The sequence below is a fragment of the Panthera tigris genome, chromosome A2 (assembly GCF_018350195.1).
Source record: "Panthera tigris isolate Pti1 chromosome A2, P.tigris_Pti1_mat1.1, whole genome shotgun sequence".
Classification (NCBI taxonomy): domain Eukaryota; kingdom Metazoa; phylum Chordata; class Mammalia; order Carnivora; family Felidae; genus Panthera; species Panthera tigris.
This window is the reverse complement of record NC_056661.1, coordinates 12,986,205-13,214,683: the sequence shown is the minus strand read 5'-3', so window position 1 is coordinate 13,214,683 and position 228,479 is coordinate 12,986,205. Positions and strand designations below refer to the sequence as shown.

Sequence of the window (228,479 nt, the reverse complement as noted above, 5' to 3'; positions counted from 1 at the left end):
TGGCTCAGTCGGTTAAGCGGCCGACTTCAGCTCAGGTCACGATCTCGCGGTCCGTGAGTTCGAGCCCCGCATCGGGCTCTGGGCTGATGGCTCAGAGCCTGGAGCCTGCTTCCGATTCTGTGTCTCCCTCTCTCTCTGCCCCTCCCCCGTTCATGCTCTGTCTCTCTCTGTCTCAAAAATAAATAAAACGTTAAAAAAATTAAAAAAAAAATCATGTTGCACCAAACCTTCTGACAGTTGCCTGTGCCCAGGGAAGGCTGGGCCGTCTCTCTTGGCACTGAGGCCTCCATCTCTGGAGGTATACAAAACAAATCAAGACAGAAGTGAAAAGGCCTGGGAAGCAGGATTGGCCTTCTGCTGCCCTTCATTATCTGGGGTCGTTCAGCCCAACTTCCTCCCTGGTCAGTGTGTAACAGTCACTGGCCACGTGCTGTCTAATGTTCTAGTACTCCACTTCCTCTCTCTCTTTTGGCCCTAGCATACTTCCTCTACCCTAGTCCCTCCTTCTTAGCTGCCTCCCCTGTGTCCTGGCTGCCTGTGATTTCTTGTATTGTTGCTTTGAGCAATAATAGGAATGGGAGTGTCTCTGTCAGGCTCCGTCTCCCCTACTAGGCTGGGAGCTCGTTGGAGGCCAGGCCAGGCAGAGGCCTCTCTGGACCCCCAGCCTTTTGTAGGACAAGGCTGAACATCCTGGAAATGCATAATAAAGCCTTGTGGAATGGGGATGAAAAGCCCATCTCTCCACCATTCATTTATTCCTTCACATGTATTGATTAAGTTAGGACTTGAACCCAGGACCTTCTGACTGAAGTCTATGCTCTTCCTTCTGCCCAAGGCTGTGAGTTATGGTTGTTGCTAATTAATTCTAGTTTGTCTTAAAGGGCCCTGAAGTGTGAGAATGTGTCTTCACCAGGGTGTCTGATTTGGGAGGAAAGTTCCTCTCCAAGGACTCTGGGGGCTCGTGTTCTGAGTGTTCCGGAGTCCTGAGGATTTCCTGTCTCATGATGATGTCATCCAGACTGGGGACCCTCGTATGGGGAATGTGGGAAGCAACTCCCCAGAGATGAAGCATCTGGGGATCATTTCTGAAATCCCAGGCACAAGACTAAGGTCACTGCCCTCCTGCCTTTGTCCCCACCCAGCTCCAGGCCTGTTTCTAGGTCATCAGTAATAGCATTTGTGGGGAAAATGGAACCCTTAGCCCTCAGGACTGATGGACATCCTTGTCTTCTCACCCTGGCAATTCTTTTCTCTTTTTAACATTTTTTTTCTTGAGGCTTAACATACACATGGTCAAGTTCACAAATGTTAAACGTGGAGGTTGACAAGGGCAATGACACTCCAGTCAGGATCTAGGACATTCCCAGCTCCTGGCAGTTCTTGGGGCTCTCCAGCTGATTCTCCCCTCCCCTGCCCCGACCTCTGTCATGATAGGTGAGTTTTACCTGGTTTCGAACTTCACATTAAATGGGATCACAGAGGGTATCTGTTCTTGGATCTGGCTTCCCTTTGTTCCCCACGTTACGGCGAGAAGCTGGCGTTGCTCCTTTTCAGGGCTCTGTAGTATTCTTGGGTACCATTTTTTAACATTGTGGCAAAACACAAAAAACATATAACCTATCATTTTAAGGATTTTAAAGTCTGTCATTCGATGACAGTACATTTAGTTCCCAGTGTTGTATAACCTTCACTTAATACGAGCTCCATAAAACTTTCATTGCCTCACTAATTGTTCATTTCACCTGTTGGTGGACATTTGGGTTGTTTCCAGTTTGGGGCTATCACGGATAAACCTGTGTTGAGCCTTTTTTGTACCTGTCTTATGGTGACTATACCTCATTCTCTCCCAGTAAATGCCTAGGGGAAGGATGGCTTGGAGATGGGGTAAGAGACGGACAGACTGCTTGCCCAAGTGGTCCGTGAGGGAGGCCAGACCACTTCCATCCTCAGCAACCCTTAGGTTTCAGGCATTTTCTTGAGAGAAGGAGAGAGAGATCGAGGGCACAGCGGCAGAGGGAAAGGGAGAGAGAGAATCTTAAGCAGGCCCCATGCCTAGCACAGAGCCTGACGCGGGGCCCAATCTCACAATCATGAGATCATGACCTGAGCTGAAATCAAGAGTCAGACGCTTAACCGACTGAGCCACCCAGGCGCCCCAGGTTTCAGCCTTTGTAATATTTGCCTTTCTTCCCTCCTTCCTCTACCCCTCTCACCAACCCTGTACTTCAGCATCCATTAAGTGTACCTTTCGAGGACATTAGTTCTGGGCACTGGGGAGGGGAACAAAACTGCTGGTCCTGGGTGCACAGGGCTGGGACTGGAGGAAGCCTAAGGTCCCCGAGGCTGTATGCTTTATGTATTGTTAATTTCATCCTTGCAGCAACGTGGGGCAAAGTAAGGGTGCCCCACGGGCAAATGAGTAAACACGTTTGCCCCATGGGGCAAATGAGTAAACACATTAAAAAAAATTTTTTTTGACGTTCATTTGTTTTTGAGACAGAGCATGAATGGGGGAGGGTCAGAGAGAGGTAGACACAGAATCTGAAGCAGGGTCCAGGCTCCGAGCTGTCAGCACATAGCCCGACACGGGGCTCAAACTCAAGGACCGTGAGATCATGACCTGAGCCGAAGTCAGATGCTTAACCGACTGAGCCACCCAGGCGCCCCTCTGAGTAAACACATTTAATAAATGGGGAAGTGAGATTCAGAGGGGTCAAGGGACAGATTCAGTGTTCAGCACCCTGGCCAGCATGCGAACCCAGGACAACTGACTCCAAGCCCTGAAACAGTTATTCATTCATTCACTCATTCATGTGTTCATTGATCTGCTAAGTAAATACTTCCTGATAACTTTCCCGTGCCCCTAAGAGGTCTCAGTCCTGGTCCCCAAGGAGACCTCAGTTTGCAGGAGAAAGAGCTGTCCACAGATGTCCCCTAGCCCTGTGGAGTCAGGGTTGGGCTGGAGGGTGGGGCCAGGAGCTGGAAGAATTGGGAGTAGGGGCAGTGAGGGCTTTGTCTAGGGAGACAGGGAAGGTGTCCTCAAAAAAGGGACATTGGAACTAGGCTTTTGAAGAGTGCATAGGAGCTCACCGGGCAGAAGGTGTATTCGTTAATTCAGCAAACGTCTCCAGCCAAAACCTCTGTGCCAATCTTACCCCAGCCTGGTCCCAAGGAGTCCCCGGGCTGGGGGAGTCAGAACCAGACACAGACTCCCTAAAGGTCATGGATGAGCTGCAAGGAGAGGTAGAACATAAAGATGCCCTGGAGGGAAGGAACACGGGTGTTCTTCAGGGGCCCAACAGGGGTCTCCTAGGAGGAGGGTGTGGCTCCAATTTGCTTCTCCAGAGCAGAAGCAGCAGGTGCTGAATGTTTTTGCCTTGGAATGTATTGCTTGGGTTAAATGAGGCCAAGATGACATGGTTCTGCCTCAAAGAGATGCTTGGACCTCCTCCAAGCCACCTCCCACCAGTGGAGCTTATGTCTCTCTAGGGGAGATATATGGGAGGAAAAACATATAACCCTTCCCTATGGGCCTGGTGGTGTGATGGTGATGGAGGAGGACTTGTTGATGGAGGTCTATGCATTTGAGACATTTGAGATCTGTGACCGGAACAGGGAGGTCCTTACCTGATCTGAAGAGATCTAGGAGGACTTCCTGGGGGAAGCAGCACTTGAGTCAGGACCTGAGGGAGGAGGAGGAGTTGAGCACACGTGCGGGACAGCACAAGGAGCACCTGGAGGAGGAAGAGCACTTCCTGTGGGGGAGAACAGCATGTGCAAAGGCCCTGTGGCCAGAAGAGACTGGGCATGTGGGAAGACTCCGAGACCACAGAGAGGCTGTATGGTGTGACAGGGAGATTCAGGAAGGTGTGGCCAGGGAGGCTGGTGGGGATTGGGCCTCACAGGGCCCCCTGGTCATAGGAAGGTGTGTGGATTTTACTCTGAGGGCCATAGGAGCCAAGGAGAGTGTGGGAGAAGAAGGGACATGGAACGTGAACTGTAAAAACAACTGCGAGCTGGTTCCAAGCATTTTATGGTTCCAAGCATTTTACAGATTAACACATGTCACACTACCCATCCCACTGCACAGATGAGGAAACTGAGGACAAGACAGAGTAAGTGACATGCCCAATATCACACAGACAGCATGTGACAGACCCAGGATTTGAATCCAGATGCCCTCCCTTTTGGGAGCTGGGCTCTTAAACACTCAGCTGGGAGTAGGCTGGTGGAGGCGGGGGCCCGCTTGCCATCAGTTCATTCCGCAAAGTCGCCAGGGTGCCGCGCGGGAAGGAAGGGTGTTGTGCGTGGAGGGGGCTGCATTTTGTTTGTTTATAATCAGGTCCTCTGCGAGGACTCTCAGCCCTTCCCGCTCCCTCCCCAATTAACTCAAAGGCGCCGCCAGAAATGGCGATTTCCTGGGGCACCTGGGTGGCTCAGTTGGTTGAGCATCTGACTCAGGGCATGATCTCGCTGTTCGTGAGTTCGAGCGCCGGATCGGGCTCTGTGCTGACAGCTCGAGCCTGGAGCCTGTTTTGGATTCTGTGTCTCCCTGTCTCTCTGCCCCTGCCCCGCTTGTGCTCTGTCTCTGTCTCTCAAAAATAAATAAACGTTAAAAACACACACACACACATTTAAAAAGAAATGGCGATTTCCTTCCCTCTCTTCCCACCTGCCCTGGACCTGCCCAAACTCCACCCCCAAGGCGGATTGGACGAGACAGCGCCATGGCCACCCAATGATGGCTTAGGACACAAGTTCCCGCCCCTTCCTCTCCCTCAGGTCACGCCCAACCCCGCCTGAGGGCCGGCCCTAGATTGGGAGCGAGTGGGAGGGAGGTGCCTGATTGGACCGGTTTAGGTCCCTGGGGGTTGCAGAGGACCAAGAAATGATGCTACGAGCCAGTACTGAGCACGCGTCATCTCCAGAAATGACGTACGTCCCTTCCCTCCTCCCACACACATGGTGTGCCAGACTGTCCCGGGCCAGCAGCGGTCCTGCCCTCAGGAGCGCCTAGCTCCGTGTTCTCAGAAGGGCCAAGGGCTCCCTAATTTTGAATACCAGATTAATTCAGTAATTATTACGCTTGACATATGTTTCTTGAGCACCTCGGCACCTACCAGGCATTGGGGAGACGACGTTTTCCGAGATCCCATCCTGGCTTTTAAGGAGCTTGCTGACCCGATTGGGAGAGAGACAAGAAAACTGGTATGAGGAGAACACAGGGACTTCTCCAGCCAGTCTTGGGGGTCAGGGAAGATTTTCAGGATGAGGAGGCTTTTCAACTGAGAGCAGAAAAGAAAGCAGTTTACCCAGGAGAAGAGAGGGGAAGGGGGGTTCGTGGCGGTGAAACAGCGCTTGCAAAAGCCAGCAGGCGAGGTGTGTCAGAGGAATTAAAGACACCCAGGGAGGCCAAGTCTGGAGGACGATGTAAGAGATGGGGAGGCCAAGGCGGAGGCTGGGGGCGGGAGGGGGCGGAATCACTGAAGCCAGAAGAGCCTTGTGGGCGGAGCTTGCGGGCGGAGCTTGCGGGCGGAGCTTGTGGGCGGAGCGAGCTTTCTCCCTGGTGGTCACTGTTCTACGAAGAGCTGCTTTAGCAATTACCCCCGGCTTGGTCCAATCAGCGCGGTCACAGGGGTTGTAGTTAGAGGTGGAGCTGCTCATTTCAGGCGTCCAGATCCAGAACAGGAGGTGACCTGCCTGGGTGGCTTGCAGTCTCGGAAGCTGGTTAGAGGGGACAGAGATGGGGCCCCACCTGGTTTCCCACCCCGTCTCATCTGGCCCACCAGGCAGCGCCAGCCATGTCCTTACATCCAGACCCGAACCAAGTAAAAAAAAAAGTCACAGTTGTACCCGCATCTCCCATCCCGCTAATGACCGAATGAGAAACATAAGGTTGAGGACAGCACGAGGGTCACGGTGCATATCCCAAGCCTGGTGGGGTTCAAATTCCAACTATGTCCCTCTCCAGCTGTGTGACTGTCCCGTGCCTCAGTTTCCCCATTCCTTGAAACCGTATCATAACAACTTCCGCCCAGTAGGGTCTCTGTGGAGATTAAATGATTTACAACATGGATCAGGATCCAGTCCCGCACGTGCTAAGCTCTCACTTGGTTAGCTATTCGTGCAATTTATCATTTTGCTTCGGAAATCGACCGGCCACGGGGAGCTGCCTACTCAAGAGAGGCAGTGACCCAGCTGGGGTCTTCCCAGGGAGACCATATCCAACCCCAGACCTGTTTTCTGATGCATCGACCTTAACCCCAGTGAAGCTGACATCCTGTTCCTGAACGTAATTAAACATCGATTTGTTTGGACCTGGCAGTTTTTTTGCATTCTGAACCAGTGTGTGGGTAGCTGAGTCTCACCATTTTCACAGGACGCTGGAATACTGGGGAGCTCCAGAAGCGAGGGGTGGACAGGGCCCTGCCTGACAGTACCTTGATGGCAGTTCTAGAAGCATGAGAGCTTGCAGCTCTGGGTTCAAGTCCAGCTGTGCCTCCTCCTGCCTGCACAGCTTGGGCAAATACCTTGGCGTCTCCGATCTGCGCTTTTCCCACTTGGTGAAAGTGACAATCACCAAGGCCCCTTGTCGAATGTTCCTAGGCACCCGTCTCCCCCTCCCCAAGTCTGGGTGCAAGGGCACCGATCTCCAGCCAATCTGTAGTGAGGAAGCAAGATTTGAAGGGGTGGCATGAATGAGGGTGCAGCCCCGGGCTGGGGCACAGCGAGGGACTTGGTTGGGGACAGCGGCAGCAGCAGCGGGCTGGAGGCTGCAGAGGGCAGAGGCTTTAGGTTCCTACTAATCCCTCCCCTGAGCTGGACCCAGGGCCACCAGTGGACGAGCCTCACGTCCTCTTGGGGTTCTCACGTTAGACACAGAACCCGCTTGGTGCCCCGAGCCCCTCCTCGGTGCTTTCAGACGAGGAAAACCTCATCTGCAAAATGGAAATGAATGTACCCACCTGGGGGATGGCGTCTAAGGTACACAGGAAGAGCTCAGTAATTGTTGAGAGGGAATCTTTGTTGTTGTTTTAACTATCATTTTAGGGGATTTGGGAGTCTAGGGGTTAAGGGCCCCAAGGGGCTGCCTGGATTTGAATCCCAACTCTGCCACTCACCGGCTGTGGGACCTTGGGCACGTGACTTGCATTTTCGTTCTGCTTCCCGGTCGGTAAACTCGGCTGAGGGGATTAAACGAGTGGACAGTGCCTGGCTCTCCTGGACGGGGTTCCTGCCTGCGACGGGGCGGGGCCTTGGGATCGTTCTTTGGCCCAGTACTGCCACTTGCTGGTCACTCGGGAGACTTCAGGCTGAGCCCCGCCTCTGAGCCCGGAGCCACACCCCCTCTCCCCCTGGACCTATCGCCTCTCTTCGCACTTTTTGCCACCTCATCCTCTTGACCAATCCAATCGTCCCCTTTTTATTGTCCGCCCTCCGCCAGCCAATCCAGTGCTTCGCTTCCTTGAGTTAGTCCCTTGTCAGAGCCGTGCAGGTCGCGGCTGGGAACTCGCAAAGGGCCGCGCTGCCCTCTTCTCATTAGTTCTTTAGGTCACAGTCACCTTTCCAATCCCCGTTTTATACGTGATAAACCAAGACTGCCCGCACCGGTTTCTCTTTGTGACCCCCGGCCTGAAGGCCCAGAGTAGGTCCAGCAAGTGGCACAGCCTCCGAACATTTGACTCACCACGCCCTCTGCCAGGAACGCTCGTCCTCTAATTCTCAGTCCTTTGTGAGATGTCCTCACTCTCCAGTTTCTGCTCTTCCAGGAAGCTGTTGGCAGCATCCCAAGAATCCCTTCTCCCTTCCTTTGTCCCTCCTCTGACCTTGGAGATTGGGTCCTGTTGCCCCGCACCCCCTCGCAGTCACCATATAGGACCCCGGATTGGGCACTATGCGTGCGTGGATGCCGTGTTCATTGACTGAATGATTACATGAGCATCTGTGTTAGGGAAATGACCTATTCTGACAGTCGGTGCAGCTTCAACTCCCATCCCTCCAACCTCTCAGGAACTCGATCTTCCTGTCTATAAAATGAGCATATTATTGCTCCCACGTTAGGCTGCAAAGGATTAAGGGAAATAGCATCTGTCAGGCCTTTCGGGACATTGCCAAGCACGCAGTAGGCTTTCTGGAACCGCCTGAATACTCTTTCCCTCTCCACTCAGGAGAACCTTGAATGGACGATCACCTACTTGTACCCACTTCATCTCCTTCAGTACTCCTCCACTCCCACCCTACCCCAGTACCCAAGGCCATTGACAATAGAAATGTTGGGGGGAGATGAGACTGTATGGCAGTCCCAGAGGCTCTGAGTTCCATGTTCCCTGCACTTATCAGTGCTTGCCGCCCTGGTCACAGGGACTACAGCTGGGGATGGACAAACATATGGAAGGTGGACCCTGGGTTTGAAGTCTTAGTTCTGGTCCTGGGAGCCAGGGGGCCCTTTACCCTCTCTCTACCCTCTGGGCCCAAATGGCCACACCCCATCTCATGTTGATGTCTATCCCATTTGTATCGCCAGCCCCGAGTTTCAGACTCAAATAGTCACCTGCACTGGGTATTCCCATTGGGTGCCTTGCAGGCATTGCCAACTCAGCAAGCCCAACACATAGGTCTCAGTTTCTGACCCCGAAGTTTCTTCCACTTCTTCATCAGTATGGCAGATGTCTCCACCATCTCCCAGTCTCCCAGACCCCAAATCTGGACCCATTCTTGTCACTTCTCTTCCCTTACCTCCACATGTCCGGTTCATTGGCTGGTACTTTAGACTGAGACTCCAGAATGAACCTGAACCATCCCTTCATTCCCATAGGCCCTGTCACCTGCCACCTGGGTGCTGCTCTGGCCTCCTGTCACCTACACTCTTGCCACGACCATCCCTGCTCCCCTGGTAGTCTCAGAGGGATTCTTTTTTTTTAAGTTTTTATTTATTTATCTTGAGAAAGAGAGCAAGAGAGGGAGGGAGAGAGAGAATCCCAAGCAGGCTCCGCACTGTCAGCACAGAGCCTGACGTGGGGCTTGATCCCATGAAATGTGAGATCATGACCTGAGCCGAAATCAAGAGTCAGATGTTCAACTGACTCAGCCACCCAGGTGCCTCAGGGATTCTTAAATCATAAATCAGATCATGTCCTTTCTCTGCTCAAAGCCATCTCATGGCTCTCATTACCCTTCAAGTAAAACTCACACTCCTCCCCGTAGCCAGGAAACTCCACGTGGTCTTTACCCCTGCCCATCTCCCTTCTCTCTCACTCTGTTCCAGCCACACCAGCTTCCTTGATATTCCTACAATGCACCAGACATGGCCCTACCTCAGGGCCTTTGCACCTGCTCTGCTGTCTTGAATGTCCCTTCCCCATCTCTTCCCATGCCTGGGTCCTTCTCTTCCTTTGGGTCTCAGCTCATGTGTTACTCCTCCAGATGGCACTTTTCCCATCCTGCACCATTCCTGTCTATCATGGGACCTTCCCTGTTTTCCTCATAATTTGCCTTGATGCCTGCTGTGAAGGCTTATTCGTTGCCAACTTTCATGCTAGGAACCATGTCACTCGGTGGAACCTGATGACAAGAGTAGTCCCCAGCATCCAGGAGGTGCCAACAAACACTTGCTTCACAAATTGATTGACATCCCTTTCATATCTTTCCCCTCTGTGGAGCTTTGTACAGTACGAGAGACATCAGATATACCCAGTAAAGACTGGGAATTTATTTGAAGACCAAGCATGGTTGCCCCTGGATTGGGGCTACAGGAGAAGCTCTTGGCGTACGGTGTGAGCAAGTTTGGGCCCCTGGGGATTGCCAGGAGCTCGTTGCCTGGGAGGTGTGTGTGTGTGTGTGTGTGTGTGTGTGTGTGCGTGCACACGCACGCGTGTTTGGTGATAGGTGGGTCTTTTCCTGTGTGTGTGCATGAGGGGGAGGAGTTGTACTTCTCACCAGTCTGTGTACTATCTCCCATTATTTGTCTTTGAATCACTTTTCTCTGTGGACTTCATAGCATGGTAAAGAGAGTTAAACACCGGAAGCCAAGAGAAGAGGCATAGAGGGACAGAGAGTGAGTATGAGTTTGCCAAAGACTTGAATGTAGATGCGTGTAGTAAGAGGAGCCAGGGAAAGAGGGAGCTGCAGAGAAGAGAGAACAAGAGAAACATGGAGGCAGCATGGCATAATTTTTTTTTCTTTTAAGAGAGAGAACACGAGCCGGGAAGAGGGGCAGAAGGAGAGAGAGAGGGAATCTCAAACAGGCTCCATGCTCAGTGTGGAGTCCGATGCGGGGCTTGATCCCATGACCCTGGGCTCATGACCCGAACTGAAATCAAGAGTCGGACGCTCAACGGACCGAGCTACCCAGGTGCCCCAGCATGGTATGATTAAATGGAGGGACGAGATAGCTCAAATAGCTTTGGACTTAGCAGAGCTGTTGGCGGCAGCAAAACGGAACGGTGGGGCTTAAAATTAATTGGATCTGAATGATGAGTTTATCAGAGGCTTTGGCAGATAGAAGGAGGTGGTGTGTGGATAAAAGAGACAGACAACAGGAGAGACCAATGCATATCAACCATATAGAGAGAAAGGTACTGCACATGAACGGATTAAAGGCAAAAAGTTAAGATACACCCAGTAAAGATTGGGAAATCTAATTGCTAAAATTCACCACCTGTGTGTGGTAAAAGCAAAAAAAAAAAAAAAAAAAAAAAAAAGTCTTAGCACACTGGAAATAGAAGTCGATCTCTTTAACTTGGTTTTCTATTAAAAACTTCCAGCAGATATCACATTTGGTGGTGAACATGGAAATGTTCTCTTTAAGATGGGCAGACAAGGCAAGGATGTCAGTTACCATGGTGTCTTGAGATTGCACCGGTCTGCACCATAAGGCAGGAAAAATAAATGAGAGATAAAGAACTGGTAAGGAGGAAATAACAGTGTCTTGCATTTTCTTTACTGCAAAGAAAAAGACTAAGGCTGAAGAATCTTAAATTAAACCCATAGACACAGAAAGCAGATTGGTGGTTTCAAGGGGCTGGGAGAGGGGGGTGAGGAGTGACTGCCAACGGGGATGGGGTTTCTTTTTAGGGTAACAGAAATACGTTATTACTAGATAGAGGTGGTGGTTGCACAACCTTGTGAATGTAAAAAAAGGCCCCTGAATTGTACACTTTAAAATGGTTAAAATGGTACGTTTTGTTATGTGTATTTTACAGCAGTAAAAAAGGAATTTAAAATTAAGATCTCCCTAGATACTCCTGCTCCAGAAGGTGGAGTATAATTCCCTCCCCTTCAGGGTGGGCTGAGCTTAGTGATTTGCTTACAAAGAACAGAACAGGGAAGGAGAAAAATTGTAAGATGAGCGTGGCAGACAGCATCTAACCCTGATGGTCAAAGTTAACAGTCCCTGTGATGTCATGTGGGCATCAGGGACCTCTGGTGACAACGAAGGACCCCCGTCTCTGTGATCTTCCCCTCAAGCCCATAACCCCAGTCTCATAATGAGAAAGCATCAGAAAAACACAAATCAAGTGACTTTCTGCAAAATGCCTGGCAATTACTCTTTAAATGTGTCGAGGTCATGACTAATAAGAAAGACTGAGAAATCACAGCTAGGTGGAGACCAAGGAGATAAGATCATTACATGCGGTGTAGGATCCGGATTGGATCATTGCCTAGGAAGAGAACATTAGTTGGAAAAACTGGGGAAATATAAAGTTTGCGATTTAGTTAATAATAAGCACCAATGTAAATGTTTTACTTTTGACACGTATAACCCTGTAACCACATGTTAGACGTTAACATTAGCACAAACTAGGTAAAGAGTATATACAAACAGTCCGTATCTTTTTACAGCCCAGTGCCTCTGTAACTTTTCTGTATGTCTAAAATTTTTCCAAAATGAAAAGTTTATTTAAAACATTAAGAGCCTCTGTTCAGAAAATGATACCATAAATAGAACGGCAACCAGCCACAAAACTGGAGATCTTTAAACAAGTTTTACAACACGCATTAAACCAACAAAGGGGTTGTGTCTAATACGGATAAAGAACTACACGAGTAGGAAATGACAGTCACGTTTTAAAAAACGGATGAAAGACTGGAGCAAGAATTGCACCCTAAGAAGAAACCAATACTCACAGGAAGAGGTCCCCCTCATGAGCAATCAGAAAGCAGATCAAAACCAAAATGAGGCGCCGCTTCTCCCCCTCCATTTTGGCGTGATCCAAAAACTGAGAGTATTCCAAGTGTTGACAAGGGTGTGGGGCAACTGAATGCTTATACGGTGCTGGTGTGATAGAAATAGTTGGAGCTACGTCAGAAAACACAAGTTGATGTTATCTCGTGAAGCAGAGCACGTGGGTGTCCTATGATCCAGCAGTCTTACTCATCCACCAGCCTACATTTCTGAGAATGATTATAAAAGTTTTTTTTAAAAAAATAAACTCAAAGTGGGGACAATCTTAAGATCTATCAGATGGAAAATAGATAACCAGAGGTATAGTAAATCAAGAGAATACTGTAGAATAGGGAAAGCTGCACATATTACAGTCACGCTTGCAGAAACGTGGATGAAAACCAGCGGCATTGTGTTGAACCCATATGGAACTGCCCAGCTAGATAAGTGGGGAGGGCGGGGAGCAGAGATGTGCTGGGGTCAGGGCTGAGCCAGGGGAAGAGTTGGGAGCTGGGGGAGTCCAGAAGGTAAGTAAAGGGCCAGTGTGGCGGAGTCAGTGAAGGCTTCCTGGAAGAGGGGATGTTCAATCTGGGCGTTGATCGATGAATAGGAGTTTGCCAGTTACACGAGGGAGTGAAGGACAGGATCCAGTCGGAGTGTATGCAAAGATCCACAGCCTGGATGACTTAAATAGTGAAACAGAGACTCAGAGGGAGATCTAGACAGGGAGAGGCAGAGAGACTGAACAGAAAAAAAATGCTCAGAGGGAGACACATGACCGAGAGATGGGGAGAGAAAAAGAGGAACAGAGAGACACAGGGAGAGAAAGAAATAGAGAAGCCGGCAATGAGACAGACGTAGACAGAAACAGAGGAACAGAGATACTCAGGGAAAGCAGAGACAGCAAAGGACTCAAGAGACAGAGAGCCCACAAAGCGACTCCAGCAGAGACGAAAACACGCAGAACCTGTAGGGAACCTGAATGGGGCTGCCCTGTGTCCCTCTGGTCTGGAAGCCCTGGGGACGGGGAGCCCCCACCCGGCTCCGGCCCTTTAAAGCTCCCCCAAGCCTGCAGCGCCCCCGCCCCATCAGGCGTCCCTGGGCTCCGCCCGCCAGCTCCACATCAGCACCACGTCAGGAGCTGTCCGCACCCCCGGTGCTGAACCAAGATGGCCGGCGGCGGAGGCCGGGCCCCGGCGTGAGCTGAGCGCGGGCTGCAGCCCCGGCCATGCCCCAGCCCAGTGGCCGCTAAGCTCCACCTGACAGAGCCGGCCCGCCGGCGACCCCGGAGACATGTCTCTACTTTGCGTTGGAGGTAGGAGGCGAGGCTGCGAGGCTGGGGACCGGTGTGGACCCGGACCGGGCTCGGGGTCCGTGTGGATGCGGCTGGACTCCTGAGGGGGTGACCCGAGTACACGAGACTGGACTTTTGAGAGGGTGGCCCTTGTAGACGCGTCAGGGAGCCGAAGAGGGTGATCCAGGTAGAGGTAGCTGCGTTCTCAGAGGGTCCTAGTGGCCGCTGCTGGGGGTCGTACGGACATGGCTGAATGCGGAGGCCCGCGTGGACGCCAGCCGGGATCCGGGGCTCTATCTGGAGACAGTCTAGATGGGGAGTCTATGTAGACCAGGTTACTAAGTGTGGAAGGGGCTGGGCTGGGTAGTTCGAATGAATCCTGTAGGGTACTTGGAGGGAGTCTTGCGCCGGTGGGCTGGGCTGTGGGTTCTCAGGGACGTGGGCTGGGCTCGGAATTCGAAAAGGAGTGCAGAGAGGAGGGGTCTCCAAGCCCTGAGCATGTAAGATTTGGGTAAGGGGGCTTGCCCGGGCGACCTCTAGGAATCCCTCAGCTTTGGGTGTGAAGAGGCCGGGGTCGGGGCTAGGGAGACCCTTCCGTAGGTCCTGAGAGGCTTGTGACTGGTGTCTGGGGACACATTTCCCCGCTAACTCTTTGGACTCTCCAGTGGGGGCTGGGGGAATCGCCTGAGGGTCTCCTCACTCCCTGCCCCCTCCAGCACTCCAGAACGCCTAACCGGCTTCCCCCATTGGAAGCTGACCCCTTGAGGGTGCAGTGCCGGCCTGCACCCCTCCCGACATCCTCACCTCACCCACTTTGCGCCGAATGGAGGGAGGGAGAAGTGGGGTGGAGCTATTTTGGGGCTCGAACGCCATCTGCACGGAGGCCCACGCCCAGGCCCACGCTCTGCGTTGGGGTGGGGAGGGAAGGAAAGAGACACAGGAGGGGCATGATCGCTGTCCCCCACTTCTGAGGTTGGGGTAGGGGTGAAGAGAGCCCACCAGGACTCAGGCATCCCGGGCATTCCTGCTGAGAACTCAAGCTCTGGGAGACCTTGGATGGTGGGGTTGGTGGTGAACAGGGGCTCAAGGCTTATAGAGGTCTCAACCTTGGGTTTCAAGGACTGGGGTCCATCTCCCTCACTCACACCTACTCCCTCCAAGAAGGCTGAGGTCTCGGAAGGAGTGTGTTGGTGAGGCCTGAGATGTTAGGCTTTGGGAGATCTTAGACAGCGGGGAGTGTGTGGGGGGTGTGTGTGCGTGTGTGTGTGTGTGTGTGAGAGAGAGAGAGAGAGAGAGAGAGAGAGCGAGAGAGCGCGAGCACTGAACCCCGGTCTCCACCTGGACCCCAGTGAACAGGCCCAGAGCCGGGAACCGCCCCCCGTCGCCCCTCCCCCTTCTTCCCCTCCCCCTCCGTCGCTCCATTCACAAACCCTGCCCCGCCCGCCCGCTCCCTGCCGCGGCGGCTTCCAGAGTGCTGTCGCGCGGGGCTGGGCAGGCGTGGACGCGGGTGTTCTTAAAGGGACAAGGACCTCCTTTCCCAGGTCGTTCCCTACCGTGGCTGATGGTGGCCCAAGGGCCCATAAGACTGAAAGCCAACTACCCCCTGGCCTATGGAGTTAGGGGAGTGGGGAAGTGGAGGAGACCCCCTGACTCTGACTAAAGGAAAGGCGGAGGTGAACGTCCAAACCCCTATTGGCCTCTCCCCTTCCTCTAAGTTGCCCAGCAGTGGGGCCGGGGGGGGGGGCTGGCACTGGAGGAGGGGGCCAATTGGTGTGTTATTCCTGCTCCCTGCCTCACATCCTCCAAGTTGGGTTCCTCTGGAAGGTTTGCCTAGTTGTGTGTGTGTGTGTGGGGGGGGGGGAATCTCACCCTTGACTCTGACGCAAACTGGAGGCTGGGCTGTGGGGGTGGTGTGAAGAGGGGTGAGGCTTCCAGAAACGGAGGCCTGGGGGAAGAGTTGTGTTGGATGATTCTGTGGAACTTACAGGAAGGGAATCACCAGTAGAGTGGAGGGGTGTTGCTGGGAGGGGCAAGGCTCAGGGTGGGGTGGGGAGTAAAACCCTGAGATGTACGGGGAATGGAATAATGCAGAGGGGGAGACCAAGAGAAGTGGAGAGGGGTGAAATGCTGGGAGGGGTGGGAGTGATGCCCGCTGGGGCTGAGGGGGTCAATGAAAAGGGAGAGGGGGCAAGGCAGCAGTGGAGCTGGGCTGGGAGGGTTTTCCACGGGTTTGAACGCATCCTTGGAGTTGAGGAAATAGCTGTACCCCCAACCGGGAGCCCACTCATGTTTGCCCATATCTATACACACACGCACTGGAACGTTCATACACAGACTCACCCGGTGTGGACAGAAATGCCCAGGACCCACCAAGATTGCACGAAGACCACCTATGAATGCACACTCACTCGTGGACGCGTGTGCACATTCATGTGTGTGTGTGTGTAAACACACATATGTATATGGGACACAGCCACTCTGCCATGTACACATGGTCCCCAAAATATAGGCATGTGTGTCCACGTGCATGTATGCACACACGGATGTATCCAAACATGTGTGATGCGGGTTCACAACATCCATGTCACATAGAGGTCAACCCATGCCCTGACACACAGGCCTGTACCTACGTATACCTGTTAGGGCTCCAATCCCAAGAAACACACACATGTACACATACCAAAGCCACATGCATGATGACGCTTGTCTGGACATTCAAAGCAGCCCCTTTGAACAGACGAATGATGATTCACAAAATACACTTATGTGTGGACACACAAGTAAGCAAATGCACGTTCCATATAACAGTGTAACACACACACACACACACACCACAACATAGGTGTCTAATTAACACATCACCTGCAAGCCCGCAGATACCTAAACTCACACATACCGGCATTTCGCCATCCTGACACATATGTGCACATCATCACCTGCATTCAGGTGGTACACATAAGCACGTGTCCCTCCACGCATACACGTACACCCATGTACGTACGCCTGCCTTCCCTGGTAACTTGAGCAAATGCACATGCAAACACACACAAATGTAAACTCTTGCGTACTTATCTGACGCCAACATACAGGAGACCATCTTGTTCAGGTCTTGCCTTTGGCCCCCCCTCATTTCTTTATCTATCTATATGGAGTCCCGCTGCCGCCCCAACCCCATCCACTTGGTAGGGCTTGGCAGAGTCCTGAGTCTGCAAAGGAACCTTGCTCCTTCACGAATTCATTCATATATTTATTCAGCAAGCATTTGTTGAACACCTACTATATGGTAGGCACCGTTCCTGGAGACCCAGCACTATTCCTGGCCTCAGGCTGGTGCGGTCAGAGTGGGAGGGAAAGGGAAGGGCTGAGGGAGGCAGGGAAGGTAGGATCCAGAGCTCTCTCCCTTTAGGAAGCATGCTTTTACCTCCCCCCCACCCCCGACCCTCAACATTCGCCTGGGTCTCAGAAGATGAGGGGGAGCTAAGCAGAAGGGACATGGTGCTCTAGGTGGAAGGAATAGCACGTGCAAAATCATGGTGGTGGGGATTCAGTTCTAGACCTTCTTATGTGCCTTACAGCATTTGGCCAGGCCACTCAGTGGTTTTAAAGTCTCCAGAAATAGTTGGTGAATGAATATTGCATACAATTAGCAAATGCGTACATGAGTGAGTTTGCCTCAAAACTAATAATATCAACAATAAGCCCCGTTTATCCGGCATTCTGTAAGTACGGTGTTGAGGACTTTTATGCCCATTGCCCTCTTTAATCCTTACAGATATCCATTTTACAGATAAGGAAAACTGAGGCTCAGGGAGGTTCGACAACTTGCTTAGTGCCACAGAGTTAGAGATGTAGCTGTCTGACTCCACAGCCTACTGGGAATTCAGGGTGAAGGTTGAACCTCTTCTTGGAAGAAGACTAACCCTCCCTTTCATGGGGTGAGAGTCTGTCCTGGGATCACCATCTTCCTTCACTCACTCGATAAAGAGACATGTCATTATCTCCCCCATTCATTGTGGCCTCTCCCCCTGCTTCTCTCCCAGGAAGCCCTCACAAACCCCTCTTCCCCTGGCTGCCCTATTTCTGATGACCACCTAGCCAGGGGAGGTTGTCTCTGGGTCTTTGCTCTCACTATAATCATAGGATGCCCTCCAGGGTTGGCTCTGATTCATCTTCAGGGCTGCAGTCTTAGCCCCTCTCCTAACCCGTGCCCCACTTTCCTCCCACATACAATGGGCTTACTCTGTGAGTGCCAACTGGGACATCCCTAGTCCAACAGGCCTAGGTTTGAACCCTTAAATCCACCGCTTCCTGGAAAGTCCTGTATCCTCTTCATTCCTCAGCGTGCCCATCTGTAGAATGGGCACACTAATCGCACCCACTGCCTAGGTTTGCTAGAACTCTCCAGTGAGATGAGGCACACAGAGCCCTTGGCATGCTGCCTGGCCTGTGGAAAAGTTCCGTAAGTGTGAGCCAATGACAGGAAAAATCAATGATGGTGTTTTTATTAATGGGGACTAAAAGCCTTCGGGAAGGAGGTCCGTGGGTGTAGGACGTTTCCTGAGAGCTCACTGCGTTCTCAGGCCTGAGGAGGGCTCAGTAGTACACAGGGGGTAAAAAGGCGTGCCAAGTTCATTGGAGGTAAAACCAGGGAAAGGGGTTCAGCACCCTGGACAGAGCAGGGACAGAGCGTGCCACACCGCGGACGGCGCCCGCCTGCGACGAGGGGGCAGATCTCACCACAGGGCTGCTGGAGGAGGAAATTATGTCATTATTTCATTGAACACTATTTAATGAGCACCTACTATATGTCAGGCCTAGTTCTAAGTGGCAGTGGGTAAAAAACACAGAAATCTCTGTCGAGGTTCTTGGTGTGTTTTTTTTACACTGAAATCTCCACTTGGGCTCTGGCTTATTTCCGTTAATGGAAGGTAGGAGTCCTCTCTCCCAGATGAAAGCCAGTGGGGCCAGTGTCCTTATCACAAAACTCATATAGGCCGTTGGCATCACGTATAAAACCGCCAAATATCTCAAGATGAGTTTCTGAATTCTTTATGCTTCCCTTCCCTCCTACTCCATCTTGTAGTGTTTGCCAACACCCAGTGAGCATGTTCTGAAGGGAGCTTCCTGATGCTTCCCTTGATGGTTGGGGTCCAACGCTTCCGCCGCCCCCACCCCAGGCCTGGCAAGTCAAGGAGGAGGTGCCCCTCAATTCCCGGGTTGTCCAGACCGGGGGCACACTTAGAATCCAACCAAATAATACAAATAGTAATGATGCTGGTGAGAGTAATAATAAAAACAGTAGCAAAGGCAGTATAATAATGCCGATTCTAATAATGACTAAAAAGAAAGGGGCGCAGGAGGAGGAGGGAGAAAGAGGGGAGGAGGAAGGGGAGAAGGCCCTACTTCGCTCCATTTCCTAGATGCAGAGCCTGGCGGCGCCTATGGAAGTCCTGAAGCCTGAGCCCCTGTGCCTACCTTCCCGGGTTCTGCCCTGGCCAGCATCTGCCTGTGTAACCACATTAATCAGTCAGGGCTGATGGGGTCCCCAAGGGCCGCGCAGGCTGCTGACCGTCGTGACACGGTGTCTCCCCAGCCTCCTGTCAGAGGGGCCAGCAGTGTGCACCTCCCCCAGCCGTCACTCCCAGCTGTCGCGTCGCCCACGCCCTCTGTGCTCACTTTATAAATAGCCTTGTGCGTGTGACCAGGAGCTCGCGGGGAGGGGTGGCGCTTCCGCCCCGCTGACCCCGATACTGCAGCGAGGGGGGTTGGGAGGGAGTGGCCGGGCAGAGACGTGATGACTACGGTGGTGAAGGCGACAGTGACTGGGACCGGTGGTGAAGGCGACAGTGACTGGGACCGTTTACTGAGGGGGAAAGACAGAAGGACCTAGACTTGGTTCCTGCCCTGAGACCCCTCCCTCCCTTTGAGGCCTCTCCTCCTCTGAGCCCCTCCCCTGATGACATCGCTTCTCTGCCTTCCTGAGTCCCCCTTCCCCACCAAGACCTTCCTCCAGCTCTCGAGCTTCCTTTCCTAGTCCTCTCCCCTGCACCCCTTACCCTATACCCCATGCCCCCCTGAGTCCTTCTCCCCACTCTGAGCCCCTTCCTTGATTCCCACCCCCCACCATGTTTCTTTCTGAGCCCCACCCCCGAATCTCCCCCTCCTGCCTCTGAGTTCTCAGTAAGGAATATACAGTGATGTCCTCATCCCGGACTCACTCAAGGGTCCTGGAGGCCAGAGCCTGGCCACAGCTTTCGGGGCTAGAGCCTTCTAGCAATCTGTCCACTGCTGGTGGGCCCCAACTGAGCTCATCACCCTCCGGCCCACTGAGGGTTAAGGGGGAAGAATGTGGGTAGTCTGAGGGAGAGGGGACAAGAGAGACAGAGACAGTCAGATGGGGGAGAAGGGGAGGAAGAGAAACAGAACCAGGAGAATGGAGACAGGGAGAGTCACCCCATCCCCGCCCAGGAAGAGAGGATGAAGGACAAACTTTGGATGACTGGCCTCTTCTCTGAGCTCTATCCCCGGTGAGGGGACCCAGAGCGGGATCTGCGGGCCAGGCCAGGCTAGACACCAATCAGCCCCTCAGATCCCCCTCCAACCCATCTCTCCCCACTCTGCCTCTCCTTCTCGCTGGCCCTCCCTAGTGGACATTTGTGTGTCTCCCTCTTTCTGCGTCTCTGTCTCTGACTCTCATGACTTGTTATCTACCCCCCTTCCTCCTCTCTCCTTTTCTTCCTTCCGCCAGGCTGATCCCTCCGTGCGTGCCCCTTCCTCAGCCTCTGTCTGTGTCCCTCTCCGTCCTTCCTCCCTGCCTGGCCCCTGCCTCTGCACCATCACTGCTCCGCCCTTCCCAATCAACAGGAGTGCAAGCAGGGGGTCCCCTAGGAAGGACACCTGCGGCTCCTGCTCTGGGTCCCTTTTTACAGACCAGGGGCAGAGCTCAGAGAGCTCAGAGAGGGCACCCTCCTAAGGGTCCCTGAGCTTCACTCAGCCCCAGGGGTGAGGAGCTGGGTGATTGAGCTCCCTGTGGGCTGAGTGGGGCTGAGGGTACAAGAAGGGGGCAGTGGGGCAGGAGCTGAGCATGTACTCAAGAGAGGGGCCTTTGCCCATGCCGTTACGTGTCTTGAATGGGAAGGTGAGGAAGACAGGACACGGTGACTGATTTGGGGTGTGGGACAAAGAGAGACAGAGACGCAGAGATAAAATACAGCAGGAGACAGAGAGACAGAGAGAAAGCCAGATCTAGAAAACCAGAAAGAGAGAGATGGAGTAAGCCCAGAGAAGGGGGTTCACCTGCCCGGGTTCACACAGCACCATAGGCTGAACCTGACTCCACCTGACTCCGTGCTGAACCAGTGCTCGCCTCTCCCAAGGTCCAGCCGAGGGCTCCTTCCGCACTTCAACCTGCCAAACCCAAACCCAGGGGTGTTGAGTACGAGGCACAGCCCATCTGCATTTGAAGTTTGGTGGGGGGTGGGCAGTAGTATAGGAAGGTGATCATTCTCCCTCCTGCTCTGCGACTCTGGGGGGTTCGCTGTGCTTCTGGACGTCAATCCCCCGCCCCCGCAGCCCCCACCCCTCCACCCGCCTGCACCGTCTGTCTGTGACAGGAACAAACAGTATTTACTGACAAGTGTTTAAAACCACTCCACACTTCCCCCCCCCCCTTGATGGGAATTCTCCCTTCATTGGTATCTTTTGGATGCTTTTGCAAGACAGAAATTCAAGCGATGTGGACAGAGATACGACCCCAAGATGGGAGGTCATGGCATTTGCCCACAAAAGGGCTGAACTTGGCTCTCAGAATAAAAGAAAGAATAGCAAGCCGCGCAACTTTGTTTCTAGGAATTTATCCTTCGACTCGCTTGCGCACACTCTTCAGTCCGTCCTGAGAGACAGCAAATTTCTACAGAGGGTGTCGAATGCTGCCATTGGCGTAGGAAGTAAAATAACGCACACGTGCACACGGCTGCTGGATCACAGACTGTGTGCCTGTAGCCCTGGAAGGAGCCGGTAGTGTGGACTGCACAAGGCGGGGACTGTGGGGCCTGGGGTGGGAAGAGCCTTGTTCTCGTCGCGTACCAATCTCTGGGGCGCCTTGGATTTTGCAAAATGTGCGTGTATTGCCCGTGGGAACCACAACGTACATCGAAAAGCAACAAGGGAAAAGGATGGGGGAAAACAGGAGGAAGGGCTCAGTGGGGAAGCAGGGTTTGGGTGGAGATACAGAGTGGGTGGCGGGGAAGGATGTCGGGGGCAGCTGCAGGGTGTGAGAGATGTTGAATGTAAGTTCCGTATCCCGCGAGAAGAGCCAGGGAAGAGTGGAACTGCTTTGACTCCCTTGGGACTGTGGGGTTACGTGAAACACGGAGAGACTGGACCACCTGGGACCCGACACATATTTGGGTTTCACGTTTCGTCGGCGGGTTGGGCTGGACAAGCCGCAACAACCTCCCGGCGGGGGTTCGGATGTCTCTCTGTGCACTAAGGAGCCAGGTCTCTGGGCGGTTCTGTGCGACATCGCCCAGTCCCGTTTGAACATGAGACCTCAACCCCGGGGGGGCATTTGGTAGGACAGACTGAGCTGGATAATTGGGGGAGAAGCCTCACTGGCCTGACAGGGGGATGGGGGTCACTGGAGATCGCCTTTCTCCTCTCTCCCCACCTCTCTTCCTCCCTAACTGGTCTCTCACTGCTGCAATCCTGGAGGGCTTCCTGTGGGAGGCCTCTCCTGTGCCCTGTCCAGCTCCTTCTTTTGAATCCCTTTCAATTGTGGGGAAAGGCACAGCCAGAGGTGGGGGAGATCTGGGGGGGAGTTTGATGGGGAGGGAAAGGGGGCAGAAACTGCTCCCAGGGTCCAAATTTCCTTCAACCCTGAGGTCTGCCTGTGCTCATCTGTCTGATGGCTTCTCTCTCCCTCTCATCCCTGCCTCCCTCCTCTCCTTCCTGTTTCACCTCTTCTTGTCTCTGTCTCTGATTTCCTCTCTCTCTCTCTCTCTCTCTCTCTCTCTCGTTTTTGTTTTCTGTTTGATCTCTCCATCGGTCCCTTTTGCTCTCTGTCTCTGCCTTTCTTTGTCTCTGTTTCTGCGTCCCTGTCCTCTCTGCCTGTCTTGTTCTATTTCCATCTCGGTGTCTTTGTCTCTCTCTTCTCCCCACCTCTCTCCCCATCTCCTTTCCCTATCTCTGTCTCTCTCCACAGTCAAAAAAGCCAAGTTTGATGGTGCCCAAGGTAAGTGGCCTCTATTCCTGCCCTGTCCTGTGTCGTCTGTCTGTCTGTCTGTGTCTTGGAGACATAGGGGAGGGGGTCGGAGCCAGCGACAGGGGACTTGGGCTGCCTGTCTGCTGAGCATCACAGAGTCTCAGACCTGGCTTGTGATCCCAGAGTCTCCCCAGCCATCCCCTGGAGAATCCAGTGGAGGTGGGGCTCACCCTGAGCCAACAGCCCTTCCCAGGATCCTAAGAGACAGGCTGGGACTCCTAGATCAGGCTACAGGTGGGAAAAGTGAGGCTCGGAGAGGCGAAGGGAATTTCTTATTGTCATTTAAACAAAATATTTTTTAATGTTTACTTATTTCTGAGACTGAGAGAGACAGAGCATGAGTGGGGGAGGGGCAGAGAGAGAGGGAGACACAGAATCCGAAGCAAGTTCCAGGCTCTGAGCTGTCAGCACAGAGCCCGACGTGGGGCTCGAACCCACAAATTGTGAGATCATGACCTGAGCCGAAGTCGGTCGCTCAACTGACTGAGCCACCCAGGCGCCCCTTACTGTCATTTTTGTTCCCCTCTCCAGGGCCTCAGTCCTCCCATCTGAAAAACCAAAGCTATTGAACGTAGTCATTTCTAAGCAGCTAGATTAGGCACCCCCAAATCCCACAAGGCCCTTCCCTTATGCTCTGAGGGACTGGGGCAGGGGAGGGGCTCTGGGGGTCAGCCTGGGCTGTAGGCACAGAAACAGCTCCGTCTATTGGACCTGGTGATTGGACCGTGGCCCCAAGCACACGGAGACCCCGGGGGATTATAAGAGGGTCGTCTGGAGCTTGGGAAGGGGCATGGGGACTCCCTGGGCCCCTGTGCTGACCCCTGCTCTCACCACTGCAGAGAAATTCAACACGTATGTGACCCTGAAGGTGCAAAATGTCAAGAGCACGACCATCGCGGTGCGGGGCAGCCAGCCCAGCTGGGAACAGGATTTCATGTTGTGAGTCTGCAGTGACTGAGTTAGCAGGGCCTGTCGCCTCGCTTGCTGGTCCCACAGAGCGAGCCGGACACCCGGGTGTTGTCTGGGACTCCGCTCCCTCCTCCCGCGGCCCCGCGGCCAGCCATCGGCTTAGCCTCTTGATCTCCGTGGCCACCAGCCAAGTCCCCGCTGCCCGCCAGCCTCCGCCCCTGGCCTCCTGCTGCTGCCCGCCTCCTGCCTCCCGGCAATCTGTTCTCCTCCAGGCAGCCAGGGGGATATTTTTAAAACTGCAAATCACATCCTGTCACTCTCTAAACTTGCCCGTGGCTCATGGTTTGTGAACCTCAGAACAAAACCCACACTCTTCTCCCTAGCACCCCCTTTCCCGGCCCGGCCCCTGTGATCTCCTGCCAGTATCTGCCTCCATCTCTTCTGGCTCAGCTTGTTCCTGCCCCAGGGCCTTTGCACTTGCTTTTCTCTCCTCTCCCCCACCGCTCCCACCGGACCTGGCAGGCTCCATCTTGTCCTTTGGGTCTCACCGGTGTCACCTCCTCAGGGAAGCCCTCCCCGACCACAGCCCCAAGCTTCAGTTGGAGGGCAGTTTCAGGTCTAGCCACCAAGTGTTATTTTAGTCATTTGTGTGATTTCTTTTCCTTTTTAAAATTTTTTTTAATGTTTATTTATTCTTGAGAGAGAGAGAGAGAGAGAGACAGAGACAGAGCCTGAGTGGGGGAAGGGCAGAGAGAGAGGAAGACACTGAATCCGAAACAGGCTCCAGGCTCTGAGCTGTCAGCACAGAACGCGACACGGGGCTCGAACCCACAAACCATGAGATCATGACCTGAGCTAAAGTGGGACGCTCAACCGGCTGAGCCACCCAGGCGCCCCGTATGACACCCCATCTTCTCTGATGATGACCAACAAAATACCAGGCCCCCTTCTAAGGCTTTGATTAAATCACCCCCCCCCCCCCCGCCACACACACACACACACACACACACACACCCTGGGAGGGAGGGCGCTATTTCAATCCTCATTTTACAGATGAGGCAGAGGCTGGAGAGGCAAAGCGACCTGTTCAGTGTCACACAGCTCATACCTGGCAGAGCTGGGATTTGGACCCAGGCAGCCCTCAACCCCCCGAGCAGAGCCTGACTGGGGACGAGCAGTGGTGGAGGCCATGAGAGAACCCAGAGTTGGGACCCTGGAGCAGAGGAATTTGAGGAAAGAATGAGAGTTGCAGGTTCCAGGGAAGATGTGGAAGAGGAGAGACAGTGTGGTCCCCGACCCCCTGGAAACCAGTCACTGAACGGCCAGGTCACAGATACACTCAAGGAGAACAGTCCTCGAGACAAATCTCTGGTAGATTGGTAAATTCAGTGAAGGGGGACATTCCCCAAGGTTTTCCTCCCAATCTGCTATTTCCAGGGTGGGTCCTGCGAGAAAAGTGCTTAGAGGTGGTATCATTCATATTCTCAGGGTTGTCCCCATATGATTGGATGGAGGTGACATTGGGAAGGAGGGAGGCATCCTGAATGCCCTTATCCTGGGGTAATAGGGAGCCACAGAGAGTGTTTGAGCCTCTTCCTCCCTTAGCCAGTACTCTCTGGGCCTGAGGGCTCCAGGAAGGGCCAAGGGAGTTGGGGGTTCAGGAGAGGTGATACCTTCCCGGGTTAAAATTCTGGTTCTGCTGTGATACCCTGAGCATGTGACTTAGCCCCTTGGCCTCAGTTTCCCCTCTGTAACACAAGGATTACTGTGTTACCTTCCTGGTAGGCCTCGTCCAGGCCTGGGGTTGAACTCCAGTTGGCTGTGTGTCCTAAGATAAGGCAGGTGAACGGACTTTTCCGAGACTTCACCCCTCACTCCTACCCCTTCATGCCCCTCCCCTCTCTCCACAGTGAGATTAACCGCCTGGATTTGGGGTTGACGGTAGAGGTGTGGAACAAGGGTCTCATCTGGGACACAATGGTGGGCACCGTGTGGATTCCCCTGCGGACCATCCGCCAGTCCAACGAAGTGAGTGGTGGGTCAAGGGTTGGGGAAGAGCGCCTTGGAGGGGCCCAGAGGCCAGTGGCCTGAACACGACGGACGCGCATCTCCATCCGCCAACAACGTTTGTGACGGTGACTCCAAAGTCACTAGGGTCTAAACTTCCATCTTGTTGCTCTGCCTTTCTCCCTGTGCAGCCAGGGACGGCTGCTGGAGGATCTCCGTTACGTCTGCTTTGCTATCAAGGGGAGAAAAGGTGGCCAGGGAGGGGGCTCACCCTCTTGGTTAAGGGCCTCAGCTGGAAGAGGCTCACCGCTCTTCGCTCATAGCCTATTGGCTAGAACTTAGTCCAGCGGACCCTTAGCTGCAAGGGAGTCTGGGAAATGTAGTCCTAAGCTACATAGGCCGTGGCCTTGCTGAAGATGTATTCCGATGGAAGAGAGAGAAGGGACACATTGTGGGTAATGGGCACTTTGTGCGGGGGGAAGGCTGCGCCAGCCCCGGAGGCGGTAGACCGTAAGCTTGGCCTCCTCCCTGGCCTCCTGGCCTTAAGCCTCACCCCTTCCCCTCAGCCCCTTCATGCTGAACCCAGGGGGATCTTACCACCCTGGGACCTTTTCTTGCTATCTCTGCCCATCTCCTTTGGGAGGCCTTCTTCTTCTTTTTTTTTTTTTTTTCTTTTTAACGCTTATTCATTTTTAAAAGACAGCGCACGAGCAGGGGAGGGGCAGAGAGAGAGGGAGACACAGAATCGGAAGCAGGTCCCGGGCTCTGAGCTGTCAGCACAGAGCCCGACACGGGGCTTGAACCCACAAACCGTGAGATCATGACCGGAGCTGAAGTCGGACGCTTAACCGACTGAGCCGCCCAGGCGCCCCAGGCACTGGGAGGCCTTCTTGATGGCACTTGCCTACGTTGCCAGCCTCAGCGACCCCACACCCCAACCTCCACCCTTTATGGGCCCCAAAGATGGCCTCTGAACCTTTGCACATGCTGTTCCCTGGGCTTCAACTATCCTCTCCAACACCCTCTAAGCCCAGCTCCGATGTCCTCTCCTCCAGGAAGTCTTCCCTAACTTCCCTCGGGATGCCCCTGCCCCCTCCCTTCCTCTGGCTTTGCCCTTGACTCTCTGGGCTGGAGGTGCCTGTGTCTGGCTCTGTCTCCCGTGACGGCGGGTCTGGTTTGTTCGCTTGGGGTGGGGGTTCTCCCCTGGCTGGGCTTCAGGGCTTTTATTCGAAGCGGGGGCCACATACGCCTCACCAGAGATGAGGAATAGCGACGCGAGCTTCAGACCCCCGCTACCTGGCCCCACGGGGCCTTCTCTCTGCGTCCTTGACCTACCGCGTGGCCCTGGACTGGGACCTTCTCTCTGAGTCTCAGTTGCCTCATCTGTAAAGTGGGGCACGACCCTTGCTCTCGGGGTAAGAGTGAGGTGAGGCGAAGGGGATCTTCTGTGAGAGTAGGGGGCCCACTGGCCGGCGTGCGGCGGATCCCTGCTCCACCCTGTGTCACTTTGGGCCCTGTCACCCCATCCCAACCCCCAGGAGGGCCCTGGAGAGTGGCTAACACTGGACTCTCAGGTCATCATGGCGGACAGCGAGATCTGCGGCACCAAGGACCCCACCTTCCACCGCATCCTCCTTGACACCCGCTTCGAGCTGCCTTTAGGTGAGTGTGGGGGGGGCACAGGACCCTCCTCAGGCCCAGGAGAGCGGCCAGGCCTGGGTGGCTTCAGGCCGCCCTTCGTTCTGAAGATGAGGTTTCCTCTCTCCAGAAGAGAGAGTTTCGCAGGTGCAGCGAGGCAGCGGGCCATGTGTCTGCCGTGCGCAGAGCACGTCCCAGGTCCTCTAGGTCACCAGCAGGCAGCCAGTTGCTTCTTGACCCATGGGGCTTGAATCTGAGCTGTGCTGGGCTGGTCCTTGGTGAGCTGGGGATACGAGGAGAGACAGAGTCAGAGAGACGTGTGGAGATAAACAGAGACAGAGACACAGAGAAGCCCCTCTTGCTTTCTTGGACCCAGCTCAGTCATCTGCGTACCATCTTTCCGAGGACCCGTGGCTCCCCGACCCTTGTGACGCCACGAGCTTCTCCTCGGCCACCCACCGTTCATTCCCAAGGCGGCCTGGGGGGGGGGGGGGAGGGATGCCACCCACCGTTCATTCCCAAGGCGGCCTGGGGGGGGGGGAGGGATGCCACCCACCGTTCATTCCCAAGGCGGCCTGGGGGGGGGGCGGGGGGAGGGATGGGAGCTCGCCCTGTTTTCCCTTCCTCTTCCTCCACCCCCTTGAGACCAGCCCCTGGGCCTGCAGGGTGCACTGGGTGAAGGCTGAGGGGCAGGGCGGGCTTCCAGACTCAGAGCCGGGGCTCCGCTTGCAGACATCCCTGAGGAGGAAGCGCGCTACTGGGCCAAAAAGCTGGAGCAGCTGAACGCCATGCGGGACCAGGATGAGGTGAGCGTTGGAGGGGGCGGGGGGGGGGGGGACGACGACTCTGTTCTTCTTGCGTCTGTCTCTCTGTCTCCCCACGTGCTCGTCCCTCTCCACGGGTCTCCCCATGTCTGCGTCCCTAACTGGACGACATCGGCGACTCATTGGGTCCCGTCTCAAAGCAGGGATGGCGTCGAGGGGCATAGAGTCCCCCGACGACCAACTGATTTCAATCGGCTCAAGTCCTGCCCTTGCCAGACGCCCGCCCTCGAGGAGACACGGGGGCCCTGCGGCAGTCCGTACCTCCGCTTTCCGCCCCACACCCCTCAACTCCTTGGGTCACCCGTTCGGACTTTCTTCAAAGTCCTCCTTCCCCCACTAGCTCTGGCCTCTGTACCCCTGTTGTTTCTTTAGTTTTTAATTAAAAAGATTTTTTTGAAAGTTTATGTATTTTGAGAGAGAGAGAGAGTAGGGGAGGGGCAGAGAGACAGAGAGTAGGGGAGGGGCAGAGAGACAGTAGGGGAGGGGCAGAGAGAGAGTAGGGGAGGGGCAGAGAGAGAGAGAGTAGGGGAGGGGCAGAGAGAGAGAGAGTAGGGGAGGGGCAGAGAGAGAGTAGGGGAGGGGCAGAGAGAGAGAGTAGGGAGGGGCAGAGAGAGAGAGTAGGGAAGGGGCAGAGAGAGAGAGTAGGGGAGGGGCAGAGAGAGAGAGAGAGTAGTGGAGGGGCAGAGAGAGAGTAGGGGAGGGGCAGAGAGAGAGTAGGGGAGGGGCAGAGAGAGAGAGAGGAGGGGAGGGGCAGAGAGAGAGTAGGGGAGGGGCAGAGAGAGAGAGTAGGGAGGGGCAGAGAGAGAGAGTAGGGGAGGGGCAGAGAGAGAGAGAGAGTAGTGGAGGGGCAGAGAGAGAGTAGGGGAGGGGCAGAGAGAGAGTAGGGGAGGGGCAGAGAGAGAGAGAGTAGGGGAGGGGCAGAGAGAGAGAGAGTAGGGGAGGGGCAGAGAGAGAGAGTAGGGGAGGGGCAGAGAGAGAGAGTAGGGGAGGGGCAGAGAGAGAGTGGGGCAGGGGCAGAGAGAGAGTAGGGGAGGGGCAGAGAGAGAGAGTAGGGAAGGGGCAGAGAGAGAGAGAGTAGGGGAGGGGCAGAGAGAGAGGGAGAGAGTAGGGGAGGGATAGAGAGAGAGAGGGAGAGAGACGGAGACTCCCAAGCAGGTTCTGCACTGTCAGCGCAGAGGCCGACGCGGGGCTCGATCTCACAAACCGCGAGATCGTGACCTGAGCCGAAGCCGGACGCGTGTCCGTCAGAGCCACCCAGGCGCCCCTGCCCCCCTGTTCTTCCGTGACATTCCCCGTCTTCTTCGTGGCTCTGCGTCATCACCGCGCAAAGAGCCACTGAGGTCCAGAAGAACAGCCTTCCGAAGGCGAAGGCAAGGAAGAAACCGCGCGCAAGACCAGAGCTCTGTCCCGCGGGAGGTGGAACCCAAAACGGGCGACACTCACAAGTTAACCGTTTTTGTCCAGCCTCCTGTCTCGTCTTCTTTATTCCGCTCCCTGCCTCGGTTGCCCCCACGTCTATTTGTTCGTTTCTCTCATCCGTGTTTCTTTTTGCTGTCGCGTCTCTGTTTCTCTGTGTGTGTGTGTGTGTGTGTGTGTGTCTTTCTCTGTGGACATCTGTATCCTCCTCCTGCAGATGGAGGGGATTTGGGAAGCCGCGGGCGGGGGCCAGAATGGAACAGAGCAGAGGGCCATCTTGGTCCCCTGGCTTCTGTCCCTTCCTGAGAGGCACCCTCTCTCCTTCCCTCCCTCTCAGTATTCGTTCCAAGATGAACAAGACAAGCCTCTCCCCGTCCCCAGCAACCAGTGTTGTAAGTATCTCTCGAGTCCTCCCTGGGCATCAGCTGAACCCTCGTCCCTCCCCCACCCGGGGCTGTCCCGTGTCACGGGCCACTCCCCTCCAGAGGACAGGTCCTAAGAACGCACGATGCCTGCTCACGGTGCAGTGGAAAGAAAAGACCTGGGACCTGAATGCGAGTCCTGCCTTGCTGTGTGGTCGCAGGCCTGCCGGTGTCCCCCTCGGATCCCCTCTCTGTGAAAGAGGGCATGACAGTGCCTTCAACCCTGAGGCCTGTTGGAAGCACGCAGAGGAGTCCTAGAGACTTGAAAAACCCTTGGCAGACCCTTTCGTGTCACTCGCCGGTCCACTGCACCGCATCTGTTGATGGCAATGACAGTCCCCTGCCTCTGACCGCTGCCCCTCCGTCGAGGCTGAAGTCTGCAGGGGGGTTTATCCTCCTTGGCCTTACGGAGACTCAGAGGCACCCAGGCCAGTCGCGCCTGGGCCAAGGAGATGTCTCTCTCCTAAAAGTGCCCTCCGAGTCCTCTGGAGTGGGGAGAAAGGGACAAATCATACAGTCTCAGGGCAGAACCCCACCCGTGGCACTTTGCCCCCCCCACCTTTCAACCTCTTTCTCCTTCTCCATCCTGCTCCCCCTTCCCTCTTTCGCCACCCCCCCCAGTCTCCCCTGTATGCGTTGTCGACCCCCCACATGCCCAGGATGGTGACCACGAAGTGGAGGGGCTGGGGGGGGACTGCACTTGGGGGACCTCATTTCTTGGGGCTGCTATCGAGAAACCCTTTGACTTCCCTACCTGGGGAGGGGTCATCACCGCCCTGAGGAAATTACAACCCCCCTCCCTGGTGGCGAACGGGGTCACTGAAGGGTTGGGGTGGGGACAGCATCAGGCAGGAGCAGATAGGTGACTCCTGGACAGGTGGACTGAAGCAAGGGGTGGGTTCAGTCTGGGAACGGAGACTTACCTTACCCCTCAGCCTCTACCTCCAAGTTCTCTTGGGAACAGTTTGTCGCCTCCGTTTCATGGAGGAGGCAGCCCGGTGTCACGATTCTGGCCCGAGGCATTTTTCCCAAGATGCTGGCGGGCGCTGGGGTTGAGGGGATGGGGGGAAATGCGGTTCTCTCCCCGGTCCTGATGCTCAGAAGCTGTGTGACTTTAGGCTGCTCACTCTACCTCTCTGAGCCCTATGCTTTCACCTGTCAAACGAACAGAATTATTAAACCCCACCCAATGGCGGGTGGGGGGGGTTGGGGGTGGTATTTCCAAGTGTAGGATTTCCAGTCCAGGGTTTCTTTCCTTGTTTGCCGGAAGGGGGAGGGCAGGAGTGGGAGTGCTGACTCCAGCGCTCAGGGTGGTAAAACCCTGGGCCCGAATGTCCCCTTTATCACTTCCTGGCTGAGCCTGTGGCCTCTTTGAGGGATGCGGTTACCCCACCTCGATGACCGAAGGCAGCACAAATGTCAGGGGGGTTAGAGTGATATTCTGAGGAGACGCTCGGGGCAGGAGGGGATCGAAGTCCTGGGGTGGGAGGAGGAGAAGGGGAAAATGGGGAGGATGGGGGAGTCCCCCTCCCCGTGCCCCCCCCCCCCCGCCTGCTCCCTTTTATTATCTCTGCCCCTTCTCTTTGTAGGCAACTGGAATTATTTTGGCTGGGGTGAACAGCACAGTAAGTACTCAGCTTGATGTTCTGGGAGGCCATGGGGAGGTGGGGGCCTTGGCAACCCTGAGGCCCCCCTGCGCGACCGCCAGGGCATCAGGGAGCCGGTGGCTGGGGGGCCTGAGGACTGATAAGACCCCGCCTGTGCCCTCCTGTCCCTGACCATTAACGTCTGTCTCGAGGGTCCTGCTCTGCTCGCTCGGGAGCGGGCACCATAACCGGGGTGGAGGGATTCAGCCGGGAGGAGTGGGCATTTCGACCAGAGACCTGTCTGTCTCCAGCTGGGCACTGTGACCCCTTCCCCCCTGTTCCCCGTGTATAACGTCATCTCCTCTCCTGTGACTCCTTCCTCTCCTTTGTCTCCCCACCTTCCTCCTCCGCCCCAGTGTCACTCAGAGGGGGGTAGGTATGGGGGGAGAGGGTCTTTGAAAGAGCAGCTGGGCAGGGAACCCCAGGCACGGATCACTCCAGAGACCTCAGCTCCCAAAGGCCCCTGCCATCTTCCTCCAATTTAACCCCGGGGGAAGGAGACCAGCCCTCCCCTCCCCCAACAACTGGGTGCCCATTTATCTCCCCAAGGAATAGCTCCCTTTCCTCCATGTCTTGCCCCTTCCAGAAAAATCCAGGCTTATGGCCTGAACGTGAATCTCCCTCCTTCCCTTTACCCCACCAACTAGGAACGCCTCCACCAGTGCCCATAACCTGACGGCCAGACCCCGCTCCCCCCTTCCCTCCGGGACCAGGGGAAATGTTTACCGCTACTTTGATCCGGAATAATTTGTCAAAAACCCATTTAGCCAGAAAAGCCATTCGGCAAGCAAGAGGGCCCGGCACCAACCAGTTTGCCACAGACAAACGGCACGGTCGACAAACAGAGATATTTTTGGTTAAAACCAACGTGGCGAAAGCTGATCGCTGGGTCGAGAGGCGCAAAGACAATCGGGCCAGTTGGTCGAAACACAAGTGGCTGAAAATGCCTCTCTGGGCAAGCAGGCAATTCGGTCAAAAACCATGTGGGAGGAAGCGAAGTCAGGGTGGTAGCAAAACAAAACAAAACAAAACAAAACCAAAAAACCCAAACCAACAGAAAGCAATTTGCCCCCCAAAACTGGACCATGTGTCCAGAAAAACAAACAAACAAACAAACAAACAAACAAAAACCGTTTGCCGACTACACCCGCAGCGTCAGGCAGTTTGGCCGGAAGCGTCTTGGCCTGGTCCAGGACAGTTGGGCAGAAGGGATGCCGGTTTGGTTAGAGGCTCTACACCCAGAAAACTGGGTAGCGAACAAACTGGTCAAAGGAACAATTCGGTAACGTTGGCAACTCGTCCAGAATTCCACGGGGACACTCTGTCCGGATTTCAGATCCCCGGCTTCAGGCCCCCGTGGCCTCACAGTTATACCCTGATGCGTGTAGACCTGAGCCGTGGAAATTCACATCTGCCTCTGCCTAAAATGCGAGCACTGATGGCACCCAGCACATCAGATGGTGGCCGCTTACGACAGGGGCAGGATAAAAAGCTTGTAGGTCACAGTGACCCGAGTCAGATGAGAAACCAGGAGGCCAGAGTGACCTTGATGAGGCTGGCTTTGCTCGCGGAGAATGAATTCAAGGTTTCTCAGAAGGCAAACTAACTTAGGGAATGAATCCAAAGAGGTTTTTACATGAAGGATGAACTTGATTTTTTTTTAACGTTTGTTTATTATTGAGAGACAGAGAGAGACAGAGCACGAGCAGAGGAGGGGCCGAGAGATGGGGAGACACAGCATCCGAAGCAGCTCCAGGCTCCGAGCTGTCAGCACAGAGCCGGAGGCGGGGCTCGAACCCACGCACCGTGAGATCATGACCTGAGCCACCCAGGCGCGCCCCCCCCCCACCGCCACCGTTCACCCCATTTAAAAAAAATGGACCTATTTGTCAAATACATAGAAACAGACACGATTAGCTAGGGAGGGGGGGGAAATTAGGAGATTAAAATAATAAGGCGAGAAAAATACACAAACATCCGGAACACGAGCAAAGAAACCTAAAGGCATTAAAAAGGGACAAATCACCCCCCTTGGCATTTAATACCACCGGTCAATTCATGCCCTGGGCCACCTAATCTGGGCTTTCATTTCTTTTCTTTTGCAGCCCATTTGTTTTCAAGGGCTGCCTTTTAAATAAATTGAGTCTCTACTGTCCTAACCACAATCTCTCATCCTTCGACGCTGTTCTTTTTTTTTTTATCAAGGAAAACAAACCAAACTAAAATGCCCTTTAATGCTTATAAAACACTTGAAGTTCAGCACTCTGCCCTGATCCATTCAGCCGTAGATTCTGGGTGTGCGATGGTCTTGCCTAAGAATCTAAGAATCTGACCTAAGAATCTAATCCTTTTCGAGGGCTATAGTATCGTCAGCCCCCATGTTTGTTCCCACACGTGTGAGCTCAGATCTAGGAACCCCATCCTCGGACATCGAGAAATCTCTGAGGGTTAAAGGAAATTGATACTCCAACCTTGTCCCCCTGATCTCCCTCTGAACGTCCCCCTGAGTATTTGTGTGACTTCTCTTATGGGAAGGGAAGCTCACTGCCTGATGGAAAAACTCATCGTGCTTTCAGAAAGCCTGCTCTTTAGCCAAGTCCGTGCTCACGTTTGAGCCGAAGGACACCCTCCAATTTGCCCCTGTCCCCCTCACATTATAGGACCTACGTTGGACCCCAGACTAGGAGTCCAGTCTGACTGGCAAAGCAGGGTTTTCACCTCCCTTATCCTGCAGCCTCTACTTCTGTTAACGTGACCCGAGATCCTGCATTCATTCTGGCAAAGATCCCTCTTCTTGGGTTAGCAGACAGCGAAGACTCCCTAAGTCTGGGAGACTGTGTTGGCCTCCATTGGACGCCCTCTCTCTCCCTCCCCTCCTCACCCTCTCCCCTCCCCTCCTCTCTCTTCCAGATGATGACCCTGACAGCGCGGTGGACGATCGCGACAGCGACTATCGCAGCGAGACAAGCAACAGCATCCCGCCACCCTATTACACCACATCCCAGCCCAATGCCTCAGTCCACCAGTATTCTGTCCGTCCACCACCCCTGGGCTCCCGGGAATCTTACAGCGACTCGATGCACAGTTATGAGGAGTTCTCCGAGCCGCGGGCCCTCAGGTAGCCACGGTGCTCGAGGAGGGGATCCGTGTGTGTGCCTGTGCGTGTATCTGGCTCTGGGTCCCAGAGTGGGGACAGGAGTAGAGGACCCGGGGGAGCTGGGGGTGGAGGTCAGCGGGTCCAGGAAAGCAGCATTCTTGTAGGGTAGTAGAGCCCTTTCTTTACGCTAAACCTTGTAAGAAGATCTCACGAGCTTGGTCAAAGGGGGTGTGCTTTGGCTGACAAAGGGGAGCTGAGTCAGGAGGCCCCCCCCCGAGCGGTCCCCCTGAGATGCGGGGGTGCCTGGGCGCTCCCTTTAAGGGCGCTGGTGATTTTGGAAAGAGTCTCCCAGCAAGCAGCCGGCTGGTGGTCCTGGCGTGGTCCTGCCCTGACGGCCCGACTCTGTTTCTGGCTGGCAGGCTCGGGCACCGTCCCTCGGGAGCTGCCCCTGCGCGCTCCGGCCTCTACCGCTACCCCCTCGAAAGTCGGCTGGCTCCAGACCTGTCCGACAGGCGGGCCACGCCACTGCCCGGTGCGGGGCGCTGGTCTCCAAGCCTGTGAGGCTGAGAGTCGTGCCTGCCGTCCTTCCGCGCCGACCCGATCACCCAGCCCTGGTTGCCAAACAAAACTGCGACGCACGGGATATTAAACGGATTGCACGTCTGTAAAGCGCCTAGAGGGGCGTCTGAACGTGCCCCGTGGTGACTTGTGTCGACAGCACAAACAATACCGTTTGGAGCTAACTGGGTGCCCCGTGGGTGCCCCGTGATTTTTGGTTGTGGGTCTTTTTCCGAACTATCTGCTTTCCCCAGAATACGGTTCTCCCATTCAAGCCTCACTCCCTTTCATTTGCATACCCAAGCTGGCTCAGGCTGAAGCGATTGCGGGAACAAAGTTTCAACGGGTCGGAAACAGCCCAGAGGAGAGTCAGAGACCAAATGTTAGTGAAAAAGAAAGGTCTGCCCTTGGAGAAAGAGAGCGGGGGAGTGGCCATAGCATCCTACCCAGAGAAAATGCCAGAAAGGGTTGGCTGGGAGAAGTCTGTCTACCGTGAGCATTCCTGGGACAGGATGGGGGGGGGGGGGAGTCGGGGTAAGAGGAACCCTCTCCTCTTGTGCTTTGGTCAGGCCACACAGGAGTGAGGGGAGACCCTCCAGAAGCAGGGGGGAGGAGAGGATGTAGAGGTAGAAACAGCTTGCATTCCCCTGAGAGGGACTCAAGCCACGCTCCCTGGCCATCCTGGCCGTGCTGCCTGGTGCTGGATGATCCGAGAGGCTGGGGACACCGAGCCGGACCCAGACATTCCATCCCACAAGCCAGGGCTTGGCTGGAAGGAGGGGCAGGGCGGGACACTCTAGCAGTGGGGAAGGGTAGGGAGGACTTCCCGGAGGAAGGTGCCTGGCAGATAGCCCCAGAAGGATAAATGAGAAGTCCAAGGAAGAGAATTTCAGGCAGAGGAAACAGCTCAGCCACAGGCTGGAGATCAGGTCCCAGATCATGATCAGGAAGGCCCTTGGGTGGCCAACTCAGGGGCATGGGAGCCAGGGGAAGCATCTGAGGGGGGTGAGAGCCGTGTAAAGACTCAGTACATCGGAGCCAGGATGGGAGGATGGCCCCAAAGACGAGCCTGGGGCAACTTAGGCGGCGCCTGAGGTCGTAGGTGGACGCATCCAGGCCTATGCTGGGATTCCAGTCCTGGGCTGCCCCCCTCCCCAGGGACCCCAGAATGTGCCGGGATGGACTTCAGGGTTATTCATCAGCAGAGGGAGCTTGAAGTCCTTTTCAGCCAAGTAATGCTTGCTGATCCCTCACCTGTCCCCTGCCATCTACAAGGTGGGCCACTAAAAAGCAATCACCTAAATGCATAAACTAGCAACCAATGGCGAGAGGGAGAGACTCCCGTTTTGGTCCCTACAGCATCCCTGGAGCTGGCTGGGGAGAGGGGTCCCGGTCCTTGAGAGCAGAGGAAGTATTTAAGACAAGGAATGATGTTTGTTGAGTGACTGAGTGAATGATTAGAAGGGGGACGAGTGGTGGCCCATGCGTCATGCTGCCTGCCCTCAAGCAGGGCTAGGTGTTCCTTCCTGGTCATGTCCAGCATGACCCGGGGCGCACCTAAGGACCCGACTTGGCGGGAGGGTGGGGGAAACTCACTCAAAGACAACATCTCAATGGGCACCAAAAGAGACTCTGGAAGGGTGTTCCTGGAAGAGGGCACAGCAAGGGCAATGGCTCAGAGGTGGGCACTGATGCAGGGGCTCTGGAGGAACAGTGAGAAAGCCAGTGTGGCCGGAGCAGGGGGGGAGAGATGGGAGCACAGAGGGAGATGAGGTGGGGAGGCTGGAGGGTTTGGGCCACCCTGGGGTGTAGGGCAGGGCCCAGATTTCATACCAAGGGCTCTAAGGAGCTACGGCAGGTTTTAGAACAGGGACGTAAGTGCCTGCGTTTATGATTTGAAAAAGCCCCTCTGTGGCTTCCATGGGAGGCGAGTGCTGTCGGGGACAGGAGGGGACGTTGGGGCAGCATCTAGATTCGGGGACATCAGGAGCCATGGCCAGGTTCGAGCTGCAGAAGCACTAAATCTCCCAAGACTGGAGGTGAGGCACTGATTGGGGTCCCCAGCACATCGGAGGGGCGCAAGGCGGGTTCTCCAGGCCGAGGTTTCCCAGGTACCCGGGGCAAGGCCAGGCGCCCCGTAGGCGCTCGTCCGCCAGTGCTGAGTGAATGACCGGGTGGTGGCGCCTGCGTGACGGCCGCGGGGGGGGGGGGGGGCGGGCGGTGGCTCGGGGGTGCCTCCCCGGCTGAGCCCTGGCTGGTCCCCACAGCCCCACCGGCAGCAGTCGCTACGCCTCCTCGGGGGAACTGAGCCAGGGCAGCTCGCAGCTGAGTGAGGACTTCGACCCGGACGAGCAGAGCCTGCAGGGCTCCGAGATAGAGGACGAGCGGGACCGGGACTCCTACCACTCGTGCCACAGCTCGGTCAGCTACCACAAGGACTCGCCGCGCTGGGACCAGGATGAGGAGGAGCTGGACGAGGAGCTGGACGAGGAGCTGGAGGACTTCCTGGAGGAGGAGGACGAGGAGGACGAGGAGCTGGAGGAGGAGGAGGAGGTGCCGGATGACATCCGGAGCTACGCCCAGCGGGAGGAGGTGGCCGTGGCTGAGCCCAAAGACTTCAAGCGTGTCAGCCTCCCACCGGCCGCAGCTGAGAAGGAGGATAGGCCTCCGGCCGGGCCTGCTGAGGCCCCCGACGTGGCCAAGGCGGCCCCTGGGCCAGCCGCACTGGAGGAGGTGCCCACAGCGGAGCGGGCCCCTGAGCCGGAGCCCCCCAAGTCTGAGGAGAGGTAATGGGAGGGGGCCAAGGGGCTGTCGCGGGGGCCAAGTGGCGCTGATGTCGCGGGGGCCAAGATGGGGTCAGCGTGGACCCGGGGAATGGAGGGGAGGGTGTCGCAGGGTCATGGCCGGGAAAGCGGAGGGGGCACTGAGGCCCGTCAGAGGGGCTACAGGTGGACCACTGTGTCTCTGCAGGGCCAGAGAGGCCACGCAGGGCTTGACGTGGCTCGGAGGGCGGAGGGTGAAGGGAGGGCCAGTCCTGGAGCCTCACGACGCCCCTTGCCTCAGTTTCAGGCGACGAGAGGATGAGGAAGGCCAGGAGGGTCAGGACTCCGTGTCCAGGGCCAAGGCCAACTGGCTTCGAGCCTTCAACAAAGTGCGGTTGCAGCTGCAGGAGGTGAGTGACAGCTGCAGCCCCGCTGGCCCGCTTCCCCACCGCTCCCATACCCCATCCACCTGCGTCCCTTTCCAGGCCCTGCCCACACCTGCCGTGGCCCGCCCGTGGACAGCGTGGCCACGCCCACTGCCCCCGGACACCGCCCCCCCCCCCCCCCACGGCTTCGCTTCGCCTTCTTACATCCTGGTCTTTCTATGGCTCCGCCCACCCCAACCTGGCCCCACCCACACCTGCCAGCGTCCCGGCCTCACCGTTCCCGGCCCAGCCCCTGTCCAACCTGACCCCTCTCTGGCCCTGTTTGCACCTTGACTTCATCTGTCTCCAGAAGGGCCCTTCCCTGGTCTCCCATGACTGCCTGCCCTCCCCCCCAACCAGCCGGCCCCACCAAGGCCCGGCCCAGCCTCCCTCGTGCCCACCTGGGATTTCTGAGGAGGGAGGAAGGAGAGGTGAGCTGGAACCTGGAGCCAGGTCACGGTTACAGCCATGTCAGAGTCAAGCTCATGGATAGGGATAGAGGTGAGGGAGAGGGAGAGAGGTCAGAGCGAGGGCAGCAGTCAGAGATCAGAGGTCTGGGTTAACACTGGGGTTAGGGAAAGGAATCAGTGTCTGGGATCCCACTGGGTACCAGAGTCAGGGTTGGGGAAAGGTCTCAGGCCTGGTCAGTATCAGAGAAGGAATTAGGCGAAGGCATTAGCGTTAGGGTCAGGCAGCAGGATTGAGGCCCCTCATGTCTCTCTTCAATTGTTCAAGCCACCCTAGGCTGGGGACAGAGCAGTGTCATTATCCAGGGGGACCATTATCCAGGGGGTGAGGCTGGCAGTAGGATATCCTAAACAGACTCTCAAGGTCTTAGACCGTCAAATGTCAGAGCCACAGAAGTTTCCAATCGAATGTCTTATGTTTTAAAATTGAAATTTTTTTTTTTTTGACTAAGTTCTAAAAGCAAAGGGTAGAAAAGAATATGCAGTGTAAGGTCTGTTGAGTAACTTTCACTACGTCAGCAATTTGAATGAAAAATAGAAAACAGCAGCGACTCTTTGGCGGAACTCGTAATATGGCAAAAACCAAATAAACGTGGGCAGGCTCTGTGGGTCTCGTAGAAGGGGCGTAAAACGAATCCGAGGTAATCAGGAAAACTCCCTGGAGGAGGTGACACTTAAGGAGAAGTGATATCCAAAATGCTTCAACGATATTTCAGAAGAGTGCTGGACCCTCCCCACCCTTCTCCCACCATGCCACCCTTTAGTTGCATAGGAGGTAAGGGTGTCGGCTCTGGGTCTACAATGAGATCTGAAGGATCAATGGAGACAATAAATTTCATGTATTTAAAAAAAAAAAAAGGATCGATGGAGGCTGGTCGGGAGCAGTAGGTGGGAGGGCGTATAAGCAAGTGACGCAGGTCAAGCAAAGGCCCTGGGGCACAAGACCAGATGAGCAGGTGAGGCCGGGAGAAGTTTAGAGAATGACAGAATCTTAATGAGTGTTTAAACCAACCCCCGAGAAGCCCAGGACTGTAGTGCACGGGCTCTTGTTGGAGATGATGCTAACACGTCCCCACGTTTGACGGACAAGGAGACCGAGTCCTACTGAGGTGGGTGGTAGAGAGGAGCTCTTCTCTCCCCATTTTACAGATTGGGCAAACTGAGGCCCAGAGAGAGCTTAAGGACACGCAGTGAGGACTAGGACCCGGGCCTCCTGACTCCCGGCCCAAAGAGGAGACGAAAGCGGGTGTGGAACCTACCTTGCTCTGGGGAGAGGCTGCCACACTGACCGTGTCTGTCTGTCTGTCTGTCTGTCTGTCACGCAGGCCCGAGGAGAAGGAGAGATGTCCAAATCCCTATGGTTCAAAGGCGGGTGAGTAACGGAGTCGTGGGGGAAGGAGGAAGGAGGAAGCTTTGAATCCAGAGCTCGAGACTGCTTTACATTGTAGCGTCAGCCCAGGGAGGATAGCCAGCGGTTCCGTGGAGACAGGGGACAGCTTGAGTGACAGATCGGGTGTAGCCCGACAGATGTAGCCACTAGCATAAGCATTCACCCCGGACAGAAGCCAAAGAGAGTCGCACATTGAATCCCCACAACACACCCACGGGAGGACCGCTACCCTATTTTCCAGGTGGGGAAACTGAGTCCAGAGAGGTACGTGCCTTGCCCCAGACACTCGCGTTACCCAAGATCACTTCCTCCTAGAGAAATAAATGTAAGAGAGAGGAGAAGCCTGTGTCCTGCAGCGTCCCTCTGCAATCCCGGGGTGAAGTTGTTGATCTGATTCCGTTTTTAAACATCCCAGATTATGGCTACGGTTGCTGGCTCTTTCTTTAATGGTGACCCTTTCTTTAATGACAGTTATTTGGCCGTCCGTGGAGCCTTTTGTCCTATCTAAGCGCTTACGCGGGCTTTTCTTCCTTCAGCGCCTGAGTGGAGAGGTTAGAAGATGTAAAAGATATTCTTAAACACTTATTTTTAATCTATGTTTGTATTTGTTTTGAGAGCGAGAGAGCGCGCAAGCGGGGAGGGGCGGAGAGAGAGGGGAGAGAGAATCCCAAGCAGGCTCCGCGCTGTCAGCGCAGAGCCCAACGCGGGGCTTGAGCTCCGGAAGCCGTGAGATCATGACCTGAGCTGAAATCAAGAGTCTGGTGCTTAACCAACCGAGCCACTCAGGTGCCCCTAAAAGATACTTTTTCTGCGTTTATTTATTTTTGATAGAGAGAGACAGAGCACAAGTGGGGGAGGGGCAGAGAGAGAAGGAGACACAGAATCGGAACCAGGCTCCAGGCTCCGAGCTGTCGGCACAGAGCCCCGACGCGGGGCTCGAACCCACGCACCGCGAGATCGTGACCTGAGCCGAAGTCGGATGCTTAACCGACGGAGCCCCTCGGGCGCCCCTAAAAGATACTTTTAAAGTACACTAATGTTTTCAAGTAGCAGCGGGAAGGGCGACTGCCTTCCCTTGTGCGTCCTTTGCAAACAGAGGCGCGGAGACAGTCGCTGTGACTCCCAGATGAGCCGGTGTCCTTGGGGGGAGCCCCGGAAGCTGGGACTGACATGGGGATGAACACGTGATCTATGGAGGAAATGCCCTCGAGAGCCGCGGGCGGGGTCAGGCTGGGGAGCCAAGCCCAGGTGTATTTCGGGAGTCACCAGGCCTCTGCCTGATCTTCCAGGCAGCACTGGAACATGGATGGCACCCCGGGGCTTGTCCAGAGTCACTGGCTGCCAGGCATCTCTCTCCCTGGCCAGTGGGAACCTTCTGGAGAAGAGCCACGCCTGAACCCTCTTTGGGATGTGGGCCCCTCTCAGTAAGGTGAATCCATAAAGGCCACGATAGCATCTCCCCCAAAGTAGCTCATTCTGACCCACCAGCTACGCCAAAGCTGCGTAGCCATCAGCTTCGAAATCACTCCTTCCAGGATCGACTTCAAGTATACATAGGTATTTTCAATTTTGAAATACCTATTTCAATTAGGTAGTGTCTCGTGAATATCTTAGTTTATTCAAACGTCCATTCAAACTTCCATTCAAATTGGGCAACAGCATCATCTCCCCATTTCCCAGGTGAGGAAGTTGAGGCCCGGAGTCGTCTTCGTTTCCTGGGGCTGCCGTAACACACTACCGAATGGGCAGCTTAAACCAACAGGAGGATATTCTTTTTACAGTTCTGGAGGCCAGGATTCCAAAGTCAAGTTGTTGGCTGAGCCACGCTCCCTCTGTCACTGTCACCTGTAGGGGAGACTCCTTCCCTGCCTTGCCAGCTGCTGGTAGTTGCTGGCAATCCTCAGTATTCCTTGGCTTGTAAATGTGTCGCTCTGATCTCTGTTGTCACACTGCTGTCTCTCTTTCTATAAAGACACCCGTTACATTGGATTAGGGGCCCACCCAGTCTAGCGTGAGCTCATCTTAACTAACTATATCTGCAATGACCCAGATATGCCAAATAAGGCCACGTTCCGAGGTACTAGGGGCTAGGATTTAAATGTATCTTTTTGGGAGACACCATTCAACCTTTAATAGCCGGGGGAGATCAAGTGTCCTGCCCAGGCCTCCAGTGATGTCTGTTGGAGACAGCAAGACGCCTGGGCCCTTGACATCCCCGTGTGTGTCTTACAGCCCTGGCGGTGGCCTCATCATCATTGACAGCATGCCGGACATCCGCAAGAGGAAGCCCATTCCACTCGTGAGCGACCTGGTGAGCGCCTGTGCCCTCTCCTCCCCCAGCAGAGCAGGCCTGCCATAAGCAGTGCTCAACCTATACAACTGCCCATGGCAGACCTGGGGCTGGGGGCTGGCAAGGTGTTCCCTGGGACTAATGTAATCTGATTTCTACCCTGTCTGCTGCATGGACACTTCAGGCCATGGTGAGTGGTAGTGACCTGGGCCCCCATCTCTTCCTCAGACCCCCTCCCCCCCCATTAGGATCTTCCAACTGGCCCCCAATGCATGGGTTCCGGGGTGAGGGGACCCTGCCCTGTCCTACAGTTTCTGGGTGGGGAAGACAGCAGGTGACTCCCGATCTTGGTTCCTGGAGTGGCTGGTAGTTTTGCTCTGTGGCTGCTGATCGTGGCCAAATGCAGCTCCTGAGTCTGGTTCCTGGTGGTGGGGGGATGGGTGAGTCAGGGGTGTGAGGCTGGTCACCTTCCAGGGTCCCTTCTAACCCAGAGCCTCTGTCACTTTCCAATTCTTCACTGGCCCTCCTCCTGCTGCTATTTGTGGCCGTGGCTGCAATCCGTCGCTGGCGGCCCCAAACCATGGCTGTGGATTCTGCTCGTGGTGACAACCCTACGGGTGTGAATCGACCCCGGTGACTCCCTTGGTGATTTCCCTGCCCCAGTCCCTGGTCCAGTCCAGAAAAGCGGGCATCACCTCCGCCTTGGCCTCCAGCACTTTGAACAACGAGGAGCTGGTGCGTGGGGCGCCTCCCCTTCCACGGGGGTGAGCGGCGGGTGGGCTGGGGGCTCCGGGGAGGAAGAGGAGGAGAGCGTGGCAGGGACGGGCACTCCTCCCTCCCCACGATCTGGTTGCGCTGCGTCCGGCCGACATGATCTGTGCACCGGAACCGTGGATTCCGACGGTGTGGGGGCAGGGGGAGGGACGGGGACTTTACTACACTCAGCGAGGGGGTGAGGGTGGCGCCGGACAGCGCCCCATGCCGCCCCTCTCTCTCCGCTCAGAAAAACCACGTTTACAAGAAGACCCTGCAAGCCTTAATCTACCCCATCTCCTGCACGACGCCGCACAACTTCGAGGTGTGGACGGCCACCACGCCCACCTACTGCTACGAGTGCGAGGGGCTGCTGTGGGGCATCGCGCGGCAGGGCATGCGCTGCACGGAGTGCGGCGTCAAGTGCCACGAGAAGTGCCAGGACCTGCTCAACGCAGATTGCCTGCAGCGTGAGCGCGGGGCCCGAGGGGCGGGGCTCCGGGGAGGGGCGGGGTTCCGGGGGGCGGGGCTCCGCGGAGGGACGGGGCTCCGTGGGGGTGGGGCTCCGCGGGGGCGGGGCTCCGCAGAGGGACGGGGCTCCGCGGGGGCGGGGCTCCGCGGGGGGGGGGGGGGGGCTCCGCGGGGGCGGGGCAAGAACAGGGGAGGGACTCGTTGGCCGCAGGAGTAGGGCTAGAGGAGGGGAAAGGGAGCGTGAGGGGGTCAGAGAGGGGTGGGGAGAGACTCAGGGACTAACTAAACTGTCCGAGGGTGGGCTTACTGACAGTCAGCGGTTCCCCTGGAGAAAAATGGGTTAGAGAGGGGGCTCAGAGAGGGAGGGGGCTCTGAGTGGGGGGGAGGAGCCAGAGAAGGGGCGGGGTCTTGGTGGAGCGCGAGGGTTCAGTGCGGGCCCCCTCGCACAGCAAGGTGGGCACTACGCGGAGAAGGGGTTGGAGGGTTCAGAGAGCATGTCGAAATCTCTAGCAGCTCTAGCTTTGGGGCGCGAGTCACCTGACCCCCACGGCTCTAAGTGCTCTTGGCCGCAGCCCAGGAAGCTGGGGAGTGGGAAGTGGGGTTCTCGCTCCGGTGAGGGGGCGCGCTCTGGACGGTGACTGCTCTCTGCGTCCACAGGGGCTGCAGAGAAGAGCTCCAAGCACGGGGCGGAGGACCGGACGCAGAACATCATCATGGTGCTGAAGGACCGCATGAAGATCCGGGAGCGGAACAAACCTGAGATCTTCGAGCTCATCCAGGAGATCTTCGCCGTGACCAAGACCGCGCATACGCAGCAGATGAAGGCGGTCAAGCAGAGCGTGCTGGACGGCACGTCCAAGTGGTCGGCCAAGATCAGCATCACTGGTGAGGCCGCGGGGGTGGGGGTGGCCACAGGGTCCCTTCTTCTCAGCCCCCTGTGCTCCCTCCTGTGGCTCTTCCTTTGGCTGTGTGTAGTGTGTCCATATCTGTCCCATGTCCCTAGGTGTGTTTGTGCTCCCGCGGTGGGCATGTGTGCCTCCAAATGGGAATGCATGACGCTGTCTGCATGACTCTTGGTTTGTGCCCCACCCCACCCCCAGAATCAGACCCCAAGAAGAAGAGTTGAGGGCACGTTTTTTATCTAGGGGGTGATGCCGTGGGAGTTGAGAAGTGAGCCTGGGACGGAAGGAGCCCTACACAGGGTGTCAACAATCAGGACCACTGGGGGACAGTGCTGACCACTGGGGGCAGAAGGGTCCTGCCCGGGTGGAGGCCTTTGGGTGTTCGTCCATGCCCAACCTCATTCGAATTTCCCTGAAAGCAGACCCCGAGATGAGGATTTCGGGGCAGATGGGTATCCAGAAGGTGGCCCCAGGAAGCCCCAGTGTGGGTGGAGACATGAGTCTGGGAGCAGGAAGAGAAGGAGCCCTGCAGGGGACCCCAATAAACGGGCGGCTCTGAGAGCAACTGTAGGCTCAATCCTGCTGGAAACTTCAGGAGGACAATGTACAGAATGTCCTACCCAGGGGTGACCCAGGGCATCCTTCCCATCCAGCATCAGCCGAGGACTCCGGGGGGGTTAACTCTTCAGGAAGCCCTTCCTGTCTTGTGGGTGTCCCCATGGGCTCCCATGGTCAGAACAAAGCCCTCAGGCCATGTCACAGGGGTCCCCAATAAGCAACAGGGACCCTGTGGCGGTGACTATTCTCGTACGCCTCACTCCTTGAGCCCGTATTTGTATTTGTCCTGTGTGTCTTCCAGTGGTCTGTGCCCAGGGCTTGCAGGCAAAGGACAAGACGGGATCCAGTGACCCCTATGTCACTGTCCAGGTTGGGAAGACCAAGAAACGGACGAAAACCATCTATGGGAACCTGAACCCTGTGTGGGAGGAGAACTTCCACTTGTAAGTGCCTGGCTGAACCCCTGGCCGCCCAGGTGGACTCCCTGCCGGAGCAGCCGAAGGGGGCTCCAAGACCAGCCACCTGACCCCGCCTCTGCCTCCCCCCCCCCCCCGCAGTGAATGTCACAACTCCTCAGACCGAATCAAGGTGCGTGTCTGGGACGAGGATGATGACATCAAATCCCGTGTGAAGCAGCGGTTTAAGAGGGAATCCGATGACTTCCTGGGACAGACGATCATCGAGGTGCGGACACTCAGCGGCGAGATGGACGTGTGGTACAACCTGGGTGAGCATGGGTGGTGTCCTGCAAGGGGACAGGGAGGGTGCCCCAGGGGGCCCAAGTGGGGAACCAGTGTCAGGAGGAGGTAGTCTAGGAGCCCAGTCTGATGGAGAAGGTAGGGTCTGTGTGTCCCATCTGGTGGGGGAATCAGGATCTGTGAGGCCCAGTCTGATGGGGGAGGAAGGGTCTTCTGTGAGGCCCGGTCCGATGGGGGAGGAAGGGTCTTCTGTGAGGCCCAGTCTGATGGGGGAGGAAGGGTCTTCTGTGAGGTCCAGTCTGATGGGGGAGGAAGGGTCTTCTGTGAGGCCCGGTCCGATGGGGGAGGAAGAGTCTTCTGTGAGGCCCAGTCTGATGGGGGAGGAAGGGTCTTCTGTGAGGCCCAGTCCGATGGGGGAGGAAGGATCTTCTGTGAGGCCCAGTCTGATGGAGGCAGGAAGCAAAACCTGAGGATCCTAGTCTGAGGAGAGAGACGCAGACCCAGGAATCCTATCTAAGATGAGTGGATGCTGGGGATCTTGATCTGATAGGGGAGGCAGGGCTGGGGAGCCCAGTCTGGGAGAGAAGGAGGGCCTAGGGCTCCTGGTTAAAGAGAAGATGCAGACTCGGGAATTTAATCTGCGCAAGGAAGCAGGGTGTGGAATCCTAGTTTGAAGGAAGAGACGGGGCCTAGGGAGTTCTAGGCTACTGGGAGAGGCACAAGCCCAGAGAGAGCCGATTTGAGAAGACATACCTGGGTCTTAACTTCAGGGTCATGACTCCTGGCCTACCGTCATGCACACATTAGAATATCCCAGGCCTACACTGGGAAGGTCTGATGCAGAGGTCCCCTTCTGTTCTGCAGACAAGCGGACTGACAAATCCGCCGTATCAGGTGCCATCCGGCTACACATCAGCGTGGAGATCAAAGGCGAAGAAAAGGTGGCCCCCTACCATGTCCAGTACACTTGTCTACACGAGGTGAGGCCCAACGCCCCTCCCTGCCTTCGCAGCTCACTGTGATCTCCTCCCATCCCTGACCACCCCAGCTCCACCTTCCTGTTTCCAGCCACACCATATACTCTCTGGGCCTCAAAGACTATCCCCCATGCCATTCCTACTGCCTGGAAAACTCCTCCCTATCCATCCAACTTCAGGGCCCCCTCCTTTGGGAAGCCCTCCTTGACCTCCAGGCAGACTCTCGCTACCCAGCTCCAGGTGTTTCGCCCGTCCCAGACCTGAACAGGGGGCTCCTGGAGATGACTCAGTTTTTGAGTGAATAAATGATTGGTTGAATGGACACATACATAATGGGTGGATAAAAGGATGGGCGGATGGACAGATGTGTGGTTGAACTATCGAAAGTATAGATGAGTGGATCTGGGGCGGTTGCATAGGCGGCTTGGTGGAAAGATGGATGGTGGATGAATGGATGGATGGGTGGATAAATGGATGGGTAGATAAATAGATGATGGATGGTTGAAGGGGTGGATGGATGCATTGCTGGATAGACAGACTAAGTTGCGGGTAGATGTATGGGATGGACGGATGCGTGGTCGAATTATTAAAAGGGAGGATTCGCACATGGGGGAAGTTTTGGGTAGTTGAATGGGTTGGGTGGGTGGATGAGTGTATGAATGGTCAGGCAGACAGATGTTTAGATAGATGCTTGGACGGAAGGACAAACGGATAAATGTATGAAAGGATAGAGGAGTACATAGGTAGATTTTGGAGTATTTGGATTGATGGATGAGTGAGTAGACAAGTGGATGGATGGGTAGATGAGTGGATGGACAGACAGACGGATGGTTGTGTGGTTGAATTGTCACAAGGACAGATGAGTGGATTGGTGAATTTTTTTGGTAATTGCGAGAGTTGATGGGTGATGGGTGGATGACGGCGTAGATGAATAAATCAGTGAATAAACAAACGGATGGATGATGTAAGCTGCCTCCAGCCTGGGGTCTCCGACCCCTTGTGCCTCATTGCACTCTTCACGATGCCTTCTCCCTCTCGGTGGCAGAACCTGTTCCACTTCGTGACAGACGTGCAGAACAATGGGGTTGTGAAGATCCCAGATGCCAAGGGTGATGACGCCTGGAAGGTTTACTATGATGAGACAGCCCAGGAGATTGTGGATGAATTTGCCATGCGCTACGGCGTCGAGTCCATCTACCAAGCCATGACGTGAGGCTGCAGGCTGGGGCGGACTTGAGGGCAAGGTGCAGGAAACCGGGGTGAGGGGGTTCCCTAGCAGACACTGGCAGATCTGGGGTGGAAGGGTTTTTGAGAGAAGGAGCCAGAGAGGACGTGGGTGTGGTGGGCATCCTGTAATCCCCTGGAGGTTAGGAAAGTGCAGTTTCTGGCAGCTAAAGTGACAGGGTGAGGGTCAGAGTTAGAGGCACAGAGGTAGGGCAACCCAGAGAGGAGACCGAGAGAAACTTGGGAGACACAATCAGGCAGAGGGAATGGTTTGAGAGGTCAGAGGGAGTCCCTCACAGATGCTGTCTTGGAGGCATTCTGGGGGGAACACTGCCTGTCCTGGCTGGATGCCAAGCCCAATTCCTCCCACTCCCTCCCACCAGCCACTTTGCCTGCCTCTCCTCCAAGTACATGTGTCCCGGGGTGCCCGCCGTCATGAGCACCCTTCTCGCCAACATCAATGCCTACTACGCACACACCACCGCCTCCACCAACGTGTCCGCCTCTGACCGCTTCGCTGCCTCCAACTTTGGGGTCAGTCCCGGGGACCGGGGCTGGGGGATGAGGGCGAGCCCAACCCTGTGCGGGTCGGACCCTGTGTGACTCCGTGGTCTCCAATCTGGACCTGACTTGCTCTGTGACTTTGCACCAGTCACTTGTCCTCTCTGAGCCTCAGTTTACCTCTCGTAGAATGGAAATGGATATTGTGAAGGCCCATTTCAATGATGGATGGGGTGCACTTAGTGTATAGTAAGCACTCAGCCTATATGGCAGCCACCTCGACCCCCATGTCCCTGCTTCGACCCCCCATGTCCCTGCTTCTGTCCATCCTCCTCCTCTACCTCCTCAGAAAGAGCGCTTTGTCAAGCTTCTGGACCAGCTGCACAACTCCCTTCGGATCGACCTCTCCATGTATCGGGTGAGAAGTGCACCCATAATGACTTGCTTGCTCCTACACGTGTGTGCCTGGAAGGGAGAGCTCCCGGCAGGTGTGCACATGGGAGGACCCATCTTAACACGTGGAATGTGTTCCTTTGACATGTGTACACATAGATGGGCAGCACCTGCCCAACGTGCTTGGTGCATCCAACCAGCTCCCACCCTAGTTTCTTCAAGGTGTTCTCATGGACCCCCCACCCACTTCCTGGAACTTGGGAGCTCTTGTATTTCCCCTAAAACACTCTACCCCGACCCAGCCTTCTTCATAATCCAACCTCTCTTCTCCCTCCCAACAGAATAACTTCCCAGCCAGCAGCCCAGAGAGACTCCAGGACCTCAAATCCACTGTGGACCTTCTCACCAGCATCACCTTCTTTCGGATGAAGGTAAGAAGGGGACCCGGTGCCATTAGCTCTCCAAGGGGCATTCTCCAGGACTCTTAGCTCCTAACCGAGTAACATTTCTCTTGGAGAAATGTGCCCTTTCTCAGTGACCCTCTGCTTTCATCCTGCTACATTTCCTTAAGCTCATAGCTACTTGTAGCCATTTCCTGCATACCTCCTGTCCCAGCTATGCCCACTCATGCCCGTCTCCCTCCCTCTAGGTGCAAGAACTCCAGAGCCCACCCCGAGCCAGCCAAGTGGTAAAAGATTGCGTGAAAGCCTGCCTCAACTCTACTTATGAGTACATCTTCAACAACTGTCATGAACTCTATAGCCGGGAATACCAGACAGATCCGGTGAGGACCCCAGACAAAGTAGAAAGGAATAGGGGATACCAACCAGGCCCTGACCAAGTTCCAGATCTTCCCCTTCTCAAGCGGTTTAACTGAGCCTCAGTATCTCCCTCTGTAAAATGAGGTCATAAACCCATATCTCAGGATTGAAGAGAAGATTTAATGAACTGCAACCTTTAGATAAAGTGTAGGTAAGTGCTTGGCACCTGATACACAATCGATGCTCAATAAATTCAGTTTTAGCTAAATTTAGTTGAGTTAGGCATACAGTGTGCCTAGGATAGAATCACTGTTCTAAATGTTGAGTTGAATTGAATTTTTTGAGTAAAATTCAGTTTGGGCCGTTTCAAGTCAGTTTATTTGAGATCTTTTCATATGTGTTTATCTACACATATAACGTCCCAGGATTGTCAATAAGGTTTCAAGGAGCTCATGGCTTATTAGAAGGGAAAGGTGGATACATCGGAAATTCACAACCTAGGATGATTAGCCCTGGGGTGGAGGAATTGCAAGAGTCTGTGGGAGCTAAGGTGACCCCTACCTCACCTTGGGCTTCTGATACGAGATAAGATAAGCTGAATTTAGCCAGATTTTATTTCATCCCATTCATTTACAGTCCCTTGAGTTGAAATCAAGTCATTTTGAATTGAATTGGGTTGAGGTGCAGTGGATTAAATTGGGTTGAGTTTGGTTTAACTGTAAACTGTTCAAGCTTCATTTATTTCTTTTCAGGTGACTTAAAATTGCTCTTGGCTAATTAGTGAGCAGAACTGAGGGGGATTAAGCTGAGTTTCCTTGAGCAAAAATCCATTTTTTTTCCATTCAGTTGAACTGAAGTTATTTTCGACTGGGTTGAGTTGACCCGGGTTAGGATACGCTGGATTGTTGCCTTGGGTATAGTTGAGTTCAGATGAGTTGGGTTGAGTTGGGTTTGTTTCAGTTGAATTTAGCTGCGTCCATTTTCATTGACTGACTACAGTTGGATTGAGCTGGCCTGAGGATATTAGGTTGAGTTGAGCAGGTAGAGTTGGATTGGGATGACTTGGTTGAGTTGAATTAGATTAATTTAGGTTGGGTTGAGTTCAAGTCTATTTATTTCCATTATTTTGACTTAGGATGATGTTGCTCTTGGACGAGTTGATTAGGTTCAATCCAATTGAATTCATTTGAGTTTAATTCAATCCAGTTAAGTTTAATTCCACTCCACTCAGTGTAATTGGCCCAAGTTCAGTTTCACTGAATTAACTCTGAGAACCTCCATCTGTTAAGCTAAGTGGGCCTGATTGGCATTCATTTCAGTTCCATTTGGTTTCATGGGCTTCAGGTTTTTTCAACTAAATTCAGTTCTATTCAATTTTATGAGTTGAGTCTAATTAAGCTTTGTTGAGCTGCAGGGACATGAGCTCTGTTTAGACCAGTTTACAAGAGTTCAGTTCCTTTTCATGCAGTTTTCCCACTTGAACCACACACTATTAACAGGGCCCCTTCCTCACTAACCTCCTACCCCTCAATAATGAACTAACTGAGGCACCCACCCCCTGGACCCCTCTGGCCAATCTCTCCATTGCCCCTTCCAGGCTAAGAAAGGAGAAGTTCCCCAGAGGAACAGGGACCCAGCATCAAGAACCTTGACTTCTGGTCCAAGCTGATCACTCTCATAGTGTCCATCATTGAGGAAGACAAGAATTCGTACACTCCCTGCCTCAACCAGTGAGTTGTGCATCCGTGCAGTTAATTATCTGCAGGTGTATGTTTATAGTGTGTGTGTGTGTGTGTGTACACAACTTTGTGTCTTATGTGTAAAGGTGATCATGTCTAATTACACATAAAATGATGTGTATGTGGAGGCAACTGTAGGTGTGGTTGTGCCTGAATGAAATATGGCATAATTTATAAACAGAAACATAAAACTGTGTGTTTGTACACAATCACTGGTATAATCGGATATGTATTTTGTACATGTTGATTTGTGTGAATAAAAATGTGTACATATGTATATGATAGTGTAGGCTCATAAATAACAATAAGCAGTGTTGTTCAAGTATTTAATGTGTGTTAAATACTCTACCAAATGTTTAACATTTAAATTGCATTATATCTTGTGTGTGGATGTAATTCTGTGTATAGTTGTGGCCTATGGGTTTAAATGTGCATTGTATATATGCATACAATTGTGGAATGCACTTCAATATACAATACTGTATATTGTGTAATTGTGTGTGAATATGTACACAGTTTTATATGGATTTATGTATCTGTAGAGTTTTCATCTATGTTAGCTGAATGAACTGTTGTGTCTTATTTATCCCTGAGTGCTAGAGGGGCTCTTAACTCTGGTGTGCCAGTATCTCTTGGTTAGTTAGATATTCAGTTAAGATCAGGGATTTGGGATTGATGGACTGAAAGGTGGATGGATGTATGGGAAGATGGATGGAGATATGTATGACTGAATGGATGGATAGCTGATTGGATGGAGAGATGGATGGCTGTATGGAGAGATGGATGGGTGGATGGATGGATGGATGGAGGGAGGGATGGGAATATACTGAATGGATGAACAGGTTGATGAATGGATAGATTGGTGGAAGGATAAATGGGTAGATAAAGGAATGGATGGATAGCTGGTTGGATGGAGAGATGGATGGCTGTATGGAGAGATGGATGGATGGATGGATGGATGGATGAATGGATGGAGGGATGGGGATATACTGAATGGGTGAATAGGTTGATGAATGGATACATTGGTAGAAGGATGAATGGGTAGATAAAGGAATGGATGGATAGCTGGTTGGATGGAGAGATGGATGGCTATATGGAGAGATGGATGGATGGATGGATGGATGGATGGATGCATGCATAGAGAAATGGGTGAGTGGATAGACAGATGGGTGAGTGAATGGATGGGTAGAAAGATGGATGACTGGGTGAATGAGTGGATGGAGGGATGGAGAGATAGATGGATGGAGACTCAGGGAGAAGCAGGGCTTCGGTTCAGAGTCACTCAGCAAGTCAGTGGCTTTGAAGGGGCTTGAATCCAGATCCCTCTGCCTGTCCTGCACTACCCTCTGGGTCAGAAGGCCAAAGCAGCCTGTGCCATCTTGCTTCCATCTGCCAAGGTTTCATACTTCCATGACCTTCACCAGGTTTCCCCAGGAGCTGAACGTGGGTAAAATCAGTGCTGAAGTGATGTGGAACCTGTTTGCCCAGGACATGAAGTATGCCATGGAGGGTAAGTACCCCCCCCCCACAATTCCCATGTCTGCCAGCCTGGCTACAGTAGGTAGCTGTGCCTCAGTATCCCCTCCAAGGCTGTGAGTGTCCTGGACCCTCAAGCTTGAGGTTGGACACCTGTGATGGCCAGAGCAGGTGCTGCCAAGACAGAAGGTGGAGACTTTCCTGACTGAGCCACGTCCGTTCTCCCCCTACCAGAGCATGACAAGCATCGCCTGTGTAAGAGTGCTGACTACATGAACCTACACTTCAAGGTCAAGTGGCTATATAACGAGTATGTGGCAGAGCTTCCTGCCTTCAAGGACCGCGTGCCTGAGTACCCTGCGTAAGTCCCTTGCCCCAGGCCAGAACCGTAGTGCTGACAGCTAGACGGAGGCCCAGAGATGAGGGCTGACCTACTCAGGGTTCCCTAGGCATCAGGGTCACAGTGGGGTGCAAACCTAGTATTCTCTATTTTCAGCCATTAGACTATGGACTCCTATAGCCCAATTAATATTCATAAGTATCAGGAACTGCATTGAGCAGTCCTATGTGCCTTTTCTCATTTAATCCTTTTGACGATTCTATAAGATGGGAGCGTTATAATTCCCATTTTGTGGATGAGGAAATGGAGAGTTAAATGCCGAAGGACTTGCCCAAGGTGACATCCAATAAGTGACGGAGCCAGGATTTGAACTCTGGATGTCTGACTCACGGGCTGTGTTGGAGAGCAGGATGGTGGTCACCATTTACCGAGGACCTACTATACGTTGTGTCATTCACGCTCACAGCAGCACTGTGGGATAGATACTCCTCTGTTGTACAGGTAATGGGATCCCAGAGAGTAAATGCCCTTACCCATGGGTCGTTTATCTGAACCATGGTTCCTGCAAGTATGGGCCTTTCTCTGACAGTGGTCATGAGGTCCATTTCATGGCTGAAGTAACCGAGGCCTGGTGGGGTAGGGAAGCAGGGAGTAGCCCCCCACCGGAGGCCACAGGGTGAGTTCAAGGGAGAGGAGGACCTGCCCAAGTACCATCTAGAACCAGGCAAAGCAGAGGGCCAGGGGACAAGAGGTGGCAAGACCTCACTCCTGCTCTCTGTTCCAGGTGGTTTGAGCCCTTTGTCATCCAGTGGCTGGATGAGAATGAGGAGGTGTCCCGGGATTTCCTGCATGGGGCCCTGGAGCGAGACAAGAAGGATGGGGTGAGGAGACTGACCCATGACCAAGCCCCTAGTCTGCCCACAGTGGTCTTGCTCCCTCTGGGGTCCATTGGGATCCAATATGGAGGCAAAACTTGCCCTTGAGATGAAACCAGTCTCTGAAAGGTGACTACCATCTTCATCTTGTTCATGATTTTGAAAGTTTTTTGTTCACTCAACAAATGAAAGAGTTCGTCCAGCTGGAAGCCCCACTCTCTCTATCCATAGTCTCTGTGTCCACCTCTAAGTCACCCTTCCACAGTGTCCATCTCACCCCAGGGCAGTTGGTCTCTGGCTTTCCCCATGAAGAGTGGGAGGGTTGGACTCTAGGGACTGTCTGGCTCTAACCCCTCTCTTCCCTCATGGCCTCCCCACCCCTGCAGTTCCAGCAGACCTCAGAGCACGCTCTGTTCTCCTGCTCCGTGGTGGACGTCTTCTCCCAGCTCAACCAGAGCTTTGAGATCATCAAGAAACTCGAGTGCCCTGACCCCCAGATCGTGGGGCACTATATGAGGCGCTTTGCCAAGGTGCGGGAGTGTGGGTGGGGTTGGGAATGGAGTCCAGGGGAGAGATGGGATTGGGATAGGGTCAAGGTTGGGGTTGCACTTGAGATTGGGATTGCGGTCCAGGTCAGGGGCAGGGTTAAGATTAGGACTGAGGTCAAAGTTGGGGTTGGTGATATCAGTGGGATTGAAGTTGGGGTTGACATCAGTGTTGGAGTTGTGGTTGAGGACAGTGTTTAGGTTGAGGTTGAGGTTGAGGTCCGGGTTGTGGTTACAGTTGGAGTTGAATTTGGAGCTGGGGTCAGGGTTGAAGATGGGGTTGAAGTTGGGGTTGGGTTTAAGGTTACTATTGGGATTGAGATTCCATTTGGCATTGAGGTTGGAGTGAGTGTTGGGATTTATGTAGAATTTGGGTGGGTCTTGGGGTGAGTTTGGAAGTCAAGACCATCCAACTGGGTTTGAGGGTTCCAGCTAATTGGCTTTAGGCTGGGTTGAAGTTGAGGACTGCAAGTAAGAATTGGGATTCCATTTGGGGTTGAGTCGCGCTCATGCTTGGAGCTGGGTTAGTATGATGGTTGGTTGCTCTGTGAAAAAGCTGGCTCTACATAAAATAATCATCTTTACCTGGTGGTGTCTCCTCTTGGTTGTGATGGTCATCCTGGGTGGAGAATTCGCCCATCAAATGGGTCCATCTTGAGTGCTCATAGGGGTTTGGGTTCATCCCTGATCTCACTAGTGGCTCTTGATGGGCCTGCCTAACTCCAGCTCCTGTTCTTCCCCCACATCTGTATCCTCCCCAGACCATCAGTAATGTGCTCCTCCAGTATGCAGACATCATCTCCAAGGACTTCGCCTCTTACTGCTCCAAGGAGAAGGAGAAAGTGGTGACCTTTGGGGGTCCCTGTCCTGTCCCCTCCCATCCCCATTCTGTACCCCCAAGGGCTCATCCTTCCCTGGGCTCTGATACTTCTGTCTGTGTATGTCCAACTGTGTGTGTCCGTGTACCTGGCTGTGTGTGTCTGAGGGGATCTGGAGGTGAGGGCACATGCCTTCAGTGTGTCAGTCTGGTTGTTGTGAATGAAGCCTTCAGGGTGTATGGATGTGAGCTTGCAAAGCTTTGAGACCACGTAGGAGAATATAGGTGTGTGACAAGAACTCTCCCCTTCCTGCTACTCCCAGAAGCCAGCCCCGCCCCAGGGGAGAAGCTATTTGAGCCCTGATTCCCCCTGCCAATCCCCAGAGACTGTCCTCCCCAACATTCCCAGGAATCTGATCCCAAGGCTGTCTTCCATTCTCAGATGACCCTATGGGACCCCAGCTTTCTCTGGACCCAGACCCTGAAACCATCCCAGGGTCCCCGGCAGTGGATGGGGGAGGCTCTGGGGAGGGATCCTGAGTCCTGAATCTCTGCTCTGTTTGCACCGCCAGCCCTGCATCCTCATGAACAACACGCAGCAGCTCCGAGTGCAGCTGGAGAAGATGTTCGAAGCCATGGGAGGAAAAGAGGTAAGGCGAGGCCTGGGCAGGGTCACCATCTCCCCTGTGTCCCTGCAGGCTGTTGATGAATTCCAGCTCAACCACTCCCTCAAACCCAAGCAAGAAGCTTCACTATCTGTGCCCGTTTCCTCCCCAGCCCTTTGGGCTCTCTTTCCCCGGGTTGGATGGGAAAATGCCCCACTTAGGTGGATGCTCTGTAAACCTGATCTAATGTCCCTTCTCCCTCCTCAGCTGGATGCTGAGGCCAGTGACATCTTGAAGGAGCTCCAGGTGAAACTCAACAATGTCTTGGACGAGCTCAGCCGGGTGTTTGCTACCAGGTGGGGGCACCTCTAGGGCTGGGAGCAGACAAGAGGGGGGCAGCCCCCAGACCTCTGAGCCTGGGGCCTCCAGAGACTCAGCAGATGTAGTTAGTGGTGAAGACTTCAGGCTTGGAGTTAGACCTGAGTTCGATCCTGGCTTCCCACTTACTAGCTATATAGCCTTGGGTGAGTCATTCAACCTCTCTGAACCTTACTTTACTTATCTATAAAGTGGGGATGATAATATAAACAACACAAGTAAATGTCTCAGCACAGTGCCCAATTCTGCTATTCCACACCATCCCCTCCCCTGCTCAGTGATATGCCATGCCTCCGTGATGCTTGGGATAAAACATCAAGGTCCACGGGTCAGCTTTTGAGGCCTCATCTGACCCTTTCTCTGGGAGGCCTGGAGAGCCTGGCCTGAGCTCCACCCCCTGTGCCCCCAGCTTCCAGCCACACATCGAGGAGTGTGTCAAGCAGATGGGTGACATCCTCAGCCAGGTGAAGGGCACGGGCAACGTGCCAGCCAGTGCCTGCAGCAGCGTGGCCCAGGATGCTGACAATGTGCTGCAACCCATCATGGACCTGCTGGACAGCAAGTGAGTCAGGCTGGGTGGACTGAGACGGCCAGGGGGTGGTCAGGGATGGGACCTCAGAAACCCAGGGCTGACCTGGAGGGGACACTAGGGGCATGTTTGCTGGGTGGTGGTTGGATGGTTTGGATGGGTGGGTGGAGGTATGAAGGATGGGAAGACGGGTGGGTAAATGATCGGAAGGACTGGTGAGTAAATATTTGTAAGGGTGAGTGGATGGTGGTTGGATGGGTGGATGGATGGATGGGTGGATGAATGGATCAATCGATTGAAATAAGTGGATGGAAGTGTAGATGAGAGGATGGAAAGAAGGAAGGAAAGGAGATAGGAAGATGGATGGATGGATGGACGAATGGAACAATCGATTGAAATAAGTGGATGGAAGTGTAGATGAGAGGATGGAAAGAAGGAAGGAAAGGAGGTAGGAAGATGGATGGATGGATGGATGGGTGGAAGGATGGTTGGGAGGGAAGGAGCCAGGGAGGAAGGGGGAAGGAAAAATATGGAGGGGTCATTAAAGGAAGTTGGGGGAGGGATAGTTGGATGGGTGGGTCAGTTGCTGGGTGGATCATGGTGGATTACCCTGTCTCCTTCAATCCCCATACATCCAATCACGGATTCTTTGTTGTTTTCCTTCCTTTTTTTTTGCCAAAAACCTTTTAAGTTTTATGTATTTATTTTGAGAGAGACAGGGACAGTGTGAGCAGGGGAGGGGTAGAGAGACAAGGAGAGAGAGAATTCCAAGCGGGCTCCACGCTGTCGGCACAGTGCCCGATGTGGAGCTCGAACTCACAAAACCATGAGATCGTGACCTGAGCCGAAATGGAGAGTCGGACGCTTAACTGACTGAGCTACCGAGGCGCCCCTGTTGTTTTCCCTCTTCCCACCGTTCCCCTTCCCTCTCTCCTGAGCATGGCCCCAGCCCCCTCACAGTCCCTAGTCTCCAGCCTTCCTATTAGTTTGCCCCCCACTCTGTTCTTCCCAACAGGAAAGTCTGGCTGTGTGTCTCTTGAACACTCCATGGCTCCCCACTGCCCTCATCCGAAGGCCCAGGCCTTCCTCCCAGGTGTTGAGTCCCCTTCCGGTCTGGCCCCTGCTGGCCTGTCCACCTGCCATTCACTCTTCACATGTATCATACACCATAGTTCCATCAGGCTGACCATCCAGGGGTCCCTGTAGAGGCTCTGTGCCCTCTGGTGGGTCCATGGAGTCCTTTCCCACATTTGTTGAGGGAAAGGGGCTCTGTGGGTTAAGGGCCAGCTGGGCTGTCTCTCAGATCTGCCCCTCACTTCCAGCCTGACTCTCTTTGCCAAAATCTGCGAGAAGACGGTGCTGAAGCGGGTGCTGAAGGAGTTATGGAAGCTGGTCATGAACACCATGGAGAAGACCATCGTCTTGCCACCCCTCACCGACCAGACGGTGAGGCCCACAGGGGATCCCTGGGCCACCTCCCCTGTGGGAGCCCAGAGAACTTGATGCCAAAGGCATTGGGGCTCAGAGGTCAGTGGGGCCATTCAAAGATCAGAGAGGTCATACACGGGTCAAAAGTCATCAAAGAGTCAAAGAGGTCATTCCTGGGTCAGATATATAAAAAGAGGTCAAGTAGAGTTAAGAGATGTCTAAGGGGACATAGAAGCCGCCCGTGGGTCAGGAGGGCTTACGAAGGTCAGAGGTCAGCCAGAAAATAAAGAGGTCAGTTTGGGGCTCATGGCCATCCATGGATCACACAGGGCATATGGGTCAGTGTGTTCATCGGAGGGCTCTTGGGGGGGTCAATCAAGAGACAAGGAGGGGAGACACCATGGACTTCAAAGATCAGAGACAGAGGGCTCCCAGAGGTCAATCAGAGGTCACAGAGAGCATCCAAGGTCAGAGAAGTCAAGCAGAGGTCAGCATTCATCCAGAGACCAGGGCGATGCCTCTGGAACCCTTCTGGGAACAGCCCAGAGATCGTGATCCCCAGGGATCAGGCTTCCAGGAGGGAGTGGGGGACCCGAGACCTCTGCAGTGGGGCGTGGTTGGGAGTGGGTTCCTCCCGGGAGGTGTGGGGGCCTGAGGACAGCAATGGCACACGGGTTCATGGCACAGCACAGAGTGAGAGGGCATTCCTGGGTGGACAGGAGGGGGGCTTGGGGAGGATGGGCAGGGCCACCAGGAGGCAACCCTGGTGGGGGAGGCTTCGGACCTCCGACCACCTGCCTGCCTCCTCTGGGCTGGGCAGGGGCACGGGGTCCGCCCCTCGGTGCCGTCTCCGCCCCCTCCCTGACCTTCCTGGGAGACTCATGGTGACTTATTCCCCCCTCCCCCACCGCCCCGCCCCCATCGCGGCTGACAGATGATCGTAAGTAGAGGCCCTTCTGTCCGTCTGTCTGTCCGTCCGCTCTGTGTCTGGACTCGGCCCACCGCGTGGCTGCACCCACCCCACCCAGCGCCCCCTCCTCACCCACCGGCCCCCCACCCACTGTCCCACCTCCCGCCTAGATGTGCCTGTGTCTGTCTGGGGCGGGGCATGGGGAGGGGGCGGGGCCTGGAGGGAGGGAGGCCACGCCCGCCCACCCCGCCCCGTTATAAGCAGAGAGGACCTACCTTCCGCCTCCCAAACCCCAAACCCCGAGCCCAGGACCTTCCCATCTGACCTCGTCCTTTAGTTGGAAACCACCCTTCCTCCCATATTCTCAGACTCCAGCAGGGTATCAGTCTCTCCCCGAAGCTAGAAGGAGGTTAAAAGTCGACGGAGTCGCTCTGACCTCCCCTTTGGGCTCTGAACTGCTAGCAGCCTCCCAAAATACAGGCCCTCGCCATCTGGGTCCCCACTCGAATGTTCAGTGCAGACCCTTCTGCCACCTCTGCCTTCCCAGCCCCACCCCACGACCACATGAATCCCGGGCACACGCCCAGGCACCCAGGTGGGAGGTAGCATCCGTGACTCTGTGTCAGGCCATCTTGGCGTCAAATCCCAGCCCAGCCACTCTCTCTGTGACCTTGGGAAGTCACTTCACCTCTCAACCTCCACTTCCTTGTCTGGAAAAAGGGGTTAACTGTAGTAACTCTGTTGAGGGTTGTGATGAGAACCAAATGGGATGATGCATTAAAGTGCTCATCTCCGTGACTAGCTTAGGCTGTGTGGTCACTAAAATTAGAGCTAATATTATTGTTGGCGGAGGCAATATGTAGACACATAGGAGGGCAGAGATCTCCCTTTGTGGGCAAGACAGGTCGTCGTAAGATGTCACCTGTCCAAAGTTCGCACATACTCGTACTCGTCTCACTTCTTGGTGGCTGCAGTCTGGATCTTTGGCTGTAACCACTTGGTGGCAGCAAGGAGCTAAGGGGAGTCACTCCGTCCCCGCTAAAGAGAGGGGTGGGGGGCATGAACAGGGGAGAGGGGCAGAGGGAGAGAGAGAGACAGAATCCCACGCAGGCTCCACACTCAGCACAGAGCCCGGTGTGGGGCTTGATCCTATGACCCTGGGATCATGACCTGAGCCGAAACCAAGAGTCAGACACTCAATCGACTAAGCCACCCAGGGGGCCAGGGATTCACATTTATTGATGATTCCTTGTATGCCAGACCTCATAGCTGATGTTACAGGCCACCTTCGTGACAACCCTTTGAGTGAGGTGGATATTATTGTTCCTATTTTGCAGATGAGGGAAGCTGAGGCTCAGAGAGGAGAAGTCACTTGCTCAAGGCCACGTAGTAAATGTAGGCCAGAGTCAGGTTTCAAATTCAGGTCTGTCTGAATTTGGAGCCCATTTGTTCTCCTGTTGACCCAAGAAACAAGATCCTCATATATACAGTAAACGTAAATGGGTTATATTTTGGCAGTGACTTCTTTCTCTCTGGCTCTGTATTGCTGTTTTTCCTCTCTTTCTCTTCCCTGTCTCTCTGACTCTCTTACAGCCTTTAAGAGTTGATCATTGAGGCACACACACATGCAACCCAGCCATCAGCCCCCTGTGCGGTATAAGATGCCCCTTACCTCCTGTCCCCATGAGTACGTGTGTGATCACCCTGGGTTCCCACCCCACATGGCTTGCCAGGTTGATCACCCTGTGACATTGTCTCTGCAGGGCACCCTCTTGAGAAAACATGGCAAGGGATTAGAAAAGGTAATGAGGGCCTCATCTGTGCTGAGGTCCTGAGCTCTGGGGTCCGAGTGTGTGTGTGTGCGTGTGTGTGTTCATTGGCATGGGCAGGAAGGTCAGCTGGGGATCACAGGTAAAAGGCAGGTGTCTTAACCAACTCCCACACAACCAGAAGTCAGAGACGAGTTGATTCTTCAGGGACATGGCTTGGAGTCTGGGTGCACCTGTGGGCAAATGTGTACACAAACGTATGCAAACAGCTCCCTCCCTCTCATAACAAGACCCAGAGAGCTTATCTCAGCGCTGGGTTCCGCTGAAATTCTGTGGCTTCAAGAAGGGCCCCAGATGCTGGACCGCGGCCCTCGACCGAGACATGCCTTGTTCATGTAGATTTTGTTGTTGTTCTAACGGGTGTTTGCTGTAAGGAGACGGGAGCTGTGGCAGCACACGAACAGTTGCCCTTGCTGTGCAATTCACGCAGGAACTGTCATCCCTGTGAGCGCACACGAGGGGTCTCTGCTACATGAACATGGGTTGTAGGGCTTCCCTACTCACTCATGTAGCCCTTTTGGGGGGCACCATTTACATGCAAGTGCATCCGTGTGGGGGTGAGAGCGTGTGGGTTGATGTGTGTGACTGTGCACACGTGTGCAAGCGTTTGGGAGTGCACGTGTGTATTTTAGTGTGTGAGCTCTGTGTGTGTGTGTGTGTGTGTGTGTGTGTGTGTGTGTGTGTTGTATGCTGATCCAGGTGTGTGTGTATGAGGGGGCATAAACTCTCTGCACCTGCGTGGATGTGCTTGGGTGCGTTTCTCTACACTGAGGGAACTTGTGGTACCTAGAAGTACGTTTCTTTGAGAGCCAGGGTTCCCAGGGAAGAGTCCTGGGAGTTGGGGGAGGAGAGAAACCCAAGCCCTTTCTCTTCTCTCCTCCTCCCCAAGGCGCCTCATCCCTGGGCAGGCTGTCCCCAGGTGACGGGCTGGTTCTAGCCTCCTGGCTAGTCCGGGCGTCTAGCCCCCCAGCTCCCAGTGGGAGACGAGGGAAGGTGCCTAGCTGAGGAGGGGGCCCAGCGTTAGACCCAGGAGCTGGGGTGGGGGGGGAGGGCAGCTTGTGGGCCGGGGAGTGGAACTGTGCTTTCAGGGGGCAGGGAAACCCCAGTGAGCACCCTCCCATCAGCCGCCCAAACTCTGACCTCCGCCTGATTCTCTCCACAGGGCAGGGTGAAATTGCCAAGCCACTCAGATGTAAGACCAGCCCGTCACTGTCTGTCTGGCTCCCACCCCCTCACCCCCTCCCCACCCCGTGCCTCCTTCCACCTCTGTGGTCTGTGCCGTCTCGGGGGGCGCACTGTGAACCCATCCGTGGTCTCTTCTTCCTTTGTCTGTCTGGTTTGCTCGCGAGGGGCAGCGGGCGGGGGGGAGGCAGGAGGGGAGGAGAGGGTGGCAGGGGGAACCAAGGACCAGACGGCTGGGCTCCTGAGTCACTGTACCTCATGACAGCCTCCGGTCATCACAGACAAGGAATGAAAACAGCTCCCATCGGCCAGCTGGTCGACCCTCCACACGATTCCAAAGATCCCAGCTATGAATGGCCCTCCTCCCTGCCTTGCCCTGCTCAGGACCCCGGACCATCCCAGGGCCCAGTAAACGCAGGACTCATTACTTCATTGACACTTCGGCCTCCCCCATCCCCCAAGCTAGCGTAGGTGCCCCTGTTAACCAGGGAAGGAAACTGAGGCCCAGAAAGGGCCGGGGACATGCCGCAGGTCACCCAGCACAGCGATCGGAGGTGGCAGGACCATTGCCCCCAGCACTGCACATGACCTTGAGACCAAATGATAATAACAGCGAACAAAGACAGATTGAGCCCCATCTAAGCCGTGAAGTGGATACGATGTCCCCCAACTAGATGGGAAGGCTCAGAGAGGTTAAGTGACTTGCCCAGGACCACACAGCAGAGCTGGGATTTGAACCCAGGCCCACCCGGCTCATCGGGGCCATAACCAGGATGCCATCTTGCTGGCGTCTGTTTTGGGTGGGGTGGGGGATGGGTACTGAGGTGTGTGTGGGTGGGGAGGATTCTTCCCTTTACAAGGTCAGACTAACAGCCACCCAGATTATTGGGGAAATTCGCCCACACAGGGAATGGGCCCAGGGAGGGGGCGGGGAAGCCTGGGGGCGGGGGTCACTAGAGCCCATCCCCTAGTTTTCTCAAAACCCCTGACTTCGGGCTGGCAAGCCCATCCCATACCGACAAACACCATCTACGGCTCCCTACACCCACGGCCCCTCGCTGCCCATTCTGTCGTCTCTGTCCCACAAACCTGGGGTCCTGAGGGAGGCGAGAGGGTGGGTAGTGCGCCCACACTGGGATTTGCAAGGACAAAGTCACCACCTCCTGCTCAGCACTTTCCGAGGGGGAAGCTCCAGGCCTCTGTCCCTGGGACACAACCATTGCCCTGCCCAGAGCCTCTGGACAAAAACTAAGATCGTGTCCCGGGCTGGGGTGTCAGTAAGGCTGTGGGGATTGGTCTGGAGGACCCCCACGCTCACCTTGGCTGTGACTGTTGTTACCTGCAGGGAACCCAGATGATCTTCAATGCAGCCAAAGAACTGGGTCAGCTGTCTAAGCTCAAGGTGAGGCCAGGGGTGGGGGCAGGAGATTGGGGTGGGGAAGCTTCCTGGGGGGAGAGGTCCCAGCATGGTGACATGCTCAAGGGACAGAAACCCTGCTCAGACTGACGGAAGCATAATTGATTTGCTCCACTGTGTTGCAAAGATGTGCAAAGTTCGGCTTCAGATACAGCTTGATCAAGGGTACACGTCGTTTATTCAACAAATATTGAGCCCCTGTTGTGTGCCACTCACATGCTAGGCACCAGGGACATCGTGATGAAAAGACAGACCCACTCTCCAACTCCTCAGAGTTTTACAGGGATGAGGCCCATAGACAGGCAGATCCCTAAGGTGGGTCTGCCCACCCGGGCCCTCTCTCCATCCATCCAGGACCACATGGTACGAGAAGAAGCCAAGAGCTTGACCCCGAAGCAGTGTGCAGTAGTTGAGCTGGCCCTGGACACCATCAAGGTGAGAGTTCCCACCCCTGTGTCATCCCAGGGGGAGCAGGCAGAGCGTGTGACTTAGGCTTGAACCCACCTCAATGTATCCAATTTACAAACACCCCCTGATGACTCTTCTGTCAGCTCCAGGCTGGCTGATGGCGGGGCCCCGAGGAGCCCTAGGATCAGGGGGGACAGCCCCAGCTCTGTGGGGTCAGGGCCGGGTAGAAGGGAGGATGGGAATTGAGGGAGCCCAGGAACGGAGAAGCGAGGGCTTTCTGAAAGAAGGCATGTGGGAGGTGGGTCTTGAGGAATGCGTAGGAGTTCACAAGGCAAAGCAAACAAAGCATTCCAGGCAGAGGACCAGCCTGTGCAAGAACACTGTGGTCTCCATGACACAAAAAGCATGAAAATTACTCTAGAAGACATTTTTTGCTGCAACAGAGAATTATAGTGAAACAGGGTTCGCAACACAGTAAGGAGGGTGGTCAGGGAAAGCTCCTCGAGACCTTACCCAGAGGAAGACCACCATGGCAAAATGGGGGTGTTTGAAGTGGGGGGGGGGACTCCCCATAAGTGAGCACAGTAAGTGCAAAGACCCCGAGGCAGGTACGTTCTGGGGAAGACATTTGGAGAGAAGCCTGGGAGGTTTCAGGGTTGGGGCCACAGAGGCTTGGGGAGAGGCGGGAGGCATGGGTATTAGCTTTGAGAGTGCTGGAAGCCCACCCGTGGTTTTGGGACAGGGTTGGAGGTCGGGGAGTGGAGAGCACGACTTGGGTGTTTTGAGGGCCCTCAGGCCATCCGGGGCGCGTCACCACCGGAGGGCAGCGGAGTTGGGGACGGTGGATTGGGGCTGCCCAACTGGTCTCACCTCTCCCCACCCCGTCCTCCACAGCAATACTTCCACGCAGGTGGCGTGGGCCTCAAGAAGACCTTCCTGGAGAAGAGCCCAGACCTGCAGTCCCTGCGCTACGCCCTGTCCCTCTACACGCAGGCCACCGACCTGCTCATCAAGACCTTCGTGCAGACGCAATCGGCCCAGGGTAAGCGGCGGCCTAGCGCGCGGCGACCCAGCCCCTACCCAGCGAGGCTGCCACTGACTCGCCTCTGTGACGTCACGGCCCGGGGCAACTGACCAGCTCCCGGCGCTCGCGAGCTCCGTGAGGTCACCGGGCCAGTGAGGGATCACCAACTCGTGGGGGCGGGACTTCTGACGTCACTGGGCCAGGAGGTGATTGGCATTTCCTGGGGGAAAATCTATGACCTCACGGGGCCAGGAGGGGATTGAAAGCTGTGGGGCGGGACCTCTTTGAAAGGCCAGGACCAGGGAGCGACTGAAAGCACCAAGGGACGCGGCTTTGAAGGGCAGGGTCCAGGGGGTGGTTGACATTTAGGGGCGGGGGGAGGCGGGGCAGATGACGTCACGCGGCAAAGGAATGATTGGCTGTCCCGGGGATGGGCGGGGCCCCGACCTGGAGGAGTGGACGGAGAGGGGGTTTCCATTTCTCAAGTTCTCGCTTTGTCTCTCTCTCTCTCTCTCTCTCTCTCTCTCTCCTCTTGTCTCTGTCTCCTGTCCCTCTCTGAGTTCCCACACAGCAGCTGGGGCTGAGGGGAGCAGGACTCCAGGGTCCTAGTTCCCCTCCCTGAGGACCCGCCCTTTTCAAAACGGGCCCTAAGACGGGGAGAGATGTTTGGCCGCTGACCCAGGCTTAGCTCCGGCAGGGGGGTAGGAGGGAGAGTTGCCCGCCAGCCGGAAGCTGGGGTGAGGGGAGCGGCCCCTTCCCCTCCAGTCAGCCCAGGGCCCGGGGCGCTCCCTGGGCGTCAGGCCTCTGTGCTCAGCTTCGTGCCCAGTCCAAGCTGCTGCTTTTAGTGTCCCTGGTGTCCCCCCCCCCCCCCCCGGAGCGGGAGGCTGTCTGTCCGTCCGTCTGCAGCTGACGTTTCTCTCTCTCTTGTTTCTCCTCCCTCTCACTCGCCGCCCCCTCTCCGCGCCTCCCCTGCTCCCCGCCACGTACACTCTCGCCCTCCATCCTCGCCTCTCGCTCGCTCGTCTCTCCCCCCACCCCTCCCTTCCCTCCTTTCTCCACCTTCCCCCGTGATTAGTCCATGGTGGAAAAGGGACTAGGTTTACCCTTAGTGAAGACATTTATCCTGAGAAGGGTACGTGCCTCCGCCGCCCGCCGCCCGCCCGGTGCCCGGTGCCTGCGCCCCTCCCGGCCCCGGCTAGTAAAAGGCCCGTCCTTCCGCCTCCCCGGCCCGCCGGGCCCCGTCCAGGCCGGACCGGCTGTGGGGGCCTAGGTGGATGAGGGGGAAGGACGGCTTGCTGGTTCCACGTGGGGAAGGAGAAGCGATTCGAGTCGGAATCCGCTTCTTCCTAGGTGCATCTCTTAAGCCAGATCCCGGTCCCCCGGACAGCGCCTGCACGGTTAAGAGTGGGCTCAGATCCCAGTGAGCTATGATCCCAGCTCCGCCATTTGGGCGGGCCGGACGCCTGCAGGGAGCATGTCGCCTCCCTGAGCCTCAGCTTTCTCATCTGTGAAATGGGAACCGTCAGGGGCCCTAATTCATAAGATTGTTTTTAGGATTAGATGAATTAAGTGTAGAGAAGTTCCTGACCTGTCATACATGCAGTAGCTCCCAGCGAGTGTATCGTTGTTACTTTTATTATTAATTAATTAATTAATTAATTAATTAATATTATTACTGATGTCATTCTTCCAAGCATAGCAAACTAACAGTTTTCAGGCTCTGACTCTGGGCCAGCGCTTGTGCCAAGAAGCATTTCTCAGGGATTTTTGAAAAGATTTCTCCCAATTGCCCCCCAGGATGGTCCATCATTCCACAGATGAGGAAGCTGAGTCTCAAAGGAGATTAAGCCACTTGCCCAAGGAACCTTCCCCTATGGGAAGATACTCGGGGAGGGATGGGATTGGGGTATGCACAGGGAAGCCCCAGAAAGACCCTTCCCCTTGGAGCCAGCAAACTACGGGATGGGGGCGCCCAGCACTGCCCTCCTCCCCCTTCTTACTAGCTTTGGCCATGGTCTGACCCCTCACCCCACCCACCATTGCCCAACTACCCCCCCTGGCACCCTCAGTCTGGCCCGGATTGAGCTTGCTGTGAAGCATCAGCCTTGGGGGGTGGGGGAGGTGAGGCTGAGCATGTGACTGGTGGGGGGAGGGGGGACCGAAGCCTGAAATGACAAGGAAGGTGGCCTGGGGTGGGCAGCAAAGATGGGGGGGTGCACGCCCCAGCAGTGGGGTGATGGGGGTCTCCAGGCCTCTCTGCCCCCTGAGCCTCAGTCACTTCCTACCCAATGCCAGGTAACCCGGATTAACCTTGGGCACCCACCCCTGACTCTCCCTTTCCTCCCCCATGCATGGGGCGCTCAAGGTGTGGGGAGCTTCCTGAGGGGCAGGGGAGGGGCCTGGTGGGGGTGCTGGCGGTCACAGGTTTCAGGCCCCACAGGATGCCCTTTCCAGAGCCACAGAGAGAGGGACGGGACAGAGAGTGTTAAGCTGCTCCTTCAATGACCCCCATCGGAACCAATCAGGGCATTCCTGGTAGCTAGAAATAGAGGCAGACTGGGGAATTTGTGGGCCTGGAACCGAAAGATTAAGGGTTACGCTGACACCAATAATAGCTGAATCCAGAGCCTCTAACAATGCCTTTGGTCACTGGTCCCTGTTGAGACATCTGTGAGGTAGGCCTTCCCCCCATTGGGCAGAGACAGCCTTGCTAGCTTAGCACCGAAGAGTCTTTCCTCAGAGTTGCAGCCAAAGTCCCAGAGCTAACTCTGATTGGCCCAGCGTGGGTCACATGACCATTCCGGAGCCAATCACTGCAACTGTGGGCAGGGAATGCTCTGGGCAGCCATGGTTCATTTAGCCATACCAAGATCTGAGGTGGGTGTGGGGGTATTTCTCGATGGAAACTTGAGATTCTCTATTGAAAAGAGGAATGGCATTGAGGGAGGGAGAGAAAAGATAGCCTGCAAGCTGTCGCCTCAGAAGAAGTGAGGACTCTGGGTCGGGTCGGGTTATCGCAGTGTTTTGGAGAAGCAGCGAGGAAGCCCACGTGGCTGGAGCAGAGTTAGCGAGGGTGAGAGTGGAGAGAAACGAGGCAGGCCAGGGAATAGCGAGGACACATTGGGAGCGACCTCGCAGATCACAAAAAGGACTTCGATCATTTCAGAGTGAGACGGAAGGCCATGGAAAGCTTTTGAGCAGAGGAGGGAAGTGACCTAACTTAATAGGATTTCTCTGGCCGGTGTACTGAGAAAAGAGGATTCAGAAGGGGGCTACTGCAATAGTCCAGGCATGTGATGGTGGGGGATGGGACGGGATGGAGGCTAAGGAGGTGGGACAGATTCTCTGGTGTATTCAGCTAGTGTACAGGATGGGAACCCGAACAGTCTGGCACTGTGACAACCCAAAGGAGAAAATGAAACCCGGGCAGCTAGGGGGTCAGGTGTTGCCAGGATGAGTTTCGACCAGGCGGCAATCACTGGCCTGAGAAAAATGGGGGGCAGGTGCGTTAAACTCAGAGACGTTAAGAGATCCGCCTGAGACCCTACAGCAAGGCAGTGAAGGGGCAGAACCCAGCGTTCTTGGCCTCCTAAGACCACGTGCCATCCCAGCCCCACCCTCAGTGCCAACCCTGTCAGGGCTGATGGCCCAGTGCCGCCAGCACATGGTGGGTGGGAGGTGGTCCAGGTCCCTTAAGTGGGTGGGAGGAATGGAGCTCACGCCAAGCATCCTCCCCTACCCCGCCCAGGCTCGGGTGTGGAAGACCCTGTGGGTGAAGTTTCAGTCCACGTCGAGCTCTTCACTCATCCGGGAACCGGGGAGCACAAGGTCACTGTGAAAGGTGAGTAGTCTGAGTTGGGAGGGAGAGTGCCCTCTCCAGGATTCGCTAGTCCTATGACAGAAACCACCCTCAGACGAGCTTAATCAAGAAAAATAGTTGTTATTAAAAAAAAAAAAAAGATTTCATAAAACTAAACAATTCCAGAAATAAAGCTCTTTCAGGCATGGCTGGATCCAGGGGTACAAACAGTGTGATGGGACTGAATTCCACTTTCTCCATCCCTCCTCCGCTCAGCCTTCTTTTTGTTGGCTTTTATTTATTTATTTATTTATTTATTTATTTATTTATTTTTAGATTAAAACAGACTCGGTTGTTTTAACCAAGGCCTAAAATACCACTGGTTTAAACAAGATAGAACGAGGGGTGACTGGGTGGCTCAGTCCGTTAAGCGTCTGACTTGGGCTCAGGTCATGATCTCACGGTCGGTGAGTTCGAGCCCCATGTCGGGCTCTGTGCTGACGGCTCGGAGCCTGGAGCCTGCTTCGGATTCTGTGCCTCTCTCTCCCTCTCTCTCTCTCTCTGACTCTCCCCTGCTTACACACACTCTCTCTCTCTCAAAAATCAATAAACATTACAAAAAATTTTAAACAAAACAGAATGCGATTTTCTCTAACTCCGAGGACAATCAGCCCGGAGATGATGTGGAGGTTTTCCAGTGTTGGGGATCCCTACCTTCTCTGATTCCACTTACATCTCTAATGTTTTCCTCCTCCATAAGGTACCAAAGGACTCAGTACCCACCAGCATCCCAGCCTGCAGCTAGGAGAAGGAGAACGTGTAGCGCATTCTCCCGGCCCTTTAAGCCCCAACCTGAAAGTTGTACACATCACTTCCTCTCCCGTTTCGCCGGCTGGAACTTCGTCACATGGCCGCACTTAGCTGTAGGAATATTGCGGGGACTGGGGCTTTTCAGACAGGCGTTGAAAACCACAGCTGCGTAGAGAGGACCCTGACAGTCTTACCCTCTACTTCCCCCCCGACAGTGGTGGCGGCCAATGACCTCAAGTGGCAGACTTCTGGCATTTTCCGGCCATTCATCGAGGTCAACATCATCGGGCCCCAGCTCAGCGACAAGAAACGCAAGTTTGCGACCAAATCCAAGAACAACAGCTGGGCCCCCAAGTACAACGAGAGCTTCCAGTTGTGAGTCTAAGGCTGGTTGGGGGATCACGGGGAGGGGCCATCTGCTGCGTGAATTTCAGGGCCCGCTAGGCCAGAGGGAAGTCTGGTGGGCCAGTGGTATCTGGGTGCAGGAAGGAGAGGGGTCGTATCCTAGGTGAGGGCCCGGGGAAGCGAGGCGCCTTGGTGCAGGAGTGACGCTGGCGAGGGGATGGGGGTAACCACTTTGGGAGACAGGCAGTTCCCAGGGGAGGCAGTGAATGTGATATAACATGTTGATGAAGGCTTGTGAAGAGGAAGGGAAGTTTGAGCAGAGGGGGCATGTTGGGCAGGGTCATTTCTGGGGTTGGAGACTCAGGTCTGGTTAAGGGCCATGAGCGATCATGATGAGGCAAGGAACGTGTGGGTGAGGGTCTCAGGGCCATGGGGGCAGGTGTCCTGGAGTCAGCAGTGAGCCTTGTCAGGGCTGCTGGGGCAGGTCAGGAGGAGTCTGCATTGGGGGACAGGAGTGGACCGTGGTCCAGGGCATGGGGATGCCCGTCAAGTGGGTGGGGGTGGGGTCGCATCCAGAAGGGACTTCCTGGTGAGCAAGAGTGAGCTTAGTCAGAAGCATCCAGGGTCCAGAGGGGCAGATGACCTGGGGAGCATAAATATGTCTGATCAGGGTATTACTTGGGATGGGCAGACATTTAGATCAGGTGTAAACCTCGCTGGGGCAGGATAGTGGGGGCAGGGGGCTGTTCCTGGGGGACAGAAATGCAGAGGGGTAAGGGAGCATCAGAACAGGGGAGAGGTGGGGACTCCTGAAGGACAAGAAGAGGGCTCTTGGTCAGAGGATTTTGGAGTGGTAGGTCACCTGATGCAATGCTTGGGAGCAGGCCCATGATCTAGTTGGGGGACAAATGTCTCCTGGGGTGGCTGGTAGTCCTTGAGGGGCAGGAATGCAGCCTGGGAGGGTGTTTCTAGGGAGCGGTGTGGGCATAGCCCATTAGGGCAGGTCTCCTGGGGGCAGAAGCCCAGCATCACTGGGGACACAGCCTGCTGGTAGGGGGAGACGTGCTGGAGTGTGGGGCGGGTCACTCACGGTGACGCTTGAGAGCAGTTCGCGCGGACAGATCTCCTTAGAGGTAAGAGGGGTGGGCTAGGAAGTATGGGGGTGGGGCACGCCAAGGAGATAACCGGAGTTCAGGTGGCAGCCTGGTAAAGGGGCTTCCGGGCGTGGCGTCTGGGGCAGGGTGGCGAGCAGCAGCTCAGCGGGCCAAAGGTGTGGGCGCTTTGGACGGGGTGGAAGCATGGCCTCGCCAGGGTGTCTTGGGAAAAGTGTCACCTGGGGTGGGGACGGGGTTTGGCCCTCGGCTGAAAGTAGGATGGTGGCGGTATTGTGGGCTGGAGGTGGGGTGGGGGTTAGAAGGGAGGAAGGAGTGACGGGGCAGAGACACTACTTGGGGGCGGGGCGGGGCCCAGCCCTCGGGGGCGTTGCCCGGCGCGGAGGCGGGGTCAGCAGGAGGGGGTGGTGGCCCGGCGGGCGGGGCTGTCCTCACGCCCCGCCCCCTCGCAGCACGCTGAGCGCGGACGCGGGCCCGGAGTGCTACGAGCTGCAGGTGTGCGTCAAGGACTACTGCTTCGCGCGCGAGGACCGCACGGTGGGGCTGGCCGTGCTGCAGCTGCGGGAGCTGGCCCAGCGCGGGAGCGCCGCCTGCTGGCTGCCACTGGGTCGCCGCATCCACATGGACGACACGGGCCTCACAGTGCTGCGCATCCTGTCACAGCGCAGCAACGACGAGGTGGCCAAGGAGTTCGTCAAGCTCAAGTCGGACACGCGCTCCGCCGAGGAGGGCGGCGCGGCGCCTGCGCCCTAGCGCGGGGCACGCGGGCGGGCAGCACTGCGCCTGCGCGCGGGGCGGGGCGACGTCTGTGCGCTGGGACCTCCCAGAGGCCGAGTCTCCGGGCTCTGGTGCGGAGGGCTGAGTGCGCCTGCGCCCTTGACTTAGCTCCCACCTCTAGGGACTGGTGAACGGACGACGCCCCGCCCCCTCGAGCAGCCACGCCCTAGGGCGCGATGAAGGAAGAAGCCACATCCCCTACCAGAAGCCAAGTCCCCAGCGCCTAGGGGACCTTTCGAGCTGGGATGGGAGGGAGTCCTGCCCACCTGTGGAGGAGGCCAGGTCCTGGGGCTCTGGTACGGGGAGACCCTGCCTCCTGTCCCCTGGAAAAGCCATAAGATGGGTCCCCGAATCCTGGGGCCCGAGACCAATTGCCAAGTATGAAACTCTCAGCTCCCTGGAGGGGCGGGCCCTGGGCAAGGGGCAGGGCTTCCTAGAGCGCCCCCTGGGGTGGTCTAGGGGTTGGAGGCACTAGAAAGCTGGTTGGAGGGCCCAGGTTGGACCAGAGTGTCTTTTCATGTTTGTGCAAAAAATAAACAGGGAGGGAGGGGAGGATGGGATTTCAAAAGCACATGCGCCCTCGGGCGCCCAAACCCTGGGGGCCAAGTGGACGGCTCTGAAGCACCCGCACTGCCCCCACTTCCCCATGGGGGTTTGCCTCTCCTTTTCCCCCAACGTACCCATCCTCATAGCATAGAGTTGAACCCACCCGTTTAACAGATGGCAGAACTGCGGCCCAGAGAGCCGCTCGAGACTTTGCTGAAGGCCCCAGTGCCACACCTTCTCCCCACTCCCTTTGGCCTGTGTGCCCCATCTAAGGGTGGGCTGAAATCGGATGACCCGACACAGCTCCCCATTGCTGCTAACCCCTCCTCAGGGGACCTCCCCCATTCCTTACAAGGGATGGGGGTTCTGGGCCAAGGCCCCCACTGCCCCCTCCCACGGCTGGCTGCCAAGCAAAACCCCAGCCCTCAGCCCTTCCCCTGGGACCCGATGGGAAGATTCCCTGAGAACTCTTGACCTCCCACCAAGAAAGAGTGAGGGTTTGGGGCTCCCTGGACCCAGGCACCGCCCCCCCCCCAACCCCTTCTTCCTCTCCCAGAATTCTCCAGGCAGGCGAGAAAGAGACCAGAAACTCTAGGTGTGTGTATATATGTGTGTGTGTGTAAATATACCAACATGCTCGGAGCTTAGTCTCCAAAATCTCATTCATTCATTCAGGCACCGCGCCACAGGATACCCCCAGGTGGGGCCTCCACCTGCCTGAAGCTCTTCCTCCAGCAGGCGTTGGTGGGGCAATCTGGCCAGAGTCAAGTTTCCCCATTTTAGCTCACGGAGACAGAATCTTTTGGTAAAGTTTGTCACGGCTTGTCTTTGCCCAGAATCTGCTTTTCCATGTTGGACGGGTGCTTATGGGCCGTTTGCTTTTCCTGCCAGATTGACCAAGCACCAGAGGGAACCGTAGGTGCGGAGGCTGAGGTGGGCAGGTTTGAAACGCAGCGAGGCCACTGTGGCTGGCGGGGGGGACCACAGGGAGAAGGTGTTGATGTCGGGGAGACATGCAGAGATATCAGACCGGGCAGGGCCTTGTGTGCTGCTCTGGGGAGTTCTGATATTACCCGAAGGGATTTGGGGAGCCCCAGGAGATCTTAAAGCTGAGAACAGTCTGGATTTCAGGCGTCAGAAGCTCCCTCTGGCTACCTCATGGAGAATGGACCAATGCAGTTTGGGGGAGAGACAGAGTGCTTTCGGGATATTGAAATTAATTCCTGGAAAGATTTTGGGAGATAGAGTAAAAAGGAAAAAACAAAAACCCACCCCTTAGACGAGCCCAGGGCTGATGGGTACAGTTGTTCCTGCTGTGCCCTGGCCAAGGGTCTGGCATTTCTAAGGAGGCCATGTGCAAATCCTAGGTGCTGGGAGTTGTGTGTTTATACTGATGGTTTCCCGGCACGTGGACGAGTCTGGGAGAAGTGGCACCATTTCCTGCGTTACCTGGAGGTGCTGCATATGTCCCCTGAGTTTCGGCAGCTGTGGGTGACTGAAGGTTCTGAACCAGAGGTTGAGCTGCAAGTTCTCATACAGGACAGCGGGGGAGGGGCAGGGGCCAGGGGCAGGCTGGGAGGTGGCAAGGGGGGGAGCTGAGAATCTCTGTCACATGGACTGAGGGGCAGATTTTAAATTTTGGCCACGGGGGTAGGGGGGTGGGAGTGAGGTGGACTGAGAACACCAGCCAACAGCCAAAGGGGAGGTAACGTGTCTTGGGGTGAGCCCTGCGGGATCTATGGGTGACCAGCAAGAAAAGGGGGAGCTGAGCTTCTGCCTGAGTGAGCCCACTTATTTCCCAAAAGATCCTTGGGAGTCTCTGGTCAAGGCCTGCGTGTGTGCGCGTGTATGTATGAGCACGCGCGCGTGTGCGCGCACCTGCTTGTGTGTGTGTGTGTGTGTTTGTGTGTGTGTGTGTGTGTGTCCAGTTCCCCAGCACCAGCCCAGGCACATGGAGGGAGCTTCAGGGAGTATTTGTTGAATGATTTTTTTTTTTTTCCCCTGACTCCCAGGCTAGAGCTGTTTTAGAAATTTCCTCCCTCTTCTTTCCCCCAGGGGACTCCTATTTATCCCTCAAGACTCATCCCCAATATCCTGTCCTGTAGAAAACCCTCCCTGCTCCTCCTCAGGACTTCCCCACCCCCCGTCCCCACCCCTCTGTCCCTGATGTCATGGGACAGGCCCTGTTCCCCCCCCCGGACTGGGGTCTGAGGCCTCTTGACAGCCCCAAGTTCACCCAGCACAGACCGGGCACAGGGGGGTGACGGAAGGGTATGCCTAGTTGAACGGTCTTGGGGTGGAGGGTCCACCTGCGTGTCTATCCATGTCTGGCCATACCAACCTTCCCCTCCCACATAGACCTGGGCACACAGAAGGCGTTCCAGCCAGCCTGTGACTGGGTCGCAGGACACACGGGGGAGAGAGGACGAGAGCAGACCAGGAGGAGAGAGGAAAGGAAAGGAGTCTGGGAGGCCCGAAGCCTCTGGAACTAGGAAGTTCCTGTATTGGAACAAGGCTCAGAGAGGAGCAGGGTTTTCCCCAAGGCCACTCACCACCTCACCTGGGGTGGCCCGAAGTTCTGAGCCCTGGTGAGGCCTAGGGGTTGCGTTCGGACCCATTTCATGCCACGATCTGGCCCTAGATTTCCAGGGGTCAGGGAAAGGGTGGAGTAGGGCTGGCCCCTAGTCGGGTAGGGGGAGTGCGACATTGTATCTTGGACAGAGCCGATCCCCTCTCCTCCTCCACCCCTCCCCCACACGAGGGACAGTGGCCCAGAGTAAGGACACAGAGAAGAGGAGGGAAGGAGAGAGAGAAGGTAAGAGGACACAGAGAGACCTTGAGATGGAGAGAGAGACTCGGAGGTGGGGAGAAAGGGAAATCAGGGATCTAGAAGGAAGAGGAACCCACCGGTCTCTCTGGCTCTCCCCGGTCCAGCCTGGAAGGATTTATGTTACACGAGCAGGTGCCTGGCCTTGACCCGCAATCCCTCTCAGTCTCCAGAGCCTGACACCTCCCCGTGACCCCATCAGAGATGCAAAAAACTTAACACCCAACTAGAAATCTTTGGGACCTCAGAGACCTTTCTGTCCCCCACACCCTGTGCTGTCCGTTTTGCAGATGGGGACACTGAGGGGCGGGGCAGGGCAGGGACAGCCCAGAGTCGCCCCACACTCTGCTGCCCCAGTGGAGAGGGAGGGGAGCTCGCTGGGGGTTCGGGTTCGTATCACGACACCGCCTGCCCCCTGAACGTCCTTTCCTAAGAATTGTCAAGGACCAAAGTCGTCTTCGCTGACACGTGTTGCTTTTCTCTTTGCCTTTTATTTTTTTAAAGAGAGAAATCAAGTTGACGGTGTCGAGTAAGACCTCCCCCTTCCCCAACCCCTGCCTAACCGCGGTGGCTCTCTCGAGACCCAGGTCACAGGCGGAGGGTCCCCTGCGCATCCCAGGCCACACGGCCAGGGGGACTCACGCTTCACCCCTGACCCCGGCACCCTGAGACCGCCCCCCCCCCAGACCCGGCCACGCAGTCCAGGGGGGTTCATTCCTCCACACACCTTCTCTTAGCATGTGATTGCAAATGTGAAATCAAAATGCTGTTTGTTCGTTCGTTTGTTTTAATTCCATCCCGTTGGTCTGGCGTCAGCACAGATGCCCCCATCTCTCTGTAAATACGTGACTTGGAACAAACGTTTAAAACCAACGAGAAGCGGTCATGAATGCATGGTGTTGAGATGTTTTGCACTATTCTGACTTTTTGGTCTCTGTAAAAATATTTTATTAACAGCAGACATTAAAAAAAATAGAAAAAAACGAAAAGCCTCAGACGTGTGGTGGCTTCCTTTCACTCCCGAATCAGCAAAAACAACAAAAACAGCCTAGCACTTAACACACACACACACACACACACACGCTGTTGAACACACTTCCCACCCACGAACGCGACTCAAGATATTGCAGAGAAAAGGGGGCGCCTGGGGGGCTCAGTGGGTTAAGCGTCCGACTTCGGCTCAGGTCATGAGCTCGCGGTTCGTGGGTTCGAGCCCCGCATCGGGCTCTGTGCCCGACAGCTCAGAGCCTGGAACCTGCTTCGGATTCTGGGTCTCCCTCTCTCTCTGCCCCTCCCCTGCTTGCGCTCTGTCTCTCTCTGAAAATTGAATACGCGTTAAAAAAAAAAGGGGGGGGGGACTAACTTAAAAAAAAAAAAAAAGATACTGCAGAGAAGGAAAGAGGCGGGATCTGAACCGAGGACATTCATGCGGTAGCTGTCGCTCTTAGCTCAAGCAAGTTGGGACACCCTCATCTTCAACCTACAGCCCCGTCTGTTGTCCGTTGTTGTTTTTTCGAACGTAGCAGGTAAGAATCTCATTTCATAAGCTCGCATATGCAGAGAACAAACCCTCCTTTTTCTACAGCTCCTTTCAATTTCTGTTTTGAGCCCCCATCCCACCAGGGGGCAGAAACGGAACCTCACCCAGCTCAGGGTTTCCTGGGTGAATTTGAGGATCCCGCTCTTAAGATCTGGGGTGGCTTCCGCATTTGAGTGGCCAGGGCAGGGGCCCTGAGCTCGGCCACCGGGAGCGGGTTTCCCTGAGTGCTCTGAGCTACCAGGGACAGAAAAAAAGAGCTAAAATCAGGACCTGCAGCGGCGTTACCTAGGCCTGAAGCTCTCCTCCGAGTACGCCCTCAGGGAGCCTTGCACTTGGGCCTGAAGGCCGGAAGCAGCCTTGGAGGGGGTGGGGGGGTTCACACGGGGGAGTATTAGACAGCAGTGAAAATGGCCAAGCCAGAACTGTCTGCGTCGTGTCAGAAGACGCAGGCCACCGGGGCCCCTGCAGGTCTTTGCTGACTGCGCCGGGCTGCAAAGCTTCTCTCCTCTCCCCTGACGCCCGGCAGTTTCCGTAGCTGGGCACACGGTCTACACAGCGTGTCTTCTGCATAACTACTCGCTCGCTCGCTCGCTCCCTGACAGAGGGGGCTGGCTTGCTGGCTGCTCACTACAAAAGGTGCTCAGCCCTCAGCCCCGAGTCCCTCAGCACGTGGGGTCCATCGTGTCACCCTCAAGGCTTGGGAGCGGGGGCAGGGCGGCGGGGAGGGGCTCACGTTGCTGCTTGTGCTGTGGGAACCGAACGGGCTGGCTCTGGATCGACCGAGTCTTGTAGCCAAGGCCATACCTGTGGGCTCACTCCTGCCCTTCTCTCTGCAGGAGGCTTTTCTCCGACCAAGGACGGGAATAAGTGTTAGTGTGATGTTGACCGAGAAAAACCAAGTCTTGGGGCGCCGGGGTGGCTCAGTCTGTTAAGCCTCCGACTTCAGCTGAGGTCGGGATCTCGCAGTTTGTGGGTTCGAGCCCCGCATCGGGCTCTGTGCTGACAGCTCAGGGCCTGGAGCCTGCTTCGGATTCTGCGGATTCTGCGTCTCCTTCTCTCTCTGCCCCTCCCCTGCTTGCGCTCTGTCTCTCAAAAAAATGAATAAAACGTTAAAAAAACACACACACACATAAAAAAAAAAAAAGAAAAGAAAGAAACCAGCAAGTGTTGATGAGGGTGTGGGGAAGTTGGCACCCGGGTGCCCTGCCGGTAAGAATGGAAGACGGTGCAAGTCGCTGTGCGAGACGATCGGGAGGGCCCTAAAAAGCTGAAAAATACAATTCCCGGGTGAGCCAGGAATTCCGCTTCTGGGAACATTCCCCGAAGAACTGAAAGCAGGGTCTTGAAGAGATATTTGTACCCCCGTGTTCACAGCAGTATGGGTGACAATAGCTAAAACGTGGAAGCAACCCAGCATGTCCATCAAGAGATGAATGGATGAGCAAACCGCGGTCTATCCACATTCTGGAATATTCTTCAGCCTTAAGAAGGAAGGAAGGCCTGACCCAGGCTACGACATGGATGAGCCTTGAGGACACTATGCTGGGTGAAAGAAGCCAGTCACAAAAGGACATATAAATGTGATCCCACTTATAGAAGGTCCCTTGAGTAGCCGAATCTGTAGAGACAGAAAGTAGAATGGGGGGGGTGCCAGGGGCTGGGGGAGGGAGATGGGGGGGTTCATCTTTAACGGGGATAGAGTTCCAGTTTGGGAAGATAGAGAAGTTCTGGAGGCAGATGGTGGTGACGGCTGCACGACATTGGGAACGTACTAAATGCCACGGGGTTGTAAGCTTTCGCCCGGCTAAGTTTATGCTGAGTTTCATCTCAATTTTTATTTATTATTTTTACTTTTTTGATGTTTATTTATTTTTGAGAGAGGGAGAGAGAGAGACAGAGTGTGAGCAGGGGAGGGGCAGAGACAGAGAATCCGAAGCAGGCTCCGGGCTCTGAGCCATCAGCACAGAGCCCGACGCGGGGCTCGGACTCACGAACCGTGAGATCATGACCTGAGCCCAAGTGAGCCGCTCAACGGACTGAGCCACCCAGGCTTCCCTCAATTTTTAACACTAAGAAGAAAAACAGGCAGCTGGGCAGATACCTCTGACCTAATTAATCCATTATTCGACTTCCCCTCCTGCTTCTCCTCACCTCTCCTAGCCTTGGGCTAAACTTCAGCAACCATCCCCGTGTTCAGCCCACCCGCCCCTGTCACCTGAAGCCCCAGCCCCAACCTCACCCTGTCCTCCTGCTCTCCCCCCAACCCCCCTTAATCTACCCTAATCCCACCCCATTTACCCACACCCTCTCATCACTCCACCTGCCAACCTGCCGGGACCATCCAGGGAACGTAAGTAAGATAACCAGGTTCCTGGAGGGTGTAATCCAATTATGTGATTCATGATCCATGTACGATTCCGTTTCATTACATAATTTATTACACTGCGTGATAATTACTCTGTTCCTAATCCTGCAATTACATATAATAGGCTCCATGATTATGCATCCTACAATTACCCAATCATTCTTACCCTCGCCATAACGTACAGCGGGAAACGAGGAGGACGTGGTGGGTTGACATCAGAACCCGCCCCGATTTCAGCCCCTTTCCAGGCGGAGGCTGCCGAGCTGTCGCCGCGCTCACGGACTTTCCCCGCAGCTGGGCGCGTGCTCAGGTCCACTGACGCAGATGCCTGCGGGAGTCTGGAAGGCCAGAAGAGACCCAGAGCTGTCTTGCTTTTTGCTTCCCCTTCGCTCTGCCAGCTGCCAGGCATGGAAACACCTGCTGTTCTGGAAGGTGCATCCCCTTGTCCGGTGTCAGGCTTGGAGGGCGTCGGAAAGCAGTTGTGGCCGAGGCAAAGGCGGCATTCTATTTCTGGATCACAGATACAGGGTGTGTGCCCAGCGTGGGAGGTTTCAAGGCCCATCTGACTCTCTGCCTTGATTTCGAGGAGCTTCGGTTCCCCTGGTGAGCAAGTTCTGCAGGATCATTCCTGTAGGCCCAGTCCTGGTCCCGCTCCTGGGCACCAAGAGTTGGCAAACTATCCCCACCCCCGCCCCCCGCCCCCCTGCCGCCGCCAAATCCAGCCCACTGCCTGTTTTTGTAAATAAAGTTTTATTAGCACATGGCCACGCTCATCCATTTACTCATTCGGTGCAGTCTGCGGCTGCTTTCAGGCTACAGCAGCAGAGTTTCCTGTGTTAAACCCTTTCTGTTAAAAGACTGGGTGGCTCAGTCTGTTAAGCGCCCGACTTCAGCTCAGGTCATGATCTCGTGGTTCGTGAGTTCGAGCCCCGCGTCAGGCTCTGTGCCGGCAGCTCGGAGCCTGGAGCCTGCTTCGGATTCTGTGTCTCCCTCTCTGTTCCCGCCACCCGCCTCCCTCGCTCTGTCTCTCTCTCAAAAATAAATAAACATTAAAAAAAATTTTTTTAAGACTTCAACTGGTTTTTCAGGGCGCCTGGCTGGCTCAGTCAGTAGAGCATGGGACTCTTGATCTTGGGGCCATGAGTTCAAGCCCCACACTGAGCATATAATTGACTTAAAAAAAAAAAAAAGACCTCTTCATTTGTTTCCCACCCTTAATCCTGACTGATATGCTACATTTTTGATACATAATAAGTGATGATACATCCCCAGACCCAGCCGCAATTACAGCATGCTACAGGGGAATGTGGAGGACTGAATAGTGTCCTGTACCAAATATACCCACGTCCTACTGCCCCGAAAGTGAATGGTATTTCAAATGGTAAAAGGAGCGTTCTCTGTGGCAGCCCGTATCCTAAAATTGGGATGATACAGAGAAGATTAGCACGGCCCCTGCACAAGGATGCACGTAGATGGCAAAAGGAACGTTGCAGACGTAATTAAGGATCTTGAGACGGTGGGAGAGTCTCCTGGATTATCTAAGTGGGCCCTAAAGGCAATCACAAGGCTCCCTGTAAGAGGGATGGAAGAAGGTCAGAGGAAGGAGTAGGAGATGTGATTCAGGAAGTGGCTGTGAGCCAAGGAACGCCCGCGATCTCCAGAAGCTGCAAAAAACAAGGACTTGGATTCTCCCCTAAATCCTCCAGAAGGAAGCGAGCCTTCTGACATCTTGACTGTCCTCAAGTGAAACGGACTCCAGACCTCTGAATATAACTTCTTTTAGAAATTTTTTTCTTAATGTTTATTCATTTCTGAGACAGAGACAGAGCCTGAGTGGGGGAGGGGCAGAGAGAGGGAGACACAGACTCCGAAGCGGGCTCCAGGCTCTGAGCTGTCAGCACAGAACGCGACACGGGGGCTCGAACTCGCAAACCGTGAGATCACGGCCTGAGCTGAAGTCGGTCGCTCAATCGACTGAGCCACCCAGGCGCCCCTCACTTCTTCTTTTTTAAATTTCTATTCTTTTTGAGAGAGAGAGAGCAGGGAGCGGGCAGAGAGGGGGGTGGGACAGAGGATCCAAAGCGGGCTCCACTGCTGAGAGCAGAGAGCCCAATGCAGGGCTCGAACCCCCAAGATCAGGACCTGAGCCGAAGTCAGAACCTTAACCGACTGAGCCCCCCGGGCGCCCCCTGAATGTACCTTCTGATATATACGCGTTATCTGTGGGAACATGGAAATATACATATTTCGGAAGGAAGGATAGGATTCTCCTGGAGATTTTATTCAAGATAAAACTGGGATTCCCAGGCGCCACCTCTAAGCTTCTAACCCTTTCAATCCGGCGGCAGAGCCTGAGAATCTATGTTTTAACCAGAGAAATTTCAAAGCAAAGGAAACTTCCCTTCATGCCACACACACACACACAAAAAGACCCTTCTAGAGACTCCTGTCCCCAAGACGCTGAATGGAATGGTGCAGGATTCTCAACCACAGCACTGTGGACTTTTGGGGCCAAAGCAGTCTTTCTCGTGGGGCCGCCCTGTGCATTGTAGGACATTCGGCGGCGTCCCTGGTTTCTACCCACCAGATGCCAGTAACAGCCTCCACCCCCCGTCGTAACCACCAGAGACGTCCCCAGACATCACCAAATGTCCCCGAGGAACAAAGACACCCACTTGAGATCCACTGGGTGGATCTGAAAGTAAGATTTAGAAACACCCCGAGTAACCCGAACACCGGAGAAGTGACTCCGAGGTTCCACGAGAGGGGATTGGTTAATATGCTCGCATCACCCGCCTCCGAAAAAACACACGGCGAACGGTCAGGACTTAACGAGAAGAGTGAATATGGCAGCCGCACGAGGAAACACACACACACCCATTCTTCCAGCATTTTCACCTGTATCGACTCACCCAACTGAAGTACGAGCTCCAGCAGGAAGATGTGTCCTACAACACCGCTCTCAGTGGGGCCGGGACGCTCTGGGGCTGGACCGGCCGAGTGCACGGTCCGTCACCATCGCGGAACTTTGAATTTTTTTTTTCAACGTTTTTTATTTATTTTTGGGACAGAGAGAGACAGAGCATGAACGGGGGAGGGGCAGAGAGAGAGGGAGACACAGAATCAGAAACAGGCTCCAGGCTCCGAGCCATCAGCCCAGAGCCTGACGCGGGGCTCGAACTCACAGACCGCGAGATCGTGACCTGGCTGAAGTCAGACGCTTAACCGACTGCGCCACCCAGGTGCCCCACCATCGCGGAACTTTGTACGTGACGACCCAGAAGAGAACTGGTAGACGTCTGCACTGATCAGAGTGTCCGCGGTATGTGACATTTCAAAAGGAAATTGCCGAGGGGCACCTGGGTGGCTCAGTCGGTTGGGCCTCCAACTCTCGACTTTGGCTCCGGTCGTGATCTTACAGTGCGTGAGATCGAGCCCTTCATCGGGCTCCGCTGGGGACAGTGCGGGGGGGCCTGTTTGGGATTCTCTCTCTCCCTCTCTCAGCCCCTCCCCTGCTCGCCCGCGTTCTCTCTCTCCCAAAATAATAAACTTTAAAAAAAAAAAAAAAGACAATTGCTGAAAAACTGGGTGCAATCTTATCTCATGTTTACGTTCTACTTCTTCCGCGAGGATCACACACTATCTGTTATTTTGTAAAAGGCCTGGGCAGGTGCCCACGCGCTCCAAGGGCTTGAGAATCTTGAGAACCTTTAAGTATTGGACAAAGGAGATCGAAAGGCGGTTGGGTGTGGATAAACGCCCCACCTCTGTCACCCCTGGGGTGGGACCCCTCTGATGCGGTCTCCTGAGGTCCCCGGTTGCCCAGAGTCAAGCGCTCACTGGCATCCTAATCTCCCGTCCCCACCCCTCCTCGGGGCTTTCTGGAGTCACCTCTCTGACAACTCAAATCCTCATCTTAGGAGTTTCCCGGAGACCCCAAAACACGGCAGCCTGTCTCCTCAATCTGTCGGCGGCGGCAACCCCGCGGTCGACCCCACAGAACACAGGGCACTTGGCCAGCTGTCCCCGGGCTATTCCAGGGAAGTTTTAGGGGGCTCTCACTACACCCTCACCCGCATTCACTCCACCAGTGGCTTTCTCTCCGCCACCTGGTTTCCTCCCACACCGGCCGGCAGCGGGGCCGGGGAGCGTGATTGTGCACTGGTGGTCAGCAGAGCAGTGGACCGAGAAAAGAACACAGATTTATGTGAAAACCAACCAGGAACATTTAATAAAAAAATAAGCAAGTTATCCAGGACCTGACCCAGTGAGCAGTCGTCCCTCCGAGAGCAAAGTCCTGGCTCTGACATTCATTCCAGGCCAAAGACACAGCAAGCCCTGCGGCCCCCGCTGGGGGACATCCTGCCCAGGCCTCGGGCAGGACCCCCGGGGTGGGGGGCAGCTGAGCCCACGCAAGGCCCCAAACAAACAACCCCACCGAAGGCTTGAACACAGGAACCCCACTGCGCAGGCAGGACCCACACGTGGGATGCAGGCCGGGGAGGTCGAGCCAACAGGGGGACGGGGTCCAAACAGGAGCAGGGGTGAGCACGGGAGACCCAGCCCCCGTATTCATCCCTTGCCCCCTCCAGGGGGGCTGCGTCTAGGGGAGCTTGCGTGTGGCCCTGTGGTCACTGGGACCCACAGCTGCCCCCGGTGAGGGAAGAGCCACCCTCCCTCCTGGGTGGTGGGGGGGGATTTTGTCTGCATGAGCTTGGGTGACCGGGGTGGGGAGGGGTGGGCAGGGGTCAAACTCAGCCAATCATTCCCCAGTCCCACTGGGAGTCCATGAGGTCTGGTCCACAGCAGGCGTTCAATAAATGCCCGCCGCACAAAGAAACAAAAGACTCGTCTTGTGCATCTCGGTGGCCCGGCACACACGTAGGTGACCCAGTGCCGACCCGGCGAGTGTTACACTGTATGGCTAATGCCTGTAGGTGCTCTTTAGATGGGGTGGGGGGTGGGGGGTGGAGGAAACCGATCGAAGCATGAAAAGCACCTTGTTTCTCTTCATCCTCAGCACACAGCAGGCGCTCGATAAAGGCTCTGAGTCAGTGAGAACTTGTCTTTGTGTCACGAGTACCAGGCAGGCACAGAGCGGGTGCTCGGATGTGTTGTTGGAAGAAATGAACGAAAGGGGCCGGTCAATCTCAATATTCCCAGAGCCTAGGATGGTTGGCGCCCAGCCTACAGTAGGCGTTCAATAAATACTTAAATGAATCAAAACAATGCCTGTGAGTCACTAGTGCTGATTCTTGGGGCGGTGGGGGGGAGGGGCGGTCGGTAAAACCTTGACGACTGAATCGATCACTGGCCTACGGAATAACTGCGCCTCGCTCACTGCCGCTAACCCAGAAGCCTGGGACACAGCGGGGACTTCAGGTGTTCGGCCCCTGAAGATAGGAACGTGTCTCGTTCCCATCTGATCCCCCCGGTTCCGGGCCCCGTTCCCGGCATACAGTAGGCACTCCATTAAAGCTGCCTGCGTGCACGTGATTGCTGAACAAGAGCTGGCTGGATACCGCCTTGCGTGGAGGGCCCTCTGCGGCCGGCCAGGGGTCCGCAGGGGGCTGGGGGGGGGTGGCCCTTCTGTCCCCGGCGAGCACAAGGAGGCTGGGCCAGCGATGCCTGCTTTGGTGTTTCGGCCGCAGCCCCTCAGAGCTCGTCTCGGGCGGCGCTGTCCAGCGGGGACTGCAGCACGTCTGAGTTCTTGGCCTCGCGACTCAGCGCCTGCTGCTCGCGCATCTTCTGGGATTTGGCACGGTCCCAGTCGGTCTTGACGTGTTCGTTGTTCCACACGACCGAGGTCTCCGTGTCACTCACGTAGCCATCGTCCCCTGTGTAGTGCGTGGGGTAGATGAGCAGGGGCTCCACCGAGAAGGCGCGAAGGTTGCGGGGCGAGAAGTGGGCCTTGTACTCAGACCTGGGGGAGGGCGGCGAGAGGAGAGGCAGCAGTGGGTTGGGAGTAAGGGACAGACTGAGACGGAAGTGGGCAGGGCAGTGGCGGGGGGGGGGGGGGGATCACGTGGAGCCGGAGGGTGGGGGTAGCACGGGGGAAGAAGCAGGCAGAGGAAAAGACACACCCTTGGGACAGACACGCGGCAAGAGCCCGACCCGCGTGCCCGCCGCAACCCCCTCTCACACTGGGTGCTTGTCAAACATGACGGGCAGGAACTCATCGACAGGCAGCATCTTGGAGAGCGGCTGGGCCGCCAGCAGCTTGCGGGCGCCTTGCAGGGAGATCACGTAGGCCAGCGTCCAGTAGGAGTAATCGGCCTCCACCAGGTTCCTCACACGGGGCACAGCCTTCTCCGGCCGCTCCACCTGCATCCTCTTCCGGCCCACGTAGCTGGGGTGCAGAGTTAGGGCCCTGTCACCCGCCTCCTTCCCGCCCGCCGGAGGACGCCCGGCGAGCAAATCAGAGACCGAGCGAGCCTCCGTCAGGCCCCGGGGCGGCGGCAGGCGTGGTGTGTTTGGGGAGCGATGGGGAGGCTGGAGTGGCTGGGCCAGGGAGGACCACAGGGGCCGAGGTATGCAGGGAGGAGACTGGGTTTTTCCAAGGGCACTGGGGAGCCACGGGAGGATCTGGAGCTGGGAAGGGAAGGATGTCCTGGACCCTCGCTGAGGCTGAACCACGGGAAGGAGTGGGGCCGGGAGGGAAGCTGCTCTGACTTCACAAGGCTGTGGGGCAGCTGGGCAAGGCGCGGGAATGTGGTGAGGGGTCAGGGACGAAGGGGCACGGCTGTTGCTCCTGTTACAAACATGGTCCACAGTCTGGGGCCTAGAGCCTGCATCAGGGCCCTGCATCCAGCAGGACAGCGACAGAGGGAGGGAAGAAAGGACAGAGGCAGGGAGGGGGATCCAACTGACCTAGAGGAGATTCCAAAGGACTGTTCCAGAAATACGCTGGCCACACCCCACCTCGAGCTGGTCCAAGACCCAGGCTCCCCGGCTATGCCCCCACAGTCCACCAGGCCCCCAGCTTCTGGGAACACTCCCAAGCCCTGACCACACCCACCCCAGGCCACGCCCCAAGCCCCGGCTGCTCTCTGATCCAGGGAGCGCGGGGCCTCTTCTGCTATACCCCCAAGAGTTGGCTCAGCCTGTTAACTTGCAAAGGCCATCAGACCTACAGGCTCTAGGCCACCCTTCTGAGCTCCAGGCTCCAGCTCCACCCCACCCCAAACTGGGCCCCGGACCACGCCACCAGCCCTGCCCCCACCCCCCGACTCACATGAGGTCCCAGTCCAGACCCTCCCGTTCCACGTCCCGCATGAGGTTCAGCAGGCGCCTCTTGAAGAAGATCTCAAAGCGCAGGTCGTCCTCGAACACAAGCGACTTCCGCAGCCCGCGGTCCACCACCTGAGGGAGGACACCCTGCCCACGTCACACAAAGACCAAGGCCAGACCCGACCCTGAAGTCAGCTCTGCTTAAAGGCCCTGGGGCAGCCGGAGAGAAGCAAACAGGCACCTTCCTCACCGTCTTTTGGGTTGACCTCCCTCCCTTGGAGGGTGGCCGCCCAGCCCCTGGCACGGGGCTGGCGTTGGTTAATGTCCCTGTGGCCGTCGTTTCTAATTGTAAATGTTGAGCACAGAGACCAGGCTCCGGAGACATTTGACAGCAGCTGGGTGGGAAGAGGCCTCAACTGGGGGCCCTGGGTCTCAGACCCCACCTTCTGTGGGAGCCGGGCTCACCCCTCCCTCCCTAGTCTGTTTTCCCGTCTGCACAAAGGAGGGACAACAGCTGCCCCACCCAGGGTTCAGGGGACTTCTGGTGAAGTGGTCACCGGAGAGAGGCCCTGTGTCCCGCTGAAGTTCCGGAAGCCTGCAGGGGGCGCCAGCGATCCCCTCCCGGAGGGGCCAGAAGCCTGAGGACCCGAGGACAGCCCGCCCTCCCCTGCGAGGCCTACCTCCTTCCAGATGTTATAGTGGCTGAGGAAGCAGCCCAGCTCGCCCTTGGTGAGGGGCCGCCCGTGGTAGGGGTCCCGGTAGCCGGGCAGCATCTGGATGCCCAGCGCCTCCACCTGGCTGGTGTTCATGGCTCTGGAGGCAGGGAGCAGGGGTCAGAGGAAGCCCCGCTCGGCCTGCCATCCCGCTGTCAGCCCGCCCCCTCCCACCGTCCGCACCCGCCAGGGAGCGGTCTACACCCGTGCGTGTGGACCCCCCCCCCCCCGGGGGTGGGACTCACTTGCCGTCCACGGCCTCCACCAGCCGGCACTCGATCTCCTGCGCCTGCAGCGCCCGCAGCATGCGGTCCCGCCGGTCCTGCCGTCGCTTCAGGTTGATCATGAAGACCTGCGGGCCCGCAGCTTCAGTGGGAGACTCCAGGCCGGGCCCCTGCCCCCACCCCCGCCGCCGGGGAAGGAAGGCCTGGCTCACCTCGTCAAAGCCCATCTTGTCAGGCGTCCTGGTGGGCACGGAGATGAACCTGGAGGGCTCCGCCGGTGGGTGCTTCACTGTGGGGCGGAGAGAGGCCACGGGGTCGGTGGGGTCCCTCGGGGAGGGGCCGTGGCCTCCTAACAACCTCCCTATCCCAGCCCCTGTGTGACCCCCCCCCCTCCCCGTCACCCCAAACTCCTTAGCCTGGCACTGGAGGCTGTGCCTGAGCCGGCTCCACTCACAACTCTGGTGCTAGTCTCTTTCCCCACCCCTACTCACTCCGGCTGTGGGCACTGCCCCAAACGCACCCCCTTCCTACCTCAGGACCTTTGCACACGCTGGGCTTCTGCCTGAAACCCCTTTCCTTCCCCCCCTCCATCCCCTGAGTTCTAAGACGGCCTCTTGAGTTGGAGCGGGGCACCTCCTCCTGGCTCCCACAACACCTGGGCTTCTGCCATCGAACCCCAATCCTGCAGTCCTACCTCTCTGGTTTCCTGTCTCCCGTGTGCCCCACAGAACAGACACCAGGTCTGTCCACTCACGCTGAGTCCCCAGTGCCCAACGCTTGGTACGCAGCAGGCACTCAATAATTACTCGTAGAACGAGCACAGGAATGATGGCAAGCCGTGTGACGTTGACCTGCCTGGGCCTTGGCTTTCCTCATCTATAAAATGGGACTCTAATAAATAAAAAACCACTAACAAAAAATTCTTTAAAATGGGACCCGATTTTAAAAACCTCCTCCTCCCAGAGGTTTCAGGGAAAGATGCCACGAAACGACACATGTTATGGGTTGAACTGTGTCCTCCCCAGTACGTTGGGATCTTTACCCCCCGTACCTCGGAATGTGACCTTCTTTGGAGGTAAGGTTTTAAAGACATAGTCAAGTTAAAATAGTGACTGGGATCCTTAGAAACACGGGAACTTTGGTTACAGACGCACGCGCAGAGGACCACAGGAAACGTGCAGGGGGATGGTGACCGTGTGACTGGAGCCCCTACAAGCCAAGCTATGCCAAGAACTTCAGAGTGGCCATGACCACTCCCCTGTCAGCTGCAGTGAACGATGCTCAGACCACGTCCCTGGGGCCCCGTCTTGGCACACCCCTGCTGGTTTCCCTCAGAAGGATCAGATCCGCGGGTGGGCGGGGGGTTGGGGAGGCTCCTGCACGCCCACTGGGCTGGCCCAGAGGAGCCCAGCCTCACGGGCAGTGCGGCATCTACAGCCGTCAAGAATACAGGCCCTATATGAGCCTGAGGGACAGACACAGGCCCCTCTGTCTGGGACAGACCTGGGCGAGGCCCAAAGCCAACCTGGGCCCCCCAGGGACACCACATCCTGGGGTTTTTTTTTGTTTTTTTTTTTGTTTTTTTGCCTGCTGGGGGCCCTACCCAGCTCTGACCACCCCCTGCCCTCTTTGGGGGAGCCGGAGACCAAGGGCAAGATGTTGGGGTCTGAGCATCCGGGTGCAAACTCCAGGTGCCTTTCCCTTCTCTTTCGGAGCCTCGGCCCCTCCCCCGGGGCCCAGGCTCCCCTGGCCTGCCTGTGGGGAGTGAGGCTCTCCTCCTCTTTATTGCCCGTTCTGGGAAAATGGAGCACAGCGGGCATCCAGAAGGAGCACAGCCATGCAGCCTTTCCAGAAAGTCACATCACAGTGGTTATAAAAACCTAACACCTTCAGACCCATCATGGGGTGAATAATCGAACTTGCCCAAAGAGAGGTCTGGCCTTTGTCCCCAGCTCCTGGGAGGCGGAAGCCCTCTGAACATCCTGCCTGGCAGGACTATCTTTGTTTGCCTGCGGTCTTGGGCCACACCGGGTGGTCTATGCCAACAGTGTGATGTAGGATCTTGCGCCATGTGGAACCAGCTCGCCCTCTGCGAGGACTAGACGTGGAGGTCACCCATGTGGCAGTCAGCCAGGTCCCTGTGAGTCCAGTAAAAACCCTGGACACCGAGGCTCAGGGGAGCACCCGTGGCTGGCAGTACACCATGCGTGTTGTTCACACGTTGGTGCTGGGAAAAGTACAAGCTGTCCGCACGACCCCACAGAGAGGGGACGACTGGAAGTTCCATGCATGGAACGCTCCTGGATACCACCCCAGACACCCCTTCCTCTGCTGACTGTAATCTGTGTCCTTTCACTCTTAATAAACCGTCACAGCTTCCGGTGAGCCCTGAGTCCTTCTAGCGAATTCTCAGACCCGAGTGTGGTCTCAGGGACCCACGGACTCTGCAACTGGTCTAAGAAGTAAGAGAACTAGTAACACTAGGCAGCAAGGCAGGGGACGAGCCTCCGCTGCATCCAGCAGCCATGGCGGCACCGGCGGGACGCTGGGCGGACGACCTGGTACTTGAGAGAGGCACGCGGGGCGATTCCACTTCCGGAAGCACCAGGCAGCCCAAACCCATCCGCTGAGGAAACAGGGGCGGTGGGAGGGCCAGGGGAAGGCCAGGGCCCGGGCTGTGGCTGGTGACAGGATACAAAAGCGATCATCACCCGCACACACACAACTCCCATCGCCCCCGTGTTGTTAAAGCTCAACGGACAGGACTTATATGGAGCAAGGTTTACGGGGCCGACAGGGAGAGATGCTGCGTAGTCCGGGGGCAGGGGCGGGGCGGCGGGGAAAGGAAGCAAGTCTCCGGGTTCCCCATTCTTAGGGGCCTCGCGGAGCTTTTCTGCAAGTCTGAAGCTTTGCCGTAAGACAGACCTGAATGCGTGGGGAAAAAAATCACACGCACAGCCTGGGTCCAAGCGCCCACGCGTGGACACGTGGTTTTCACTCAGACCAGAAGGAAGGATTTGCACCAACACCTGAAACCTCCAGCCCCTCCTGCCTTTCGTTCCATATGCTTTGCTCTGGCCCCTGAGAAACGGGGAAATATTCGCCCCTCTGTCATTTTCGGTTTCTAACAGCAGCGCGAATGGTTTCCTGACCGGAGAGAACACTGGAAATATTTGTGAAACTTTAAACTAGGAAAACTACGGAAGCCTCGGAGATATTTCTCAGGGTCTAGTCGCCAGTGGGAGTTGGTGACAAGCAGAGATCTACCTCCTGTGACTGCAGTCTGGTGGGGTTTGCTGGGCGGGGTGTGGGCATCCGTCCCAGACGCTCAGATTTTATGCGGGGGGGGGGGGGTCTTCAGCCTGGTCACCTTGCAGCCTCCAGACGTCACCTCCAAATACCCAGAAGTTGCCCCAGAAGGCAGGGTGCCATTCCACCTTCAGCCACCAGGGGGTGCCACAGACAGAACTTTCTAGAGCGTGGGCACAGTGGGAAAGGAGCCCCAGAGCTGGGCTCCTCCCTGTCTGTGCGGTGGGAGGAGTGGCCATGCCGCCTCAGAGGCTGTCTTGGGGGAGTGTGTGGCCAGCACAGGGCGAGGCCCCCGTGGAGGTGGACAGTGTCTCACTGCTGGCTGCTCCGGAGATCCCCCAGCTGCTCAAACCACCACGAGGGCAGCTCAGCCCTGCGTGCCTGTCCCACCTCAGGGGCCCACCGGAGGGACAGCTGGCGTAACAGTTTATGGATTGATGTGTATATGTACATACATATTAGAAAGACGTGAGCTTGCAACTATGATACAAATACCTTTTTAAAATAAATCTATTCAAGTGGGGGAAATAAAAGCATTCATGTAAGAGAAATACGAGACAAAGAATGGTGGGCCTGGGGGTTGGCAGGGGTACGGATGAGGAAACGGCTCAAGATGACTCACAGTGTCCCAGACGCTACCATGCACATGAAGGTCTATCAGTGAAAACCTGCTGCCCCTGGGCTCCCACACCCTCCATGGCTCCCGCCTGCCACCGGGGGAAAAAGGCCTGTTCCTCAGCTTGGTGTCTGAGGCCACTGCCCCGGCCCCGCCTGCCAGCTCTGCCCAGCTCACCACCTCGATTTCTGCCCCGTCAACCTTGGCTGTTCGCTGGGCTCACGTCCCCTCCAGCCTCCCGGCCTTTGCGAGGGCTGATCCTCCGGCTGCAATCTTCTTCCTGGCTAACTCCCGTCCACCCTGCATCTCCATGCCACCTCTTCCCGGAAGCCCACCCCGACAGCTCTCGGGAGGCTGCGCACAGCTACCTGCAAGCTGTTCGGCCGGGCACCCCCTGCCCCCAGCCAAGGGACTGGCGTGCGGCAGACACTCGCGTCGGGGGATGGGTGCAAGGTGGCGGAGAAAGGGAGGTGACTTGGGCGCGGGTGGACTCACCCATGACCTCCAGCTGCACGTGCATGAAGCTCTCGGCCTCATCCTGGAGGCTGCTGTGCGCCCGCAGCGGCACTGGCAGGAAGCCATATACCTCCTTGTTGCAGACGTACATCTGGACCTCTGGGGCCGAGGAAACAACAATCAGAAATGCAAACGGCGGGGCTCCGGGGTGGCTCAGCCGGTTGGGCGTCCGACTTCGGCTCGGGTCATGATCTCGAGGTCCATGGGTTCGAGTCCCGCGTCAGGCTCTGTGCTGAGAGCTCAGAGCTTGAAGCCTGCTTCGGATGCTGTGTCTCCCTCCGTCTTTCTCTGCCCCTCCCCTGCTCGCGCTCTGTCTCTCTCTCTCTCAAAAATAAATAAACGTTAAAATGAATTATTAAAAAAAAAAAAGGCAAGTGGAAATGGTGTGAAGCCGCAGGGCCCCGGGCGGGGCTGGATCCGAGACAGGTCCCGCTGCTCCTGGCAACCAGCAGAGGCTCCTCAGCTCCCCATCTGGGGCCAGGAGCCAGAGGAGGGGCTCACGCTGCCGGGCAAGCCCATGACAAACTCCAGAGCTGTTAACAGGCGCCTTGCGCGGCCACGGACTCAGTCCCCGCAGGATTCCGTGACAAACCAAACCGCAAAACAGCGGGTGGACCCCACCAGATGCACCCTTATGCCCAGAAAGGGGCTGCAGCTGAACAAAACATTAGTTACATCAGAGCCGCCTGCATTCGCCCTTTTCTGAGTGGTTTACATCTTTGTATCTTGTGTAATCTTTTTTTTTTTCCCTTAAAAAAAAAAAAAAAACCCGGTGAAAATGATTTTTCGTTTTAACTGGTTAAACTTTTTCTGTGAAGGGCCAGATGGTCAATATTTACGCTTGGGGGCCAGACAGTTCTGTCTGAATGACTCAGTTGCCGTTGGAACGCGAAAGCGGCCATAAATGATGCTTAAATGGATAGGCGTGGCTGTGTGCCGCTGAAACTTTATTTATAGGCCCTGAAATATGAATTTTATATGATTTTCAGATGTCACAGAATATTCTTCTTCTTTTCATTTTTTTTCCATTCAGATGACCAACTATATACTTCTTATATATATTTGGTCTTTGTTCACAGTTTCTGGCTCACGGTTCCCCAAACCCGTGGAATTTCCTAAATGTTGAGAGCTTAAAAGTGTCTTTTATGTTAAGAAATGACTTTTTAGAAGCATTTAAAGAGGACCCCCCCAACACACACACACACACACACACATACACACATACACACACACACACACACACACACACTGATTGCCAGGGGAATCAACCATGAATAGAAGGTTGGATTCTTCAGTCCCACCCCTCCGACCTCTGGGGAGAGGAGAGAGGTAGAGGCTGAATCACCAAGAGCCAACGATTCAATCAACTGTGTCTATGTCACGGAAGCCTCCATAGAAACCCGACAGGATGGGGTTCAGAGAGCTTCCGGGGTGGTAAACACGTGGAGATGTGGGGAGAGCAGTGCACGTGGAGAGGAGAGGAAGCTCGGCGCCCCTTCCCACGTACCTGGCCCTGGGCGTCTCCTCTACATGGCCGCTCCCGGGTTCTATCCTTTTATAATAAATCAGTAATCTAGTGAGTCGATGGGTTTCCTGAATTCTGTGAGCCGCTCTGGCAAATTAACGGTGAGACCGTGGGTTGGTGGCTGGCATGTGAAGTCGGGGGCCGGGGGGGAGGGGGCAGTCTTGTAGGACCGAGCCCTCAACCTGTGGAATCTGACGCTATCTCTGGGTAGACAGTGTCAGAACGGAGTTGAATTATAGGACACACTGCTGGTGTCCGAGAATTGCTTGTTGGACAACACGTCCCCCCACCCCCGCCCCACACACATACATGATGCAGTTGGGTCCAGGAACCAAAGGCATTCTTAGCTCGTGGCTATAGGAAAACAGATGGTGAGCCGGCTTTGGCCCATGGGCCATAGTTGGCCGCACGGTGGTTTTAAAAATACGACAGGTCAGCTATGGTTCGCTGTGTTCTCTCTCTCTTTAAAATGTTTTTTGGTGGGGGGGGCGTCTGGGTGGCTCAGTCGGTTATGTGTCCGACTTCAGCTCAGGTCATGATCTCCCCGTTTGTGGGTTCAAGCCCCACGTTGGGCTCTGTGCTGACAGCTCGGAGCCTGGAGACTGCTTTGGATTCTGCATCTCCCTCTCTCTGCCCCTTTCCCACTTCCTCTCTGTCCCTCAAAAAATAAATGCTAAAAAAAATTTTTTTTAATTTTTTCCCCCTAATTGTACAGTTAGGGAACAATTATGCTCAGCTACAGAAAACTGGGAGAACACAGGAGAATATCAAGATGGGAATGACCCTCAATAAATAGGTCTTAAACACCTAGGGAGTGAAGCGCCCCAGCAAAGCTGGGGCTGGAAAATAAGTAGGTCCTGAGGCTATCGCCTGACACCTGGCTACAGCCACACCCGAAGCCATCCCTGCATCCTGCAGCTCTGATTGTGTGAACCTTCTGTGGGCTCAGCACCGTCCCAATGAACCGGACCCCCCAGTGACGGCCCACTCCCTGCGGGCTCACCTGCTTGCTTGCAGGAGAAGGCAAAGACGATGATGTCATCAAAGGACCAGGTGTAGTCAGGGTGAGGAGGGTAGAATGCCAAGTTCCTGGATGCCGCCTTCCGCAGGTCGATCAGGAAGGTCGAGTGCACCATGGGAACCGCAAAGCAGCCCTGACGGTCCCGCTTGCGGATGGGGATGTAGGCAGGGGTGCGTTTGTAGTAGCCCTGCAGGGAGAGGGGCAGGGTGCGGGGGTCCCTAAAGGTGAGGCGGGGGGGCCTGGGACAACGGGAGGCATGGAACAACTCGGAGAGCAAGACCCAGATGCCAGCCTCTGGCCGCAGTGGGTATTCGCTGAGTGCAGAGCTCTGGGTGCAGTCAGGCCTCACCTGCACCCCACCCCCCACCAGAACCTCGGCCACCCAGGGGTGGGGGTGGCAGATAAGGGAAGGGAAGCGGCTGTCCACCTCCACGCTTCAGATCAGGAGGGAGCCACTGGGGGGGCTCAGTCGCTTGGGCGTCCAACCTGGACTCTGGACGTCGGCTCAGGTCACGGTCTCACGGTTCGTGAGTTCGAACCCCAGGTGGGGCTTTGCATGGATAGCGCAGAGCCTGCGCTGGATTCTCTGTTTTTCTCTCTGTCTGCCCCTCCCCTGCTAGCACTCTCCCTCTCAAAAATAAAGATTAAAAAATTAGAAAAAAAAAAAAAGAAGAAGAAGAAAGACAGGAGACATTAGGGAAGGAGGAAATCAGAAAGTCAAGAAAGGGCTGGATCTTTGTGATCCTTTGATTTACGCTGGACAACTTCAAGGAAGTTGGGGGGGAATCTTCTAGAAAAGATGACTTAACAGTCGGAGGTTGGTCTCTCTCTTCGTCATACCTTTACAAACTGTAATTCTTAGAGTGTAACATTCAGGTTTCTACGACATATTTTTAACAAATAGAAACCATGAAATTGTTCACTTTAAAATGGTGAGTTTGGGGCACCTGGGTAGCTGTTGGTTAAGCGTCTGACTGTTGATTTCAGCTCAGGTCATGATCTCACAGTTTGTGGGTTCGAGTCCCACGTCAGGCTCCATGCTGGCAGTGCAGAGCCTGCTTGGGATACTCCCTCCCTCTGCCTCCCCTGTTTGCTCTCTCTCTCTCAAAATAAATAAAAATAAACAAACAAAGCTGAGTTTTATGTTATGTGAATCACCCAACAATTAAAAAGACAGGCAGAGTCAAGAGGGGTCCCGGCTCCAGCCACCAAACCCCATTCCGCTGGCATGGTCCCCACTCCAGCACCTACCCTTTCACTCCCCCTGGAGTTGCCTGCAACCCCAGCCTCAACCCTGGGGTGGGACTTGTGGCCCAGGCTTGGTCAATCCGAACCTGGCATTTTCCTGGCTTCAGTAACTGGCTCAGGTGTAGGAGGAGACTAGACAGGGACCAAAGTGGACTTTGGCCAGATGGTGCTGGGATCATGCCTCAAGAGTCTGAAAATGAAGCCACCCAAAGGACGGAGGAAGACAGGAATGCTGTTTGAATACCTAGATCAAGCGGTGCCTGAAGTCCTATCCCGGCACCGCCCCTTCCTAGCTGTGTGAGCTTAGGCAAGTCAACTCCTCTCTGTGTTTCTATTTCTGCTCCAGTAACTGGGAAGAGGGTGAGGAGGAGAGGGCACAATCACAGCCCCTCCCCAGAGGGGCTACTTAAGGATTATCACAATGATGTTGTGAGATGCTCACATGAGGTGGTATGATAAGTTAGACTCTAGCCACAGCCCCCAGTTGCTCACCCCTCCCACCCCGGCCCACACCCTACCCCAGAAGCCCCCTGACCTGGGAAGTCATCCCACACCAGAAGTTGGAGTACGCAGCCCGCGAATCCAGCATCGGGGCCACCACGGTCTTATTCTCGGCGATGAGGAGGCTCAGTGTGTCAGGGTTGAGGATCAGGTTGTCTGCATCCACAAACTGCAAAACACCCGATACAGCATCAGCATGCGTCATGGGACCGACCTGGGCTGGGCCACGGCTCTGAACAGCCAGAGCCCTACAGGGGAGGGGCGTCTGGGGATCCCGGAGCAGCAGAGGGGGCCCTGGAAGCCACCTGGTTCCTCAAGCGACAAGCCAAGTCATGCTCATACGATACACTACGCGGCAAGAGAAGGGACAGACCACACAGCACAAAGCAACATAAATGGGTCCCAGATGTAGCACTGGCAACTTTCAAAACGGGCAGCGCTGGAGGACGAGGACAGTAGGAGCAGAGGCCACCTCTGTGCGGAGTGGCTGGGAGGAACACACGCTTTTCCTAACGTCAATTAGATGCTGATAAAAAGCGTATAAAAATCAGACCTTCACATAAGCCTTTTTTTTTTTCCCTTTAATGCCTCGAATGTTGGGATAAAAACATGGTAACTTCCTTGTTGCGGCACCAGATGAAATCTACTAGCCCGGGAACAGCGTCACCATGGGGGGGGGAGGGGTGCCTGCTGGTCCCCCCACCCCAAACCACGCGTCACCAACACTCTCCAGCAAGGCCACGCCAGGATGCTCACCACAGTGTTATTTATCACACAACCCGGGGACGACCCAAGAGCCTGGTGGTGGCGGACCAGCCAGGGGGGTTCGGGCCGCGTCCCACCGCGGAGTGAGCCAAGACGGCTGGGAATCGCGCCGCAGAAAACGATCGGGTAAGGGTGGTCCTGTCCACCGGGGATACGCAGGTCACGATGCGATTCCACACTCCGAGGCGTGCTCCAGGACAACGGGGAACAGGGATGAGACATTTGCACACCCAGGTTCCCCGTGGCATTGGCCACAGCAGCCAAACGGCGGAAATGACCCAAGTGTCCGTCGATGGCAGAAGGGATGAACAAAACGTGGTCCATCCGTTCAAGGAACATGACTCAGCCACAAAAAGGACTAGAGTTCTGGCACACGCTACCACATGGATGGGCCTTGAGAACATGGTGCACGGTGAAGGACACCAGACACAAAGGCCACTTGGTGTTATGATTCATTTACATGAAATGTCCACAACGGGCGCATCTATAGACACAGAAAGCAGACTGGTGGGTGCCAGGGGCTGGGGGACGAGGAGTGGGGAGTGATTGCTCATGGGGACAGGGTCTCCTTCTGGGGTGCTGGGAATGTTCTGGAACTGGACAGAGGTTGTGGTTGCACAACATAATGAATGTACTAAATGCCGCTGAGTTGTCCGCTTTAAAACAGTTAATTTTATGTTATGTAAATTGCACCTCAATTAGAAAACACAGAAAAGCAGCCAGAAAGTGAGTCTCCCTGGGAGGTAAGATTATAAGGTTTGCTTGGTTTTTTTCTTTCCTAAGTTTCTTATTTTTTTCTTGTGTATTTTCACACCAGTAACACCTACATCGCTTGCAAAAGGAGGAAAAAAGAAGGTCCTTTTCTTCCCCTTTCTTTCTTCCTTCCTTCCTTCCTTCCTTCTTCTTTCTTTCTTTCTTTCTCCTTCCTTCCTTCCTTCCTTCCTTCCTTCCTTCCTTCCTTCCTTCCTTCCTTCCTTCCTTCCTTCCTTTCTAAGAGGTCCTTTTCATAACAATTTTAAAACACCGGACAAAGGGGTCCACATCCCAGTATGGATTTCCAAAGGCCCCAGTCACAGAAAGACACTGGTATGCCGAAAGCTGCTTTGAGTTTTAAACTAACACACTGAGTTCCACCCAAGTTTGCTGAGGGAGAGAAGTGCAAGCCAGCCAGCCTCGAACCTGGGGAAGCAGACAAGGTGGCTCTGTGCTAGATGGTTCCAGGAGGGGCCAGTCTCCTGTCTGCACCTCACTGGTTCCGAGACTCCACCCAGCACGTGGTCACCTACCTCTCTGAGCCTCCACCTTCCCGTCTGTAAATGGGCTGATAAGACATCAACCTACAGGGCTCCCAGGAGGAGTCTGTTCCTTTTTTTTTTTTTTTTTCCCCCGTTTAAGAAAAGAAAAAGTAATTTATAAAGGGTGTTCCATTCTTTCTCCCCCACCCTCTCTGCAGAGCTCAGGTCAGGGACATGGGGTCCTCCTGGCACCCTCACATCTAGTCCCCAAACAGAGCCTGTCCCCTCAGCCTGAAAAAGCATCCCCAATCCATTTGCAGTCACTCCCCACTCCTCCTGCTCCATATTGGCCTCTACCCTGGCCTGCTAACCCCATTCCTGCCCCAACAGACCCTGCTTCCCCACGGGGCTTCTGAAAATCATAAATCGGAACACAGTTCTCCTGTGCTCACATACCCTCCATGGCTCCCCATTACCCTCAAAGTAAAAACGAAATCTCTCCCTTGGTCTGCGTAGTCTGGCCCCCACCCACCACTCCAGGACCGCCTCCATCACCCCTCCAGCCACACCGGCCTCCTTCCCAGTCCCTGTATGCCCCACGCTTGTGCCCTACTCTGTTCCCTCTGCCTCAGACACTCCCTCAGTATCCCCCCGGAGGCCGGCTTCCTTCTTCCTTCGGATCCACTGCCAGGGTCCCCTCCTAAGGGAGGCCCCCAACCCTGCTCACTCATCACAACACCCTGATTATGCCATCTGTTGTGGACTGAACGGGGGCCCCCAGAAAACGATATGTTGAAATTCTGACCCCTGGTGACCTGTGACTGTGATCTTAATAGGGTCCTTGCACATGTAAGTAAGATGTAGGTTAAGATGGGGTCAGACTGGAGTAGGGTGGGCTCTAAATTCAATGACTAACGGCCTGATAAGAAGAGACAGAGAGAGGAGTCCGTGTGACCCCAGAGGCAGACAACAGAGCGATGTGGCCACAAGCCAAGGAACATGCGGAGCCCCCACAAGCTGGAAGAAGTGAGGAAGGACCCTCCCCTAGAGGCTTCAGAGAGAGCAGAGCCCCGCGGACACCTTGACTTCAGACTTCTGGTCTCCAGAACCGCGTGACAATAAACTTCCATCATTTTAAGCCCCCCCCAGTGCGGGCTACTTTGTCACCGTAGCCCCAGGACACTGATCCGCCACCAGCTGCCTTTGTACGATCGCAGCACTGGCTGCCTTTCGGTATGTCCTCACTCAGTTTCGTTTTCTGGTCACGTCCGCCTTTCCGGGGACGCTAGGAAGGCAGGGTGCAGCCCGTGCTGACCCTCACCGTGTCCTCGGGGTCCGGCCCGCGGACGGAAGGCAGGGGACAGGCTCACAGACGTCTGCCCACTAAGTAAATAAGGAAGGTGCAGACCGCAGCTCAGGGCCCGGCGTGTAGATGGAGACCAACCACAGGTACGTCAGGCTGGCACGAGTGCACTCAGCCTCCACGGGGAGCCAGGCCCAGCCTTCAGTGCCGTCCACCCCCACCCGCACCAGGGGGGAGATCACGTCCAGATCAAGGGGATGGGCGGACGGGGCTCGCAGGCCTGTGGGGAGATACCTTAACATCACTGCACTTGTGCCTGAACCGTCCCTCCCTCCAGAGGCAATGGCCGGCCCAGAAGGAAGTGAAAGTCAGGCCCCATCGCCAGTGCCCCCCAGCCCCCCACCGCATCCTCTAGCTTCTCGGAATTCGCCCAGAGGATGTTATCCTCGGGTGTGCAGGAGGGGCAGTAAAAAGGAGACGGCCCAAGGGTCCCACCACAGGGGACGGTTAGGAACACAACCTGATGACTAAGAGCCCAGGGAGCCCTGCACTGAATCCCAGCAACTCTGCCACCCAGCTGTGTCACCTCTGACAACTCACTCCCCCTCTCAGAGCCTGTTTCCCTCCGTAAACGGGGGTGGGGTTAAAGTTGGTCTCTACAGCCCACTGCTCCGGCCTCCCTCGGCCACCCAGACCTCCCCCGCCATCTGGGGGCGGCTGGCCGAGAAACTCACCAGGATGTAATCGGCCCACATGTCCCGGGCAGATTTCAGGGCTGCCTGGCGCAACTTCATAACGTGCTCGTAGCGCGAGTCGGACCAGTGTTTGGGGCCCTCCTCGTCCGGGTAGGACCTGCAGAGAGGCAGCTGTGCTGTGGGAAGCGTGGGGCACCATCGCAACCCAGGGGGCAGTGGTCAGAGAGGGCTTCCTGGAGGGGGGGATGTGTGGGCTGGATCTGAAGGCTGCGAGGAAGCAAGAGGAGAAAACTGGGGGAGGAGGCCCAGGGCCAGCTGCAGAGGAGGAAGAAAGCCCTGGAGATGGGGGTCGGGGGCCTCTATGCCTTGCGGGGTCATTCCTGAGGGTAAGAGGAGCCGCAGAAGTAAACTTGCAGCCTGTCCTCCCAGACTCGGAATCTGGTCTGGGCAGCAGACGGGTTAAGAAAAAAAACCTGAAAGGATTAAAGAAACCAGGGGTCAGCACTGCCCAGGGGATCATGGGGAAGCTAAGCAGTAGAGCTGGTGCCAGGGCACAGAGGGACACTGGGGACAAAGCAGTAGGTGTCCCCACCACCAGGAGGACAAGGGCCCAAGGGAACTGCGGGGAAGAGAATGTCTGGGGCAAAGGTCCAGCTGGAGGATTACGGCCCGTTGAAGCTGAAGGCGGATCAGAGCAGCCAAGGCCAGCCCTTAAGGCTGCAGAGCTGGGACAATGGGGAATCAGGAAAGGTGTGTGAATAAGGGCGCAGCCCAGTCCGGCTGTTGGGGCGTCGGGGGAGGGGGGTGGGGGGCATCCGGGCAGAAGCCGAAGCTCACCTGGGCTCCTCTGCCGGCCGCCACTCCACAGAGTGGTACCAACTCTTTACAGCCACCAGCCATTCCCGCAGTACAGCCGACGTATTGTCTGAGTTGTGGTCCGTGGCCACCCTGCGGGCAGAGCAGGACAGGCAGCGTGAGGCCGGGGACAGTGAGGCAGGGCAGACCACCGGGGCAGCAGGGCAACAACAGACTCCGGACCCCAAGCCAGCCTCCCACTAGCTTATAGCCCCGGGCAAGACGCTTCCCCCCTCGCTGCCTGTTTCCTCATCTGAAATACAGGTGAGGGAGGACTGGACCCACTTCCCCGGGCTGCAGAGGGGATCAAACGAGCTCATTCTGGAAAAACACATCAGACGTCATCAGTTCTATTGAGCATCTAGGATCTTATAACCACCCCAAGTACTAAATAGGTACAATTTAGTTTTACCATGTTTTCAAAGTTTATTCATTTATTTTGTGTGCGAGAGAGAAAGAGAGAGAGAAAGAGAAGGAAAGAGAGAGCCCCAAGCAGGGTCCACTGTCAGCACAGAGCCAGAGGGGGGACTCGAACCCACGAACCCATGGGAACCCATGAGATCATGACTGGAGCCAAAATCAAGAGCCGGACACTTAACTGACTGAGCCACCCAGGCGCCCCTGTGCAGTTTAATTTTAAAATGTATCCAGTATATCACAGACGCTCACCGCCCCCCCCCCCCAATTGTCTCTTATGAGCAACACCACCTTATAGTGGGCTGTGGTTACTTATTAATTCAACAAACATTTCTTGGATTATCCAGGCCACGCAACCTGGGGTGGGGGAGCGAGAGCCATTTAAGAGTTCAGGTTAACCATAAAGATGAGAGCTATCCCCCCACCAAAAAAAAAAAAATTGTTATGAAGTCGCCAACAACAGCAGTGATGATTAGTAATGCCAACATAAGGATAAGAGTAACGGTCACAGCTCTGGCCCATCGGGCACCAAATCAGAGATGCCAGGCGCAAGGGCTTCACGGGCACCAAATCAGAGATGCCAGGCGCAAGGGCTTCGCAGGCATTAACTGGTTAATTTTCTGAGATGGACCCAACCGCAGTGACATTAACGCCCCCCATTAACTGAGGCAGGAGGCGGGAAGTCACCAGCCAGGCAGAACTCGGCCCCATTCCCCTGCCACGAAAGAGCCACTTCCCCCTTTGGCCACTAGGGTCCGGTAACCCACCCACCCACGCTGGTTAGAGGGCAGGGAATCTGACTCCGGCTGGGTTCGGGATCCAAGGCAGCAGGAGCCGTGAGGTCTTTCTGTTAGCGGAAGTGCCGTGTGGGCCGCGGGGACCCCGGGTTCCCCTTCTTTGGGGCTGTGGGTGCTCCGAAGCGGGTTTGAGGGTTAGTCCCAGGCAGAGCGGCCCAGCCCTGGGCTGGGCGCGAGGGGTCCCGGATCTGCAGAGCGCGGTCGGTCAGTCCTAATGCGGCGGGGAAGAGACAGGGGGAGGGGCGGGACGGCAAAAGCAAAGGGCCCGCGCGCCCGGCCCGCCCCGAAGAGGGAAGCCAGCGGGGGCCACGCGTGGGTCCGGTCCGGCCGGGGCAGCAGGCAGCGCGTGGCGTGGAGCCGCCCGAGTGGGGGCAAGCAGGCCGGGCGGGGGCCGAGCTCACCACAGCGCCGTGCGCTCCCGCGGGTGCCGCAGCCGCTCGAGCGCGCCCAGCGTGGCGGGCAGCGCGTGGGCCGCGTTGCGCGCCAGCAGCGCGATGAGGACTCGCGGCGCCTGCAGCGGCGACTCCGGGCTCCAGCGCTCCTCGGGGAAGTAGGCGGCGGCGCCCGGCGGGCCCCCCGGGGGCGGCAGCGCCAGCAGCAGCAGCAGCAGCACCGGGCGCGGCCGCCAGCCCCGCCTGCACGCGCGTGGGGCCTTCGCCATCGCGCCACGCGTCGCCTTTAAGCCGTTTTTTTCTGCCGGCGGACGCCGACCGCGCCTTGAAGAGGCCAGGGGGGGGGCCCCGCCCTGCCGCGCGCCTTAAAGGGGAGGAGCGCCTGGAGTGAATCAGCCGTCTGGGCCCGTTTCCCAGGCCCCGCCCTCAGGACGGCCTTAAAGGCACAGAGAGCCCGGAGCCTTCCAATCTGACGTGACTCTCGTGCCTTCAAGGTGCCGGAGCTCAGGACAAGCCCTGCCTCCCGACACCGGCCCCCGCCTGATGTGCCTCCAGGCGGAACTGGCTAGTTAGGACCAGGTTTCACGGGGACGTCGTCTAGGGCTGTTGGGTGTGAAGCGCGCGTGGCCCCTGGCGTCCTGCAGACCTGGCTTCAAATTCGGCCCCCACCGTGGGCTCCCAGTGTGAGCCTCAGTTTGCCCATCTGTGCTATAGGGTCTTCCCGACGCCTCAAGGCTGGCGGCTGCTGGAGCCAGATACTTGAAAATGCTGAGCACGCGATCTGGGGGCAGGGTGGGAGTTTCCAGAGAAATGCTATCAGGGAATTGTTTCCCAGGACCCTTATTAATGTACTTTACGATTGCTTGTTTCTGGGCCATTCTTAAAAACTAAGTTTTAAGAAGGATGCTGAGGTGTACATTTATTAGTATGGTGGTCGGAAGGAGGAGATTCAATATTGTTAAGTGAAATTCAGGGCACTGTAGTGTGTCCTTGTGCTCAGGGGACAGTGGGGCTTGAATTTAAGTAAGACAGGGCGGTGGGCTTGACCCAAAAAGCCTCACGTCTCCCGGCACGGCTAACCGAGTCACGTGATATTTGCCCTTCCTCCTCCCGATGCCCTTCTCCTTGTCCATCCCCTTCTTCCAAATTCATTTCTCTCCTTTCTTCTGTTCTCCAGTTTTTTCTACAATAATCATTTGTGCAAGTTCAGTTTTTAGCTGAATGTTTTGGAAGTGCAACCTAAAATTTACTGGTTACATGATTGACCAAGGGAGTGAGGAAGGGAGTGGAGGAAGGGGGTCTGGCCACACTGGTCACTGCTGAATCCGAGTAGGGGCACACTTGGGGCTCTGCTTTAGGGGTATGTTAGCGACTTTCTGTGATAAAATGGCAAAAACAATTCTGCACTCTATGAACCTGGCCAGAGCATTCATATTAAGTTAGAAAAACAGAGTGACAAGATGTATCCCATACCCTGCTAAACTGAGAAAAGACTAGAAGGTTGTCGGACCAAAGACAAATAGCGATTTTCTCCAGGAGGACTGGATGGCACATTCTTGTTTCTCCAGTTTTGCAGGATTAACATCACATCCTGGGTTTAAAAACTACAACAACAGCTGTACAAGGCTGCGAAGCCCAAATGTTATCTCAGAAGTTGGAGCTGGAGGGTGAAGTCAGGAAAAGTGAAGAAACTCTCTTTGGGGAGGCTGAAAACGCCAGGGCGGAAAGAGGCGGAACCATCTCCACGGGGAGTCTGCATCTCCCCCTCTGAAAGCTGAACCCAGAAGGACCCTGGGGAAATCCCTCCGGAACCTGCTCCGGAAGCAGCTGTAAGGCTTGTGATACAATGAAGCTGTCAACTGCCAGGACACAGGTGGCTTCTCTGGCAGGCAGAGGGAAGTCAATCAGTGCTTCACTCTCAGCTGAGAAACTAGATACCAAGTTAAGATTCGGAGCAAATAAATCCGAAAGGTCTATAGCATGCTGGGAATTAAATAGATAGATAGATAGATAGATAAATAAATAAATAAATAAATAAATACCTGTACCATATAGCAAAGCATTAATATCTTCAATATACAAAGAGTTTTTAGGGATCAATAAGAAAAAGAGAAAATCTACTGAAGAGGAAAGTAGGCAAAGCCATGAACTGGCAATACACTTTAAAAAAAAAAAAAAAGCACAAAGGGAAAAATGGCAATAAGCCTATTTTTAGGTTCAATTCAATCATTAAAGAAATTCAAAATGAAACCATGAAATGTGTGCGTCCCTCCAACTGACTTTTTTTTTCTCTTATGGACATTCCTAGTGTTTGGAAAGGATACAGAGAACGTGCACAAATGCTGTTGGTGGGACGGTAAAGAAACCCAGCGTTTCTGGAGAGGAATGAGGTAGAGATATGAGGGTTATAAAAGCCTCAGAGGGGCGCCTGGGTGGCTCAGTCGGTTAAGCGTCAGACTTCTGCTCAGGTCGTGATCTCACAGTTCATGAGTTCGAGCCCCGTGTTGCGCTCTGGGCTGACAGCTCGGAGCCTGGAACCTGCCTCAGATTCTATGTCTCCCTCTCTCTCTGCCCCTCCCCTGCTCACACTCTGTCTCTGTCTCTCTCTCAAAAATGAATAAACATTAAAAAAAATTGTTTAATAATAAAAGAAAAATAAAAGCCTTGAAATGGTATGGATGCTTTGACTTATTTGTCTGATGGGAACGAAGAGAGATGCGGTCGAGACGCAGCTGTGGATGTTCCTGGAGGAGGCCGTGAGCAGAGCGGCTGGACCTCGGCACCAGAGCCTGGTTGCCTGGGACAAGTCCCTCTCTGAGCCTCAGTTTCCTCGTCTGTAAAATAGAAAGCGTCATAAGGAAGACAAAATACATCAAATGCCTGACACGTAATAAATGCTCAGTAAATGTCAGCCTAGCAAAAGAAACTGAGCAGAAATTATAAGCACCCAGAAGATAAATGGGCCAAGGAGAGGAGCAAAGTTTCACCAAAAAGAAGCTAAAAACAGCTCCTAAACACATGAAAAGATGCTCAATCTCCTCTCCAATTAGACATGCTCATTAAGATGACGACCAGACACCATTATTCGCTCAGAAGATCTGAGAAACCCCGAGTCAGCGGATAGCCTGTGCAGCCGATGGGGAAATGGGCCACCTGCATACAGGTGAGGGGCACCAGGTGGGACCACCTTGGTGGAGAATGGTCTGGACACTGCTGTTGAAGTAACAAACACAAATGCTCTAAACCGTGAGATTTCGTATTGGGGGATTTACCCTGCACTTGCTTGGAAAGTCTGTTCAAGGTCATTTCCTGAAGCAATAACAGCTCAAAAGACTAGAAGCAAAATAACCATCACTGGTTAGATTCTGGTTAAAAACATTAAGGGGCCCGTTCAACAAGACCTCAACCTCAATTGCACATCCCCAAATATTTTGACACCCAGGAGTCTTTCTAAGACTGTTGAATCTCCATTTACGCCAGCGAGTGTGAATATTCTTCAGTTTATCTGCGCTGACCAACTATGGGATGCTAGCCCAGATCAGTGGTGTATCCGTTAGCTGCTGCTGTGTAACAAATGACCCCCCCCCCAAAAGTGAGCAGCCAAAAACAACACACATGATCTCAGAGTTTCTGTGGATGAAAAATGTGGGAACTGCTTAGTTGGGTGGGCTCGTAAGGCTCTCGTAACAGTCATACTCAAGGGGGTTGAGCTGTTAGCTCTTCCAGAATCCCTGCCCGTACCCCGGGTGCTGAACATCCAGATTATAGCCGTCCTGCCTCCTGGCCTGCTTCTGGTTGGATCGGTTGTTTTCTGCCCCATTTCAGGGAAGTCCCCATGACACATTTCCATCTCACAGCTGGAGCTGAGGGCCCCGGCACCTCCCAGCAGTGTCAGCCTCAGTCCTACATGCATTTACTGCTCCAACAAAGCGCTCGCTGTAGGATCCTGCAGTAGGAGGTCAGGCTCCCCCGGTGCTGAGCATGGCTCCCTGTACCCCTCTCCCAGAGCAGCCCTGGCTTGTGGTGAGCCCAAGGCTCCCATCGCCATGAGCTCCCCTTGCAGTGTTGGGAACCGAGAGCTACTGGGAGAGGCTCCACAGAGGCCTGGCAATATGCGATAGGACACAAATTCATGTGCATGTCAGAGGGTACCTCTGGCTCAGACAAACACTGTGGCTCCCCACTGCCCTTGTTTACCGTGAGCTTGGCCAACCTGGCTGGGTCAGGAGATAAGGTATACGCCGTTCCATCCAGGAATCCACACTTAAGAACCATCCCCCCAACAATTCACTGGATGGCCCAAGAGCTTGTGAGATCCTCACCTGCTCCTGTCGGGTCCCACGGGGCCTCCGAGCAGCCATCCAGAGTGCAGGACGTGTCACTGACACCAAGGGCCTTTTTCAGTTCTAAAGCAAGAGATAAGCCTTTGGACCCATCTGGGGATTCCATGCGTTCTCTCAGAGAGGCCACAAGAGGGCAAAGGATGGCAGGAAATGTCTCAACCAGGAACCCAAAACAAGTGGCTCAAATAACCCTCTCTCCATATCTGTGGCCATGGAAGACATTGCTAGTCGATCGCCACATCTTCACTGAGCCCCCTACCAACCCTACCTGCCAACACCACACTCCAAGCAGACATTACAAGTCAATTAAGGATGAAACACCACCAAGGACCCCTCTAGGAATAGAGACTCTCTGAGGTTACCTGTTTCTGGATTTTTTTTTTTCCCAATTAGAGAATAGCCTTCTTCCCTTTAAAATGCCCCTTTTCTAAGGGAACTTAGTTCTTTTTGTCACCCTTACTTCCTGGCTCCTAGAACCCTACTGTCTTCGGGTCCCCCCCCCCCACCTCTCCAACTGCTCCTTCTGTGTCCCTACTTTCTGTTTGCTCCTTCAGATACAGGCGCTCCAGGACTCCACTCTTCCCTGTAAACACCATTCCCAGTGTCGTGGCCCCTCTTGTGCCCTCAGTGACGCCCAACAACCTCAGGCTCCCACCTCAGCTTCACGCCTGGGCTCTATCCCCTTGTTTGCTGCACCTTCAGTCCATCCTTTGCCTCTAGGACTGTGCCCTCAACCTCCTCCCCTGGCTTCCGGTGTGGCCGGTGTTGCCCTCTGCTCACACACCCTCCATGGCTCCCCATTGCCTGCCCAATAAAGCCTAACCTCCTCTGCCTGTTATTCAAGGCCCTGCACACCTGCCCCAGCAGCCTCCTGCCTCCTCTCCTTCCATTCCCCTTCATATCCTCTGTATCAGCCACGCGGATGCCATGACATCCCCTGAAAGTCACGTGGCTCATCCGAGCACACATCTCTTCAGCCACAGGCAGTGGGTCACGAGCAAACTGAAGAAGCAAGAAGGAGAAGAGATGGTTCTGGAACCACTTCCCAGCCCAGAAGATCCAAGGACTCTCGGGGCTTCAATGCCAGCCCAGAAAAAAACAAACAAAAAAAAAAACAAAAAACAGACAAAAAAAGAAAACAGGGAGTGGTTGCTGAATGAATAAAGGTCAATGTGTCTTGTATCCCCAGTTTCTGAATTTTGCCTCCTTCCCTTCAGCCTGAGAACTCCTACACACCCCTTACAGCCTTGCCCCAATGCCCCCTCCTTTAGGGAACCTCCATCGCTGCCCTAGTCCCCATCTCGCTCACCCTAGTCCCCATCTGTCCCAGTCCTAACATTCAGTCAAAGGTTAGTGTTCACAGGAAGTAAGAGGTGATGGGGAACCCGGTGGAGCTTGGTATATACAGCCAGGGGGCACCAGGCTTCCTTGAGCCATAGAGGAATGGGGCTCACCTTCATCAATCCTCTGCAGCAGGACCCCCCGGACAATGTCTTCATAGATACCCTCGATGGTCAGGGCCGGGCTACCCACGGCGAGGACCTCCCCTTCGAACTCAGGCAGCTCCTAGGACAGAGGTGGGTGAGGGGTTGGGCTGGAGGAGAGGGCTGCGGTCTTGACCCTGATCAGCTGGGGGACCTTGGGACTAAGTTTCCTCATCTTTAAAATGAACTCCTGGATCCATATGCCCTCAGGTTGTTGCGGGCATTGATGAACCACAGCACGGCACATCTCAATGGGAATTGTGCGGGGATCTCTGTTGGCCAACCCCCCTCCCCAGCTTCTTCTTCTAGAGGATCCTGTGAGTGCCTGAAGCAGACCCCTGCCTGGTGTTCCCGTGTGACCGGGCCCCTGTGACCTTCTCTCTCATTGCCTTCCAACCCCCTCACTCACTGAGCACCAGCCACGCTTGCCTCCAACGCACCAGGCATAGTCCTACCTCAGGGTCTTTGCACATGCTGTGTCTTCCCCAGGCCATGGCTCATGCCATCAGTTCACTGCTTCTCAGGTGTCATTTTCCGGAAGAGCCTCCCTGGCCACCTGGCAACCCCTCCCCCCCCCACACACACACATTCCCTCTCTGCCTCCTCCCTTCTCTGAGATACAATGCATGGGCCCCCCATGCAACCCAACCACAGGGCTCAGGGAACAATAGTCTCTGAGAGAGAGAGCATTCTGCCCACTTTTATAGAAAGACACAGGCACATGGCTGTCCTCTGGGCCCTGCGTGTATGTGCCCCATTCCTCACCGCTTTGCAGCTACTCTTCAGCTGGCTCAACACAAAGGGCAAGAAGATACAGAGCAACCATCCACGGATGAACCTCCTCCGCGCTGAGCTGCTGTCCGACTGGAACTTCTGCGGGGGGGGGGACAAGCAGCAGCGGCCAGTCCAGTGGCCCTCTGGGCGCCCGGGCCCACTGCCATCTGCCATCTGCCATGCCCTCCCGGTGGACCTCTCACCTTCAGCACACGCCCCCTGACTTTCTCCAACTGCTGGGCAGCCTGGGTGCAGTCCAGGGCTGCGGTCAGACACTGGTCCGCCAGCTGTAGGAAGGTGGCCACGGCGTCAGCCATAAGCTGCGGGAAGAGTAACCTGCTAGAGCCCCGAGAATCACGCTCCGGCCGACGGAGCCCTGTGCCTGCCTGGCTGACCCTTCTCAGCACGCAGACTGACCCGACCAGTCACTTTTCCCCAGCCTCCTTCTTGTTTCAGGAAACAGCTCGGGACTGGGGCATCATCCAATCAGTGGGGATCTGTGTGTAATCTAGCAGAAAGTGCCCTCCGCTCTGGAGGATGGTGCCTGGGTGCTCGGCCTGGGGAGCGGAGAGCCGGTCAGAGTTCAGCCTCGTTGCCTGAGCGCTCTTGTGCAGCGTACAACTTGAACAACTGTACCAGGCAGCACTCGGTCTCCTCCATCCCCGTCTCCTTCACTCACCATGTCAATTTAGCAGGTCCCCTTCCCTTGGCCTTCAAACACACGCCACTTCTCTCCACCAACAGTGCCCATTCTGCTTCAGGCCTCCTTCCCGCGTCCTCTATTCCTGCCCCCAACAGCCTCTCTTCCCCACAGCAGGTAGGGCTTCCTAAATTTGGAATCTGGTCACGCCCCTCCCCTGCTCACACATCTGCTGTGGTTCCCCATGGCCCTCAGGACAGAGCCTGGCCCCTTCACCCCATACTCAAGTCCCTGACCCACCGGCCCCTCCACCTTGCTGGCAAATCTCCCGCCTTACTGCCCTCACTTGAAGCCTACAGCCCAGTGTCTCTAAATGGCTTCCAAATGCAGACGAACTCCCTCACCTCCCAGTGCTGTTCCCTCTACCCAGGACGTATTCCACCCCCCATTCCTCCCACCGCTGCTTCAGTTTGAAAGTCCTCTCCTCCTGGGGGGTCCTCCTAACCCTGGAGATGAATCAAGGGTCTCTTCAGAGCTCCCAAAGCACAACGGCCCTGTCCACCACGTGCGGTCACAGCCTGCTTATGGGCTGATGTCCGCACGATACCCCCCACTCGCCCTCACCTGCTGTGCGAGATCCTGGGCCCCAAATACCAGGCTTCGTGTGCCAAAGAAGCCAAATGGCGCCACCAGCTGCCCCAGGCGCTTCTGGCTTCGCTCAGCCTCACGGTAGCAGGCGTGCATCAGCTCTGAGTCCCATGGCATCTCCCCAAATGAGTAAACCTGTGCCCCGATGGCAGTCAGGTGAGAAAAACACCATCAGTCGATGGAAAAGCCGGGCCAAGGACCTCACAGCCAATTCGTAGCAAGAGAAATGCAAACGGAAACACATCCCACCTCAGCCATTACCCCCAAAATGCATAATAAACACAACAGGTATGGTGTAGGACGTAAAATGGTAAAACCTGAAAGAAATGGATAACACGCCGTGCTGGCACGACTGAGGGGCAACAGGCACACCAGCCCTTGTCACACCCGCACCCATCACCTGATCCCCTCTCTGTCCTTGGCTCTGGGGCCACAGAAATGGAGTAACCCGATATGGTCTCTGCCCTCAAGGAGCTCACAGAAAAGCTGGGGAAGATAAACTATCGACAATCAACTACAGAGGTGTATAAAAGGAAGCACAGGTGGCTGTGGATGCAGAGAGGGAGCAGGGAAAGTTCCTAGAGGAAGTGATTCTGAAACGGAGGCTTAATGAGTTGAAGTTCTCCTGGCACTTAGTAGGTGTTCATTTAATATCAGAAGAACAGTGGCGACCTGCATGCAGCAGAAGTCACTGGCTTAGGGGATGGGGGATGGGCTCTGGCAAACAGAGGAACGGGAAGAGGAGGTATTTGAGGGTAGGTGATTCCAGACCCATGTTGCTAAAATGCTTCTCTTGTCATTTTGCTCCTCCCCCGACCGTGTTTTAAACTGTACCCCTCAACGACCAGAGCATGGTGGTCTACAATAAGAAAAAAGCACCCTGGGGCAGAGTTCGGAAACGGTTTTCAAAGGAGGCTTTCAAACAGAAAGTGAGAGGGTTCACGCAACTCTTCTGTGAGGTTAACACGCCGCACGTCCGTCGAATGAACCCCACCCCGGGAGCTCACCTCCTTGCGCAAGCGGGTGCTAGAGGGGCTCCCACGCAGGTGGCGAGACAGGCGGTCCATGCCCTGGGCTAGGAGGGTCTGCACTGTTGAGAGCACGGCTTCCACGGTGCTCAGCAGCTTTTGCGTGACCCGGGACAGCTGTGTGTCCACCCTCCCGCGCAGGCAGGTCTCCAGGGGGCCCTCGACCTCCCCTGGAATGGGAAGACACTAGCCCGGGTCTCCTCCGCAAGGTGATTCCGCAAAGGGGGCGCAGGCGGCCCGGGGCTCAGCACGAGGAGGACAGGGGCTCAGACTCTGAGCACCCTGTTCGACCATTTTACAGGTGAGAAAACTGAGGCTTTGCGTGCGGCAGCAATGAGCTCAAAGCCGTACGCCCGAGAGGCCAGAGTCTGGATTCCAACCCGGTTGTCTTTGTCACTGAGCAGAGTGGGAGCCTCCGCCGTCTGACCGGGACAACCCGGGCCAGGTCTGCCACTACCTGTGCCTCCACCCCTCTCCCGACTGGATGTCATTAGCCCCATCCCTAGCCCGCCGCCTTTCCACGGCCGCGACCTCGCTCTTGACCCCGCCCTTGTCTGGCATCCTCCAGCCTTGGCCCGAGGCCACGCCCATACTCCAACTTATACCCCGCCCCTCATGCCCCGCCCTTTCTTTGTCCTGCCCTGTCCCGCTGGGTCTTCGGTCCGGATTCTCGGCCCCACCCCTTACGCCCACCCAGTTCCCCGCCTACCAGTCAGGCCCCTGGCCCCGCCCCTCCCGGCCCAGGCCCCGCCCCCAGGTCTCACCCCGCAGCCTCCGCGCCACGCGCGCCCGCAGCTGCAGAATCTGGTCCACGTCCGGGCGGATGGTCTTCTCCAGGGCCGCCAGCAGTTCGTCCTTTTCCGGCTGGAAGGCGCGGAGCCCGGCGGAGGCCCCGGCCAGGACGGCAGCGTGGACTGCGTCTAGGAGCTGCCCGGACCGGCCAAGGGGACCCCACCCGGGCCAGAGGCGCGACAGCGAGCCGAGATGGGGCGGGATGGGGGAAGAGAGAGACAGAGACGGAGAGCCAGAGAGACGCGCAGAGAGTTTAGGGGACAGTCGCGGGGAGGGGGAAGGCGGGCCCCAGGGTCCGGCCCCTATCCCCCTGTGCGGCCACCCGCGTGTACCTCGGTCCAGGCCCAGGCACGGTTGCGGCTGGCCCCCCGCAGGCCGGGCAGGGTCTGGGCTCGCAGCGCCGGCAGCAGCTCCCGCATCAGCACCCCGGTCAGCACCTGCGGGAGAGGGGGCCGTAGGCGCCCGCGGCGGGCCTAGAGGGGTCCCAGGGGCGGCCTTGCACCGCACTGACCTCGGCATCCGAGCCCAGGGTCACGTCATCCTCGCCGAAGTGGCCTCGGCGCTGCCGATAGAGTCTTAAGGCGTCCAGGAAGGCACGGGCTGCGGGGGCCTGACTGCGCTGCAAGACTGAGGGGGCAGTTCCTGAGTGCCAGCCCACTTCTCCCCTGCTCTCACCTCTGCCTGGCTCCCTCTCACCCGGGCAGGAAGCCCTCCACCTCCTCACCAGGTCCCCAGACACCTAAATCTCACCCGTCTCCAGACGCTTGCACAAGCAGGGCCCTCTGCAGGAACATGGTGCCCCAGGACCATCACTGGCCCATAAGGCACCTTGATACTTGGATTTAGGAAAAAGCATCCCCTGTGGGCAGTCACAGGCCAGGCTGCACGGCCCCTCCTGATAGGCGCATCTGGGCGCTCAACAGCCTGCTCAACATGCATGTTGGTCCTGTTCCCCTTCTTCCCCTGGCTGGCCCCAGCTTCGACACACCCTCCTCTGAGCAGCCCTCCCTGATCTCCCAGGCTAAGCTCCCACAGGGCCCTGTCCCCATCACAGCCTGTTGTCACGTCTGTCTCCCCCCACAAGCCATTTCGTAAACAAACTGGAAACTTGGGAGAGGACCCCACAGCCAGCAGGGGCAGAGCTATCTCGCCTCGGACCCCAGGACACGCAGCTGCCTGACCTTTCCTGGGACCCACCTGTCCCACGGAGCCGGATGCCACCCTGGAGGGCCAGCCTCCAAGCCCGCCGCGCTTCCCCCGTGGCCGCGGAGAAACAGAGGTGCCGGCGGAAGGGGTGCTGCAGGAACAGGGGGAAGTTCACGGGCATTTCCAGGAGGGGTTCGGGCTCTTCCTGGGTATGCTCTCCTGGAAGCAGACGGAGGAGGCTGTGTCATCCTTCACTCACTCACTCTACAATCAGTCGTTCATTCGCTGGAAGAAAACACCCATGAAAGCACCCCCCCCCCCCCCCCCGCCGCCCGCTCGGGCAGTTGCCAACACTATCCTTATTCTGGCTCGGTCCCAGGGGGAGGTGCGCCCAGGGGAGACATCAGCGAGCCATCCCAGCGTCGTTTCTGAGCCTCAGCATCCTCCTCAACACGGAGGCCTGGACAGCCACCACCAGTCTGTCTGAGTTGGCACACGTCGTCATCTGAGCCCTGCTTGCCCTGGGAGTCAGCCAGGGCCAGATTCAAACCCGGCCAAGTCACTTGCTAGCTCTGTGTGTAGGGCACGCTTTTCCTACCTGGACCTTGGTTTCCCTGCCTATAAAATGGGCCTAAAAGTGATATCGATGACCCGTTGGGAGAACTGTGGGGGAGCCAGGGTGAGTGAATTTGGGGGGAGGGGGTTAATTTATTGCAGGGGGAGGGCCCTAAATCCTCACTTTTTTCTTCTGATTTCCAGAACCGCAGCAAGATGCAGGAATCCAGAAGGTGGAAATCCCTGGGCATCGCGGCCCTTCAACGGCAGCCTCCGGAGGCAATAACAGCCTTTAACGCTTTGTTGGGGGGCATTACCCCAGATTTTAAAATCCGCACAAAGCGCATGATGTGCATCTGAGTGAGAAGATGAACTTTTCCGGTCTATAACTGGCCTTTTTGTTCCTGCATACGTCTGGGGCACCTTCAGCGGCTACCCAGCTTTCCTTTCTCAGGGCTGGGCCATAATTGATTTCATCAACCCCTGAGGGCCGGGTATTCGGATAGATTTTCTTCTTTCCGCTAACACCAACATTTCTGCAAACTGTCCTTATTGCTACCTCTTTGCATCGTTTGGTGGCAGGATAGCGCCACAGGGAAGCAGAAATGCGATTCTGGCTCTGTCCCTTACTGTGTGACAGTCCTCAGCCTCAGTGGCCTCATCTGTGCAATGGGGTAGTTAGCGATGGGGCCGGCTTCTGGGCAGGCTCAGTGAGATCACACGAGCCCCGCGCTGAGCACTCGTCATACATATGCCAGTCCAATAATGCGGTTCCTTTCCCTATTCCTGCACGGTATTGTGGTCATGAAAGAGAGAGGGGGGTAGAGAGAGGAAGTAGAAGGAGGAGGGAAGGGAGGGAGGGTGGGAAACCCTCCTGGGAATGCTAGGCTGAACAGTACCCCCTGCAGCAAATCTGTGTGATAGTCCCGCCCACCCGTGACTATCTCCCCACATGCTTGCTAACATCGGGTTTTATTGTTTTTACCATCGCTACTTTGATTCCGGTCCAGTGTCCCAACTCTCCTTCTCACTCTAGTAAGAGTGGATATTTCTCTTGCTAGAGCTGGGGTACTCACCCAAAGGGCAATGCTGCCCCCGGGGGACACTTGATAGTGTCTGGAGATATTTTTGATGGTCACACCTCGCGGGGGGTGGGGGGTGTCCTACGGGCATCGAGTGGGTGGAGGCCACGGATGCTGTTTAACATCCCGCAATGTATGGGGTGCCCCGCCCCTTGCAAAGAATGATTTGGCCCCAACTGTCAACAGTTCTGACGTTAAGAAACGTGCTCTTGAGATCTCGGGAACCTTACCTGAGGGGACTGGGCAGAGAGCATCCAACAGGCAGAGATAGTCACGCTGGGAAGTCAGGACAGTATACCCTGTCAAGGCCACGGAGCTGAGGGGATGGCCCCCATTCTCATATTCCTATGAAAGGCATCCAGAGAACCAACTTGGGACAGGTCTAAACCACGGCTTCCGTGTCCCAACTGTGGGATCAGGGGAAGGCTTGGGGTTAGCTAGGGAAGTCCCCCACCCCTCCTCCCTCCCTCCCTCCCCTGTAGTCGAGCACCCAGTACCCACTGGGTGCTAGGCCAGTCCTAAATATTATACGAAGGTTATCTCCTTGAATCCTCACGGCCCCATATGACGTGGACCAGCACCAACCCATTTCACAGAGGTGGAAACTGAGTCCCAGGAGCACAAATGACCTGCCCGAGCTCCCCAGCCAGGCGTGATGTGCGAAGGCCTCTCGGTTTCAACCTCAGCTCTGCTGATGACCATGAGGAAGTCGCGACTCCTGGCCTGGACCTCGGTTTTCCTACCCAGCCCAGCGGGGGGTGGTTGCCCACCCCAGGCCCATCTCATAGGGACCCTCAATTCATACTAGGTGACTGAAGACAGGAGAGAGGACCATGTTGGGAGCTGGACCCCAAAACCCATGCCGAGGAGCGTGGCCTGGCGAGGCCAGGAGGGAAGGGAAGAGACCCGCTTCCTTACCTCCCTATGGCTGAACCACTCCAGGCGGCCATCCCCCCGCAGGACACAGAAGATCGGCTGCCACCGAGGCGGGTGGCCCCACAGCTGGGTCAGAGGCCCTTGGTGCTCACGGACTCGGGGAAGCTTCTGCGGGAAGAGGGACCAGTGGGTGTCAGGGGCACAGACCGGTGTCCCCACGTCCAGACCGCCTGGAGAGCACCCCACTCCACACCCCCCATCCCAGGCTCTACCAAGTCCAGGGTGCCCGGGTGCTGCTGAGGTAGCCCTGTAACCTTTCTAAGCCTGCCCACGGCATGCACTTGTTTGGGAGAGCTCCAAATACACGTGGATTCAGTCCTCCCCACAGTCCTGGGGGCAGACACCTTGTCCCCACCTCCCCCTGAGCCTCACATGACACCCCAGCCCTGGCCAACGTCTTTTTTTTTTTTTTAATTTTTTTTAAGGTTTATTCATTTTTGAGAGAAACAGAGTGCAAGTCTGGGAGGGGCAGAGAGAGACGGAGACACAGAATCCGAAGCAAGCTCCACGCACGCCCCGAGCTGTCGGCACAGAGCCCGCTGTGGGGCTCGAACTCACGAACCGCGGGATCATGATCTGAGCCGAAGTCGGACACTTAACCGACTGAGCCACCCAGGCGCCCCAGCCCTGGCCGACATCTTGATTGCAGCCTGTGAGAGACCCTGAAAGAAGGAAACTCAGGAGGCTGTGTCTGGATTCCTGACCCACGGCAACTGTGATACGTGTGTGTTGTTTCCAGCCACTGGTTGTGGGATGTTTTGTTATGCAGCATTAGCTAACTGATACAAGTGGGATTGCTGGGTCGTGGAGCCGGTGGAGTTTACCTTCATGGGAGAAACAGCCAGTCCTCTGCCCACAGACCCCTCCCTTGGGCAGGATGGGGCATCCCTTTGTTTTATTACCTTTGTTACTCTTCTCACTACCTGGCCACCTGAACCGTGTGCCTTTTATTTCATCACCGGGTCCCAGAGCAAGTCCCGGTAACCCAGACGGTGCTCGATAAATATCCTGTGAATACGCTAACTGCATTTGTGATGTTTTCATTCTTTGATAGAAAGTCACGTGTTGGCTAAATGATTCTCCAAACCTTTTCTGAGGTCTGAGATTTTTCCTAGTGATATTGTTAAAACATGATTATAGAAATGATATATGATAAGTGTTTTATAAGATGTTCAAACTGAAGCCAGGGGAAAGCCCCCACACTGTCGAACCCCAACGTCAACTGTGCCCTGGCCCCCGTGGCTGGAACCTACAGGCGGTAAAGGGGCAGGTGGGGACCACACTTGCGGTCCCATGATGCCTTAGGCAGGACAAGGAGAGTCCCGGGTGAGAGAGGGCTCTGTGTCCACAGTGTCGGGGAACCTCCACCCCAGGGCAGGCAGAGCTGAAAAAGGAGTCATCTGAGAGAGGTAGGAACAACTCAGAACCCTGATCGGGGAAGTGTCAATAACCAGCATGGGCTCCAGGTTCAAATCCTGCCTTGCCTCTTGTTTTGTTTTGTTTTGTTTTTTTTTTTTTTTTTTAATGTTTATTTTTTGAGAGACAGAGCATGAGCATGAGCAGGGGAGGGGCAGAGAGAGAGGGAGACACAGAATCGGAAGCAGGCTCCAGGCTCTGAGCTGTCAGCAGAGCCCGATGCGGGGCTCGAACTCACAGACCGTGAGATCATGACCTGAGCTGAAGTCAGATGTTTAACCGACTGAGCCACCCAGGCGCCCCTCAAATCCTGCCTTGCCCCTCGCTGGCAGGGCGACCTCGGGTGCTTCAGTTTCCTCACTAGTCAGAGACTCATTTCCCAGGCTGGTGAGGACAGGGTGGGTGGTACAGGGCACGTGGAGTCATTTGTTGGCTTGGCAACATCTGGAGCTGGGGCCAGGCAGCTCTAGGCTCTTACGTCCTATCAAGAAACGTCCTGAGCTCCTACTGTGTGCGGGCACCACATGGACGCAAGGGATTTGGGGTGGGGGGTGAGGACAAAGCCTGGCCCCTGCCCTCCCAGGGCAGACAGATGGGGGGAGGCAGACGTGTGACCCAAGGCTTCCCTGGATAAACAGCGGGACGGGGATCCCAGAGGAGGCACCCAGCCCAGGGAGGGGCTGTGCCGATCAAGGAAGGCTTCTTGGAAGAAGCGGTGGCCGAAGCACGAGGAGGAACAGGGAGGGTGCACCAGGCAGAGGGTGCCGCACGTGCAAAGGCTTGAGGGTCCAAGGGGCATGTTTCATGCCCAGTAGACAAGACGAGCCTTTCCCAACTTCAGAATTTGGCTGTGCCCTCCCCCTAGAATCCCCTTCTCATCCCGGGCTCCGCGTCCAGCAACTTCTCGTCCTGTACATCTCCGTTCAGAGGGGGCCTCCCTGCCCCCCGACTCCCCGCCCCCGCCCCCAACACTGCCTCTCATCTTGTCTTCATGGCACCTAGAGGCAATGATGCTGCAACACGACACAGTAGTCTGTCATTCCTCTCCCCGTCACGCTGTGAGCCGGGGTGGGGGCGGGGAGGGGTGGCGCATGGCAGGACCCACCCCCACCGCCACTGTGTCCCCAGCGTCCGGCCTAGGACGTGGCATGCAGTAGGGGCCCAGCGCACGTTTGTTCAAAGGATGCATTTTAACAGTCTTCCCGGGTCTCGGCGCCAGCAGGGGCGAAGGCGTCAGGAGGGCCCCCAACCGAACCGGCGCCCCCTCCCTTTGTGGCACCCACTTTACTGCGCATCAGCTGGCATCCGGCGGGCTCCTGGGGCCCCAGCTCACGGGAGATCTGTCGCAGGACAGAGGCCGCCAGCTGCTCGCGGTAGCAGGGCAGGAAGTCCCTCAGCATGGTGTCCACCTGGCCTGCAGGGACAAGGGGACACTCAGGCGGTTGAATCAGACCTGCCTGGGGCGGGCCGAACAGGCGGGGAAGCCGCTTGTGAGCTCCTACCCTTGCCCCAAAGCTGCCCAGCGAGAGGTGCTCCAAATTCCATTCACCCTTAACCCTCCACAGACTGTTTCCATCCACGTGGGAACAGGGGGTGGGGGAGTTGGGTGACCCGGGCTTAATTTATAACAGACGTACAATAAATTTTAATCGTATAGAGCATCCGATCTGATGAGCTTTGACACCTTTCCAGCCCAAGAAACCATCGCCACAATCGAGGCGGTGAACGGAGCCATCCCACCCGAGTTCCCTCTTGCCCCTTCCGTGGGGAGGTTTTCAAAATCTTTTAAGAGCCTCACCCTAGCCCCAGGGAATTTTCCGGGGTGACCCGATCTAGGAAGCGGCCACACAAGTGTTAAAGTCCGTCAAGCGGTTCCCCTAAGATGTGTGCACTTGGCTGTATGTAAACCATGAATCCATCCTGCTGCCTGGAATGTGGACCCAACGGCCGGAGCATCAGCAGGCATTATGCACCATGAGGTGGCCTTAGGCACAAAAGCCATGCATGGGAGAATGAGGAAGCGAAGGAGTTCGGGTGTCTAACTTGTATCAGCCTGCCTGCCACTGTACCTCCCTATAGGAGAAAGAAATGAATCTTTATCTTGTTTAAGCCCCTACAGGAAAAGAAAAAGAAAAACACGGCATAGAGTAACTTACTGAATCCTTACAATGGTTCCATGAGATAGGGATTGTTGCTATCCCTGTTTTGCAGATAAGAGAATGAGACCTAGGAGATGAAGTCATTCACCCAAGGTCACACAGTAAGCGGCCGTGGTGTGAACTTGGATGGTCTGGGTGTTGGTAAGACTTGCCACATGCCTGTGCACATGCTGTTCCCCCTATCTGGGATGCTCTTCCCACATCTGCCCACCAACTCCGTCACATCCCTCCAGCCCCGGCTTGGCCCTCATCTCAGTGGGCAGTTGCCCACCCCTCCTTCTTCCCCTGATGTGGGGAGCGTGGGGGTTCTCCACTGTGCTCATCAATCAACTGCCATTCTTGCAATGATAACTTGGCTTTCCTTCCTGGTCTAGATCACGAGTCCAGGAGGGCGGAAGGATTCTCGACCCCACCGTGTCCCCCGCAGAAAACTCGTCCCAGGAGGTCTGGCTGGGCTTGGGACACCTCCCACCTGGCCCCCCGCCCTCACCCCGAACCCACGCCCTGAATAGGGCTATCAGATTTACCGAGTAAAACTACAGGACGCCAATGAAATTTGAATTTCAGAGAAATGAGGAGTCATTTTTTCGCATAAGTATGTACCCCAGGCAAAATGTGGGACATACTCATACAAAACAAGAATATTCGTTGCTTATCTGGAACGTAGGGCATCCTGCTACGGTCAGCCACCGTGTCGGACAAACTTGGCCCTGAACCCCACCTGGCCCCCGACCCACCTCACCCCGTGCCGGCTCACCTCTCAGGTGCTGTTGCTGCCGCTTGTCCAGGGGGCTCGAGGGCCGCCCACCCATCCTGCTGCAGTCACTGGGGGCTCCCTCGAGAGCAAAGCAGACACTCCCTTCCCTCCCACCACCCCCAGGTTTCTGGGTTCAGGGGCACCCCGGGAGCAGGGCAGCCCGTAAGAGGCCTGGATGCCGCTGAGACCAGCCGCCTGGGCTCAGAAGCCAGAACATAGCCCCTGCGTGAGTGTGTGCGTTTGTTGGGCTCAGTGGGGAATGCCCACCCCTGCCCTGCCCCACCCTGCACCTGCGTCCTCCTGGGACCAAGGCCTCCAGAGCTGCTGGTTTCTGCAGGGGCTGCTGGGGCAGCCCCGGGGGTGCTTTGGGGGTATGGCAGACAAGAGTCCCAGCTGGCTTTGGAGGAGGGACGCAGGGCAGACACCCGGTGGGACCAGTAGCTGTTGTTGGGGTGTGGGGCAGGGACGGGTGATGGGCAGGGACGGGGTGTCTAAATCCTGGTGCCCGCTCCCACTCTGCCAACCCCTTGCTGGGTGGTGCCGGGTTCTGAGAGGATCCGGCCCTGGCCCAGCCCCCAGCAGCCCCCAGCCTGACAGCCTCAGTTCCTGGGGTCAGTGCTGGCGCAGGGGGAGAGGGTGGGGAGCTGTTGGTATGCCATGGACTGATGGGATATGTCCCTTGTGTTCCTGTCTTGTCAGCCTGTCCTCCATCAGTGCACATAGCACTGGACTGGGTTGGGTTAGTTGGGTCTCCCTACCCCTTAACCTGTCTCTCCAGTGCCTAGCAGACAGCAGCCCTCAGTTTAGTGAAGGGAGGGAGGGAGGGAAGAAGCAGAGTCGGCACTCCAGGCTGAAATATGATCAAATGGGAGTTTTGCAGGCTTTCAGATGAGGAGAGTGTTGAGTGCACGTGGCCAGAATGTGGATGTGATGGCTGGAGCAGGTGCAGTCCACCGTGGGCCATGAGGTGAAACCCATATACCGACAATGGCACAAGTATGATGTAGGAACCGGGGATCCCCCCCAAGAGTTCGTGACATTGCTCCACCGGCCCTGGGTGGCCTCCCTCCAGAAAAAGAGCTAACCCTCCATTTGTTTAAGCCACCAGGGACATCTGATTGTAACCCTCACCAATGCCCCCGGATCCGGATTCGTTTCTTCTGTCAACGAACATCACTCCTTGCCAGCCTGAGTGTCATCCTTGAACTATGTGCCAGGGATGCAGAAGTGGCTAAAGCAGACCGTGGTCCAGCCCCCACGGACCATCCGTTGGCACACCAACAAAACTGTCAGGTAATGAGAAGGGTGAGGAAGAAAACTGGAACAGGAAGAGGTAGAAAATACCAGGAGTGGAGAGGGATCGGGGACGTGATTTGCGCCATGACCTAAAGCAAGTGACAGCCCGAGCCATGCAAAAAGCTGGAGGAAAAAGAATACTGGGGAGCAGGCACAGCACAAGCAAAGGCCCTGAGGTGGGAACGGGCTTGACAGGTTCCGATATAGCCCGAGGTGGGTGGGCTAGAGGAAGGCAAGTGAAGGGCAGACAAAACAGGTCTGGATCGCTGCGGCTACAGGGAGAGGAGCAGAGGGGAGAGGCCCCCCACATGGTGTCCCCATGCCCGTCTCCTCACTTCCCTTTGCTTCTTGGCACCCCCATCCTGCCTTCCGCCTGCAGCACTGGGTCACGGCCACCTGCTGTTGCCCGAGCCCACGGCTGGATTGCTTTCGCTGCTTTTCTTCATGTTTCCGCTCTGGCCCTGGCGCACTTCCTCACTCTCACATCTGAGTGACTGACCCAGACAAGATGTTGGAGGAAAGTTCAGTTTCTGTGGTTTTGGCTTCGGGGTTTCAATCCCCATGGCCCCGATCAGGTGCCTCTGCGGGACGCCCCCAGCCCCCAAACGTGGCAAAGCTCAAACACGGCTGAGAGGCACCCGCGCACCCACCAGCCTCCCCCACTGCAGCCCCTAACGCCACAAAGCCGACAGGTGACCCACGCGGGGTCACGCTCTGGGAAAATGCTACGGCGCAGGCACATCACAGACTGGGGTGTCTTGGCACATTCAAGGCTCTGAGAAGGTCCGCAGCCCAGGGGGACACGGCGGCTGCTGCTGGCCCCACGTGGGCCGGGAGAGCCCGGTCAAGTGTCCAATGGGCTGAACCCTGTGCTCCAAAAGGATATGTCCACAGGCTACTATCAAAAAGCCCAAACAAGCGTTTGTGAGGATGCGAAGCAACTAGGACCCTTGCGCCCTGTTGGCAGGAATATAAAAGGGCACAGCCGCTACAGAAAACCCTACGGAGGCTCCTTGACATTCAAACACGGAATTACCATGGGAATCAATAACTACACTTCTAGGAATATCCCCAAAGAACTGAAAGCAGGTTCTGGAGGAGGCGTTTGCACACCCACGTTCACAGCAGCCCTCTCACAAGAAGGAGAGCGTGGAAGCAGCCCAAACGCCTCTCGGCAGACGAACGGGGAAAAAAACGTGACGCGTGCACGCAGTGGAAGAGGACGGGGCCCTAAAAAGGAAGGCGATTCTGCCCCAGGCTGCAACATGGAGGGACCGCGAGGACGTTACGCTGAGTGAGATAAGCCAGCCGCAAAAGGACAAATCTGTAGGACTCCACTCACAGGAGGTACCCAGAGTAGTCGGAGTCATAGGGACAGAAAGGAGAAGCGCGGGTGCCAGGGCCTGAGAAAGGGGAGCGTGGGGAGCTGTCTAACAGGGGTAGAGTTTCCCGTCTACAAGTGTTCTGGGGACGGAGGGCGGGGACGGCTGCACAGCAGTGCGGACGGACTTAAGGCCACTGCACGCGACACTTAAAAACGGTTAGGGTGAGGGGCGCCTGGGTGGCTCAGTCAGTTAAGCGTCCGACCCTTGATTTGTGGCTCAGGTCATGATCTCACGATTGAGCCCCAAGTCGCGCCGTGTGTGTGTTGACAGCGAGGACCCTGCCTGGGGTCCTCTTCCTCTCCGCCCCTCCCTGGCTCATGTGTGCGTTCTCTCTCTCTCAAAATAAATAAATAAATAATAACTTTAAAAAATGGTTAAGATGGTAAATTTTGTTATGTGGTTTTATTTTTAAATGTTTTTTTATTTTTGAGAGAGAGAGAGAGAACAAGCAGGGGAGGGACAGAGAGAGGGAGACACAGAGGGGCACCTGGGTGGCTCAGTCGGTTAAGTGTCGACTTCAGCTCAGGTCAGGCTCTGGCAGTTTATGGGTTCGAGCCCCGCATTGGGCTCTGTGCTGACCGCTCAGAGCCTGGAGCCTGCTTCGGATTCTGTGTCTCCCCCTCTCTCTGCCCCTTCCCTGCTCGTGCTCTGTCTGTCTCTCTCTCAAAAAAGGAAGGAAGGAAGGAAGGAAGGAAGGAAGGAAGGAAGGAAGACAGACAGACACCGTATCCGAAGCAGGCTCCAGGCTCTGAGCTGTCAGCACAAAGCCCAACATGGGGCTCAAACTCACAAACTGTGAAACCCTGACCTGAGCTGAAGTCAGATGCTTAACCCACTGAGCCACCCAGGAGCCCCTGTTACTTGGTTTTTAACACACACACACACAGGGTATGTCCATCCCTTAACCCCTAGAACCTCAGAATGTGACCTTATTTGCAGGTGTAATTCCTAAGGATCTTGAGAATTCATCCTGGATTTAGGGTTGTCCTATATCCAATGACCTGTGTCCCAACGAGAACAGGAGAGGACACAGACACACAGGGAGGACACATGACAACAGAGGCAGACATGGAGCGATGTGTCTAGAAGCCAAGGACGGCCAAGGAGTGCCAGCAGCCACCAAAACCCAGAAGAAAGGCATGGGACAGATTCTCCCTCAGAACCTCCAGAAGGATCCAACCCTACCGACACCCCGATTTCAGACTTCTGACCTCCTGCTCTGGGGGACCACACATTCTGTGGCACTTTGCTCCAGCAGCCCAGGGTGCCCATCCCTGCCCTCCACCCTCTGGGACGAGGGCTTTAGGTCACACGCACAGCCTGGGCATCCCTGATCCCGCTGCCCACCAAGGACCACGAGACAGTGCAGACTTCAAGCACACACGCCCTTTAATATCTGGTCACCCAGAGCCACGGCCGGTGGGCTGAGGGCCCCCGGGCCGGGCCGGTGGCTGGACCCCGGGGGCTTCTGGCGGCACCAAGCGGCTTTTCGAAAATGAAGCCTGGAGCGGCGGCGGGGGCAGCGGGGCCCAGCCCAGGAAGGTCCCGGCCCACGGGGGGCCGTCTGTGGTCCCAGCTGCGGTGTCCCTCGGGGCCAGCTACAAAGTGGAATGCTTCTCAAAGGGCACAGTCAGGAGTCGCGCCGCGGCCTCGTCCAGGAACCAGCAAAGTTTCCCCGTGTGGGGCTGGACCAGGGCGGCGGGGAGGGGGTTCTCCTCCTTGGCCTCCAAAATGCGCTGCATAAAAAAGGCAGGATCGTGAGGCCCCGACCCGCACCCCCAGCACCCCTCGGAGCTCCCAGGGCCCCCCACGGACAAGACTCTCCTACTCTCAGAATGTGATGTCACTCTTCCGGCTGTCCTGGCTTTAAACGATCAGCAGGGGACTGTGTAATCCTGGGGTCGGCACACACCTTTCCGGCACAGATCAGAGTCACTCTTTCGGCTCTGCAGGTCGTACCCTGTCTCTGTCACAACTACTCAGCTCGGCTGTCACAAGCGGCAGGATGTGGTCCCGTGGGCTGTGGTGTGCTGATCCCCTGATGTGACCTCACGATCGGTGGGAATTATAAATACTGCTTTCTGATGGCCAGGCCTGCCCCCCCATGCCCTCTGTCATTTCCTCTGACCATCGCCCTGTGAGGTCGCCTCATTTTCCACCCCCATTTTACAGTCAGGGAAAGCCTGAGGCTTGGGCAGTCTCACGTGAGCCTACTCTGAGCTAAAACCGCTGCACTGATCCTCAGGAGGACAACACGGAAGGGCCCTCCCCGACCCACCTTGCAGATGGGAAAGTTGAGGCTTGAGGGCTTAAGTGGCTGCCCAAGGCCATGCTGGACGTCACAGGCAGGGATGCTGGCCTGTTGGATTCTTTACAGTCTGAACCCTTAATCCCAACCCAAGCCACTCCTGTGAGGACATCTGGGCTTAACAGTTTGGGAGGAATAATTATTACTTATTAATTTAAAAAAATATATATTTCTGGGGTGCCTGGGTGGCTCAGTGGGTTGAGTGTCTGACTTCGGCTCAGGTCATGATCTCAGTTTACAAGTTCGAGCCCCAGATCAGGCTTTCTGCTGTCTGTGCAGAGCCCGCTTCAGATCCTGTCCCCTCTGTCTCTGCTCCTCCCCTGCGTGTGTGTGTGTGTGCACATTCTCTCTCGAAAATAAACATTTACTTAAAAATTTTTTTCAATGTTTTATTTATTTTTGAGAGAGAGAGAGAGAGAGAGAGAGGGAGAGAGAGGGAGAGAGGGAGGGAGGGAGGGAGGAGGGGCAGAGAGAGTGGGAAACATAGAATCTGAAGCAGGCTCCAGGCTTTGAGCTGTCAGCACAGAGCCCGACGCAGGGCTTGAACCCACGAACCGTGAGATCATGACCTGAGTTGAAGTCAGATGCTTAGCCAACTGAGCCACCCAGGCGCCCCTCAAAAGTAAATATTAAAAAAAAAAAAAAAAAAGTAAAAGTAAAAAAATATTTCCTGTTTCTTCCATAATTGGACTTTTCCACTGATGGCAATTAAAATAGATTTTTTATTATTTAGTTTACTTCTTTTTTTAATTAAAAAAAATTTTTTAATGCTTATTTATTATTGAGAGACAGACAGACACAGAGCATGAGCAGGGGAGGGGCAGAGAGAGGGGGAGACACAGAATCGGAAGCAGGCTCCAGGCTCTGAGCCATCAGCCCAGAGCCCGACGCGGGGCTCGAACTCACAGACCGCGAGATCGTGACCTGAGCTGAAGTTGGACGCTTAACCAACTGAGCCACCCAGGTGCCCCTTTTTAGTTTACTTTTTTTAGTTTACTTCTAATATCTTATTTGTTTTATATTTTCCTAAAATATTAAGTAAACTTTTTTTTCTTATTCCTCCTTTTTTAGTTACTCCTCCTGCATAATTTCCCTCCCTGATTAGTTTTGCCAGGGATCTAACTTTGGGATCTATTACCATTAAGCTTTTAAGAATATTAACCAATCCAGGGGTGCCTGGATGGCTTAGTTGATTGAGTGTCCGCCTTCGACTCAGGTCACGATCTCATGGATCGTGAATCAACCCTCACATCAGGCTCACTGCTGTCAACACAGAGCCCACTTCAGATCCTCTGTCCTCCTCTCTCTGCCTCTCCCCTGCTTATGCTCTCTCAAAAATAAATAAACATATAAAAAAAGAATATCAACCAACTCATTAATTTCTGACTTCAATGTCACTTATTCCTTCCACTGACTTTTCTTGGATTTTTGTTATTGTTCTTTTTCCTAAGTCTAGAGTAAAGCACTCAATATGTTTAACTGTTTTTTTATTTAATAATTTTTTAAAAAATTATATTTTTAAGAAATCTCTACACCCAATGTGGGGCTTGAACTTCCAACGCCAAGATCAAGAGTCATCCCCTTATTTAATAATTTTTGAAAGTACACCTTAAAGCTACAAATTTACCTCTGAGTGCAGCTTTGGCCTCATCTCATCAATTTCACTTCATTTCATAATTATTTATTCCTAAGTAGCCTGTAATTATAGTGGCCATCTCCCCTTCAAACCAAGAATTACTCAAGTCCCTTGGGGCCTGGTGCTTCTAGCACAATAATGTCTGGGGCCATATTCCATCCCTGGGCCCACATGCCATGACCTTCCTGGGAATGGGGCCCTCAGCCATTACCTTCAGAACAGCTGCCTTGCCTTCTCCGGTTGCCACAAAAATGACAGTTCGGGCTGCATTTAGCACAGGAAGCGTGAGGGTCACACGCTCTGGTGGTGGCTTTGGGGAGTCGCTGATAGGGGCCACGATCTTCTCCCGCTCCTGGGGGAGGGAGGCCCCGGGGTGGAATGTCACTTCAATTTCTCGAGCACTCACATACACCAGGCATGATCTGTGCATCATTCCATCACCCCGCCCCCACCATTAATCTTGTGGTGCTTGATTTAAATCCCCATTTTAAGATGGGTAAACCAAGGCTCCAGAGTTGGCTAAGGCTTGCTAGTTGGCAGAGGCTGACTCAAACCCTGCTGTGGGCACCTCCCGGTCCCCCAAAAGTGGTCCTCCCTCCGGAAGTTCCAGTCGGCAGAGGCCCATGTGGATGTGCTCACCTGCAGGAGGGGGTGGTCCGGGAAGAGTGAGCAGGTGTGGCCGTCAGGACCCACTCCGAGAATCAGCAGGTCAAAAACCGGAATGGCGTCCCCTTGGAAGGCCTAGGTGGGGAAAAGACAGTCCTGAGAGGTTGGGGGCGGGGTGGGGCTCAAAGGACACAAAGAGACAGTGGTTGTAACACAGGGAGCAACAGGCAGCCTCACCTGCATGAAAGGGCCTCTGTGAGGCTCCACATTTCACCCGTGTGACTGGCCAAAAGCCTGGGGACACAACTGTCCCAGACCTGCTCCCAGAGTGTCAGAGGCTGGGCTACCTTCAGGGACCCAACGGTGGGGCTGTGGACTCCCGGGAAGGGGGAGCAGGGGTGGTCCTGAAAGGCATCTGTCCAGGGTGGGGCCGTATTTGCAACCACCCCCGGGGCAGGGCGGGGGGGGGGGGGTGCTAGTTTTTGCTGGTGATAATCATACAGTGTCACCCACAGGCCTGCTCCATCACCACCGCATGGACCAGGCCTCCCTGGGGCCACACCATGGGACTCACCTGTCTCAGCTTCTTGGCATAGTCCTCGGCCGCCTCCTCCACAGGAAGCTGGGGGTTAATGGTGATCACCTGGCTGTCGGGAATGGGCAGCCTGGAGAGCAAATGGGTCTGCAGCAGAGGGAGGGACAAAGTCACCAACAGCCACACATGGTTCCCAGAGGCACAAGGTTTGCACGCGTGACCACCTGGATTCTCCAGGTGAAGATGCCTCCAGGACAGGACTGTCATACACCCACCTCCTGGGTAAGTCGGGATCCCGGGGGCGTTTCCGCCAGGAGTCTTTCAAGGCCAGCATGATTGGGGGCCTCCTGGCCCCAGCCTGCACCTGTGTGGCCACATCACAGCCCTGTTTCCAAGTCCCCAGGGTCCCTTGGACCTCAGGATAAAACCCAGCCCCTCTCTGCCCTCCATGATGCCCAGCTGACCTTGCCCCCCCCCCGTGATAGCACGCACCCTGGCCTCTGCAAGATGGGTTTAATTTCTGTGGAAGTGGCCGGAGTCGGGCCTCCTGCCAGGTGGAGGGCTCTGGCCCGTTCCCTCGTCTCCCCAGGTGAACCTCAGGGCCTTTGATCTGCTCTGGGATGGACCCTGGCGACCCCCACCTTGGTGCCTCCCACCTTGGTGCCTCCCTTCACACAGGATCTAGCCCATGGACGCAGCGCCAAGCTGAGTCACAAAGGAAAAGCAGGAAGCAGCAAAAATATAGTATTAGAGGGGGAAAGTGACAGGAACATAGAGTAAACAGGCCAGGGGCGCCTGGGTGGCTCAGTCGGTTAAGTGTCCAACTTCGGCTCAGGTCATGATCTCACGGTTCGTGGGTTCGAGCCCTGCGCAGGGCCCTGTGCTGACAGCTTGGAGCCTGGAGCCTGTTTCGGATTCTGTGTCTCCCTCTCTCTGTCCCTCCTCCACTCGCACTTGTGTGTGTCTCTCTCTCTCAAAAATAAATAAACATTTAGAAAATTAGAAAAAAAATAATTTTAGAGAAAACAGGCCAGACACACAGTCCTGAAGAGTAAGAGCGATATACTGAGGGTAATGGGGAGCCAAGGAGGGTGTGTCAGCTAAGAAGGGACACGGTCAGATCTGTTCTCGGAAAGACCGCTCTGCTTTGTTTGTCCAAGGTCCCCATCTATACACACGCTCGGGGATTATACTAAGCAAGCCAGTGGGGAATATCAGGGCCCTATTTCTGTCCCATGATCGTCTCCTTAGCTGCCCTTCCCCTACGGGCTCACAGCCATTCCCTCCCCCTCCTGCTGGGCTCCTTCCAGGGAGCTCAGGGGTGGAGGGGCAGGCAGACAGGTTCCCGGAAGCAGAACTGCTGGTTGATCAGACTGTTTCTCTCTTGACATTCTGCAGGCACCGAGGCACCATTCCCCCCGAAGGCAGCGCCTGCAAATCCTTCCAGCGGAGACAAAGCCCTGGCCTCAGCAGCAGAAGACCCACGGAGCACGCAGGGTGCACGGAACACTCACACCGACAGAGCCCCAGGGTATGCGAGATCCGTCCTTGAGGACAGAAGAGCCTCTGCATCCCTATACTGGGTTGACCAGTGCCCCCCCCCCCAAATTAATGCCCACCCAGAACCTCAGAATGTGACCTTATCTGGAAGCAGGTCTTTGCAGATGTGATTAGCTGACTTCATAGTAGATTGGTGTGGGCCCTACATCCAATGACTGGTGAGAGACTGGAGGCCAGGGGACACCCGGAGCCCCCAGAGGACGGAAGAAGCGAGGAAGGGTCCTCCCCTTGAGCGTCCGGAGGGAGCGTGGCCTCGCCAACACCTGGATTTCAGGTTTCTCCAGGGCAGAGAAAATAAATCCTTGTTTTAAGCCACCTGATTTGTGGTCCTTTGTTAACAGCAGCCCCAGGGAACTCACGTGACTCCCCCAGAAGGAGTAAATCCTGGCCCCACATTTGCTCCTGTGGCAAAGCGTAGGCCTTGGCCATAACCTCTGCCCCAGCTCTGCCCATGGCCAGGTCCTCATACCTCCAGGCCTCAGTTCAAACATCACCCCTCAAAGCTCCCCCAGCCCCCACCATCCTGGCTGAAAGGTCATCCCTGGGCTCTTTCTATCATCTCACACAATTATCTTTTGTCCACACTGCACTACACGAATACTCTGCGGGGCTTCCCCTCATTTCCTGCCCTGTTAGTGCCCGATGCCCCACTAGGAGCCCCATGAGAGAATGGCCCAGCGTCCCATCGTGTCCCCAGCATTGGATACAGAGACATACAAGGAACATCCCCGCAACACTTTTGTTTACCGTTTTGTTAGAATTTTGTTACTAGAGCAAGCACAGTTTTCCTAATTTAAAAAACGTAAAAGTTCTGGGGCGCCTAGGTGGCTCAGTTGGTTGAGCGTCCTGCTCTCAAGTTGGTTGAGTTGGTTTCGGCTCAGGTCACGATCTCAAGGTTCCTGAGATCCAGCCCCGCTGGGGACTCTCCCTCTCCCCCTCTCTCTCTGCCCCTCCTCCCCCTTCTCAAACTAAATAAACACACTTAAAAAAACAAAAGTAAAGTTCTTCAAATGTATGCAAACTAAAATGAAGAAACATGAGCCCACTTTTTAATTAAACCCTTGAAAAAGACCCACAGGGAGGCCCCCGCCCCTGAGACGTGTCCCAAGTGCTATCCGGGGCGTCCCTTCAAACTCTGGCTTCCCTACTAGTCTGGCACATAAGCTCTCCTCCTCTTCTCGTTCCGGTTTCTCCACCTATGAAATGGAGGAACTAACAGCCCCCACCTCATAGGTTATCGTGCAATTTCATGAGCTGATGTGGCTAAAATGTTTGGTAATCAGTAAGCCTTCCTTCTTGTGACAAAACAACGACAACAGAAAATCATCAGCTCCAACTTCTACCTAAAGAGGGGGAAACACACCCAGGACCTGAGGGACCAGAAGCTTCTGGCCACGCCCGCCCCTTCCACACCTCCCTGGGCGCGTTTTCCACGTCTAGGGCAGGAGGAGAGAACTCAGATGCAGCTGGGGAACCCCAGGGCAGGCCACGACCCCCTCCAAGCCTCGGTTTCCCGGATTCTATAGGATCTGAGGCCACAAGCGAAGAATAACCACCCCTGCAGGTGATCAGCACCGAAAGCTCGAGGTAGCTCGAGGTAGATCACGAACACGTCCAGACTGGAGACGAGAAAACCGAAGCCCAAGCTCCACACCAGATACCTCCTGCCTGGCCCTTCCCTACCTCTGCCCTTGCAAGTTGCCAGGCTGTGGCGCCTGAATTTCTCTAAGTCCCTGGCATGGGCCACTCTGTTTCACCTCCACGCCTTTGCCGGGCCACAGGATAAAGCATTATAGGACCTCAAGGTCCCCACGGGCCCACTCGGGTGGCAGTGGAGGTGGGAGTTCAGGGCACGCAGCAGACCCCTCCCGGACAGTGGCAGAGGGGACAGCGTGACCCTCCGTGACCCCCACAGCTGGGTTCAGGAGGTGGGCGCGGCCTTCTTGAAATGACCCCCGGCGGCCCCCGTAGTCAGGTTCAGGCGGTGGGCGCGGTCCTCTCGGCGGCATGACCCCCGGCGGCCCCCGTAGTTCTCACCCGATAGAGACCGTACGTGCTCTCGGCGTGCTCGAAGGGCACGAGGCGCTCGTCGCAGAAGCCTACGGTCCAGCGCGCGAGGCTGGCGGGGCCGGCGGGGGCGGCGGCGGCGGGCAGCTCACGGGCCAGCATCGAGACGAGGCTGCCGCCCGACAGGCCGAGCGCGAAGCGGGCGCGGGCCCCCGCCAGGCAGCACGCCGCCCGCTGCGCCACCAGTTGCGCTAGCGACGCGCCCAGCTCCTGCGGACTCGAGAAGACCGAGATGAGGCCCGGGGCCGGCGCGGCCATGGCGACGGCGGCGGCGGGGAGGCGGAAGCGCCCCGGGCAGCCGCCAGCGCGCCTGCGCGAAGGCTGGCCCGGCCGCACCGCTGTCAGTACCTCCGGGCGGCCGCCTACGGCACATGCGCAGTCCCGCGAGTGAAGTCGCGGCTCGTCCCGGCGGTCGATCCGAAGGGCCTCGTTGATTGTTTGCACGCTGTGCCTGAGCTCTTTGCTGGGCCGGGGCAGGCGGAACCGGTGCGGTTGATCTCAGCCTCGCGGTGTCAGGGCGGGGTCGGAGAGAGGACCCCACATCTGGGGTCCCCAAGAGGGTGGCGTGGGGGTGGAATGGAAGGAGGAGATGGGAGATTTCCTGAAGGAGGGTGCGTTTTGGTGGACTTGGAAGTTCCTGAACCTTCTAACATACTGATCTCGTTGCTCGTTGTTGTCTTCCTCTTTCATTAAATTACAGACAACATGAGGTCAGGGTGCGTTTTATTCACTCGTGTCCCGAAAGCCCCCTGAACTATGCTTGTTGCAGAATTGGGGCTGGAAACATACTTGTTGAATTGCTTCTGAAAATGCTCCCTGGCGATTTGTGTGCCTGAGGACCCTGAGAGGCCTCTACCCTGGCTCTTGGCTGGAGGAGCTCCTAAAATGGGGCAAATGGGTCTTGGCTGATGAGAAAGGGTATTCCAGGGAATAGCATGGGCAGGGAAGCCTGGAAGCAGGAGACCTGGTGGGCCTGGCCAGCTGGGCCACTTATCCGGGTCCGAGAATTCAGGAGCCTGTGGTAAGTGCCATGAGACTTGCATGGGTAGTGCGTCTTTAAAATCAGTAACAAGTTAAGAAAACAGTCTATTTACAAAAGCACCAAAAAGAATAAGATACTTAGTAATGAACTTAATGAAAGAATCGCAAAACTTGTGCACTGAAAACTACAATACTTCGCAAAAAAATGATTTAAAGATGATCTAAGTAAATGGGAAGACATCTTCTGTTCATGGACTGGAAGATTTAATAGCGTTACGATGTCAGTACTCCCCAAATTGGTCTACAGATTCAACGCAGTTGCTATCAAACTGCAGACTTCTTTTTTTGGGTAGAAATTGATAAGCTGATCCTAAAATGCGTATGGAATCGTAGGAGGCCCCAAGTAGCCACAATAATGTGGAAAGAAAAGCAAAGTTGGAGGACTCACATACCCTGATTCCAAACTTGCTTGCAGAGCTGCAGTGATCCAGACCTTGTGGTATTGGCATAAGGAGAGAGCTATCAATGTATTAGAACCTGGCAATGCAGATATAAACCCGTACATCCATGGTCAGTGGATCTTTACAAACAAGGGTGCCAGGGATCATTCAATGGGCAAAGAATGGTCTTTTCAACAAATGGCACAACGGGATAGTCACATGCAAAAGAATGAAGTTAGATCCTATAATGGCGGAACAGTAGGACACCCCCACCCCCACCCCACCGCTCCTGGCAAAGGTGTCTACACCATGATCCCCAGAACCTGGTGAATAACGTTAGGTTACTTGGCAAGGGGAAATAGTGGTTCCAGATGGAATTAAGTTGTAAATCAGCTGTCCTTAAAATAGACAGCCTGGATGGGCCCCATGCAATCACCAGGGTCCTTGTAAACAGAAGAAGGGAGCGGATGAGGGAGAACCAGAGGAATGACAGCATGAGAAAGACTCAACCCACTGTTGCTGGCTTAGAAGATGGAAGAAGGGGCAATGAACCAAGAAATGTGGGTGGCATCTAAAAGCTAGGAAAGGCACGCAAGTGGGTTCTTTCAACCGCTAGAGGAAAGGCAGCCACAGGCCAATGCCTTGATTTTAGTCAAGTGAGCTCCATTTCTGACTTCTGACCTTCAGAACTAGAAGATGATAAATTGGTGTTATCAGTTTAAGCCAGTAAGTTTGTGGTAATTTGTTACACCTGCACTGGAAAACAAACAGATCCCCCACCTCACACGATATACAAATTAAAATGGATCGGAGCGCTTGGCTGGCTCAGTCAATAGAGCATGGAACTCTTGATCTCGGGGTTGAAGGTTTGAGCCCCATGTTGGGTGTAGAGATCACTTTTAAAAAAATGGATCAGGGGCGCCTGGGTGGCTCAGTCGGTTGAGCGTCCGACTTCGGCTCAGGTCATGATCTCACGGTTTGTGAGTTCGAGCCCCGCATGAGGCTCTGTGCGGACAGCTCAGAGCCTGGAGCCTACTTCGGATTCTGTGTCTCCTCCTTTCTCTGCCCCTCCCATGCTCATGCTCTATCTCTCTCTGTGTCTCTCAATAATAAATAAACGTTAAGAAAAAAAAAAAATAAATGGATCAAAGGCCTAAATGTTAAGGGCTGAAACGAAAAACCCTTAGAAGAAAACAAAGTCATAAATCTTTCTAAAAAGTGTATTTCTTTATTTTGAGAGAGCAGAAGGCAGGCATGTGTGACTGGAGACTGACCACCCAGGCCAGACTGGAGATGAGACCAGGAAGGGAAGGGCCACACCCCTTAGCAGATCCTCTGAAGGGCTTGAGTAGGGGAGAGGCCTGGGGTATGTTTTTAAAAGATCACTTTGGCTACCACATAAAGGGATTGTGGAGGGAAGGGGCGGGAGTAGGGAGGCCAGCCAGGAGCCACGTTTAGTGGGTTAGAGAAATCTAGTGCTGGCTGGGTTTGGTGGGTTTAGGGTCTGTCTTGGAGGCAAGGCTCCTGATCGATCCTTCCTTCCTTCCTTCCTTCCTTCCTTCCTTCCTTCCTTCCTTCTTTCTCGCATATCGCATTTTTTATTTTTATTTTTTAAAAATGTTTATTTATTTTTGAGACAGAGAGAGACAGAGCATGAATGGGGGAAGGTCAGAGAGAGAGGGAGACACAGAATCCGAAGCAGGCTCCAGGCTCTGGGCTGTCAGTACAGAGCCTGACACAGGGCTCGAACTCACAGACCGTGAGATCATGACCTGAGCTCGAACTCACAGACCGTGAGATCATGACCTGAGCTGAAGTTGGATGCTCAACCGACTGAGCCACCCAGGCGCCCCATTGTATTGCTTTTTAAAAGATCTACTTAAAATTCAAGGAAGCAAATGGTTCTTTGGATAGGTTAGCCTCAAATAGCCCCACTGTTAAGTTTGCAATATAGATCTGACTTCAGGATGGATGTTTTTCAGCGTCACTTCATCATGGTGTTCAGTATGAAAGCTTTCCAAGTGTGTCTTCTTCTTCTTCTTCTTTTTTTTTTTTTTTTTAATTTTTAACCTGATCCTTTCTAATGGATGGGCCAAGGAGTATGAGGAAAAAGAGGAATCAGGATTGAGTCCCGAGTTTCGAGCTTACTGAATTAGATGCCTGGTGGAGCTTAAGCTAACTGAGACACGGAAGCAGGTTGGAGAGAACACGCAGGTCCATTTGTTGCCCGTGTTTTGTCTGAAATAGACATATTTCCCAAAGAAAGTGCTGGCAAGGACATGGGAAATTGGAACTCTTACACACAGCTGCTGGCGGGACCATAAAATGGTGCAGTCACTTTGAAAAACAGTCTGGCAGTCCCTCAAAATATGAAACAGTTGCCATATGACCTAGTATTTCCACACTTTGGTTTATACCCCCACCCCAATTAAAAACATATGTTCACACAAAGACTTGTACACAAATGTTCACGGCAGCACTATCACAATAGCTAAACAGGGTAAATAACTCAATGTCCATCAACTGGTCGATGGTCAACATGTGGCCCATCCATACACTGAAATATTAGTTGTCCATAAAAAGGAACGAACCTGGATGAATCTTAAAAACATGACGCCAAGCGAAAGAAGCCAGACATCAAAGACCATATGTTGTATGATTTCACTTACATGAAATGTCCAGAACAGACATCCATAGAGACAGAAAGCCAATTAGTGGCTGCCAGGGGCTGGGGAGAGAGACTTCTAATGGGTATGAAGTTTCCTTTTAGGGGAATCAAAGTGTTCTGGAACCAGAGAGAGGTGACGGCTGCACAACTTTGTAAACACTCAACACCACTAAATCGGGCAATTTAAAAAGATGGATTTTAAGGTATGTGAATGACACCTCAACTGAAAACAAGTCAGTAGGGGCGCCTGGGTGGCTGAGTGGGTTAAGGGTCCAAATCTTAATTGCGGCTCAGGTCGTCATCTCACAGTTCGTGGGACTGAGCCCTGCATTGGGCTCTGCCCTGACAACATGGAGCCCGCTTGGGATTCTCTCCCTCTGTCTCTGCCCCTCCCCTGCTCTCACACAAGCGCTGTCTCTCAAAATACACAAACATTTAAACAAAACAAAACAGTAGGAGTTGGCCAGGCATGCAGCGGACGAACAATGGTTCAGGCACAAGAGACAGCAGGTGCAAAGGCACCGAAGGGAGACGCAAGCTGGGAATGACCACTCGCGGTGGAAAGAAAAGAGCCTATAGGATGGCAAGCTCCGGCCAGGGAGCCTGGACTCTTTCCAAAGCGAGGGAGACGCTCGAAGGGTAGGAGGCAAGGTCCCAGCCTACAGCTACCTCCCCTTGGAAGGTTCTCATGTCCTCAACTCCCCCTCCTTCACACGCCCTCTCTGGCACGGCTTCTCCCTCCTTGTCCCTCGCACACCACTGCTCGACCCCACGTGCCGATGCCAGACCAGGACGAGTCTCTTCCCACGTCACAGGGACGGACATCCCCTCCGTACACATCCTGCCGGGGCCCCTCCATGAAGGGGAGGCTTGAGGCCTCAGATGGCCTCCTGATCCCAGCTCTTCCTCCAGACTTAACCCCGGTTCCTGGGGCAGGGCGGGGGTGGGGAGAGGGCGTCCCAGACCGACTCGTCTCATCTGGCATGAACAATACAAAGCTCTCAAGCCATGAAACGTCGTGAGGGCGCCTGAGCGGAGCTTCATCCGGCTAAGTGAAAGAAGCTGGTCGGGAAAGGCTATCTACGTTGCGTGATTCCAAGCGCGTGACCTGGAAAAAAGCAAAACTATGGAGACGGGGAAAAGATCGGCGGCTGCCAGGGGTTGGGATAGGAGGGGCGGAGGGACGGAGCACCGGGGACGTTTAGGGCAGAGAAACTAGGATACTATCACAACGGATGCACGCATTTGCTGAAACCCACAGAATGCACAACACGGAGTGAATGCTAACATAAACCGTAGGCTTGAGATAAGAATGCACGGACACAAGGCCCATCAACCCTAACAAATGCAGGGCGGTGATGGTAAGAGAGACAGGGGGCGGGGTGACAAGAGTATATGGCAACTCTGTACTCTCCACTCTTTTTTTTTTTTTTTTAAATAAACCTGACGTTGCCCCAATAAATAAAGTTTATTATTAATTAAAAAGACAGACACAGAGCCTGACGCAGGATTATTTTCTCGTCAGCTCGGAGCGTCTTACCCTTCTGGGGCTCACAAGCTTTGGACCAAGAAAGGTCCTGCTGGCCCGCTTTCGCACCGGGAGCCGCTGGCATTGACTCCATTCCCCTGCTTGTACCTCAGTTTCCTCATCTGCACAATGGGGACCACGGCGGTTGAGGTCTCGGGGCACGTTAAATGGAATGCAGTCGTTTGGTCAGCACACCAGGGGCGCTGCACCCCCAGAGGCAGGATCCTTCCCCTGCCTTCTTCTCCTGGCCGGCTGTGGGCATCCAAGGACAGCCCCACCCATCGATGGTTCATCCATTCTTGAGCCAACCAGGGCCTGATCCATCCCCAGGGCCCCCGCTCAGTGCACCCACCCAGCAAATGCCCAGTCACCACAAACCTTTCCTCCTCTGTCCCCTGAAGCGGAGACGAGCGGAGGCAGATGTTATAATACTGGAGGAACAGCAGAAGTTGGGGCTACGTGGATAGACCCTGGCGCTGGATGTCCTGGATTAGAACGCCAGCTCCAACAGCCACCTCTGAAGCTGTCACTCAGAGCTACGGCCACGCTGGGCACCCGCCAGAACCTACAGGCACCTCCTCTGGGACCGGGGCCGGCGCAGGGCTTCGTGAGGCCCCAGAGGCTGCAGGGAGGCAGTGAGAACGCTAACCCGAGGCCCCAGAGGCCGTGCCGATGGGCTTACAGGCAACAGGGGACAGCAAGAAAAAGCCATGTGTCTGGCTCTTGCCTGGTGAACATGAGTTCCCCAGCGGAAGTCCTGCCTTGTGAAACTCAGAAAGCGTTCTGTGCCACACGGGGACAGACAGTAAATAACTGGGATTCAGGCACTGGACACTCTGCAGGTTTATTTCTTCAATTCAACTAGGAAACAAAACCTTGGTGCTTGGAAAGGCCCATGCGCAACAGCACTGGCCCCAGTGTTTGAGGGGCTGGATGCTACTGCGGAATTGGGGGGCGGGACGGACAGTCTGAGTGGCCAAGAGTCCGGGATGAGCCACCAATGAGGCCGACCACCAACACGAGGTCTGAACTGTCACCAACAAAGCCAGTGGGGATATTCAATGGGCTGGAACTTCCAAGGCCCCGAATTCCATCTCAGACACCACCCCCAGGCGGGAGACCTCCCCCTGCATCACCGCTGCCACTCCTGTGGGTCCCACCAGCAGCGGCGTCAGGTGGGGACCCCCTAGAGTCCTCTGCCAGGGTGAGTGTCTGGATGGTGAGCCGAACAGCCACCCAGCGCAGTCTTCAAGGCTCCTCTAGCAAGAGCTCCGTGGAGGCACCTAAAAGGAGACATCTGGGCAGGGGCAATGTCTAAGGGGTCACAGTCAATTCTGGAAGCTTCCGGGCATCAGGAAGGGCAGACAGGGGACAGGAGGGAGGCCCACCAAAGATGGTTAAGTGCAAAAGAGAGATTTCTAGCTGGCCTGGAGGTCCCTTGACAATGACCCCCCCCCCCCCCCGCCGGCACCCGGGTGGGCGGGGCAAACCACGTGGATCCTCTGCTCGGGAAGGGTCATAGAGGGTCTGTCTGGAGCTCAGACTGGCCTGTGACGCCCTGGGGCCCAGCAGCCTGGGGAGGCGCGGACTGTCGCTCCTTAAGGCACAGCTGAGACTCGGGAGGCTGAGAAGCTCCACTCTGGGTCCATGACCCAGCAGGGAGGACAGCTGCGCCCTGCATGCCCGCAGATCTCAGGAGAGAGCAGGGGGAAAGAAAGAGGGAAGAGGTGTGGGCATACGGGACAGCGGGGAGGCTGAGAAGCAGGGAGGAGAGAGACGCACAGAGACACAGGCACGGGAACTCAGGCAGGAGACAGCCCCGAGGAGGAGAGAGGAGAGAGAGGGTAGCAGAGCCGTGGGGTCTTCCTGGGCTACTCTGGCTGCTGAACACCAGGGTGGCCCCACCTGGCATAGCTGGGCCAGCCCCCCAGCCTCACTGGCAGGGCCGGGCTGGGAGTCCTAGTGGGCAGAGGAGGAGCGTCAGAGGGCAAAGGCACCCGAGCAGATGCGAGTGTAGACACTCTGGTCGAGGGGCAGGTAGTGGCCCTGCTTCAGGTCCAGGAAGAAGAGCCGGTCCGAGGTCTGGCGTGGGTCAAAGCCCTCATGCTGCAGCCGAGTCTTCTGGATCTTGAAGGTGCCTGTAGGGGCGAGGATGGGGATACTCAGCAAGGGGGTTCCAGGGACCCCCAACTCACCATCCTCTCCTACACCTCCAGGCTTCTGCATAGACCATCCCCTCGGCTGGAAACATTCTTCCTCATTTTGTCTGCCTGATTCTCCTTTGCCCTTCAGATCCTGACTTCATGCCCCCTCCTCCAGGGAGGCCTCCCTGACTACCCCCATCACAGCCGCATACTCTGTGTACTCCCTGCCTGGTCACATGTACAGCCCCGAGACCAAAGCAGGGCTGAGTCTGTCACACGGTAGGTCAGGGGGCAGCAGCCTGTAGCCGAGGGCCAAATTTGGCCCATCATCTGTTTTGTAAATAGTTTTATTGGCATGAAGGTATGCCTACCCATTTACACATTGTCTAGGACAGCTTTTATACCACAGAACCAGAGGTGTATGGGACAGAGACTGCATGGCCCCAAAACTGAAAATACTTACTATCTGGTCCTTTAAGAAAAAGTTTGCACTCCCTACAGTGAACAAGTAAAGGAAGGTTTCATGAAAGATAAGCCTAGGAGCACCTGGGTGGCTCAGCTGGTTAAGCATCTGACTTTGGCTCAGCTCATGCTCTTGAGGTTCATGGGTTCAAGCCCTATATCGGCCTCTCTACTGTCAGCACAGAGTGCTCTTTAGATCCTCTGTCCCCCTCTCCTTGTGCCCCTTCCTTGCTCTCTCTGTGTGTGTCTCTCTCTCTCAAAAGTAAATAAACATTGGGGCACCTGGGTAGCTCAGTCAGTTGAGCATCTGACTTCGGCTCAAGTCATGATCTCACAGTTGGTGAGTTTGAGCCCCACGTCGGGCTCTGTGCTGATGGCTCGGAGCCTGGAGCCTGCTTCAGATTCTGTGTCTGTCTCCCTCTCTCTGCCCCTTCCCTGCTCATGCTCTGTCTCTGTCTCTCAAAAATGAACAAACATTAAAAAAATGGTTTTTTTTAAGTAAATAAGCATTAAAAAAAAAAAAGATAAAGCTAAGGGTTCAGGCTAGTAGGAAAAAATGGACGAGGGATACCTGTATGCTTTAGAGTTGAGAAGGTGTCTTGTTCAAAATAAAACTTCAAAAGCATAAACCATAACATTAAAAAAAGGGGGGGGGGGTAAGTTTGTATCAAAATTAAGGGCTTCTTTTCAACAAAAGCCCCATAAACAAGGTTAACGGTTCGACTCCCAAATAGAAGACTTCTGATGTCCGAAACTGCTACAGAATTAACATCTGGACTATTAGGAGAAACTCTCACAAATCGAAAAGAAAAAGACAGCAAGGCTATACAAAGATGGGCAAAAGATACAAACAGGCAATTTACAGAAGCAGGAAATCTCCCAGATAACAAGATGATTTGCTCAAAGTTCCTAGTCACCAGAAAAAATGCAGGAAATGGAAGAAATGCCCCAAACACTGCAGAATGCCTAGTGGGGGTAGGATCGAGGAATGGAAATAAATAACGATGCTAATGAAACAAGAGAAAGGCCCTGCATGAGCCCACCATGCCTGCTAGCCACGAACCATCGTGTCAGACTTGGCACAACGATCTGAACCAGGACAAATAAGCAAATGGTCGTTGAACCAAAAGACAGATGGACGGACAGACGGAGAGGCGAGAGGCCGCACCTGTAGTGTCCACTTGGGGCAGGAGGCGTAGGAAGATGGGCCGGGCATAGGGTGCCAGCACCTTCTGCAGCTCTTGGTACAGCACATTGGGGCTCAGCTGGCCGTGGGGGTCCGCGATGGCCGCCATGCCTGCTTTGCCCTCTACTCCTGGAGATAGAGGTTTCACTGAGAACACCCCACCTTTTGTGCCGCCGCAGGACTGAATACACCCTCAGACAGAGGCCCCTGGTCTCTGATCTCTAGTCCCTTCCGTCTGAGATAACACTTGCTGAAGCAGCAATCATTATTATTATTGAGCTTTTGCTGTCGCTGCAACTCTGAGACAGTCACTTTCACGATCCCATGTACTGGATAAGGAAACCGAAGGGTTATCATCCAGGAGGGGTAACTCCAGCTCCAGTGCCCCGACGCAGGTTGCTATGTGCAGTTATCCGAGCTGAGCACTGCCCAAGAGCACCTGTACCTCCAAGCTCATGCAGGTTGGGCTCCTCTGGGGCTGCCATACCCTAGGACCACCCCCACAAACCCAGCTTGCCTGGCACAGCCACCCCGTACACAGCCACATCTGTCTGGCCCAGCAGGCGGCTGAGCACGCCCTCCACCTCAGTAGTGGAGACATTCTCCCCACGCCAGCGGAAGGTGTCCCCGCCGCGGTCCCGGAAGTACATGTAGCCCAGCTCATCCATCACCAGCACGTCACCTGGGAGAGGGGAGGAGGAGAGGTAAGATGGTGGCCCGCCGTCCCCACAGCCAGCCCCCAGGACCTTCGCACCTGAGAGGTAGGCGCTGTCGCCCTTGCGGAAGACACTGTGGGCGATCTTCTTGCTGGTGGCGCTCTCGCTGATGTAGCCATCGAAGCGACGCAGCGGGTCCTGCTGGTTGATCTGGCCCACGAGGAGGCCAGGCTCCCCTGGAGAGGAGGCCACCCTCAGGCTGCGCTGGGTGGGCAGGGGGCGGGGGCCCCGGTTCCCCAGGGGACTGGGCAGGGCCTGGCTCACCGGCCTGACACGGGATGCAGAGGCCCTGGGCATCCCGCAGTAGCTCCATGGTGTCCTCGTTGACCTTCACCAGCCGGATGGGGTACACGTGGGGCAAGATACGGCTGTTAAAGCCACAGGAGCCGACCTGGGATGGGCGAGCCACGTCGGTGAGGAGCCCCGTGGGGAACGGTGTCCTCCCCACTGACGTCTTGCCTCTCCTGCCCCAGGGCCTGGAATTAGCACGCCGCGTCCCTGAACTCTGTGGCCTTGGGCGATCCGAAAAAGGGGGTATTAAGGGCAGTGCCGCCTTCCCAGGACTCATGCCCCTCCTCCCATCTCCCCGGCCTCCTTTGGCCATCATCTCGTGAGGAAACCTGCTGACCGGTCACCACTTCCTGGTCCCTAAAACCCTCTATGCTGGCAGGAAGTGAATGCCTGGGGTAACCCCGGAGCCACGTGGGGACACTGGCAGAGCTTCTGCCCGCTCCCCGCTGCATGCCACCTTGCCTGGCTCAGTCCAGTGAGCACAAATCCCTGTCTAATGGGTCTGTGCTGCTGTGTGCCGTTGGGTACGTCTGTTACGTACCCAACACAGCAACCTGTGTTAATGCAGCCAGAGTGTCTTCAACAGACATGCACGGTGGGGGCAGTGCCTTGTTCTCAGGTCCTGAGGACCCAAAACAGAGACAGACAGGAAACAAATCACTGCCCCTCCGGTGCTTGCTTTATTGTGGTGCTTGCTTTATTGTTATTCTCGTTAGCTGTGCCTGGCTTAGGATGGGAGGAGTTTGATAAGGCAGCAGGGTCCTGCTAAGGCAGGATGGAAACATTAATTGCGAATCATAAAAGCAATTGCAGAGAGTTTGCAACCTGGGGGTGCGGCGCTGAGCTCCTGATTACGTCGGGTGATTAGAACAGGCCCAATGGGCTGTCGTCCCCATGTACAGAGGAGGAAGCCAAGGCCCAAGGAGTCTGAGTGCCTTACCCAGTAGGAGGGGATGGGCACCCCAACCCTGGCCCCTGGATCCCCCAGAGTCCCACTCTCCCCCCGCCAGTTCCACAGGTGCAAACAGAAAAGGCTGAGGCCTTTGCCCAAGGTACACGTGGCCTCACCGAGGACTTGAATTCAGGTCAAGCCACTAACTGTGCATGCCGGAAGAGGGACCGCCCCCCCCCCCCCCCCCCCGCGCGCCCCGGCAGTCCCAGGCGCCCCCCGCCCCCTTCCCCTGCCCTGTGCCACCTGGCCGGGCCCTCCCAGCAGATCAGGCTGCTCTGGGAGAACGCGGGGCCGGGGAGGCAGAGGTAGCAGCGATCCCGGAAGGTCAGAGCCTGCCCCGCGCCGCCCCACCGCCGCCCACCTTCCCGTCCACGTTGGCAATGCTGCAGTTACACTCGGTCGCTCCATAGAACTCGCCGATCTGGCGCACGCCGAAGCGCTCGGTGAACTCCTCCCAGATGGCCGGCCGCAGCCCGTTGCCCACGGCCAGGCGCACGCGGTGCCGCCCCTCGGCCTCGCGCACCGGCTGCTTCAGCAGGTAGCGGCAGATCTCCCCGATGTACTGGACCACCTGGGGGCGGGAGAGGGGGGGAAGCGAGGGTTGGGCGGCCACGCCGGGCCCCAGCCCCCGAGCCACCCCTCCAACCTGGGCGCTAGGGACAAAGCGCTCTTAAAGGGCGATGGTAACAAAACGGCCCAGGCCGTGTACGCCTGCCCCTCGCCCGCATCCACGCCAGGGGCAGGGGCCGAGAGGATGCGGTCAGCGTCCCCCATGCCCCTCCGCGCTCCGTCCATCCCCACGCTGCCTCTCTGACCCGAACCTCAGCGCCCCCCCCCCCACCTCCACAGGGCTCCTTCCCTCCCTGTCTCAAGGCTCCACCCCCCGGGGGGGGGGAGGAGTCATCTCCCAGATACCCCAGGTGCCTTCAAGTCCTTATCTGAGGTTTGGCTTCCCAAGGATTACCCCCGATCACCACCACCACCAATTTTACTAGGGGTCACAGACAGTAAGTAACCGGACCAAAGCTGATAAGTGATAGTCCTTGATTTGAATCTGGGCATCGCGGCCGGAGTGTGAATGAAACAGTTACACGCTCAGGATGAAGCGCCAAGTTGATCATGACATTTCCAAAGTGTTCACAGCGTCCCCTCACCAACAGGATCAAGTCCAAATTTCTGCCAGTGGTCAATTCCCTTTGCCCTCCCCCCCCCCTGCCCTCACTGCCTCCCTCCTTCCCTTTCGCACCAACACCCTATGCCACACAGGGCTCCTCAGGGCCTTTGCACATGCTATGCCCGCTGCCTGGAGCGAAAATCCTTCCCCAGGGATGCATCTGGGTCCCCAGGGTTTGGGCCAAATATCACTGCCGCGGAGAGGCATTCCCTGCACAGTGCTTGTTGAATCCCTGATGAATAAACACATGTGCTGAGTATTCTACCGCCAAACACAGAGCTCATCCGTTTAATTCTCCCAACACTCCACGCGGGACAGGAAGGCATGAGATTCACAGAGGGAAACAGCCTGTCCAAGATCATCAGCTGCTGGACACGAGGCAAGCCCAGGATGGGGCAAGGGCAGCAGAGCCTGAAGGTGGGGAGTTCTCTCCCTCGGTCCCTAGGCTCAGGTCAGTGCTTTTGCGGGGGGCCCAGCCCACGCCAACCTAAGACACAGCGGGGCCAACCAGCCCAGTCCGTCCCCAGCTAGTAACTGGTTCAAGGGTGAGCACATGACGAGAATTAGGCCAATGAGAATCAACCCCAGACTGTCGCTACCTGAGCTGCTGAAAACCTGCCAGAAGAAACAGGGCTAAGAAGGAAGCTGCACACCTAGGAAGGAGAAAAACAAGAAATGGACAGAGACAGAGCACCTCCTGGATCAGGTCGTGCCTGAAGCTGTCCAGCTCTCAGCTGTCCTCTTCAGGCCAGGGGAGGGACAACCCAGCCACGATTGAGGCAGCGGAGGGAGACAATGACACCGTCCCCCCCCCCCCCCCACCAACCATGGCCCTGAGTCTGTGTCACGCTGAGAGCAAACAGCTGATCTTTACCTCTGCCTGGACCCCGGGACAGACCCAGGGCTGAAGGGAAGACAACTCAGGTCAGCTCAGAGAGGCAGACATCAGATGGCCTATGCCAACACCTCCAGCCTGCACAGTGGCACCTAGATAGAGGCTGGGAGCAGATCATCGACCAGGGACCCTGCTACAACTCCCCCGCGTCAGGGTGACCTTGTACACTAGGTGCACTCACCCCAGCGGGCAGGGAGAGACACAGGCACCACACATTCAGCCCCCCCCCCAGGGATGAGGAGGGGTGGAGTCACCTGTCCCCTGCCCGTCTGTTGCTACACAGCGAAGAAAGTGGGGTTCTAATGTTTATTTATTTTTGAGAGAGAGAGACAGAGACAGAGCGTGAGCAGGGGAGGGGCAGAGACAGAGGGAGACACAGAATCCGAAGCAGGCTCCAGGCTCCGAGCTGTCAGTGCAGAGCCCGACGTGGGGCTCGAACCCATGAACAGGGAGATCACAACCCGAGCCGAAATCGAATGCTTAATCAACTGAGCCACCCAGGAGCCCCGAAAGTGGGGCTCTAAATGACAGCCCGCTGCCTCCCCTGAGGATGGATGGACTGTTGTTTGGGCCTGGGGCCACCGCTGCAAGTAAACAGCAGCCAAGCAGTTTCCCTGTCCAACAGCCAAGGGATGGGATTTCCGAACCCAAATGCATGCACTGCTTTTGTCAATGTCCTTGTTAAACTTGACCTTTGAGGATTCCGTCCTCTATTCCTTAAAGAGCCCCTCAGTGTTTAGCACGTACCTTCTTTTAGACACAGAAATTCCCCTTCTTAGAAACAGACTACCAAGGGTCCAGAGACGGTGAATGATGCCCGATGCAGCACAGCATGTCAAGGACAAAGAGGGGGACCACCTGACACCACGGGCCTCCCAGTGGGAGGGCACAGCACCACCGACAAGGAATCCTTGCCAAAAGAGTTGAACTTGAAGCTGATCAAATATCTAGACCAGGGGTTCTCAACCACAGGCAGTTCTGTCCCCCCAGAACACTTGGCAACATCTGGATGCATTTTGAACGGTCACGACTGGTGGGGGGTGGGGGTGCGTGGGATGCTCTTGGCCTCTAGTGATGTCAGGTCAGGAATGCCTGTCAATATCCTGCAGTGCACAGGATGGCCCCCAGAGCAGAGACTGATCCAGCCCCAAATATCCCAAGCATCATGGTGGAGAGACACTGTGCTAGACCCAACAACTCCCAATGGACAGGAAATGCCAGGGACAGAGGAACACGTTAAGAGACACTGTCTCCAGATCGGGAACATACTACAGGACAAGCAACTTCCTTTCTTCAGTAAATACACACGAGATGGGGAAAAAAAGAGAAGCAAGAGGTTCCTACAGATGAAAGGATTCCCATGAGACACATTGACGGTCGAAATGTGTGCGTCTCCTCTAAAAACGGATTTTGTCCGAATTCTAGAAACAGGGGAAAGACCACCTTTTTGACAAGGCGAGTCCCTGGGGATTGAGCCTCTGCCCAGATTCCTGATGACACTGCGGGGGTCACTGTCACTTTTTGGCTGTGATGGCGGCGCTGAGCTTACAGGTTTTTTTTTTCTTTTCTTGTTGCATTCACGTATACCTAAAATTGACCATCTGAAGGACTTTTAAGTGCACAGCTCGGTAGTATTAAGTACATTCACACTGGGAGCCAGCCATCACCATCCACCGGAACTCCTTTCGTCTTGGAGAACCGGGACTCTGTCCCCACTAGACGCTGGGTCCCCACCCCCTCCGGCGGCCCCATTGGCTTCCATGTTTCAGCTGTTGTAAATTGCGCTGCTGTGAACCTTCGTGTGCAAATATCTCTTCGAGACCCTGCTTTCACGCCTTTTGTCTTAGAAACAGCCCTCACCAGACACAAAAAGCCACACAGTATCTGATCCCATTTACAAGAAAGGTCCAGGACAGGCAAATCCATAAAGATAGAGAGCAAATTAGTGGCTACCCCAGGCACGGGGGTGGGGGAACAGGGCTGGGGAGTGACTGCTGATACCAGGTTTTCCTTCAGGCATGATGGAAATGTTCTGGAATTAGAGGTGATGGTTACACAACATGGTGAATGTACTAAGGGTCACTAACTGTCTGCTTTAAAAATGGTTTATTTCGGGGCGCCTGGGTGGCTCAGTCGGTTGGACGTCCGACTTCGGCTCAGGTCATGATCTCGTGGTCTGTGAGTTCGAGCCCCGCGTCGGGCTCTGTGCTGACAGCTCAGAGCCTGGAGCCTGTTTCCGATTCTGTGTCTCCCTCTCTCTCTGACCTTCCCCCGTTCATGCTCTGTCTGTCTCTGTCTCAAAAATGAATAAATGTTAAAAAAAAAATTAAAAAAAAAAAACGAATTTTGCCTCAAAAGCAAAACAGTCCTCATCTTTCAGAGGTTTTCCAGAAACATCTATGTAGGAAACACATTGCTCTCTGGGGGTTGTTTCACAATGATGCCGAAGGAGGGATGTGGGTGGGGCTAGAGAGGGCAGGATGGGGTGTTTGAAGGCCCCTGGGGCCAGTGACAGGTGCAAAAGAGAAAATCCTCCTCGGATTTCCTTTGGTTAGTGAAATCAGGTACTGATGTAGGTCTTTCCCCAAAGCAAAGCACTGTCACTCGAACTTTCAGAAAGCGGTGGGGGGTGATCTGTATTCACAACTCTCAATAATCAAGTGGATCAAACAGACCCGCTTGCACTTCAAGACTTGGTTTAACAACGTTCCTCAAGGGCCGCCCGCAAGGAAAAAAGGAAAATCCTCAAAAGGAGAGCAAATCAGTCATTGCCCCCCCAAAGACCCCCAAGATGCCAACCCAGAGCCCCCACCCTGCCTAGCTGTGTGACCTGGGCAGCTGGCCTAACCTCTCTGGGCCCCACCCATCCAAGGTGAGGTGGGCACCTGCCAACTTGCCAGTCCCTGGACACATCCCATTCTCTCTTCTCCTCACCCCTTCTTCCTGGAGGCAGGTGATAGCACCTGTATTTCTATCCTCATCAGGACACTGAAATCCGCAGCCTGGTTTCCTCTCACCGTGGAGGGGAGAAGAGAGGAAGGACCGGGTCCTAGCGCCCCCCCCCCTCATTTTCTACAGGACTGTGGACGTTCTCACCCCACCTGAGCCCCACACCTTGTGGCCTTAACCAGAGCAGGGCGGTGACTGCACCCACAGGCCTCATTTCCTGCAGCCACCAGCAGGGAAGGCTGCTGGGGCCCAGGGCGGCGCGTTAAACTCAGGCAGCCTGGCCCCAATTCCAGATGCGTTACACGCCTCAATTTCCCCACCTGCAAAATGGCCTCTGCGATGCCTCTGCCCACTCTCAAGCAGTCCTAAGATTCCATGAAGTTTCCATGTCGAAGTAAGGTTAGCCTGGGGCTGACACGGAGCACGTGCCCAAGAAGCACGTGCCACCTTCCTGTCCCCCTCCGGGGCCCTGGAGAACAGGGGGTCGGGGGAGTGGCTGCCCTACAGCGGAGGACCTGCAGGTGGAGGGCGGGGCAGCGTGCGGGAGGGGCGGGGCCTGACCGTGCAGTTGTACTTGACGCAGTCATCCCAGAAGCGGCTGGCTGAGAACTTCTTGCGGAGGACCACCGTTAGCCCGTAGAGGAGACACTGCCCCACGCCCATGATGTTGCCTGCAGAGGGCGGGCTCGGTGAGGGGTCCCCAGTCCCGGCCCCGCCCCCGCCCGGCCTGCCCACAGTACCTGCTGTGTGGTACAGGGGCAGGCAGTCATAGAGCACGTCTGCCACCTGCATGCTGTAGGCGTAGTGGCCGAAGGCTGCGATGCGGTAGTACCTGCGGGGGGTGGGGGCAGGGAGTGCAGGGGCTGGGGCTTATGTCCTCCAAGGTATGGGAGTGGGGGGGAATCTGTGGCGGGGGAGGGGACACAGCAGGGACCCAGGCAGAGCCAGCCCAGCTCACAGCGGGGGGGGGGGGGGGGGGGGGGGGGTCTGGTTTAGGATTTGAGACCCTCCCGCGGACGGAGCGGCAGTGTCCTGAGATGGGCCGTGCGTCTTCCCCGGGGGTGAAGACAGAAATGTCCCCAAGATCCCAACAAGAGCGGAGAGAAGGGGTCGGCCGTAGAGGCGACCGGGAGTCACCCTCCAAAGCTGGGGTGATGCCCACGGGCCCCCCTCACCTGCTGTGCACTACAATAGCGGCCTTGGGCAGCCCCGTGGTCCCCGACGTGTAGATGTAGAAGAGTCGATCTGCAGGAGACGCATGTGTTGGGGTCTGAGGAGGAGGGGGTGGGGGGCGGGGGGCACTGGCGGCGGAAGGCGGGTGTCCCGTGCTAGCCTCACCATCCATTCCCTTGTCAGGGGGCTGTGCCAGGGGGGCGGTGGAGGCCTCCTTCAGCAACGGGTCCAGGAGTCGGGCGTCCGGCAGGATGCCCTCAGGCCCCAGTTCTCCAGAGCAGAACTTGAGCAGACTCTTCCCCAGCTGTCCGCTCACCTCGGCCACCGCTGCAGCCCAGAACAGACGTCACGGTCAAGGGCGGCCTGGGATGTACACGCCATCTCGCCGCTCCCCGCCCCCCGGAAGGCCCCAGGCCCCCCCCCCCCCAAGATGCCAGCTGCGCCCGGCCTCACCTGCTGCCAGCTCCCCTCCGAAGATGAGGGCCTTGGCACCCGAGGTGCCCAGGCAGAAGGCCAGGGGCTCCCGCCGCAGGTTCACATTGAGCAGCGCGGCTTCCACGCCCGCCTTGGCCAGGCCCAGCCACAGCCCCACGAACTCGGGCCGGCCCTCCAGGAGGATGGCCACCACGTCACCTGGAGTGAAGCCCAGCCGGCAGAAGAGGTTGGCCACGGCATTGGAGTAGGCGTCCAGCTGCGCAAAGGTCCAGCACACGCCGCTGCCCGCGTCCACCAGCGCCAGGCGATCAGGCTGCCTCTGTGCCACCACCTGGAAGATCCGTGGGATGGTGTGGCGGGCACGCTGGTGCCGCCGCAGCTCCAGGCGCACGCGCATCAGCACAGAGAGGCCGCTGGGAGGGGGAAGGGAGGAGAGGCGTCACCGGGTGCCCCGCCCGGCCTCCAGGAGACCTCTCCAAGCCTCAATCTCCATCTGGAGAAAGCAGAGGGAAAGGTCCCTGCACCTCCAAGGACGGCGAGGCTTCGATAAGGACGCTTTGGTTGCTGGGTCTCTCGGGGGGACTGAGAGCGTGAGAAGGGCTGTTGACTGACCAAGTACCGCAGACCGTCCTTGTTTCTCTCTTCTGGGACGTCCGGAGCCTCCCGCAGTCCCCACGAGCACCTGCATGCAGCCTGGACTCCTCATGCTCCACCCACCCGAGCCTGGGGTCCTCGTCATCTCCTCCAGGAAGCCTTCCGGGGCTCGGCCCCTGCACTGTGCCCACTGCTTCCCCATCAAAGCGTAGAGTCCCCCAAACGGGGCCAGGCTGGGGCAGACACCGGCTGGGCTCAGGGAATGCTCTCTTGTTCACCTTGGGAAACCTCCCCATCCTCTGTGCTCCCCCACCAAAGCCCCTGTGCAGAGCCACTCGGTCATGGGTCTGTTCCCCCCACCCCTGGGTCGTGAGCCCCCCGGGGAAGTCACATCTGCACCGGCCGCATGCCCGGTACGTACTAGGTCCATACACAGAGGCCGGACTGTGTTCGTGTCTCCCAACCTGGAACTCGAGGTAGCGGCCAACACAGAGGCAGATTCTTCCACTCACCTCCCAAATGATGAGCACCTATTGGGTGCCAGGTCCACGATGGGCGAGACAGACCCAGCGGTAACCCAGACCTAACCCTTCTCCCCCACCATCTTCCTTCCGCTCCTTCTCCTTTTCCTACCCCTTGCTCACTCACTCCAGCCACAGGGCCCTTCTTGCTGTTTTCCTGAAGACACCACCTGGCATGCTCCCACCCCAGGGCCTTTGCATGGGCTATGCCCCCTGCCTGGACCAAGACAGATCAAGGCCCCACTCTCCTGGAGCGCAGTGAGCCTGCCACAAGCAATCCCACAGGACAGTCTTGGAGGGAGAGAGAGGCGTCTGGAGCTCCCGGGCCGGGCCTGAACCCCACCGCCCACGAGAGCAGCCAGCCTGAGCCTGGCAAGATCTTCGGTGAGAGGAGAGGCCGCCACACGTGAGCACGGTCTCAGGGCAAGGCCGCACTGAGAAGAGGCGCAGGCATAGGGACAGCGGTGAGGAGGCTGCTCCCCAACCGGTTCCCTCCGGGTGCCCGCCCTGTTACTCTCAGGGTGACGACGGCCTCCATGTAGATGAACACCCCTAATCGGAGAGCCCTGCTCATCGAAGCCCCTGTTCCCGCCGCAGGTTAACATCGAGCAGTGCGGCTTCCACGCCCGCCTTGGCCAGGCCCAGCCACAGCCCCGCGAACTCAGGCCGGCACTCAAGGAGGATGGCCACCACGTCACCAGGGGAGGTAACCAGGGGAAGCGACACCTGCATCTGATCAGGAGCCTGGCGCATAGTAGGTGCTCAGTAAACAGAGGTTGAAGGACTGCTTTCAAGCCCCTGACCCTGGAGCCCAGCATCCCGCCCCTCCCTGGCGACCAGTGCAGAGGCCCAGATTTCTTCAGGGCCCCAGACCTGAGCACCTACTTTGCACAGGCGAAGCTGATCGGGATCAGGTGTGAGAAGTCCGATCAGTGGAGGAAGGGGACGGGGGCTGGGGTGGCCAGGGATACTGATGGCAAAGGGGCAGGAGTCATCTTGTGGGGAGATGGGAACGTTCTCCAGGACCTTTGCCCGTGCGGTTCCCACTGTTGAAACATTCTGCCCCAGAGCCCCCACCCCCACCCCCACCCCCATCAGGGTTCCTACACATCCTTTACCTCTCAGCTCCAATGTCCCCCGCCTGGAGAGGTCTCCCAGCCCTGCCCAGCGTGGATCACTATATAGCTGTTTGAAAACACGCTTGCAAATTCTTTGACAGTCGTCCCTTCAAAAGGCAGGTCAGGTCCTATTTTCCCCACCCCTCAGGAGTGGGCAGACTCAGGGACTCGCTTCTAATGAAGAGAATGGGGCAATAGTCATGCTGTGTGATTTCCGAGACTGGGGCTCAGAGACAGCACCTCTCCTCCAGGCACGCAGATGTTCTCACACTCTTTCTGGACGCTGGACCTCGGAACCCAGCGCTGAGTTGTAAGGAAAGGAAGCCAAGACCACATGGAGAGGCCACGTATAGGGGTTCTAACAACATGTCTGAGTGAACAGAGCTTTGGGTAATTCTGGCCCCGGATCCTGAATCTTCCACCTGAGGCTCCAGACACAGCAGAGCAGATAAGATGGTGACATCTTGGCGACATCTGAATTCCTGACCCACAGAAGTCACAGGCAAAGATACTGATCATTGTCTTAAACCTCTAGGTTCTGGGGTAATTTGTTACACAGCCATGGAACTGACGGGTAACTGATACACTCCCAGGCCCTGTTTCACTCCTTCGGAGCGGTCATCACAATCTAAACCCGTCCTCTTCCTTTACCGATTTCCTGAACTTTTTGTTAATTTCTACGAGAGCGAGCACCCAGTTTGTCTGTCTGTTGTGTCCAGGGATACGGTTCCGGGAGGAAGCACAGGACCTGGAACGTAAGGACGATGCTGGTATATCCTGTGGGCGGACTCAAATGCAGCCCTGCCTCTTTTGCCTGCGCACAACTGTACTTGTTTGAAGAGCATCCCCCAAAATTCGTGTCCACCGGAAACCTCAGACCGTGACCTTCTTTGGAAGTAGGGTGTTTGCAGATGTAATTAAGGGAAGTCTGAGATGAGGTCATCCTGGCTCCCCAGTGGGACCTAAATCCAATGACAGGTGTCTTTTTTTTTAATGCCTAAAAACAATTTTTTTTTTAATGTTTATTTACTTTTTGAGAGAGGCAGAGACAGAGCGTGAGTGGGGGAGGGGCAGAGAGAGAGGGAGAGGGAGAAACAGGATCCCACGCAGGCTCTAGGCTCTGAGCTATCAGCACAGAGCCCGAGATCGTGACCTGAGCTGAAGCCGGACGCTCAACCGACTGAGCCACCCAAGCACCCCTTGGTTCTTGCAGTTTGTGGGTTCAAGCCCCGTGGCTCCAGCTTCGAGCCTGGAGCCTGCTTCGGCTCCGGTGTCTTCCTCTCTCTCTGCCCCTCCCCTACTCACGCTTTCTCGCACCCTCTCTCTCTCCCTCAAAAAGCAAATAAATATTTTTTTTAATTTTAATAAATAAATAAATAATAAAGTTTATTTATTTTGAGAGAGACAGAGACAGCGCGAGCAGGGGAGGGACAGAGGGAGGGAGAATCCCAAGCAGGCTCCATACTGTCAGCACAGAGCCCGACGTGGGGCTCAAACCCATGAAACTGTGAGATCGGGACCTGAGCCGAAACCAAGAGTTGGATGCTCAACCAACTGAGCCACCCAGGCGCCCCCAGGTGTCTTTTTAAGAGAGAACACACAAACACAGGGGAGGAGACATGGGGAGACAGAGGCAGAGACTGGAGTGACCTAGTCACAAGTCGTGCGATATCTGGAGCCCTCAGAAGCGCAGCCCAGAGGGAGGAAAAAGCGGCCTGGAGTTCATGGCCTTAGTTCAAATCCTGTTCCACCGCCTACCAGTGGGGCCTGGGCGGACGCTGCCCTCTCTGCAGGCCTCAGTTTCCTTACTTGGAATATCAGGAGACTGAATCCAACAACCTCCAAGGTGTTCTCCATCCAGCTCAACAAAGTGCCAGTCCTGCCACTGCCTTACTTACAAGCAGGAAGTGGGGCCCAGAGCAGCAATTCTCAGCCTATTGGGTGTGAAGTGTGTTAAGTGCCCAACCAAGAAGAAGGGCTGAACCAGAAGGGATCCATTGTTACTCTGCCCAGAGAGAGCCCGCCTCTGGGCTTTGTAAGTATTCTTCTACCTAAGTGCTCTTCCTCTCCCCAGGTCATGGCAAGACTGGCCCCTCTCATCTGCCCACTTGTGCGGGGTGCCCTAACCACCCTGGTTCAAGGAGTCCCTCGCTATCCCTGCCTCGCCCCTACGTGTTCGATCCTTCTGGTCACTGTCTGATGTTTCATCATTTCCTTCTCGGTTATTCTTTTCCCTCACTAGGCTGTGGGCTCCAGAGGATGGGAGAAGTATCTGGCACGTTCACAGCAGGTCACAGTGAACATGGTGTCCCCCCAAGCCCAGATGGGGTGTGGCTCCCAGGAGGTCCTTGGGGATGGATGGAACAAATGACAGTGGCCAGAATCTGACCATCTCACCAGCCCGGCCTGGCCCCCACCAGCACACAATGGGACCCGTGCCCTAATCAGCTCTTCGTGGTTTCCTGGGTCTGCTCTGGGCCAGGCCCCACTCCCTGCATAATGGGGTGAATGGTGGTCCTCAAAAGATAGACCCAATTCCTGGCCCCCAGAACATGTGGAAAAAGGGTCTTTGCAGGGTCTTTGCGCGGGATACTCCTCTGCTCAGTGTTCAAAGCCCTGGAAGTCTGGCTCTGTCTGCTGACCCCCTTGGCTCCTTGAACTCCAACACTGCCCAGCCCATACACCTCCCTGCAACACATCAGCCCCTTTCCCACAATCCCTGCACCATGGGACATGGCAGTCCCATGTTCCCTTTCCTCTACCCAGAGAAGCTGTCACTGGCATGTGATGGCTGGAACCACAGCAGGCAGCATGAGAGTATGAGGGTACCCGGCTGGAGATGCCAAGCCTTTGCAGCAAGTATGGCAGAGCATAAAGACCGAAGGAACCCGGGTCAATGACAACATGCTGCACTGGGAACTGACCAACCTCAAGCCATCTCGTGTCAAAACTCCACGTTACATGTGGTTGTAACTGTTCTTTACTGCCAATGCCACTCCTAGTTGAGATTCGCGCTACTCGCAGCCAAAAACCTCCTTCGAGAGTTTAGCTCCCTGGAGGGGCTGATCCACTCGTGCACCATACCTCCACGGAGCACCACCACGTGCTGGACATCACGACAGGGACAGGGACACCCAGGTGACTAAAGTAGGCGTGATCACTGTCCAAATGGGGTTTACAATCTAAGGAGGGGAAGGGAACTAATAACCGAGGAAAAAGCGAAGAAAACCGATGATAGTTTGTTTTTACTGTTTTGTTATTTATTTTTGAGAGAGAGCAGGGGGGAGGGGCAGAGAGAGAGGATCCCAAGCGGACTTCGCGCTGTCAGCACAGAGCCCGACGCGGGGCTCAAACTCACGAACCGTGAGATGACTGGAGCGGAAATCAAGAGTGGACACTCAACCAACTGAGCCTCCCAAGTGCCCCAATCCAATGATAGTTTTATGCTAAGTTTCCTAAAAAGGAAACAGGATGATGTGATCAAAAGCTTTATCCACAGGAAGGGCGGGGGGGGGGGGGGGGGGGGGGGGGGAGACCACTTTGAGGAAGTGACATTTGTGCTACATTTTAAAGAATGGGAAGGAGGGGCGCCTGGATGACTCATTCAGTTGGGCCTCTTGGTTTTGGCTCAGGGCATGATCTCACGGTTCGTGGGTTCTAGCCCCGTGTCAGGCTCTGCGCTGACGTCGCGAAGACTGCTTGGGATTCTCTCTCTCTGCCCTTCCCCTGTGTGCTCTCTCTTTCAAAATAAATAAATAAACTTTAAACAATTAAAAAATGATAAAAAATAAAGAACGGGAAGGAGCCAGCAGTGGGTAAAGCGCGGCCGGTAGGGGGAAAGCATTCCAGGTGGAGGGTACCGTGAGTGCAAAGGCCTGGAGGTGGGAAGGACAAGGCCAGCAGGCTAGAGAGGAGTGAGCAAAGCAGAGAGTGGGAGGAGACTGCACGGCAACAGGACTTTCTCCATGGTTCTGGATCGTTCCACTAATTAGAAGATTGATCTTGGCAGGTTAAAGTCACCTGGGGGAAATGATACTGTTATTCATTTGTAGCTTCCAATGAGCAGAAGACAGAAAAGAGCCCAAACGATCTGTAGTATAGGAGGGGTTCGATGCCCAATGGCCGATCCTTACAACGGAAGGCTGTGGGGCCCCGACGCAGGTGGATGAGGAAGGAGCCACAAGGTGAGAAAAGTCACAGGTGATTTCACGCAAAGGCAGCAGGCAGGTCAAACACCCAGACACTGACTGATCGTTGAATTTCCCTGTTTCCCCCCAAAATAGCCAGTAAAGGGATTTTTTTCTTTTCATTAATTTTTTGAGAGAGAGAGAGGGCACAAGTGAGCGAGGGACAGACAGAGAGAGAGGGAGAGTCCCATGAGGGGTAGAGAGAGGGGGAGACAGGGGGAGAGAGAGGGAGAGAGAAGGGGGGCTCAAACTCAAACCGTGAGATCATGACCTGAGCCAAAGTCAGATGCCTAACCGACTGAGCCAACCGGGTGCCCCAGTCAAGGGATTTTTTAAAAGTGTGAACACAAAGACTAGGAAAATGGGAAAGGCAGGGGTCCTTGGAGGTGGGAGAAAGCCGAATCCTGGACTCCAGCGCGAAATGGGTAGAAATCTGTCTGGGAAGCAAGCCCCTACATAAGATCAGTCACAGGGATGTAACGTACAACAGGGGACTGTAGTCAATAAGACAGATCTTCCTGGGGGCGCCTGGGTGGCGCAGTCGGTTAAGCGTCCGACTTCAACCAGGTCACGATCTCGCGGTCCGTGAGTTCGAGCCCCGCATCAGGCTCTGGGCTGATGGCTCGGAGCCTGGAGCCTGTTTCCGATTCTGTGTCTCCCTCTCTCTCTGCCCCTCCCCCATTCATGCTCTGTCTCTCTCTGTCCCAAAAAAAAAAAAAAAAAAAAAAGTTGAAAAAAAAAAATTTTAACAATAAGACAGATCTTCCTGGACTTACAGTGGGGTTACACCCCAAAAAACGCAACGTAAGTTGAAAATACCATAAGTCAAAAATGCATTTAATACATCTAACCCAATAAACATTATAGCTGAGCCTGGCCTACCTTAAACGTGCTCAAAACACTTACATTAGCTCACAGTTGGGCAAAATAATCGAACACAAAGCCTATTTTCTCAAAAAATATTTTTTCTGATATTTATTTTTGAAGGAGAGAGACACACAGAGGGAGGGAGGGGCAGAGGGAGAGAGGGAGGCACAGAATCCGAAGCAGGCTCCGGGCTCCGAGCTGTCAGCACAGAGCCCGACGCGGGGCTCGAACCCACGAACCGCGAGATCACGACCTGAGCCGAAGTTGGACGCTTACCCAACTGAGCCACCCAGGAGCCCCTACAAAGCCTATTTAATAAAGTGTTGAATATCTCACATAATTAACTGAATACCGTACTGAAAGTGAAAAACAGAAGGGCTGAATGGGTACAGAATGCCTGTACGGGTCGTTTACCCTCGTGATCGTGCGGCTGTCTGGGAGCGGCAGCTCACTGCTGGTGGCCAGGATCAGGACAGAGTCTCATACTGCCTGTCAGGAGTCTGGGAAAAAGATCCAAATTCCACATTCAAAGTACAGCTTCTACCGAATGCACATCACGTTTGCATCGTCGTTAAGTCAAAAAATTGTAAGTCAAACCACTGGAAGCCAGGGAGTGTCTGTACCGTATTCCATGATGAGCCCCCAACCTTCGTCTCCTCTGCATGGTTTCCCGCAAAGCACCCTTGGCCGGGTGACCCCATCATGAAGCTCGCAGTTGAAAAGACACCCCCCCCATAGGCCCATGCCGAGAGCTTCTAACCAGATTTACAACTAAGGATTATCGGACCCCTGGGGATTTCCTCTACTAGGGATGACGGAAACTAAAGGAAACAAAGGGGCGCCTGAGTGGCTCAGTTCGTTGAGCGATTGATTTTGGCTCAGGCCATGATCTCATGGTTCATGGGTTCGAGCCCCACGTCGGGCCCTGTGCTGACAGCTCAGAGCCTGGAGCCTGCTTCGGATTCTGTGTCTCCCTCCTCTCTCTGCCCCTCCCCTGCTTGTGCTCCGTCTCTCTCTCTCGAAAATAAATAAATAAATGTTAAAAAGATTTCAAAAAAATAAAATAAAAAAGAAAATTTTTGAGGAAATAGAGATTGTGCAAAGAGAAAACAAAACTAATAAAGTCAATGATATTCTGGGAGATGTAAGAAAACATGCATGCATGAAACAAGAATGAGATGCTATTTAAAAGCTTTCAGGGGCGCCTGGGTGGCTCAGTCGGTTAAGTGTCCGACTTCGGCTCAGGTCATGATCTCGCGGTCCGTGAGTTCGAGCCCCGCGTCGGGCTCTGTGCTGACAGCTCAGAGCCTGGAGCCTATTTCAGATTCTGTGTCTCCCCTCTCTCTACCCGTCCCCTGTTCACTCTCTGTGTCTCTCTGTCTCTCAATAATAAATAAACATTAAAAAAAAAATTATAAAAAAAAAAAAAGCTTTAGGGAATGAAAAAAAAAATCCTGGAAAATTGCAATGTGAGGGCACCACAGAATGCACAGCACACAGAGTAAACCCTAAGGGAAAAAAAGAGCTTTAGTTAATAAAAACGTATCAAAAGGTTTCTATAGTTTTCAGGGTATACATTTTTCATCTCTTTGCTCAGGTTTATTCCTAGGTATTTTATGGGTTTTGGTGCAATTGTAAAGGGGATCAGTTCCTTGATTTCTCTTTCTGCTGCTTCCTTATTGGTGTCTAGAAATGCAACAGATTTTTGTGCACTGATTTATATCCTGTGACTTTGCAAATTCATGTGTCAGTTCTAGCAGTGTTTTGGTGGAGTCTTTGGGTTTTCCCCATAGAGTACTCCTTGCTGATTTGGATACATTTTATTTCTTTGTGTTGTCTGACTGCTGAAGCTAGGGCTTCCAACACTATGTTGAACAACACTGGGGAGAGTGGACCCCCTTGTCGTGTTCCTGATCTTAGGCGGAAAGCTCTCAGTTTTTTGCCATCGAGCATGACATTAGCTGTGAGTCTTTCATATATGGCCTTTAATAATCTTGAGGTATGATCCTTCTATCCCTACTTTCTTGAGGGTGTTTTATCAAGAAAGGATGCTGTATTTTGTCAAATGCTTTCTCTGCATCTATAGAGAGGATCATATGGTTCTTATCTTCTCTTTTACTAATGTGATGTATCATATTGATTGATTTGCAGATATTGAACCACCCTTGCAGCCCAGGAATAAATCCCACTTGATCATGGTGAATAATTCTTTCAATGTATTTTTGGATCCGGTTGGCTAGTATCTTGTTGAGGATATACTGAAAACTATAGAAAGCTTACAAAAGAAATTGAAGAATTCACGGAAAAAACATTCCATGCTCATGGATTGTAACAACAAATATTGTTAAAATGTCAATACAATTCAAAGCATATGCAATGCAAACCCTATCACAATAACACCAACATCCTTCACAGAGCTAGAGTAAACAACCCTAAAATTTGTATGGAGCCAGAAAGACTCTGAATAGCCAAAACAATCCTGAAGAAGAAAATCAAAGCTGGAGGCATCACAATTCAGGACTTCAAGCTGTATTACAAAGCTGTAATCATCAAGACAGTATGGTCCTGGCACAAAAACAGACACCTAGATCAATGGAACAGAACAGAGAACCCAGAAATGGACCCACAAACGTATGGCCAACTAATCTTTGACGAAGCAGGAAAGAATATCCAATGGAAAAAAGACAGTCTCTTCAGCAAATGGTGTTGGGGAAAAAGACAGCAACATGCAGAACAATGAACCTGGACCACTTTCTTACACCACACACAAAAATAAACTCAAAATGGATGAAAGACTAAACATAAGATAGGAAACTATCAAAACCCTAGAGGCGAAAGCAGGCAAAGACCTCTTTGACCTCGGCCGCAGCAACTTCTTACTTGACATGTCTCCAGAGGCAAGGGAACCAAAAGCAAAAATGAGCTATTGGGCCCTCATTAAGATAAAAAGCCTCTGCACAGCGAAGGAAACAATCAGCAAAACTAAAAGGCAACAGACGGAATGGGAGAAGATATTTGCAAAAGACATTATCAGATAAAGGGTTAGTGTCCAAAATCTACAAAGAATTTATCAAACTCAACACCCAAAAAACAAATAACCCAGTGAAGAAATGGGCAAAAGACATGAATAGACACTTTTCCAAAGAAGACACCAGATGGCCAACAGACGCATGAAAAAATGTTCAACATCACCCATCATCAGGGAAATACAAATCAAAACCACAATGAGATACCACCTCACACCTGTCAGAATGGCTCACATTAACAACTCAGGCAACAACAGGTGTTGGTGAGGATGCGGAGAAAGAGGATCTCTTTTGCATTGTTGGTGGGAATGCAAGCTGGTGCAGCCACTCTGGAAAACGGTATGGAGGTTCCTCAAAAAACTAAAAATAGAACTACCATATGACCCAGCAATTGCACTACTAGATATTTATCCAAAGGATACAGGAGTGCAGATTCAAAGGGGCACATGCACCCCCATGTTTATAGCAGCACTATTCACAATAGCCAAATCATGGAAAGAGCCCAAATGTCCATCAACTGATGAATAGATAAAGAAGATGTGGGGTGTGTGTGTGTGTGTGTGTGTGTGTATATGTATATATATATATATATATATATACATATACACACACACACACATAAATATATATATGTAAATACATATATGTTTATATGTGTACATATATATACGTACATATATAAACATATATATATAAACATACGTAATGTGTTTTTATATATATAAACATATACACATCTTTATATATGTAAATATATACAAATATATATGTATATATATATATATACATACACACATATGGAATATTACTTGGTGATCAAAAAGAATGAAATCTTGCCATTTGCAATAACGTAGATGGAACTAGAGTGTATTATGCTAAGCGAAATAAGTCAGCCAGAGAAAGACAAATATCATATGATGTCACTCATATGTGGAATTTAAGATACAAAACAGCTGAACATCAGAAAATGGAAGCAAAAATAATACAAAAACAGAGAGGGAGACAAACAATAAGAGAACAAACTGAGGGTTGTTGGTGGGGTGGTGGGTGAGGGGATTGGCTAAATGGACGAGGGGTGGGGCGCCTGCGTGGCTCAGTCGGTTAAGCGTCCGACTTCAGCTCAGGTCAGGATCTCACGGTCGGTGAGTTCGAGCCCCGCGTCAGGCTCTGGGCTGATGGCTCAGAGCCTGGAGCCTGCTTCCGATTCTGTGTCTCCCTCTCTCTCTGCCCCTCCCGCATTCATGCTCTGTCTCTCTCTGTCTCAAAAATAAATAAACGTTAAAAAAAAATTAAAATAAATAAATAAATAAATGGACGAGGGGCATTAAGGAGGACACTTGATAAGATGTACACTGGGTGTTATATGTAAGTGATGAATCACTGAATTCTATTCCTGAAACCATTATTACACTGTATATTAACTAACTTGGATTTAAATTTTAAAAAATAAATAAGGAAAAATAAAAATGTATCAATATTGGTTCATCAATTGTAACAGGTATACTACACTAACACAAGATCTTTTTTTTTCTTAACGTTTATTTATTTTTGAGACAGAGAGAGACAGAGCATGAGCGGGGGAGGGTCAGAGAGAGGGAGACACAGAATCTGAAACAGGCTCCAGGCTCTGAGCTGTCAGCACAGAGCCCGACGCGGGGCTCGAACTCACGGACCTCGAGATCATGACCTGAGCCGAAGTCGGCCACTTAACCGACTGAGCCACCCAGGCGCCCCACACAAGATCTTAATAATAGGGAAACTGTGGGGAATGGGAAGGGGATATATGGGAACTCTACGTACTCTGTGATCAATTTTTCTGTAAACTTAAAACTGATAATAAAAAAATGAAGTCTATAAAAAATTAAAAATAAAGTCTATGAATTTAAACAAATAATGATCATAATAAATTTTAAACTTGTAGGCATAAGTCAAATATTAACAGAAAGATTAGAAGGTGTATTTGAAGAACTATCATAGAAAGTAGGATAAAAAGATGGAGATGGCAAATTAAAAAAAAAAAATTAGAGAACCAGCCCAGAATATCCAACATAATATTTATTCAACAAATAATTATCAAGCCAAATGCTGTTCCAGGTACTAAATAACAGGTGTTCCAAGAAGAACAAAAGAAATACAGGTGAGTAAATCATCAGTACCATTTAAGAAAACTTCCTTGCCATGAAGCTAAACAACAGACCATACAATGGATGGAAATAGCTCACCATCTTGAAAAGATCCCACAAACTTCCAGAAAGAAAAACAGATCACTATAAAAGATCAGGAATTAGGAGGGTTTCAGACTTCTCAACAATAATTATGTGAGAAGAAATGCCTTCAATACTGAAGGAAAATTATTTCCAACCTAGAAGTTTAAACCGAGACCATCAATCAAGTGTGAGGGTGGAAATAAAAATGTTTTCATACATAAAGGGTCTCAAAAAATTAACTTCTCAACCACATATCTCCCAAAGCCAATAAGAAGGTGCTCCAACAAATCAAAGGAGTAAACCAAAGAAGAAAACCACCAGGGACCCAGGAAACAGTGCATCTAACCCAAGACAGACGTAATGCCAATCCTTAGGAAGGTGGCTAGAATCAAGATTGGAATGACGGCTATTCACCAGGTGCAAAAAGTCAGTAGCCCAGCCTGGACAAATTGGAGGCTAGAAGAGAGACTTCTCCAAAAAAGGGGAAACTGAAAGCCCATCTTACGCTATAAAAGTCGTGAGAGAAGACAGACACAACTGTCATTTGGTCTTGAAGTATAGATGAATGCAAAGAAAACTAACAAATACAAAGGCAAGTAATAACCCCCCAAAAAAACACATAAAGGTTAAGAAATTAAAAAAATGATCATAGTACACTAGTGGCTCAACTAAGAACACTGTTGCCATCAAAACAATGTAAATACTGATTACTTACCTGGCCAAATTACAATAGTCAATCCTCATTACTCACAGATTTCTTAACTGCAAATTTGCCTGCTCACTAAAATTTATTTGTATCCCCAAAAATCAATGTTCATATTTCTTTCACAACCATTTGAGGACGCACACAGAGTGGCAAAAAAAAACAAAAACGTGCTGCCAGTGTGCACATTCCCAGGTTAGTTCAACAAGACAGCACTCTGCCTTTTTGTTTCAGCTCATATTGTAAATAAGCATCTTTTTGGAAGTCTATTCAGTGCCACTTTTTTTTTTTTTTTTTTTTTTTTTGCATTTTTGTCCTTTCTTTGGTGATTTTGAAGCTTAAAATGGCTCCCAGGAATAATGTTAAAGCGCTATCTAGTGTTCCTAAGTGCAAGAAGGCTGAGATGTGCCTTACTTAGATAAGTTTTGCTCAGGCATGAGTTATAATGCTGTTGGCCATCAGTCCACTGGTAATGAATCAGGAATATACATATATGTATATATATACATGTATATATATACATATATATATCTCTTTTTAATGTTTATTTTTGAGAGAGAGACAGAGTGCGAGTGGGGGAGGGGCAGAGAGAGAGGGAAACACAGAATCTGAAGCAGGCTGCAGACTCCGAGCTGTCAGCACAGAGCCCGACGTGGGGCTCAAACCTGTGAACCGCGAGATAGGGACCTGAGTCGAAGTCGGTCACTTAACCAACTGAGCCACCGAAGAGACCCAAGAATATATATATATGTATTTTTTTAATGTTTTACTTATTTTTGAGAGAGAGAGAGAGAGAGAGAGATGTAGAGTGTGAGTGGGGGAGGGGCAGAGAGAGACAGACACACACAGAATCTGAAGCAGGTTCCAGGCTCTGAGCTGTCAGCACAGAGCCCGACACGGGGCTCGAACCCACAAACTGTGAGATCATGACCTGAGCCGAAGTCGGCCGCTCAACCTACTGAGCCACCCCGGCGCCCCAAGAATATATATTTTTAAAAAAGGAATATAGGGGTGCCTGACTGGCTCAGTCAGTAGCACATGTGACTCTTGATCTCAGGATCATGAGTTCAAGCCCCACGTTGGGCCCAGAGCTTACTTCAAAGCAAACAAAAAGAGATGGGCATTGAGGAGAGCACTTACTGGGATCAGCACTAGGTGTTGTATGGAAGCCACTAAATTATATTAAAAAAAATAAAAAATAAATAAATAAAAAGAACTTCTATAAAATGAGGTGTCTTTAAATAGAATAAACATAAAACAAGATCATGTATTGATTGGTTGATAAAAATGTCGTGACAGGAGGTTTGCAGAAACCTAACCCAGTATTTCCTCTAGGAATGATAGCTCAGTATTTGTTGATTCAATGTTTGCAGTGGCTTTATGAGGTAGAGGGCTGAGAATCTTTCATCTGGAAGCTTGCATGACTTTCATAAAAGTAAAAATTACAAGTAAAAATGGAAAGAAAGTGCCAGTTAAGAAATATGACGGAGAATGTGGACCTGTGGGCACGGACGGCAGGAAGGTCTGATATCTTGGGAAAGAGACAGAAGACGCCCTCCCTGGTCAGATCCTGATATCCCACCCGTTCGGTAATAAGTAGACTAGCTGAGGTGAGCAGCCTCGGCATTTATTGCGCACCTACTATGTGCCGGGCGCTGTGCGAACTTTATGGCCACCCTCTGAAGCAGAGTCCTAAAATTCCCATGTGACAGATGACGGGATGAGGCGGGTGCTCAGAGAGGTGCACTAACATGCCCGAGGTCACACAGCAAGTCAGGGCAGAAGCCCAGAACCAGGACCCCGCCAGGGTCCCTCTGCTCCTCCTGAGGCCAAAAAAGCATTAATAAAGCATTCGCCACATGTGCCCATGCTGCACACAAGAGGTGTTCAATTCATGCTTCTTGAGGGAGAGACATTACATAAGGACTATTTTTACAGATAAAGGAACTGGGACTCAGAGGGCAACTTTCCATGGGCCAGCAAGGGGCAGAGCTGAGGTCCACCCTGGCTCTGGCCATCAAGCTCCCAACCATCCGCTTACACAGCCACCAAGCCCCCCCTCCCCCCACCAGCCGACAGCAACCAGCACCAACGCATCTGAGTACCGACCGGGTACCCAGCTCTCCTCTGAGAGCTTCCCGTGAGTGAACTTGACAGAGCACCCCAAGAACCCCAGAAGCTGGTATTATTTTTATAGCCATGGGGAAAGGACCTTCAGCAAGGCTGGGAACCACAGGAAGCAGCCCCTGCAAGGAGGGCCCTCCCCCCACCCCGTCCACCGGTGATACTGCAAGAAACAGGAATTGAGGCTATAGCCGGTCACGATCAGGTTACATGAGCATTCGGGACGGGCCCAGCTCTCACCGCCTGTCCCGTCCTGCCCTCGCCCCCATCCTTTCCGGAGTACACCCACGTGGGCAGACAGGAGACTCAAGTGCTCAGCTCCAGCCACATGCCTGGGCTGCCCCGGCCTGGCAGCAGCCCAAGCCACCCCCACCCTGGGGACAAAGAAGCCACTGTGCGCCTCTGGGCCCTTCCTGAATGAGACTTCTTCTCATCCTTCTGTTCCTTCTGCCCCCTCATGTTTTCACCCTGAGCTCCAGGACACCCGGGCAGAAAGAAACCAACAAGAATAAATGTGATCAGATTTCACGCCGCGAATACAGGATACAGAACGAGGTGGGAGAGCTGGAGTCGGGTGCTTACATGTTTTCTGAACCCTGGGTCGAAAGGCAGCTCCCCCACCACAGCACAGGGGTTAAAAACATGAACTCCAGTGCCCTGCCCTCCTTGCCTGTGCATTCCCGGGTAAGAGACCTCGTCTCTCCGTGCCTGTAAATGGGGTTAGTAGGCATCCCTTTTTTTTTTTTTTTAAGGTTGTATTTATTTATTTTGAGACAGTGAGAGAATGTGAGCAGGAGAGGGGCAGAGAGACAGAGACAGAGAATCCCCAGCAGGATCCACACTGTCAGCACACAGCCCAGACATGGGGCTCAAACCCATGAACCATGAGATCACGACCTGAGCGGAGATCAAGAGTCGGACATTTAGGGGCACCTGGGTGGCTCAGTCAGTTGAACATCTGGCTCTTGGTTTGGGTTCAGGTCATGATCTCACCGTTTCGTGGGTTTGGGCACCACCCTGGGCTCCATGCTGACGGTGCGAAACCTGCTGGGGATTCTCTGTCTCTTGTCTCTCTCTCTCTGCCCCTCCCCGACTCATGCTATCTCTGTCCCTCTCAAAATCAATCAATAAATTAAAAAAAAAAAAAAAAAGAGTTGGACACTTAACCCACTGAGCCACCCAGGCGCCCCCTTTTTTAAGTTAATTATCTATTTTTGAGAGAGAGAGAAAGAAAGAGCGCGAAGGTGGGAGGGGCAGAGGGGGAGGTGGAGAGAGAGAATACCAAGCAGGCTCTAAGTTATCAATACAGAGCCCGACGTGGGGCTTGATCCCACGAACTGCGAGATCATGACCTGAGTAGAAACCAAGAGTCGGAAACTCAACCTTCTGAGCCACCCAGGCGCCCTTCCTTCTTTATAGGACTGTGAGAACACAAGGCCTGGTCCACGGAAAGGGCCACACAAGCTGTGTTAGTTAGCTATTGCTGTGTGACAAATTGCCTCCAAAATTACCAGCTGGAAACATTTATTATCACACATTTTCTGAAGGTCAGGAAGCCAGGAATAGCTTAGCTGTGTGGTTTGAGTGTCTTATGAGGCTGCAATCAAGGTATTGGCTGGCGCTGAGGTCATCTCAAGGTTTCACTGGGAGAGAGCCTACTTCCAAGTTCAGTCACGTGGGCCTCTCCCCAGGACTGCCTTGCATAACAGCAGCCAGCTTTTTCCAGAGGGAATGATCTGAGAGAGCACCACAGTCATGCACATTACAAACCTCGGAGGTAACAGCCCATTTCTTTTGCTGTATTCTGTTCATTAGAAGCAAGTCTCTAGATCCAGCCCGCTCTCAAAGCAGGGGGGATCATCGGAGAATGTGAAGACCAGGAAGTTGGGCCATCTCGGAGGCTGCCTCCGAGTAGACCCAGCTCCTGCCCCATCCCCAGGGGGGACAGCCGGGCACAGACACTCTGGCTCAATGAGGCAGAGCTGGGGCCTGTGTGAGCCTAAGGGGGTAGGGAAAGGCGTGCCAGCCAGCAAACATATCTTGTGCTCCTGCGATGTGCCACCCCATGTGGAGGCCAGGGCCACAGTGACACTAAGACCAACACAGCCTCCATTGTGTCCCCACAGGGCCCGCCGTCTAGTGGGGGGAAAGAGACTCAAGAATGAAAAGGCAATAAACCAGACACACGAGATCATTACAAACGATGAATGTCGCTAGCGGTTACAAGTCAAGCTTTAGAGCCACACTGCCTGGGTTCAAATCCTGTCCCCACTACTCCCCCCGACCTGGGCGAGCGACCAAACCTTGCTGTGCCTCAGTTTGCTCGTCCGTAAGGTGGGGACAAGAGAGTACCCACACCATAGGGTTGTTGGGAGGGCTTCAAGAAGTCATGTTTAGCATGGTGCCTGGCATGGAGCGGGCACTCAGCAAATATTGGCCATCCTGCCAAGGAGCAACAAGGTTGGAGAGTGTACAGAGACGCAGGGTCAGGAGAGGGCTCTCTAAGATGACATTTAAGCTATGGCATGATGACAATGAATAGCAAGGAAGAGTGATCCAGGCAGAGGGTGCAGCACGTACAAAGGCCCTGGGGCCGAGCATGTTTAGGAACAGCAAGGCCAGTGTAGCTGGAAGAGTGACAAAGGAAAGGAGAAGACGTTGTGGACACAGTCAGGAACCTCAGGTGGTGTCGATTCTAAGGGCAACAAGGAACCGTGGGAAGGTGTTGAGTAGGAAAATTCTGCAAAGGGTCCCGAGGGAGGCAACATCATAAGGCATCACCAGGCAAGAGGCGGTCCAGCGTGTGCCAGGCAGAGGGAACATCCTGAGCCTGACAAGGCAAGTTGATATGAGGGCCAGATGACACGATAGAGGTGGGGAGTGGCGAGTGGGCAGATCCCAGGATAGGTCACAGTGTCCAGCTGGAGGGTGAGTCTTTTTCCTGCAGAGGAGGGGGGTCGTGGAGGGTAGGCGAACAGAGTGCATGCTCAGATGTGCATGTCAGAAAGACCAAGGCAGAGGCAGGGACCAGTGCATGGAGAGGAAAGGACGGGTGCTGGAAGGTTCAGAACCAGTCAACTGGCAGTGGAACTTTCCCCAGCTGCACACCATCCCTGCTGCTCACAGAGCCTGTTTCTTCACCCTTAATGGGTCAGTCCCCCCACCTCCCTGAAAGGATCAGCCTCGCAGCCACAGCAGGTGCTCAGGTATTCCCATGTGGGGACTGTTACCAAGATTTGCTCGGATGGGAATCCCCCACGACACCTATTCCCCCCCACCCAGGAAGACCCCCCCCAACAGCTTCTTCAAGCAAGCCCCTCAGAGACACCCCAGAGACCTTCTTCCAGGGATACCTGCCTAGGACACCAAAATCCCCTCGGGTGAGATCACAGTCTCCAGAGATTCCCCAAACAAGTCTTGAAATACACAGCAACCTCTCCACAAACCCTGAACCCCCCAAATGCTGCACAGACTCCAAACTCTCAAAGAGCGCTCCTGCCACAGAGAAACCGGTAAATTGTCCTGTGGAGACACACACCCTTCAGGAACCCTAAAAGTCCCTTACAGGTACCCCAAAAGGCCCCTTCATCCATCACACCCGAGAAAGCCCTAAGTAAACCCAAAGTGTCTTGGCAGCCCCCAGAGACCACTGGGTCACCACTGTGGGACCCTAGGGACCTACCAGAATCCCTGAAGAGCCCCGAGAGGCCTGTCACAGTCACCAAGTCTCCACAGAGACCCCCAAATACCCAGGGCCTCCCAATCAGCCTCAGCTCTCTGGAACCCCAACCAGCTTCCCCAAAGATCTCCAAGTTACCTTCCATTCCCCTGAAGTCTCCAGAGCAGCCCCTAGAAGCCTGAAACCTACTCATCTCCCTCCAGAGACCCTCAAACTGTCCCCTGCAGCTCCCCTCAGTGACCCCCTACCCGGCACTCTTTCAGGTGCCGGCCCCGCCCCTAACCCCGCCCTCACCTAAGCCTCGCCCCCAGTATCCAAAACCCCTCTCCCCAAGCCCTCAGGACCCCCCAACGCCGCCGCTGCAACCTCCACCTCTGACCACCCCCAGGACGCGCAGCCGGCGGGGGACCAGGCCCCGAATGCACTCACAAGAGGTCCCGCCTCGCGGTCTTGCAGACGATACGCAGGAAACGCCAGCCGCCGCCGCCCACGTACACGCCGAGCGCCGCCGCTGTGCTCCAGGTCCACGGAAGCCCCAGCAGCCACAGCAGCACCAGCGAGACCACGGAAGCCGAACCTGCACCCGGAGCCCGCATCCTGGGGAGGCGGAGAGCGCTGAGGCCGCGGGCCGCTGGGGCCCCGCCCCACAGCCAACCGGGCCCCGCCCCCCGGCCCCGGCTCCGCCTCTTCGGGGAGCCCAGGCCACCGCCTTTGGGTTGGGCCCCGCCCTCCTGCCTAGATAGGCTCCGCCCCTGGATCAGGGCCCCGCCCCCATCCCATGTTGGATACAGGCTTCCTGGTTCCTAACCCTCCTCAGGCTTCTTTGCCAATCATTATTACAGGCCACGCCCTCAGACGCAGCTCTTCCCCTCCGTCAGTCACTATCAAGCCCTGCCCCACTTCTTGACCTAGAGGCTGGACTCTGAACCCAAGCTCCACCCTCACGACCTGGCTCCAAGCATGGGCTCCACCTCTTCCCTACCACGGACCCAGTCCCTTCCCCGTAACTTGACCAGCTCTTCCCCATGCCTTGACCTAGCCGTTGTCTTCAGTTACAGGATCTTCCCCGTTCCCAAGCCTGTCCAGCCAACAGGTCCTGAGCTTTCCCCCGAAGTCGCGCTTCTACCCTTCCTCCGCCACCCATTGGCCCCGCCCCCAGTTAACGATCTGGTCCCGCCCACAAATGTATATCACGCCCATTCCACGCTAGGCCCCTCCCCTAGCCCCGGGCTTCGCCCGCTCCCTATCCCAGGCACAGGTTCCACCCCGGGCCACTGGCTCCTCCCTCGAGCTTTACCCCAATCGTCACCCTCCGGGCCCCACACTGGCCCACCTAGCGCCCTAGGCCCCTCCCCACCAGCCAGCCCAGGCCCGCCCCAAGGCCCTCTTCCGACTTGTCCAGCGCCGGAGCTCCTCAGCCCCTTAGCCAAGGCCCGCCTCTTTCCGGAGGCCACGACCATAGAGAGAGGCCCCGGGCCAGAGAGACGACGGCCAACGAGACCCCGGGGCTAGAACGGCCCAGAGACGGCCGCAGCTGTCTTCAAGACAACCAAACTGCCCTCCCTCCGCCCGCCCCCGCGCGGCGTTTAGAAAGCACGTGCTCCCGCAGCCTAGGGGCGTGGCTTCGGGTTGAGCTTTAGATGGCACACGGATTCCTACCCCGGGCACCAGAAAATCCCAGTTCACACTCAGGGCCTGTGTGTACTGGATTCTTGCCCCAGTTTGTCCTATATCCAAGCACCATAGCCTCTTGGGTCTTAAATACACATTCCGGGGACCCGAAGAGTCCTAAACTCACAGCCTAGGACCCTCAGAAGGTTCTAAACTCCATCTGTCTTAATGATCCATTTCAAGGACCCAACTAATCCGAAACCTATATCGCAAAATCTCGTCAGTTAAATCTCTTTAACACCCCAAGAGCCCAGGGAGGGCAAAATCCACACACCAGGGTCCCCACACCCTCCCGGTCCTAAATGCCCACCCAGAGACCCAAAAGCCCTCCTCCTGATCAGGCACGGGCTAGCGCCCGCCTGACTGCCCACCACCCTGGTCCCTGGCTGACCTGGAGCGGCTCACAGACCCTCAGTCTTGGCCGGATCCCCGTGGGTTCCCAGAAGCTCAGGCGGGGACGATGAGGCCAAGACAGAGAACTCCAAACCTAGCCCGAGAAGGTGGGTCCTCCAGACCCTCTGTTTCTGCAGACTCCTGAGCCCTGCTCTGCCTGCGCTATGCCCATGTAGGCCACTGCCTTGGATCCCTCCCTCCAAGCTCCCCCTCCTCTGCCCCCCTGCCCACCCCACCCCTGCTTGTTTTCTGCCTTGGCTTTGGCCGACCTTCCCAGCGCTCTCCTTGGGAGGCGGCCAGGGCCGGCTTCCAGCGCCATTTGGAGGACAGGGCTGGGCAGGCTCCCACCCCTCCCACGTGCTACCATTGGTGCCTGCGGCTGCCCAGGGTGGGTGGAATGGGGGGCAAGGAGGCAGATCGGGCGGACAGGCCCAGAGCCAGCCACTGGTCTGCTACTTCCTTGGGCAGGGATCGGCAGTCAGCAGTGACCGGTAACTACAGCTGCACTCTTATCCTGCCAGGTAGCACTATTGTGATCACCCCATTTTACAGGCCAAGAAACTGAGGACTGGAGCTGTCACACTAGCTAGAGTTGGGAGTCATTCATTCATTCACAAACGTGGGCTGGAGGCTTGGGCTTCCTCCTCTCCCTCTTCTTCCCCTTTTCTCCTTCCTCAAACTTCTCCTCCCCCTCCTTCCTTCCACCCAGATTCGCTCATTATTCCCCACTTCCTCCCTCTCACTCCTCTTCATCTCCCTCTTCAGGTTTCTTCCTCCCCTCCCCCTTTCCTCCACTTTCCCCCTTCTTTGCTCCTCCCCCGCTCCACTTCCTTCCCTTTCTCTTCTGTTCTATCCCTCTCCTCCCTGCCCCTCCTCTTACCTCCTCCCCTGCCCTCCCGGCTTCCCTCCTCCCCCCTCCTCTTCTTCTTTCTTCCTCTCCCTGTTCCTCCTCTTCTCCATCTTAAGTTTACTGAGACCTGACTAAATAGTGCCCCAGACAAGCAATCTCTCCCAAGTGTGCCCACAGCTCCTGGAGATACTCTTATGGGTCCTCAGGCTGAAATCCCCAAATCCAAAAGGCTCTGGAAACCCAACTTTTTTCTTCAGGCCAGAACTGCCAGAACTCCAGATGTAGGTGTAGGCAAATAGGGCGAGAGGTTCCCGAAAAAAGAAAGACAAGGCTTTGGGATGCCTGGGTGGTTCAGTCGGATGAGCGTCCGACTTTGGCTCAGGTCATGATCTCAGAGTCTGAGTTCAAGCCCCGCATCACGCTCTGTGCTGACAGCTCGGAGCCTGGAGCCTGTTTCGGATTCTGTGTCTCCCTCTCTCTCTGCCTCTCCCCTGCTCATGCTCTGTCTCTCTCTGTCTCAAACATAAATAAAGATATTAAGAAAAAGAAAGACAAGCTGTAACTTTCTTAACATAAGAGAAGTCATTTTAGGTCCCCAGCCACTTTGATGTCCTGGGATCTGTTAAAATCACAAGACCTCCATAGTTAACGATTTTAAAGGAACAAAAGGAATTAAAAACAAACAGCCACTACCCGGGCCAGGGGAGAACCTCACCACATCAGAGACAATACATTGGTGTTAAAAAAAAAAACTCCCTCTGCTGTTTCAGAGGGAAAGATGGACCCACCACACTCTTGAATCTTTGCAGGGTTTAAACCCCTGGAACACTCAAACATTGATGACTTTTGCCCCACTTCTCTACAGCGCTCTCCTTTGCCAAGCCCCTTCATGAATATGCATGTACCCTTAGTTTCAAACTTCCCCAATTTTGTTGTCTGGGGGAGGGCGGGGACAGTGCTTTGGGAGAAGCACTCAGTGGTCTCCCTACTTGTTGCAAATAAAACCCTTCCTTTTCCCACTCTTGGCTTGGTTGTCTTTCAGCTGGACACCCACCAGGAGGAGAACCCAGTTTCCGGTTACAGAGGGACCACCTCCCCCTGTGCTGACCCAGTCTGCTGTCACTGCTTTCAGTGGTCAATTATTCCTTTGTATCCCTGTTTATCCCTTATGTATCCCTTTGCTTAAGGGCTGTCCCGAGAGCCCCAGGGGCATCACATAACATACAGCAGCTTTCACCCTCAATTATCTTCTTAAGCTACCAAAAACTCCCAGTTCTGAAATACAACTGTCGCCTGGTTTTCCAGATGAAGCCCTGTCTTACCTCCATTTCACAGAAATGGAAACTGAGGCCTGGAGACGGGGACAGACTCAGGTTCTACCCCTCTCCAGCTGGTGGCCTTGGACTGGTCACCTCTCCCCTCTGTACCTTGGTTGCCCTTGGGTGATAATGCCCGCCTCCTGGAACGCCGTGCATCAACTATTTCTTGATCACCACTGCGCCACGGCTGACTAGGGGTTTCGCATCTGCGGAATGAATGGGCCAGGCACGTGCTGGGTGTAGGGGCACAGCCAACAGTGCATCTCCCTCCCTGGGGTGCAGGCCACAGCGAAGGGAGTTCTTAGAACTTTCCAGAAGGAGAGAAATGAAGCATCCATTGAAAGTAAAATACTGAAAGATCATAGCTTGGGGGTTTCATTATAAACAGACCATGAGCACCGCGTGGGAGTGAACAATTTCTCTCCGCCAAATTCGTGTGCCCACCACAAGTAGGGTATTAGTTTCTTGCGGCTGCCATAACAAAGTATCACAAAGTGTTAAACCAGGTGGCTTAAAACAACAGAAATTTATTCTCTCACAGTTCTGGAGACCAGAAGTCCGAAATCAAAATGTCAACAGCCACACTCCCTCTGGAAATTCTAGGGGAGGATCCACGCATTCCTCAGCTGTGGCCACGTCACTCTGCCTCTGTCTTCACATGGCCTTCTCCCCGTGTGTCTCCTCTTCTGTCTCTTACAAAGACACTTGCCATTGGATTTAAGACCTCCCTCCATAATCCAAGATGATCTCATCTTGAGATTCTTAATTACATCCGCGAAGACCCTTTCTCCAAATAAGGTCACGGTCACAGGTTCCGGGGTTAGGACTCAGACAGATCTCTCTGGGGGCCACCACTCAACCCACTACAACAGAATAAAGGGTTAGAGCAGTAGTTCTCGGGGCACCTGGGTGGCTCGGTCGGTTAAGCGTCCGACTCCGGCTCAGGTCATGATTTCGCAGTTGGTGAGTTCGAGCCCCACATGGGGCTCTGTGCTGACATAGCTCGGAGCCTGGAGCCCGCTTCTGATTCTGTGTCTCCCTTTCTCTCTGCCCCTCCCCTGCTCATACTGTCTCTCAATAAATAAATAAATAAGTAAATAAATAAATAAATAAATAAATAAGTAGTAGTTCCCAACTGCCCCTGGAGACACCTGGCAATGCCTGGAGACATTTTTATTTATTTTTTTTAAATGTTTATTTCTTTTCTGTTCTGAGAACAGAAGCCTGGCACCTCACAAACATTACAGAAGAGTCCTCTGTCCTTGAGATCATTTTGCTCTTGGTGCATCTTTTGCACTCACGACACGACAGGACTTCCTGGGGTTTGGGGAGAGTGAGGAAAATCTGGGGAAACCATTTCTAAACAGAACGTAACAAGGACATATCGGGACTGAGGTCATTCACAAAACCTTGAAGACATGAATTACGTCTTGGGAATGGAGATGTCGTGACTTCCTTTCTTATGGTTTAAAGCCAATCCCAAGTTTCTTTCAGAGTCTCTCATGTTTACTAAACCTGGAAAAATCTTCTAGACCTGGTGTCCCAGTTAGCTATTGCTGTGTAACAGATCACCCCGAACTGGAGTGGATTCATACAACAGGGATCAACTACATGTGTCTGCCTGGGCAGTCCCCCTGCTGGACTCAATCGCCTCAGCCAATGAGACACCATCATCACCCTGAACTCCAATGGACTTCCCTTCAAAACAACCCCTCCCAACTTCCTCTTTCTCCAAAAAATTGCAGTCCTCTCCTTTGCTGGACACGCCCGTGGTTTTTGCGTAGCTTGCTGGTTCCGAATTGCAATTCTCTGCTATTCCTGAACAAGCCCATTTTGTTGGTAAAATAATTGTTTTCATTTTAAGGTCAATACCGCCATGTGACCTCTTATCCAATAGGCTAGAACAGGGGTCTGCAAACCACAGCTCACAGACCACATCTGGTTCACCAGAGGCTGAGAATGGTCTTTACACTTCGGAATGGTTGAAGAATATCAAAAGACTGATATTTCCTGACACGGGAAAATTCTACGAAATTCAAACTTCGGCTTCTGTAAGTAGAGTCCTATTGGAACTGTGGCCATGGCACACAAAGCCAAAAACATTTACCACCTGGTCCTTTATAGAAAAGCTTTGTCAGCTCCTGGGCTAGATCAGCTTCCTTACATGGGGCATCAGGAGGCAGCATTCCAAGAGAATCAAAGTGGGAAGTAAGGATAAGACATATCTTCCAAACTCACACCTTCTGCCACATTCTGTTGGTCAAAGCAAGTCACGAAGCCAGTCCAGATTCCAGGAGAGGGGAACTAGTTTCCATCTCCTCCTAATGACAAGGGGCTGCAAAATACTGTGGCCATGGTCTTCAACCTTACCGAAGGATCTTAAGGTGGGCTGTCCAGACTGAATTCGGGAAGGTGGAGAAAAAAACCTAAACATGTTTATTTTTAGTACCTTCTATTAACTTTGAAGATAAAGTTAGTGGGGTGCCTCTGTGGCTCAGTCTGTTACGCGTCCAACTTGGGCTCAGGGCAGGATCTCATGGTCCGTGAGTTTGAGCCCTGCATCTCGCTCTGTGCTGACAGCTCAAAGCCTGGAGCCTGCTTCAGATTCTGTGTCTCCCTCCCTCTCTCTCTCTCTGCCCCTCCCCCCACTCACACTCTTGTCTCCGTCTCTCTCAAAAATGAATAAACGTTAAAACAAATAAATAGGGGCGCCTGGGTGGCTCAGTCGGTTAAGTGCCCAACTTCTGCTCAGGTCATGATCTCAGAGTTTGTGAGTTCGAGCCCCGCGTTGGGCTCTGTGCTGACAGCTCGGTGCCTGGAGCTGCTTCGGATTCTGTGTCTCCCTCGCTCTCTGCCCTCCCCCACCCATGCTCTGTCTCTCTCCCTCTCTCTCTCTCTCTCTCCCCGTCAAAAATAAACATTAAAAAAATTAAAAATAAATAAAGTCAGTTTACTAGCAAAAAAAAAAATGGGTTTATTTGCTATAGCAGAGAATTGTGATTCGGGAGAAGCAAACTATGGCGAAAACCGTAGGCTATTCCAACAAAGGAGATGAACATTATTTTATAGAGGAGGAAGTTGGGAGGGGCTGTTTTGAAGGAAAGTCCATCAAAGAGAAGCAGGAGTTCAGGGTGATGATGGTTAATTGGCTGAGTTTCAGGGGTAGTTGACTTATTGCAGGAGAGGGAATGTCCCTCTTTTCCTGTTGAGAACTGTAACTGATCATTCTTACCTGTGGATTCCCCTGTTGGAGGTTCTGAAATTGACACCGCTTCCTGTAATTGATATGGAGTGGTGGGGTGTGAGCTCCCCCTTCTGGCCTCACGCTTCCATTTTAGTGTGGTTTCCCATTATTAATTTTTACACTGAAAAAAGTATTTTATTTATTTATTTTTAAGTTTATGTATTTTGAGAGAGAGAGAAAGCACGAGTGGGGGAGGCGAAGAGAGAGAGACAGAGGGAGAAAATCCCAAGCTGACTCTGCACTGTCAGTGAAGAGCTCATGGTGAGGCTCTATCTCACCAACCATGAGATCATGACCTGAGCCGAAATCAAGAGTCAGACGCTTAAGGGACTGAGCCACCCAGGCGTCCCCGTCTTTACACTTCTAACTGGAATTTAGCCTGTGTTTTTTAATGTCCTGTCAAAGCAGGTATCAGCCAGCCCTGTGACTTTGTCTCCCGTGGAAATCAAAGGTAATTTCATATCACAGCCTGGCCGTTGCAGGCAGACACCTCAAAATATCACTAATGCTCATTTTGATGTAGAAATCACAAGGGGCGCCTGGGTGGCTCAGTCGGTTGAGCGGAAGACTTCAGCTCAGGTCATGATCTTGCAGCTCATGAGTTCGAGCCCCGCATCGGGTTCTGTGTTGACAGCTCAGAGCCTGGAGCCTGCTTCGGATTCTGTGTCTCCCTCTCTCTCTGCCCCTAACCCACTCGCATTCTGTCTCTGTCTCTCTCAAAAATAAACATTTAAAAAAATTAAAAAAAAAAAAAAAGAAATCACAATACTTGGGGGCACCTGGGTGGCTCTGTCGGTTGAGCATCCGACTTCAGCTCAGGTCATGATCTTGCAGTCCGTGAGTTTGTTCCCTCTCTCTCTGTCCCCCCCACCCCCCCCCACACACACACTCATGCTCTGTCTCTCTCTCTCTCTCTGTCAAAAATAAAAAATAAAACATTAACAAAAAAAAGAAATCACAATACTTTGTAGAGCCATCATGAATCAGGATTACTGAATGCATTCAGTTCACGAAGAAGCATATATATTTTTATGTCACAACGTAATAAAATATTTTCACACCCATATGTCAGTATGACCGTTTTCCTTTGCAATCCTGTGCCTTAATGGATTGGGTTTCTAGCTGTCTCCAGAGCAGGAGCCCACAGGGGCCTGTCTCTGCCCTTGGAGGCAGCACAGAATCAGGTCACGGTGTAGGCAGATTAGTGAGGTCCTGAACTGGCCTCCTTAAAGATACCTAATCCTGGACCAGAAGCCAGCCAGCAGTCCCAGGGCCACACAGAGTCCCTCCACCCTGTCCCCAGCTCCCGGCCGGGGCTGCCATGGCCTCCCTGTTCTCTGGCCGCGTCCTGATTCGCAACAACAGCGACCAGGACGAGCTGGACACGGAGGCTGAGCTCAGCCGCAGGCTGGAGAACCGGCTGGTGCTGCTGTTCTTTGGCGCTGGGTCATGCCCACAGTGCCAGGCCTTCGCACCCGTCCTCAGGGACTTCTTCGTGCGGCTCACAGATGAGTTCTACGTGCTGCGGGCAGCCCAGCTGGCCCTGGTGTACGTGTCCCAGGACCCCACAGAGGAGGAGCAGGATCTGTTCCTCAGGGACATGCCGAAAAAGTGGCTCTTCCTGCCCTTCGAGGATGACCTGAGGAGGTGAGATGGGAGAAGAGGCCAGGGAGGGCTTCCTGGAGGAGGAGCTATTTCTGCTGAAAGTGAAGTATTCGTTCATTCTTGCCTCCCTTCCACCTGGAATTGATGAGCACGGCCTGTGTGGCACTCTGTACCCAGCCTGGGGGGTGCACAGGGGGGAGGGGTGCATATGCCCATTTCCATTTAGCTCCCAAGGAGCTTACAACCTGGGGAGACAGGCATGACACAAAGACGCAAACACATAATAACAAACTGCAGTTGTGTTCCCGAGGACGAAGGGAGGATACCACGTGGGAACATCACGGGCAGACCTTGCTGAGGTTTGGGGTCAGGGGATGTTTCCCTGAGGCAGTGCCTTTAGAGAGACCCCAAGGCCAAGGGAGGATAGGAGGGGAAAGAGTGGAGCGAGGGAAGGGCTTCCAGGCAGAGGGCACAGATAAAGGCTGGGAGGCCATCAGGCAAAGAACAGCCAAATCGGGGACCTGTAAGGAGTAACAGGCGTGAGAGGTCCGCAGGTCTCAGGTGGCGCCACAAACTGCATCTTTATAAGTATGAGTGTGGTCCTCAGAGTAGCTGGGAGCCAGGGAGGGCATCGGAGCTGAGAGAGAGGTGCGTGGATTCGAGCTTTGCACCGAGCTGCCCTATAAACCGTGTTGCAGTTTGCTCCTACTTTAGAACCTTCCCCAGGGATGCCTGGGTGGCTCAGTTGGTTCAATGTCCAGCTTCGGCTCAGGTCACGTTCTCATGGTTCATGAGTTCGAGCCTCGCATTGAGGCTGAACTAAAAGCAAAGCCTGCTTCGGATTTTCTGTCTCCCTCTCTCTCTGCCCCTCCTGCATTCCTGCTCTCTCTCTCTCTCTCTCAAAAATAAATACACGTTAAAAAAAAAAGAAGAAGCTTCCCCTTTTCTGCGGTAAAACTTTCCTTCTTTTTGAGGTGCCCGTGTGGCACCTCAGTCGGCTGAGCGTCCGAGTTCAGCTCAGGTCATGATCTCACTGCTCGTGGGTTCGAGCCCCGCATCAGGCTCTGTGCTGACAGCTCAGAGCCTGGAGCCTGCTTTGGATTCTGTCTCCATCTCTCTGCTCATGCTCTGTCTCTCTCACTTTCTCTCTCTCAAATATAAAATAAAACATTAAAAAATTTTTTTTAAGTTGGGAGAAGCATGCAATGAACAATTAACAATACAATTGTTAACATTTTGCCAGATTTTCTTTCTCTGCACACATGGGAGCGTGCACTGAACCATTTGAGCGGGCGTCTCAGACTTTGTGACACTTTACAGATTTCATTAATTTTGTTCCACAAGTTGGAAGTTTCCGGAGACCTTCGTTGACCATCCAACATTATCAGATTTGGACACTTGCTCACTCCCCCTGGCCTCTCTGCAGCCGAGGGGGATCTTTCTGGTAAACTGGTAACATTTCCCTTCCCAGGGCAGAAATGCCAGCTGTGAGGGCATCATAGCCAAACACTGACCTGCTGACTTTGTTTGAGGCAGGGTCCTCTCAATCAAACCTTCACTGGGGCTAGATGTCTGGACAGAGGGTGAGCGAGTCCCCATCGCCCTACTCCTTACCCTACCCACATACGGGGTCCCCAGATAAAACACAGGATGCCCAATTAGAAACAAATTTCACAAAAACAATGAATATTTTTTTAATTTTATGTATTTATTTTGAGAGAGAGCGAGCACGAGTGGGGGAGGGCAGAGAGAGTAGAGAGAGAGAAAATCCCAAGCAGGCTTCGCACGATCAGTGATGCGGGGCTCCAACTCACCAACTGTGAGATCATGACCTGAGCCGATCCAAGAGTCAGACTCTTAACCAGCTGAGCCACCCAGGTGCCCCAATGAATAATTTTTTAGTACTTGTTTTAGTATAAGTATGTCCCGCATATTGCATGTTGTTATATAAGTCTTATTTTATTTTATTTTATTTTATTTTATTTTATTTTATTTATTATATCAACTTTAACAGGTGTCCTGTATTTCTTTTTGCTAAGTCTGGCAACCTGTATTTCTTTTTGCTAAGTCTGTAAAGTCCTGTGTGACTTTACAAGTGCCATGCATTCTCTGTGCAGAGGCCCGGAAAAGGGCCACCCAAAAACCCAGTGGATGGAAATTAACAACTGTGGATGCTGGGCTCAGTCTGGTCTCCCCTGTACTTCAGAATGTCTGTGCGTGATTCTGGTCCAGATGGGACGTTTGGTCTGGGGTCTCCTGGGATCGTGGATGGCTCCTCACTGGCTTCCCCTCATACTGGGGACAAAATGGAAACTCCTTACTATGAGCCTGCAGGGCCTCTGATCAAGGTTGCACTCTAATCTCCCTCTTGTCTCAGGGCCTTTGCACAGCTGTGTCCTCTGCCTGGGACCCTGGCCGCCCAGTGCCCTCCTCATCCTGCAGCTTTGAGCTCAAAGATCACCTCCTTGGAGAGGCCCTCTCTGACCACCAATCCCTTACCCAGCTTGGTATTTCTCTATGACATTTATCAGTATTGATTCATTCATTCATCCCACACAGTTTCTGAGCCTCAATTCTGTGCCCTATACTGTTTCAGGCACTGGGGACCCAGGTGAATGGCGACAGAAATCTGTGCCCTAGTGAAGCTACATCCTATGGTGGGCAAAAATGATAAAGGGGAAAAATAGGGGCGCCTGGGGGGCTCAGTCGGTTAAGCATCTGACTTCGGCTCAGGTCATGATCTTACAGTTCCTGAGTTCGAGCCCACATCGGGCTCTGCACTGACACGTGTGGATCCTGCTTGAGATTTTTTATCTCTCTCTGTCCCTATCCTGCTAGCACTCTCCTTCACACTCTCAAAATAAATAAATAAACTTAAAAAAAAAAAAAAGGAGGAAAAACAAACGGTGCAGTGTGTTGGATGCTAAAAGGCACAGCGCAGCAGACGGGAGAGCGAGGCATTGAGATTTGAGGTTGGCTACCCAGCACACAGGGTCTTAACCCACAGAAGTCCCGGGAGAGTGCTCCAGGCAGAGGGCATGGCCAGTGCAAAGGCCCTGAGGCGGTAGCATGTCTGAGGTATTGGACACCCAGTGCAGAGGCCACTGAGGCCTGGCCTGGCCCGGTCTCTGGGCTCCCCCAGCGCCCGGCACGGGGTAGTGCACACAGCGGGTGCTCAGTAAGTACCCGGAGGAGGGCTGTGTGGCTCCCCAGCTCAGGGGCGGGTACGGGCTTCCAACCGGACTGACCCGCCCACCCCGCAGGGATCTCGGGCGCCAGTTCTCCGTGGAGCGCCTGCCGGCTGTCGTGGTGCTCAAGCCTGGAGGGGACGTGCTCACCCGCGACGCAACTGACGAGATCCGGCGCCTGGGACCCGCCTGCTTCGCCAACTGGCAGGAGGCGGCGGAGGTGCTGGACCGCAACTTCCTGCAGCCCGAGGACCTGGACGACCCCGCGCCCCGGAGCCTCACCGAGCCGCTGCGCCGCTGCAAGTACCGCGTGGACCAGGCGGCTCGGGGCAAACGCCGCCCCAGGAGAGGGAGCGACCCCGAGGGGGAGGGCGGGGCGGAGGGCGGGGACGGGGAGCTATTCTGAGATCCCTGCGCAGAGCACACGCCTGAACTTCCCAAAGAGTGCCCTCCAAGACCCTACAGGGACACAGCAGTGGACACTTGAGGCAGACCTCCAGCTGTCCCCGAAACAGCGGACCCACCCCCAGCGCGGGGGCGGGGCGGGAGGGGGCGCGCAGACCTCCGGGAAACAGCAGGGCTTCAGAAGATTCAAAGTGCTGCCTGGGGGGAAGCAAGAAGACAGACCACCCATTCAAAAATAAGCAAAGGGCATGAACAGGCAGTTTTTTTTCTCCAAAGAAGATACACAAATGACCAACAAGCGCATGAAAAGATGCTCCACGTCATTAGCCATTAGGGACATGCAAATCAAGAGCACCGTGAGATACCATCTCACACCCAGTGGGAAGGCTGTAATCAAAAAACCAGAAAATAGCCCGCGTTGGCAGGGAAATGAAGACATTGGAACCTGGCGCGCTGCTGGTGGGAAGGGAAATGGTGCAGTCGCTGTGGAGAGCAGTCTGGGGATTCCTCGATAAGTTAACTATATAATGACCTCACTTACCAGCAATTCCACTAGTAGGTATGCGCCCAAGAGAAATGAAAACAGACTCAGACAAATAGCTGAATGTGCATGTTCACAACGTAGAAATGAATAAACGAAATGTGGTCCGTCCACCCCGTGGAATGCTATTCAGCCATAATATGTGCTCTCAACATAGATGAACATCCAAAACATGCTCAGTGAAAGAAACTGGACACAAAAAAGTCACATACCGTCGGGCTCCATTTATAGAAAATGTCCAGAACAGGCAAACCCAGATACAGACAGCAGATCAGGGCCAGGGGCTGGAGGAGGGGGGTGGGGAATGGGGGTCTCCCTTAGGGATGATGAAAATATTCCGGCACTAGACAGACATGATGGGTGCACAACATTGCGTATGTACTAAATGCCTCTGAATTGTTCGCTTCAGCATGGTTTATGTCATGTACACTTCACCTCAATTTCTAAAACTGAAAAATAAATAATAACCAAAGACTTGTAGCAAGATATAGGGGTGCCCACTCAAGGGGGGTGCAGAAGGGCCTCACCCAGGAGGCAACATTTCTGCAAAGCCTTGAAAAAAGGTTGGACAGAGGGGAAATCACAGCCAACTGCAGGTAAGAGACCAAATATCAAGGTGAATTATTTAAGGGGCGCCTGGGTGGCTCAGGTCATGATCTCAGGGTTGGTGGGTTTGAGCCCCCCCCCCCCCCTCGCCGGGCCCTGTGCTGACAGCTCAGAGCAGGGAGCCTGCTTCGGATCCTATGTCTCCCTCTCTCTCTGCCCCTCCTCCACTCACCCTCTGTCTCCCAAAAATGAATAAACGTTAAAAAAGAATTTTAAAAAGTGAATGATTTAAAAATTTGTTCAAGCTTCCTTTTTTTTGTTTGTTTTGTTTTAAACAGTGAAAGGACAGTGGGCGGAGTGGGGGGTCGCTTTAATGAATTTGGGGACTTGTGGGGCTCCCTGGATCCGGCCACCGAGCTTTTGCAGCTCTTGGGGCCCCCTCGGTTTCTTCTTCGCCCCGCCCCGCGCCGGCCCCGCCCAGCCAGGACCTGGAGGCCGGGAGGGGGCGCCCGCAGGGTCCCCAGAGGGAGGAGAAAAGACTTTGTCCCAAGTTTTCGCGGAGCTTCCTCATCCCCGCTGCGATCGGCGTCCCAATCCCCCTACGGCCCCCCGATTTTCAGACACCCCTTGCGGTCCCGCCCCCTTTCGGAACTCCTGGGGGCCCCTGGACTCCCGCCCAACTTCTCTGCCGCTAAAAATCTCTTTTATTCCTCGACCGCCCCCCACCCAGGCCCGCGGGACCCCTACCATGGCCCGGTCTTACGGGGGCCGGGTGCTGGCCGCGATGACCCTGCTGGGCATCCCGGCGGCGGTGCTGGCGGCGCTGGGAGCGCAGCTGCTGTTCCAGCTGCAGGCGGGCCGCGCGGAGCTGCGGGGAATGCGCGCCGACGGGCTGGGCCCGGAGCTGGACGCCGGCCCAGGGCTGCCCGAGGACGCGGCCGGGGCGCTGCTGCCTCTGGCCGCCGCGCTTGCTGCGCTCGCCCTGGTGTTGGGCCTCACCAGCCTTCTGCTCGCCGCGCTCTGCGGCCACCTGGGCGCCGAACTGGCGCGGGGGCCGGGTCCCGGCAGGTAGGACAAGCCCCTCCACCCCGACGCCCGGCTGGGGGCTGGGCGAGCCCGGCGAGCCGCCGCCCCTCTCTGGGCCTCAGGTTGCGCGGGGGGGGGTTGGCGGGGGGAGTGGATCTTCCCTTATCCCCCTCCCCTTCTCCTTTCTTCCATCCCTCCCTGCCTTCCTCCCCTCTCTCTCCATCCCCAACTTCTATCACCTCTCCCTCCCTCCATCCTATAGTAGTTGAAAATTTACCGCAGGTGCGAATTTTACAGAGGTGGAAACTGAGGCTCATAGAGGGCCCAGGGTCAGCTAGCTCCTGCGCTGATAGCGCGTGTCATTTAGGGAACCCCACACTCTTCGTGCTTCTTGCTTTCCAAGGATTAGCTCAGTGAAGTCCCCCCACCCCCTTCGCCCCGCGGCGGCTGAACGTTACTGCCTCCCTTTGTAACTGCGGCTCCGACAGGGGCCAGGGTCCTGATCTCTCTGGGCTGAGCCAGAGCCTGTGCCCTGGCTCGGGCATCTGAGCTCCGGCACATGAACCCTGGGGAGGTGGCGGGGGTGGGGCGGGGGGCGGGGGGCGGGCAGTGAATGTAGAGTGAGGGACCTTCCTTGAGTCAAGGACTCGGCTGCCCCACATCCAAGTGTTTCCCTCCAGGATGCCCGGGGAGGAGAGCCAGAATCATTGGTCCAGGATTCCATGGATTTGAGCAGATGGGAACGTCCACCATTTGGAGTAGATTCCACCTAAACTATTCATTCGATAGCTCAGGGAGTCAGTCGACAAATATGTATTGGGCACCTGCAGGGGGCTGACCCAGCACTGGAAATAGAGGACACAGCAGGAACCAGGTGGACCCAGACCGGCCCTGGTGGGGTAGACAATAGCGACAAGCCAGATCAGAAATATCAAGTGAGGCTGAATGCTGGGAAAGGAAGAAAATGGGGTGATGGGGTGGAAGCGGAAAGGGTAAGTGTGGTTGAGGCGGGACCATCCGGGGAGGCTTGCGCTGAGACTTGAAAGAGGAAAAGAGGCGGCGGATCTGGAGGCCTGTGATGGGGGGAGGGAGGGCAGCATGTGCAAAGGCCCTGGGGCAGGAATGAGCTTGGGGGATCTGGAGGACTGTGATGGGGGGAGGGAGGGCAGCATGTGCAAAGGCCCTGGGGCAGGAATGAGCTTGGGGTGTTAGAGGTCGAGGTGATTGGTGTGGCTGGAGGGAGAGATGAGGGAGATAAGGGTAAGGAAATCAGGGGAAATAGACCATCCTGGGCTTCTGTGCTGTGGTGCAGACTTTGGGGGTTTACTCTGCCTGAGAGAGTTGTGAGCAAGGAGGGGCATGTGACCTGACTTAGGTTTGCAATCACCCCCTCCAGCCGCTGTGCAAAAAAGGTGAGAGCAGAGAGGAGGCCACTTCCACCGTTGTCGGTGGGAGGTGAGTGATAGCAGAGGCTTTCCTAAGCCTCGAGGAGTGGGGAAGGAAGAACGCACCCGGCGAAGCACTCAGCCCAGCGCCAGGCTCAAAACTAAGTCCTCGGTCCGTCTCAGCCCTCGGGAATCCCTGTTTCTGTCACCTCTGATGGCGAGTTAAGCTCCGTCTCTTCGTGTCCCAAATAAGTTTGTGGTCTGGAAAACAATGGAAGGCAGGTGTCTAACAAGTGTCCCCGCGTAATAGCTGCTTCATGAGTGCTGGATGTGTGAATGGACTGATGTGCGTGGATGGGTCGCAGGAGACGGGTGGTGGATGGGTGGTGAATGGCAGATAGATGGATGGACGGACGGTGGCTGTTTAAATAAGTGGGTGGATGGATCAATAGGGCCTTGCTAAATGGCTGGCTGGCTGTGTGGTTGAACAGCCGATGGAAATTGGTAGATAGTAAATGGTAGTGGATGGATGAGCGGGTAGATGGAGAGACCGATGGCTGGATAGATGGTCAGGTCCTCACACAGAACTCAGATCCCCCAAAGCTCCCCCTCCTTCTCCTCCCTGGCTTCCCCCCACCAGCCCCACCCCCTGAGCCCTTTTTCTTCCTGCCCCCCACCCTCCTAGGTCTGACTGGTTTCTCTATGACTGCCGCCTCCTCAGACACGTGGCCCTTGGCCTCTTCTGCTGCGGGGTCTCTGTCTACTTAGCAGGTGCGTGCCGGGGGAGGGTATGTGGGGGGGGGGGTAGAGCCCCGGGCTGGGGTGGCTTTGTCTGACACACTTTCTTGCTCTGGGACCTTCGGCAGACTCCCTTGCGTCCCAGTTTCCTCACCGGTAAAGTGGGGACGTGTACCGTCCCCGCCTTATAGAATCGCTGAGGGCATTCAAGGTGAATCCCCGCAAAAGCCCATGAAAGCATCTGACTCCAGTGGGGGTGGGGGGGTCCACGAGCAGTAGTTGCCTTCAGAACCCTTTTGGATTCATCAGCTTTTCTACGTCTGGTTTGAACAAAAGTGTCCATGTCCTTGGTGGCTTTCTAGAGATAGTGTTTCACAGGTTGGTCTTAGCAAAAACCATTTGCTTATAAATATCAGAACCTCCAGCTCAAGAATGCCTTAAGTTAAAAAAAAAAAAAAAAAAAAAAAAAAAAAAGCTTTATAAACCAGAAATGCAGTTGTAAATCCCAAAACAGGAAGCAGAGCAAAAAAGAAAGAACATGCCACACTGGCTTTCCTTCCCTGACTTGTAATATAACTTTTCTTAGCTCAACAGTCTCTCACCCACGCTTGCTGGTAAAGGAATCAAGTCATCAAGTCTCTTTAAAGAGACTCCTGACATCTTCTGTTTTGTTCTAATCTTGGAAAATGTGTTGATGGGGCTGCAGGTTCGGTGCTGAATCACACATTAGATCACTAAGCAACCTGTTTTCCTGGAAGAAAATAATTTCCAGCTGAATGAAAACCAAGGAATTTGCTATGATTGCCTTACTCTTATTCCTGCGACAGAGAAACAGAAGTTTAGAAGATATATTTAAAATATTTCTTTGTGAGATGCGAGCCTAGGGTTCATTATGGGAATACAGGGGTACATACGCGTATATCACAGGCAGGGAACTCTGCAGAACTTTTGTTGCTTGACTTAATAAAATGCTCCAGATGTGAGTTTTCTTTAAAAAAGGAGAGTGGAGGGGCGCCTGGGTGGCTCAGTTGGTTGAGCGTCCGACTTCAGCTCAGGTCACGATCTCACGGTGCGTGAGTTCGAGCCCCGCGTCGGGCTCTGGGCTGATGGCTTGGAGCCTGCTTCCGATTCTGTTTCTCCCTCTCTCTCTGCCCCTCCCCCGTTCATGCTCTGTCTCTCTCTGTCTCAAAAATAAATAAACGTTAAAAAAATTTTTTTTAAAAAAAAGGAGAGAGGAGGGGTGACTCGAGCCTTTTCACAGGCTGGCAAAAAAAAAAAATGTTGGAGACTTGGAGAATAAGATATGCTCGCTCTAATATACAAGAAAACTCACAAAGAGAGAAAAAAAAAAGGTAACCACGTCAGCCTCATTAAGTGTTAAATTAAGAATTTGTTCAGCTCCCATTTAGATTCTTTTTTGAGGTTAGGTGACCTCACTCAGCAAGAATTCCTGACCACGTCCAGCCAATCATCCAATTAGCCATCGTTGCTGACCAGAGCCAAAAGAATAATTAAAAAAACAAAACAAAACACACACGCTTTAAAAAATGTTTAGAGCAAAAAGGGTCCTTGGCCTCATTTTAATATGTCAAACATGATGCAGTGTGGCATCTTAAAAGCCAAAGTGCAGGGGCGCCTGGGTGGCTCGGTCGGTTAAGCGGCCGACTTCAGCTCAGGTCACGATCTCACACTCCGTGAGTTCGAGCCCCGCATCGGGCTCTGTGCTGACAGCTCAGAGCCTGGAGCCTGCTTCAGATCTCCCTCTCTCTCTGCCCCTGCCCCCCCTGAAAAATGAAATAAAAACAATTTTTTTTTTAAACAAAAGTACAGAGCTGAAGAAAGCATAAAAACAGCCCACAAAGTGTGAAGAAGTCTTCCATTCACTCTGGGCTTCTCCACTACCAAGTCCCCTGCTGCTGCTGCTGTAAGAAAACTCCTCCCTACCCGTATCCCAGTCAGCGGTCCCAGGACAGGCTCTGATTGGCTGAGCTCGGATCATGTGCTAGCCCTGCACCAATCACTATAACCGGAGGAATCAATGCTCTGATTGGCCAAGCCTAGTACCATACACAACACTGATGCCAGAGAGGTGGGTCAGTGCTCCTACGTTAGCAATCAGGGTGAGGGTAAGGACTAGACCAGGGGTTCTCAATGGGAACTGATTCTGCTGACCCAGTGAACATTTGGCGATATCTGGAGACCTCTTTTGTTGTCATGACAGGGCAGGAGGGAACGCTATTGTGCCTCGTGGGTAGAAAGCTGCTCAGTGTCCTACAATGCACAGGACGGTCCTCATCAAAAAGAATGATGCCAACTGGGCGTTGGACAGGCCAACAGAAAACTAGTACAGGTCGGTCCTCAAGGTCAGGTCAGCAACAGTCTTGTTCAGACCGGCAACCTGAGGCCAGAGAGGGGCTGTGATCCACTGAAAGTTAATCACCAGGATTCAGAAAGCCTGAGATCTGGGTTGTTTCAGTTGTAGTCAAGTACACACGATAAGGCACGGAAGTTTACCATTTTATAGGAAAATGGATGTGACAACGATGTGACAACGATGTGAGAGGATTAGATGGGTGAAGCTGTGTGCCTAGCATGTTGTATGGGTGTCTGTGACTGCCCTCTTTTTGGGGAGTTCTCCCAGGGTTTGGGGAGCAAACGTTTGTGGACTAAGTGAATGAAAGCCGTTTGTTTTTCCAGCACTGTCCATCTACGCCCTGCTGCTCTTTGAGATCGAGACAGGTGCAGCCGCCGCCTCCATCCTCGGAGTGGGTGCTCTGGTCCTGGTGGCGGCACTGACCCACACCCTGGTCCGAGCTGCCCGGGCCACCCGCCGTGGCCTCCACGAACTGTCCCCACCGCACTTTGAAGATGATCCTGTCCGTCCTGCCGAAGTCTCCAAGGCCAGCCCCAGGGCTCAGCCCCAGCAGGGTACCCACCACCGGACCCCCTACTCATCCTTCCCAGAACCTGGGGACCCCGTCAGACCCACGGGTGCTGCTACAGCGCCTACGGCCAAGGGAGGAGGCTGGGAGGGCAGCCTGCCTTTATCCCGCATGCACCGGACACTGTCAGCTGGCAGGGGGCACTGGGAAGGGATCACCCATGAGATGCGCAGCATGCTGGGCCACAGGCCAGGGGGCTCAGGGAAGGACTCCACCCTGGTGTGAACCCAGGGACCAGGGACAGAGACCTGGGATCAGGCAGCAGGAAGAGGATTCTGTAAAGATAAGTCTAGGCTCAGCCATAGTAGCAGTATGACTTGATTTCTCAGTTCACAGCATCCCTGGTTTTTGTCCTGAAGGTTGCTTCATGGCACAAAATGGCTGCCAGGGCTCCAGCCTTCATCTCCTCTCAGAGGGAAAGGCAGAGGCCAGGGCAGGCTCGGTATCTTCTGGAAATCTCCCCGGGAAGCCTGGGGTCCCTCCTGTTTATACCTCACTGGCGAGAACAGTCACATGGCCACATCTCGCGGCAGGGGAGGCTGGGAAATGTAGCTATCCAGATGTTATAGGCAGGAGGGAGGGTTGGGCTTATGCCGTGGTTCTCTAAATGTCTCCATCCATTTTACAGATGAGGAAACCGAGGTCCACAGAGGGGCAGTGGCTCACCAGGAGTCCCATGGCCAGTACTGAGCGTCAGAGGCAGGATTTGAACCTGGGTTCTGTAACCCCCATGCTGCTGGCAGTGCAAGTCTCAGACTCTGCAACGTCTTCCGGGCTGTGAGCATTTGAAATCTGTGTGTGCTGAGCTCAGAGCAACCCAGGGCCACGGGTAAACCTGAGGGGCTGGACCCAGACTTCTGGCTGTGGCAGAGACTTCGCTGCTCTGTGTCTCACTTTCCTTGTCTATAAAATGGGGACAGAAGCAGCTTCTTCTCCTAGGGTTCCTGTGAGACTCGGTGTAAGCCATTCCAGGTGCCTGTGCACAGTAGGTCCTCCACGCATGTCAACCTGTGCCATTGTCAGTCGGGTGGGGTGCGCAGTGGCAGGAAAAGGCGGGGTCGATGACCACTTTCTGGGGCTCACGAAACTGACAAGGCTTGGAGTGGATAACTCAGAGCCCTCAGGGTCTCCAGAGGCCCTGGCCCCCCCTCCTCCCGTTCTGCACGACCCTCAAATAAACTCCGACCCTCACTATCTCCTTTGTCACTTGAGCCACATCCAAACATGCTGTGTGGCCAAGCCCAGGCCCAGGGTGATGGATGGAGTGACAGGAGTGGGGGTGAGGAGGCAGAAGTGGGGAGCAAGGGTATGTTCCTTGTAGACCTCAGTCAGGGACCCAGGTCCCACAAATCCTCATGTATGTAAATTTCACCGGGGGTGGGGGGATGGATGCCTGGCCTTCATCCCGACCCCAAATGGACAGATATCCCCAGAATTCTCCCAGTATGTCCCTTCCTGGACCACAGAGGTACTCCAAGGCTCGCGGAGTAGAGGTGACTCAGCCACATAGTGGCTCAAAGCCCCCCTAGGACCCTTTCCAAAGGTCAGAGAGGTGACAGCACCCAGCGGTGGCGACGGGGGGTGGGGGGGTGGGAGGCGGTTAGTCCCCAAGCGTGACCCTGGCAGGGACCCTGCTGATCAGATATACCCAGACCCAGGTGGCCCACTGTCTCCGGCTGCCACCTCCCAGAGCCACCAGGAAGCTGCACAGAACACCTCCTTGCTGGGGGAGTGGAGAGAGAACACACACGAACATTCCACAGGGTGCCTGACATGTGGGGTAGCCAGTAACATAGGTTCTTGGGGAGCATGATAAATATCAGTGAAGATAAATCCAGAATAAATGTTGGGGCCCCTGACAGGCTGTCAGTAGAGCATGTGACTCTTAATCTTGGAGTCGTGAGTTCAAGCCCCACGTTGGGCATAGAGCTTACTTTAAAAAACAAACAAAATAAGTGTCCCATCCTTCTCACAAGCCTGGTTCTGCGGGCACATGCCAGGCACTTTCCTGGCCTCGGTGAATCTTCAGGACAACCCCACTTACAGATGGGAAGACTGAGGCCCAGGCTGTGAGGCCACGTGGTGGCGATGGCTGGAAGTTCACAGTGGGCTCCAGGCCACAGCAGGTGACCGAGAAACCCTGGAAACTGCGGTTTCGGAGAATCCCCTGGAATGGGGCAGGCCCCGAGGGCTCCGAGAGGGTGGGAGAGGAGCAGAGGAGGGAGGACCACAGCTGTCTGCCAGGGAGGAGTGCCTCATCTCCTGCAGCGGGCAGGGGAACCAGAAGCTGGACCCCTCAGCCTTGTCCCCAGGGCAAGGACCAGGGTGTGGGTGCAAAATTGGAGGCCTAAAAGAATTGAAAACAGAGATTCCAACAAACTCTTTCGCAAACACGTTCACGGCAGCACTAGTCACAAAAGGTAGAAACAACCCAAATGTCCCTCAACAGGTAAGTGGGTAAAAAAATATGATCGATCCATACAATGGAATATTTACTCAGCCATAAAAAGGGACGAAGCATTGACATAGCACTGCAAGGTGGATGGCCGTGAAAACATCACGCTGAGGGAAAGAAGTCAGACACAAAAGGCCACACAGTGTGTGATTCCATGCATAGGAAACGTCCAGAGCAGGCAGATCCGTAGAGACAGACGAGTGGTTGGAGGAAGAGAATGCTGCTAACTGCTCGTGAGGACAGGGTTTCCTTTCCGGGTGATAGAAATGTTCTGGAACTAGGAGCACCTGGGTGGCTCGGTCGGTTAAGCGTCTGACTTTAGCTCAGGTCATGATCTCTCAGTTCATGAGTTCAAGCCCCGCCTCGGGCTCTGTGTTGACAGCTCGCAGCCTGGAGCCCGCTTCGGATTCTGTGTCTCCCGCTCTCTCTGCCCCTCCCCCGCTCACATTCTGTCTCTCTCTCTCAAAAAATAAATAAACATTAAAAAAGGAAAAAAAAAAAAAAGAAATGTTCTAGAACTAGACAGTGGTGACGGCTGCACGATCTTGTCAGTGCACGAAATGCTACTGAATTGTCCGCTTTCAAATGGCGAGTTCTGTGTGATGTGAATTTCACCCCAATTAAAAAATAATTAAGGAGGCACTTGCTCTCAGGCCTCCTGCGGGAGCAGATGGGCCTCTGAACTAAAACGAGCTCCTTGAATGTTGCACCCCACGAGCTCGTGAGCCTCATCCCAGTCTGACCCCTGCTCATCCTCTTGGGAAGCTATGCAAGGTTCCGGCTCAGAAGGCCAGCTGGGAACAATGCCCATAGCCCGGCCGAAATGTGCCCCCCTTGCCAGCCGTGCCCTGGAAGGGGCGCCAAGCGTCCTCGTATCTCAGCCGGAATCAGGTTGTCCCGGGGCTGGAACCAGATGCTCAGGTTGCTCTGCGTCCTGGGTACCCGATAAGGGTTTGGTGCTCCAGGAACTGGGACAGATCTGGCCCAGTGAACAGTCATGCAGCCTGCAACCTCAGTTTCCTTCTTTATAAAATCAGGTAAACTTGGGGGCGCCTGAGTGGCTCAGTCAATTAAGCAGCCAACTTCGGCTCGGGTCATGATGTCATGGTTCGTGGGTTCGAGCCCCGCGTCGGGCTCTGTGCTGATAGCTCGGAGCCTGGAGCCTGCTCTGGATTCTGCGTCTCCCTCTCTCTCTCTGCCCTTCCCCCGCTCATGCTCTGTTTCTCTCTCTCTCTCTCTCAAAATCAAATAAGCATTAACACAATTTTTTTTTTTTTAAATAAAATCAGGTAACCTCCACTCCACCAAACAGCTGTGAGGACCAAATCAGAAAGGGTATCGATGTCTCCATTCATTTCACAGACCACGCAAACAAAAGCAGTGGTTGGCATCCCGGTGGGACTTAGCGTGTGGACAACGTCTCTCAAAGACGTAGCCTTGGATTGGGATCCTCAGAATCACACCTTGAGATGATTTGGGGGATGTGGTTTGCTTATGTGGGAGGTTACGCCAGGAAGTCCCAGAGCCCGTCAAGGGCACCAATGAGGACACAGTGCCCGGGGTGGGGGGTGGGGGGGTAACCAGGGTTCCCTCCTGCTGGGGAACTCTGGCAGACAGCCTAGAGCACACCCAGCAGAGTGGTCCCAACACAAGGGATCAGGGCTGGGGTCCTTATCCTCTGACCACCATCAGGCATTGCTTAGAGAGAGATTAACCCCTCATACTTCTGGTCTTCCCTACGCACCAGCTGGACACCTGTGGCCACACAAGCCCCAGGCAAGGTTGCGGATAATTGCTGCGAATGACATTCATCATGTGGAGAGGAACATAGATGGGATGGATGGGACGGGGGGCACAGACAGCATCTGCTTGAGCTGTGTTGCATTTTTGCAACAGTAGGCATGAGTGGGGCGGGGGAGGGATACCGAAAGCACTTAACCACGCTATCTCTGGATGAGAAGAACTATTGATGTTTAGATGCCCACCATGTGCCAAACACCATGCCTGACTCACACAGGCATCACTGCTGTTGTCCCCTTGAGGCAGCAACCGGTCTCCCTCCTTCACTTCTTCTGCACACGCAATCTGCTGAAATTGGCAGAACGCAGCTGGCGTCCTCTGTGCTGGTGACATTTAGAATGGAAGGCCAGAGGCCACCTTGAAGGAAATGGCTCAGCACAACAAGGGGCGTATCCCCCCTCCCCACACACACACACAAAAACAATTTATGAGCATGTTATTTTTTAATGTTTCTTTCTTTATTTTTGAGAGAGAGTGAGTGCAAGTGGGGGAGGGGCAGAGAGAGAGGGAGACACAGAATCTGAAGCGGGCTCCGGGCTCCGAGCTGTCAGCACAGAGCCCGACGCGGGGCTCGAACCCACGCACCGTGAGATCATGACCTGAGCCGAAGTCGGACAGTGCCAAGTGTTGGTGAAGACTGGAACTCTCATTCCTTGTGAGTGAGGGGGTGTGTTGGTCCCAAGAGCCTCGGACATCTGCTTGGCTGTATCTGCTGAAGATGAACCCAGGCTTCGCCTACCACCCCCACAATCTCCACTCAGGGCATTTGCACAACGGGAATGAGTGTGTTCCTCAAGAGACGCGTACAACAGTGCTCGGAGCAGTTTTGCTCAGTGGCCACGAATGAGAGACAACCCACGTGCTCATCAACAGGTGACCAGACTGGTACATCCATACCATGAACTCTAGCAATGAGATTTCAGCTCAGGTCATGATCTCCCGGTTCATGGGTTCGATCCCTGGGTCAGGTAAGGTTAAGGACCTTTGAGAGGTAAGGACCATTGAGATTCCCATTGGAAAGATGGAGAAACTGAGGTATAGAGAGGTTAAGCCACAGCTCAGGGTCACCAGCTCGTGAGCAGTGCAGCTGGGACCTCATCTTGCCCTGTGACGCCTCAGTCTCAGTGCCTGGGCAGGAAGGATAAAGCTTTGGCTCCCTTCTCTGTAGCCCACGATGTGAGCTCAGTCATAGCAGTCAGGATCGATGTGGCCCAAGTCAGGAGTGGGTGGGTGGGCTCCATGGCAATTCTCCTGGACCTTCCCCAGGCTGTCCTGAGGCCCTGTGGGGCCCAGAGGGTTGGGATTTTGCAGGGTCATTGGCCTAGCGATGACAGCAAGCCCAGTTGGATCCTAGGCCAGGACGGCTCATCTGGGGGGCCCCTGGTCACCCGCGGATGCCCTGGAAAGTGATCTGAAGCTGGTTTCAGGGTGGCCAAGAAGGCGACCAGGGAGAACAAACAGCCTTTACTTCCCGGGCAGATCAGATTCCACGGCCGGCGCCACAGCAGCCTGGGCGGGACCTGGCAGGTGCTGTCTGTGCATAGAGAGGGGAGAGGTGGGGAGACGTCTTCGACCAAAGGCCTAGTTTTCCCAAGGCAGCTGAAGTGTATGGGGGAGGGGGCACATTTTACGGTTTCCCCTCGCCCACCTCTCCGGGACAGCTTGCTGTCTCTCCCCTCAGATCCCCAGGACAGGGGGTACAAGTGGGTGGTACAGGGGCGCCTGGGTGGCTCGTTCGGCTAAGCCTCCGGCTTCAGCTCAGATCATGATCTCACCGTTCGTGGGTTCAAACCCCGCGTCGGGCTCTGTGCTGACAGCTCAGAGCCTGGAGCCTGCTTCCGAACCTGTGTCTCCCTGTCTCTCTGCCCCTCCCGATTCACACTCGGTCTCTCTCTCCCTGTCTCAAAAATAAACATTAAAAAAAAGTTATTTTAAAAAAAGTGGGTGGCACAACCCTTCTGGGGGCCCAGTGGGGCGCGTTCTGACCGATGACCCGTGAGCAGAACTTTGACAAAGGCACTTCCAGGCCCAGGCATTTAACTGATGGTGCAAGAGCTTTTGGAGTCCGTCCCCCACTGTCGCCAGGGGATGGTGGCAGCCCCTTCAGGCGGATTTCAGGCACTGTGACCAGCCGAGTCTGGGGCTGCTCTGCCATGGGCCCGTGGGATGAATGAAAACTAAGCCTTGGCCTTTCGAAGCCACAGAGATCTGGGGATGTTCCTGACCGCAACAGGACCTGGGCCACCCGGAAGCTGTGGGGACCTAGGGAAGACAGAGCATTAAAGGAAGGAGCGCGGATGTGGGAGAAAAATGGTGTTAGTCTGGGGCTATTCGTTTAACAAATGGGTCCAGACTATTCTTCACGGATTCCGTATTTGTGAGTTCTACTGGCTGAAATTCACTTGTACCCCACCCCCCAGCCAATACTTGCGCACTTTGCGGCCATTCAAGGACACGCATGGGGGGGGGGTAGTTTGAATCACTGGGGGACCCATTCCCAGCTGAGGCGGAACGTGGTGACACTCTGGCGTCTTGTTTCACCCCTCAGACCGTAAACAGGTGGCCTTTTTGTGGTCTACCTAGTGGCAGGTTTTTCACATCGTTGTGCTTTTTCATCGGCAACTTTGTTGTTTAAGAAAGCCCCCAAGGTGCCCGATCGGTGCCTTGGACTTGGCTCAGGTCACGACCTCATGGTTGGAGGGTTAAAGCCCTGCACTTGGTTCTGCGCTGTCAGGGCAGAGGCAGCTTGGGAATCTCTCTCCCCCTCTGTCTCTGTCTCTGCCTTTCCCCGCCCCCTCAAAATAAATAAACTTAAAAATAAAAATATAAATGTCCCCACGTGTAGTACTTCGTGCTACCTAATGTCCCCACACGCAAGAAGGCAGGGATGTGCCTCCTGGAGAAAATGTGTGGGTTAGATGAACTTTGTTCAGGCGTAAGTTAACAGCGCTATCGGCCGGAAGTTCAACATTAACTAATCAGCGGTATGTATTAAACACGGGGTCTTGAAACACACACAAAACAAGGCCCGGTACCGATTGCTTGACAAAAATGTGACCAAAGGCTGGTAGGAACCCCCCACGGAATCCGGTACTCCCTAACTCAGTTTTCGCTGTGACATTAAGGGACCTAACTACCGCCAATAATGAGAATGGACGGAACGTACCGGTCACCCGGCAGAGGAAAAGAGACACGTAGAGCATCTCGAAAGTTCAGACAGCAGGCCCTGGGTTCAGATCCCAGCTGTGACCTTAGCGGCCCCTGCCTCTGTTTCCCGCTCCGTAAAACGCGACAAAACCCGGGCTTCCCACCGGGGTGCGGGAAGACTGAAAGAGACGCTGCGCATCAGGTGTTGAGGCTGGGGTCCCCGCAATATAAATGTGACTGAAACGATTATTCGCATTTTGCACAATGCTGGAGGGGCGGACCAGGTCTTCTCTGTGACCTACGTCCCCGGCTCAGGCACTCGCGGAGCCTGATTCCCCCTCTGTAGAAGGCGAGTGGTGGCAGCGCCGCCTTAGATGTCCTGCACTGGGGTCACCTCCGCCCCCTGGCTCGTGCTGCGCGTGCGTGGTGAACACCTTGAACCACAGAGGACCGGCGGCCGGGATCAGGACTCCAGACGGCGAGCACAGGTTGGTGTTTATTGCCAGGAGGACGCCCGCGTGGCCTCCAGGCACCAGAGAGTTTTGACACAAATGACTTGAAGGCACTGGTTTCCGTCCAGCCCCCACCCCTGCCCTGCAGGGCCCAGGGGCGAGAGACCCCATCACCGAGCAGACCTGTCCTGCTCCCTTCTCCAGGGCTGTCCCTCCGCTGCGTGGCGGAGGGTCTAAAATGCCCTGCGCCACCGAGATTCCCAAGATGCTGTGGGGCGGGGTGGCTGCCAGTCCCGGGTGTCCGGCAGGGGGGGCTCTTCCCTGGGGCTGACCAAGGGCTATGAGACGCTGGGGGGCAGGCGCGCAGCCGCAGTCTTCTCCACCACAAAGCCGTAGTTATACTGGGGAGGCGGAGCGAGGAGAGCACAGGGTGAGTGAGGGGGTGGAAACGACTAGGGACTCGGCGATCTCCAGCCTTTGGGAGACGGGGTGTGGCTGGGGGAGCCTGGGGCGACGGGAAGGGAGGGGAGAACCCCCCACCCCCCACCCCAGCATGCCACCCTGGGCCCTGCACCCACCTCCTCCTCAATATCCGCCAGTGACTTGATGGTCAGATCGGCAAAGGCAGAGAAGGCCTGGCGGGCAGAGGCAGATCAGTCCCCGGGCGGGGACCCCAACCTGGAACCCCCATTCCTTGAACCTCAAGGAGGGTCTCCCTCAGTATTGGCCTGAACATCCCCTCACCCTTCCTGCCACAGCCTGGGGAGTTGTCCCTCCTGATGCCCCATTCCGAGCCTGAGACCCTCCAGCTTCCTCCAACCCAGGAACGTGGACCTCTGTGCTGGGGCACTGGAGGCACGGATGACCCTCCCTGCCACTGACAGGGGCAGACCCAGGCGCCCCCAGCGCCCAGCATAGACTCACCAGGGGGCCACAGCTCTTGCCCTCAAAGCGCGGGTGCAGCGTGAAGGGAACACCATCCATGGCTGAGGAGAGCGAGAGGCTGAGGCACAAGAGACTTGAGGCCCGCCTGCCGCCCACCCTAAGCAGAGAGGCTCACGCCATCCCCACCCCCCAATCCCTACAAAATGGGGGAGGCCCAGGCCTGGTTCCAACCCTGGTTCCACCCCTTCCTGGCTCTTCAACCTCGGGTAAGTCTTGCCCTCACCCCCCCACCCCCCACTCCCGTGCCTCAGTTTTTTGCTCTGCGCTCACCTGAGATGCCATAGAGGTTGGAGGCCTCGTAGATGGAGTCGCTCCTCCGCAGAGTAGATGCCCGAGAGCCAACCCGGGACAGGGTCCGCTCTGGAAAGCCGCCCTTGCTGGTGGAGGCAGGACAGCACAGGTCAGGCCTGACTCCCCCCATGGCCGCCCCCTTCCCAAGCCTGAGGACTCACCTGGGCTGGGCAGGTGGGTCCAGGGAGAGGCCCCGCATGTCCCGGCTGAGAGCTCGGGGCTTGGGCACCGGCCTGGGGGCCTTGGCCTTCTTGCACCAAATGGCAAAGCCTCCCATGTCCCTAGAAGGAGAGAGAAGTAGGGAGGGGTCCTAGCCTGATGGGGTGACCCCAGCCCTCTGGGGGATTTTCCTTTCAGCATCGCAGCCCGCACCCTGAGCAACATCCTAGCTAATATTGCTGGGTCAGATCACCACAATGTGCGTTTCAGACCCATCAACTCACTCTTCACAAGAACCCTACAAGATTGATACAATCACCCCTGTTTTAGCATGCGGAAATTGAGGGGGTGCCTGGGTGGCTCAGCCGGTTAAGCATCGGACTCTTGAGTTCAGCTCAGGTCCCGATCTCATGGTGCGTGAGATTGAGCCCCACGTGGGGCTTTGAGCCGACAGCACAAAGCCTGCTTGGGGTTCTCCTTTCCCCTCTCTCTGCCCCTCCTCCCTCTCCAGATAAAATAAATAAGTAAGGAGACTTTAACACGTGGAAATTGAGGCACAGGTAAGCGGTAGAAGGCACAGGAGAAGGCCTGGGTGGCTCAGTCGGTTAAGCATCCAGCTGCTGGTTTCAGCTCAGGTCATGATCTCAACAGTTCATGTGGGGTTGGAGCCCCAGGTCGGTTTGCGGGGACTGCTTGGGATTCTCTCCTTCGCTCTCTGCCCCTCCCTCACCCCCTCATGCACTCTCTCTCTCTCTCGAAACAAACTTAAAAAAATTTTTTTAAAAAGGCAGCACAGGAGGCCTCAGGAGACTCCCTGAGGGTCAGCAGGGCAGATATGGGACTTGGAGGGCAAGGGAGGAGGCCAGAGGTGGGGGGAGGGTAAGGGGGGGGGGTCCTACCCTACTCGCAGGTATCCAGGCACCGTCTTGGTCTTCCCACTCAGCCGGACATCAAACACAGCTGTGTCTGCAGCCCCCAGGGGCACCAGCTTCATACACATGCGTTTCTTCTTGGACACAGAGGCCTCTGGGAGTGGGGGGTGGGGGGCAAGGGAGTGAGAAGAGGGAAGAAGCAGAGAAGGGACCCAGAGATGGCTCCAGGATGACGCTTGCCAGGGTGCTATTTAAGGCAGCTACCTGGATAGCTTTAGGTCAGTGGTTGAGTCATGAATGGTATAGCCATAGGAGGGGACTCCATGTAGCCTTTAGGAGCCATTGGGGCAGGCTTATCTTTGGTGACATGGAGAAGCATTCATGGGGTGACCGTGCACACCTATGGCAAGGGTGAGTAGCTGTGGACTCGGATGGAACTGAGTGCCCATCCTGGCCCTGCCAACCTCACTTTTCCTTAGTCCTCTAATCCAGGGGTCAGCAAACTCTGGCCCGTGAGCCAAAAGACACCAAGATCTGCTTTTGCACAGCTAAGAATGGTTTTCACATTTTTAAAGGATTATGGAGGGAAAAGGCAACAGACACTATCTGGCCTGCAAAGCCTAAAATATTTACTATCTGGACCTGTACATAAAATGCTTGCCCCATGAGTTCGAGCCCCGCGTCAGGCTCTGGGCTGATGGCTCAGAGCCTGGAGCCTGCTTCCGATTCTGTGTCTCCCTCTCTCTCTGCCCCTCCCCCGTTCATGCTCTGTCTCTCTCTGTCTCAAAAATAAATAAATGTTAAAAAAAATTAAAAAATAAATAAATAAATAAAATAAATAAATAAATAAAATGCTTGCCGACTCTAATATCAATAGATATACCCTGAGAGTCAAATACACATGACCAGGGGTGCTTGGGTGGCTCAGTCGGTTAAGCGTCCGACTTCGGCTCAGGTCATGATCTCATGGTTTGTGAGTTCGAGCCCCGTGTGGGGCTCTGTGCTGACAGCTTGGAGCCTGGAGCCGGCTTCAGATTCTGTGTCTTCCTTTCTCTCTGCCCCTCCCCTGCTAGTTTTCTGTCTGTCTCTCTCAAAAATAAAAGATAAAAATAAAAAATAAAAAAAACAAATACACATGACAAGACACAGTGAGAGGCAGGGAGAGCCAGGTGGCTGGAAAGCAGGGTGGTCAGGGCTGGAAGGGCAGCACCAGGGCTATAGGAGTCAGAAGGGGTGGGGACTAAACAGAGACCTGAGGGAGAATCAAGCATTAACTAGCCCAAGAGTCAAAGACAGGTGCTCCAGGCAGAGGAAACTGTGTGCAAAAGCCTGGAAATGAAAAGGCGTGGAAATGGCGAGGGTTCTACTTGGCTACCAGTTAAGAAGATATAGCAGGAACAGTAATAAAACATGTCATGACTCTTACTCTGGGACAAAGGCTGTGCCAATGGCACATTTTTACGCAGGGCAGGGCATGTGGCTCCGCCCTGGAACAGAGCTCGACGCCTCAGCCGGCTCTGTCATTACCCAGTGCATCGAGTGGGCAGTCGAGGCTCGGAAAACAAGTGCCTGTCGTCCCTCCGCCCCTCCCTGGTCCTGCCCACAGGGACCCGAACGCGGCCCCCCACCCCGCCCCCAGTCTCGGACGCGGGCCTCACTGGAGTCCAGGGGGTCGCAGACCGGGGAAAAGCCCGGTGGGAGGGGGCTCTTGTCCACCAGGACCTGGATATCGGTCACCACATTTTCCTGCGGATTCTGAGGGAGGAAGGGGAGGACACAGCGACAGTCATGCTGCAGCAGGAACAGCGCCCCTGGCGGAGGGCCCCGCAAATGGACGGGGGGGTGGGCTGACCCCGGGAATTCCGAAGGTGGGCGCCCCTTACCTCTAGGCTGCCCAAAGAATTGAAGCACAGAAAGTAGCCAGACTTCTGCGCGAAGCTCTTGCCGAAGTTGGCGGGCGTCCCTTCCACGGTGCAGGAGATCTACGATGTGGACGGGAGTCAGCGCCAGGCTCCTACCCCGACGCGGCCGCCTGTGCCCCCACTTGATCCCGTGCCCCCACTTGATTCCCGGCCCCCGACGTCGCTCACCGCACTGAATCCCCGTGGCGGAGGCGCCGAAGCCGACGACCAGACCAGGCCAGCCAGCGGCGCCGTGTCGGTTCCGGGTCCTGGATCCATCCTCCGAGCCCAGAGCCGAAGGCCAGGACGGACTCAGATGTCCGAGCCGACGACCCGCGGCCGGGTTAGGGCAGGAGTCTGAACTACAACTCCCAGAAGACCGTGCGAAGGCGGGGCGGGGAAGGGGGCTGTCTGCGCGTGCCTGGAAGACGGCTGACCAATCGCGTGGGAACATGAAGCCACGCCCCCGTGCATCGCGCAGGCGCACATGAGCGACGTTTGCGGAAAATCGTCTCGTCCCCTTCTCACGCCCAGCGACTTCCTCCAGAAGTGTTTCTACTCAGCGCCGAGGTCTTGCCTGCCCCAAACCAGAACTACGCTCCCCAGAATTCCTTGCGGTATCGGCTTCTCCAGGGACACGTTTGGACATTTAGGGAAGAGATTTGAAAAACTGTAATTGTAGTTCTAGGAAGTCATCCCAAAGGAAACGTCCATGGGTTATGCAGCTATTAGTTTAAATAACAAAAAGTACGGACCACCGTGAACCATGAAATCGTGTGTAACTTGAGGAGTTGTTCATGTTACCGGTGGGAGATTCTGCATTGTGTGAATGGAGATCTCGGTTCTTGGATTCCCCACGAAAGAATAACCTGAGGATCCGCGCTTGAATAAAGACAGCTAGAAGGAAGGCAGCAAGCACAAAGCAGCTTTTTAAGAACCGTACACTTTCAAGGTAGGAGAGCGGGCAGGCCCAGAGATGGCAACTGCCAAGAGGCTAGGGGTGTCTTTTCTTTTTCTGTTTGTGGGTCCTAGCTAGGGTGGTTTCCAATCATCTAAGGGACTCCTCCTATTTATTGGGAGGGGAAGTTTGGGGCCCTACAAGTTTCTTGCCGGAAGTGTCATGGCCACCTTCCCCCCAGAAGGGTAGCGGGTGGGGGTCGAAACCGCAATGTAAATGTATTAGAATGAACATAGGCAATCACCCTGCGGTAGAGGTTGGAGAGGAGACCGCAGGTTCTGCACCTGTGGTTCTTGGTTGGCTAACCTTGGTGGAAGCCACAAGGCCAAGATGTTGAAAGCCACAAAGTCAAAATGTTGTGCCCCCAGGCTTCTAATGTGTGACCTGTGTTTCACAGCCCCTGCCCCCAGCTCAGGTCTAACTAACTGCCTATTCCATCATTCCCAGACACAATTAGGTTTTTTTAATGAGATATAAAGTATTTAATACGGTAACATGCTTTTACACCCCTCTGGGGGGAAAATACGAAAAATTAGGGAACAAGGTATTATCTACTCTAACATATTTTTCAGTTTTCTGCAATATCACGGGTTGGCCCACTGTCTGGTTTTTGTATGCATAAATGATTGAAGGGAGGGAAAAAAAATAAAGAGTATTTAGTGACGTGTGAAAAGTATGCAACATTTGAATGTCGATGCCCATAAGAAACAAACATCTTGGAAAAGATGACCCAATAATGAGACACAGGAGTGAACTAACCATGGGCTCCCCTAGAAATACCCCATTTTCCTAGTACTTAGGAGGAATGTGGGTTCAAAACCTGGAGAGTTCCCTGGGTGAAATTTGAAACTGGACCCCACACTCAGAGGACAAGGAGAAAGAAGTCAACTACTCTAGATTGGTAGAGGGCAGGGTTTTTGTTGTTGTTGTTGTTTTGTTTTAAGTTGTTTTTGTTTTTTGAGAGGCAGAGAGAGAGAATTCCTGCCCATGAACATGCAGAAGAGGGAGAGAGGGAGGGAGGGAGAGAGGGAGGGAGGGAGGGAGTGAGTCCCAAGCAGGCTCCACACTGTCAGCACAGAGCCTGGTGTGGGGGCTCGAACCCATGAGCTGTGAGGTCATGACCCGAGACAAAGTCAGCCACAACTAACTGAGCCACCCAGGCGCCCCGGGAGGTGGTAGTCCCTTAATAAGGAGGGGATTTACACAGGAGGCTAGTCTTCAGTGGCTGCAAGACAAGTAGGTCTCCTTACCGCCCCCCACCCCACCCCAGAATCTTAAAAGTTCATATAAAGGCCTTAACTGGGTTCAGTCACATACAGTGTCCGGAAAGGCTCAACAACACCTTACTCTCTCAAGGCAGATCCTTGAAAATAGCTCTCACTGTGGGAATGGTGAGCAGAACATACATTCCAAGGACAGGGGAGGGGGTTAGGAGCCTCTGATTGCCTGGTTCCACCTCAAGGGTCAACTGGCAATCACATCCTCTTGGTGACCTCCTCTAACCCTCCACCCCTCATGACCAACTCTTACAGTCCTACACTTCCCCAAACCACAGATTTATTAAGTCCCTTAGGATGGGGGTGGGATCATTCAGGGCATTCACTTGTGTGTCTTCATCTGCTTTAACAAAGATGATATACATTGATAGACTCATCAGATATGAACACACAACATTCTGCTCGGATAATGGCACAGGTGCCTCTTTGCAAGGCAGTCATACCCAAGGCCATTCTAATCTGGAGGACAGATTTTCTCATTAGAGACATTTCAGTGTTCAATAGGACAGGCTTTGTCGGGTAAACTTAGTAAGGGCTTCTATGCCTGCTAGAACTTCCTTCAGGCCAGTGGAGGGAACAAACATGGCAGCCGAGGGGTCATACCAGTGGAAAACAACGTGCCCTTCTGGCCTTACGGAGAGAGAGGTTGATAACTTTGGTTACTGTGGGTCAGAGTTTGGGGAAAACCCAGGGGGTAGCGGCCCCACCACCCAGGAGGAAGCCGAGCCAAAGATCTGTGCCGCACACCCCCTGGGTCCCATCTGGAATTACCCGGTCGATACCTGGGTGGCATAACAGTGCCAAACCAGTCGCGATCCTTCAGAGTGACAGAATGACTCCATCCCAGGTGTCTGCTACACTTGGTTTGATTCTGTTCAGAGTGGTGTTTTTCTGTTCCCGAGCCCACGAGTGCTCCACTGTCTCTAACCCAGGGTAAGCCACATTGAAGCCACACGGGGCCATCCCACATCTGAGCGAAACCACCTAATGGCTCTGAGAGTGGTGTTTTGGGGACCCTTCCGGTCGGCGGTGTGATGGGCTGCCTGTCTGACTGACTTGACAGAAGAAGAACGCCCGTGCCCGGTGTTATTGATAGTGTCAGTAACCAGTCGGGTTTCTGGATCAGTGCTGGTAAGATCCGCTGAATTATGAGCACCTGTCCTCGTTTGTGCTCCCTTAATGTACTGCTCTAATGCCTTCCAATCCCCTCCCTGGAGTAGTGGAGGGGGGGCGCACATCACGGGCTGGGTACACCACGACAATCCTGACAAGCTAAAGGGCAGCCGCCTGCATCCCCAACCGTTTGGACTGTATTCCTTTGCCAGGCACGCAAGTGGGCCCTCTGTAGAAAGGTATTTCCATCAGGTGCCTATCCCGTGAGCGGACACCACGGGAGCAGTAGAAGTCTAAGGTCAAAAAGACAGATACTTCGTAGAAACTTGTATGGGGAACCCTTCTCGTTAATGTGACTGCAGCTAGGGGGCGCCTGGGCGCCGTTAAGCGTCCCAACTCTTGATTTCGGCTGCGGTCCTGATCTCATGGGTTTGTGGAATGGAGCCCCTGCATCGGGCTGACAGCGCGGAGCCTGCTTGGGATTCTCCCTCTCTCCCTCTCTCTCTCTCTCTCTGCCCCTCCCCAGCTTGCTCTCGCTCCCTCTCTCTCAAAATAAAAAAAAAAAAATTTTTTTTTAAATATGTGACTGTGGCTTCAGGAAGTTGATCAGGTTGTGCACACCATGCAGGTTGGCCGGGGGAGGCAGCACTGTCAGGCGTGGGGAGATGGACGGGGGGCAGGATGTGCTAGACCAGGGTCCCCGTCTTCTCCCCTTTCCCAGTGGGGACTGGGCAGCTCCCCCCGACCCAGGGTGTGAAATAACTCTCCAACCCTGGCTGGATGTCCCATCACACATCTCGTAGATAAATGCCTCTCCCCGGGGGTGGTGGGACTCGGTGTCCTCCTCAGCCCAGCACGTTAATGTACAGGGAGAGTCAGGGCGATAGCTCTCCCCTGAGACTCCCACACCTTTACGATATTGGGTGCTTTGACAGGGGTCCCCAGTCTGGCATATGGGGCAATTGGTTGTTCATCCCAATCCATTAAGCCTGGGACGGTACTTTGGCCACCTGGCCAAGGTGGTTTGACCTGTTGGTAATTTCATCTGCTGCTTTAATATTCCATTCTTCTTTTTACCAATCCTGCTGCTTGTGGGTTACACAGGAGGCGGAACCTCCATCCGCTGTAATGTTCTTTTGCTCAGTCTCACACATCATGACTCTTAAAATGCGACCCCAGCAACTTGTCTGTTTGGTGAGGGTATCCACACATCATACTCAGTGTTCTCTAATCCCCTAATGGTGGCAGCCTGGTTTGCGTGGTGACAAGGGAAAGCTTGGGTCAGAGCAGACACAATGACCACACCACCCAAGCCATAGTTAGAACCCTCCCTCAGAGGGAAAGGGCCAATGTAATCAACTTGCCTGTCCCTTACCGGTTGAGAACTCTGATGGATGGCCCCAGACTTTTTTGTCAGTTGCCTTGGGCATTGTTTAGAACACACAGGGCATGATATTACTGCATTAGAGGCGCCCGGGTGGCTCAGCGCCTCGGTGGGGTATTCGACTTCGGCTCAGGTCATGATCTCACAGCTCGTGAGTTCGAGCCCCGCATCAGGCTCCATGCTGACAGCTCAGAGCCTGGAGCCTGTCTCGGATTCTGTGTCTCCCTCTCTCTACCCCTCCTCCGCTCATGCTCTGTTTCTCTCTGTCTCAAAAATAAATAAACACTTTAAAAATTTTATGATATTACTGCATTAAGCAAGTCACTGGTTCTCAGGAGCAATCTGGTATCCTTGGCAATACAGCATCCCACCCAAGTGCTGCCGTGGCCACTCTTCCCCTGCAGCCAATCTGCTTTATCTACCGAAGGGCCGGTTGCCAGGGCTCATACCTGGGCTAGGGCATCAGCTTCCTTGAATGCCAGGGGGGATTCAGCGCCTTACAAGCCCGGATGTGGGAGACAGTGAGGGTGCCTCAGGCTCCTGCAGGTGAACCCAAACGTCTTTCCACACACCCTGGCCCCGCAAAGGCTTACTCATGATCATCCACCTCTCAGCTTTCTGTTGTCCAGGGTTCATCCTTTTAAAACAGCCCCAATTGGGGCGCCTGGGTGGCTCAGTCGGTTGAGCGTCCGACTTCGGCTCAGGTCATGATCTCGCGGTCTGTGAGTTCGAGCCCCGCGTCGGGCTCTGGGCTGATGGCTCGGAGCCTGGAGCCTGCTTCCGATTCTGTGTCTCCCTCTCTCTCTGCCCCTCCCCCATTCATGCTCCGTCTCTCTCTGTCTCAAAAATAAATAAACATTAAAACAGCCCCAACTATCGGGGTACCCGGGTGGCTCCGTCGGTTAAGATCCGACTCTTGATTTTGGCTCCGGTCATGATCTCACGGTTTGTGAGTTCGAGCCCCGCATCGCACTTTGTGCTGATGGCGCGGAGCCTGCTTGGGATTCCCTCGCTCGTGCTCTCTCTCTCTCTCAAAATAAATAAATAAACATTAAAAAAAAAAAGAAAAATAAATAAAAGAGCCCAACTATCAGCGCAGAAGGGTTAACGGCCTGGGCTCCTGTGTGATCGATCACCAGCCAAACGGCTCCGAGGTCAGCCCACTGGCTTCTGTGGTTTGTTTCCGTTTCCACCCAGATGGTGGCAGTGTTGAGCTGAATAGTGGCTGCAGCTCCCATGGGTAGGTTGCCCCGACTAGACTAGACCCATCTGTATACCAGGCATCAGCAGAAATGTGCCACTCTCCTTACGGGCCTTGGGGCCACCACGGGACCAGGGGTGGGGGCACTTGGAAGATGCAGGTCCTCTACAGGGCCTAGAGGCACCCTCTTTCTGGTGGGCTGGTAGATAGGGTGCTCCAGCACTGTCAGTCGGCTTCCCTTAGTCGAAGTGGGAGTTTGAGCCAGGACAGAGGTGAGTCTGTGGGCCCTATTCTCAACCTGCCCCTTGACAGGCAGGGAAGTTCCTCCCACGACACGCTGTCCCTTCGTGAGAGGTTCAGCGCGAAGGAGCACAGTGTATACACCTGGGAGCTGTTGCTCTTTGGGGCATATCGGATTTCTGCCCCTTCCACGGCCGAGACCAAAGTCCTAGGGCATTCTCTCCTTCTGTCGTCTCTGGCACAGCACCCAACCCAGACTCTGTGGAGTCACAGGCACGTCTAACTCAGACAGTAGCCTTGCTTGGGAGCTGCCCAGAGCCTTCGTTGGCTTCATGAGTAGCTTTGCCTTCTCCAAGGCCGCTTTTGCCCGGATCCCCAGTCCCACATGGGCCCTCTCTTTACCAGGCGGTATAAGGGACGGAGGAAAACGATGCCAGAGAGGGAATAAAGGTCCTCCTAACCCCTCCAAAGTCCTGCCCCTCTTCCACCTTAGGAGCTGGACCGGCTCGCAACATGTCAGTAACAGCTTCTGGGACAATGTGCATCTTACCCAACCAAGTGACTCCCAAAAACTTCATGGCGGTGCCTGGGCCTCGAGTTTCCTGTAGGTTCACCACCCATCCTCCCACTCACGGATGGTTCCAGGAAAGTCTGTAGAGGGTTCTGCAGCAGAGGCAGGTCTTTACATGTCAACATCCTGTCATCAGTGTCACGGGCCCGTTTTCTGATGTGAGGAGAGAGATCGGGGACTACCGATCTTGGGTTACCATCCTGTGACAGGTGGCGGGGCTGGCAGACAGCCCTGGGAAGCAGCTGCAAGGTCCGCTGTCGTCCCTCCCACGTGAAGGCAAATTGACTTCACGTCTAGTGGCCAGAGGTACACTGGGAAAGGCATTTGGTGAGTCACGGCCGAGCTGTCTAAGGTGGTGGCAATGTCGGGGGACAACGCCTTGTTCAGTTCTCAGCCGTCTGCCATGAGCATCTGTTTTTTCTACCAGCCGTACTGGACCAGTAGGAATCGAAATAGAAGGCGCTGGGGGCAAGGGGCACCATACCAACTTGGTGAAGTTCTTGGACAGCCCCTCAAGCAACTGATCGTTTCACAGCATCACTCTTTCCTGGGGGTGGCTGGCTTACTGGTTCCCAGTTGGTACTTCCCCTCGGCGCTGGTTTGGTAACTCTAACCCAGAGGCAGACTTCACTGTTAGAGGTTCGCAGACTTTGACCTTGTAGGCTGTCCGTGCCCAGGATGTTCTCTGGTACTGGAGAAATAAAAACCTCGCATTCTCACGGGAGAGAACTCTCAATCTACAGAGTCAAAGAGATCTTCCTGGCCGTAACTGTTTGCCCTCTGTAACCATCGATGGCACTGAAGGAGCTGGAAAACACCTGAGGGTCACCACGTGTTAGAGCACCTCCAGCTCCAGTACCCACCAGAGATGTCAACTTCTGTTTCTTTCTGGGCGACCAGTAAAGAATGAGCTCACTATGGGGCCCCCAAGTGCCCCCACAACCCTCACCTAGAGGTACTCTTGGCCTGCATCCCGTGGCCAGGCTGTGGGAGGCAACCCGCCCTGACTAGGCCTGTATCCCCGAGGCCTCTGCTGGAGCAGCGAGGGGCATCAGGGATGGGAGGGTCAGGCTGGGCAGATCCGAACCGTTGTTCAGGGTTGAAGGCTTTCCACAGGCCAGCCGGCACAGCACTGGATTGCCGACCCGTCTTTCCAGGTGGGGTCCTGACAGCAATTTGCTTCCAGGTTACCTTTATTGGACCCCCAGATCAGCAATGGATTGGCCCGGTGTCATAAATGTCTTGTCCCACAGCGCACCTGGGTGGCTCAGAGGGTTAAGCATACAACTCTTGAGCTCAGGTCGGGTCGTGATCTCACAGTTCATGAGATCGAGGTCCTGTGCTAATAACTCGGAGCCTGCTTGGGAGTCTCTCTCTCTCTCTGCCTCTCTCTCCCTCCCTCAAAATAAGTAAGTAAACTTAAAAACTTTATCTTGGCCTACAGCTAGGCTCAGCATGGGTATCACTGTCCCATGGTAGGTTCTGGAAGGGGACCGGAAAATTTTAGCTTTCATTCCTGCGGTGACTGACTGTGGCCCGATCAGGGCCTTCAGAGAGAGGGGTATAAATGCCCTGTCTCCTTCCCAACTCCCTAAGCATTTGCTGTATCTCTCCTACAGATTTCCAGGGCCCCGTGCCCAGGGAGGTCCCCCTCATTTGGCCGAGCCTCCCTGCAGGCTAGAATAATCTAATCTAGAAGGGAGTGAGTACCTGAGTTCCCTGGGCATCACCCAAGTGCTGCCAGAGGGCAGGGAGTGTGCTGGCGGTGCTGCTCGTTTTCTCTGCGTCCTGCCCAGTAAGAGAAATGCCATCGCCCCCCCGGATCTCATAGGGGCACCACCCATGCCTGGAGACTTTCCCTGGCCTTTTGCTGGAACTTGGCAGCTATACCTATAAACAGGCCCAGTGGGGGTATATTCGCTCCTTTTTTTTTTTTTTTTTTGTAATGTTTATTTATTTTTGAGAGTGAGAGAGCAGGGGAGGGGCAGAGAGAGGGTGAGAGAGAGAATCCCAAGCAGGTTCCGCACTGTCTGCGCAGAGCCCGGCGGGGGCCTCAAACTCAAACCGTGAGGCTGTGACCTGGGCCCCAAACCACGAGTCGGAAACTTAACAGACTGAGCCACCCAGGCGCCCCCGGAGTATATCCGCTTATCATGTACATTTCCGGAATTGGGGAGCTGCCCCACTGGCTGGGGCCCTCGTTGCTTTCCTTGGTGTTCAGGGTCCCCGACACGCTGCCTGCACCCTCCCAGCGACGCAAAACGGCGTGCTAAGGCTTCCAACTTAAGTATCCTGCCGTCCCACCCCGTCTGCCAGCCCCTAAGCCGGCAGTCGCTGCACATTCTTTAACCTCAGCTGTCCTTCCAACCTTGTGACTCAGGGGGCCGGCGCGCACAGCCGCAGTGGAGCCCAGCCCACCGCGCTTCCTTTCTCCGCCACCGCGCGGCGTGCCAGCATTTTCAGGGCGTCCCCATACTCACATGACAGTCCACAAGCATCTGACATACGAGCCATGCCCCCCCCCCATCCCAAACGGGTCGATGGCCAACTCCGGCTTGTCCCTGCAGGTGCCTCTGTCCCAAGGCCCATTGTTCTGGTCTCCTGGCCGCCTTCTAGCTGTTGTCTCCCCACCTCCGGAGCTGGGGAGCTGCCCGGGTGAGATCTGAAACGGGCCCCAGACCCGGAGGGCAGGGAGGGACGGAAGAAAGAGGCAGGCAGCTCCAGATCGTAGGAAGCAGGTTAAATAAGGAGGAAACTCCCTCATGATGCTTGTCTGGGGAGGCAGCGGGGTGGGTAACTCTCTTCGCCCGCCCACCAGAATCTTAAGGGTTTCTACAAGAGACCTCAACAGGGATACAGATGGATGGGCTCAACAACACCTTGCTCTCTCTCAAGGTTGTGTCCTTGAGGTGGTTCCTAATGTGGGAGAAATGGGCAGAAGGTACATGCCAGGGATAGGGGAGGGGGCGAGAAGCCTCCAAGTGCCTGGGTCCGGCTCATTGGTCAACCAACCCGCACATCTTCTCCGTGACCTTCCCCAGTGTGAAACGTGCTTTGAATGCCAACATTCAGCCCTGGGGCCGAGTGAGAGGCCGGGACTGAGAAGCTGGTGCTGACTGAACCATGGACCCAGGGCAGTGGCCGCAGCGGGTGGGGGCCACCTCGGAGCTGGCCTGCCCTGTGGCAGAGGAAGGCCTGAGAGCCAGGGACGGGAAGCGGCTGGAAGGACACAGGCGCGTCGGACACGTGGAGAGACGAGCACCCACTCCCTGCAGGGGCAGGAACAGACCGAATTCGGGATTCCTCTTTAGGGAAAGTGAGAGTCAGGGAGACACATATCCCCTGGGACCCACTAACCACATCCCTGGGAATTCGGTCTAAGGAAAGAACACACTGGATCCACAACTTATCAAAGGATGACACGGACGGACAGACAGGGCAGCGGGGAGGAGTCCAGCGCTGAGCTCAGTGCTTTTCACTTGCGCCTTGCCCCTGTCCTCAGAGCAGCCGGGGACAGCCGCCGTCACAGCCATCCTACAATCAGGCAGCCCCGGCGGGTGCAGGAGCTGGCCCAGGGCCAAGCGGGCCGAGCCCAGCGGCCTCCCAACCTGTACCAGGACCGGGCCAGGGCTTCTCCTCCGGGGTCGTTCTCTGCGGCGGGGCTGTCCTGAGCACGGGAGGGCACTGACCAGCATCCCTGCTCTTCACCCACCCGATGCCCGTAGTGCCCCTCCACTCAACCCTAATATGAAGTTTGTGACAAGCAAAACTGTCTCCAGGGGCGCCTGGGTGGCTCAGCCAGTTAAGCGTCCGACTGGATTTCGGTTCACAGTTTGTGAGTTCGAGCCCTGCATCTAGCTCTGCACCGACAGGTGGAGCCTGCTTGGGATTCTCTCTCTGTCCCTCCCCTGCTCGTGCTGGCTCGCTCTCTCTTTCAAAATAAAGCAATAAACTTAAGAAAAAACAAAAACAGAAAACTGCAGACAACGCCAAATGTCCCCTGGGGGCAGAACCGCCCCTGAGTGAGGACCCTTGGGCCAGCGCCTTCCTACCAGGCTGGAGAGGACCCACCCAGGGCTATGCACAACTGAAAACACCTCAAAAGTAAGGCATTTAGTCAGCTCAACGAAATACGTGTGTAGTTTAATGAACAGAAATAAAACACCTGAGGGGCCCCTGGGCGGCTCAGTTGGTTAAGTGCCAGACTTCAGCTCAGGTGATGATCTCACAGTTCGTGGGTTCGAGCCCCGCGTTGGCCTCTGTGCTGACCGCTCGGGGCCTGGAGCCTGCTTCGGATTCTGTGTCTCCCTCTCTCTGCCCCTTCCCCACTCAATCTCTGTCTCTCTTTCAAAAATAAAGAAATGTTAAAAAAAATTTTTTTAATAAAAAAAAGAAGTTTGTTTCTTCAGTGTCCCTACATTATCCTGTCAAGATTGAGCACAAAACGTGGCATCTGGGTGGCTCAGTCGGTTGAGGATCCAACTCTTTTTAAATGAAATGTTTTTATTTATTTATTTTGAGAGGGGGGGAGGGGCAGAGAGAGAAGGAGAGAGAATCCCAAGCAGGCCCTGTGCCACCAGCTCAGACGTGGGGCTTGATCCCAGGAAGCGCAAGATCATGACCTGAGCCACACTGAGAGTCAGATGCTCAAGCGACTGATCCACCCAGGTGCCCCTGAGCATCTGACTCGTGATCTCAGCTCAGGTCTTAATCTCAGGATCGTGAGTTTAAGCCCCATGTTGGGCTCCATGCTGGGTATAGAGGAAGGAAGGAAAAAAGGAAGGAGAGAGAAAGAAAGAAAGAAAGAAAGAAAGAAAGAAAGAAAGAAAGGGAGGGAGGATAAAGAAAGAAAAAGAAAGGGAGGGAGGAAGGAAGAGAGGAAGGAAGGAAGGGAAAGAGGGAGGGAGGAAGGAAGGAAAAGAAGAGAGGAGAGAAGAGAAAAAAGAAAAAGAGGGAAGGAGGGAGGGAGGAAGGAAGGAAGGGGGAGGGAGGGAGGAAAAAGAAAGAAAGAAAAAAAAGAAAGGGAGGGAGGAAGGAAGAGAGGAAGAAGGAAGGGAAAGAGGAAGGGAGGAAGGAAGGAAAAGAGAGGAGAGAAGAGAAAAAAAGAGGGAAGGGGGAAGGAGGGAGGAAGGAAGGAAGAGGGGGAGGGAGGGAGGAAAAAGAAAGAAAAAGAAAACAAAGGGAGGGAGGAAGGAAGAGAGAGGAAGGAAGGAAGGAAAAGAGGAGAGAAGAGAAAAAAGAAAAGAAAAAGAGGGAAGGGAGGAGGGAGGGAGGGAGGAAGGAAGGAAGGAAAAGATTAACCACAAAAAGAAAAAGTCCTGTTTGTGCTTCTCCCTCCTGCCCAGGATGTGGGCTTAGGCATGGGCTGCACACCCTGACTTCCTTCCACAGGGCACCGCACCGAAAGGGGGCAGAGAGTAACTTCACAGTGGAGACACCTGACGGATGCCACCTCAGCCCGGTGGTCAAGGTCAACATCGTAGTGAAAAGTCACGCTGACGGCATGTGCCCTGGACACAGCGCGCCAAGAAGGACACCTCACCTCTGCGGTCCTCCCCCAAACTGTCACCCCTAGGCCAACCGTGGAAAAACACCAGACACATCCCAACTGGGGAGCATCTTACAAAACACCTGACCAGTCCTCAAAACTGTCAAGGTCATCAAGAGCAAGAAAGCCCGCAACTGTTTTTCAGCCCAGAAGAGCCTAAGGAGGTGTGGCGACTAAACGTAACCTGGGGTCCTGGGTCCGAAAGAGGACATTAAGAAAAACTGAGGGAATCTGAATAGCGTACAGACTTTAGTTACTAATAATGTAAGACGTTAGTTGTCAGTATTGCTTCGTTCATTATAACAGAGGTGCCGTAGACCTGGAAGATGTTAAAAGGAGGAGAAACTGGAATTGGAGCATATGGAACATTTTTGTACCGTCTTCACTATTTTCCTGCAAATCCAAAACTATCCTGAGATAAAATGATCCTTTAAAAAAAAAAAAAAAAAAAAGTAACAAAGCTAAAATCAGAAAAATGGCAGCCCGTTTCCCCCGGAATGTCAGAGGGAAAAACTTACTGTTTGCCAGGGCCAGGGCCAGAGCAAGGGGAGTAAGGCACTCGCGTCAGCTGCAGAAATTTAGGGCGCACCGAAAGGTTCTAGTATCAGTCACACCCATTTTATAGCTGCAGAAACCGAGGCTGAGAGGAAATCACTCGCCCAGGTCCTACAAGGGCTCTTCACCCACGTCCTCGGCCTCTGACCTGCAGTTGCGGTCCCGAGCCGACCCCAAAGTTTGAAGGCCAGCGCGGGGCAAAGTCAGCTTTGCCAAGGGTCACGTGTTTGCACGTAGGGGCCTGGCCAGGGTGGGAGACCCCTCCTCAAGGCGCTTCAGCAAGATCCCCCCCCCCCCATTCTTTGTTATTTGGCTGCTGAGTCCGGCCCCTTCTGAGGCCTCTCCCTGGACCCCCGACACTCCCCGGGCACTTTGGGTTCACTGTATCCCAAATGGACCAGGTTGTCTTTCCTCAGAATGGCCGCATTTCTGTGTTATGCACCTTTCTTCCTGCTCTGCATCCATTGAGCGCCTACTGGACACCAAAGCACTTTGCTAGAAACTCCTCACTGGCCCCTACTGACGAGGCCGCTCCTGTTATTGCCCCACTTTACAGATGACAAAATGGAGGTTCAGAGGGTTTACTTGGCGCCCTGGGATAGAGAGGCAGAATCTAGAAGTCGGAGCCTGTTTCCTGCTGGAGCCAGGACAGGGACGCGGGCGACTTTATTTGTTGGCTGTGGCGGCCCCTGGTGGCCAAGTTGAGAACTGCGGCCTGCGTGGAGGGCGGGGTCGGAGGGTGGGGGGCATCCAGAGCCTCTCTGGGCTTGGGCTTTCATTTTCCCAGCCTCCAGTCCCTCCTCAGACACCCTGCATGGTTTCCTATAGTCCCCTCGGTGGGCCCAGGGACGCTAAGTGAGCCCCGGCTGGGTCATCACGGAGACCCCTAAACACAATATCCAGCCTGTTGGGTCAGAGCCAGGCCCTGCCCCCAGTCTTCCACACACCTCTCAGCCTCAGTTTCTCCGGCTTGAGGCTGAATCAACGGCAGCTTCTGCCTCCTCAGGTCCTGGTACCCGTGAACAGCAGGCTGGCATGCACCAGATGCCCCATAACTGCTGCTGTCACCCTCAGTTACCTGCAGGGGAGGTGCAGGAACTTGAGATGGGGTGCCCCAGGCAGCCCTAGCTCTCCGCCCACAGGAACTCAGTCGCGGACACCAAGCCAGAAAAGCTAGATTTTAATTCAGCACAAATAACCCACCTCTTTCCTGGGAAATAGAAACTGAAAGCTGAAACTTCTGCCTGCAAATACCCACTCGAGAGCCTCCAGGTCAAAGGATGCTCTCCAGCCTTTGTCATTGGCCAGGACGGCCGTCATGTTAATAAGGGGGCAGCCTCAGCCAATAGGACGTCCCAGCACCCCCCTAACTCCTGCCCAAACTCACTCATTCAGGGGCAGATCTAGAGGCACCTGCTTTTTACCACTATTGGCCTGTGCCCAGGACTGACTACTCAGAGTCAATGATGCCATGTTGGAGTCTTGGGTGGCAGAGGTGGCTGGGGGGCTTCCTGATCCTGGCGGTGCTGGGTCTGTCCGTGGCCCTGATCATCGTTGCTGTCAAGGCCAACAGCAAAGCCTGCAAGGATGGCCTCCTAGCAGAGGAGGAGTGTCACGGTGTCACCCGCCTCCTGGAGATCCAGCTGACCCAAGCCCGGGAAGGCTTACTGAGGACCGAGGTCCAGGCCGCCACCTGCAACGAGACTGTGGTAAGCTACTGCAGTTCCTGGAGAGGCCCCCGTGCTTGGGTGGTCCCCACCGGTCTAGATGGAGATAAAGACAGACCTTGAAACTGCCCCTGGACCCTCATATAGGGACCTGAGTCCCAATAACCCCCCATCAGGCTTTGGGGACCTCTGAATTCTCTCAGCAGTGCTGGTGTGGGGCAGGGCCTTAAAACTCCTCGGAGCATCCAAATCGGGTGTGTCAGTATCCCCGCTAGGATGTGCAAAAACCTCCAGCCTGCTGTGGGGGGGCTAGAAACTCCTCTCGGCACCAGTCCTGTATAGCAGAGATCCCATCTAGGGGTTGGGATGGGAAGGGGCTCTTTATACATCCACTGAATGAGAGAGAGACTTTGAAACTTTCATTTGGGTCCCTATATGGGGGACCTTGAAACTCCCGCTGACGTCTAACTTGGGCTCAGAAATCCCCCTGTGTTCTGGGCTAGAGGGGACCTCTAAATCTTGGGCAAAAAGAGGTCTAGGAGTTTCTCCTAGGGTTTGGGCATAGGGAGCCTCCAAATTCCCACGTTGGGGGCCTCAAACCCCCTATTTCGAGGATCACATCCTTAGCGGCCCTGGGAGGATGGGAGGTTGTGGCCATACTTGGAGGCGGGAGACTGGGGTGCAGGGAGGATCGGAGGTGAATCTGAAAGGGGTTTGGACCTGGACCCCTCTGAACCTAGGGCCTGGGGAGGGAGTCTGGGGCCCTGGTCAGCAGCCCCCCCTCTAGGCCAGAACCCCAGTCGCTAGCCCTCCCCTCTGTCCCAGGTAACCCTGTTGGCTTCCCTGGAGATGGAGAAGGCCCAGAGCCAGGAGTGGCTCTCGAAAAGGGAGGAGTTTCGGGGTAAGAAAGCACAAAGCTTTCCAAGGAGGCGGATTCGGAGGGATGGGTCAAGTATTGAAGAAGAGGGGAGAGGGAGGGCCCCAGGGTTGGGGTCGCTAGGGAGCTGCCAGAAAAACCCAGTGGAGGGTGTGAAAGGAGGACCCCAGGTTTCCAAGATGGGGTGGCATGGGGGCGGGGCGGAGGCGGTCTTAGGTCCCAGGATGGAGCCGGGTGAAGGACGGTGCCACTGTGCTGACAGGTTCCCCCCCACCCCACCCCGCCGTTTCTCTCCCACCTTAGGAGAGATTGAGGAGTTGAAGCACAAGCTGCAGAACGCTTCGGCGGAGGTGGAAAGACTGAGGTTGGCGCCACGCCCCCCGACCACGCCCCTTCCACCCGCCCGTCCTACCCCTGTCCTACCCCCGTCCTACCCCGAGACCCCGGACCCCCTTTGCACGCAAAGTTTGAATCCCATCCTGTCCCTCTGGTCCTACAAGCCCACTCTCCTCCCCACTGACTTGGTGCGGGGGGAGAGGGGAGATTCTGAGGGGCGACGAGGCTAGAGCTGGTGGCAATCAGTCCCGGGCGGTTGCCTGAGTCGTGCCCACATCTTCCCCCAGAAAAGGGACTGAGACCTCGAGCAAGAAAAAGGAAATCGCGTCTGCCAGCTCCTCGGAAGCGCTCAGCCCCTTGGTGGTCTCTGTGCACCTGCTCCTGGCCTTCGTTGCTCTGCTGGCCTGAGGTCCCTGCGGGTAAGAAGGGGGCGGCCTGGGGTAGAAGAAAGCTGGGGACGGAAAGGAGGGAGTCCAGGATGAGCCAGGATTTGGGGAGGCGGCCTGCCTGCACAGAGAGGGGTTTGGGGGAGGGAGAGCTCACTGAGTGGGGAGGAGGCCTGGGGCCCCGAGGTGAGGCTTAGGGAGGGGGCGGGGCGTCTTTTGTTCCCCTTCAGTCCACCCTGAGTCCCTCTTCTGATGCCTCTTAGGCCACAGTCTGGACTGGTCCGTTCCTGCTCTGCTTTTCCCTTGGAGGCTTGACCTGACCTGACCGGTTCTGAAGAGGCCACGCTGTGGCACAGTCAGGGAGTCAGGGGAAGGGGGCGCCAGGCAGCAGCTGGAGGTACACGGAGAAGCCTTGAGGTTGGACAAGCAGGGGAGCTGGCCCAGGGCTGCCTCCCCCTCGGGCCTCCCCGCCCCCTCCCCCTTGCAGCGCTGGGCAGGGCAAGGGATGGGGAGACCTGCTTCTTGCTGTCACGGTTTCTGGAAGCTCACTGTCCTCTGAGGTCTTTGACCTCCTTAAAAAGTAAACACCCCTTCCGGGGAGAAAGACATTGCTCTGAAGTTCTTGGAGTGCCATTGTGTCACCCCACTGCGTCTGGGGCCTGTCCTGCAGGCAAATGTGGACACCCACAGACATCCACACCAAAGCTTCCCTGCTCCAGAATGTTCCCAGGAACCCCTTGGGTTTGGGCAGGCAGCATCCCACCGCCTCCCTGGCCCTCCTCAGTGGGACTGTCTTAAAGGACTGTACACCCTCACCAGCTGTGCGCGGGGCAATCTATTCTTGCTCTCCTATCTACTCTCACTTCCTCACTGGATCTTCCGAGGCGTGTCCCAGTAAGGAGACCAAGGCTGTGACGGGGGACATCCTTTTGTACTTTCCAATCCCATCCCACAGAAAATTCGGGGCTGGTACTCAAACCTAGATCTGCAGACACACACACGCCAGGTCTTTGTCACAAGGCTCGCCCCCGCCCCAAACTCCTATTCATCCTGCAGTGCCCCACTCTGGGAACCCCTCCTACAGAGAGTCCCTCTGGTTCTTCAACATTGAGAGCTGTTGTCCCGATAGACTCTTCATCTGCTTTCTGGGATCCTCGCAGGCTCTACAAAGCCTTCCTCCTCTGTTACCTCCCTTTCTCCAAGTTCTGCTGGAATCCCAACCGCTGTCCAGGCAGCTTCCTGCCCTTGGCACAGGAGCCAGGACCTTTGTGTCTATCAGCACTGCCGACTTTTGAGCTGGATTGTTCTCTGTGATGTTGGGGGATTTTGAACAACGCCCCTGGCCTCCACCCACCAGATGCCTGTGCCCCTACCCCCGGGCGGCGACGACACAGATTGCCTTCGGGCATTACCAAGTTCCCCGTGGGGGTGCAGACTCCCTTCCTGTGAGAATCTCTGCTCTAGAAGCGGAGATTCTGGTCTTCCTCATCTCTTGTGTCCCCAGCTCACAGGAGGGCTCAGGAGGTTGCTTTATGATGACCAAGTCATTTCACCCGTGTGAAATGAGAAGTCCTTGGATTTGCTCGGGATTTCTCAGCTGCTCGAGCAATCGAAACTCCCGATGCCCAGAAGCAAACCCTTCTCGCGGGACCCGCGGCCTCCCCCCACCTGTTACCGCAGCCCATCGCCGGACGGGCTCACATTCAAGAGACAACTTTTGATTGGAAAGGAATATGAGTCTCGCTCGTTCTGGAGGCCGGCCACCTGGGGAGAAGGCCGACTCTTGTCCCAAAGCCAACTCCGAGGTTTCTGCCCGGCCCAGAGATTTTTAAAGGGATTGAGGACACAGTTAATCAGTTAAGGGAGTGCAGGGGACTGTGGCAATTCTTAATTATGTGCCATCTCGATGGTGCCAGCCACAGACCTTGCTAGTGTGGTGCTCAGAGGTTGTGCAAGGGATCCTGGTTCCTTGGTGCCCCGTGGGGGGGCGGGGGGGAGGGGAGCAGGGGAGGTGCTAGAGGGTTTGGGTCCTTGGTGCCCAGGGTGGTGCAGAAGCGCTCTGTTCTTTCTGGGAAAGAATGCATGATCTATAAATATACAAAGAAAGGCTTAGTTAATCATTCACATGGGCTCAGCATTCTCTTGCAAAAATTTAATGACTACTAGGGTGGCCTGCGGGCCCACCCACCTCTGTCCTCAACTCCCGCCCCCAGAGCTGCGTTTCATTGATAAAGGGGGACAGGCTTGCCCAACATGATGGACTCAACCTGTTCAGAACATTTCTCCTCCCAAGCCCCTATACCTGTCTGAGTATAAATTTCTCTCCCTCCTAAAGACGCCCCTGTCGGGGTCAAGATGGGCCACTTTGGCAGGAAGACTATTTTGAGTTAAAAAGCAATCAAGCAGCGCCTGGCTGGCTCCATCAGGAGAGCACGCGACTCTTGGCCGCGGGCTCGTGATTTCGAGGGTGATTTCGAGGCCCACGTCAGGCGTAGAGCCTACTTGAAAAAAGAAACTAAAATAAAAAGTAAAAAGCAATCAGGGGCGCCCGGGGGGCTCAGTCAGTTAAGCGTCCAACTTCAACTCGGGCCATGATCTCATGGTTCGTGAGTCCGGGCCCCACGTTGGGCTCTGCGCTGACAGTGCGGGCGCCTGCTTGGGATTCTCTCTCCCTCTCTCTCTCTCTCTCTGCCCCCCCACTTGCGCTCTCGCTCTCGAAAGAAATAAAGAGACTTTAAAAATAAATAAATAATAAAAAGCAATCAAAGCCCAGCAGATTCAGGAAAAGCTCTGTCCTCCCCACCTCCCCCCCCTCCACCCCCGCAACTGCCTAAAAAGAATTTAAATAGAGGACCCGCTCCAGGAAGAGAGCTATCACCACAGATGAAAACATCATACTGCGAACTGGATGCGGTAGACAAGAACTGAGCAAGGTCTCTTTGACCCGAAATCCTCTGTGTCCCATTGTTTCTGAGTGGCTCAGTACCGGAAGCCAAGCTATCCAACCAGCCTGATGGCAGGGCCCGGGCGGTGGATGGATCGGGACTGCACGGCGGCCCACGCACAGTGAAGCTTCTTGTACTCCCGCTTTTTATGTAATTTGGCCTTAGCGTTGGTCAGGGCAGCACCCCCTACCAATGAAAGTACCTGGGGATTTGTCAGTTGGGGAATTGCCCGCGACTCGCCACCCCCCCCCCCCGGAAAAGAACCATTGGGGGAAACAAGATTCCGCAGGGAAATTACGCCGCCCCACATCCAGCCCTTGCCACCCCCTATAAAGACTCCTCTGCCTGGGGCGCCTGGGTGGCTCAGTCGGTTGGGCGTCTGACTTCAGCTCGGGTCACGATCTCGCGGTCCGTGAGTTCGAGCCCCGCGTCGGGCTCTGGGCTGATGGCCCGGAGCCTGGAGCCTGGTTCCGATTCTGTGTCTCCCTCTCTCTCTGCCCCTCCCCCGTTCATACTCTGTCTCTCTCTCTGTCTCAAAAATAAATAAACGTTAAAAAAAAAAATTAAAAAAAAAATAAATAAAGACTCCTCTGCCTAAAGGAAGGATAGCCTCCTACACTTCCCAGCCAAAGAGGGGGACAAATGGGTTCGAAATCCCCACTCCGGCGACAAAGGAATGTATCTGTGGATACAAGTTACTCCAACCCCTAGGCCCACTTGGCCCCCAGGAGGCATTCCAGGTGATAGAAGGACCTGATGGGTTGAGGTACAGAATGGTTCATTAGTTCCTAGGTATACGTTGTCTCTCTGGGAGCGTATAAGGCGTGGGTTCCCGGGGCCCTCTTGGCTCCCTCCCGGCACCCCAGACCAAAGCCAATACTTCTGTTCCTTGTACCGCCATGGTTCAAAGGAACAATCAAGAAGTCATGTCCTTGTAAACTCTCCATTTGAGGAGCTAAATTACCTTTGAGTGTCGAGAGCTAGATGACCTTTCGTGAAAACGGCAAAGCAAATGCTTTAGAGACCGTAGATAAGCGTAGATACATAATGAAAGCAGTATGAAGAAATCAACCAGTAAGCAAAGGGCAGGAGGGAACGTTACAAGAAAATAATCATGACGCTCCCTAACGGGTGATTGCACAAAGGGACGTTTCTAGAATTAGGTCACGCCGAGAAACAGAGAACGCGCGCTACACGGAAATCGCTAACAAACATAATGCCACGTTCGCCACAATAAAGCGGCCAGTCTAACACGCTGCCGTTGTCTGCATCCATTTGTTATTTTCGCCGACACCGTTCATCCTTCGGGAACCCCTGCACCTGCTGGGGCTGGACCCCGGCAGCCCAGCACGTATTTGTTTAGTAAACGTTCACTCTTTTTCATCTTCCTGTGACTTGTGTTCCTTCCCTTTGAAGTCCCAGACCCCTACCCTCCTCCTCTCTTCAGTTTAGAGTGACTTCTATACCCGGGGCACCAGCGTGGCTCAGTCACTTAAAAGTCCAACTCTTGATTGGGTCTTAACTCAGTCAGTTAAGGGTCCAACCCAGCTCAGATTGTAATCTCACAGGTTCGCGAGTTCGAGCCCAGAGTCAGGCTCCGTTCTGACAGCGCGGAGCCTGCTGGAAACTCTCTCTCTCTCTCTCTCTCTCTCTCTCTCTGTCCACCTCCCCGCTCTCCCTCTCTCTCTCAAATAAATAAACAAACTTAAAAAAAAAAGAAGGCATAGAATGACATAAATACCTGATTTTGCCTGGCTTTGGAATTTCCCTGTGTGGATTCCCCATATGTATGAAATTAAACTTTATGTTCTCTTGTTACTCTGTCTCGTGTCAGTTTGATTCTTAGTCTGGCTAGAAAGATGTAGAAGGGGACAGGAAATTCTTACTCCCTGATACCCCCCTTTTTTCCCTCACTGGCTGTGACTCAGTGGGGCCTTGGAAAGTCAGTCTTGCAAGTCTGTGGGGTTCCGGCTCCAGCAGGAATCTCCCAGTGGTCAGCGGCTGCTGTGTGACCCTGCCCTGCGACCGGGCCTCTCTGGGCTCTGGTTTCTTTCATGTGGAATGGGGGCAACGGGGAAGGGAGGACACTGAGCTTCTAGTTCACAGTCTCCACTCAGCTCACATTTCACATTTACTGCATGACTACTGTGTGCCAGGCCCTCGCAGTGACAGTGATAAGGGCGCGCGTGGCCTTTGCTTTTAGGAGCTCACCCAGTCCGGTGGCGGAGGTGATGTGGTTTTTGGAGTGGTGAGCGTCGGAGCTGAACGGCCAAGAAAGAACTCTTGAAGACGTCTTTGGTGCAAAAAGGGGATCTCATTAAAGCACAGGGACAGGACCCGCGGGCAGAAAGAGCCCGCACTGGGGTCGTGAGGAGTGACTGATTATATACTATGGAGTGGGGGGAGGTAAAGGCAAAAGAGAGTCCTTTAAAAGGACTTTCACAGGCTAACGAGGGCTTTTTTGTTTTTTAATTTGGAGAGAGAGAGAGACAGAAACCCAAGCAGGTTATTCTGAGCTGTCAGTGCAGAGCCCCATGTGGGGCTTGAACTCATGAGCTATGAGATCATGACCTGAGCTGAAACCAAGAGGTGACTGCCCAACCGACTGAGCTCCCCAGGGCCCCCCAAAGAGGACTCTTAAGATTCCAGAGGCCTTGCTATTGTCAGGCTGAGGTTGTTTTTCCTCTAGTAAGGCATTAACATTAAGACAGTAGGAAGTTCCTGGAGAAATGTTTCACTCTGAATTTGCCTCAAGTATTTGTCAATGGGCTGCAGGTTATAAGGAAACTGAATTTTATTTACCATTTCCTTCCTGCCTTTGTTCCCCACCTCGCTATGGAGGAGAGGGTGGTGTTGGGGCTCCAGGAAACGGAGTCTACAGTCTACGGGTTTCTGGAGATTAGGCTGTTGATAAGGTTGCCTTTTTCTTGTAATTCACTAAGACATCTGTAAACCGATGGGGACTCCCGTCCTGCAGGACTGTGATCTCTAGCAGTTAACCATCAGGTTTTCCCATTCCTCTGTTCTTGGGCAACCAGGGATGCCGGAGGAATGTCACCCGTGTCCCACCCTGGGTTGTGGGGGGGGGGGGCAGTTTGCAGAGTGTCAGCGTGCCTTATGCTCCCTCATCAGCTGGGAATCGAACACCTAAAATGTACAATTACAAGAAGAGCAGAGACAGTCGAAAGGGGCCTGAGTTAGGGATGAGGAGGAAGGATCAGGTACTCCTGGCTGCCTTAAAGCGAAGAGAAAGAGAAAGCCTGGTGGTTAACTGCTAGAGATCTCAGTCCTGCAGGGCGGGAGTCCACATCTGTTTACAGATGTCTTAGTGAATTACAAGAAACAGGCAATCTTATCAACAGCCTAATCTCCAGAAACCCATAGACTGTAGACTCCGTTTCCTGGAGCCCCAACACCACCCTCCCCTCCATAGCGAGGTGGGGAACAAAGGCAGGAAGGAAATGGTAAATAAAATTCAGTTTCCTTATAACCTGCAGCCCATTGACATACTAGAGGCAGGCAGAGTAAAACATTTCTACAGAATCCCTACTGTCTTCATGTTAATGCCTTACTAGAGGAAAAAACAACCTCAGCTTGACAATAGCCAGGCCTGTGGTATCTTGGGAGCCCTCTTTAAGCACGTGGAAGTCATTCTAGGTGTTGTTAGGAAAACGCCGTTTATTTACTGTTTAGTAAAACTTCAGTCGTGAGACCCTTCAGATGTATATCAGGGGCCATATGCTTGGAGTACGATTGCCAGCATAGACTTGGGGGCTAAGGATATAGGAGGTTTGCAAAGGAATGTTTATGTGTTTAAGGAGACTCACAGGATCCTGGGGGGTCAGGATAATGTTAAGTCAAGATTCTCTTTTGCCCCCAGCAAAGTGTCATCATCGAGGCAGCTGAGCTCCTAGAGGAAGGTCACTCTGCCTGTTTCAAGGACTCGCCGACGGGCCGCAGGCAGTAAGGGAATTTAATTTTTCATTTGCCTTAGTTTCCCACATCACCGTGGCAAGCACTTAAACCCCCCCTTACATCTTGATGAGGGTGATTTTAGGGCTCCAGGAAATGGAGTCTATAGGCTTCTGGAGATTAGGCTGTGGATAAGACTTTTTCTTGCGGTTTATTAAGTTCCCCACAAACTGAAGGAGACACCTGTCCTGCATGGCTGTGATGTCTATAAGTCAACCACTCGTTTTTCTTTCCTTTCCTTTGTTCTTGGGCTCGAGGTAAACGGGGCTGGAGCTGATTTACAGTGTCAGATCGCCCCCTGGCTGCCTAGTGGAGAAGGGGCTGGGAGTTGGGACCCATCCCCTCCGGTGTCTCACCCTCTCTGGCCCTCGCAGCCAGTCCCAGAAAGTGCGGCAGCTTGAGCCAGGCAGACCTCCGTCGGTCGTGTAGCCTCGCGTCTTTCAGCCTCAGTTTTTCCACGAAAAAACCCTTGCCGTGGGCCCCGCATGCAAATGGGCGCTTTGTGAGGATGGGCTCTCATGGTTTCCACTAAGCCCGATGGGGCAGGAGCCAGAGCACCCCCACTTCAGTGGGGGAGACTGAGGATGAGAGGACAGCACGTGCTGTGCTGGGCACATGCGATGCAGAGGCAGAACTGGAACCCAGGACCCCCAGTCTGGTCCTGGGCGCACGGGTAGCCTAGGCTGGCCCCTGGCAGGGGTCCAGCCCCTCCCAACGCACTCGGGAAGCCACTGCTGGGCAGGGCGGAGCCGTGGGTGTCCCTGGCGCCCCAAGGTGCCAATTAAATGCTCGTGGCTGTCTGGGGCCAGAGCTGTGGACGGAGGCATGGCCGAGCTGGGCCCAGAGCCGGGACGCGCCTGGCGGGTGCTAGCCCTGTGCGGGGCTGCGGTGTTCCTGGCGGCCGCGGCAGCCGGCGGGGCCCTGCTGGCCTGGAACCTGGCCTCCTCGGCCTCCCGGGGACCTCGCTGCCCGGAGGCAGGTGCCAACGCCACGGCGCCCCCCAGGGACCTGGCGCCAGAGGTCGAGGAGCTGCGGCGCCAGCTGGCAGAGGCTACCCAACGCCAGGAGGCCCTGGCCAGACAGCTGAACCAGGCCAACCGTGTCCGTCGGGAGCTGGAGGAGGCACTAAGGGCCTGTGAGGGCCGCCAGGTAGGTGGGCAGGGTGGGAGACTGGGGAATCCAGAATCGGGGGAGAGGGCCTGCACACACAATCCCAGGGTTGCCCCCCACCCCCACCCCATGCATTCGTCTCCCTAATTCTTCAACCGAGAGTGGCACCGTCACCCCTTCCAAATCCTACTGGTTCCCCCTTAAGTCTCCCTGCTGACCAAGGAGGCCCCATGATTCTCTGCCATTTGCCTAGTAAATGGTGGTGGCTAGAAGCCCCAGACCCCTGAGTCCACCTGGGGAGACCCTGTGCTAACCCTCCCCCTGGGTGCCCACTCAACCTCCCCCAGCCAGTGTCCAGCAGCCCTATTTCCAGAGAGGGACATTCATGTCACCTGTAATTAGGAGGCTAAAGTTGGCCTCTTGGGGGAGGTACTGGCCAGGTCCTCCCTTTTCCTCCAGCCACCCCTTCACAAACTCTTTCTTAACCCTTCCCAGCCCTGGGCCTTGCAAAAGAACCATTCTCAAAGTCCCGATCTTTCATTTGCTACTGTGGATCTCTGGGTACCAGGCCCAGCAGGGGCTGGGCAGTGTGAGTTTTAGAAATCAAAACAGACCTCCACCCTTTACCTGCCTGCCTGAGGGAAGGGCCCCAAGCCGCCGAGGTCAAGCGCAGCCTGCTCTCGGTTCAAATTCTGGCTCTGCCCCTCAGTGGAAGATGTTCTGAGGAGGCCAGGCCAGTTGTTTCGAAGAACGTCTCACAGAGGTGAGGAAGCATACTCCAGAAACCCAGTCATTGTCAACCACCGGATTGGCTTGTGTTGGTTTGAAACCGCAGGGAGCCTAGATGCAGCTGGGACTGGGACCGCAGAGCTAACCGGTTTCCACATTCGGTGGCTTCAGGTGGGGCGGGGGGGAGCGGTGGGCCCCGGGCAGAGCAGCAGTCACCACTCGGAACCCCAGGCCACTTCTGTTTTACAACCACAGGAGACCCAAAGGGCATTGCAAGTAATGTCAGGGAACGGAGTCACCAGGGTCAGTTCAGTCCTCCCCAGAAAGAGGGGAGACTTCACTTCTCTCCTGGCACCCCGCCCCTCCTTACTTCCTCTCCACTCCCCAGAGTCGGCTTCAGACCCAACTGATGACCCTGAAGACTGAGATCGAGGAGGCGAAGGCACAGGGGACCCAGATGGGGGCTGAGAACGGGGCGCTCACAGGTGTGTTGGGGCGCAAGCGGTGGCCAGGGCTAAGGGGGGGAGGGGCCTAAAAGGTTCCTAGTTATGCAGATGACATGCACAAGTGCAAACGTAATGTAAACGACATGCAAATAAACGCGAAAACTTACGAGGGAAACGCACGTCACACTCACAAAGGCCACGCAAATGTCAGAAACACAACGCAAATGCAACCAAATACGCAAACGCCACTTACACGACTCCCAAAAGCAACACAAGCCTATGAAAAGCTCTGCAAATGACACGTAAAGGTCATGCAAGCAGCGCACACACTTAATTCAAATAAGGCAAAGCTGCAAATAGTATGCAGACTGTAAAAAACTCCCAACGCCGGCGTTAGGCGGGCGGGAGCGAGGTCTCGGACCTGACCCGGCTCCCTGGACCCGCAGAAGCGCTGGCGCGCTGGGAGGCGGCGGCCACGGAGTCTGCGCGGCGGCTGGACGAGGCACAGCAGCGCGCACGCGCGGCCGAGGCCGAGGGCGAAGCTTGCGCGGCCCGGGAGGCGGCGCTGCGCGAACGCGCGTGAGTGAAGGGCGGGGCCGGGGGCGGTGGACGGGCGCGGCGCGTGGCCAAAGGCTGCGCAAGACTTCGTTCTTTCGGCCCGGCGTCGCCTGGTGGGGAAGGAGGGGAAGGGTCCCCGGGGATGGAGCAGCAGCCTGGCCGTGTGGGCGGGGCCTTGGGGTGTTGCGTGACAAGAAGGTCAAAGACGGGATCCTGGAGTTGGAACCTAGGGGTGGTCAAGGATGTAGGCTGTCTGGGGGCTGGACTCCCCAGGCTGGGGCCGGCACTCCGGAGGCATGAGTCCCTGGGGTCGGACGCGCATAGAGGAAGGGCGAGGAGCGGAAGAGAAGGACGCGAGTAAAAGTACCGAGGGAGAGGAGGGGGGTTCTGGAGTCTGAGCTCCTGGAAAAGGGGATGGGAGGCCCTGGGGAGGGGTCCCAGGAATGGCTGGGGGTGGAGAAAGGTTAGGGGAGCTGGGGATCTCTTGGGAGTGGGGTTCTCAGGAAAGATGGAAGAGTACTGGGGGGAGGGTCTCGGGGGCGGGGATCCAGGTGCTGATGGACCCTCCCCACTTCCTGTCAGTAAAGCCCTGGAAGCCGAGATGGGCCCCCAGCGCAGAGTGCCGCACCCCCGATCCCGCTCCGGGTCCCGACCGCGACCCAGCCCCCGCTCACGTTCTCGCCCAAGAACTTCGGGGGGCTGCCGGCGGCCGGCGCGGCGCGCTCGAGGGTGAGTCGGCCCCTAGCAGGATGAGGGCCCGAGGCCAGGAGGGCACACAATGTGGCGGCCCTGCTGGGACCCATATAGAGGTGTCCACGCTGGATGAGATGCCCAGTCGACAGCCATCAACGCTCAGCTTTGGACCCAGGAGCCACTCTGAACGGAATCTACAGAAAGGAGACTCGACTCTCTCTCCCCAACCAACTAATGCTTTTTTTACAGATGGGGAAACTAAGGCCCATTCGATGACCCAATGAGATAGTGCTGATTTGGGACTTCAGTCCCTTCTGATGACAGTGTTGCTTCATCCCACTGGCATGAAGAGTTAGGGTCCAGCCCTGGCTCAGGAGTGACCTGGAAGGGTCACTTCTCCTCTCTGGGCCTCAGTTTACCTTGTCTGTGTATGGAGTGATTAGAATCATGTTTGGCGAGCCAGCCTATCCCTGACAACACAGACCGACCAAGATGGCACAATGGGAAAACTACAGACCCCTCTAGCTATGAGGAGGGTACAGAAGTCCCAAATGGAATTTTAGCAAAAGAGAATTAAGTACCACATTTTTAAAATACATCACAACGAAGGGGCCTTATACCTGAGACGCAGGGATGGCTCAATATTCAGAAGTCTGCTAATAAGATTTACCATGGTGATGGATCAAACGAGAAAAGTTCTGAAAAGGCCTCAAAATGAGGGCGAACGTGAGGATGACCACTGTGGAGTATTTAATATTGTTCTGGAGGTACTAGCCAACGCACTTAGAGAAGAAAAAGAAAGAAGAGGTATGGATAGAAGAGTGGTAGGGAAATTACAGTTTGGATCGTAGGTAAGCCCTGTTTACATAGGTCAAAAATAATAGAAATACCAACAATTCCATATGGCTCAATTTCACATTAATTTTGTCTTTTACCTTATATTCGACATACCTTCAGACTTACAGAAAAACTGGAGGATCAGTACAAAGAATTCCTGGATATTCTTTATCCAGATTCCACAAACATGAGTTGCCACCTTTGCTTTATTCTTCTTCCTCTCTCTGAACCTCTT

At 54.8% G+C, this 228,479-nt stretch overlaps 10 protein-coding genes and 1 non-coding gene across 15 annotated transcripts; 6 read left to right on the top strand and 5 right to left on the bottom strand.

Annotated features, from left to right (window-relative positions):
* Window positions 1-19,251: 19,251 nt before the first annotated feature.
* Window positions 19,252-72,138, top strand: UNC13A (unc-13 homolog A). The gene is given in 46 exon segments (XM_042977060.1): window positions 19,252-19,303; window positions 22,660-22,689; window positions 23,559-23,658; window positions 25,539-25,656; window positions 27,174-27,297; window positions 28,006-28,079; window positions 29,851-29,905; window positions 31,525-31,560; window positions 34,492-34,699; window positions 37,504-38,022; window positions 38,300-38,408; window positions 40,216-40,262; window positions 42,513-42,591; window positions 42,755-42,760; window positions 43,234-43,305; window positions 43,574-43,793; window positions 44,452-44,679; window positions 45,556-45,697; window positions 45,812-45,981; window positions 46,817-46,932; window positions 47,975-48,138; window positions 48,537-48,687; window positions 49,004-49,072; window positions 49,389-49,478; window positions 49,697-49,831; window positions 51,406-51,421; window positions 51,424-51,538; window positions 52,972-53,057; window positions 53,258-53,384; window positions 54,148-54,244; window positions 54,625-54,768; window positions 55,545-55,628; window positions 56,173-56,250; window positions 56,473-56,561; window positions 56,993-57,145; window positions 58,435-58,558; window positions 59,475-59,480; window positions 61,214-61,252; window positions 62,442-62,471; window positions 63,807-63,863; window positions 64,233-64,313; window positions 65,181-65,328; window positions 66,386-66,442; window positions 69,059-69,151; window positions 70,135-70,294; window positions 71,829-72,138. Coding segments are annotated over 46 exon segments (5,199 nt in total). The 3' UTR covers window positions 72,130-72,138.
* Window positions 72,139-80,821: 8,683 nt separating this feature from the next.
* On the top strand, window positions 80,822-80,930 carry LOC122236789. Its single transcript, XR_006215042.1, has one exon. It is a non-coding gene; the product is annotated as a U6 spliceosomal RNA (small nuclear RNA).
* Window positions 80,931-83,639: 2,709 nt separating this feature from the next.
* Window positions 83,640-103,103, bottom strand: COLGALT1 (collagen beta(1-O)galactosyltransferase 1). Its single transcript, XM_042978542.1, has 12 exons — window positions 102,803-103,103; window positions 101,170-101,280; window positions 100,372-100,489; window positions 96,369-96,503; window positions 94,568-94,772; window positions 92,019-92,138; window positions 87,811-87,887; window positions 87,620-87,726; window positions 87,342-87,474; window positions 86,666-86,793; window positions 85,574-85,780; window positions 83,640-85,354 (listed from the first exon to the last, which is right to left on the bottom strand). Exons 1-12 carry the CDS (start codon window positions 103,060-103,062, stop codon window positions 85,087-85,089), a joined length of 1,869 nt encoding a protein of 622 aa, XP_042834476.1. The 5' UTR covers window positions 103,063-103,103; the 3' UTR covers window positions 83,640-85,086.
* Window positions 103,104-105,425: 2,322 nt separating this feature from the next.
* NIBAN3 (niban apoptosis regulator 3) lies at window positions 105,426-120,790 on the bottom strand. Of its 2 annotated transcripts, none has more exons than XM_042978540.1 (15): window positions 120,554-120,790; window positions 118,921-119,051; window positions 116,204-116,329; window positions 115,516-115,630; window positions 113,700-113,867; window positions 113,014-113,129; window positions 112,835-112,939; window positions 112,475-112,637; window positions 111,690-111,880; window positions 110,659-110,817; window positions 109,598-109,714; window positions 109,386-109,493; window positions 108,591-108,702; window positions 107,116-107,199; window positions 105,426-105,627 (listed from the first exon to the last, which is right to left on the bottom strand). In XM_042978540.1, the coding sequence occupies exons 1-15, from the start codon at window positions 120,606-120,608 to the stop codon at window positions 105,482-105,484; spliced, it is 1,896 nt and encodes a 631-aa protein (XP_042834474.1). In that variant the 5' UTR covers window positions 120,609-120,790; the 3' UTR covers window positions 105,426-105,481. The 2 variants fall into 2 exon arrangements, with proteins under 2 accessions (XP_042834474.1, XP_042834475.1); XM_042978541.1 differs by having other exon boundaries at window positions 109,598-109,681.
* A 3,815-nt stretch (window positions 120,791-124,605) lies between these two features.
* On the bottom strand, window positions 124,606-132,246 carry PGLS (6-phosphogluconolactonase). Its single transcript, XM_042978539.1, has 5 exons — window positions 131,917-132,246; window positions 128,359-128,466; window positions 127,818-127,919; window positions 127,390-127,530; window positions 124,606-124,970 (listed from the first exon to the last, which is right to left on the bottom strand). The coding sequence occupies exons 1-5, from the start codon at window positions 132,202-132,204 to the stop codon at window positions 124,833-124,835; spliced, it is 777 nt and encodes a 258-aa protein (XP_042834473.1). The 5' UTR covers window positions 132,205-132,246; the 3' UTR covers window positions 124,606-124,832.
* Window positions 132,247-138,388: 6,142 nt separating this feature from the next.
* SLC27A1 (solute carrier family 27 member 1) lies at window positions 138,389-171,220 on the bottom strand. Of its 4 annotated transcripts, none has more exons than XM_042978534.1 (12): window positions 171,029-171,220; window positions 169,396-169,563; window positions 149,959-150,353; window positions 149,671-149,832; window positions 149,508-149,577; window positions 149,073-149,164; window positions 148,894-149,003; window positions 143,676-143,885; window positions 142,336-142,462; window positions 141,873-142,247; window positions 141,338-141,484; window positions 138,389-139,701 (listed from the first exon to the last, which is right to left on the bottom strand). In XM_042978534.1, the coding sequence occupies exons 2-12, from the start codon at window positions 169,560-169,562 to the stop codon at window positions 139,544-139,546; spliced, it is 2,013 nt and encodes a 670-aa protein (XP_042834468.1). In that variant the 5' UTR covers window position 169,563; window positions 171,029-171,220; the 3' UTR covers window positions 138,389-139,543. The 4 variants fall into 4 exon arrangements, with proteins under 4 accessions (XP_042834468.1, XP_042834469.1, XP_042834470.1 ...); XM_042978535.1 differs by lacking the exon at window positions 171,029-171,220 and adding an exon at window positions 169,996-170,109; XM_042978536.1 differs by lacking the exon at window positions 171,029-171,220 and having other exon boundaries at window positions 141,873-142,037; window positions 142,110-142,247; window positions 169,396-169,661.
* A 6,544-nt stretch (window positions 171,221-177,764) lies between these two features.
* Window positions 177,765-181,642, top strand: NXNL1 (nucleoredoxin like 1). The gene is made up of 2 exons (XM_007088640.3): window positions 177,765-178,090; window positions 181,312-181,642. The coding sequence occupies exons 1-2, from the start codon at window positions 177,765-177,767 to the stop codon at window positions 181,640-181,642; spliced, it is 657 nt and encodes a 218-aa protein (XP_007088702.2).
* Window positions 181,643-183,284: 1,642 nt separating this feature from the next.
* Window positions 183,285-189,044, top strand: TMEM221 (transmembrane protein 221). Its single transcript, XM_042977328.1, has 3 exons — window positions 183,285-183,796; window positions 185,825-185,910; window positions 188,575-189,044. Exons 1-3 carry the CDS (start codon window positions 183,477-183,479, stop codon window positions 189,042-189,044), a joined length of 876 nt encoding a protein of 291 aa, XP_042833262.1. The 5' UTR covers window positions 183,285-183,476.
* A 7,655-nt stretch (window positions 189,045-196,699) lies between these two features.
* Window positions 196,700-201,210, bottom strand: MVB12A (multivesicular body subunit 12A). The gene is made up of 9 exons (XM_007088349.3): window positions 201,031-201,210; window positions 200,824-200,922; window positions 200,599-200,695; window positions 198,968-199,094; window positions 198,071-198,190; window positions 197,889-197,995; window positions 197,598-197,659; window positions 197,252-197,308; window positions 196,700-197,074 (listed from the first exon to the last, which is right to left on the bottom strand). Exons 1-9 carry the CDS (start codon window positions 201,118-201,120, stop codon window positions 197,012-197,014), a joined length of 822 nt encoding a protein of 273 aa, XP_007088411.2. The 5' UTR covers window positions 201,121-201,210; the 3' UTR covers window positions 196,700-197,011.
* Window positions 201,211-214,431: 13,221 nt separating this feature from the next.
* On the top strand, window positions 214,432-217,565 carry BST2 (bone marrow stromal cell antigen 2). Its single transcript, XM_015540423.2, has 5 exons — window positions 214,432-215,397; window positions 216,181-216,256; window positions 216,536-216,596; window positions 216,856-216,987; window positions 217,218-217,565. The coding sequence occupies exons 1-4, from the start codon at window positions 215,152-215,154 to the stop codon at window positions 216,974-216,976; spliced, it is 504 nt and encodes a 167-aa protein (XP_015395909.2). The 5' UTR covers window positions 214,432-215,151; the 3' UTR covers window positions 216,977-216,987; window positions 217,218-217,565.
* A 7,131-nt stretch (window positions 217,566-224,696) lies between these two features.
* On the top strand, window positions 224,697-227,990 carry CCDC194 (coiled-coil domain containing 194). Its single transcript, XM_042977327.1, has 4 exons — window positions 224,697-225,020; window positions 226,099-226,195; window positions 226,603-226,735; window positions 227,297-227,990. The coding sequence occupies exons 1-4, from the start codon at window positions 224,697-224,699 to the stop codon at window positions 227,445-227,447; spliced, it is 705 nt and encodes a 234-aa protein (XP_042833261.1). The 3' UTR covers window positions 227,448-227,990.
* The last annotated feature ends 489 nt before the right edge of the window (window positions 227,991-228,479 follow it).

Bases quoted from the DNA above. Each gene is read 5' to 3' on its own strand.
- BST2 (XM_015540423.2), top strand. From the start codon at position 215,152: ATGATGCCATGTTGGAGTCTTGGGTGGCAGAGGTGGCTGGGGGGCTTC. The intron at 215,398-216,180 runs GTAAGCTACTGC...CCTCTGTCCCAG, and splicing joins CCACCTGCAACGAGACTGTG to GTAACCCTGTTGGCTTCCCT. The intron at 216,597-216,855 runs GTTGGCGCCACG...ATCTTCCCCCAG, and splicing joins GCGGAGGTGGAAAGACTGAG to AAAAGGGACTGAGACCTCGA.
- MVB12A (XM_007088349.3), bottom strand. From the start codon at position 201,120: ATGGATCCAGGACCCGGAACCGACACGGCGCCGCTGGCTGGCCTGGTC. The intron at 198,191-198,967 runs GTAGGACCCCCC...CTCTCCTTCTAG, and splicing joins CCTGGATACCTGCGAGTAGG to GGACATGGGAGGCTTTGCCA. The intron at 197,075-197,251 runs GTGGGTGCAGGG...CCGCCTCCCCAG, and splicing joins TGGCGGATATTGAGGAGGAG to TATAACTACGGCTTTGTGGT.
- PGLS (XM_042978539.1), bottom strand. From the start codon at position 132,204: ATGGCCGCGCCGGCCCCGGGCCTCATCTCGGTCTTCTCGAGTCCGCAG. The intron at 128,467-131,916 runs GTGAGAACTACG...CCTCTGCTGCAG, and splicing joins GCACGTACGGTCTCTATCGG to ACCCATTTGCTCTCCAGGCT. The intron at 127,920-128,358 runs GTGAGTCCCATG...TTCCCCACCTAG, and splicing joins ATGCCAAGAAGCTGAGACAG to GCCTTCCAAGGGGACGCCAT.
- NIBAN3 (XM_042978540.1), bottom strand. From the start codon at position 120,608: ATGGGTGGGCGGCCCTCGAGCCCCCTGGACAAGCGGCAGCAACAGCAC. The intron at 110,818-111,689 runs GTGAGCTCCCGG...ATCGGGGCACAG, and splicing joins GCACCCGCTTGCGCAAGGAG to GTTTACTCATTTGGGGAGAT. The intron at 108,703-109,385 runs GTGAGGAATGGG...CCTCTGTCCTAG, and splicing joins TGAAGAGTAGCTGCAAAGCG to GAGCTGCCTGAGTTCGAAGG.
- SLC27A1 (XM_042978534.1), bottom strand. From the start codon at position 169,562: ATGCGGGCTCCGGGTGCAGGTTCGGCTTCCGTGGTCTCGCTGGTGCTG. The intron at 149,165-149,507 runs GTGAGGGGGGCC...CACCCCCCGCAG, and splicing joins GCTATTGTAGTGCACAGCAG to GTACTACCGCATCGCAGCCT. The intron at 142,248-142,335 runs GTGAGCCAGGCC...CCTCCTCTCCAG, and splicing joins CTGCATCCCGTGTCAGGCCG to GGGAGCCTGGCCTCCTCGTG.
- TMEM221 (XM_042977328.1), top strand. From the start codon at position 183,477: ATGGCCCGGTCTTACGGGGGCCGGGTGCTGGCCGCGATGACCCTGCTG. The intron at 183,797-185,824 runs GTAGGACAAGCC...CCACCCTCCTAG, and splicing joins CGGGGGCCGGGTCCCGGCAG to GTCTGACTGGTTTCTCTATG. The intron at 185,911-188,574 runs GTGCGTGCCGGG...TTGTTTTTCCAG, and splicing joins GGTCTCTGTCTACTTAGCAG to CACTGTCCATCTACGCCCTG.
- NXNL1 (XM_007088640.3), top strand. From the start codon at position 177,765: ATGGCCTCCCTGTTCTCTGGCCGCGTCCTGATTCGCAACAACAGCGAC. The intron at 178,091-181,311 runs GTGAGATGGGAG...CCCACCCCGCAG, and splicing joins TTCGAGGATGACCTGAGGAG to GGATCTCGGGCGCCAGTTCT.
- COLGALT1 (XM_042978542.1), bottom strand. From the start codon at position 103,062: ATGGCGAAGGCCCCACGCGCGTGCAGGCGGGGCTGGCGGCCGCGCCCG. The intron at 100,490-101,169 runs GTGAGCTTCGGC...GCCTCTCTGCAG, and splicing joins CGGCCGGCAGAGGAGCCCAG to GTCCTACCCGGACGAGGAGG. The intron at 87,888-92,018 runs GTGAGTCCACCC...TCCGCCCCACAG, and splicing joins CGTGCAGCTGGAGGTCATGG to TGAAGCACCCACCGGCGGAG.
- CCDC194 (XM_042977327.1), top strand. From the start codon at position 224,697: ATGGCCGAGCTGGGCCCAGAGCCGGGACGCGCCTGGCGGGTGCTAGCC. The intron at 225,021-226,098 runs GTAGGTGGGCAG...TCCACTCCCCAG, and splicing joins GGGCCTGTGAGGGCCGCCAG to AGTCGGCTTCAGACCCAACT. The intron at 226,196-226,602 runs GTGTGTTGGGGC...CTGGACCCGCAG, and splicing joins TGAGAACGGGGCGCTCACAG to AAGCGCTGGCGCGCTGGGAG.